This window comes from Carassius gibelio, chromosome B10 (assembly GCF_023724105.1).
Source record: "Carassius gibelio isolate Cgi1373 ecotype wild population from Czech Republic chromosome B10, carGib1.2-hapl.c, whole genome shotgun sequence".
NCBI classification, from domain to species: domain Eukaryota; kingdom Metazoa; phylum Chordata; class Actinopteri; order Cypriniformes; family Cyprinidae; genus Carassius; species Carassius gibelio.
The window spans coordinates 20,579,137-20,807,815 of NC_068405.1; the positions used below are offsets into that span (position 1 = coordinate 20,579,137).

The 228,679-nt window shown below is 37.7% G+C and overlaps 12 protein-coding genes and 3 pseudogenes across 20 annotated transcripts; 7 read left to right on the top strand and 8 right to left on the bottom strand.

The window, feature by feature from the left end:
• Window positions 1-8,799: 8,799 nt before the first annotated feature.
• LOC127966126 (trace amine-associated receptor 13c-like) lies at window positions 8,800-9,858 on the top strand (annotated as a pseudogene).
• A 7,742-nt stretch (window positions 9,859-17,600) lies between these two features.
• LOC127966127 (trace amine-associated receptor 13c-like) lies at window positions 17,601-18,653 on the top strand (annotated as a pseudogene).
• Window positions 18,654-44,979: 26,326 nt separating this feature from the next.
• LOC127966128 (trace amine-associated receptor 13c-like) lies at window positions 44,980-46,062 on the bottom strand (annotated as a pseudogene).
• Window positions 46,063-49,498: 3,436 nt separating this feature from the next.
• Window positions 49,499-50,494, bottom strand: LOC127966217 (trace amine-associated receptor 13c-like). Its single transcript, XM_052567057.1, has one exon. The coding sequence runs from the start codon at window positions 50,492-50,494 to the stop codon at window positions 49,499-49,501; it is 996 nt and encodes a 331-aa protein (XP_052423017.1).
• A 7,851-nt stretch (window positions 50,495-58,345) lies between these two features.
• On the bottom strand, window positions 58,346-59,341 carry LOC127966155 (trace amine-associated receptor 13c-like). Its single transcript, XM_052566976.1, has one exon. It carries the CDS (start codon window positions 59,339-59,341, stop codon window positions 58,346-58,348), a length of 996 nt encoding a protein of 331 aa, XP_052422936.1.
• A 13,387-nt stretch (window positions 59,342-72,728) lies between these two features.
• On the bottom strand, window positions 72,729-73,715 carry LOC127965929 (trace amine-associated receptor 13c-like). The gene has a single exon (XM_052566651.1). The coding sequence runs from the start codon at window positions 73,713-73,715 to the stop codon at window positions 72,729-72,731; it is 987 nt and encodes a 328-aa protein (XP_052422611.1).
• A 21,178-nt stretch (window positions 73,716-94,893) lies between these two features.
• On the bottom strand, window positions 94,894-96,286 carry LOC127966130 (GTPase IMAP family member 7-like). Its single transcript, XM_052566956.1, has 2 exons — window positions 96,247-96,286; window positions 94,894-95,639 (listed from the first exon to the last, which is right to left on the bottom strand). Exons 1-2 carry the CDS (start codon window positions 96,284-96,286, stop codon window positions 94,894-94,896), a joined length of 786 nt encoding a protein of 261 aa, XP_052422916.1.
• Window positions 96,287-99,562: 3,276 nt separating this feature from the next.
• LOC127966820 (proliferating cell nuclear antigen) lies at window positions 99,563-102,017 on the bottom strand. The gene is made up of 6 exons (XM_052568098.1): window positions 101,535-102,017; window positions 100,873-100,970; window positions 100,639-100,706; window positions 100,359-100,553; window positions 100,154-100,277; window positions 99,563-100,071 (listed from the first exon to the last, which is right to left on the bottom strand). The coding sequence occupies exons 1-6, from the start codon at window positions 101,753-101,755 to the stop codon at window positions 99,995-99,997; spliced, it is 783 nt and encodes a 260-aa protein (XP_052424058.1). The 5' UTR covers window positions 101,756-102,017; the 3' UTR covers window positions 99,563-99,994.
• Window positions 102,018-105,940: 3,923 nt separating this feature from the next.
• Window positions 105,941-110,853, top strand: LOC127966610 (zinc-binding protein A33). 2 transcript variants are annotated; one of them, XM_052567721.1, is made up of 6 exons: window positions 105,941-107,164; window positions 107,236-107,331; window positions 107,475-107,708; window positions 108,360-108,382; window positions 108,472-108,590; window positions 109,347-110,853. In XM_052567721.1, the coding sequence occupies exons 1-6, from the start codon at window positions 106,673-106,675 to the stop codon at window positions 109,889-109,891; spliced, it is 1,509 nt and encodes a 502-aa protein (XP_052423681.1). In that variant the 5' UTR covers window positions 105,941-106,672; the 3' UTR covers window positions 109,892-110,853. The 2 variants fall into 2 exon arrangements, with proteins under 2 accessions (XP_052423681.1, XP_052423682.1); XM_052567722.1 differs by having other exon boundaries at window positions 105,942-107,164; window positions 108,475-108,590.
• An 839-nt stretch (window positions 110,854-111,692) lies between these two features.
• LOC127966608 (bone morphogenetic protein 1-like) lies at window positions 111,693-135,355 on the bottom strand. Of its 3 annotated transcripts, XM_052567717.1 has the most exons (21): window positions 135,301-135,355; window positions 130,488-130,535; window positions 127,600-127,707; window positions 126,487-126,642; window positions 126,023-126,140; window positions 124,630-124,808; window positions 124,354-124,459; window positions 122,223-122,347; window positions 121,741-121,856; window positions 120,932-121,034; window positions 120,607-120,726; window positions 120,382-120,527; window positions 117,939-118,134; window positions 117,736-117,861; window positions 115,345-115,508; window positions 115,064-115,244; window positions 114,611-114,736; window positions 113,818-113,945; window positions 113,488-113,701; window positions 113,158-113,408; window positions 111,693-113,062 (listed from the first exon to the last, which is right to left on the bottom strand). In XM_052567717.1, exons 3-21 carry the CDS (start codon window positions 127,643-127,645, stop codon window positions 112,928-112,930), a joined length of 2,736 nt encoding a protein of 911 aa, XP_052423677.1. In that variant the 5' UTR covers window positions 127,646-127,707; window positions 130,488-130,535; window positions 135,301-135,355; the 3' UTR covers window positions 111,693-112,927. The 3 variants fall into 3 exon arrangements, with proteins under 3 accessions (XP_052423677.1, XP_052423676.1, XP_052423675.1); XM_052567716.1 differs by lacking the exon at window positions 135,301-135,355 and having other exon boundaries at window positions 115,345-115,505; window positions 130,488-130,749; XM_052567715.1 differs by lacking the exon at window positions 135,301-135,355 and having other exon boundaries at window positions 130,488-130,749.
• Window positions 133,949-158,853, top strand: LOC127966609 (anthrax toxin receptor 1). 2 transcript variants are annotated; one of them, XM_052567718.1, is made up of 18 exons: window positions 133,949-134,504; window positions 137,753-137,824; window positions 138,195-138,266; window positions 138,595-138,676; window positions 138,761-138,794; window positions 139,864-139,943; window positions 140,246-140,314; window positions 140,458-140,538; window positions 141,118-141,178; window positions 141,545-141,643; window positions 143,556-143,625; window positions 144,836-145,049; window positions 149,323-149,418; window positions 150,384-150,425; window positions 152,107-152,202; window positions 152,290-152,457; window positions 153,817-153,897; window positions 156,019-158,853. In XM_052567718.1, exons 1-18 carry the CDS (start codon window positions 134,350-134,352, stop codon window positions 156,439-156,441), a joined length of 1,995 nt encoding a protein of 664 aa, XP_052423678.1. In that variant the 5' UTR covers window positions 133,949-134,349; the 3' UTR covers window positions 156,442-158,853. The 2 variants fall into 2 exon arrangements, with proteins under 2 accessions (XP_052423678.1, XP_052423680.1); XM_052567720.1 differs by having other exon boundaries at window positions 144,836-144,914.
• Window positions 158,854-162,925: 4,072 nt separating this feature from the next.
• aak1b (AP2 associated kinase 1b) lies at window positions 162,926-190,616 on the bottom strand. Of its 5 annotated transcripts, none has more exons than XM_052567038.1 (21): window positions 189,622-190,615; window positions 186,526-186,644; window positions 185,901-186,009; window positions 182,888-183,030; window positions 182,544-182,665; window positions 181,262-181,343; window positions 180,117-180,249; window positions 178,709-178,812; window positions 178,458-178,543; window positions 178,211-178,377; window positions 177,170-177,252; window positions 176,417-176,734; window positions 174,669-174,844; window positions 174,309-174,529; window positions 173,914-173,994; window positions 173,399-173,458; window positions 172,266-172,370; window positions 171,547-171,648; window positions 170,764-170,874; window positions 170,335-170,436; window positions 162,926-164,300 (listed from the first exon to the last, which is right to left on the bottom strand). In XM_052567038.1, exons 1-21 carry the CDS (start codon window positions 189,785-189,787, stop codon window positions 163,699-163,701), a joined length of 3,192 nt encoding a protein of 1,063 aa, XP_052422998.1. In that variant the 5' UTR covers window positions 189,788-190,615; the 3' UTR covers window positions 162,926-163,698. The 5 variants fall into 5 exon arrangements, with proteins under 5 accessions (XP_052422998.1, XP_052423001.1, XP_052422999.1 ...); XM_052567042.1 differs by lacking the exon at window positions 162,926-164,300 and adding an exon at window positions 165,409-169,279 and having other exon boundaries at window positions 189,622-190,616; XM_052567041.1 differs by lacking the exon at window positions 176,417-176,734.
• A 922-nt stretch (window positions 190,617-191,538) lies between these two features.
• Window positions 191,539-200,213, top strand: anxa4 (annexin A4). The gene is made up of 13 exons (XM_052567043.1): window positions 191,539-191,687; window positions 193,537-193,591; window positions 194,456-194,543; window positions 195,566-195,660; window positions 196,491-196,604; window positions 196,971-197,061; window positions 197,167-197,246; window positions 197,373-197,429; window positions 198,222-198,315; window positions 199,119-199,214; window positions 199,305-199,363; window positions 199,457-199,579; window positions 199,932-200,213. The coding sequence occupies exons 2-13, from the start codon at window positions 193,583-193,585 to the stop codon at window positions 199,989-199,991; spliced, it is 966 nt and encodes a 321-aa protein (XP_052423003.1). The 5' UTR covers window positions 191,539-191,687; window positions 193,537-193,582; the 3' UTR covers window positions 199,992-200,213.
• A 2,089-nt stretch (window positions 200,214-202,302) lies between these two features.
• LOC127966915 (beta-2 adrenergic receptor) lies at window positions 202,303-212,852 on the top strand. The gene is made up of 3 exons (XM_052568281.1): window positions 202,303-202,468; window positions 203,538-204,755; window positions 209,346-212,852. Exons 2-3 carry the CDS (start codon window positions 203,550-203,552, stop codon window positions 209,352-209,354), a joined length of 1,215 nt encoding a protein of 404 aa, XP_052424241.1. The 5' UTR covers window positions 202,303-202,468; window positions 203,538-203,549; the 3' UTR covers window positions 209,355-212,852.
• Window positions 212,853-221,633: 8,781 nt separating this feature from the next.
• On the top strand, window positions 221,634-225,029 carry LOC127966732 (prolactin-releasing peptide receptor-like). The gene is made up of 2 exons (XM_052567936.1): window positions 221,634-222,311; window positions 223,031-225,029. Exons 1-2 carry the CDS (start codon window positions 221,830-221,832, stop codon window positions 223,665-223,667), a joined length of 1,119 nt encoding a protein of 372 aa, XP_052423896.1. The 5' UTR covers window positions 221,634-221,829; the 3' UTR covers window positions 223,668-225,029.
• Window positions 225,030-228,679: the final 3,650 nt, after the last annotated feature.

The following is a 228,679-nucleotide window of genomic DNA, read 5'->3' on the forward strand; positions in this document are numbered from 1 at the left end:
GGTCTTCCAGCCAGTGTTATCAAACCTTTACAATTAATCCAGAACGCGGCAGCAAGATATAATTTTTAATGAGCCAAAAAGAATACACGTCACACCACTGTTTATTAATTTGCACTGGCTACCAATAGCTTCTCGCATAAAATTCAAGGCATTGATGTTTGCATAAAAAACCACCACTGGCTCTGCACCCCTTTACCTAAATTCATTACTTCAGACTTAAGTGCCCTCTAGAAACTTGCGTTCTGCAAGTGAACATCGCTTGATTGTGCTGTCCCAAAGAAACAGAAAGTCACTTCTACAGACTTTTAAATTAAATGTTCCCTTCTGGTGGAATGACCTCCCCAACTCAATCTGAGTCCTTAGCCATCTTCAAGAATCGGCTTAAAACCCATCTCTTCTATCTTTATTTGACCGTCTAACTTTAGCACTCACTATTCTAATTCTATTCTTAAAAAAAAAAAAAAAAAAAATCGAACTACCATTCTAATATTTTTGTATTGTCTATTTTCTTTTTATTATAGAATTGTATGTGTATATATATTTACAACTCTAACAATAGCTTGCTCTATTCTTTTTTCTATTCCATCTGTTTTCTTTTTGTTTATTATATTATTTAAAAGCCCTTGCTATGTGCACTGCGTTTAAGCTAACTGAGACTTGTTATGGCACTTATTTATCATTGCTCTTTTTTTGTTTTTGATTGCTTCCATTTTCCTCATTTGTAAATCACTTTGGATAAAGGCGTCTGCTAAATGACTAAACGTAAAAGTAAATGTAAATTTACTTACCCTTGTATTGTTCCAAACCTGTATGTCATTTTTAAACATTAAAGGGTTAGTTCACCCAATAATCAAAATTATGTAATTAATAACTCACCCTCATGTCATTCCAAACCAGTGAGACCTCCATTTATCTTTTTATCACAGTTTAAGATATTTTAGTTTTAGTCCGAGCTCTCAGTCCCTCCATTGAAACTGTGTGTACGGTCTACTGTCCATGTCCAGAAAGGTAACAGAAACATCATCAAAGTAGTCCATGTGACATCAGACGGTCAGTTAGATTTTTTTGAAGCATCAAAAAAACATTTTGGTCCAAAAATAGCAAAAACTACGACTTTATTCATCATTGTCTTCTCTTCCGTGTCTGTTGTGAGAGAGTTCAAAACAAAGCAGTTTGTGATATCCGGTTCACAAATTAATCATTCGATGTTACCGGATCTTTTTTAACCAGTTCACCAAATCAAACTAAATCATTTTAGATGGTTCTGTTTTTTGATTCAGGGTTAGCATCATCTGGGGTCCTCTGAGGGTCAGAATCATTTCTTCTCAGGTGTTTTGGATCCAGACTGGAGCTTGTGTAAATCCTAGTTACCGTGGCAAAACATAGAAACAAATAGAGACATCATTAGCATAGCTGCTGATCCAACAAAGTAAAATTAGTTTAACCCAAGCTAATGAATAAAAATGCACATTTGATCAGATGCAACTACACTCACAATTTAAGAGATACATTATTTGAATGCTTGGCGAAAGAGATGCGTTTTTAATCTAGATTTAAACAGAGAGAGTGTGTCTGAACCTCGAACATTATCAGGAAGGCTATTCCAGAGTTTGGGAGCCAAATGTGAGAAAGCTCTACCTCCTTTAGTGGACTTTGCTATCCTAGGAACTACCAAAAGTCCAGCGTTTTGTGACCTTAGGATGCGTGATGGGTTGTAGCGTGGTAGAAGGCTAGTTAGGTACACAGGAGCTAAACCATTTAGGGCCTTATAGGTAAGTAATGATAATTTGTAACTGATACGGAACTTAATAGGTAGCCAGTGCAGAGACTGTAAAATTGGGGTAATATGATCATATTTTCTTGACCTCGTAAGGACTCTAGCTGCTGCATTTTGGACTACCTGTAGCTTGTTTATTGACGAAGCAGGACAACCACCTAGAAGTGCATTACAATAGTCCAGTCTAGTGGTCATAAATGCATGAACTAGCTTTTCTGCATCAGAAACAGATAACATGTTTCGTAGCTTGGCAATGTTTCTAAGATGGAAGAATGCAGTTTTTGTAACATTGGAAATATGATTTTCAAAAGACAAATTGCTGTCTAATATAACACCCAGATTTCTGACTGTAGAGGAAGTAACAGTACATCAGTCAAGTTGCAGATTGCAATCTACATTCTGTGTAGTGTTTTTTGGTCCAATAATTAATATCTCTGTCTTATCCGAATTTAATTGGAGAAAATTATTTGTCATCCAATCTTTACAATTTTTAACACACTCTGTTAGCTTAGATAATTTAGAAGTTTCATCTGGTCTCGTTGAGATATATAGCTGAGTATTATCAGCATAACAGTGGAAGCTAATTCCGTATTTTCTAATAATATTACCAAGGGGCAACATGTATATTGAAAATAGAAGGGGACCTAGGACGGATCCTTGTGGCACTCCATATTTTACTGATGATAAATGAGATGACACCCCATTTAAGTAAACAAAATGGTAGCGATCGGACAGGTAGGATCTAAACCATCTTAGAGCCTGCCCTTGAATACCTGTATAGTTTTGTAATCAATCTATGAGTATGTCATGATCTATGGTGCCGAATGCAGCACTAAGATCAAGTAAGACTAGAAATGAGATGCAGCCTTGATCTGACGCAAGGAGCAGGTCATTTGTAATTTTAACAAGTGCAGTTTCTGTGCTATGGTGGGGCCTGAAACCTGACTGAAATTCTTCATACAGATCATTTTTATGCAGGAAGGTGCTCAATTGAGCAGACACAACTTTTTCTAAAATTTTAGACATAAATGGAAGATTTGAAATAGGCCTATAATTTGCCAGTACACTAGGATCTAGTTTTGGTTTCTTAATAAGAGGCTTGATAACCGCCAGCTTGAATGGTTTTGGGACGTGACCTAAAGATAACGACGAGTTAATGATATTGAGAAGCGTTTCTTCGGCTACAAGTAACAACTCTTTCAGTAATTTAGTGGGTACAGGATCTACTAAACATGTTGTTGGTTTAGATACAGTGATACGTTTATTTAGCTCTTCCTGTCCTATAGTTGTAAAGCACTGTAGTTTATCTTTGGATGCGATGGATGAAACTGAAGTGTTAGACGCTGTAAAATCTACATTCGCTATTGTATTTCTAATGTTATCTATTTTAGTCATTACTATTTAACGTTGGTGGAATATTTGAATCAGGTGGCATCTGGTAATTTGTTAATTTAGCCACTGTGCTAAATAAAAACCTTGAATTGTTTTGGTTATTTTCAATGAGTTTGTGTATATGCTCTGCCCTAGCAGTTTTTAGAGCCTGTCTATAGCTGGACATACTGTTTTTCCATGCAATTCTAAAAACTTCCAAGTTAGTTTTTCTCCATTTGCGTTCAAGTTGAGCAGAGTACATCAAAACTATTATCTGTGATCATTTTATTTACAATAACTGCTTTGGGTGTGAGTGATCTAATATTTATGAGCCCAAACTTTAAAAATTGTTTTTGTTCATTTACTTTACATGTTTCTGGTTTAATTACGATAAGATTTTTTCTAGATCCTACATTATATTTATATTTTGAGCTCACTATTCGGGAAACAGACACAGTCTTAATAGTTTTTAACGCGCAAGTACTTTTATCATTTAAGCGGGTGGAACAAAACTCATCATAATAGTTATTTGAGAATTGTCTTACTAGTCACATGGAACGAAGTGTCCTGGAGATGTTGTCAGAAAGCACCTCCAATTATTAACAAATAGCAGTTTCTGTTCTTTACACCATGACAACAACCATTCATTTAAAGCAAAAAGTCTACTGAACCTTTCGTGTCCTCGAAAACCTTAGTGATCTGAAACAAAGAAAATGACAACCAGAAGGTGCACGGTAATATGCTTATGCTTATAATGGGGAGGGAGGGAGGGTTGTGAGCCGTTTGAGCATGCTTACCGAGCAGTGGTGCCACGTATATATGTCCCGTGTCTAAACGGAGAGTGGTAGTGATTGGAGCGATGACAGCTGACCGGATCACTTAGTCGCAGCCTATGCCTCCGTGGCCTGATTAAACTAATGCTGCGCTCGATAAAAAATAAAGATGTAAATGTCATCACTAATTCAAACTCACTCTCTTCCGCTCTCACTTCCAGTTCTACGCTCCTCCGCATTGGATTATGGGAAATAGTGCTTCAGCGCTCAGAATGAATTGTGGGTAAAAGTAGTGGATGACTGTAGGGAATGAAGTCGTTTACTCAGAATTTGGACAGCACTACAAAATGGCTGACACCACCATTTAGTGCACTATATAGTGCCTAGGGAGCGGTTTCGGATACAGCAGACATCTCTCATTCAAACTTGCTTGCTTCCCCTTCCAGCTCGCTGGTTCTCCGCATTGGATTGTGGGAAATCAGTTGTACACTTGAAATCAGAATTAATTGTGGGTAAAAATTAGTGGATGAATGTAGGGAATGAAGTCATTCACTCAAAATTCGGACAGCACTACAGAATGGCTGACACCTGATATAGTGCACTATAGTGGACAGGGAGCAGTTTCGGACCAACTGAAGTGCCCATTATCTACACCAGTGGGCACTCCATCCCTGACTTTTGCCATTCACCCCAGACTACATTCCCCATAATCCTTTGCCAGACTCATCATCTATTGGATCACCTGTCTCTCATTAGATCTCATCAGTTCACAGCTGTCTCACATTAGAAGGACTTTAAAAGATGCACACACAATTGAGCACTTCGCTGGACACAAGAGAAATGCTTGCTATTCTGTTAGAAGTACAATGGATAGAGGAAATAAGACCATTGAAAGTTATTATTTGTTCAGATTCAACTTCATTATTAATCAGTCTACAGATCAGTCACTCAGACAGCAGAGCAGATGTTTTGTTAGAAATACAACAAACATAAAGCATTCAAATGATGGGCATTGAAGTTATATTTTTGTGGGTGCCAGCACATATAGGAATTATAAGAAAAGAAATGGCAGATAAGGCTGCGAAGGAGGCCACAAAAAGAGAAAGCATCGATGTGACAGTTAGCATCAGTAAGATGGAAATAAAGCACATTATTAACCAGAAGTTGAAGAAAAGGTGGCAAAAGCAGTGGGAGGAAGAGAGAAAAGTATGGTGGTTTTACAAAATTCAGAGGAGAGTGGGATAAATGACATGTGCAAGAAGGAAAAGGAGAGAAGAGATAATTATATCTAGACTTAAATTTGGGCTCACAGGGTTAAACAGCACTTTATTTGAAAATAGATTAATATAACACTCAGAAGATGTGAATACTGGGCAACAAGAGACAATAGAACATGTCATGGTGCACTGTAAGAAATATGAGGGGAAAAAGGTGGGAAATTATCCGAAACCTTAGAATGGAAACAATGCATATTGATTTAGTAGAAATTCTTAGGAAAAACTCAAAAGATAAGTGCTATGGAATCATTTTTTCTTTATCTTAGAATAATCAATATGATTGAAAAGATTTGAGTCTTAATTTTTTTGTTGATTTGGTTTAGTTTAATTTTGTTTGGAATAAAATTAGTAGTCATTAAGATCCACACTCCATACCAGTTGGTGGCGGTAATCAGGGTTCTAAATTAACACCCGCCAACCCGCCAAATGCGGCTTAAAACTCATTTTGATGGGTGTTAATTAAAACTTACTAGCTGTAATGGAGCCAACAGAACAGGAAACGTGCGGATCCAAATGCAATGCTTTATTAGACCACATGGTAATACAAGCTAAGATCAGACACTGGAAAACAGGAACAGAGGATACAAGACGAAGAGTGATGCATAGGAAGGCGTGGATGTGCAATCTGCGAACAATATCCAATTGGGTAGTCCAATGAGGCCATCCATTGATGATGATCAATCAAGGGGCAAACAAGCTATAATAGGGTCAAAACTAGAGAGGTAAAACTAAGACAGGCAAAAGGTCAAGGCACGGATGAAACTAGAATGATTAAACTAAAACGTAGACAAGAGATAACTAGAATAGTAGAACTAAGACTAGGAACTAAGAACTAAGGCAGGATCTAGAATGATAGAACTAAAGCTAAGAAACAGAATGAAACTAAGAAAGGTAAATGGCTCTGCAAATTAGCTAACGCTCTCAAGCACTAAACACTAACAACACTCGGAGCACGATGAGCAAGAGAGAGAGCCTTTTGCCTTTCGAACAGAAGACTTCAAACCAGGTTTGTCACACTAGCCAGTTTGGCTGGTGATGCATGACATGAGGCTCTGTTCTCGGTCATTTATCCCCCTGGCAGCACTTCCTGATGACGTTTCATATGCCCATTGGCTGCACGCTGTTTGCAGTGAAACCAGCACGAAAAAACATGGAAACGAATAGAGCGTCCATAAGAAAACACAAGGAAGAAGAACAAATGGAGCCAGAGGAGGGAGTTAGCTATTAAAGAAAAAAATTAAGATTAAACTAATTGCGGCGGTGGTTGGGACAGATTTCTGGGGGTAGAAGAGGAACGAGGCAGGGGATGAGGATATCAACAGAGAAACAAAGAAAAGAAAATGTAATGCCAAATGGCTGACGGGTCATGAATGGCTTGTGTTTGATCACAAGAATGTCGTAATGCTTTGTCAGGATTGCCGCATGTAAGTTACGCGAAAGAAAAAAACAAAACAAGCTATTTCGTGTTAATTAACTAATAATTTTAAATTTGAGTCAGTGTATATTTTGTTGTATGCATTGTACTTTATATGTGTTTTTCATGCCAACAATGTTAATAAAATGATCAAATGCATTCAGTGGCACTCATAATTTGTTATTTTTACCGAAGAAAAAAAAATGACTAGTGGAAATTCTGATTAACTTTAGAAAGTTACCAGCCACATTGGCTGGTGATCAAAAAAGTTAATTTAGAACCCTGGCGGTAATGCACCTTTTGGTTGTGTGCCAAACGCCAAAAAAAAAAAAAAACTCCAGAAAGAAGAAGAGCACTTCAAGTCAAGTCACCTTTATTTATATAGCGCTTTAAACAAAATCCTTTGCATCAAACCAACTGAACAACATAAATTAGGAAAACAATGTGTCAATAATGCAAAATGACAGTTCACCATTGAATGCAGTGATGTCATTTCAGTTCAGTTTAAATCATTTGCAATGAAGTCAAAGATATCGCTGTAAATGGCTAAATTGTTTACATCTCAGGTTCACCCCAAACAATGATAAAACCTTACAGTATTCTGACAAAATCATGTATTGCATAAGTATGTAATCATGTCAGTGCAATTTAGACAAGTCCAATGGATTCATAGACCCAGAAAACGTTGGGTTAGACACCAAGATTACTTGACTAAGTCAAATAATGAAGGCGTTAGGATATTTTAAGTGCTCCCTGCCCATCTTGGACACCATCTTGAAAATTACACCTTTCTAGTGGTCAAACTTTGGTAAACTTTTAGTATGTTATTAAGGACACCATAATACTACAAAAAACAGCTGAGAAACCTTTTGTTAGAATTTTTTTAGGGTTAGGTGTTTTTTTTTCCTACATGCAGCCGCCTACAATAGCCCCAGGACGTTGGGCTAGTGATTTTGCGAGCCCTGCACCTAGAAAACATACAATCTCATTGAAGAAGAGCAGGAAGAAGCCCTTTTAGTGGTGAGGGATATTTAATTAATTGTATTTGCTTGGCTGTTTCTGATTTGTATGATTATATCTAGATAATACTGTTTTATGTAAATAGCCTTTATGGGATCATGAGGTGTGTATTATTTTTATATCACAAGCATTTATTTCAGAATGTGTGCATCTTTATATGCTGTTTGTTCATTGAATATAACATGCATTGGCTGTACTGTGGGGTATGAGTGGGGGGGGCTGTGTTAATCCAGGGCCCCGCAAAGTCTTAACGTGGCACTGGATAGCCTATAGATAGAAAACGATGTCCCTTAGTGGTCAGTTTGCTTTTTCGAAGGGTGAAGATGAGTGTATCTAAGGAGTGGATAGTAATCTCCAAAATACGTGGATAGAAGTGGATAGAAGGATTAAATGTAGCGGAGACAGAGCGAGTTCTGAGCATTGTAGGAAGCCGAAGAATGTAAGCGATAACATGAATCTAAAGTGTGATCAGTCTCTGGATTTCGATAGCATGATCGTATGAGATTATGCAGAGGCTAAGTAGGTTAGTGAAGGCGTTTGGTGGTTTGGCATAGATGCTTCTTTCATAATCCTTTAACAAGCATGGACATGTGAGAATGAGATATACATTTTTATTTTACCAATTCCAAACTTCACCAATCTAAATAACTACCATAAATATTGTTGTAATTTTTTTAAGTGATATATAACTTATAAATGAGAATGTTTAGAATGTATTACACTTAAATATACTGTACTTTATCCTGTTGAGCAGGGAAAAGGAGATGCATGTGTAAGCAGTGTTATTACCACAATACAAACACTGTGACAAAAACCAATACCTGCACCTTGATGAGAAAATAACTCATCCATACACAAAAATAACCTAAATAAATTTCTAAGGAGGAACATTCAGATCAAAACTAATATTACATAATGATTTATTCACAAAAGCGGTCAGACTACTTTGTAACGTCATGTTACAATTGACAAATTAACTGTTTGTGGTCCCACAACTCTGTTTGACTTTACTTAGGTTTTTTTTTTTTTGTTTGTTTGTTTTTTGTTTTGTTTTTTACTACATGATAAATAGCCTAGACATGGAAATAGGTGATTTTTATTATAACATAATTATTAAGCATCAGAGTGTGTGTTCATGGGTTGGTCAGTGTGACCTAGACACTATAAATGAAAGCACAGTAAGGAGAGCAGAACAAACTCCTAACAGGAGGAGACTCACTTATGGCTAATGAGACAGAGAATCATGAGACTCAATACTGCTTTCCTGCCATCAACTCATCATGCATCAAGGGAAAACGCTCCAGTTTTGAACATGATATCATCTATATGTTTGTATTATTGATGTCAGTCTGGACTGTGTTTCTGAACCTGCTGGTGATCATCTCCATCTCTCACTTCAAGAAGCTTCACACTCCAACAAACCTGATCATTCTTTCTCTGGCTGTGGCCGACATGCTTGTTGGACTTTTTGTGATACCCATAGAAGGAATCAAGCAAATTGAGACATGCTGGTACTTTGGAGACACTTATTGTGGACTGTATGTGATCATCGTTAGGTTGCTCCTTATTATATCTCTTAGTAATTTGGTATTAATTGCTGTGGATCGCTATATGGCTGTGTGTCATCCTTTACTGTACCCACAGAAAATGACTACAACTAAAACCTTAATAAGCATCTGTCTCTGCTGGTTTTGCTGTTCAGTGTACATTGTTTGGTTTGTAATAAGTAACGGATATTTTAATATGTCAGACACAACACTCTGTTATGGCCAATGTATTGTTTTGATTACACCTGCTTGGAGATTTATTGATTTAATAGTTTCTCTTTTATTTCCTTGTACTGTGATCATCACTGCATATTTGAGGATATTTTATGTTGTGCAAAGGCAAGTCAAAGTTATTAACTCTCAAATGAATGGTGTAAAATGTGTAATAGACATTTCAGTGAGGAGGAAATCTGAGAGCAAAGCTGCTCTGACATTAGGAATCATTGTGACAGCTTATCTTCTTTGCTGGATTCCGTTCTTCATCTGTTCTCTAACAAAAACAGTCTCCTTCACTACACTGACATTTCTAACATGGACCATCTATATAAACTCAGGTCTCAATCCTATTGTCTATGCTTTATTTTACCAATGGTTTAAAATATCTGTTAAAAACATTCTAACTCTTAGAATTTTTCAGCCAGCATCCTCTCTGATGGACATTTTGACTGACTGTCATTAATGATTTACAGTGGGGATTTATTTGTTTTATTTTATGTTTTTACCTATACACCCCCTGAGATCAGTCACCAAAAATTTCAGCTTTTGAAAAGTATTCACGTACTCAGATGAAGGAATTACAAATAAAATAATCATCGATATAATATAATTAATGTCTAATAAACCTTTTTCTTCCCTGAAATTTAAAAACAAATATGTGCACTCAAACTCCTACAAACTAAAACCGAACACAGCAGCATGACTACTACTACTACTCATACTACTACTACGACTCATTTCAACTCATATTCATTCACTGTCCCCTGCTGGTGGCATGATCTCTCCAATCCCATCCCCAACAGCCAAATCCCTGACTATATTCAAAAAGAGCATAAAACTCATCTTTCCCATGAGCATTTAACTGCATCCTGCTGAAAGTTATAAAACTTTGTATTACCTGCACTTCTCATGTTAATGTAGTACCCCTGGAAAGAAGTATAATAAAGTTAAAGAAGCATGCTCCTGTGATGGCTTCCATCAGTTTTTATACAGTGTTTATTTACTGTGACACAACAGAAAAAGATTTTCAGAATCACATCACAACCAAATATGTATAAAATATAAGTTTATTGACCAGAATGTTAGGGATGAGTTGGAAGAGGATGAAAAGGTAAAGGGGACATGATGGTCAGGTTGCTCTGGGCATCTGGAATTGATGGCCCAGAGAAACTTGTTTGTATATTTAGGCCAGACAAAATGCCCCCCAAGTTGAGAAGAGCTGAGGTAAGCTTGGGCTTGACTGAGAACTTGAAATTGTTGCAGATGTAGGTGTGGTAGACTCAAGATGACCAGCGACCAAGGGCCACAATAGTCTCATCTGAGATTCCACATCTGGTTGCTGATGTTGTTGAATCTTGTGGCTGGTTTCCAGTGTCTGTAAGGAAGAGTTGATTTTTAGGAAGTGAATTTCTCACGAAAATGTTGAAACGCAATTGCATTAATTATTTTAAATATTATACATGCAATTTAGTAATAAATAAAAACATAATAAAGACAATACTGTTCTCACAAAGAGTAATTTCAACATAGAAATGTTTTGCATTTTCTGCTGAAATTCTCATTACCGCAATGTGTCCAGCTGTGTCTTAATTTATGTTGTGTTGTAATTTAAACAGATTAGAATTAAAATAATATGAAATGACTGAATATTCATGTATAATAATAATTATACAATAGTGGAAAAATAAAGTGTCCATGAATGATGTTCTCCGCAATGATCCAATGATGTTGATGATCCTCCACAACATTTTTCGAGGGCCATTAACACACACAATTTTTCTTTTTTTTTTAATAAATCTTGATTTTAAATGAAGCAACACATGTGGCAGAACCTTCAAAATACCAACAATGTAGGCTTATCTCTTCATATTGTTCTATTTAAAAGTAAAAAATTATCTTGTCAGAATGTGTACATGACAAATTGATTATCATTACCGAAACGGGTAGTTTTCCACATTTAGAAAAATATTAGATTACAAATTTTCTACGAAAATATACCTCATTAATGTCTGATTGTATACATTGAGTTAAAAAAATCGGCTAAATCGTCATGCTTCTCTGTTGTTAGCAAAATATGCTAAGACACCTCATCCTCCACAACACCATTCTTACTTAACGCAAACAATTTAAGGCGAGTTTCGGTAGAGAAAACTCTTTTTCAGTAATGAAAATTTAATCATACAGACTAATTTCAAATGTGTATATAATGAGTTATTAAATTAAATGTTATTTATTAACCCCCCCCCCCCCCCCCCCCCCCCCAAAAAAAAAAGCTTAAGCAAAGGCTATAGGGTGACCAGTTTCTGATAAAACACCAACCCACCAACTCTCAGGAAGGAGAGGGACATTATGGGTTAGAGGTTACAGCAAGAATAGTTATTGAAAATGGTCTACAGTGTTGTCACGGTTGGTAAACCACCTGCCTCTTCCCGGACTGTGTATCCCTCGCCAAGAATCACCAGTTTCCCTGTCTTCATTTTTATTGTTTGTGCATATCATTAAATACTGTTAACTCGCACTTGCTTCCTTACCTTCCTTTGCCAAATCGATACAAGTGTTGGGAAGCCTATACAAATGTTGGTGGATCTATCATTATGAGGACTTTCTATAGGTGCAATGATTTTTATACTGAGCTACAGTATTTTCTACACCCTAACCCCACCCCTAACCTTCTACATTTTTACAATTTATATTTTTAATCACTGTATGTTTATTTATCCATTTGATTTAAGGGGAGAGAAACATGAATACATAAATACATTATGCAGACATTTAGTCCTCACAAAGCAGGTAAAATTACAGGCAGTTCACATACACAGGTTTGTTTCACTATATTAGTGAGATCACTCATAGGCGTCCACTGTTTTGTGTCACGTTTATGATATTTACGTGTAAACCTGATCCCTAACCCTCACAGAAGCCTGTGCACATCATTATATTTAAATGGATAGTTCACCCAAAAAATGTTTATTCTGTCATTTAATTACTCGTCGTTCCAAACCCATAAGACCTTCATTCATCTTCAGAACACAAATTAAGATATTTTTGATGAAATCTGACAGCTCTCTGTCCCTCCCATAGACAGAAACACAACTGCAATGTTCCCCGGTCCAGAAATGTAGCAAGGACATCAGTAAAACAGTCCATGTTACATCTTAATCACTGATTACGTTTAAGGTACTTTCCAAAATGGCAGAAAACGGTAACTCAAGAAAAGGAATTGTAGAATAAATTATATTGTTATTGTCATTTGGAAAAAAAAAAATCAAAAATATCTTAGTTCAACTTGATTTCATGAAAGTGCACAAAGTACGGCAAATAAAAACGAAAACTTGTATTATTGATATGCAAAAATTGACTTTGGCGTGTATATGCTACGTGATGGGTAGGATTAGGGTTGTGTGGTAGATGCTTATCAAATTGTACACGAAAACTGCGTATCATATGCATGCCAACAAATTTCATATCTTATGGATGCGAAAACTGTGTGTTAAATGCACGCCAAACATGCGCATAGCAAATACAGGCCAAAGTCAATTTTTGCTTATCAATACCACAAGATTTAATTTTTATTTGGTGTAATATTTATATGCATTTTCATGAGACCAAGCTTCTTAATTTTGTTTCTGAAGATGACTTTTAGGTTTTATGGGTTTGGAACAACATGAAGATGAATTATTCATGAAAGAATTTTCATTTTTGGGTGAACTAATCCTTTAAATATACATTTCAAGAAAATGTTTTTAAAATGAGGACATAAAATGTTTTCACACGTCAGTTGTCAAAATATTTCTCTATTAGTAAGGACATTGTGCCCTAAAAGCCAGTTTCAGAATAAGAATAATAACTAATTTATAACTATAACAATATTAGTGTCCACACACTGTTACGTAAGACAGAAACAGGATGTAAATGCAAGGCGTATTTATTGACAAATAGCACAAGGATCAGATAAATGGAGTATAACAGGAACACAGGCGAGCGGACACAAGGCTGGGTGGAAGGGTGACGCAGGGACTTCGGATCCCTCAAATCCCGGTGCGTGAATGATCCTTGTGACGGTGCTCGGTAATCCAGTGCTGAGTGAAGATCCAGGAACAAACGACGACAACCAGGAGACTCCGGTAGGTAACTACAGACACGGGAACAGGTACGGGAACACACCGGGGAGAACAACGATCTGACAACATGAAATACAGGTTACTGAACTTATAAAGGGAACAAACAATTGAAACCAGTTGGCGCTGCTGATCATCGCTGATCAGTGACCACGCCCACAGACACAACAGCACGCTAGACGAGAGAGAGAGAGTGAATTCATGAACCGTGACAGTACCCCCTTCCCTAAGAACGCCTCCTGGCGGACTTACCTGACGATTGTAATCATCGATCAGAGAGTGATCCAGAATGTCTCTAGCAGGAACCCAACTTCTCTCCTCTTGACCGTGACCCTCCCAGTCCACCAGGTACTAAAATCCGCATCCCCTCCTTCTCGAGTCCAGAAATCTAGTGAAATCTAGTGAAATCTATAAAGTTTACTAAATGACAAAACAGAGAGAACTTTTTTTTTTAAAAAGAGGAATAGAGAGGGAGGCTTATATCCTGGGGTTCCAATGCAATGCACTTGTACGGAATGATTAGGGATTTTGGATTATTTTCATAGTCTATTAATCTGTTGAATATTTTCTCAATTAATCGTTTAGTTGCTTGGTCTATAATATGTCAGAAAAATGTGGATCAGTGTTTCCCCAAATGCCCAGGAATTATCCTCAAATGTCTCGTTTTCTCCACAACTCAAAGATATTCAGTTGACTGTCACAGAGGAGAGAAGACACTAGAACATATTCACCTTTAACAAGCTGGAATCAAATATTTTTTTTTTTACTTTTGTCTTTCATATATTTTATCAATGACACCGACTGCAATGACACAGACAGCTTCTTTGCAGAAGGACATCCTTTTGGTCACGTGGTTCACGTGAGATGATTGACAGCTTTACAAACTAATGATATCGCACTGATGTCATAGCTGACCCGAATCAATAAGAGAGTAATCACTAACTCTGTTAGCTGTGTTAGCTCTTCAGATCGCATAAATCAGTGTAAAATGATTGTCTGATTGTCGTTCATTTTGAACGAATCTTTAATATGACTCAGGACTACCGAGTTGTCTCAGAGAGTGATTCATTCAATTTTGTGTTGACCGCACATGCGCATTACACAACATATAGGTTCTGATTCTGGATCGACAGGTGAGGTCCGAGTCTTTTATTCTTCCTGTCAGTCCCATAGAGACGGGAAGAGTAAAGATTAGTTCATTTTGCTGAATGAGACTCAAAGATCCGAGTCAGTAAAATGATCCGAACATCCCACTACTGGCAACACCGCAAGCAATTGGTCAACACTGACAAGCTGCAGCGCGATATGAAAGACTTCATCTTTAACAACAAACAACCTATGAAACTAATAATGAACAATATGAAACTAAAAAGACATAAGCTTAATTTAAAATGTCATGGGAACTGTAGGCTATTTAGAGGTGGATAAACGCACTTTGGAGGTGGGTAAACGCTATTTCCGAATTTTGGGAGGTGCGTAAACGGCGTTTACGTGCGTTTAGCCTCCACTACATCCCTGGAAGGCGGGATGAATTCTCCTGTACGTAGGAGGAAGTTTGAGGCGGACTGCCACCGGACTAATAATTTTGTTGACAGGAAACGGGCCAATGAATTTGGGAGCAAGCTTTTTAGAGACGGAGCGGAGAGGAATGTTCTTGGTAGAAAGCCACACTTTTTGACCGGCGACGTATACGGGAGGCTTTGACCGGTGGCGATTGGCCTTGGCCTTGGTGCACACCCCCATTTGGAGAAGAGTCTCACGGGCTCTAGTCCAAGTGTGGTGACACCTCTGGACGAAGGCGTGAGAGGAGGGGACCACGACTTCGGATTCTGTACTGGCAAAAACTGATGGCTGGTAACCTAAACTACAATCAAACGGAGTAAGGCCCGTAGCTGACACAAGTAACGAGTTGTGGGTGTACTCCACCATAGAAAGTTGTTGGCTCCAAGAGGAAGGATTCTTGGAAACCAAACATCGCAATACTCTCTCCAGATCTTGGTTGGCCCTCTCTGTTTGACCATTGCTTTGGGGATGAAACCCCGAAGAGAGACTAACCATCGCCCTCAATAATGTACAAAATTATTGCCAAAATTTGGACACAAATTGGGGACCCCTGACGGAAACCACGACGATCGGGAGGCCATGTAAATGAAAGAAGTGATCTACAACAGCAACCGCTGTCTCCTTGGCTGAAGGTAATTTGGGCAAGGCGATAAAATGAGCCGCCTTCGAGAACCGGTCCACGACCATCAAAATGATAGTCTTGCCCTGGGAGGGCGGTAACAAAATCTAGCACGACGTGGGGTCTCGAAGGGACTGACAGCGGTTGGAGTAACCCATCAGGGGGTCGGTTGGACGTCTTACCAGTGGCACAAACAGAGCAAGCCAAAACAAAACTACGGATATAATGAGCCATTAACGGCCACCAGAATTGTTGCTTAACCAAAAAACTGGTACGATTAACTCATGGATGACAAGCTATACTGGAGCAATGACCCCACTGAATGACTTCAGACCGATACTCCTCAGGCACAAATAACCGGTTCGGTGGGCAATCGGGCGGAGGCGTTACCTCTTCTAAGGCCTTCATTTGACCTCCCATCTGAGAGTGGAGACCACTAATGTCTTGGGTAAAATACACTTGGGAGTGGACGGGCATTCGGAATGGTCAAAAATATGAGATGAGGAATTGGGTTTGATGTTTTTGGAACCCGGGCAGTACGAAAGAGAAAAATCAAAACGACCAAAAAAAAGTGCTCACCGAGCCTGCCTAGAGTTGAGTCTTTTAGCAGTTCTAATGTATTCTAGGTTCTTGTGATCGGTCCAAACGATAAAAGGTACCCCTGACCCTTCTAACCAGTGCCGCCATTCCTCCAGTGCTAACTTGACTGCCAATAACTCTCTGTTACCAATGTCGTAATTACGTTCGGTAGGTGATAAACGATGAGAAAAAAACATGCAAGGGTGAATCTTATCGTCTGTGGCAGAACGTTGGGAAAGAACTGCTCCTACTCCCACCTCTGAGGCGTCGACCTCCACCACGAACTGACGTGATGGATCAGGGGCAACGAGGATGGGAACCGAAACGAAGCGGCTCTTAAGTTTGGCAAATACAGCTTCCGCTGTATCGGACCACCTGAACGTTGTTCTGGGCGAGGTCAAGGCGGTCAGAGGAGCGACTAGTTGGCTGAAGTTACGAATAAAAGTCGATAAAAATTGGCGAATCCAAGAAACCTCTGTAGGGCCTTACGGGAATCTGGACTTGGCCAATCTATCACAGCCTTAACCTTGTCATGATCCATACGCACTCCCTCAGACGAGACGATGTACCCTAAAAAGGGGACGGACTGTGCATGAAAAACGCATTTCTCCGCCTTGACAAAAAGCCCATTCTTTAGCAACCTCTGAAGCACTTGTCTGATGTGCTGAACGTGTTTCTGGAGAGAAGAGGAAAAGATCAATGTGTCATCCAGGTAAACATATATGAATTGATCAACCATATCTCTCAGCACGTCATTGACGAGTGCTTGGAGTTGGATAGCCCGAAGGGCATAACCAAGTATTCAAAGTGCCCTCTGGGGGTATTAAATGTGGTCTTCCATTCATCTCCCTTCCTTATGCGAACCAAACGCATATACATTGATATTATTCCTCTTTGCCATTATCATTGTGATGTGGACTTTTAAAACGTAATAGTTATTGATATATGGAAAAAATTATTCCGAAAGTGATTTTTGATTATTAAACAAAAGAATGGTTTTGTAGCAAAATAAATGCACAAAATTAGGCAATTATAAGGATTCTCATAAAAACACTGCACATGAAATGGTTTTCAACACACAAACCATTAATTTTTGCAAAGTTATGGTAAAACAAAGCCCTACAAAAAATCCTAAAACTTCCCATCACTACTTGGTCAAGAGCACCTAAGTCGTGGTACTGCCGGCCCGAGAATCAAACACACAACCTTAGAGTCAAACTGTCTAACCACTAGGCCACGATTTCCCAATAATTATAGTATAATTATTCGGCATCAGAGTGGGCGTTAGATGGGTTGGTCAGTGGGATCTAGACACTATAAATTAAAGCACAGTAAGGAGAGCAGAACAAACTCCTAACAGGAGGAGACTCACTCATGGCTAATGAGACAGAGAATCATGAGACTCAATACTGCTTTCCTGCCATCAACTCATCATGCATCAAGGGAAAACGCTCCAGTTTTGAACATAATATCATCTATATGTTTGTATTATTGCTGTCAGTCTGGACTGTGTTTCTGAACCTGCTGGTGATCATCTCCATCTCTCACTTCAAGAAGCTTCACACTCCAACCAACCTGATCATTCTCTCTCTGGCTGTGGATGACATGCTTGTTGGACTTTTTGTGATACCCATAGAGGGAATCAAGCAAATTGAGACATGCTGGTACTTCGGAGACACTTACTGTGGACTGTATGTGATCATCGCTAGGTTGCTCCTTGTTATATCTGTTAGTAATTTGGTATTAATTGCTGTTGATCGCTATATGGCTGTGTGTCACCCTTTACTGTATCCACAGAAAATGACTACAACTAAAACTTTAATAAGCATCTGTCTCTGCTGGCTTTGCTGTTCAGTGTACGTTATTTGGTTTGTAATCAGTAATGGATATTTTAATATGTCAGACACAACACCGTGTTATGGCCAGTGTATGGTTTTGATGACACAGGCTTGGAGATTCATTGATTTAATAGTTTCTCTTTTATTTCCTTGTACTGTGATCATCACTGCATATTTGAGGATATTTTATGTTGTGCAAAGGCAAGTCAAAGTTATTAACTCTCAAATGAAGGGTTTAAAATGTGTAATAGACATTTCGTTGAGGAGGAAATCTGAGAGCAAAGCTGCTCTGACATTAGGAATCATTGTGACAGCTTATCTTCTTTGCTGGATTCCGTTCTTCATCTGTTCTCTAACAAAAACAGTCTCCTTCACTACACTGACATTTCTAACATGGACCATCTATATAAACTCAGGTCTGAATCCTATTGTTTATGCTTTATTTTACCACTGGTTTAAAATATCTGTTAAAACCATTCTAACTCTTAGAATTTTTCAACCAGCATCCTCTCTGATTGACATTTTGAATGACTGTCATTAATGATTTACAGTGGGATTTGTTTTATTTTATGTTAAATTTCAGCTTTTGCAATGTATTCACATGCTCAGATATAGTAATTACAAATAAAATAATCATCAATATAATATAATTAATGTCTAATAATAATCCTTTTTCTTCCCTGAAATTATTCCCATTAAAAAAATATGTGCACTCAAACTCCTATAAACTGAACACAGCAGCACAACTTCTACTACTACTACTCATACTAATACTACGACTCTTATTCATTCACTGTCCCCTGCTGGTGGTATGATCTCTCCAACCCCATCCCCAACAGCCAAATTCTTATTCAAAAAGAGCTTAAAACTCATCTTTCCTGTGAGCATTTAACTGCATCCTGCTGAAAGTTATAAAACTATGTATTACTAGAACTTCTCATGTTAATGTAGTACCCCTGGAAAGAAGTATAATAAATTAAAGAAGCGTGCTCCTGTGATGGCTTCCATCAGTTTGTACAATGTTTATATACTGTGACACTCAAATCTCCCGCTCTTTACAAACAGAAAAAGATTTTCAGAATCACATCACAACCAAATATGTATAAAATATAAGTTTATTGACCAGAATGTTACGGATGAGTTGGAAGAGGATGAAAAGGTAAACGGGATATGATGGTCAGGTTGCTCTGGGCATCTGGAATTGGTGGCCCAGAGAGACTCGTTTGTACTGTATATTTTGGCCAGACGAAATGCCCCACAAGTTGAGACGAGCTGAGGTAAGCTTGGGCTTGACCGAGAACTTGAAATTGTTGTGGATGTAGGTGTGGTAGGCTCAAGATGACCAACGGCCAAGGGTCCCGATAATCTCATCGGAGATTCCACATCTGGTTGCTGATGTTGTTGAATCTTGTGGCTGGTTTCCAGTGTCTGTAAGGAAGAGTTGATTTTTAGGAAGTGAATTTCTCATGAAACTGTTGAAATGCCATGGCATTAATTATTTTAAATATTAAACATACAATTTAGTCATGAATAAAAACATCGTAATAAAGACAATACTGTTCTCTACCTTGCACAAAGATTAATTTCAACATAGAAATTTATTATCTTTGCCTTTTATTGCATTTTCTGCTGAAATTCTCATTACCGCAATGTGTCCAGCTGTGTCTTAACTTATGTTGTGTTGTAATTTAAAGAGATTAAAATATTATGGAAATGGATACTCCGCTAGTTGTTTTCACATGACAGAAAAATGACAGACTGAATATTCATGTATAATAATAATTATACAATAGTGGAAAAATAAAGTGTCCATGACTGATGTTCTCATCCTCCGCAACATTTTTCGAGGGCCGTTAACACACACAATTTTTCTTTTCTTTTTTTTATAAATCTTGATTTTAAATCAAGCAACACATGTGGCAGAAACTTTAACATACCAACAAGGTAGGCAGATCTCTTCATATTGTTCTAGTTATAAGTATAAAATTATCTTGTCAGAATGTGTACACGACAAATTGATTATCATTACCGAAACAATTATAAACCGATTACAAATTTTCTACGAAAATATACCTCATTAATGTCTGATTTAATACATTGAGTAAAAAATCGGCTAACTCATCATGCTTCTCTGTTATTAGCAAAACATGTTAAGACACCTCATCCTCCACAACACCATTCTTACTTACCGCAACAATTTAAGGCGAGTTACGGTAGAAAGAACTTCTTTTCGGTAATGAAAATATAATCATACAGACTATTTTCAAATGTATGTGATGAGTTATTAAATTAAATATTATTTATTAACCAAAAAAAAAAAAAAAACACCAACTCCCAGGAAGGCGAGGGACATGGGTTATGGGTTAGAGGTTACAGCAAGAGTAGTTATTGAAAATAGTCTACAGTGTTGGGAAGCCTACACAAATGTCTATCATTATGAGGACTTTCTATAGGTGTAATGATTTTTATACTGAGCTACAGTATTTTCTACACCCTAACCTTCTACTTTTTTACAATGTATATTTTTAATCACTGTATGTTTATTTAGCCATTTGATTTAAGGCGAGAGAAACATGAATACATGAAAGTGAACACACACATTACACGCCATTAATGCTGCGGCGCCCGGGGAGCAGTTGGGAGTTCGATGCGTTGCTCAAGGGCACCTAAGTCGTGGTATTGAAGGTGGAGAGAGAACTGTACATGCACTACCCCCACCCACAATTCCTGCCAGCCCGGGACTCGAACTCACAACCTTTCTATTGCCAGTCATACTCTCTAACCATCAGGCCACGACTTCCCTGACATACTACATTATGCAGACATTTAGTCTTCACAAAGCAGCACGTAAAAAGTACAGCAAATAAAAATGAAAACTTATGAAAACGTATTATTGATATGCAAAAATGGACTTTGGCGTGTATATGCTACATGATGGGTAGGATTAGGGTTGTGGGGTAGATGCATATCAAATGTACATGAAAACTGCGTATCATATGCATGCCAACAAATTTCGTATCTTATTCATGTGAAAACTGTGCATTAGATGCACGCCAAACATGCACATAGCATATACAGGCCAAAGTCAATATTTGCTTATCAATACACCAAGATTTCATTTTTATTTGGTGTAATATTTATATGAATTTTCATGAGACCAAGCTTCTTAATTTTGTTTCTGAAGATGACTGAAGGTTTTATGGGTTTGGAACAACATGAAGGTGAATTATTCATGACAGAATTTTCATTTTTGGGTGAACTTACCCTTTAAATATACATTTCAAACAAATATTTTTAAAAGAATAAGGTTCTCACACATCAAAATATTTCTCTGTTAGTAAGGACACTGTGCCCCAAAAGCCACTTTCAGAATAGGAATAATAACTCATTGATAACTATAACAATATAAGTGTCCACACACCAGCAGACAATTATGTTCATTGTAAGTGTGCTCTGCAGTTGCTGTTTTAAATGACTGTGCTTTTTAAATTCAGGTGGATTCTGATTGGCTATCAATGGTTTCATTTTTCATGAGCTGGAAATAAATCATTCTGAAAGTGATTCCATTGATATTGTTTCTCTTTGCCATTATCATTGTGATGTGGACTTTTAAAACTTAATAGTTATTGATATAATATTTTTTTTTTGCCTGTACACCTGTAAAAAAGTGACAGATTTTAAAATAATAATACAAATAATGATAATAAACAGGTCCCAACATTGATAATAAATTGGCATATTAGAATCATTTCTGAAGGATAATTTGGCACTGGAACCTGAAGTAATGTTGCTGATAATTCAGCTTTGCCCCCACAGGAATAAAATTCTGTTTTAAAGTATATTAAAAAGATAACCATCACTTTGAATTGTAATAATATTTCAGAATATTACTGTTTTTACTGTAGTTCTGATCAAATAAATGCAGTCTTGATGAGCAGAAGAGGCTTTTTTAACAAACCCTTTTCTTTTGATGATAAACTTTTGAATGCCAGTGTATTTAAATATGAAAAAAATACAGCAGTTTTAAATTCTAATTCAGAAAGAATTATTATAGAATGATTAGGGTTAAATTAAAGGAGAATATATTTATGGAAAAAAATATAAATATATTGTGAACCACCAAAAAAAAAAAAAAAAAAATCCACTTGTGTTATCATAGACTACATTCCCACTGTCAATATTACATAATTATTTGAAAGTGAAAGTGAAGTGACATTCAGCCAAGTATGGTGACCCATACTCAGAATTTGTGCTCTGCATTTAACCCATCCGAAATGCACACACACAGAGCAGTGAACACACACACACACACACACACACACACACTGTGAGCACACACCCGGAGCAGTGGGCAGCCATTTATGCTGCAGCACCCAGGGAGCAGTTGGGGGTTCGATGCCTTGCTCAAGGGCACCTAAGTCGTGGTATTGAAGGTAGGGAGAGAGAACTGTACATGCACTCCCCCCACCCACAATTCCGTCCAGCCCGAGACTAGAACCCACAACCCTTCGATTGGGAGTCCAACCCTCTAACCATTAGGCCATTAAAATTGTTATGAGTCTGGTTCTTCTCTCTGACTTTTCCTTTCCTTTTCCTAATACAAAAATACTAAATAAAACAAGAAACCTTATTTTGTAATAATGTATTGTGAATATTCTTTAAATAATAAAACTAAAATTACAAAACTAATATTAATGTATTCTCGTTTTCTAACATTACACTATTAAGCATTTATTTTGTGCAAAACCACAAGGTGCCCTTACAGCTGCTTCTTTGCTCACAACAGGTTTATAAAAACTTAATATTATAAAAAATTATATAAAAATAATATTCTGTATTCACAAAATATTTTATCTTACCACTTAGAGTTCTCCTAAACAGCAGTAAAAGTTCTTAGGTAAGAGTTTTCTCATAAAGCCTATTCATAAAGCAGCTAAGACAAATTTTTATTAAGGAAATGGCAAAAATATTAAGCTAAGAGAAAGGGTGAGGAAGACCTTGTTGGTATGGATGATGTCAGCATGCTTACTAACTACACCCACAGTGATTGGCTGATAGGGGATGGGTCTCATTTTATAATATAAATATTGTAGAATGAGGTATTTTAACAAGGAGTCAGAGATGGTATGATCCATATGCAGTGGTTTATTAAAGAGAATAGTCAAAACAGACAGAGATGAGAAAACAGCGTTAGGTATGTCAGGGGATATCCAAAATCAGCACCAGTAACAAGCTGAGGTCTGGGCAGGCAGCAGAGAAAAACAGTCGGTATAAACAGTCCAAAGTCAAACACAGAAGGAACAAACACTGGGAAAATGCTCGGAAATGCCAGACAGAACTAAATGAGACTTCGCATTATTAGAGAGTCCAAACACAGTTTAAATAGGGGAGTGATAATGGGGAACACCTGGTGGTTATAGCCCTAAGCACGGAATTATGAGAAATGGAGTTGGGAATAAAAATACAAGAATGCAAGAGTCCTGAGTTGAGTGCCCTCTATTGGAGTTCATGGGCACTCCAGATGATGATCGTGACAGCTATCATATTGCAATATTCAAAAAAAAGTTTTTAAAATATAGGCTGCTAAATGTCACTAATTAAATGTGTTCAGCTAATTGTTAGCCATAACATCTCTGCATCTTATAAATAATTGTTACTGTATATGTATAAGTAGCCTTTTAAAGCTGCAGTCGGTAACTTTTGACGCTCTAGAGGTTAATAAACAGAACTGCTTGCGTCTTGCAGAAGAACATTGTAGCCGGAGCTACTTCTCTCTCTTTGTTTATGAAGAATCACAAAGGTGTACTGGGTTACTCCACCGCGGTACCCCCGAAGCAATCTAAAATTGTCAGAATATAAATACTTATTATAGGTGTACTCTAGTGATTCAGGACAGGCTAAAAACAAGGTTTGGAAAATAGATTCATGGTGTACTCGCTTATTATATACATTTTGTACATTTTGAACACAAAAAAAGTCCCGGACCACAGCGGGAGCGGTGTATTTCTGCAAATGGCAATAGGACCACTGGGAGGAGCCAGAGGAGCTTGATTTTTTCACAGTTTATCTATCTCATATTCTACTGTTAGGACATAATGACAGGTTTATCAAATATGATAAAAATATATTTTTACAAAAGTTACCTACTGCAGCTTTAATTAACAGACTAGAATTATAATGGCTGAAATGACAGTAAGAATTACTACAAAGTAGGGGTTGAACGACTAGTGATTTTTTTAAAGTCGACTTTTATGAGATGAAAGTTGAGTTGATGTCAACTAGTCTCTGATGACGTAATTAATGAACATAAGCTTGGAGCTGTAAAAAAAAAAAAAAAAAAAAAAAAAACTTGTGCACAGTTATTGGCATCAAGAATGCGGATAAAACCATCTTCCTTGACTCTGTTTCCTTGGACCCGCTATGGATGGGTTCGCTAAGCGCTTCACCGCTGCACAAAAGTCATCCCAGGCTATGTGTCACTTTTTGCCCAAGCGCTCATCTTCATCTGCGTTTAGTCGCCCCAAGTCGACTCAGCAACCTTGTAAAACGATGCTGCTGGAAAACCAACTCAAATTGTTGCTCTGCAAAGTGCTTACCCCCTTCAAAGCGGCAGGGACCCCGAGCAAAGATGGTACTGGACCCGATACCTCAGAAGTTAGCTTGATGCACTGGTCAGGAAGAGGGGAAGGCTAAGTCCTGCTGTCACCTTCCCATCACCCCATTCTGTTCCAGGTGCCCAAAGTAATGTTTTTGTTGCCTGCACAAAACCCAACATAGCGACCTTGCAGCGTGCTGCTGTTAAATTGGATTTAATAAAACATAAACATACTCAAAAAGAGAGCAAATTTCATCTTTCCTCTATCCTCTATGACAGGCGAGGGCGTGCATGTCCTTCGCTCAAAGGTCAAATCTATGCTGGCAAAAAGGGTCATAGAAGTGGTCCCCCCAGTGCAGAGTCAGGCTTCTACAGCCGGGACTTCCTCGGCCCCGAAAAGGATGGCGGTCTCAGACCCATCCTCGATTTAATGCATCTGAACCGGGCCCTAATTTATTCATTTAGAATGACCACTTTGAAGCAGATCTTCAGGTAAATACACCCAGGGGAGTGGTTCTATTCCCTGGATTTGATTTGACTGGATCTCAGATATTGTTCTTCCTCCAATACTAGCTGGACAGGGGCCATACTCAGTCTACTCCTAAAGTGTTGCGGCTATGGCAGCCAGGCTGTCTGTGGACCCCATGAAACAACCTGTTTGTTCATTTTCTCCAGGGGTCCAGAAGGCTGAACCCTCCTCGCCCACGATCCCCACATGGGACCTATCCACGGTTCTTAGGGTCCTCAAAGAGCCACTCTACGAACTACTTCAAGACTTGATAGGCGAGTACAGAGACTTGTGTGTGTGTCGGATTTGGGAGAATAAAATGATTCACGGGACTCCAGTAAAATAGAAATATCTAAACATAAAATATGACCCCAAAAAAATTGTTATTCATCTATTGCACAAATGCAACATGAACTAATATAGAATATAAACGATTAGCAGGTGCAAGTGTATACAGTGTTTCTATCTATCACTAACATTGCCCAATCTATTTTTCAAAAGTCAAGGATGCTCTGGTCCACGACTGGCCCCAGTCTCCTCCTTTATGCTTTTCCCCCAATTTCGTTCTGATCCCCCAGGTCATCAGACGAATCAGGGAGGATGCCCTAGTTCCTTATGGTAGCCCCTCTTTGGAGGAGCCAACCATGGCTCTCGGACTTGTCGCAGCTGTCGCAAACGGAGCCATGGTCGATCCCCTTGACAAGGGACCTCCTCTCTCAAGCGAATATTACAGGTTAGAGCTCCATCAAAAAGGTACCTCTGTAGCCTTAAATGGTCAGTTCTCACTGCCTTGTGCACACCCAGGGGTGAAGATCCATTCACTTGTGACATATCTCAGATTTTGTCCTTCCTCCAAGACTTACTGGATAGGGACCATACTCCCTCTACCCTTAAAGTCTATGTTGTGGATATCACAGCCTCTCATGCTTAGGGTGACCATACAAGCCATTTTCCCAGTACGCGTCCTTGCCAGGAATTCTATATTGCTTAAAACATCCAATGTTGTTTGACCAATAACATGCAGGTATTGTACATAATCGACGAATCATGGCATGTGAGAAGGTGAGATCTACAGAGAATAATCAAAACAATGCAAATACACGTACATGTTAGGTGTGTTTGTTTGTTCATTCAACTTGAATTATCACTGTGCACTGATCATTGTATGACACCGAAGTACCAAGAGAGTGATTCGAATGCATAGGAGCTGTCTGCTCTGCTCTCTATAGCTCTTATGAATGTCTTACATTGATCGATCTGCACAGTGCAAACAGCCAAAACCTGGATTTTTTTAGGCAATATAGAAATCCTGGAAAAATGGCTTGTATGGTCACCGTACTCATGCTCCTATAGCTGGGCTGTCCGTGGGTAAAAACAACCAGTACTCTCCGTACAGAGACCAAATTGTTGATCTCTCCACGCTACCTCCTTTTCAGGAAGATCATGAGTTGAACTTACTCTGCCCTGTCAGGGCTTTAATGGCCTACATTGACAAGTCCGCCTCTTTTCGACAGTTGGAACAGCTCTTTGTGTGCTTCGGAGGCCGCACCAAGGGTCATTCAGTCTCAAAGCCAAGGCAATCCAGATGGATAGTGGACATGATAGATCTCGCTTACTCATCCTCTGGGCTCCAATGTCGATAGGAGTTAGAGCACACTCCACAAGGGGCATGGCTTCTTCATGGGCGTGGTCTAGTGGCATGTCTATTGCAGAAATCTGTGCGGCGGCCGGCTGACTTTCTCAGACCACATTGCTAAAACTGTCTGATCCTGCAGATTTGCTTTATTCAACATCAAGAAGATCAAGCCCTTTCTTTCGGAACATGCTGCACAACTCCTTGTTCAAGTTCTTGTTCTGTCCAGGCTGGACTATTGCAATGCCCTCTTGGCAGGTCTTCCAGCCAATTGTATCAAACCTTTACAATTAATTCAGAACGCGGCAGCAAGATTAATTTTTAATTAGCCAAAAAGAATACACGTCACACCTCTGTTTATCAATTTGCACTGGCTTCCAATAGCTGCTCGCATAAAATTCAAGACATTGATGTTTGCCTACAAAACTACCACTGGCTCTGCACTCATTTACCTAAATTTGTTACTTCAGACTTATGTGCCCTCTAGAAGCTTGCGTTCTGCAAGTGAACGTCGCTTGATTGTGCCATCCCAAAGAAGCACAAAGTAACTGTGACAAAAACCAATACATGTACCATGATGAGAAATTCACTCATTTATCCACAAAAATAACATGAAAATTTGGAAGAGAAACATTCAGGTACAAACTAATATTACGTATCGATTTCTTCCCAACATCTGTCAGACTACTTTGTAATTTCATGTTACAATTTACTAAATTTACTGTTTTTGGTTCCACAACTCTGTTTGACATTACTTAGATTTTTTTTTTTTTTTTACAATACAGCATATAGCCTAGACCCTGGAGAGAAGTGATTTTTGTTATTATATTATTATTCAGCATCAGAGGGGGCGTTAGATGGGTTGGTCAGTGTGACCTAGAAACTATAAATTAAAGCACAGTAAGGAGAACAGGACAAACTCCTAACAGGAGGATATTCACTCATGGCTAAAGAGATAAAGAATCGTGAGACTCAATACTGCTTTCCTGCCATCAACTCATCATGCATCAAGGAAAAACGCTCCAATTTTGAACATAATATCATCTATTTATTTGTATTTTTGCTTTCAGCCTGGACTGTGTTTCTGAACCTGCTGCTGATCATCTCCATCTCTCACTTCAAGAAGCTTCACACTCCAACAAACCTGATCATTCTCTCTCTGGCTGTGGCTGACATGCTTGTTGGACTTTTTGTGATACCCATAGAGGGACTCAGACAAATTGAGACATGCTGGTACTTTGGAGACACTTACTGTGGACTGTATGTGATCATTGTTAGGTTGCTCCTTATTATGTCTCTTAGTAATTTGGTATTAATTGCTGTGGATCGCTATATGGCTGTGTGTCACCCTTTACTGTACCCACAGAAAATAACTACAACTAAAACTGAATCCTATTGTCTATGCTTTATTTTATAATTGGTTTAAAATATCAATTAAAAACATTCTAACTCTTAGAATTTTTCAGCCAGCATCCTCTCTGATGGACATTTTAACTGATTGTCATTAATGAATTACAGTGGGGATTTATTTGTTTTATTTTTATTTTTTAACTCGATACACTCTGAGATCAATCCCTTAAAAATTACAGCATGTGAAATCTATTCACATTCTCAAATATTGGAATTAAACATAAAATAATCATCAATAACTAAATATTAAAGGGAAGTTAAACCAAACTTATGAAAATGGACTTCATTTACCTACTCTTGTGTTGTTCCAAACCTGAATGTAATTTTTAAACATTAAGTCACGGTCTCCTTTCACTTAGATTGTATTGGGGGAAAAAATGAAATGATCATGTTACCTTACTGAGGCAGTCAAATAATGTCTAATAAACCTTTTTTTCCTGAAATAAAAATATGTGCACTCAAACTCCTACAACTAATACTGAAGACAGCAGCACGACTAATCTACATTGAGCCCAATGACTACCAGTTACAGCTCACATCAAGGTCAAGACAATAGATGCTTGCATACAGAATGGCCATCAATTCCACACCTTCCTACTTCACCTTAATCCTATCAGTCTATTTTCCATTCAGAAAGGTCAGAGAGATCAGATTTCAAACATTTTCATTCACTGTCCCCTGCTGGTGGCATGATCTCCCCAACCCTATCCCCAACAGCTAAATCCCTGACTATATTCAAAAAGTGCTCAAAACTAATTTTTCCCGTGAGCATTTAACTGAATCCTGCTGAAAGTTGTCAAACTTTGTATTACTAGCACGCCTTATGTTTATGTAGTACACCTGGAAAGAAGTTTAATAAAGTTCAAGAAGCGTGCTGTTGCGATACAAACAGAAAAAATATTTTCTGAATGTAGACATATAAGTCCAGCATAAATATATAACATTTTCATACATATTTACCCTTAACAATCAAATGACAATATGAAATTAATGATACAACAATGCCGTTAAAATATTAAGCAGACATATTGTTCAATCCATTGTATCTGATGTATTCCATATAAAAAAAGATGCATATAAGATTGATTAAAACAAATATAAAGCATAACAGGTACGACAGCGTACAGGTTTATTAGTTGCAATACAATTGTAACATTGATCAATAATAGAACTGGTAACTGGTAACAAGATTACACTGCTAGTCTATAATTACTAATGTCCATCAGTTTCACTGAAGAAAAAAAAAAAAGAATTTGACCTTAATTAAATATAGCTTCACAATCAAGGACCACACCAAAACTGTATATGTAAAATAATAGTTTATTGTCCAGAATGTGAGGGATGAGCTGGAAAAGGTAAAGTGGATGTGACAAATCTGTCTTATTGTCACCGCTGAGGGAGCAGCACTGGCACGCACATATAAACATATTTGCATACATACCCCATTCACTCTTCATTCCCGTCCTCACCTGTTGTTTCTCCATCGGCAACGCGGGTGCACACGCTGGTCCGATGGATCACGGACATTTCTCCACACCACATTACCCCTTCAGTCCATAAGCATACCCGATCATTTCATACACACACACACACACACACACACACACATCGTCCGTGTCTTGTGTGTTGTTCACGTGTCTTTGTACGTTCATTTGTTTGTTGTATTATGCGTAGTCGGGCTTTGGCGGGTAAACGTTGTGTCGGCCAAACCGAGCAGACGAAGAGCGGATACTTGTGGCATAACAGGGGGGGTCGCGCCTGCGCAGTGCCGCCAAAGCCGGTGAAACCATTGTCTTGTGATTAAGAGGGGATTATATGTGATTTAAGTGTTTGGTATTTATGTGTTTCGGTGTTGTTAATAATGATGCATTATTACAATGTATTTATGTGATAATTACCAGTGAGAAATGCAGATTAATAAACATTTTGGGTGGGTATAATATAACTGGTAAGAATTTAAATATTATATCTATACCTCTCAATGGGTGTTCTCAAAGAAGGCGGAGTCTGGCCTATAAAAAGGGAGGCCAGACACATAATCAGGACTTGTTAACCAAGTCAGAGCGAGAGTGCAACTGCGGTGCCTCAAGCAAACCGTTTACTGTGGATACGTTTTGGGAAGTTTTCATTTTTGTTTATTTTTATTTATTTTGGTACTTTTTAGGTTTTTGTGTTCACCTGTATATATATATATCTATATATTTCACTGTGGATCGTCTGTGTTTTTGGCACTGTAAATAAATTACACCTTGCACAAGAGTGCTCTGCGAGTAAGCCATCACTTATTTACATCCACACGGACCCAAGTTACCTTTAATTCCCTTCACCAGAAGCGAGCAGTGGCGTCGCTTCATCACATTTGGTGGCAGCGGTGGGATGGCTACTCGCAAGACAGCGCCAAAAGGCAGAAAACCCAGGGAGGGGTTGAGGTCACAGAGGAAGATATCAATGATGGAGGATGAGGCGTGGAATTCAGCTGAGACTTCAGAGGAAGAGGACGTGATGGCAGAGCTTCCTGATACCTCGAAAAAGTCCAGGTCACCACGGACGGAGCCAATAACTCCAGTTGCTACAGCGGGTGAGGGAATGGTTTCCCTAATGCGTCAGTTCCTAGATGCCCAGCAGCAGAGAGAAGAGAGATATATGCAGGAGCTCCGGGGTCTTCGTGAGTCTATCCGGCAGTCGACTCGGCCTGCTGAACCAGTGTCTGACAATGACAGCTTGCGAATGGATCTACCAACACCAGCTACACAAAGGGTATCCTCACAACGCAGGGCAGCACATGACGGAGGCTCCATAAGTTTTCCGGTACAGAGAGAGCCGATGCATCGAGCTGAACTGAAGATGCCAATCTTTCAGCAAGGGGAAGACATTGAGAATTATCTTCGGCGGTTCGAGCGGCTAGCCAGGACCTGGAGGTGGCCTGAGGAGGAGTGGAGCTATCATCTGGTTCCATTACTGACGGGGCAAGCATTGGAGGCGTACCTGGCGATGGATGAGGAGCAGGCAGAGGTGTACGCTGATCTGAAGGAGGCATTGCTGGAGAAATTCAACATCTCACCAGAAACATATCGGCAGAGGTTCCGAACACCTACAGTTCCAGCTGGAGAGTCGCCATCCGAGACTTATCATCGCCTAAAGAACCTATATCAGCGATGGGTACGACCGAGGGAGCATTCCAAGGATGAGATTGGTGAAGCCATTATCCTTGAGCAACTACTCCGGGTTCTTCCGTATGATGCTCGCACCTGGGTAAGAGAGCATGAGCCAACTTCAGGACTGGCGGCGGCTAAGCTGGCTCAGCAATACCAGAACGCTCATCGCGGGGGTCCACGCACTCAACCATCTAAAGGTACTGTCCGCACGCACTTTGGGGCTGAGAGGGGTCGTGCTGAACTGTCAGACAATGTGCAAAAACCAAAGTCAGCAGGGGGGAAAGAACTGGTATGCTTTTACTGTCAGCAGCCGGGGCACAAAGCAGCAGTATGTCCTGCGCGTAAAGCTAAGCTGACAGGGTACTGTTATGTGCCAAGAGAGGGAGACTTTGAACTAGATTCTGTGAGGGAGAATCTAACAATGTGCAAAGTGACTATTAATGGACATTCCGTACATGCATTATTGGACACTGGATGCTCTATGTCAATGTTGAAATCCTGTTATGTAACAAATGTTGACTATCTAAATACTGCCTCTATTCAATGTGTGCATGGAGATGTGAAGCAGTACCCCAGAGCTGAGGTATTGGTGGAAGTACAAGATCAAGTGTACCTGTTGAATGTTGCTATAGTTGACAGTTTGCCTACAGACATGATTCTGGGACAAGACTTACCAGTGTTGAATGAACTGTTACAAGCCACTGTTAAAGTCTCTGGAAAAGCCATTGTAAACCCAGTAGAAGTCTCTTGTTCCGCCATTACTCGGTCGCAAGCCAGGGCAGGTCTTCAGCCACTGCCAGATCTTGATTGTAGTCTGTTGCAGGGCGGGACTAAGGGCCCGAAAAAGTCACGCCGACAAAGAAGGCTTGAGAAGTACCGCGGTACCCCAGTCTCTGAGCCTTCTGTGGAGGGTCTCGATGTTAGTGGCTGGCAGGTACCAGGGAATATTGCTGAGTTACAAAGAAATGATGAGACGTTGAAACCTTTGTTTGAGAAAACTGCTTTGGATAAACCATCAAATCTGTGTAATGAGAGGTATGAGCTGTTGAATAATGTGTTGTATTTGCAAGTCAATGATGTGACTCGTCTTGTTGTACCAACTTGTTGCCGTCCACTTGTCTTGCACTTAGCACACACAGTTCCGTGGGCTGGGCATCTAGGCCAACAAAAGACATATGCACGCATCAGCTCACGGTTTCACTGGCCAACATTATATACTGATGTACTGACACACTGCAACACATGCACTATATGTCAAAAAACCAGTGCTGTGACCCGGCGGAGCAAAGCACCCTTGCAACCTCTCCCTGTGATTTCTGAACCTTTCAGGCGGATTGCTATGGACATTGTGGGGCCACTGGAGAGAAGCAGTACAGGTCACCAGTACATCCTGGTAATCAGTGACTATGCAACAAGGTATCCAGAGGCTTTCCCACTCCGTACCATCACCACACCAAAAATTGTCCATTGCCTTGTACAACTCTTCTCCAGGGTAGGAATACCAGAGGAGATCTTGACGGACCAAGGGACAAACTTTACGTCAAAGCTCATGGGGCAACTGAACCGACAGTTGGGCATTACCGCTATTAGAACAAGCCCATACCACCCACAGACCGATGGCCTGGTGGAGAGGTTCAACCAGACCCTCAAAAATATGCTGCGGAAGTTTGTTGCAGACACGGGGCGAGATTGGGACAGGTGGCTACCTTTTGTCCTTTTTGCTTACAGAGAAGTTCCTCAAGCGTCGACAGGTTTCTCACCGTTTGAGCTACTTTATGGTTGGCAAGTGCAAGGACCGCTGGACCTCCTGCGAAAGAGCTGGGAGGAGAGTCCTGCAGCCAAAACCAAGGAGAAAGGCATTGTACAGTATGTGTTGGAGATGAGAGACCGTCTAGAGCAGTACCGGGAACAAGCAAAAGAAAACCTGCAGGCGAAACAACAAGCACAAAAGCGGTGGTATGATCAGCATGCAAGACTACGGCAGTTCCAACCAGGTCAAAAGGTATTACTCTTACTACCAACCTCAACACACAAGCTACTGGCGAAATGGCAAGGGCCATACACTGTGGTCCGTAAGATGGGGCCAGTGACTTACGAGATCCACCATCCCGACAAGGGGAAGTCCAAGCAAACCTACCACCTTAACCTGTTAAGAGAATGGAAGGAATCACCAGGGAAAAAACCTGAGTCAGCGTTGATGGTACGGATGGTGGAAGATGTGGAGGAGGAAGATGGGTCTGAGGTTGCAGAGAGGCAAGCATCTGTGGTGAGTCTAACTCACTTAGAGGACATCAAGCGCCAAGAATTGCAGAACCTACTAGACCAGTTCCCCACTCTGTTTTGTCAGAGGCCTGGACAGACAGAGATAATACACCACACCATACACCTTACCGACTCCACCCCATCCCGACAGAGACCTTATCGTGTACCTGAGAGACTGGTGGAACCCCTAAGGAAGGAAATTGAGATGATGAAAGAGCTGGGAGTGATTGAGCCATCGTTGAGTGACTGGTGCAGTCCTATGGTTATCGTCCCAAAGAAGGATGGATCTTTACGTGTCTGCATCGACTTCCGTAAGCTCAATGCCCAATCCAAATTTGATGCATACCCAATGCCACGAATAGATGATCTGCTGGAGAGAATAGGAAAAGCCAAGTACATCACTACCCTAGATCTCTGCAAAGGATATTGGCAAGTACCCCTAGAGCCAACTTCCAGACCCTACACCGCTTTCAAGACTCCGTTGGGGCTCTTCCATTTTACTGTTCTTCCTTTCGGACTGCATGGAGCTCCAGCAACGTTTCAGAGGTTAATGGACAGAGTCTTGCAAGGATGTGAGGAGTGGTCTGCAGCGTATCTGGATGATGTAGTCATACATAGCAACTCCTGGGAGGAGCACTTACAGCACATGAGACAGACCTTGGAAAGGATAACAGAAGCGGGATTAACATTAAATGTGACAAAATGTGAGTGGGCAAAACAAGAGGCAAACTATCTGGGTTATCATCTGGGCAATGGGCAACTACGTCCTCAAGTTGACAAGATGGAGGCCATCCGGCAAAGTCCCAGACCAAATACCAAGAAGGAAGTGAGGTCATTTCTAGGACTGGTGGGCTGGTACCGACGGTTCGTCCCGAATTTCGCCTCTGTTGCCGCACCCCTGACCAACCTGCTGAGCAAAGGCATAGCAAATCCGGTCCCGTGGACCAAAGACTGTGAGACTGCATTTCAAGCTTTGAAGGAGAAGATGTGCTCCAGTCCGGTCCTGCAAAGTCCTGACTTTACGCAAAGGTTCCTAGTCCAGGTAGATGCCTCCGCTACCGGACTTGGGGCAGTCCTGGTGCAGGGAACCCGGGAAAATGAGAGGCCAGTTGTATACCTCAGCCGTAAGCTTTTGCCAAGGGAGACTCGCTACTCAGCAGTTGAAAAGGAGTGCCTCGCTATTAAATGGGCCCTGGAAAGCTTAAGGTATTACCTCCTCGGAAGAGAGTTTGACCTGGAGACAGATCACCGAGCCCTGACCTGGATACATTCGATGAAAGATCACAATGCCAGAGTCATGAGATGGTACCTTTCATTGCAGCCCTTTAACTTTAAGATCCGGCACAGACCTGGAAGGCTAAACGTGGTTGCCGACTATCTGTCCAGGTTTCCGGCCAGTACTCGGCTTGAAGAGGGGGAAGGTAATGTGACAAATCTGTCTTATTGTCACCGCTGAGGGAGCAGCACTGGCACGCACATATAAACATATTTGCATACATACCCCATTCACTCTTCATTCCCGTCCTCACCTGTTGTTTCTCCATCGGCAACGCGGGTGCACACGCTGGTCCGATGGATCACGGACATTTCTCCACACCACATTACCCCTTCAGTCCATAAGCATACCCGATCATTTCATACACACACACACACACACACACACACACATCGTCCGTGTCTTGTGTGTTGTTCACGTGTCTTTGTACGTTCATTTGTTTGTTGTATTATGCGTAGTCGGGCTTTGGCGGGTAAACGTTGTGTCGGCCAAACCGAGCAGACGAAGAGCGGATACTTGTGGCATAACAGGGGGGGTCGCGCCTGCGCAGTGCCGCCAAAGCCGGTGAAACCATTGTCTTGTGATTAAGAGGGGATTATATGTGATTTAAGTGTTTGGTATTTATGTGTTTCGGTGTTGTTAATAATGATGCATTATTACAATGTATTTATGTGATAATTACCAGTGAGAAATGCAGATTAATAAACATTTTGGGTGGGTATAATATAACTGGTAAGAATTTAAATATTATATCTATACCTCTCAATGGGTGTTCTCAAAGAAGGCGGAGTCTGGCCTATAAAAAGGGAGGCCAGACACATAATCAGGACTTGTTAACCAAGTCAGAGCGAGAGTGCAACTGCGGTGCCTCAAGCAAACCGTTTACTGTGGATACGTTTTGGGAAGTTTTCATTTTTGTTTATTTTTATTTATTTTGGTACTTTTTAGGTTTTTGTGTTCACCTGTATATATATATATCTATATATTTCACTGTGGATCGTCTGTGTTTTTGGCACTGTAAATAAATTACACCTTGCACAAGAGTGCTCTGCGAGTAAGCCATCACTTATTTACATCCACACGGACCCAAGTTACCTTTAATTCCCTTCACCAGAAGCGAGCAGTGGCGTCGCTTCATCACAGTGGATATGATGGTCAGGTTGCTCTGGGCATCTGGAATTGATGGCCCAGAGAGACTTGTTTGTATATTTAGGCCAGACAATTGACCCCGCCAAGTTGGGGAGAGCTGAGGTAAGCTTGGGCTTGACAGAGAACTTGATATTGTTGCGGATGTAGGCATGGTATGCTCGAGATGACCAGCAGCCAAGTGCTGTGATATTCTCATTGGAGGTTCCACATGTGGTTGCTGATTTTGCTGAATCTTGTGGAAGGTTTCCAGTTTCTGTAAGGAAGAGCGGATCTTTAGCAAGTGATTACGCAGGCCATGTCAATAGTGGACACATTTGGAAATAGATTTGAAAGAACTCAGAAGGTGTATGGGCAGAAGATATAGATAGGAACGATGTTCCTAACTGATCGGTTTGCTTGAGTGGATAATAATCACCAAAATACAGGAGTGGATAGAAGGATTGAATGTAGAGGAGTCAGAGCGAGTTCTGAACATCATATGAAGCCAAAGAATACTTGCGATAACATGAAGTTTAAAATTTGATCAGTCTCCGGATTTGGATAGCATGATTGCATAAGATTATGAAGAGGCTGGACTGGGACATATTTAGGTCTAGTTCCACTGACGTCAGTGAGTTAGCGAATGTAGCTATCAGCTTTGTCGGCACGCTGGTTGAGGAGTTAACACAAACCATAAAAATAAAAACTTTTGTGAAGCAGAAACCATGGGTCAATAAATGAATCCGGGGCAGCGGTTAATGCATGCATGGCCGCATATAATGTGGGGCTCATATAGGGAGACATGAACGGATACAAAACTGCCTGTTACGCACTCCAACATGCTGTGAGAACCACTAAACAACAGTACAGAGAACGAGTGGAGTCTCATTCCAACTGAATGACTCCAGGCCACTGATCTATATATATGTATATATATGTTCTATATTATAGATCAGTGCTCCAGGCGCATGTGACAGGGACTGAGAACTTTCAGTTCTTTAAAAGTAAACCCTACATTGCGGTGAGTGCTGATGGTTGAGTACACATATGACTCTGTGTCCATTCACATCTCCACTTCTGTCATCAAGTTTGCAGATGATACAGTGGTGACGGCCTCATCTCCAACAACGAGGCTGTCTACCTTGATGAGGTAGAAAGTTTGACATCATGGTTGTGGACTTCAGGAGGAGGCAGCAGCAGATCTACATCCCACTTATCATTAATGGGACCCCAGTTAAGAGAGTGAGCAGCTTCAAATACCTTGGTGTATACATTTCCGAGAACCTGACTTGGACTAAGCACATTCAAGCTCAAGTTAAATAAGCCAAACAACGACTGTACCATCTGAGACTCCTGAGAAAATTCAAGGTTTCCCCTAGAATCCTGAAAACTTTCTATATCTAGGCAATAGAATGTATATTGCATATCACCTGGAGATCCACACCAGAAGATATAAATCTAGGGCTGTAAAGATCCTTGAAGACCCCACTCACCCTGGAAATCCACTGTTTAATCTGCTACAGTCAGGCAGATGCTTCTGCAGTCTGATGACAAAAAAGGAGAGGCTCAGGAGGAGTTTCTTCCCACACACTATCAGACTACTAAACATGGACATTAAACACGCAACACTTTAGAGACTCTGCAGTGTAGGGTTACCCAATAACTCTCTGCACATTGCACTTTTTTATGACAACATAACTATGCAACTCATCTGCACATCATCTGTATAGCAGTTCTTGTAGCATATCTGTGTAGCATATAGTTTAATATATTGTGTATATTTCATTATTTATATTTAATTATCTTTTATTATTATTATTATTATTATTATTATTATTATTATTATTATGTATATTTCATTATTTGTATTAAAATCTTTTTTTTCTCCTTATTTTTTCTGATATTTCTTTATTTGTATTTAATTTTCTTTTCAGTGGATTTTGTAGAGGGTGGAGATTCTTGACATGAGTGAGATCGAAATGAGTCAAGGGTGATACCTAAAAGTTGATGGTGGTTTGAAGTGCTGTGGTTTTGTGCTCTTATACTGGAACACTGAGTTTGGTGAAAACCTTGATTAGTGTTGAAATCCTGATCATGGTGGTGCAATTGAGGTGCAACGTTAGGAAGTCATCCATAAGGTATAGGACATAAGAGAGTGTGTGGTTGTTGGTGAAATCCGGCAAAGTGCTTTGGAGAAAAAGTTTAACTTCCTATGTCTGCTTCTGTAGCTGAAAGTGGGGGCGTTTACGAGAAGATTATGAGAAGATGCCACCCGTAAAGGAGAAGCTGGCATGCTATCTCTCCATGGAAGAAGCCTATTAAGACTTCCTCCTTGCAAAGCAAGCACTAGCAAAATGTTTAGAAGATGTGTGCATCCATCTCATTGTTATTTGTTAGTATTTAATAAAAAATAAAAAAAACTGTCTCTGCTCTCGGTTGTCTCTTTTTGAGCAAAGAGGGGAAGACATCTGCTTCCCGCGAGCTGTTGGATGTTATGGATCACAAAGTTGGACTTGCCGTGGAAGTATGCTAAGAAGGTGACGCCGTGAGGCCATCTCGATGAGTGTTATCTTTCTGGCCATAGCCCTCCAGCTCATGCTTCAATTTCTTCCTGATCACCATACAGAGATCGAGTAGAAATGGAAGAGACCGTTTTTCTTACATATCCATCGATTCCAGCATACGATTATGCAATCCTCTCACGTGAGATTGAGTTCTCTGTTTTTCCCCCGAGCACTCCAGCATTATTAACATAAATCGAGTTGATGACTCTCAAACATATGGTTTTGGGATGCACCATTCCATCTATGAGCAACAACACGACACTAATTGGCTCATGAAACATACCCAACTAACCAATCATGATCAAGCACAAACACTGATAGGTCCACCTGTTTGGGTAATGCCAGCCAATCATACTGGGTCTATTCCTCACTCTGCTACATTCAGCAATCCATCATTGAATCCTATTAGACCAGTAGCATCTTGTAGCAACTTTTCATTTTATGCTGGTCTTAGTACACAATGTAAGTACAGAAGAGTCAAGTTTTAAATAGGAAAAATAACTCTTTAGTTATTTTTGAACAAGATGCTACTGATCTAAAAGGACACAACTGAGGTGACTGGAGGTGATCCGTGGTTCAGTTACTGATGTTGTCCTCAGCTCTGGAAGACATGCGATGGGAGCCCTGAGAGAAGTTGAGTGCCAGAGAATCTCATTTATCCAGAGAATTTTTATCCCTCTTCCATTCCATCTTCTGTGTCCACCACTGCAGCCCGCAGATCCCACTGACAGATAGGGCAGAGCCCAGGAAGAGCTCAGAGTCCTCCTGATACTAACCTGGGAGTGAAACTCATACTGGCCCACTCAGATTGACGGCTGGCCCACCCAGTCGGAACAGATACAAAATCATGCATACGTGACAATACTAATCACTTAAACATGTACAAGAAATTAAGTTACTGTAGAGCGAAAACTTTTTCATATAATTCCCTTACTGCAAAAGCGGATCAATAAGCTTAGTAGTACTGTGTAGCCAATCACATTATGTTGGGGGCATGGGGAGGTGAGTTTACATCAGACATCTTTAATTAAATAAATAAATGAATAAAAACAAGAACAGAACCTGAAAGCTGTTACTTCTACGGCCCTGTCCGAACAGAGCTAAAGAGTAAAAATGTGTTTTCAGAGTAGATTTAAACATGTCCAATGAAGATGCAGACCCCACATGATAAGGAAAAACATTCCAAAGCTCGGGCCCAGCCACAGAAAAAGCCCGGTCACCCTTTAATTTGTAACGACTTCGTGACACATTTAAAAGCAAGTGATTTGAAGATCTAAGTGACCTAGCAGGACAGTATGGCACAATAAGATCACAAATATACCTTGGTGCACAGCCAGACAATGCCTTTTAAACAAACATAAGGATCTTAACATCAATTCTAAACTTAATGGGAAGACAGTGAAGGGATGCCAAAACAGGAGAAATATGATCCCTCTTTCTAGACACAATCAAAAGTCTTTCAGCAACATTTTGAACAATTTGTAATCGAGATGTGAAGATTGAAGAAGACTACAATAAAGACAGTTGCAATAATCGTATCGTTATGTTACAAAAGCATGAATTGCAACTTCTAAGTCTTTGCTTGAAAGAATATTCTTCAACTTTGCAATAGATCTTAAATGGAAAAAGCTAAGAATAACCGCACTTATCTGTTTATCAATGAGTAGTGAAGAGTCAACGATCACTCCAAGGTTTTTGATTTGTTTGCATAGTGCATACATTTGTTGAGAGAAGACCTAACTGTGCTTTCAGAGCAGGAGAGGAATCTGCCGGACAACCGAGAATTAAAACCTCTGTTTTATCCTCATTTAATTGCAAAAAATTATTTGTCATCCACCTCTTGATGTCATCTACACATTCCAATAACACATCAAATGAAACAGTGGTGTTTCTTACTGGAATGTAAAGCTGAGAATCATTTGCATAACAGTAATATAAAATTTTGTACTTCTGAAAAATGAGGGCCAAGGGCAGCATATAAAGGGAAAACAATAAAGGTCCCAAAATAGATCCCTGGGGCACACCAAACAAAACAGGTGCAGATGACGAGGAACAATTTCCTAAATTAACAGAAAAAGTCCTCTTTCCTGGGTAGGATGCAAACCACTTTAGTAGAGTGCCCTTGACACCAACCATATATTCTAGTCATTCAAGAAGAATTGTGTGGTCAATGGTATCAAATGCAGGGCTCAGGTCTAACAAAACCAACACAACACAAGAGTCTAAATCTAGAGCAAGCAAGCTATGTAATGATCTAAAGCCAGATTGGAACATGTCCAAAATGTTAAAATAATTCAAATAAAATTGGAGCTGTGAAAAAACTACTTTCTCTAAAAGCTTAGAGATGAAAGGCAGTTTAGAGATCGCCGATAGTTACTGAACATTTCTTGATCAAGTTGAGTTTTTTTCAACATAGGTTGTACAATTGCATGTTTAAAACTAGCTAGAACGACACCTTTGGCTAAAGAACTGTTTATGATAACAGTTACCATATGACTAATGGTAGAAAAAACATCCTTAAAAGGACGAGCTGGGATAATATTTAGCTTAGAACCAGAACACTTCATAGTGGAGATTATATCAGCTAGCTGAGTAGGAGAGACAGGTTTAAAGTTAGACAGACAACTCATAGGACAAGGCAATTGCAAGTGACATGGTTTGGATGGAACAATAGAGCTTCTAATATCTTTTTTTTTTTTGAGTGAAGCTGTGTACTCTGTCCGCCTCTGGATTGAATTATCATTGGTCGTATTCTGGTGCCCTAAGATAAATGTCAAGGTTTATAAAAAAAAAAAATCATCATGCAGGAAGGATGAATGCATTTGTTAGTTCGGGCCTATTCCGAAACTGACATCATATTTAGGTGTGCTTGCAAAGTGTGTATAAAGTTTAAAGAGTTAGTTCACCCAAAAATCAAGATGATGTCATTAATAACTCACCCTCATGTCGTTCCAAACCCGTGAGACCTCCGTTCACCTTCGTAACACAGTTTAAGATATTTTAGACTTAGTCTGAGAGCTCTCAGTCCTTCCATTGAAACTGTGCACTGTATACTGTCCATGTCCAGAAAGGTAAGAAAAACATCTTCAAAGTAGTTTGTGACATCAGAGAGTCAGTTAGAATATTTTGAAGCATCGAAAATACATTTTGGTACAAAAATAGCAAAAACTATGACTTTATTCAGCATTGTCTTCTCTTCTGTGTCTGTTGTGAGATGTCAAGGCATCCTGTGGAAGAACAGCACTCAGAAAACTGTTCAGAAACTGCAGAAAGTTACGTCAATTTGATAATTGACAACACAGTTCCAAAAGCAATGACTATGGATGAAGTACGACGTGAAACGGGAAAAGACTCCATCTTGCACACACTTGAAGCAGACCATGTCAGACGTAGAACACGCATAGCTAAAAGCGTTTCATAACCTGAGACATGAGCTCACGGTCAATACATCACAGGACATTGTCCTCAGGGTAAACAGACTTGTTTTCCCTACCTCTCTGTATCAAAAAGCCATCCAACTTGCGCATGTAGGACACATGGCCATCGTGAAGACTAAACAGCTGATAAGAGAAAAGGAATGGTTCCCTGGTATCGATACAGAAGTGGAGAAAGCTGTCCATTCCATGTCAAGCGGCCACACTCCAACATCATATAGAACCCCTTAAGATGTCCAAACTGCCAGTAGAGCCATGGCTGGAAGTCTCAGTGGGTTTTACTGGTCCTTTTCCATCTGGTGATGATTTGTTAGTAGTAGTTAATGATCACTCCAGATATCCAGAACTGGAGATAGTCAAGTCTACAGCAGCCAGTGCTGTGATTCCCAAACTTGACAAGATATTCTCAACTTTCGGCATACCCAAAATAGTCAAAACCGATAATGGCCCAACATTCAATATTCATTCCTTTGCAGATTTCAGTTTGTACCTTGGTTTCAAACACAGAAAAGTAACTCCATACTGGCCTAAAGAAAACGGAGAAGTTGAGCGGTTCATGCAAACACTCAAAAAGACAGTCATGACCACAAATGCAGAAGGCAAACCATGGAAGCAGTGCCTGTATAGTTTCCTGAGAAATTACAGAGCAACCCCACATGGAACCACCCAAAAGTCTCCAGCAGAACTACTATTCGGAAGAAAGATCAGTACCACACTACCTTCAAACCCACAGGTCAGACAAAAAAACTGACCTTAGCGATACAGACCACATTGCAAAACAAAGAATTAAAAGACATGCAGATCTTCAAAACAGAGCGAAATTCTCCAGGATCAAAGAGGGTGACACTGTACTCTGCCGACAACCCGTGACAGGAAAGCTGACAACTCCGTTTGAGACAAAACCATACAAAGTGATCAAGGTCAAAGGGTCGATGGTGACAGCAAGTCGCTCTGAAAGATGCATTACAAGAAATTTGTCATTTTACAAACAACTTTCATCTCATCTCACAGTTGAGAAGAATGAAATCTCTGATGACGAAGATGACATCAGAGCACAAGCATCAGATTCAGATGTGTTCCAGGAAAATGTGCCACAAGGCACACGGGACACAACCACCAATCTGAGACACTCTGAACTTTCAAATACCCCTCAATATTCCCTTAGACCAAATCGCAGGGCACCAAGATATCTGATTAATGAAATGTGAAATGGTGTTTACTCAGTATGCTATTACTTGCAGTTCATAAGCACTGATTTGATTTGTTGAACATTTCTGTCCTCAGGATTTAACAGTGGTAGCTTGAGATAATATACAGACTTTAATCTTAGTTTGTCTATCAGTTTGTTTGATTATATAGAATGTAATCTGCAATTTAAGGTTCTGTGTTTCAAGCATGTTCTCGTTCTACAATAAGAGAGGGATGTAGTGTTTGTATGTAGTCCTGTTCCATGTTTTATGTTCAACAATAGAACTGTGATGTAAACACATACTCACGGAAAAAAAAGAAAACAAGAAGCTAAGCCTGTGTGATTGCCAGGGGGCAATAAAACAGCCTAAGAAAGTAAACTACATAAAAACGCTTCCTGTCTCAATGATCTTTTCTTATATCAAAGAGATGCTACACGCCCAAATGTTCACACAAAGAAAGAAGGCATAACTTTTATTCTTACTGTTGCTGTAGGCACCATGTTGTGGAGATGCTGTGTTGTGAAAATAAAGCTATTTTTTTTCTTTAGAAATCAGTGCTTAAGTTGTATTTACAACACAGAACAGTTCAACCCAAATATTCAGATGTGTGCAGCGCTTTGCCGTAGTCTGTTGTAATGCCGTAATCTGTTTCTATAAAGTGTGGCAGTTCCAACTTTGCAAGGACAGTCTGGTGCTTCTGACTCACAGTCTATAAGAAGGTTTTCATATGTAAAGGATTTGCCAATGATGATAGCGCTTGTTGTTTGTTGCTTCTCCGATCACAAATGCAGACATGGATTTATGTTTATGCAGCGTGATATGCAACGCAACGTATGAAAACACAGTATAAGTCATTATACAGTAATTATGTCCCCACTGGATGCAGCAAAAGCTACGTTTGAAATGGGTTTTATTGATTTTGTGTCATCGAGCCGGGACACAAAGCATGAAAGTATGTTAAGGTGCCTAACATTTACATCACATGCTTGAGGCATTTGGCCAATCACAATGCACTGGATAGCTGGCCAATCAGCGTACACCTCATTTTTCAGAACGATGAGCTTTGTAAAAATCAAAGCATTTCAGAAAGGCAGCGCAGAGAGGAGAAACAATAATGTACAGTATGTGGAAAATGTTTTTTTTTGTTTGTTTGTTTTTTTTACCTTAAACCACATAAACACATTGTATTACACAAAATAATGTTCTTTTTAGCAACATCATAACCCCGTTCAAGAAAAAAATTCAGCTACCTCGATGGATTTAGATAAGATTGAGGTCTGGAGACTGGCTAATCCACTCCATGACCTAATTCGCTTCTTCTTGAGCCACTCCTTTGTTGCCTTGGTTGTATGTTTCGGGTCACTGTCATGCTGGAAGACCTATCCATGACCCATCTTCAGTGTTCTGGCTAAGGGAAGGAGGTTCTTGTCCAAGATTTGTCCAAGAAAAACAGTCACATGACCCCTTTAAAACAGCATTAAACAGTCCTCTGTACATGATGTTGCATATTAAACTCTCATTCAGAAGTTCCAACACCGGAAGTTATCTTTTTTCCATGCAAGATGTATGTCTGTGCATTAAAAAAGAAAGAAAAAGACTCATAAAACTGAAAACCTGAAAAGCTTGAAGGCTTTTACATCATACAGTACTACATAACTATAGTTATTTGCAAAAAGCATTTTTTACTCATTCTTATGTTGTTCCAAACTCATTTATTTTTTGAGAGGAGCATGTGATAAATGATTATCTGTAAAAATGTCCACCAGAGAGGATGCTGGCTGAAATATTCTAAGAGTTAAAATGTGTTTAATTGACACTTTAAACCAGCTGTAAAATAAGGCATAGATAAGAGGATTCACAGCTGAGTTTATATAAAAGGTCCAGGTTAAAAATGTCATTGTAGTAGATGGAATTTCTGTGGTTTCTGTAAGAGTACAGATATAGTATGGAATCCAGCAAAACAGATAAACAATCACAATGATTCCTAATGTCAGAGCAGCTTTACTCTCTGACTTTCTCCTCACTGAAACCATTACACCTTTTTCTCCCTTCAATGAATTTATAACTTTCACTTGTTGTTGTGCAACATAAAATATCCTCAGATATACAGTGATTATGACAGTACAAGGATATAAGAAGGAAATGGTCAAATCACTGAATCGCCAAGCAGGACTAAACATGACAATACATTGGCCATAACACAATGTTATGTGTAAGGCATTAAAATATCCATTACTAACTGCATACGCAACACTATAACTTGAAGACCAAAACCAGCAGAAAAAGATGCTTATTAAAGTTTTAGTTGTGGTAATTTTCTGTGGGTACAGTAAAGGGTGACACACGGCCATGAATCGATCAATGGCAATTAAAATTAAACTACTGATTGATGCTGTTATAAGTACTCCCATGATTAACATAAACAGTCCGCAGAAAGTGTCTTCAAAGTACCAACAGGTCTCAATCAACCTGATAGCCTCTACAGGCATCACAATAAGTCCCATAAACAGGTCAGCCACAGCTAGAGACAGAATGAGCAGGTTTGTTGGAGTGTGAAGCTTCTTGAAGTGAGAGATGGAGATTATCACCAGTAGGTTCAGAAACACAGTCCAGACTGACAGAAATGAAAAAAACACATACATGATATTGTATTCATGGTTTGAGCGTTTTTCCTTGATACATGATGAGTTGATGGCAGGAAAGCAGTATTGAGTCTCATTATCCTCTTTCTCATTAGCCATGAGTGAGTCTCCTCTTGTTAGGAGTTTGTTCTGCTCTCCTTACTGTGCTTTCATTTATAGTGTCTAGGTCAGACTGACCAACCCATCTACCGCCCACTCTGATGCAATATAATGACAAAATTATTCTCATACTTAGTCTCAATTTTCAGGATACATAGCCTAAACATAACTGAAAAAATAAAACAAACCAAGACCTACTTTTTCATTTGTTTCAAATATAGTGACTTTTAAAATGGAAAAATATAAATCAGAACTCTTCATATATATATATATATATATATATATATATATATATATATATATATATATATATATATATATATATATATATATATATATATATATATATGAAGAGTTCAGATGCAAAAGCCTCTAAGTGCCATCTGAAATTTTCATCTAAAATTTATATTTTATCAAGCTTCTATGCTTAGGTACTTTATATATATATTTAGGTGAACTATCCCTCTAAACAAATAAGCAGATAGTAAGGAATTAGTTTTATTTAGGATCCTCTCACTGTCCATGGCCCAGTTCCCCAAAGCGTTCTTATCGCTAAGTAGTTCTTAACCTATTCCTTAACCTCTCTCTTAACTTTATGGCATGATTCCCGACACGTTCGTACGCTAAGTATATCTTCTGTAAGTCATACTTTCGTAAGGTTGGTCTGGATTACGAATGGTCCAGAGTCTGGATCATTCGTAAGCTCTCTCTTAGGGTTGTTTGAGCTCAAGAGGTACTGTACTGCGGTTTTTAGAAACCAGCGCAGCGAAGTACAAGTCAAACTATGGTACGTTGACAATGTTTTGGCTCAACAATGATTCTATTTTATTTTTTAAGACTCATAATAAATTATGTTCGCAATGGATACAGGCCTATTTATCAAGTTGACTTTTTGTGGTAGTAATTAGCCTAGGCTTTTTCGTAATGTAATTAAAGCGAATTGATAATCGTTTTTTTGATAATTAAAATCTGGCAAACAATTTGGCTCTAAATGGCTAAGATCTATAAATAGGTAAGCATGGTGGTGTCCAGTAAGCGACCAACTATGGCAGCGATCCAACGTGTCTTTCTATTGAATCAAAGACGGAGCCGGACGCGGAGCCGTTTAGCTCATGTGATTTTTTTTATTCTGCGAAATTTAAGCCCTTTTGACATTTTGCCTGACGTGGCTATATTAAAAAAAATTCGCCTCCCAAGACAGCTCATTATGGAGCGACTGGACCTTCTCAGACCTGCGCTTGCCAGGCAAACGCGGTGGAATTTTCTTTAAGCCCTGAAGCCCAGCGCTAATTTATTCATTTTTTTTTTGCTACAGAGAGATTCATCGAGGTCATGGGAGAAGGCTACGGCCTAATCAAGACCTCTGTATGGAGGTGCGTCCACACTGTCACCAACGGCCTTCTGCGCCATGCCGGGGATTACATCCTGGTGGATGGCACACTCATCCCTATCGCCAATCCATCAGTGACTGATCAGGCGTAGGCTACTTATCGCGAAAGGGAGACGCGGCCATACAGATCAGATCATTACCACATTAAACAGAAGTAACTGCAGCTGCTTGTCAATCAATTCTGATTGTAAAGTACCTTACCATTAATATAAAAGTGTATTATATAATTTTTTATAAGTCGTTAAACCCATGTCAAGAAGCGGCACAAGTGGCACAACGGGATGGATGATTAGCGAGGGATACCCGGTTCGCCTAACCGTCACAACATATCGTGTAAACATATTACTGACCATTTGATTATTTAATGTATAGTCTAAATTTTACTGATAACATAAACTATGTTAAAATAAATGTTACTGTAATAATTTGAGGAATGTTTCATTTGCATAAAGCATGTTGTCTTTCTTAACGCTGTACTGCACCATCGCGTGAAGTGGAAAATCGATTCATGAGCAATCGATGCCAACTAATTCAGCACCCTCACTTTGGAGAGCGCTCTTGTAACGTCGGAAGTAAGAGGCAGCGTGCTAAGAAGCTTCCTAAGGGACACTTCGGGGAACACACTTAGGAACATAAACAACTTTGGTAAGATATATCTTTCGAGGTCTTCTTAGCACGCTAAGAGCGAGCGTTATTGGGAAACTGGGCCCATGACTCTGATCATCTAGGTTGTTATGCAGCAAATATATGCATACAAATCATACTAGAACAGTTATCCCAGCTAGCAGAGTAATCATAGGTGTAATTCATGTTCCACAAACATTTAATAAGCATTTGATCATTTCACTGTGAAACTCTACAACAAAATAAATAAAATTACATGAGCTAATGATTTGGGCCCGGTTTCCCGATAACGAACCTAGAAGTGTAGAAAACTGAATCCAGAAACTTTGAAACAGAAAAAAAAACTAAAAGAAAAGAAATTGCGGAATAAAATAAAACTCAATTTGGGTAAAATATTTAACTAATTTCATAGGGCCCTAACAATGACCTCAGTTTCCATGACCTGTGTAGCTTTAAAAAAAAAAAAAAAGTAAATGTAAAGTAAACTTGTTACCTGTATCCAGATTCAATGTTTCAAGACCATCTAAAAATATCTGCTCAGTAATTCTTGTTAGAGAAACTAGGCTGGGCTCTATGTTAGAGAAGTTAAATAAGTTAAATATCTAGAAGCACTACTGGGAAAACAAGGATCAGGAAAAGCTTAACAACTGTCCAATAAAATGGTCATGTAACACTAATCTTTAGGTATGCAACCAGTTTATCTCTTTTGATGTTAGCGCATGTTTAAAAAACTTCCCTCTAGGACAGCAGAAAAAAAAAAATTCTCTGGGCTCAACAGAGAAGTCTTTCACTTAAATTAAAGATTGTCACCATTTGAACATTACAAAAACTACTACAGTTTTTTCATAAGATGTCTGTCATTCAGCAGCAAAGTGATTTTTCACACCACAATTCTTCAGCATTTGCACAATAAAGCAGAACAAAAAAAAAAAAAAAAAACTATTAAAAGACCCTGAAAATATCCATGAAGACACCATATTTTTACACTGTTATATGCACTAATGCTATTCAGCTGCATAATTCTTAATGTTAAACAAGATTTGTCCTTGCATCAGTTTTCTACTCTGAGTTATTAAATTCTTAGAAGCTTCTTTAGATGATATTAACCATTTGAAATCCTCAGATCTGTCAAACTGATCTAGTCTTCAGACACCCTACCTAAACATTTCAAAACCATATGTGCTACTTAGAGATTATTTTCCCCAAAGAAGATTACAAAAGAACCTAAACTGTTCTGTTTGGAAACAGATGAACTTAAGACTATTTCACCCAAAAATTAAATAAAAAATATGATTTACCCAACCTGTATCCATTTCTTTCTGTTGTGGAAAAAAAAAATATTTTAAGGAATATGGAGATATTTTGTATTCCATAGAAAAGTCATAACATTTAAAAAACAGCATGAGGGTGAATACATTCTTATGTGTGCTTTAAAGAGGGTTTACAGTCGTGTAACACCATAAGATTAGCATAAAATCATTTCTCTTGCATGAACAGGTTGAAGTATTCTGAAGAAGGTTCAAATATTTTCAGAGTCAAAATGTATTTTGCTGATATTCGGAACCATCTATAAAACATTGCATAAATAAGTGGATTCAAGCATGAATTAATACATAAAATCCAATACATTATATTAATTACCAGAGTGTCACCTGTGTCTTGCCCAAGCATAAGAGAAGCTATATAATATGGTATCCAGCAAAGAAGATAAACCATGACAACAATCCCTAAGGTTCTTGCTGCCTTTTTTTCTGATTTGGCTTTTTTGTCTGAGAGTGAATTTATATGCTCAGCTTGATGTTTTGCTATGAAGCAGATTTTCATATATAAAGAAATGATTATACAACACGGTGTTACTAAAGTAACTATGATATCAGTTATGATATATCCAAACTTAATAAAAAGCATACATTTTCCAACATATGTATCATTTTTCTCTGGATAGGCTATAGACTCATACAAAATAAAAAAAGAATACATGCAGGAAAATACCCAGTTTACAACAATAGAAAGAACTGCTCTGTTAATATTGACTCTTGCTGGATATCGCAAAGGGTCATTTACAGCAATGTAACGATCCACAGATATAATAATCAAATTACCAAGAGATGCCGTAACAACCACACAGAAAAGAATAAGAAATATTGAACAAAATATTTCTCCAAAGTACCAACATGGCTCAATCAATTTGATGCCTTGTACTGGCGTGAGAATCAGTCCCACGATCAGATCAGCCACTGCCAGAGAGAAGATCAGCACATTGGTTGGAGTGTGGAGCTCTTTGAAGTGAGCAATGGAAATGATCACCAACAAGTTCAGAAACACAGTAAATACTGATATTGTAGAAATGAATATGTAAACAATAATGTACTCTGCTCCAGGTTTTATGTTTCTGGTACAAGACAAATTGTTATTTGGAAAGCAGAATTGAATTGATTCATTGTCCGTATTTGTCGCTCCCCAGATAGACATTTTGGTGATAACACAATATGGAGTTGACTCTGTGCTTCATCAGAGAACTATTCCAAATCTGTTTGAGGATGCTTGTCAGTTTGGCCTCCTGCGTTCATCACTGACATGACCCTGTTTTATACTTGCAAAAAGAGTAGCGACTACCCACTCAGAATGAGATTTCATTATTCACTTTTTGACCCACCTACTATTTAAATATTCATAGACTGTATTAATCTGATTCATAGTTTTGAATTGGTAAAACTAATCTAATAATATTTTCAAGACATAGAATAGCTCAGAGCTTCTTTTGTAGTTAAATTTTACGAATTGTATCTGACCCACAGTAGGTTTGACATAAGTTACCATTAGAACAACTTGCCTACATTCAAACATTTATGTACGTTAATACACAAAACATTAAAAGCTAGAAGTGTTAGACATTAAATAGTTTTGACCTTTAAATTCCTTGGAAATTCATTTGACAAGTTGGATTAGCACATAATTATTGTCATATCATTATCGTATTTTGCATTACGATCATACATTCATCAAACCAAAGCAAATATACAAACAAAAATATGAGTTCATGAACACAAACAATCTCTAGAGCTGCTCTGAGAGTCACTTTATGAGGATTTTACTATAACTCTGGTCATATGATATACAGACAGAAAGCTAAAGGCTTTCACAGAAACCTGTAAAATAACATTTCCATTTAACTTGAAGAATCTGTGATAAAAAAACATTACTTTATCTAGTATAACATCTATTAATAAAATTATTAACACTTTCTATGAAACCTGTATTAATAATACATTATAAGGGTATTCTTATGGCATTATAATTTATACATAATACACTATAAAAACCTTATAATACATTTGATCAACTAATGAATAATCATAACAACAATTATAATAAATCAAAATAATTACATATTTGTGGTTATAAGTTTAAGAGTATGATTATTTATAACTCAATGAACACCATATTAAATCTACTTCATTTACAGTATAATGAACAGTATAATGAATGAGTTCTCCTTGAACTGTCACCTTATCATGGTGGAGAGGTTTGAGTACCCGAATGATCCTGGGAGCTATGTTGTCTGGGGCTATATGCTCCTGGTAGGGTCTCCCAAGGCAAACAGGTCCTTGGTGACGGGCCAGACTAAGAACAGTTCACAAACCCCTCATGTTAACATTTACATCAAGGACCGAGACGTCGCCCGGCATGGCGCAGCCGAGGCCCCACCCTGGAGCCAGGCCCGGGGTTGGGGCTCGTATGCGAGCGCCTGGTGGCCGGGCCTTCCCCCATGGGGCCCGGCCGGGCTCAGCCCAGAGGAGTGACGTGGGGCCGCCCTCCTGTGGGCTCACCACCTGCAGGAGGGAGCGTAAGGGGCCGGTGCATAGAGGATCGGGCGACAGTCGAAGGCGAGACCCCCGACGACCCGATCTCTGGACATGGAATCTGGCTTTAGGGACGTGGAATGTCACCTTGTTGGCGGGGAAGGAGCCTGAGCTTGTGCAGGAGGTCGAGAGGTACCGACTAGAGATAGTCGGGCTCACCTCCACGCACAGCTTGGGCTCTGGAACCACACTTCTTGAGAGAGGCTGGACTCTCTACCACTCTGGAGTTGCCCATGGTGAGAGGCGGAGGGCTGGAGTGGGTTTGCTTATAGCCCGCCAGCTCAGCCGCCATGTGTTGGGGTTCACCCCGGTGAACGAGAGGGTCGCTTCCCTGCGCCTTCGAGTCGGGGATAGGTCTCTCACTGTCGTTTGTGCCTACGGGCCGAACGGCAGTGCGGACTACCCGGCCCTTTTGGAGTCTCTGGGAGGGGTGCTGGAAAGTGCTCTGACTGGAGACTCCGTCGTTCTACTGGGGGACTTCAATGCTCACGTGGGCAGTGACAGTGACACCTGGAGGGGCGTGATTGGGAGGAACGGCCCCCCTGACCTGAACCCGAGCGGTGTTCTGTTATTGGATTTCTGTGTATTGAGTCCGAGTGGACCATGTTCTCCACCTCCATTGTCACTGCGGCTGCTCGGAGCTGTGGCCATAAGGTCTCCGGTGCCTGTCGAGGCGGCAATCCCCGAACCCGGTGGTGGACACCGGAAGTAAGGGATGCCGTCAAGCTGAAGAAGGAGTCCTATCAGGCCTGGATGGCTTGTGGGACTCCAGAGGCAGCTGACAGGTACCGGCAGGCCAAGCGGACTGCAGCCCGGGTAGTCGTGGAGGCAAAATATCGGGCCTGGGAGGAGTTTGGTGAGGCCATGGAGAAAGACTATCGGTTGACCTCGAAGAGATTCTGGCAAACTGTTCGACGCCTCAGGAGGGGGAAGCTGTGCCCTACCAACACTGTTTACAGTGGAGATGGGCACCTGTTGACCTCAACTGGGGATATCGTCGGGCAGTGGAAGGAATACTTCGAGGATCTCCTCAATCCCACCGACTTGTGTTCCGTTGAGGAAGCAGTAGCTGGGGACTCGGAGGAGGAATCATCCATCACCCAGGCTGAAGTCATCGAGGTAGTTAAAAAGCTCCTCGGTGGCAAGGCGGAACACTGGACCAGCTCTATACCCTTTACAGGGTGCTGGAGGGTTCATGGGAGTTTGCCCAACCAGTCCACATGTGTTTTGTGGATTTGGAGAAGGCATTCGACCGTGTTCCTCGCGACATCCTGTGGAGGGTGCTCTGGGAGTATGGGGTCGGCGGCCCCCTGCTTAGGGCTGTTCGGTCCCTATACGACCGGAGCAAGAGCTTGGTTCGCATTGCCGGCAGTAAGTCAGACCTGTTCCCAGTGCATGTTGGACTCCGGCAGGGCTGCCCTTTGTCACCGGTTCTGTTCATAATTTTTATGGACAGAATTTCTAGGCGCAGCCAAGGGCCAGAGAGTGTCCGGTTTGGGGACCATGCGATTTCGTCGCTGCTTTTTGCAGATGATGTTGTCGTGTTGGCCTCCTCAGACCAGGACCTTCAGCGTGCATTGGGACGGTTTGCAGCCGAGTGTGAAGCGGTTGGGATGAGAATCAGCACCTCCAAGTCCGAGGCCATGGTTCTCAGTCGGAAAAGGGTGGATTGCCCACTTCAGGTTGGTGGAGAGTTCCTGCCTCAAGTGGAGGAGTTCAGGTATCTTGGGGTCTTGTTCACGAGTGAGGGAAGGATGGAACGTGAGACTGACAGACGGATCGGTGCAGCTTCTGCAGTAATGCGGTCGCTGTACCGGTCTTTCGTGGTGAAGAAGGAGCTGAGCTGTAAGGCAAAGCTCTCGATTTACTGGTCAATCTACGTTCCTACTCTCACCTATGGTCATAAGCTGTGGGTCATGACCGAAAGGACAAGATCCCGGATACAGGCGGGCGAAATGAGCTTTCTCCATCGGGTGGCTGGGCGCTCCCTTAGAGATAGGGTGAGAAGCTTGGTCACTCTGTAGGAGCTCAGAGTAGAGCCGTTGCTCCTCCACATCGAGAGGAGCCAGCTGAGGTGGCTCGGGCATCTATTTCGGATGCCTCCTGGACGCCTTCCCAGGGAGGTGTTCCAGGCACGTCTAGGACCTAGGACACGCTGGAGGGACTATGTCTCCCGGCTGGCCTGGGAACGCCTCGGGGTCCCCCCTGAGGAGCTGGAAGAAATGGCTAGGGAGAGGGAAGTCTGGGTGTCTCTGCTTAGACTGTTGCCCCCGCGACCCGGCCCCGGATTAAGCGGAAGATGATGGATGGATGGATGGATGAACTGTATCATATTTTGACATTGTTTATTTAAATCTCTTAACAGTATCTTACTACAGCTTGTGAGTGCCAACTTTGCAACTAAATGCCAACTAACTCTCATTTAGAGTATTATTGTGCTCAAGAATGGTAGAATCTAGCATGGTAGAATAAGTTGATGTACTTGCAAAGATGTTTATAGTCAGATTATCTGTTGGTTGACCATCAAAATAAAGTGTTAGCATATATTTAAGGTAGCAGACATACTAATACTCTAATGACATGATACATACATACCCTATTCCAAAAAAGTTGGGACACTGTACAAATTGTGAGTAAAAAAGAAATGGAATCATTTACAAATCTCATAAACTTATATTTTATTCAAAATAGAATATAGATAAAATATCAAATGTTGATAGTGAGACCGTTTGAAATGTCATGCCAAATATAAGCTCATTTTTGATTTCATGAGAGCTACTCATTCCAAAAAAGTTGGGACAGGTGGCAATAAGAGCAATTGCAATAATAAAAGTTAAATCTGCACATAAGGAACAGCTAGAGGACCAATTTGGAACTTATTAGGTCAATCGGCATCATGATTGGGTATAAAAAGAGCCTCTCAGAGTGGCAGTGTCTCTCAGAAGTCAAGATGGGCAGAGGATCACCAACTCCCCCAATGATGAGGAGAAAAATAGTGAAGCAATATTAGAAAGGAGTTTCTCAGAGAAAAATTGCAAAGATTTTGAAGTTATCTTCATCTACAGTGCATAATATCATCCAAAGATTCAGAGAATCTGGAACAATCTCTGTGCGTAAGGGTCAAGGCCGGAAAACCAGACTGGATGCCCGTAATCTTCGGTCCCTTAGATGGAACTGCATCACATACAGGAATACTACTGTAATGGGAATCACAACATGGGCTCAGGAATACTTCCAGAAAACATTGTCAGTGAACACAATCCATTGTGCCATTTGCCGTTGCTGGCTAAAACTCTATAGGTCATAAAAGAAGCCATATCTAAACATGATCCAAAAGCGCAGGTGTTTTCTCTGGGCCAACGCTCATTTAAAATAAACTGTGGCGAAGTGGAAAACTATTCTGTGGTCAGACGAATCAACGTTCGAAGTTCTTTTTGAAAAACTGGGACGCCATGTCATCCGGACTAAAGAGGACAAGGACAATCCAAGTTGATATCAGCGCTCAGTTCAGAAGCCTGCATCTCTGGTGGTATGGGGTTGCATGAGTGCGTGTGGCATGGGCAGCTTACACATCTGGAAAGGCACCATCAATGCTGAAAGGTATATCCAAGTTCTAGAAAAATATATGCTCCCATCCAGACGTCATCTCTTTCAGGGAAGACCTTGCATTTTGCAACATGACAATGCCAGACCACATACTGCATCAATTACAATATCATGTTAGTGTAGAAGTAGGATCCGGGTACTGAAATGGCCAGCCTGCAGTTAATATCTTTCACCCGTAGAAAACATTTGGTGCATAATAAAGAGGAACATGCGACAAAGAAGACCTAAGACAGTTGAGCGACTAGAAACCTGTATTAGACAAGAATGGGAAAACATTCCTGTTCCTGAACTTGAGCAACTTGTCTCCTCAGTCCCGAGACGTTTGTAGACTGTTATAAAAAGAAGAGGGGATCCAACACAGTGGTAAACATGGCCTTGTTCCAACTTTTTTTAGATGTGTTGATGTCATGAAATTTGAGATCAACTTATTTTTCCCTTAAAATTAGACATTTTCTCAGTTTAAACATTTGATATGTCATTTATGTTGTATTCAGAATAAAATATTACAATTTGAAACTTCCACATCATTGCATTCTGTTTTATTCACAATTTGTACAGTGTCCCAACTTTTTTGGAATCGGGTTTGTAGTTGCAGAGTTACTTATCAACAGCTGTCTAAAGGGTACCATCAAAATAATCAAACTGGTATTACAATAAAAATAGTTCAAAGCAAGTGTGTCTTATTACACATTCAACTGATCTTATATCTGATCTTATGGCTGTTTGAGAGAATTTTTATGATTATTATTATTACGATTACTACTACTTATAAGTGGTCTTTGCTTTAGGTAAAGTAGCAGCAGAAAAATGGCAAGATATGAGACTTATAATACATTATAACTATGAGAAATATAACAAATTGTAAAAGTGGATGCAACTTGTTCATTGTGTTATAAAAAATCATACTCTTAAAAGCTATAACCACAAATAAGTAAATATTACAATATATTAAAACGGTTCTTATGAATATTCATGAGATGATACAACATATAATTATTTATATATATATATATATATATATATATATATATATATATATATATATATATATATATATATATATATATAATGCATTATGTATTCATTATAATTTCTTAAGAATACCCTTATAATGTATTATAAACACAGGCTTCATAAAATGGGTAACCAACATGATTTTTAAAGGAATATTTACCAGAATTTATTTAGCAGAAAAAAAAGAAGAAAAAAAATTCAAAGGGCCTTAAAAAAATTATTTTTGTAAAACTTAATATATCCCTGTTTAGTAATGTAAGTTTCATGATTTAAATTATAATACATGTTTTCTGATTAATACAATTTAATTTAACCATTACAACAGAGTCTATAATGTAAGTTCCTGTGGCTCAGTGGTAGATTGTGGGTACAAATTCTCAGCGAACACACATACTCTAGTAAACAAATGTCTAGCTTCAATGCACTGTAAGTTGCTTTGGATAAAAGTGTCTGCTAAATGCATAAATGTAAATGTAGAAAACTGAATCCAGAAAAAAATGTAAACTCAATTTGGTGAAAAAAAAAAAAGTCAAATCGATTTCATTGGGACCTTCAATGACCTCAGTTTCCATGACCTGTGTACCTTTAAAAAAGAAAATGTAAAGTAATCTGGCCAACTAGATCCAGATTCAATGTTTACAGCACCACCTATTGAAAGAAAATCTGCTCAGTAATTCTTGTTAGACAAACTAAACTGGGCTCTTTTAATGAATAGCCCGCCAGAGCTGTATGTTAGAGAAGTTACATATCTAGTGGCACTACTGGGAAAACAGGGAACATGAAAAGCTTAATAATGGTCCAAAATAATCGTCATATATAACTCACACGAATCTTTAGTTATTTCATCCCGTTTATCTCTTTTGTTGGCATCGCATGTTTAAAGAACTTCCTTCTAGGGCAGCAGAAAAAAAGGTTGCACTTTATTTTACAGTACGTGTATTAACATGTACTTATAGTGTACTTACAGTGTATTTAAGAAAGTTCTGGTAATACAAGGTAACTACATGGGTTAGGGTTAGGTTTAGGGGTAGGTTCAGGGTTAGTACCTAGTTATTACATAGTTATTGTAATTACTATAATAAGTACATAGTATGTACATGAGGAACAGGACTGTAAAATAAAGTGCTACCGAATAAAAAATGCTAAGATCTCAACAGTAAGAAATGTCACTTAAATTAAAGATCATCTCTGATGCACCATTTGAACATTACAAAATTTACTGCATTTTTTCATCAGACAACATCTATTACTCAGTAGGAAAGTCCTCACCACAGTTCTTCAGGATTTGAACAATAAAGCAGACCAAAAAAAAAAAAAAAAAAACTTTTAAAAGACCCTGAAAATGTCCATGAAGACATTATATTTTTATACTGTAATATGCACTAATGCTATTCAGCAGCATAATTCTTAATGTCTAAACAAGATTTGTCCTTGCATCAGTTTTCCACTCTGAGTTAATAAATTCTTAGAAGCTTCTTTAGATGATATTAATAATTTGAAATCCTCAGATCTGTCACACTGATCTAGTCATTAGACACCCTACCTAAACATTTCAAAACCATATGTGCTACTTAGAGATTATTTTTCCCAATGAAGATGACAAAAGAACCTAAACTATTCTGTTTGGAAAAAGATGAAGTTAATTAAAAAGCTGATATGATTTACCAAACTATATGTCATTTCAAACCTGTATGCATTTCTTTCTTTTGTGGAAAAAAAAAATATATGTATATTTTAAGGAATGCAGAGATATTTTTTAAAACATGTGTACATGAGTACATTCTTATGTGTGCTTTAAAGAGAGTTTACAGTAGTGTAACACCATAAGATTAGCATAAAATCATTTCTCTTGCATGAACAGGTTGAAGTATTCTGAAGAAGGTTCAAATATTTTCAGAGTCAAAATGTATTTTGCTGATATTCGGAACCATCTATAAAACATTGCATAAATAAGTGGATTAAAGCATGAATTCATGCATAAAATCCAATACATTATATTAATTACCAGAGTGTCACCTGTGTCTTGCCCAAGCGTAAGAGAAGCTATATAATATGGTATCCAACAAAGAAGATAAACCATGACAACAATCCCTAAGGTTCTTGCAGCCTTTTTTTCTGATTTGGCTTTTTTGTCTGAGAGTGAATTTATATGCTCAGCTTGATGTTTTGCTATGAAGCAGATTTTCATATATAAAGAAATGATTATACAACACGGTGTTACTAAAGTAACTATGATGTCAGTTATGATATATCCGAACTTAATAAAAAGTATACATTCTCCAACATATGTATCATTTTTCTCTGGATAGGCTATAGACTCATACAAAATAAAAAAAGAATACATGCAGGAAAATACCCAGTTTACAACAATAGAAAGAACTGCTCTGTTAATATTGACTCTTGCTGGATATCGCAAAGGGTCATTCACAGCGATGTAACGATCCACAGATATAATAATCAAATTACCAAGAGATGCGGTAACTACCACACAGAAAAGAATAAGAAATATTGAACAAAATATTTCTCCAAAGTACCAACATGGCTCAATTAATCTGATGCCTTTTACTGGTGTAAGAATCAGTCCCACGATCAGATCAGCCACTGCCAGAGAGAAGATCAGCACATTGGTTGGAGTGTGGAGCTGTTTGAAGTGAGCGATGGAAATGATCACCAACAAGTTCAGAAACACAGTAAATACTGATATTGTAGAAATGAATATGTAAACAATAATGTACTCTGCTCCAGGTTTTAAGTTTCTGGTGCAAGACAAATTGTTATTTGGAAAGCAGAATTGAATTGATTCATTGTCCGTATGTGTCGCTCCCCAGATAGACATTTTGATGATCACACAATATAGAGTTGACTCTGTGCTTCATCAGAGAACTATTCCAAATCTGTTTAAAGATGCTTGTCAGTTTGGTCTCCTGCGCTCATCACTGACATGACCCTGTTTTATACTTGCAAAAAGAGTAGCGACTACCCACTCAGAATGAGATTTGATTATTCACTTTTTGACCCACCTACTTTTTATATATTCATAGATTGGATTAATCAGATTAATAGTTTTGAATTAGTAAAACTCTTTGTCATTGGAAAAGTTGGATTTGCACAAAATCATAGTCACGTCATTATTGTACATTTTGCATTACGATCATACAAACAAAAATATGAGTACATGAACACAAACAATCTCTAGAGCTGCTCTGAGAGTCACTTTATGAGGATTTTACTATTTATTTTGAGTAAAACTATCGTCATATGATATACAGACAGAAACCTAAAGGTTTTCACGGCAACCTAATAATTAGGGGTGCATCGATAAAGATCGGCCGGTCATTAGCAGTTTAACAGATCAGTAACAGCTGCTCTATGTGAATCAGCACCTGATGCAATTTTCAGCTGATTAGAGAACCGTTTTTACTGACAAGATGCGCATTAAAGATCGGCCGATCTTTTTCGTGCACCACTACTAATTATAACCTCAAAATAACAGTTCAGTTTAACTTGAAGAATGTTACTGTATGTAGTACAGCTTCTACTTATAAAATTATTAACATTTTCTATGAAGCCCATATTTATAATAAGGGTATTCTTAAGGCATTTTAATGAATACATAATACATTATAAAAAAAACGTATAATATGTTATATCAACTCATGAATAATCATAACAACCATTATAATACATCATATAATACATCTGGAGCTGAACACTCTCAAAACTGTGAGATGATAGTGGACTTCAGGAGAAACCCCCCGGCACTCCCCCGACTCAACATCATAGAGCTGTAGAGCATCATAGAGCTTAGAGCTGTAATCAAGCCTTAAAAGTTAGGCCTGACAGGACCCTAGCCCAAAAGATTTTATGCCCAGCTTTTCTAAAGCTCGAACCCAGTTACAGCCCAACATTATTCAAATGTGCGCACACACACAGCTCTTTTGCCTTTTGTCAAGAGTCATTTATACATGTTTTAACATAATTACTAACATAGCTATAGGCCACTTGGAAGTTGGAACAAAGAAATAAAATAAATCCTCTGTAACATCATAACACCTCAGCACTCTAAATAGGTCTAGGCATAGGCTCATTTAGCCTATAAAAAGCCCAACGCACCAATAAAAACGAGCCTTTCTTAACAAATTAAATGAAGATATATTCTAAATGAAGATGGGTGTTTGGCAATAACGAAATTAAGATAAAGTCTCCGCCAGATTTGCTTCGCCACTAGCAGCTGAAATTTAAAAAGAATAATGCCAACATTAGCCTATATACTCTGTCTACATTATGCATTTAGGACTCAATTAATATTTAGTTATAATTTGAAAAACCTTTTCTTACCAAGATTAGGCTAGGCCTACATGTTTTTGTGGATGAAAATTATAGAATCCACTGTAAATGGCTTCATCGCATTCCTGCGCTCACTGATGGAGTGTCCAGCAGCATAACCCACTGGCTCATATCTCTCATTATAAACATGGTCAAAACTTTTCCACACCTCAGACTTTGCTTTAGTTGCTGGTGCAACCAAAACGTAATTCCCAGGGGCAAACCTCTGTTTCACTTACTCTATCTACTTTTGCATCTTTCTCGCACTAATCGAAATACATTGCATGACTGCTCATTTACCTTGCAAACCGGAGCACAAGCCCAAGCCCAAACCCGGCCCGGCCCGAGCCCATTTAAAATGATATAAATTAAGCCTGAACCCAACTGAACCCGACTGAACCCGTCGGGTCCTGTCGGGTTCAGGCAATGATCTTCAGCTCTACTGTGGCTGCAGTGGAGTCATTCAGATTCATGACATGACATGAAGTGGGACAATCACAATGATTCAGTTGTTAAAAAGGCCCAACAAAGGTTGTACTTCCTTCGCCAACTGAGGAAGTTTAACCTGCCACAGGAGCTGCTGAAACAGTTCTACTCAGCCGTCATTGAGCCTGTCCTGTGTACATCAATAACTGTCTGGTTTGGTTCAACTATAAAATCAGACATCAGAAGACTACAGAGAACGGTTCAGACTGCTGAAAGGATTATTGGTGCTCCCCTGCCCACCCTGCAAGAACTGTATACAGGTCCTTCTAAAAAAAATTAGCATATTGTGAAAAAGTTCATTATTTTCCATAATGTAATGATAAAAATTTAACTTTCATATATTTTAGATTCATTGCACACCAACTGAAATATTTCAGGTCTTTTATTGTTTTAATACTGATGATTTTGCCATACAGCTCATGAAAACTCAAAATTCTTATCTCAAAAAATTAGCATATCATGAAAAGGTTCTCTAAACGAGCTATTAACCTAATCATCTGAATCACTAATTAACTCTAAACACCTGCAAAAGATTCCTGAGGATTTTAAAAACTCAGCCTGGTTCATTACTCAAAACCCCAATCATGGATAAGACTGCCGACCTGACTGCTGTCCAGAAGGCCATCATTAACACCCTCAAGCGAGAGCGTAAGACACAGAAAGACATTTCTGAACGAATAGGCTGTTCCCAGAGTGCTGTATCAATGCACCTCAGTGGGAAGTCTGTGGGAAGGAAAAAGTGTGGCAAAAAACGCTGCACAACGAGAAGAGGTGACCGGACCCTGAGGAAGATTGTGGAGAAGGACCGATTCCAGACCTTGGGGGACCTGCGGAAGCAGTGGACTGAGTCTGGAGTAGAAACATCCAGAGCCAGCGTGCACAGGCGTGTGCAGGAAATGGGCTACAGAGAAGCAGCACTGGACTGTTGCTCAGTGATCCAAAGTACTTTTTTCGGATGAAAGCAAATTTTGCATGTCATTCAGAAATCAAGGTGCCAGAGTATGGAGGAAGACTGGGGAGAAGGAAATGCCAAAATGCCTGAAGTCCAGTGTCAAGTACCCACAGTCAGTGATGGTCTGGGGTGCCATGTCAGCTGCTGGTGTTGGTCCACTGTGTTTTATCAAGGGCAGGGTCAATGCAGCTAGCTATCAGGAGATTTTGGAGCACTTCATGCTTCCATCTGCTGAAAAGCTTTATGGAGAAGAAGATTTTGTTTTTCAGCACGACCTGGCACCTGCTCACAGTGCCAAAACCACTGGTAAATGGTTTACTGGCCATGGTATTACTGTGCTCAATTGGCCTGCCAACTCTCCTGACCTGAACCCCATAGAGAATCTGTGGGATATTGTGAAGAGAAAGTTGAGAGACACAAGACCCAACACTCTGGATGAGCTTAAGGCCGCTATCGAAGCATCCTGGGCCTCCATAACACCTCAGCAGTGCCAAGGGCTGATTGCCTCCATGCCACGCTGCATTGAAGCAGTCATTTCTGCAAAAGGATTCCCGACCATGTATTGAGTGCATAACTGAACATAATTATTTGAAGGTTGACTTTTTTGTACTAAAAACACTTTTCTTTTATTGGTCGGATGAAATATGCTAATTTTTTGAGATAGGAATTTTGGGTTTTCATGAGCTGTATGCCAAAATCATCAGTATTAAAACAATAAAAGACCTGAAATATTTCCGTTGGTGAGCAATGAATCTAAAATATATGAAAGTTTAATTTTTATCATAACATTACAGGGCTCAGAATATCACTCTGGATACCTCACATCCAAGTTACCCCCTTTTTGAACTTCTGCTATCTGGCCGGCGCTTCAGAGCCACAAATACCAGGATAGCCAGGCATAAGAACAGTTTCTTCCCCCAGGCAATCAGTGAACAGTTAATGCCTTGCCAGGCTACCTTTAAATCCCCACTATTATATTGATTTTCAATTTTATCCTTGTATTGGCTTTTTGCTTTCCTTATTTCATTTTTGACTTCTCTTGAGACTATTTTTTCTCTACCAGGTCTCCTAAATAGAATGTCTTTTTTTTTCCTGTTGATAAATGGACTGCATTTATATAGCACTTTCAACAGACCACATGGCCATCCAAAGTGCTTTACAATTTGCCTCACACCGACTGCAGTGTCAGCCATTCAAGGCGCCATCCAGCTAGTCAGGAGCAGCTGGGGTTAGGTGACTTGCTGAAGGACACCTCGACACTTGGTTAGATGGAGCCGGAGATTGAACCACAAACCTTCGGGTTTGTAGACAACCTACATGAACCACTGAGCCAATAACACTTTTCAATTCCTATACCCAAGGCTTGTTATTAGGATAAATGACCACTTTTTTAGATGGAATAATCATGTCAACACAAAATTTGACATAGGCAGACGTTGTTTCCGTAATATAATTAATATCATTACAAGTGTCATAAAAACAAGTCCAATCAGTACATTCCAGACACCCCTGTAGAGAGGAAATGCTGTCTTCTGTCCAAAGTTTTATGTTTTTTTCCTCACGCTCAAGGCGTCTGAACGTGGGCTTATACACAGGCATCAAATAAATACTGTTGTGGTAGGAGGCACCAAGTGGTGACATAGCCATAGATCTATAGCCTCCATTTACTGAACCATAACATAGATCTAAAGTGGTGTTCCTCTGCATTGTAGAACAAGTTATATACTGGTCATATGATCTTAAGGTCTTGTCTAAAGTACAGTGGTTAAAATCTCCTATAAAAAACTTGGGGGCCCTCCGGGCAAATAGAGTCCAGTCTGTGAGTGACATCAGCGATCACTTGCGCTGCAATTGAAGCATTGGCTCGCGGGTGAATGTACACAAGCATATAAAACAGTTGTTGGAACTCTCGAGGTAAATAGAACGGCCGGAGAGACACTGTCAACAATTCAATATCTGAAGTGCATATTCTTTCTCTCACTACCACAGTGTTACAGTACCTTTTATTTACGTAGAGGCACACTCCTCCTCCCCGACTTTTCCCAGTTGTCATCGGACAAGATGTCAAGATGAACTCTTTCTGCTCTCTTGGACAAATAAGGATTTCTCAGACTCTGCTGCTCTGTGTTTCACAGAAACCTGGCTGAATGACGCCATTCCAGACAGCGCACTCCATCTGCCGGACTTTCAGCTGTTTAGAGCAGATTGCGATGCAGAATCAACAGGGAAATCGCGTGGGACATGCTTTTACATCAATGAACGGTGGTATACAGATGTCACTGTGTTAAAGAAGATGTGCTGTTAAGATCTACACTTGCTTTTTGTAAACTGCAAGCCGTTATATTCGCCGGGGGAGTTTCACTCGTTCATTCTGGTGAGTGGTTACATTCCTCCGCAAACGCATGCAAGCAGCTTTGGGACACTCTGATCACTGCCTTGGTCTTCTTATACTGACCTACAAGCAGAAACTTAAATCTGCTAAACCTGTAGTAAAGACTGTGAAGAGATGGACCAGTGAAACAGAGCAGGATTTACAAGTTTGTTTTGATCTCACTGATTGGAGTGTTTTTGAAGCTGCTACCACCGATCTGGATGAACTCACAGAGACTGTGACATCCTATATTAGTATTTGTGAGGATATATGCATTCCTACCAGGACTTATTTAACATTGAAAAATGATAAGCCATGGTTTACAGCAAAACTCCGACATCTTCGTCAGGCCAAAGAGGATTGAAAAACCAGTTTACAATGACTCAACTTCAGTGTGGAAAGGGCTGAGAACACTGAGGCAAATCAACGACTTGCTAATGACCTGAATGAGTTGTATTGTAGATTTGAAACCCCCCACACCCTTTCTGACCATCTCTCTACATAACCGTTTCCACCTCCTCCAATCCCCCTCTCCCCCTCTCCTGCACTTCAAATCAGTGAGGATGTGCGCCAGGTCTTCAGGAAGAACAAAAGAATAAAAGCACCAGGCCCAGATGGCGTTACACCAGCCTGCCTTAAAACCTGTGCTGACCAGCTGGCCCCCATCTTTGTGGAGTGTGAAGGGGTGTTGGTGGCGCAGTGGATAAGACACATTCCTTTGGTGTGCTGTCCCTGAGCAAGACACTTAACCCCTAGTTGCTCCAGAGGCGTGCAACCTCTGACATATATAGCAATTGCAAGTCGCTTTGGATAAAAGCATCAGCTAAATTAATAATGAAATCTAATGTGAAAAGTCCCTTGCTGCTTCAAATGCTCCACCATAATCCCCGTCACAAAGAAACACAAGATAACAGGCCTTAACAACTACAGACCTGTGGCTCTAACATCTGTCATCATGAAGTCGTTTGAAAAACTGGTTTTGGCTTATCTGAAGGACATCACTGGACCCCCTGCAGTTTGCTTACCGAGCAAACAGGTCTGCGGATGATGCACTTCATCCTGCAACAGGGACTTGTGAGGATCCTGTTTGTGGACTTCAGTTCGTCTTTCAACACCATCATCCCAACAGCCCTCCAGAACAAACAGACCAGCTCTTTGTTCCTAGCTCTATCTATCAGTGGAACACCAGCTTTCTGACAGATAGCCAACAGCTAGTGAGACTGGGGAAATTCATGTCCAACAGCTGGTCCACCAACACTGGTGCCTTTCAGGGGTGTTTTCTCTCCCCACTGCTCTTCTTGCTGTACACCAACGACTGCACCTCTAAAGTCCACTCTGTCAAGCTCCTGAAGTTTGCAGATGACAACACAGTCATCAGTCTCATCCATCAGTCTGCTTACAGACAAGAGGTTGAGCAGCTGGTTGTCTGGTGAAGTCTTAACAACCTGGAGCTGAACACGCTCAAGACAGTGGAGATAATAGTGGACTTCAGAAGAATACCCCCTGCTCTCCCCCCACTCACCATCATGAACAGCACTGTGGCTGCAGTGGTGTCATTCAGATTCCTGGGAACCTCCATATCTCAGGACCTTAAGTGGGACAATCACATTAACTCTGTTGTTTAAAAGGCCCAACAAAGGTTGTACTTCCTTCATTCCTTGGATTCCTCTCCTCCAAGGTACCCCATCTTTGAACTTTTGCCATCTGGCCAGCGCTTCAGAGCCACAAATACCAGGACAGTCAGGCACAAAAACAGTTTCTTCCCCCAGGCAATCTATCTCATGAACAGTTAAATGTTCCCCACTTATGCCGAATACCGAATCCACTGTTTAAGATTTGGCCGAATCCGAAATCCGAATACCGAATCCACTGTTTAAGATTTGTCCGAATCCGAAATCCGAATACCGAATCCTACTCGCATCCTTATTAAATTAACACAGTAAAACACATTAATGAAGTAAACAACGTCCACAGCAATGTATTTTTCATTTAAATTTTCATTTAAAACTGTAAAAAAGAAAAAAAGAAAAAAAGAATAGGCAACATTGTGCCAGGATGACAAGTGAGAAAAACTTTTTTGACAATTAACATGCTTATGCTTACCTAAGTAAACAACCAAAACCTTTCAATAAAAGTGCAGCAATGCAAAGAAAAGTGTATTTCTTTTCTTTTTAAAAATCAGAATATGTAGGTGACTTAACTGAAATTAATGTAATTGAACATTAACTCAATAAACATGGATAGTAGGCTGTTTAGTTTTCGTTTACAACAGTAGGATAGGCTACGATTAGAACAATAGGAAAATATTACGAAAAATATTACGGAAGATCACGCACATCTCCTGCAACATAATTAAATTAACGTAAAACCTCTAATCTTTCACATGAAATGAGAGTTTAATAAAAAATTAAAATAAAAAAACAAGACGCTCTGCATTAACAGGTGACAGCCGGTTGCCAGTGTGGGAACGAATGTCCCCAGCAGAACTGAAAAGTCTTTCACTGGGCACAGATGTAGATGTTTGCCAGCAGTGGAAATCTCTGCTGGTTTGTCTTCCACAACCGAAGAGGATCCTACCTAAGAGGAATCAAAGGCTCACTGAAAAAAACGCTTATCTCCACATCAGCACCCGATGTGACTGGCTGGCTCTGTATCGCTATGGTATAAATCGTCCCAGCCGCTCAAGATTCCTGAACAGTTTAGTTTAGAGCGAACTGTCGGGATGTGTTCCTCCCCATATAAACACCTTCACGCAACCAACGGCCGCGTGACGTCGGCCAGCGTAGCGCAAACAAGGGTTCGGTTCGGTGTTAAAAAAAACCTACGGTTCGGCCGAAACCGAACTATGTCAAAAAGCCCAGTATTCGGCCGAATCCAAATCCTGGATTCGGTGCATCCCTAGTTTTGAAAAGATCTTGAAGGACACAATCATCCCCCTAACTGTAGACAAATTAGATCCTCTACAGTTCGCATATCAAGCGGGCAAGGGTGTAGAGGATGCAAAACTTTTTATTCTTGACAAGGTGTATAAACATCTTGAGAAACCTGCATCACATGTAAGAATTTTATTTGCTGACTTTAGTTCAGCTTTTAATAAAATGCGGCCTCACATTCTGATTGAACGATTAGCTTCATATTTTAAGTTACCTGAGCAGATCCTATCAGTGTTGTAGTCGAGACCAGCTCATTCGAGTCCGAGTCCAGATCGAGTCCAGAGAGGGTCGAGTCCGAGTCAAGACCGAGTTCAGAAAGGGTCGAGTCCGAGTCAAGACCGAGTTCAGAAAGGGTCGAGTCCGAGTCAAGACCGAGTTCAGAAAGGGTCGAGTCCGAGTCAAGAACGAGACCAGAGAGATTGGGTCTTTGACAAGACCTAAAGAAATCTTCAAGAGTATGTAAAATGTTTGGTGGAAACAATAAAGGGTAAAAGGGCCACATAGTTTGTGGTGTAAAGGTAATTTTATTAGTATTATGAAGTGTTACTTGTCAATATTAAGTGCTCATTTTCACATAACATCGTTGTACCACTATACACATCCATATAACCTTTCTAGTACAAGTAACATTACTGTACCACTATACCTGTAAATGTTCAACTGTAACAGCTTTTACATAACTTTTAACATTGAAGCTTAACTAATGACTGCTAATATCCTTACAATGTCTTGGATTATGTGCACTTTAGATGTTGTGAAGATTACAGATGGGCATAATTACTTTTCAAAAAAATAAGTGAGGAGACCATCCTGCTACCCAACCAAGCACGATGTGGTCTCATGATCAATCCACCCCGACTAAAAACACTCTCTATTGGTGCAGAGGAAGCGGGGACTGACAACAGTTACCATTTTATCACTTTCTGTAACAGCAACGGATAATCTAATGCTAATTTCCCTGGATGGTGCGTTTTAATGCAGGGTTAAATACACACTAGTCCAAGTTTTTTTTTTAGTTACGGAGGGCATACACACAAGAGCCGAGTGACTGTCCAGGAAAATTTCATGCAAAAGTGTGTATGTGCCAGGGGAAGAAAGCTGGATGAAATGCCATATTAGTTCAATGCATTCTGTCAGACATGTTTTTGGGGGGAGATGTTTAGTGTTGAGACAGTCAGTCTGTGTCTGTATTCATTATATAATTTAATTAAACGATATTTTTTGTGACCATTTTGTCCTACTTTGTAAAAATAACACAGTTGAGAGAAATAATGTAGCAACGTGGCTTTCTGGAAAGCGGGATCACTACAGGCGGATGGCAGGAGGGTAACTTAAGGCCGGTGACACACTGGCTGCGTGGCGTCTCCGCTGCGTGCCAGAAGCGTGGTGGCTGCTTCGCGTTTTCTGTGTCTTTACACACCAGAAGCGTGCCTGCACGCGGCGCTTGGCGCGCTGCTGCTGCTGTCGGTGACATAGAGGGAGGCCTCTCCTTTTTTTTTTTTTTTACAGACCTACTGATAGGACACCGTCAACAGTATTGACGGCACAATAGAGTATGTTTGACAGGTGCAATATTTGAAAATCGTTCATTATTAATTTATTTTTTAAATTACATTTATATCTGAATTTATGCCAACCTATAGACTTTCAAATATCAAAATGTCATGAATTAATATGTATTTATGTACAAAATGATATATAAACATATTTTCCTAGTATATTTTGCCTGGAAACACTTCCAACATGCACGTGTGTCGCGTGAAAAATAGGCGTCGGTTCTATTTCTAGCATGCACGGGTTTTCCGCGCGTCTCACGCAGGCAGTCTGCAAGATCTAACCTGTTAACATGGGAGCCGAATTAAAAACAGACACGCCACGCAGCTGAGACGCTTGCGCCACACATCCAGTGTGTCGCTGGCCTAACGTCTCACGTCAAAAGAAAATCACCAGTCATTGGATGTCTCAAACATACATCAATTTAAGTAAACATTAACATACAGTAATAATCATGAAATATTTTGATTGGGACTCGAGTGGACTCGGACATAAGTCCGATTCCTAATATGTTCGAGTCCGAGTCAATACCGAGTCAAAATGCACACGAGTCCATGACAAGACCGAGACCATTAAAATACGGTCTCGAGACCGAGTCCAAGACCGAGTCCGAGTCTCGAGTACTCAACACTGGATCCTATTGCTTATCTCAAACTTTTTAACAAATAGAAGGCAGCAGGTTTATGTAAATGGAAATGGAAATAACCAACCTGATCATAGCAGTGCCCTTGAGGAGTTTGCTAGATGGTGCGACGACACCACACGGACCTGGCCCTCCGTCTCTCACCCTGATCCGCCTTCGCTCCAACGCCCTCCTAGATTGTTTATAGTGTCTAGGGTGACCACCTGCTAATAAGCCCAAGGGGGAACAAGGGGTATGTTTCTGAGGGACAATGTGGGACACTGCCTTGCACGGTGGTGCCCCCACCCCATGGGCAGACTCACTGATAGTGGTTTATCCATTTCTAGCACATACCACCTTACATGGTATATTAATAATGCCCTATTCCCCTAAACATGTGTAACTGCTGATGTACTGTATGCTTATGACAGAATCGACAAATGCACTTCCACTTACGATTTACTTTAACCATTTAATTTTATTTATTTTTCATTACAATTTATTCACTTTAAGCTTTTGTATATGTTTATTCACATATACAGCATTCGCGTTGAACAAGAGTGAATGATTTGTCCAGGGTTTTTTTTCTCTCATGTTTTTGTAATGTTTGGGAAGCCAGAATGCGCATGCATCAACAGAAACGGTTTGGGGTTTTTTTTTCAGTGAACCGTGCCATCCCTATTACCTCAATAATCAATCAATTACAGGCCTAAAACAATCATGCCCAAGCAGACGGATATTAGTACATCTCATCACACCGGCACCCGCGTCTAAATCAGTTGTATGGTCTGGTTTTCAGTCTAAAACAGTTGCGTCAAGTACAAATGTTTCGTCTGTTTTGGGAGGTGCGCGGCACAGTCAGTGGAGGCTCGCACCTGTTTTTCTCAGATTTTGAAAAATGTTCGCGATCGACTTAAAATGCTTTCAAGATCGACTTGTCGACCGCGATCGACGGGTTGGTGACTCCAGATATAGATGAGCGACCAACTTTTTTTGAGCAAGCATTGATTACACGTGACACAGTCTCAATTTGTGAGAAGCATGAATTGGGCTTCAAACGCTGTGCGCGCACACGCTATGCGGGACGGGTGGTCACCCTAATAGTGTCTGGAAGCTGCTCTTTGGGGGGGGGGCTATGTCTTGATCCGGTCAGTCACTGCACATACGTTTATTCACCACAGACTTTCACATGACACAGTACACCCTGGACTACATTTCCCATAAACTCCTGCCTAGGAAATAATTATTGAACCACACCTGTTTTCTATCAGTGACACTGTAAAGGTTGCACTCACCACACTCACATTGCGAAGTCTTGTTTAGTTCTGTCTGGCATTTTCGAGCGTTTTCCTAGTGTTTGTTCATTCCGTGTTTGACTTTGGATTGTTTATACCGATTGTTATTCTCTGCTGCCTGCCCCGTCCTCTGCATGTTACTGTTGCTGATTATGGATCCAAATGTCTCTGACTCCGTGTTACAATGAGACATATAATACATTATAACTATGAGAAATATAATCAATTGTAAAAGTGGATGCAACATGTTCATTGTGTTTCAAATCATCATATTCTTAAAAGCTATAACCACAAATAAGTAAATGTTATAATATATTAAAATGAGATGATACAACATACTATTAGAAATTTTTTTATTTATTTTTTATTTTTTATAATGCATTATTTATTCATTATAATGCCTTAAGAATACCCTTATAATGTATTACCAACATTATTTATAAAGGAATATTTACCAGAAAAACTATATGCCAGAATTTATTTAGCAGAAAAACTAAACCATTTCAAAGGGCCTTAAAATTTACATTTTTGTTAAACTAACAAATCCCTGTTTAGTATTGTTTCATGATTTCAATTAATTTTCTGATTAACACAATTTAATTTAACCATTAAAACAGAGTCTAGAAAACTGAATCCAGAAAATTGTAAACAGAAAAAAAAAACTATTTTGGTAAAAAAAAAAAAAAAAATACTCAATTTGGGGAAAAATAACTGATTTCATCGAGCCCTTCTATGACCTCAATTTCATGATCTGTGTACCTTTAAGAAAAAAAAAGGTACATGTAAAGTAAAAAGTATAGTTGTCAAACTATATCCAGATTCAATGTTTACAGCACCACCTATTGAAAGAAAATCTGCTCAGTAATTCTTGTTAGACAAACTAAACTGGGCTCTTTTAAAGAACAGCCCACCAAAACTGTTGTCCATAGCTGTATGTTAGAGAAGTTAAACATCTAGAGGCACTACTGGGAAAACAAGGATCAGGAAAAGCTTCATAACTGTCTAATATAATGGTCATATATAACTCACACTAATCTTTAGGTATTTAATCAGTTTATCTCATTTGTTGTTATCACATGTTTAAAACATTTCCCCCTAGGGCACCAAAAAAAAAAAAAAAACAGTAAGACGTCTGTCTGAAACACCATTTGAACATTACAAAAACTACTACATTTTTTCATCAGACAACATCTGTTACTCAGTAGCACAGATCTCACTACAGTTTTTGAGCATTTGCACAATAAAGCCAAAAAAGAAAAAAAACTTGAAAAAAAGACCATGAAAATGTCCATGAAGACACCATATTTTTACACAATCATATGTTAATACATTCTTAGAAGCTTCTTTAGATGCTATTAATCATTTGAAATCCTCAGATCTGTCACACTGATCTAGTCATTAGACACCCTACATAAACATCTCAAAACCATATGTGCTACTTAGAGATTATTTTCCCCAATGAAGATTACAAAAGAACCTTAACTGTTCTGTTTGGAAACAGATGAACCAAAGACTATAATTCACCCCGAAATTAAAAAAGCTGATATGATTTACCCAACCTTATGTCATAACATTTTGGAGCAGCATGAGGTTGAATACATTTTTGCATGAACCATTTCCCTCTTATGTGTGCTTTACAGAGGCTTTACAGTTGTGTAACACCATAAGATTAGCATAAAACCATTTATCTTGACAGGTTTAAGTATTCTGAAGAAGGTTCAAATATTTTCAGAGTCAAAATGTATTTTGCTGATATTCGGAACCATCTATAAAACATTGCATAAATAAGTGGATTCAAGCATGAATTCATACATAAAATCCAATACATTATATTAATTACAAGAGAGTCACCTGTGTCTTGCCCAAGCGTAAGAGCAGCTATATAATATGGTATCCAACAAAGAAGATAAACCATGACAACAATCCCTAAGGTTCTTGCAGCCTTTTTTTCTGATTTGGCTTTTTTGTCTGAGATTGAATTTATATGCTCAGCTTGATGTTTTGCCACAAAGCAGATTTTCATATATAAAGAAATGATTAAACAACATGGTGTTACTAAAGTAACTATGACATCTGTTATGATATATTCCAACTTAATAAAAAGTATACATTCTCCAACACATGTATGATTTTTTTCTGGATAGAGTATAGACTCATACAAAATAAGAAAAGAATACATGCAGGAAAATACCCAGTTTACAACAATAGAAAGAACTGCTCTGTTAATATTGACTCTTGCTGGATATCGCAAAGGGTCATTCACAGCGATGTAACGATCCACAGATATAATAATCAAATTACCAAGAGATGCCGTAACAACCACATAGAAGATGAAAGGAAATATTGAACAAAATATTTCTCCAAAGTACCAACATGGCTCAATCAATTTTATGCCCTGTACTGGCATAAGAATTAGTCCCACGATCAGATCAGCCACTGCCAGAGAGAAGATCAGCACATTGGTTGGAGTGTGGAGTTGTTTGAAGTGAGCGATGGAAATGATCACCAACAAGTTCAGAAACACAGTAAATACTGATATTGTAGAAATGAATATGTACACAAAAATGTACTCTGCTCCAGGTTTTATGGTTCTGGTACAAGACAAATTGTTATTTGGAAAGCAGAATTGAATTGATTCATTGTCCGTATGTGTCGCTCCCCAGATAGACATTTTGATGATCACACAATATAGAGTTGACTCTGTGCTTCATCAGAGAACTATTCCAAATCTGTTTGAGGATGCTTGTCAGTTTGGTCTCCTGCGCTCATCACTGACATGACCCTGTTTTATACTTGCAAAAAGAGTAGCGACTACCCACTCAGAATGAGATTTGATTATTCACTTTTTGACCCACCTACTATTTAAATATTCATAGATTGGATTAATCTGATTTATAGTTTTGAATTAGTAAAACTAATCCAATAATATTTTCAAGACATAGAATAGCTTCTTTTACGGTTACATTTTACAAATTGTATCTGACCCACCTACATTAGGTTTGACATAAGCTACTTTTAGAACAACTTGCCTACATTCAAACATTTATGCTTTGTTAATAAAAAAAAAAAAAAAACATGAAAAGCTAGAAGTATTACACATTATATAGTTTTGACATGTCCTTGGAAAGTCATTGGCCACATTGGATTTGCACAAAATTATAGTCACATCACTGTACATTTTTGCATTATGATCATACTTTCATCACACTAAAGCAAATATACAAACAAAATGTCTCAGGCTCTGAATGTAACCATGGTTCCCTGAGTAAGGAACAAGACACTGCATTCTCTAGGGAACACTAAGGGGAACGCCTCGTTGTGACCCGTGTCTGAAGCATACATTGAAAAAACACTAACAAGTTGGCCAGCAACAACCCCTGATGTCACTACCGGTGCAGTGATAGATAAACAGGCGCCGGGAGAACACGTCATTCACTTCTTCGTCTAAAGCTTGCATTCGAAGCATGGCAGGAAGCTAGAGGTCTTGTGTCTTGTTCCCTATTCAGGGAATCATGGTTACATTCATAACCTGAAACGTTCCCTTTCAAGGGAACTTCGAACTGCTTCCTCTAGAGATCGCTATGGGGAACAGTATACCCACACCGCCATGCTGAGGGAAGTGCAGGCCAGAACCATGGCTAGTACTAAGTACCAACTCTACCATTTCCATGGGAGTTGCCCCTGGGACGTTAGACGGATGTCCGTGACATTACCCCTTACGGCCAAAGGCCTAGGACACACCCCCAACTTATCTGTTAGGGCCTCGGCCCGGGGTAGAGCTCAAGGCTTGGAATCAAGAAAGATTCCTTTAAAGGGATACGACAAAGAGCCTAGCATGTTATACTAAGTTTGCCTGTCACACAGGGGCTACCGCTTGCTCTTGCATAAGCTGCTGAAGGAACTGTCTAAACAGATCCCTAGTAGCAACGCACTGCTGAGATAGGTATTCGAGGATACATAAGTGGAGTGATGCCCAAGATGAATGGGGCTTTTACCAACTCAAGAAAGGGCATGAAGCAACTGTTCGAAGCTCTCACCAAATAGGATTTTAAATAGAACGCAGAGGACTAGCATGCAAACTTACCACAGTGTGGATTTCAGAAAGTGTGCAAAGACTTCACGTGCACACTTTACCATAACATGGATTTTAAATACAGTTCTAAGGTGTTGGGGGGGGGGGGCTTTCCTGGCACTCTGAAAGAGCAGCTCATAGATGGAATGGTGCATCCCAAAACAATATGTTTGAGAGTCATCAACTCGAAAACAGAGAACTAAATCTCAAGTGAGAGGAGAACTAGTGCACTCATAGGTAACCCTTTTTGGTAAATGGGAGCGCTGCTGAACTACTACGAGGACCGCCCAAATAGCCCTTCATGTGTGAGGGAAGCGATTGCTGAAGTGTATTAATAAAGAAACACTGGCTGACTGAAGCCCAAGGAACCAAGGTCTAACCAACTCAAATAAAGGGAACGAAGCTGAGCGTTTAGCCCTTACTGTACAGGATTTCAGAAAGTGCGCAGAGTCTTGTGTGCACACTTACCAATTACGTGGATTTTATAAAGTGTGCAAAGTGTTCAATGTGCACACCCACCACCATATGGATTTCAAAAAGTACACAGAGCTTAGCGTGTGTACAAGCACAAATTTACAAACCTCTGGCGAGGGGAGCATTACCTGAGACAGCATATACAAGAAGATTCTCGCAAATCCAGGTGACCAGGAAGCCCTGGGGCTGGACCAACAAATCCAATCCACTGAGGACATCTTTGCATCTTGCAACTTAAAGGATCTGCTGCCAATGTCTTGGTGCCAACCCCACCTGGCCGGACATCCAGGAAACTCTTTGCAGTGCCATGCCGGGCCTGATAATCAAGAAGGCTCTCAAAGAAACCTATGACCTGGCCTCATGATACTGGAAGAATGAAGCCAGAATCAGGGCTATCATACTGTCTGAAAATATTACCGACAAGTTTTTAGTAAACATTCCCATTGAGCACTGCTAAGAAAACTCACAGAGGATTAATACACACATAACCACCAGCAATCGAATACATATATATATATATATATATATATATATATATATATATATATATATATATATATATGTATATATAGAACGGATCATATTTACCCACTCTGGTTCCTGTGCTGGACTCCCTTTAGTCCTGACCATCAGTAAGTTGGTTACTATGAACCATTGAATCAACCAAAAACATCATAGATCCAGCATAGGAGACTGTTATGCAAGACGTTCCCACCTAACCTCTGTCAGGTGGAGAGCTGGTGATTACAATGGAATTAGGAAGGGGAAGATAAAGGCAGATGTAAAAACCCCCAAAGGAAATTAGTAGATACTCAAGTATCGCTCTTATTCAGACGAAAGCGCTGATGCCTCAATTATTTAGGTCTATATAGCTAATTTTGCCCTTCATGACAACTGTGAGGGGGTGAATTTTTTTTATAACTCATCCGTTTAAATTATATCAAGCTTTAAAGTTCTGCATAATTAAGGGAATGGCCATGTGATGAGTGGGGCGGGGCCAAGAGATGTGGGAACGAGCGAGGCCGGTAGAGTGATTGGGAAATCCGCGACACCTGCGCCCCACCGCCGGTCTAGAGTCCCACAGAGGAGATGGAAGGATATAAAACTGGAGCGACGATAGTGAAGGACGAGAGAGGACCAGGCCTGGGCCATTATTTTATGTTTTGCTTTTTATTTATGCACACCAGTCGTCCGTGAGGGGCTGGTGCGCTGGTTTGTGTTTATTTTGAATTAAAGTCTTTGTTTGATTGTCCGCCGGTTCCCGCCTCCTTCTTCCGGATGGATAGGAAGTTTTTATTATTACAGGCCACTTGGATGACAGGTGGATTCCCGCTGATGACAGTGCCATCGCGCTAGGTGGGCGTGGCTTTAGCAACCAGCTCCCGCCTTTTTGCCTATTTTAGATTCGCACAAGGTGACGTGCTGCAAAGATGGCAAGATCTGCACACTTTGAGCTTCAAAAAACGCTCTTCGAAGTCTACGGATGACGTCACGGACACTACGTCCATGTTTTCATATAGTCTTTTACACAAGATTCACGAGTTCACATCTACGTATATTAATACCGTAAGTTTATGCGTATTTGGCGTGCTGTCCGGGTGGAGGGCTCCGAGCTCGGGAAGTGGCCCGAACCCAGAGTACTCCCCCCGGTTGTGGTAAGAGTAGATGGATCTATAAGTGAGGAGAAATGGGGTGGAGGAGGGATGCTGAAAACGGTCAATGAACAGAGATAGGTTCTGCTGTCATTTATACCTTGTCATGAGTTGATTACTGATTGGTCTCCACTTGTGTTAATCAGGTTAATGAACTGCGACTGTTCCTCCCGAACTTTGTTATAAAACAGCATTTCACGAGTTCACATCTACGTATATTAATACCGTAAGTTTATGCGTATTTGGCGTGCTGTCCGGGTGGAGGGCTCCGAGCTCGGGAAGTGGCCCGAACCCAGAGTACTCCCCCCAAAACAAGAGAGCAAAAGGACAGCCGCCGGACTACGAACCCCCCAAAACGCAGAGATTTGGCGGGCTGACGTTTTTAGAAGTATGGTCGTTGACCAGGAGATCTCGCAATGCCTCTGGCAGAAGTAGAGGAGCAGGCAGGTCCTGTTGGTTAATAGTTGAGGAAGAAGCGGTTACGATGTCGGGAAGACAAGCTCCACCGTCTGCCTGCGAGGTGTAATGATATATTGACTAGATGCGTAATGTGTCCTCTGGGAGGCTGAGGCTCGCTGGACAGATAGAGGAAACAAATTATATTCCTGCGTCCACTGGGAGACTGAGGCTCGCTGGACGGGTAGAGGAAATGAATAGGTATTTACTGCGTCCGCTGAGAGACTAGCGCTCGCTGGACAGACATGGGACACCAATAGATATTTCTGTGTCCGCTGGGAGACTAGTGCTCGCTGGACAGGCAGGGGAAACCAATAGATATTACTGCGTCCGCTGGGAGACTGAGGCTCGCTGGACAGATATGGGAGACGAATTATGTCCCTGCGTCCGCTGGAAGACTGGGCTTGCTGGACGAAGAACAGGAAGAGATGGATGCATACTGCGTCCGCTGAGAGACTAGTGCTCGCTGGACAGGCAGAGGAAAAATAGGTATTTACGGTGTCCGCTGGGAGACTGATAGCCTGACTACGACAGACTTCCTACTTCCGCTCAATTTTATTTCGCTTCTGTACTCAGTCTGATACAGCGTCAGAGCTTTCGGTTTGCCACCGGTCTGGAAACAGCCGGGCCAATCAACGAGCAGAGGGCGGGCTGAGAGCCGTGACGTAGATGCTAAGCACAGAGTTTTAAATTGTAGGTTAGAGAAATCGAAAACTGAAACGACCGCGGAAATGGGAAACGAGACACGGGATGCAATTCGCTTTGTTATGGAGAACATTCAACTCTTTTTCAAACTGAAGCCAGAACAAGAAGAGTGTTTAACAACAGATTTACAGTGGAAGTTCAATCATAGATTTGAGTTCGATGCATGATGTCTGTGCTTCGATGCGGCTGTACAGGCGCATAACATACGTCATAACTAAACGTATCTGATTGGCTTACGGGTAACCAATGATTTTAAACTTCAGACAAGTGCCCCCTAGCGAGAGAGAAAACACTTCTCTATTATGCCATTGCAGACTCTGCTACTTCACTTTGCTTCGTAGACAGAGTCTGGTATTACCAGGTTAGGAGACTGAGGCCCACTGGACAAACAGAGGAAAAATAGATGTTATTGAGTCCGCTGTGAGACTAGTGCTCGCGGACTGATAGAGACATAGGTATTTTCTGCGTCCGCTGGGAGACTGAGGCTAGCTGGACAGACAGAGGAAAGAAAAATAATAATGAAAATAGATATTTACTGCGTCCGCTGAGAGATTTGTGCTCGCTGGACGGACAGTGGAAACAAATAAATATTTACTGCGTCCGCTGAGAGACTGGTGCTCGCTGGACGGGCAGTGGAAACGGATAAATATTTGCTGCGTCCGCTGAGAGACTGGTGCTCGCTGGACGGGCAGTGGAAACGGATAAATATTTACTGCGTCCGCTGAGAGACTGGTGCTCGCTGGACGGACAGTGGAAACGAATAAATATTTGCTGCGTCCGCTGAGAGACTGGTGCTCGCTGGACGGACAGTGGAAACGGATAAATATTGACTGCGTCCGCTGAGAGACTGGTGCTCGCTGGACGGACAGTGGAAACGGATAAATATTGACTGCGTCCGCTGAGAGACTGGTGCTCGCTGGACGGACAGTGGAAACGGATAAATATTGACTGCGTCCGCTGAGAGACTGGTGCTCGCTGGACGGGCAGTGGAAACGAATAAATATTTACTGCGTCCGCTGAGAGACTGGTGCTCGCTGGACGGGCAGTGGAAACTAATAAATATTTGCTGCGTCCGCTGAGAGACTGGTGCTCGCTGGACGGACAGTGGAAACGGATAAATATTGACTGCGTCCGCTGAGAGACTGGTGCTCGCTGGACGGACAGTGGAAACGAATAAATATTTGCTGCGTCCGCTGAGAGACTGGTGCTCGCTGGACGGGCAGTGGAAACGGATAAATATTTACTGCGTCCGCTGAGAGACTGGTGCTCGCTGGACGGACAGTGGAAACGAATAAATATTTACTGCGTCCGCTGAGAGACTGGTGCTCGCTGGACGGGCAGTGGAAACGAATAAATATTTGCTGCGTCCGCTGAGAGACTGGTGCTCGCTGGACGGGCAGTGGAAACGGATAAATATTTACTGCGTCCGCTGAGAGACTGGTGCTCGCTGGACGGACAGTGGAAACGGATAAATATTTACTGCGTCCGCTGAGAGACTGGTGCTCGCTGGACGGACAGTGGAAACGGATAAATATTGACTGCGTCCGCTGAGAGACTGGTGCTCGCTGGACGGGCAGTGGAAACGAATAAATATTTACTGCGTCCGCTGAGAGACTGGTGCTCGCTGGACGGGCAGTGGAAACGAATAAATATTTACTGCGTCCGCTGAGAGACTGGTGCTCGCTGGACGGGCAGTGGAAACGAATAAATATTTACTGCGTCTGCTGAGAGACTGGTGCTCGCTGGACGGACAGTGGAAACGAATGAATATTTACTGCGTCCGCTGAGAGACTGGTGCTCGCTGGACGGACAGTGGAAACGGATAAATATTGACTGCGTCCGCTGAGAGACTGGTGCTCGCTGGACGGGCAGTGGAAACGAATGAATATTTACTGCGTCCGCTGAGAGACTGGTGCTCGCTGGACGGACAGTGGAAACGGATAAATATTGACTGCGTCCGCTGAGAGACTGGTGCTCGCTGGACGGGCAGTGGAAACGAATAAATATTTACTGCGTCTGCTGACAAACTTGTGCTCGCTGGAGATGCGGGGGAAAACAGAGCAGATAATATATGTATAATTTTTTTTTTTTTTTTTTTTTTTTTTTTTTTTTTTTTTTTCAGCGCGTCCGCACCGCATCGAGTTGAAAATATCTCAACTTTTCAGAATGCCGCAGCGCAAGAATATCAGACCTGAACCAGGAAGTTGGTCACCAGATCACAGGGTAACCAGTTAAACTGCATGGAGACACCGGAGAGCGCCTAGATGTTTTCTCTGAGGTGCTCGCTCATCGCAGTTGTGCTGCCGTGGTACACCATATCGGTTTTGCAAAGGGAACAAAGAGCCATTTTATTTGTCCTCTGTTTAAAGTATTCTCATACTTTTAATAACAGTGGTCTCGGTTTGTGAAGAAAGTTGCATTCTATTATTCGCAGTATGCCATTATGCGAGATGTAAACAGTGTGATGCGTTCACGCATTTCACACGCGTCAATGTATTTTGTAGTCGACGTAAACGATGATGTCGACGCGTCGTTGCAGCACTAATTAGTGGTGGAAATTATGATTCTTTCTAGAGATTCGTTCATTTTCAGTTCATTCACCAAAATGATTCATTCAGATTCGTCCAGTGATGATTTCTTCGTTTTACGCAAAATGTGCCACCAGGCGGGGAAAAAAAAAAAAAAAGAGTGTATTATGTCTTAAGTCAACGAACGCGTTCACTTGTTACAAAAGCTGATCTGGCTTTATTAAAATGTGTGTGTAATCGCATTCAATATATAAAGTCTAATTGAGTTGTTCAGATGAACAAAGCACAAGGTTTCTTGCCTAATTAGCATTTTAATTGTTTGGTCAAACAGTTTGTATATTATAAATTCACATCCATAAATCGGGGATTAAACCTTTCTTTTACGGTCTATGGATTAAACGTGGAGTTGCTAAATATCAAAACGAGCGTATGTGCACAGTACTGTACCTATAACTGCGCTTTGCATTTTCGAGATTGACATGCTAAGTAGCAGACTAACCCGGTTTACTCTAATTTCGTTCACGAACAAGGTAAGCTATGTGCCAGTTCATTTTCATTCACGAACGACATGTATCCGTTCATTCAGTTCGTTCACGAATGACATGTGTGCCAGTTCAGTAATTTCACTCACGAACGATAAGATCTCTAGATCTAGTTCAGACTCATATGAAACTCGTTCATTGAAGGGCGTATTCGTTACTACATTCAACGAATCACATACTCTGTCACCTCATACTCGAAGGCTATCGGCTCGAGGTTGAGTAATTCTTTGACAGGATGAAACGGTTGTTACCCGGTTCACTGAGCTGCGCATGCGCTGCTTATAGCGCCGCGCTGCTATGGAGGGAGAAACTTCATTGAACGAGAAATATGAGTCAGTGGATAACATGAGCGATTCGTTCACCTAAAAGATTCGTTCAGCTAAAAGATTTGTTCAAAAGAACGATTCGTTCATGGACGACGCGTCACTAGTCCTAATGGATACATTTGGAACACTGGTTTCACGTTGTAGTATGGACTGTGGAAACAGAGGCTTCTGAAAACTATGAATGTCATTATACAATGAATATCATTATGTCTGTAAAACATACCAAGACATGATTATGGCAATAACATTAATTGCAGTTATGTGCTATTCACTTCCAAGCAATTCTAAAGATATTTACTTGCATGCTTTTCATATTACAGTCCTAGAAAGACAACAGAATTTTACTCACACTGCTGTCCTGCGGCAAAACGAGGGTAGTGATCACGCCAGTAGATGGTGAAATATGCCCCTAAATAAATTGGTCCTGCCAGAATAATTGAATGAAACTTATGTCTGTAAAACCTCAGTGAGGTTTAAACGTGCACGGTAAGGCAGGTAATATCTTTGGACATTTCCGTGTGGATGATGACTACGTCATAGCCTCATTTAACAACTTTAAGCCTCCTTTCCACAGCACACGGCATTTGGAAACGATTGTCGCATACTGGTCGTGCAGCAACTGTTACCTTGACGTGTCCAACATGGTAAAATTAATAATAAGTGTTGGGCAGTAGCGTCGCTACAAGCAGCGAAGCTAGTTTGACTACATTTCTCAGTAGCTTGGTCGTAGCTTCGCTACTTTCTGAATCGAATAGCTTTTCAGTAGCGAAGCTACTTTTACCAAGTAGTGCGGTAGCTTCCACACAAGCTACATTTCGCAAGCATTTCTGAAGCTCAAACTCAAATCGGGAAATACAACTGCTAATATCGCTGATCCTGGATCAGTAGTGACGCTCTTGTTCGCGTTTAAGGTGGATAGCAACCAATCATCTTTATGATGCATTACCGCCACCTTCTGCTCCGGATGGTGCCACTCCTTGGCCAGTCACGCAAAAAATTATTTGATGAAATGATGGCATAGGATGAGGTCGGAGAACAGTTAATCCCGAGGAGTGAGTCGCCGTGGCCGTACCTCGACAAGTACATGACACTGACCGAGATAACAGAGAGAAAATATGTTTTCAGATGCTGCTTGTAAAAATTAACAGGGTCCCCCTTACGATTATTGTGATATATTGTAATATATTATTTTCCTTTTTATTTCTAATATTTATAATTTAAATACATTTAATAATAGTTAACAAGATATAGGTAATTCTGACCTCGCACCGATAGATCTGATTAGAATACATCACATCCGGTCGGGCGTTCGCCCACGGTCTAATCGTGGAAGTGTAAATATTTGTACGCATCGGAGACTCAATTTGGATCTGAAATTCCACATGCATATGTGATCGAATCTCCACGCGGCTCCCGCACTACTTTCTAGCCGAAAACCTGTATTTAGCGTCTTCACCTGAAAATGTATTAATTTATGATGCACGGTCTGTGCCGCTAGAGGAGGCGGCCTCAAACTGCGCCTCGGCCGGAAAAGCCGCGGTGAAGGGCTGAGCCGCGGCGGGAAGTGAGAGAGGCCTGCTGCTGCTGCAGTAGGAACTGAGGAGCGGGCTGGTTGGGTGCCTGCTGGAGCTGCGATTCCAGCGCTCAAAGAGAGCCCGGTCTTGATCGGATCGAGCGTGGTGTCGAGCGAGGTAAGCTCGGCTTGCACGGTCTATTGGCCACGACGTGTGGCTTGGCGAGAAGAGCAACTGTCGCGATGACGTTTGATGGTGCTCAACTGCCGTGTTTAATGATCATGGGTGTCAGAAAAAGTAGCATTTCTGAAAAAATCCCTGGTATGGATCTCCTTGCTGGAAGGAAAATCGGGTCTGTGATGAGAAGACAGACAGCGCGAACCGGGATGCTGAAAACGGTCAATGAACAGAGATAGGTTCTGCTGTCATTTATACCTTGTCATGAGTTGATTACTGATTGGTCTCCACTTGTGTTAATCAGGTTAATGAACTGCGACTGTTCCTCCCGAACTTTGTTATAAAACAGCATTTAACATAGAGAGACATAAGTTAGTACTTCAATGTTGTGTTATGTTAGGATTAACATAGGTTTCTGTTATGTAGGTTTTGTAGTGTTACCTTTGTGGTGAAGAGTGGAGCCTGTGGTTAGGTTGAGGATGGACATCAAAATTTAAAGACTACTATATGTTGTTTGACTATTTACATGCAATTATTGTTGTTGTTTTGGTAACTAAATTAGTACATGCCAGCGTGCTGTTGCTAAGTAGCGCTTATCTATAAAGATCTGAATGAATGTGCTGTTAATGGACGCAAGTTGTATAAAATTATCATTGTGATGAGTGGGGTGCGATCTAGTGGTCGACCATTATATCGCCAATGGCGATATATCAACAATGCCGATATATCAGCTGATATTTGTAATTTTTCAAATATCGGCATTGGCCGATAAGTTTTTCTGCTTGGCAGATGTGTTTGAGGCGGGACTTTTATTTTAACGGCACTGAGAGTGGCAGTGCCTGAGTGCAGACAGTGCTCACACTCTCTCTCTTGTTCGCTGTTATCTTTAACAGTTCTGTCTGATATGGATAGAAGTCTGTCTAATAATCTGATAGAACATTTAAATAAAGAAATAAATGTATACAGAAAGTATTATAACAACTTCTTTTATATTACGCCAATTAGTAATAGAAAGACAAACATTAAAATACTTTATTGTTTGCCGTCAGCATCAAGCAAATACAAATTTATATAATTTAAACAAATCTTTGAATCCCTAATGAAAATTTAATTTATGGGCCCAGATTCAATTCAATTCAAGTTTATTTGTATAGCGCTTTTTACAATACAAACTGTTACAAAGCAACTTATGTTTCTACAATATTTAGTAGTAACTTATGGTGGTGACTGTCAGTTTGTGCACGTTTGACAGGATTTTTAGAAAAAATTTATAAAAGACGTAGTCAGCCAGACGATGAACATTATTAATATTATTAATTAATAATTATTATATGATGCAGTCACACTTGTAGCAATATTTGTTAGTTAGTATTTGTTAGTAGATTTAGTGAGAGAGACGCTCTATGTAGGGACTGTCCAGACAGATGACCCACTCACTGCCCTTCTGCATCGTGGATTCCTGCACAAGCCATACTTGCAGCATGATATTTGCAACAACATCCTTAGGATCATTTTTCTCTTTTAGAACTTTTATAAGATCTTTTAGGCTCGGCGGATGGCGGCAGGGAATAAGCTGGGACCTCTGCTGCTGCGACACTGAAGGTGGTGGAAGAAGTAGTGGATCAGCTGAGCAGAGAGATCTGTGGTTTAGCTTGTTCCACTGCAAAGGGATGTCAACGGCAAGCAGGCTTTGTGTCTCATAGATCAGCGGCTTTTCTGTTTAAATTAAAATGTAATTTAAAGTTTATCATTTTAATAATATACTATTTCTATGTACAAAGTTGTATAAAAACATCTGAAAATAAACACATACAAGCCACTTCTGTGTTCATCTGTGCCACCTGTATCACAAATTGTGCTTTTAATATTTAATTTGATTGCTAACCTATTCTTATTATACTTCTTATTCTCTTTGTTTTTATTTTGTTGTTTTAAATAGAAATATTTATAAATATATTTTTTAATTTGACAAAAGATGACATACTTTTTATAAAGTTAGAACAATGCCATTACAAACATAAAAACAAAGTTCCCCGAGCATTACTTAAGGAGTCAAATATCATGATGGAAAGGCACATTTTTTTATTTATTTTTTATTTTTTACTTTTGATTACTGATTTAGAAGGTATTCCTGAAATTGTAGACTGTGCTCCTAAATTTAAAAAATTAAAAATATAAAAGAAAATTAAACGAGGATCCCTGAACTAAATGTATAATTGTATTATTTGGTCTGGACCCAAAGAACTGAACTACAAGTGTAAACACACTCTCAATTGAAAAATAAGATGGCAGTAACATGTTGAGGCCATCTATAGCAAACAAAACAATATTGGTACTATACAAACAAATAAAGAAAAAAACAAGCTTAAACTTTACATTTACTTGTTGTAGCTGATTTTATTGACACTTGTTCAGGTACACAGACATTATGTATTTTTCTGCCAAGTATTCCAAAATCATTTAAACTATGTATTAAATTGTACAAGACAAACAAAAATGTTTTGGTGTAATGATGGGTAACCCACTCCCAATGGAAAGAGAACTCGACTACAATCGCTCTGGTTGCATCAGCTCGGTTTACATTACACCTCTGACTATTAGGTTTCAACAGCAACTTTAATGAGACTACAGATGACAGTTCTCTGAGACAAGTGCTAACAGATTCTCAAGAGAGTTTAATATTTGAACAAAAACACGGCAAGGTAAAAGTGCTGATTGGTCACAAAAGAGTTATTGAGAATTATTGCATCATATGACAAGCACATAGGACACTATAGAGACAAGGTGGAAACTGTCACTCTCATTTTTTTTCTTTAGACACTTATTTTTACTTGGAAGGAGAAGACATCGTTATGGATGGCGAACATTTGTGATAAGTGCTAATAGCCTCTCTAGAGCATTACACGTTTTTGTCAGATAATTAACATGGTCCAAAAAAAGGTAAAAGTGTTGATTGGTCATAAGAGAATACTTACGTCATTAATGCAGAGAACACTGAAGACCAGGTTGACCTTTGACTCTCTTTTCCTTTTAACACATACCTTGATGGAGTTTTACAGGATTACTCAAATTTTCGTCCTTTTCTTCTTAGAGATGATGAACCCAATGATAACCTATTCATCTTCTTGTCAAGGGATACACACACAGCATTCACATTACAGTGTTCCCATGCTTATTTGCCTAATATTTTTTAATTTTTTCACACCTTTTCCAGTTCTAGAGTTTAAATGACATGGGTTTACATAAATGTCACAGAATATCTAGTACCAGATCTATATGATGAAATATTTTTCACCCCTGCATACCAAGAATTCCCTATATCCCTGTCCGATTCAGCATCTATGGAATGTGCTGGACCAACAAATCCAATCCACTTAGCCCATCTTTGCATCTTGCAACTTAAAGGATCTGCAGGCCAATGTCTTGGTACCAACCCCACAGGACACATCAGAGCTGTTTAGGCATCACAAGTGAGACCCACATTATATTAAGCAAGCGCTTTTAATGCTGTGGCTGAATCCATGAATCTAACCACTGTATTAACTTCCATGAATTTCTTAATTAAAAAGAATACTAAATATTGATTTTAAAAACCATTCCAAAGAGATTACAAAGAGTGTAATCTATACAATTAAGGACCAGACTTACTAACAAATTAGTTATTAGTAAGCTGTTAGTAAATCTGCCCATCAAAATAATAGCAATAATAATAAGTTGAGCATAGAGGCACATATATTTACTATAATAAGTATACATTTATTTTACATTTACAGGTCTTGAAACCAGAACATTAAAACAATAACTCCAGGTTTTTCCGTGACTGTGGGAACCCTGTATTTTTTTATTATTATTATTATTGTATAATACTTCTATCACAGTTATAAGGTTGATATGTTTATATGCATAGGCTGGAGTTTTTGACCTATACTGCAACCAGCCACCAGGGGGCTGTTTTGGATTCATTTTATCTTTAGGAGTGTAAGGCACAAGGTTGAATTTATGCATACTGTAAGCATTCTTGTGCCTGCTCGCGGGTCAGGGGGCCTAAGTACAATGACATATATAATATCTTTGTTATTCTTTATCTGCAACAGTAAAAGAACCAAAACCCCAAAAGACAAAGAGCAAATAAATATAACAGACAATAAGATTAAAAATGACAAACTATTTCCATCATGTCCACATTTTTTATGTAAGGAAATGATCATGCTTTCATATCTATTGCACTCGTGCACACATTTTGGTAATGCGCACAGAAACATGTCAGCATTGCCCTGTGAATTTATCAGTTAAATAGTTGAATAATAACAGTTGAAGGTTCTTGAAGCAGTTCAACTTAAAGATTCAATATTAGTAGACGCTGCTGCTGATCACTGCTGAGAGATGCTCAGACACAGGTATTTACGCACACTTATTAATCTCTCTCTCTCTCTCTTTCTCTAATAACTGCATTAAAAACTGCATTAGCCTGCTTATCAATGGCTCATTCCAAATTAGATTTTAGAATTCACAGAGGAGGGTTTGGATTGAGGTCCATAAATTCATTAAACACTGAGTTTTCAGGACGACAATATGAAAAATATTCTGAAATAAATTGTCTAAACGATGTCTTGAGATGTGGTTGTGACACCAGGCCGTTAAAACTATTAGAGAAATAATGCAGTAAATAATGTCATGGTAAAGTGGTAATGTGGACAAGATGCAGAAGCCTATTAATGGAATGGTCTTTGTCAGTTCTCAAACAAATTCAGATCACTGAAAATCTTCAATGACTAAAAGCAAGTCAATTACTTTGTATGGAATTACATTTGTTTCAATAATAATGAACAAAACTTTATAAAACTGAATCTAACTTTTCAGAAACTATCAAAAATATCCCATTACAAAAGAAGAAAAAAACAATGAAAATTAAAAAAATTAACTCAGTTGCACGAATTTAACATGCTCTTCAAATATGCTTCATTCTTTGTTAATGTTTTTCAAAGATTTGTTTTCGCTAATCATGGATTCTGAATTCATTGCCACAGATTTTGCTTTCGGTTCGCAGTTTTTCGTTTGGTGTTTTGACACAAACCTCTCGTGGGGGCGGGATTAACAGATCTACTCTGATTGGATAGTGAGCTTTTGATCGACAGGTGCTGTCTGACCGGGAAGTACAGACTGCACTCAGTGGCGCACATATTGGAAAGCTCCTATTCGCGTCCATGCATGGGATGTAGTTTATGTCACATACAATCCTTTGTCTCCATTCCATTTCGTGAAAATAAACTGATGAAAAACACGTCAGTACTGAGCTTGTCTGAATTTATTATGAAATGGAAGACAAATATTACGTTTTCGGACATGAAAGGATAGATGTTACCCTTTGTTTTGGTGTAAATTACTTACTGAATGCTAAACTGACAATAATTTAAGACACAGGGAGATTGTAGATGGCTGTGATTAATAGAAAGCCAAATAATATGAAGATCTGTAATACAGTATTGTATTTTTCCAAAACTAAGTTTTATTATTGTTTCTGTGCCGTGACTATGAGGCCGGGAACATATGTGATGTAGGCTCATGCATTTACTAGATTTACTAGTCTCATTCTAGCATTGAATGCCGATGAGGAGTCTAGCCTACAAGACTAGGAAGGACACAGCCTGGGTAGGATACAGCTTTCCATTTGAGAAGCACCCATGATAGAGACAAATATAAATTGATGGGAGTACATTGTGTTGTCAAAACACTGAACTGCTTTTAGGCATGCCCAGTGCTTTAACTGGCCCCAAATAGTTGCCGGTACTCCTATTATAGGCATGCCAATTTCTAGATCAGAAAACTAGAAAATATAAATATTTTTGCAAGAAAATTTTGGCAGCCAGTGGCAGAGATATTACATGCTTCACCTCATAGAATATTACAAGAAGACCACAGGAAGCAATGGCACAAAAGCATATATCAGGTAAAATCCATCATAGTATTATAACCTATAATTCTACATTATAAAATAAAATGATAACCAAAACATAATCTTCATTTATATATTATAATATGCACATTTCTATCATACTAAGAAAAAAAGAAAGCTTTATTTTTTTTTAAAGCTTTAAGAATTTGAGACTTTGGAGCATTTTTTACTTAAGGAGAGGAGATTGCCTAGATACTGTACACCCAACGTCCCCCTGACATAACTGCTTCAACATTAACTGAGGTTACTGAAACCATGCCTTATTTATTTGCATGAACATTTGGGCAGCTTTATTCAAATATTTCCCCATATACATTTGGGGGCATGTTTGAATGAGCCGTTTTATGGGGGCTTGGCAGAGTCTTAATAAAGAATATCTCTTTGGTTTTGAGACTTTAGTCTTTGCAACTTCCGTAATCTTATCTATGCACAATCAGCTTGTAACACTCCAAAGAGAAAGGAAAACTTGAAATCGCATCATATGACCCCTTTAATAACACTGACTCACAGCTGCAAGAGCTGATCATAACCTGTGGGTCAAGGTGACATGCATTTAACAACAATGAACACAACATTTCACAGGTTGAAAGACTATTAAAGATTATTTTGGAAATGAAGAAGAAAAATGGAAATTCTGACATAGAACACTACTTATTTTGTAAGGAATCAGAGAAAAAAGACTGCAGAATTCAATAGACACTGGCAACTGATCTTTTGTTCTGAGTTAGTAGTTCGATTTAAAAACATTAATTCATTTTTGCTAATTGTTGCATGTATTATCGAGTGTAAGTACAAATAAAGATATGTATTTTCTTCAAAAATGCTGCTTGTGCACTACCATTTCATATTATGAACACTTATTCACTATTAACTATGACATTTCCTTCAAATAAATTCCTAATTTGCTGCTTATTAATAGTTAGTAAGGTAGTCATTAAGTTTAGGTATTGGGTAGGATTAGGAATTTAGAATAAGATCATGTAGAATAACGCATTGATATGTGCTTAATTACTACTAATACATGGCTGATATCCTAGTAATATTCATAAAAATAAGCAACTAGTTAAGAGACCCTAAAATAAAGGGTTACCAAAACTAGGGCAAACAAACAAACAAAAAATGAATGGCATGGAAAAAAAAATCACCCTTTGCACATTAAACTACCATTTTCATGTATTAGTCAGAGGTAAAATCTTTAGATAATGTGGTCACACAAGTTTTTTATTTTTTATTTTTTTAAGCTGAAGGCAAGGGTTTGACTGGTTAAGATTCCTTTTGAGGAAAAAAACAGAAATTCTTCCTTGTAAGAAAAACACTGAAGAATTTCTTCCTTCTGAGAAACATCCTGTCTGATAAGCAGAGAAGACATACAGGTGTACTTTTTCCTTCTCTGATTGTTGTAATGCTCAGCGGGGTTTCATAGTTTACATAATCATACCATAATTTTTTTCAAACCTGTGTGAGTTCATTTCTTGTGCTGAACACAACAGAAGATATTTTGAAGAATGTGGGGAAAAAAAGTTGATGGTCCCTTTTAAAGGAAAACGCCACTGTTTTTCCATATTCCACTCACTGTAGCATGTGGCGCCAGCTTAGCACCATTCATTCCTTAGGATCCAAACAGAGATGAATTTACAAGCTACCTAGCACTTTCCTTATTTAAAGTTACATGAGTAGTTACACGAGTAAGTATGGTGGCCAGTGCTGCGTTAAGCCTTTGCATGTTATATTCAGTGAACATACAGCATATAAAGATATAAAAATAAGCAATGTGCACCTCATAATCCCATATAGGCTATTTACATAAATTAAACAGTATATTATCGAGTAATAATCATACAAATCAGAAACAGCTCAGCAAATAAAATTAATTCAATATCACTCACCACTAAAATGGCTTCTTCCTGCTCTTCTTCATTGAGAATTCCTCAATTAAATCCTCATTCATCATACAAAAATAACATGGAATTGTTACTGCACATAGGTGGAATAATTTAGGAAGCAGATATAATGTGAAATTACATAAGCCTACATACATTATGGCATAACATTTGAAAGCAAAACTGACCATCTTATGAAACGTCAGTCAATAAATCATTTTTAAACAATGACACTTAACAATTTGAACTGAAATTTTATTGCAACCATGTAGCCTATGAATGCATGAAAAGTATTATAATAATTGTTTTTTTTTTTTTTAATGAAAGAGGACATATAAAGTATGGGCTGCTTTTGGTGTTTGAATTTGGCTTTCAATAATGAGGTCCAAGTTTAATAGCTAATACACTAAAGTTTATTATTATTATTATTATTATTATTATTATTTTGTTTCTCTATTGAACAAGATTAGTGGATACAGCTAACAGCTGAGTCTGTGATTGGCTACATTGCGCAACCCTTTACATACATGCTATAAACAGAAACTATGTCTAGCTTGCATGTCATGTTAATGTAAAAATTTTTTTGGTATTGTTTTGCTTTTGTGCAACAGATAAATAACAATTTATATAACTCTTATTTTAGTTAGTAAGTTTGTTTTTTATTTCAATGATCAATTTGTGGAAAACAATTCAAATAGGAGGTCAAACATTCTAAAAGCCTGCAAGTACAATAGGTCTGAAGAGACTCGTTGAAATCATGAGTTGATTTTGTGGCAAAATATGTATTTTCTGTTATTGCATATATTGCAAGATAAGTTAAAACATTCCAAATGCACCTGCAGACTATTTTTCCAGGCAGGTTTTTCATCAGTGAAGATTTTTTTAAATAGTGTAAAAATCTTGACTAGTCTCATTCATGTGAACCCTATCTCGTGTCTCATCTCAGATATTTGCCTTCACTTTGGTGTTGCTTAAATCTGCTTCAGCATGTGTTTACACATATGTTTGATTATTTTTTGCCAGCCTGTTTATTATTATTATTATTATTATTATTATTATTATTATTCTGTTCTGTAATATCATTTTCATAACCAGGTGTTTTAGTTTTAAGCGTTAATCTCACTGAATTTGTATTTCTCTCAAGCAATTGTTAAACTCTTTAATTTTACATTTTAAAAAGTTTGCTTTAATGGGATGTTGCATGACATGACATTTTTTCAATGTCACAAGATAAAAAAAAATTATAATAATAATTAATATTATCATCATTTAAAATGTTTTGTCTTACATGGAACCATTGTCATAAAACTTGTTATTATATTTATTATTATTATTATTATTATTGTTATACATTTTTAGCTAAATCTCAAAATTGTCATATGGTGTGTCTCAAAGATGTTCAATAAATTACAACTTTTATCAATTTAAAAGGAAAGCATACAATTTAAAATACAAATATCAGTTCTTGATATTTAAGTTCATCCATATTTTTGGATATTTCTAAAAGCATATGAAATTGATACATTATGACACTAAAATCTTTGTCCTCTGGTGTGACACCATATCCTGTTATAAAACTCTATGGACAAATTTAATTAGTTGAAGGACCAGGAATATTGTTTTACAAAAATAAAAAAAAAATAAAAAAAATTGTATACTGTATATTTGTCAACTACCCAAATATATTTTCCTATCTGTATCTTGAAAGATATAGATATAATATAAATATATATTCAGTGTAGAATGTGTACATTTGGATGGGTTAGGTATGGAGGCCCCTTTTAGAAATCTGCTTAGGGCCCCCAAAATGCTAGGGCTGGCCCTGTATGCAGCAAACACATAGAGATGTAACTAAGACAGAAGTTAATGTGCATTCTAAAAATCTTAACAATTAAGACGTAATATTTAAGTTTTAAATTTACAATCATTTATATGCTTGATTTATCAAGGGTTATTAAGGCTGAAATTAGTTTTATTTTTATTTATTTTTTTAATCCTGTATCTAAACTGTAAATCATGCAATTGTATGGCTCAGTACTGTATATTACCATAGACATTGTCCAACACCACTCATACAGTGTTCATTTTACTTGTGCAGCACTTAAAATGGGTCATATTTTTTTTTAATTCTGCAGATACCCTATAAATAGTTCAATAAAATTCATTGCTTCATATTTGTTGATATATTTTAATTCAAAATCTCCAGAATATCTGCCCGAAGGGCTACCAGTAATATTTTAATTTTGTGAGCCCTGATGGATGTTCTGTTTACGATCAATAATCACATCTCTACGTTTGAGTGATTTGCAGAAATCCCACTCGCTATGAAACGGTAGAGACCAGGCGGCAGAGGATTCTGCATGGTCTTAAAGCCTCCTGTAGGGGCTACGTTCGCAATTCAAATAATGATTTGTAAATTATTCATTTTCTGTATAGCTTTTATTCGAATTTTATATACACTTTTATATGGTTTTTATAGCTATGGGACGATTATGTATTATATGGAACAGGTGGCAGGCAACCTTATTTAAGATGCAAAAGAGAATCGTCTCGAGGGCCCCCTAGTGTTCGGGGCCCTGTGCTGCAGCCCATGTTGCCCCTTACATACATGAAAATCCCTCACCTTTCAGCAAAATTTGCTGTTTTGAAACCAAAATAGGATATAAAGAATGACTAGAATGTATGGCAGAAGAGCACTTCGCAGCACTCGCGCAGTATTGTCATCACTCTTGAGAACTCCCCCTCCCCCTCTAACTTCTGTCAATACAACCAACTTGAGGAGCTTTCAGGAGTGATGATATTACTACGCCGAGGGTGAAGTGCTGCGAAGTGCTCTTCCGCCATACATTATAGTCATCATTTTTATCTGCTTAGGAAATTGCCACTGTTTATTTTGTGTCACCATACTTACTCATGTAACTACTCATATAACCATCTTTAAATAGGCCAATAAATACAGCTCATGCTTTCACAGTATACATATTTTATTGTATTTAACACTTTTACAATTTTACATTTATAAACAAAGGATGACTGATTCTTAGCATACTTTAAAATACAATAGAAAAACTACTGTTATTCAGATTACTCTGAAGAAATTTAATCTTCAAGAAGAAAGAATGGTAAAGACAGTGATCGGTCTACAGTATCGAAGAAAATTTATTTTTTTATAAAATCTAAAGTATTAAAATACATCAGGCATATAATTAATTGGTAATCTAATGTATCACAATACATTAGTAGATTCCCTGCTTGAAATTGTATTGACTGTTAATATCTGGACTGATGCAATCAGTCCCACCATCACATTTAGTAGTTTAAATATTTCATGACTGAATGTATTAGTTCAGTTAAAGTCTCTGAAAACAATTCAGTAACTAAAAAGAATACAGTGCCTTCATATTAGATAACTATGTATCATTTTTCATTATGCTATATGTTGCACATTCAAATTATATATATATATATATATATATATATATATATATATATATATATATATATATATATATACAAAACATAAATTTAAAAAAAAAACATAATTTTAAGTTTAAGTTTTCAGAAGTGCTGCTAATCAAGAGCGGCCTGTTCTAAAAGACCCTCCATCAATACTTGTTGGAACAAAGCAACTCTGTTGTCAAGAATCCCAAGAAAGCTAAACTGATACTCTAGAAGCTCTGCGGCTGCTCTCTCCACTTTCTGTTGCTGAATCTTTTCTTCCGCTTCTATAAACATGTCCTGAGTGAAGCATTCTCCCCCATTTGCTGCCACCATTTCATCAATTTTCTCCATTAATCTTCTTACTTGAACTCGATTGTTCTTTTCAGTGTTATCAAAAGCAACATATCTACTACCACAACTCTGGATCACTCTACGGAGTTCTGCATGGCCGGTTTTCACATATTCCTCAACTGTTTGATTACCAAGTAAATCTGCATGAGTGAAGACCACTATCATGTATTTTGAAGCTTCTTCTCCAAAGAGCTCTTGCAGGGCCTGGACTGATCTTTGCTCCTCAGCAGTGAAACGGCCAATTTGTATCACCAGCAGGAACGCATGAGGACCTGGTGCTGAGACCTGTATACATCTCACTATTTCTCTTTTGATGAGTTCTTTTGATTTGCTGGTATCCAAGATTCCAGGGGTGTCAATCACATAAATCTCTCTTTTGTTACAGACCATTGCTTTTTTGCACCGCTCAGTGACAGAGGTTGCAGAAGGGCTTGATTCAAAAACCTTTCTGCAAAGTATAGTATTTCCCAAAGCACTTTTTCCCACTCCAGTTTTTCCAATCAATACTATGCGAAGTCGTGGACCTACAGTATGAAAACAGCAAAGGATGAAAAATAAAATGTATAATGAAACATACAGACAATGGAGTTGAAATTGTTTTACATTTTAAGCCTGGCCCATTATATCATATCATATCAATGCACATATAAACTTTATGATTCAAATCCATTAAAAATATTTTTGTTGTACATTTAAACTATATGAGTTATATAATCCCCACATATTAATACTTATTAATGAAAAAACTCAATGTTTGCTATTAATGAGCTTTCAGCATTTATTAGAAACCAAACTAAACAACACGGTTTCCGTTTATTTTGATGGTCCATTTAACACATTCTGTTGAGTATAAGTAACACTGCATCTCCACATCATATAACTCTCTAACTAGAGTGTTAGTAGAGTATTAGTTGACTGGTGGGGTTTGGGTTAGAATAAGTTGACATGTACTTGCAAAATTACTCATAGTCAGTATGTCTGTTGGGACAGAATCACAATAAAGAGTTAGCAGAAATAAATCCAAGAGTCTACTAATACTCTACTGAGAGTTAGTTGACATGCTGGTGCAAAGTTACTTGTCAACAGAATGCTCAAAACAACCCAAGTCAAAATGTTTTGCACACAACCTACCTCGCGGAATATAAATGCGGGGACAACATGGGCAGCTCATTTCCTTCAGCAACAGCTTCTCTTGACAACGACTGAAACAATTTTTGGCGTGACCTTATTAATACCAGATTTTTTTGTGACGTCACTTTTTTTTTTTTTTTTTGTTGCATTTATACAGAGCTAGCTTTTACTTTTATTTGATCACTGTTTTCCTGCTTCGCCTCATAACATATAACCAGAGGTGTTCTTGCAACTTGGTGAACAGACTGGAAATTCAACATGCCAAAAGGTAAAACACGTTGTTTGTAGGGCTGTCACACAATGTTATTTTCGCCAAAAAAATTATTCATGGTATTGACATTTTGAAGTATCTATGAAAAAACTTGGGGAAACAGCCAAATAGATTTTTAGTTTTTCTTTTTACCCAGTGAACATAAGGACACTGATAAACACAGGGCACATGCATTTTTACTGCTTCTTCTTCAGGTCACAGCTGACCCTAGACTCTGTCTTCTTTGAAGCTCCCTGTGAAATAACAAGAGAGAAAATACTGTCAAGTTCAACAGAAAGATGAATAAATATTAACATCAAAACTGATAATTTAACCTGTAAACTTGCATACCCGTATTTTAATCTCTTTATCCTTAAAGTTGCTCCAGTGCCAATTAAGTCATGCAGTTAACGCGCTTCTAATTCAGTATTAATGTGAGGCATTAAGTGCATGGCACTGCGACCAACTTAACATTTTACAGAGTTTATTGTAGCAATGCAGTCACTCACAGTTTTCTAGATTTGTTTTAATCGTGTAATAGATTTGAACAAAGAAATCAAGTCCTACGCACATGTATTGGTCATGACGTGACTGCAAATACAAAAATTTGATAAGTAAAGAAAATGCGTCCTTTTTAAAAGAATTACCCCTTCTGTAAATATATGAACACAAGAAACCACTGTTAACAGGTCAATGTAGCATTTCCCATTCCATGACTAGTAAAATAATGGCAACTTACATTTTGAAAATGGTTCTTCTCAGAGTTGTGCAATGCGCACTGTCTACTTCTTGATTGACAGGTGTCAGCATTAAAGGGTTAGTTCACCCAAAAATCTAAATTATGTCATTACTCACCCTCATGTCATTCCAAACCCGTAAGTTTAAGATATTGTAGATTTAGTCCGAGAGCTTTCTATACCTCCATTAAAAATGTATGCACGGTTTACTGTCCATGGTTAGAAAGGTAATAAAATCATCATCAAAGTAGTCCATGTGACATCAGAGGGTCAGTTAGAATTTGTTGAGGCATCGAAAATACATTTTGGTCCAAAAATATCAAAAACTATGACTTGCATGCTTTTCCAGCGCGTCTGCAGTGTAGTGATATCCGGTTTTCAAACGATTTAACCGGTTCACCAAATCGAACCAATCATTGCCAATGACATCATTACGTCGGGCGCAAAAGAACCGGTGAACCATTTTCTTCAACCGGTTTATTGAATCGAACTGTCCTAAAGAAGTACTGGTGATCCGAAAACAGATGCAACCTGTTCTTGACTCGAGAACGAGTCAAATCTTTTGTTCATTATCTGGCTCAGCTCGGTGTTCATCTTCAGTTCTCTCTTCACAGCAGTTCAGTAAGTGTACTGTTTGAGTAAATTAATTACTTCGGGATATTGGTTTGTTTGAACTCAGAGGGAGTGTCAGCCACATTAAAAAAGGTAACAGCTTAAGTCATTTGTGGATTAATACTTATTGGAGACGTGAACTGTTTAAAATGATTCAGTTCCATTTGATGAACTGGTTCAAGAAGAACCGGTTAAATCTAATGATTCATTCGCGAACCGGATATCACTAAACCTGAACATTCTTTATATTCTCTGCCAGTTTCTATATTTTACTTCAAAATTATCTATTACATGTAATTGGGAGAAAATCATTTTAATTCTTCATGGGAGAAAATAAAACTACACAACTGAAAACAGCAAAGGTATATCTTACAAATTTCTCTGTCATCTAATAGAATGTGATCAAATCGACATACTGGCTTTTTTTTTTCTTATGTAGCTTTCAGATCAATCCAAACTAGTCAAGTGATCTCAATTCACCACAACTATAACTGGCTAGTCAGTCAATATTTTGGCTGGCATTTTGCATCACAATGGTTTTTGAACATTGCTTCCAGCAACCACAGAGGTGTATTTGCCCGAATTGAGAATGTTTGCATGTTTTTTTTTTTCCATTAATTTTTTAAGTAATACACCTTATGTCCAATTTAACCACAAGATGCATAAAGATTAAGGATCCAGGCTGTTCACAAAAGTTTGCAATTTACCAAACATTCACGATCATGAGGAAAAGTGTCTGATAAATCAAGGGTTATCAGGTGGTATCAGGAAAAAAACATGCTAAATGCAAAAAAGGATAATGCCATGATAACCATGTACAGTAACATATGATAACACCATAAATGCTATCGAAGAGTGTGTTCAACAATTTGGTTTACACAAATACATCAGCAGCATATTGGTGACATACCCTCATCCTAAAAAACAAAGGTGCTTCAAAAGGTTCTTCAGAGCAATGCTGTAGAAGAACCATTTATGGTTCCATAAAGAACCATTCAAAGGTTCTTTAATAGAACCATCTCTTCCTTACCTTTTAACAATCTGAAGAACCTTCTTTCGCAACAAGGAGCCTTATGTGAAATGAAGGTTCTTCAGATGTTAAAGGTTCTTTGTGGAACCATTTAGACAAAATGAAAATGCTGTTTCTGAGACTTCCTCTAGAAAAAAAAAAAAAACGTATTTTCCTTTTTACAAAACAGAAGTAAAAAATTGCAAACGTTACTGCAGCATTACAGGGAAGTCGTGGCCTAATGGTTAGAGAGTTGGACTCGCAATCGAAAGGTTGTGAGTTCGAGTCTCGGGCCCACAGAAATTGTAGGTGGGGGGAGTGCATGTACAGTTCTCTCTCTACCTTTAATACCACGACTCAGGTTTCCTTGAGCAAGGCACCGAACCCCTCCCTGGGTGCCCCAGCATAAATGGCTGCTCAGTGCTCCAGGGGTGTGTGCATTTCGGATGGGTTAAATGCAGAGCACGAATTCGGAGTATGGGTTACCATACTTGGCTGAATGTCACGTCACTTTTCACTTTCAAAGTCTGCTACTCTGGCTCCCTCTAGTGGCCAAACTAAGTTCACATTGTTCCAAACAGAATTATCAAAACTTTTATAATATTACATTTTACAAGTTGTTTTATATTTAAAAGAATAATTGAATAAGATTTTAACATTCTTTTAAACATCAAGAACATTATGACCTAAGAAACACAGAAGAGAACCATCATTACAAAAATGTTTATTAATGGTTGACTGGATGAACAGTGTCCAATTAAGTATATTTACAGAATTATCTACACACTGGAATGAGCAGTTGGACAAAAACCTGAAGTGGAGTCAAGGAGGAAGACAGGCACAAAGACAGAGCAAATGAGACTGAAACAAAGTTGAGTCTGTGCATGGTCTTTAACAACCCTAGATTCAGCCCACAGCACCTGATAAAGCCAAATATCAAACTACTATTGTTTAAGTGTGCCCATATATCTGCCAATCACATGAAATGGCTTAAGGTTACAGAATTGTGAATCCATTGAACTGGAAACCACCGCAGGCACATAGTAGTAAAATGCATTTTCCCAAAACATCTATTGAAATAATTTCTGATATGCAGATCGAAACGCTGCCAAAGACAGATTTCAGTCTTGTACTTTGGATTTAGGATGTTTCTTCATCAATCTTGGGTGCCAGGTAGTATTTGACGTGTCCCATATCTGCAATCTTGTACTCAACCACTGCAAAGTAAAAAAGGACAACCATTTAAATGGTTTCAACTCAAAAATCAATTTAATATGATTATGAGAGCATGCATCATACCTAGCGGAATGTCTGCAGACATGCTGAGTGTGACTGTCTTGGACAGAGGAGTGGCCTTGGTGAAAAAGTTCAGGTAGTTCAATGCAAAGATAAGCTGCACTGGCTCATTCATCTCAATTGTCACCTGTAGAGAACACAGCATTGTGAATTACCTTCATGACACAAACTCACAACTGCCACACCCGACATTTCTTGGTAATGTTACCGCTTCTTCCTCCTTGTCGACATTGCTGGTCTGTGAGAGCTTGATGTTGCCTGTGCCCAGCTCTCCACTAGCCGAAAACTTCACACCATCCTTGGCGCAAGAGATCATGACAGCATCACCGATCTGTGACAGATCCCTGCAGATTCGGGCAAATTCACCAGAGGGCATCTTCACCACACAGCTGTATTCCTGCTCCTGAAGTGAAAAAGAGAATGAAAGGATTAAAAAAAAACAACAACAACATGCACATTGACACCAGTATTTGTAAAATAATTCTTACTGGAATGCCAAGCTGCTCCACATCCAGATCCATCAGTTTCATCTCATAGTCGGACACTTTCTCCTGATCTGAAAACATATTCAAAAGTTCAGTGTGCTCTAATATAATAACTCACAGCAAAATATCAATAACATATAGCCAGAAAAACAGATAAGGCATAGGCAAATTGTAACTTTTTCATAGATTTAAGATAAATATGTAACAACTAAGTATATTAAAGTCTTCTGAACTCACTGAGGGTTTCAAAGACAAGTGCCAAAGAGTCTGCATTGTCTTCTGCCCTAAGTGTGATGATATCTTCATTTCCAGCACACTTCAGAATCTTTGACATGCTAGAAAACAAGCATAAAATAATTAGAATAAAACAATCAGTTTTAGCACTTTTTATTGAAACAAATAGAATTGTATTCTGAATCAAATCAATTCACGCTGTAACAAAAAAAACAACAACAATACTTTCTCTTTTAAAACTATTATTATACACTCGAATATTTGACGGTCAGTAAAAAAAAATTAGTCCACGTATTTTTTTAGGAAGTTTTTATTGTCTCATGAAGTCTTATTGTCATTCAGCAACCCGGCTCTTTTTCGCGCCAACCAGCTTGAGCGCGGGGAAATGACGTCACGCTCAGCAGTGAGGGGAGAATGCAGGAAATACTCTACGCGCCAAATGCTACTAACGTTAAACCTTTTTGAACTGCAGTTATTTGGGATGCATTTAAACAATACTAATCATCGTGAAAGGAATAAAACCCATTTTTACATCTTACAAATGGCGGGCTCCTCGCGCAGCCGGGCATGAACAGACATGTTCAGCTTTCACGATGTAAGCGGTAACATGACAAATAAACTCTCTACTAAACTCTCATAATTTCCATCAGTGAGGTTATCGTTACCTGCTCAAATTCACACCCATGGCCAGGTTTCTGTCGCAGCGGTAGGAGTCGAAGCCATCGCTCCGGAGCGTGAGCTGCACCAGAGACACATGAGATGAGTCCATGCTCTGCAGCGAGATGCCCGAGGAGCTGACATCCCAGCAGGCTTCGGTGATGAGGTCCTTCAGAGCCTCCAGAACCTTCTTCAGGATTGATCCTTGAACGAGACGTGCCTCAAACATTGTGCTGCTTTTTTTAATGGGAGGAGGAAAAAAGTTATCTAATTCCTGTTATAACACAAACTTGGTCTGGATTTCTGATCGTCTTCTAGTGCAGGAACGCAGTAATTTTAGACTATCAAATTGTTTTAGCAGTAGCACGTACGAATCCTATGACTCTAAAAGAAACACAGGCGTATCTGTCCCGTCTTCTCTTCTCTCGAGGCTCTGAATGTAACTGCGCGCGCTTTTGCTGGGACTTTCATAAACTGGTCCACTCTTGCCTTCGTCATTTCCTGTAAAGCTGGACTCCTCCTGGAACACGGACGACAGTGCAGCCACTGACCACAAGAGGGCGTCATTTTATACGCATTTAGTTGAGTTGTACGTGGCCTTGTGATTTGCATAGACAGTATATTTTATAGGCGATTTGTCAAAACGTTAACTAATAATAAGTACTACTAATCATTAGTAGTAGTAATAGTAGTAATTATTTTTGGTAGGTTTAAAACGGAAATTAAATTTCAAAATAACTGAGTACAGAAACAATTGCTGAAATTAAAAATAAATTCTACAAATGACATGAATATCTGGGATTTTGTAAAAAAAAAAAAAAAAAAAAAAAAAAAATATATATATATATATATATATATATATATATATATATATATATATATATATATATATATATATATATATATATATATATATATATAGCTATCCATCCATCCATCTGTCCTTTTAAAACAAAGAGCATATACAGTACTCTTTGGTCAAATGTGATGCTACTGCAACGTGACAAATGATTATTGAAATGTAGAATTTTGAACTACAGCAATCGGCCACAAGAGGGCACGATTTCCAACGTCAATTATTCATGTGTGCGTATGTGTTATTGCAGTAAATAAATTTGCATCAACTACAAAATAAATGATGTCATAAAAGTGTATAATAATTATACACAGTTTTAGCTATGTATATCTTTTTACTATATTATATCAGCTTAGAACAGAATGTTTTGCTCTCACATTGAAAGTAAACACATACAGGTGCTGATCATATAATTAGAATATCATCAAAAAGTTGATTTATTTCACTAATTCCATTCAGTGTGAAACTTGTATATTATATTAATTCATTACATTCAGACTGATATATTTCAAATCTTTGTTTCTTTTAATTTTGATGATTATAACTGAAAACTAAGGAAAATCCCAAATTCAGTATCTCAGAAAATTAGAATATTACTTAAGACCAATACAAAGAAAGGATTTTAAGAAATCTTGGCCAACTGAAAAGTATGAACATGAAAAGTATGAGCATGTACAGCACTCAATACAAGGTACTGGTAGCTTTGGCACTGGGTGCAGGCTCCATAAAGTTGGTCAGCAGCAGGAAGCATGAAGTGCTCTAAAACTTCCTGGTATACGGCTGCGTTGAAAACACTGTGGACCAACACCAGCAGATGACATGGCACCACAAACCATCACTGAATGTGGAACCTCTACACTGGACCTCAAGCAACGTGGATTGTGTGCCTCTTCTCTCTTCCTCCAGACTCTGGGACCCTGATATCCAAAGGAAATGCAAAATTTACTTTCATCAGAGAACATAACTTTGGACCACTCAGCAGCAGTCCAGTCCTTTTTGAAGCGAGATGCTTCTGACGCTGTCAAGTCAGCAGTCTTCCCCATGATTGTGTAGCCTACTGAGATACCATTTAAAGCCCTTTGCAGGTGTTTTGCCACAACTGATCAGAGTGTGGCACCAGGTGTCTTCAATATTGAACCTTTTCACAATATTTTATAGATACTGAATTCGGGATTTTCCTCAGTTGTCAGTTATAATCATCAAAATTAAAGAAATAAAAATTTGAAATACATCATTCTGTGTGTAATTAATGAATATACAAGTTTCACTTTTTGAATGGAATTCATGAAATCAACTTTTCGATGATATTCTAATTATATGACGAGCACCTGTACATACAAAAATGTACATTTAACAAAATGTAAACAATGATACCGAAAAAGTAAATACAGGATACAGGTGTATAGTATACAGCAAATCACACCAGAATGCCATGAATATAACAGAGGACTCGACACAGAGCTTTGTGGATCTCCAGTGCTGAGATGCAGAGTGGTTGAGTGATGGCCCTCCAGTCTGACAGTCTGTGTGCGGTTTTCTTTTAAAATCCTTTACCTAGAAACATATGTAATCACTGACACCCAGGCTAAGCAGTCTGGTGACCTTTCTGCTGGGAATGATAGTGTTAAATGCAGAACTAAAGTCCACAAACAGCATTCTTAAATGTTCCCGGGGATAGAGAGCTGTGTCGATGGCATCATCAGTTGACCTGGTTACTCTGTATTATGTTAATTAGAGGTGGAAGGAAGTGATGATTTAATGTGTCTGTACCAGCCTCTCAAAACACTTCATCACAGTGGAAGTGAGAGCCACAGGTCTGTAATCATTAAGACTGTTGATAGCCGTTTTCTTGGGGACGGGCACAGTGGTGGCAGACTTGTGGCAGTTGGGGGCTGCTTCTATAATTGGTGAGATGCTGGATACCCTGCCAAACTCTTCGAGAATTTTTGGACTGTAAGATGCTTATTTATATCATAATTTATACAAAGTTAGAGTGTGAAGTGCATGTACAATAATTATATGAAAATAGGTTGAACTATATTATAGATGAACTATGTGTGTTATAAAAGTGCATGCATAATAATTATATTACAGATGAACTTTGACAGTGCAGAACACTTTACAAGAGGTATGTTTTTATCATTATGTTATCTATATTTCTATGAAAATATAAAGTTAAAAAATTTAATCAGCTAGGGCTAAGTAATATAGCTGATTATTTACATGCATGTTCAATAATTATACATAGATTTAGATTAACTGTGTTATGTTAGTTCAGAACACTGAGAAATCTGATAGAATGATGCATTGGACAATTCAATTTTTACCATTTTATGCAAAGTTATAAAAGTGCATATACAAATTATATAAAAATAGGTCGAACTGTTTTATAGATGAACTATGTGAGTACAGAACACTGCTGACACTTTAAAACATGTTACAACAGCTATTCTTATGCAGTCTCCTGCAAAAAATGCTGAAAGCAATCTACAGTGTGACCTCAAATTGTGTGTTTGTAAGCATTCCTCCATAACATGTTCTAACACACACAAGAGTAGGGAATATTAGATCATCTGCTCAAGTATGCACGATAAAGCTTTTGGAATGGGATCAAATGGTGACTCAAGAAAGGCTGTTGACTCACACGAATCAGAGAACAGTTCAATCACTTTCCCATCTTGCAGGCAGAATCCTCAACCACAGGGCTTACCAGCTGGTTCTGTGGGTTTCTTGCTTTCCCACTTTAGCCCCAAAACTCCTGAACCCACCCAACCAAAGTGGGGTGGAATTTCCCAATGCTAGTAAACCACTGTAAAAGTCTCTCTAACTTAAAAGCCCCTATCGTGACTGCCAAGTTTCCTGTGAAGATTGCAACACCATCACTGCAGAGTTGACCTGAAACCAAATTCTGAGTCACTCTGAGCCCTCAGGGCTTTGACTTTGTGTTTCCCAAGAGACACTCCACATCCAATCTTTGTTTATTCAAATATCTGCTAGGCTGTTTTTCAGTTTTTTTTTTTTTCTGGGAACTTGGAAGAGGTGCAGGATATATGGAAAAGAATCTTAACAATATGAAGAGGAAGGAAGCGTAGGCCGATCGGTCCTGGGGAACATGGGTGGGGATTTCAAGTCCAATGCTTTCTTTTCAACTTGCAGTCCATTGAGATTACAGAAGCCACTGCTGCAGGCATGTGCAGACTACAATGGCACTTTCAACTATAAACAGTTTTAGCATTTTTCCGAAATATTTTACACTGAAATAATACTAAATGCCAATTTGGTTATTTTAATAAAGGATCAAGATTCACTTTATTGTCAATTAGGAGAGAAAACTAATTATTGCTTTACTGAGGCATGCAACACAGGAAAACACAACAGCCCTTATAAAAGAATACAATACTAGCATTCAGGTTAAAATAATTAAAAGAAAAAAAATATTAAGGAAAAATAAATGATTTTGATCAATAAATTAAGGCATTAGAAATTTAGCCTATTTATATAAAAAAAATAATAATAATTTTTTTATATATATATAAATAGGCTAAATTTAAATAACTGGGAGGACTTTGGGAGACAGAACTTTGATAAATATAATGATGCAACAGAATATCTACTCTTCAATTTGGAAATAGAATATAAAAAATGAACTGGGTGGACATAGTGAGCCAAAGCATATAGAAATATATCTACAAAATTAGCTTTTTAAATAAAATTTGTAAAAGTAACTCGGTAGAAGTTGTGAGACCAAACTTTGAAAAAAAAATATATATATATATGATGCCTCAAAAATGATCTTTTCAAATTTTGAATAAACTTAAATTCCTAATGAAAGTTAAAAACGAAAGTGGGGGAAAAGTAGGGCACATCTGGTTTTACTCACAAAGCTTTCTGTGCTGACATACGCACAGTCATAAGGAGGAGATTAAAAGGTTTTGAATAAATACCAGGTTACTGTGTTTGTGCAATAAAGTTTCTTATAATGCACTTCACGGGGACCAATGCATAGATTGGGCTTTCTCTAAAAATAAACAGTGCCTGTCTAGGCTCTGTTTCCTGACTGAAGGTCTGACGTCATGTTGAAGCAAAGCAGAGGGGATGTGCAACTCCAGCCAACTTTCAGCAGGATCAAGTCTGAGACAAGAGCCGCCCCCTCAGCTCCCCCTATCCTTTCTCACAGTCAACAGGAAAGACAGGGCCAGAACTCTGAGAGAGCAGGGAGAGAAGACACGAAGAGAAGAACAATACAGAAGATCACACTAGATGTCCAACAATCTTCCCCTGTAGGACAAAATGGACAAGCAAAAACTGATGGCTGAAATCAGTCCTCGAGTGTCTAAAAACTCTGCACAGCGCCTAAGCAGGGATCTCACCTGCTCCATCTGCCTGGACCTGTTCAAGCACCCGGTTTCCTTGCCCTGCGACCACACTTTCTGCGAGGCCTGCATTACGAGTTATTGGAGCGGCCCTCGTGGAAAAGTCCAGGGTGGATCTGGTTCCTGTCCTCAGTGCCGGAAAGTCTTTCCAGGCCAGAGCTACAGACCCAACCGCATTGTAGCCAACATTGTGGAGAGCTACTGCCAGGGGATCGAGGAGAGTGGGGGTCGGCTGACCGGATTGCCAGCAAACACGGTTCCTCCGACCCCAGTTTGCAGCCGACACAGAGAAGAGCTGAAGCTGTATTGTGAGGAAGACCAAGAGCTGGTGTGTCTGGTGTGTGGGATCTCTCAGGATCACCGGGCTCACACGCTGGTGTGCGTGCAAGATGCACAGCAGAGATATCGGGTAAGAATCAAAGACACGTTTTCGAACTTCCTCAGCTCAGCTCATTAAGCTCATTGTGTTTTGATGAACAGGCTTCCTTAACCACTTCAGCAAATGCTCTTGAAAAGGAGCTCAACACTGCTCTAGAGTGTGAGAGAGAGACTGAAGAGGAGGTGAAGAAACTGAAGGTAAGAAAGAAACTAAACCTCATGCACATTCTCCAATACTTATTTAAAATCAAGGTTGCAAAATAATGTTTTTGCAGTGATGCCATAAGAAGAACCACTCTGAGGCAAAACATCACCTCATATTTTCCTGTTTTTGTACCCAGGACCACACTGCAGATCTGAAACAGAGGATCGAGGCACAGTTCAGTGAGCTACACCAGTTCCTGTACCAGGAAGAGAAACTCCTGCAGGTCAAGCTGAAGACGGAGGAACGGCGAGAGCTGATAAGGCTGGATGAGCACAAGGCCCTGCTCAGTGTGGAGATATCACGCCTGCGCAGAGCTATGAATGACATCGAGGACAAACTCAGTGAACAGGATCCGTACACTCTACTCAGGGTGAGTGCAAAGCCACATCACACTGACAGATGTCTGCAGAACAAAAGAGACCAAAAGACTTTTATTTTCAGTAGGAGGTGGTGATTTGAGGCAAAACTAGAGCATCAGATTGTTGGCAATGGATGTGCATGAAGAGAATAGATACAGTTGGATACTGCAGTAGAGGAGGAATGCCTACTTACAATCAGTTGCACAGAGACTTTAAGACTCCCAGTGATTTTTGTGCGAATGACCCTTTAAAGCAAGTAACAATGTTTAATGCATTATAAAAACAGATTCTTGAGATGCAATGAAAATGTTGTATATAATATCATACTAATCATTTTAAGTAATTGTATTGATGTGAAAAAATAAAATCTGAAAAGAAAATACATATCACATAAATCTTAAATAATCACTTCAGTAGTTAACTGCTAATAGAAAGCTCTGTGGGATATCACTTGGGTCAACACAGGATACAATGTAATGATCTCACCTTTGCAATAGGAAGACAATGTCATTAGTGCAGCAGAAGGGGATTTTCCCAGAGTCATGGATGAAAAAATGAGGTGTAGCTAAATTTCAAACACTGACCTCATGTGGAAAACTTCTGTCCCTGCCTCTCGAACTGAGCCAATTTAATCAATCTCCTTTTTCCTGTCTTTTTTGCAGAGTATAAAGGGCCTGCTTCAAAGGTGAGAGACCTATATGGATCTGTTACAATTGATATTTTCATGAGGAAGTGCTTGAAATATTTTTGGGTCTGGGCTTGTGTTGTTTCAAGCAGGCAGCCACCGAAGTTTGAGAAGCCGGCACTGACGCCACCCAGACTGTGTGAGGGCCGCTTTGCTGGGCCCCTGCAGTACAGAGTGTGGAAGTCACTGAAGGGAAGCATCTATCCAGGTTTGAAGATGATCTTAAATAAAAATGTAGTTAAATATGAATTTTCACATGTTGAATCATACTGTGTAAATAAACATTAAAGGACTAACTCCAATAAAGGAATAACTTAAAACGCTGAAAATGTTCTTACCTTCAGGCCATTAAAAATATTGTTTGTTTCTTCATTGAAACACAGTTGCAGACATTTAGCATTTCATCATTCGTTCACTAGTGAATCCTCTGTAGTGAATGGGCGCCATCAGAATGGGAGTCCAAATAGCTGATCAAAACATCACAATAATCCACACCACTCTAGTCCATGTCTTGTAAAGTGAAAATCTGCAAACAAATGTACCATTAAGATATTTTTAACTTTCAACCATCGCTTCCAGGCAAAATACCAGACAAAAATCCAAAATAATTAAGGCACAATTATGGAATTATTATGGATTATGGAGTTGGTTTGAAGTTAGAAATGTATTAATGATGAATTTATTTCTTGCAAACATGCAGCTTTTCACTTCACTAGTCAGGACTTGACGGACCGAAGTCATGTGGTTACTTATGGATTATTGTGTTTTGATCAGATGGCACCCATCCACTACAAGAGGATCAATATGTGAACAAGTGATATAATGATACATTTCTCAAAATCTGCTCAGTTAAAGAAGCAAAAGTATCTGCCTCTTGTATGACCAGAGGGTAAATACATTTTCAGCTAATTTGAATTCCTGGAACTAACTCTTCTCTGCTACTCTTTTTTTTTTACCTTTCTAGTTCCCTCAGCCATCACATTTAACTCCAAAACAGCCAACCCCTGGCTCAGTCTTACATCTTCACTTACCTGTGTGCGCTACCAGACCTTTAACAATGCGGTGCAGGACAATCCACAGCGATTCAACGCCGCGCTGTCTCTCCTGGGCAGTCAAGGGTTCACTAAAGGCCGCCACTACTGGGAGGTGGAGGTGTACAGCAGCACCGTGTGGACCGTGGGAGTTGCTCGTGAGTCCGTCACCAGAAAAGGCGTCATCAATACCATGCCTGCCAATGGCTTCTGGACGCTCTCACTATCGTATGGAGTTCAGTATATGGCCGGGACGTGTCCACCAACATTGCTGTCTTTGGAAGAGCCACTAGCGAGGATCGGCGTGTATCTGGACTATAAAAGAGGCCTGGTGTCCTTCTACAACGCCGAGAACATGACGCACCTGTACACCTTCAAGGACACCTTCAACGAGACCCTCTACCCTTATTTTAACCTGGGCTTCCTGGATAAAGTGCATGAAAATGAGCCTCTTAAAGTATTCCTACCTAAAATCTGATTTTTTTTTTTTTTTTTTTTTTCATGTTTTCTTTAATAATATTCATTTTTCTTTTTTATATAAACACTAGGCTGGACCTGGATAATTTAAGTTAATACAGTTTTTTTTCTGAGACTTGCCATTCCAAAAAAAAAAAAAAAAATGACACACAAAATTGCATATGGCTATACAGTCTTGACATTACAGAGGGTTAGTGGAGGCACAAAGGAAATTTTTTTAAATGGTTGGAAACCATGGCTTATGACCATTTGCCATTCATTTAATTTAGACTACCAGGCACAAGTTACCCCATTACTGTACCTGGCAGATATCATACATTCTACATGTGTCAGTGATATTATGCGATTCTGTAATAAACAAAGGGGTGAGGATTTGGCTGGTCAGCATGGTCAACCCAGCCCCTGCTGGTAGATGTCGTTACTACACTGCTGTGAAACCAGAAAGCTTTTTCCCCATTGACAGTCATTTAAAATTGGCTGTGTATTTTAATATTTTTGGCAAGCAACATATAATCATAAAAATATATATAAAATATATTTCAGTATAGTGGATGTTTAACCAGTGATAATCCTACAAGTGGAGTATTATATTTCCTTATATATTATACTTATATTTTCCTCTTTGTGATGCCTTTGACGTCACATCTCAGGACTATCATATCACAAGTGAGGGGTTTATGCATGTTCTTGCGCTATCGTCCAATCAAAAGAGTTATTAGTGACCAAAAATGGATACAAGCATACTTCCACTTTCACTGAGATAAATTGGATGCTAACACATGTTACAGACCTCTGTGTCTACACGGTCCTTATTCAAATCCTGCAGAGAAAGAAAAAATATACTCCAAGTCATAGGGTGATAGGCAGACTACAGTCTAAAATATTCAAGACTAATGATTTCATATCATTTTCATACAAACATGTATAATCCATGAAATAAATTATTAAAAACCACCAACAGAATGTACTGCTTCATGTTTACTGTCTGGAAAATATTTAACAAAATCTTTCCCGTCTCTTAACTGCTTAAGAATAATGCAGTTACCATCACTAACCAGGTTATGATTGTAGTAATAAAAAAAAATAATAATAAAACCTGCAATCACAGTGAATAACTCCGAAGTGTGGCGTACAGCTTTAAATAAATCATGCACATAAACTACACGATTTATTTAAAAAGGATGAAAATACAACTTTTATTAGCACTGAAATTTTTCTAACTAACCCTTTCCAGGAAAGCTCAAATATATGGCGCTTAATCTTGTATTGTGAGGTATCACTATGCAGCTCGCACTGATAAGCGTTAGATTGTTGTTTTACATATGCACACACACACACACATATATATATAATTTTCATTGGTAGAGCTTACAGCTCATAAAAGTCAAAAATTCAAGTAGGCTTTCTATAAATATTAGAATCTTTACATTTAAGTTTCATTACATGACCGTCACTACAGGTTTCAAAAAACAAGAGATACCCGGAATTTATATATTCTAGATTAATTACATCTAAAGTTTTATTCGTTTTTGTTTGTTTTAATTTGGATGATTAATCAGTCAAAAATCCAGTATATCAAAATCTGCATCTCCATAAAGCTTGTCAGCAGATGGAAGAATAAATTGCTCCAAATTCTCCCGGTAGAAGGCTGCATTGACTTTGGATTTGATAAAACACAAGGGACAACACCAGCAGACGCCACGCCAGAGCATCCCAAATCATCTCTGACTTCTCCAGACCTTGATTTCCAAATGGAAAGCTAAATTTACTTTTATCTGAAAAGAGGACTTTAGACCAATGAGTAACAGTCAGGTTCTTTTTATTATTGTTTTTCTTATGCTTTGATACAGCACTCTGTGAACAGCCACCCTTTCTGTAATGACCTTCTGTGACTTACCATCATGTGGAGGGTGTCAATTAATGTTTGTCTTCTGGACCATTGCCAAGTCAGCAGTCTTCCCTATTATTGTATATGAAAGTTTCACTTTTTGAAATGTTGCAAAAAAAATAATTTTTCATGATATTCTTTACACTATATAATTTTTTAGATGCACCTGTATATAAAAGAAAACTTAAAAAAAAGAGTTTTAAGAGAGGATTCAAAGCCATTTTAAGATTTTACGTGTCTAATATAGTTATGCTGATAAGTTTAAATGTGTCCAAAATCCCTTTAAAACAGCCAACAGACCAACCTTATCAAGCTAGGAAACAAAAACATTAATAAATCATAAAAGATAAAAAAAACTAATTTGTTGTTAGCCAGGTTGGCACACTACTACACATTCCGGACTACCATAAACTAATCATTACAAACATGTCATTTTCACAAACATCTCAATCTTAGCTCATTTTATACACATTCAAAGAACAATAAAATAAATGTCATCTCATATGTTTATTAGTCCCATTAATATTTTTGTCAGACAGCTTATTGCTTCAGGTGGACAATTTAATATCATATAATTTAAGTCTAGTCATCTTAATAATCATGTACAACTCTCATGTGTGAAGTATTGCTAGAATTCCTTTTAAAAATATACATAATACTTGTTGTTATTATCAATGAATGATATTTTATACGTTATACTGCCAACTAATTGTGTGGCAATAAAGAATTACGATTGTGAATGTCATTAGTTAATTTTATATTAAAAGAATCATCTAAAAGTATTTAAGATTCTAGCCTTTGAGGAACTAAAGAGATCTCTAGGAGGCAAAAGTGCATCAGGGACATTGAATCTAATTTATCCTTCCTCCTAGACTGACAGTCAATAAAGCTCTTCATACTGATAATATCTGCCACTCAGATGTTTCATTTCCTTTAGAGTTTTCACTGGATCCTTTAAAGTATGACAGGATAAATTATGTTGCCGTATCCCTACATCAAGCTTGTGTTACCAGCCTTCCGAAGGGGTTTGGTACTATGTCTTCTTTGTAGTCTGGGGGGAAGGGAACATGTGGCCTCAGGTGGCATCACCAACACAGGTGTGCGTGAGGTATCAGCTATGTTCTCCAGAGCGCTTCTGTCATGATGAACTCACTTACTAGTGTGCAAGGTGTCCTGGAACTTGGTGCTTGAGTACCGAACATGGAAGCCTTTCTTGTTGATGGTGTCATCTGAGTGAAATTGGATGACAATGGCATCACCAGCTGAGTAGATCTCCTCTGGCGGCTATGAATGATCAAATCATTGAGACATATAAATTGTTGTAATGTAAAATGTATAGACATTTTTAAGCATAATGTATGCTTATGTTTTTGCTTTACCCCAGACCCACAGTAACGTCCCAGCCTGGGTGCTTTGACATCAGCACCATCAAACAGCTCCACGTAATCATAGCCGCAGTCAGCTTCCTCCTCAGTCTCAAAGGTGTGGAAGATGAGCTCCACCCCGTAGCCCTTCTCCGCTGAGATCACCCACTGGCAGTCTGAAGCTCCGGGATAGTTGTTGTCACCAAACTGTGCATGGGAATACAGATCCTTGGTCTTTGTCTCTGCCTTCAGACTGCCGCCACACTCTGAGAAAAAGAGTGATTCTCATTAACTGAAATCAAATGTTCATTATGGCTAACCTCAGGACCACACAGACAAAAATACCTGCTGAATGAGAGGCCTTAAAACCCCTCTTCTGTACTGAGTTATCCGAGAAGAACCGCAGGAACATGCTATTGCCACTGGAAATGACAGGCGATGGCTTTTTACTCCCACAAAAGCGACCAAAACTGGTTGCTCTGGCATTTGGCCCATCATATATCTCCAAGTGGTCATATGCACACTCTTCATTGGCCTCCATGTCAATCTCCTCAAAAGCCTGTGAATAGAGAGAATGCAATTTGAGTTGGTGGAATGGTTTTAACCATTCCTTTGATTACCAGTGTATATTCTATCTTTAACCACTCGTTTTGTCTGGCTGAATGATGCAATTACCAGTTTAATGCGGTGGCCTGGCGTGGTGGATAGGTTCCATGTGCAGGCCTTCTTGCTGGGGTATTTATCTGGCCAGTTTGGACTTGTGATGATACCGGAAACACTGGTAATGACCTGATCACAGCCCACTAAAAGCACAAAACCAAGATATAAATGATTGTTGGGAATCAAGAATTAGGACTGATCTAAAGACATAACACAAATATTTTCTATCATTCTAAATCTAAATAAAACACATAAAATGTTTAAAATATTTCATGAGATTCATATGGATTCATTTTTACAATGCATTCATGACCAAGGTTATTTGGATCTTTTAGCCTTCTCTTTACCTGGTCAACTGAGGGTCAGACACCTCTCAAAGTTCAATAAAAATATATTTATTTGTGATTTGAAGATTAACCAAAGTTTTTATGGATTTGGAACAGTATGAGGGAGGGCAAACGGCGACATTTACTTACTTTGGGGTAAAAATATCCCTTTCAAATTCAGGTTAAAAGAGTTTACAAAAAGCAAGTGTTTTTGTGCACGCAGGGCAGCCTTGGAGCAATAATCAAACTGCACTTGCAAAAAAATCTGTATCAGTGTCTACATGGCTTCGAAAAGAATATAGAACCTTAAAGTATTTAATTTTGAAATTGTGTTAAAATGTAAATAAATGCCTTTACAAAAAATCAATGTGTTTTAGATTTACCAAATAAATGTTTTCTTACCATTCTAATCTGTTTATTTCACACATGATAAATGTTTTAAAAAATACAGGAATGATTGGTAATGTGATGTGAAGCCAAACCTTCTTTGCAGTCATGTTTATTGCTATGCAACACAAAGCCGCCACGACACTGACAGCTGTAGCTCCCGAACGTGTTCACACACTCGTGCTGGCACCCTCCATTCTCCCTAGAACACTCATCCATGTCTGCCAGAGAAAAAGAGGAAGTACATTATTGTTTAGTCTGCTGATTGGCATAATATGCCCAATTGCACATATAACAGTCAAACAGGAGTCTACAACATTCATGCTTGCTATAAAAGGAACCTTGACAGTTCTGCACATCCCCACAGACTTCCACTGTATGTGAATTACCGTAAATGTAATTTTACAGAATGACAATACTTTCTGAACTTATTTGTATTGAACCCATGATTCTGTCAGAAAAAAAGTCAAGTCTGTCTGAAACATTTGAATATTGTTCATTAGCTGATTATCGGCAAGTTGCATAGGACAATCACAGTTCATCCTCACCAGAAAAGAACTGAGCTTTGAAGCCTCTCTTGGACACGGTGTTGTCTGATTTGAACTCAACGCGCATACTGTTGAGTTGGGACGTGATCGCCTCTGGTTTCTCTGTGCCACAGAATTTCCCATGAAGCTTTGCATCTGTGGAGAGGCCGCTGTGTACCTCAAGGTAATCATATTTACAAACCTGCAAACAGAGGAGCTCATTACATCGTCATTGTGGTCAAAAGATTATTTGGTATTGGCATCCTTGTTACAAATCACACCGTCTACAGCAGTCAGCTTACGTCGTTCCCTTCGATCTCAAAAGCATCAAAAAGAAGAGTGATGCGGTACTGCACTGGAGCAATGAGCTGCCACACACAGTTCTTGTTAGGGGGGTATTCCTGCGGCCATCCTGGACTAGTGAAGGATCCATTGAGTTTGGAGATGAATCCACCGCAGGCAGCTGCTGGGATCAGATGGATGAGCCATTATTATGCTGCTGTCTTGACTGCCAAGCCAACAAGCAAAGAGAAACATATAACAGAAATCTTTCAGTTTTCAGCAACACAATTTTTAATCTTCTAAGATCTAAAGAAGACTGAATACAAGCATCGTAAACACTTTATGGCTTTGAATGGCAAATTCCATGTAATGCAGAAATGCTGTCCATTCATAAACAAAGAAAGAGCTAAAAGTTTGCCGTTAAGACAAGGCAGGGTGGATCCATGCTTTCATGTTCTTTACGCCAAATTCTGACCCTACCATCTGAATGTTGCAAGAGAAATCGAGACTCATCCGACGAGGCAACGTTTTTCCAATCTTCTATCATCCAATTTTGGTCCAATTTTGGTGAGCCTGTGCAAATTTTACCCTCTGTTTCTCGTTCTTAGCTGACAGGAGCGGCTCCTGGTGTGGTCTTCTGCTGCTGCAGCCCATCTGCTTCAGGGTTCGATGTGTTGTGTGTTCAGAGATGGTATTCTGCATACCTTGGTTGTAACGAGTGGTTATTTGAGTTACTGTTGCCTTTCTATCATCTCTAACCAGTCTGCCCATTCTCCTCTGACCTCTGATATCAACAAGGCAGTTTCGACCACACAACTACCACTCACTGGATATTTGATATTTTTCTGACCATTCTCTGTAAACCTTAGAGATGGTTGTGTGTGAAAATCCCAGTAGATCAGCAGTTTTTTAAATACTCAGACCAGCTCGTCTGGTACCAACAACCATTCCGTGTTCAAAGTCACTTAAATCCCCTTTCTTCCCTATTCTGATGCTCGGATTAAACTTTAGCAAGTCATCTTCACCGCATTTAGATACCTAAATGCATTGAGTTGCTGGCATGTGATTGGCTGATTAGGAGATAAAAATTGTAAATGATGTTTATCTGAAAGTGTAACGATGGAAACATGTTTTTATTGTGGCTTAGCTTCTTGTCACGGCATCACAAGTGCTTATTAGCAGTACTGACAGTGAGGCATTCTTATGTTGTTTCTTATTTATTGTTCGGACAGAGAGGTGCCAAAACATTTCTATTATGACCCTTTTTTCTGCTTTCACACTCAGACTGAGAAACATGACAACTTTGCGCATGAATACCTGGAACTGCGAGATGGAGATTCCAAGAATAGCCCTATACTATTTTAAGCTGTGTTTTTAGCAGTTGCTGTGTTCTTGGTGCTTGATTATGAATAAATAAAACATTCTTTATAAAAATGGCCTAAATCCTTGATTCCTTTAAGCAACATCATTTTTACTATCTGTGTCTGTAGCACAAACCGAGGTGAATTCAGTCCAGTCGCACATTCTCAAATTTACAAAACAATAATAATAAAAACAAAAACAATCTGCAATCAAATTCTAACAAACTCTTTTAATGATAATTGCATTACCAATCATAAAACTCTCAAAGACTGATTGGAGAACAGTGAATGAAACCGCAGCAATTCCCTTTTAACTGGAATATAACTACGCTTTCACAATCTGGGTTTCCTGATCGTTTATGGATATTAAAATGCAGCTTCTGATCTGATTCCTCAGTTTGTTCCTTTAGAATTTACAAACCCATAAGGAAATTCAATATATGACATATATTGCCCTCTATCAAGAGTCATATTGTCATATATTACCTATAAGGTGAGAAATCATTTTCATTATCTGAATGGATGAAGATAACTTTGTAGCATAATATCCATGTCAATAATATGTAGAAGTCCATTCATGCCAATAGATTTTCTCGGGTTGCATCCAATGCTGGATACAGTGTGAGAGCGGCCTCTAGATGTGGAAATCTGACACTGACACGTTTTACATATGAAAGTTTCTTCATTTAACATTAGTTAATAAAGTATGAACAAACTTTAATGATAAATCTATAGTTATATTTTCATTAAATTACAAAGTTTAGATATGCATTAATATATGCAACTGTATTAAACCAACTTATAAAAAAACATAGAGAAATGTATATATGTCAAATAAATAAATAAATAAATAAAATACAATATATATATATATATATATATATATATATATATATATATATATATATATATATATATATATATATATATATATATATATATATATACACACACACATACAATATATATATATATACACATACAATATATATATATATATATATACAATATATATATCTTTTGTAACTTTTATTACAATTTTGGTATCACCTGCACAGCTGCGGCGGTCCGGGGTGAGCTCGTATCCAGGGTCGCAGCCGCAGTGGTAGCTGCCCAGGGTGTTGACACAGCGCTGCTCACAGTGACCATTATCAGGCCTGGAGCATTCGTCAATCTCTGCAATACAAACAAAACTCAAGCTCAGAAGGTCACAGAGGAGGCAAAGCAGTAAATCTATAATTCAGGAGTGTCACCTTTGAAGAAATTAGCTGCAAACCCAGCTTTGTTCACAGAACTGTCAGATACAAACTTCATCCACAGCTGGTTGGAGCTGCTCTTGATATCGTCTGGCTTTTCGTAGCCACAGAAGCGGCCCAGGAGAGGGCTGTTCTCGGAATCGCCATCTCGCAGTTCCAGGTAGTCATATGCACAGTTGTCATGTTTCTCAATCTGAGTGTGAAAGCAGAGAAAATGATCATAATAGAAATGTTACTTGTGGAACCTCTCTGCATGAGAACTCATTAAGAAACAACATAAGAACGCTTCACTGTCATTACTTGTGATGCTATGACAAGTAGCTGAAGCCACAATAAATAACAAGCAATTAGGTATCCAATAAAGTATCCAGAAACTACATTATTTGCACTTAAGTATATTCTTTTAAAGTATATAATTTCCAAGTTCTCTTTTTAAAACTATGTACAGAGGCGATCAAAATTAAAGAAAAATGTTCAGTATGAGTTCAGTTCAGGTCTCTGGGACAGCCATTTCATTATTTCAGTGTTCTAAGCTTCAAGGAATGGTTTTATCCTTTTTGCAGTGTGACAGGGAACATTGTCTTGCATGAAACATGCAGGCTGATGCTTGTAAGGGACCACATGTTGCTGAAGGAGGTTCTGATAAACATTTGTATTCACTCTGCCATGTATCTGTATAAGAGACCCCGCTTCTACTGAAGAAACCATCCCCCAAACCATGACACTTCCTCTTCCACCTTCTAGCCCGACTTGATTCTCTTTGTTGATGAGAGGTTTGGTCACTAGAGAGTGTGCCTTCAGTCCGACTTCTCTTAAATGTGCTGAGACAGAACCTTACCCTGTTCAGCGCTGAACTGGCAAGCAATTCCAGCTGCAGTGCTGAACTGATTCCCTATTAAGAGTCTCCACATTATCCTGTGTTCTCGTGCATTTGTCTTACATGGATGACCAGCCTTTTTGGGGGACTTGAATTAGTGTCATTGTAAACCCACAATATTCAAGAAATCACAGATTTGGAAAGACACATTTCTCATGCAGTAGCTGAAAGGAGCATCTCTGTTACCTTCATGTGGACAACCTCCTATCGCAGAGTTTCAGTCACCTTACAACAGCCCACCATCTTACAATCTCAGTAAAAATTGGAGGAATGCTGCCAGTTAAATAGGGTTTCTCATATAATTAAGGAAATTAGCACTATGTCCCAGAACAACACCAATAACTTGGAAGTATCTTTTTTTTTTTTTTTCAAATATCTCATTTAAGTTTTTTATACTATGCTTCAGAATACAATTAATTTACGAAATATGATTAAAACTGGAATTCTACTCTTGTTAAGATAACAGTGGCCTTAAGATTTAGTCAATTTTAGTCAAAGAAAAAATCTTCAGGTACTCGGTGAAAAAAACTATGGGTGCTCCAGAGAGTGAACAAAATGTAAAAAAAATAAAAATAAATAAATACATTGTGGATCCTTTTGCAATAGGATCAACTTTTTTAGTAAATTGTAGGTTGTTCTCTAGTTTTGATCTCCACTGTATACTTCTTTTTTTAGAGAAGTGACAAAAGGCTAAAAATTGTAGCAGAAACTGCTTTTATATTAATAATTTCAAATTCAAAGAAACATTCATTGTTGTTGTTGTTGTTGTAGTTGTTGTTGTCAATATTTAAAACAGTTAAGTATATTTTTTCAGGATTCTTGATGAATAGAAAGTTGAAATAAAACGCTTTTATATCATTATACAGTACACTATACCATTCAAAGGCTTGGTTTCAATAGCTTATATTTAAATTATAATATTTGTATGAAATTATAGAAATTAATACATTTATTTAGCAAGGATGCATTAAATTGATCAAAAGTGATGATAAAGACATTTAATATTTGTATCAGATAAATTCTTTCCTTCTGAACTTTCTATCCATAAAAGAAACCTGGAACAACAATAATAATAATAATACAATTTTGACAGCAAATTAAAAATATATAATGATTTCTGAAGGATCATGTGACTGGAGTAATGATGCTGAAAATGTAGCTTTGATCACAGGAATAAATTACATTTTAAAATATACTCCAATAGAAAGCAGTTATTTTAAAAAGTACAAATATTTCACAATATTACTACTTTTGCTGTATTTTTGGATCAAATAAATGCAAGCTTGGTAACCAGAATGGTATAATATAATATAATATAACCCATTTATGTGAAATGGTGGTAAAAAAGGACATATTTTATTTTTTTCATTTTATTTTGCTTAATTAAAAAGTTCAGTATTCTGTCAATTATATCAACAGCAATCATGGGGACACAAATGTTGTACAAATGACCACACTGTAATGTATATTTTTGTGCTCTCATACACTGATGTCTTAGGCTAGTTATACTGTAGAACATCACATGACAAGAACACACAAGAACACAAGATTCATGCACCCTACCTCAAACGACTGGAAGACGAGGCCCACATGAAACCCCTGGGGTACGAAGATCTTCCATGTGCACACTTTATTAGGCCGATAATCATCAGGGTAATTGGGTGACTCGATCTGTCCACTATCTCGTTTCACTTCACCTCCGCAAATAGCTGAATCCATAGACAGGACATCACTTATTATTACAGAGGAACAGATGAGCCTCTCAGCTGGTGATCAGTGGACTTATACCTTCATAGACAGCAGAGAAGCCTTTCCCCACCCAATTACTGCTGCTGCTGCTGAATTCAATCCACAGTCGACTGTCACTGGACACGATGGCCTCTGGGAGCTGGTCTCCACAAAAACGGCCTGAAGCAAATGCAACAAACTGATCAAAGATGTTCACGGACAGGGTCGATGGAATATTCAGTTATCTACTGTGACACATTTGCATTTTTTTCATTCATTTCGTAATTAAAAAACAAAGCATTTTTTTTCCTTTTTCAAAATAAATGAATAAAAGCCATTTAAGACAAATAAATGCACAAATGATCTTAATAATAAATAAGAGAACCTTTCAAAGGTGCATTTCTCCAGTATCCATCCCGAATCTCCACATGGTCGTACCAGCACAAGTGACTTCTGTACAGATCCATTGAAGTAAAATTAAGAATGATCTAACAACGAAAACGAAACACAGACAAAAGGAATGAGAAGTGGGAAGTCAAAAAAGGTTCAGTCAAAAATAGAGTAAAAATGGTGAAATTTTATTTTAATAAAGTTTTCTTTTTTTCAAATATTTTGAAATTTTAATTTTTTATTATTTCTGTGATTCAAAGCTGAATTTTCAGCATTATAACTCCAGTCTTCAACAGGGCCGTGCAAAGACATTTTGGCCCAGCCAGAGCTGGGTAGATTTCTTACAAACTGTAATCCATTATTGATTTCAAATTACATGACAAAAATCGTAATCAGTAACATAATCCATATACCATTACACATTTTAGGTAATATAATCAGATTACTTTTAGATAAATTTTTACCTAATTCGTTTTATCCATACATGATAATCCTCTACAATAATAATGTAAAAATACAAAGAGTGAGAAAATACAGTATATTCAGCCAATGAGGTCAGAGGAGCAGTGGCTCTAGTGCACGGCCCTGGTCTTCAGTATCTCACAATCCATCAGAAATCTTTCTAAAAGTTATGTTTTTTTATTTATTATTTGTTTTAATTCAATTCAACTGATCGTGTTCAAAAGAAAATAAACCAGGTATAAAATTATACAATTTTACTGACTGGGGTAATGTAACATCCAGCTCATATTTGTGTTTCTGTATATCAGCTAATGTATAGGATTCTGTGTAAAGGTCTTCTACCTTCTCCCCAGGCGTGACAGATATTCTCCATATACAGTGAAGATCTGTAGCATATCCATTAGGGAACCCAGGGGAGGAGAAGTTTCCAGTGCTGTCCTGAAGACTCTCGCCACATCCTGCGCACAAACCACATCGAGAAAAAACTCACAGATGATAACAGTAGGAGTTTTCCAGAGGCTAAGGTCAGTTTTAGGGATCACGCTTTTATTTTGAAGTGGAAAATCATTCCAGCTGAGATCAAAGGAGATTAGTGGAAAAACAAATGTTCTATGATGGGATATTAATACAGCTGTTTCGTTCTCCCACTTTACGAGGATAATTCAACTGATGTCACAGACACAAATGTATCTGTCAAAATACTCCTAACTATGGAAGCAACAGCAGAAGGAAATCTAAAAAGCTGGCTGCTTCTTCAAATGGTTGTTCAGCGACGCTAGAGTAGCTGTTACAGTACAAAGTTGCCTGACGTAAGGGCCACTTACTTGGACACTTATATAATTTCTTCGCTTGAGCAATGTCCCCTTTGCTCAGTCTTGTCCTCTGCCCGATGGGAGGTCGGACTCTATCAACTTCATACTTTGGCAGCATGGTATCAAGATAGATGCCCCTATTTTTCACAAAAGAATAAAGAATAGTAATACTATGCAGTATTATTGTGAAATATCATTACAATAAAAATGTATTCTCTTAATATTTAAAAAAGTCATTTATTCTTATGATGTCTTGAGAATAGTCAAGGCCAATATGGGCACTCTATCGAATGAAGCCCCGCCTTCTGAGCAAAAGAGCCAATCCCTAATCGGTAAAGTCAGCGCATCATGCTGAATGATATGACTTGCCTTAATGGGACCTTGGTATAGTCTTATTTTAGTCAAATTTGCATGATATTAGTTTTTTGTTTATAATTTAATTTAGATTGTTTACATTTTCTGTTTTAATTTAAGCTGTATTTAATGTATAGTTAAAGATAGTTTTGAAACTATTTGGTTAAATTAGATTTAGTTACACTTGAAAATGTTGCTTTGACAACTCGCTGAAATAAAATATTATTTTCAAATATGTTATTTTATTAATAAATGTTTATTTTGATTCAAGTTTCAAAAATGATTTATGGTTTTAGTTTGAGTTAACATGATGTGTGTCCAAATACATTTTGGGGCCACTGTACATGCACCACTCAAATATGAATCGCGTTTGATTGGCACTTATCCACTACTTATAGTCTTTCTCTCTGCTGTTGTGAGGACAGAATGGTTGCTCTTTTCTCTCGTCTAGTTCCCATGAAGATAGCATCCTGAATGGCGAAGCATGTGGATGCAGAGCGGTCAGAGAGGAGTTTAAAGCATTGCCTCGCTGGAGCCCACTCAGCATGCCAGAGAACAACGGCACTCAGGCCCTGCAATTGTCCAGGACAAAAAGCTTGTGCTACTAATTGATGTGAAGTTTTTCTCAGACTCTGACTACGGCTGTTAGAAGATATAAAAGACATTAACCACAAGAATTTTGATCAAAACTATTTCCATACACTCAGAAAAGAATACAAAGCTGTCACTGTTGCGCTACCCTAAGGTACAAAAGTGAAAGGGTACATATTTGTACCTTATATAAATGGTACCTTAAAGGTTCATATTGGTACTTCAAAGGTAACCTTTTGAAAGGGTACCATCTCAATTTTGTATATTTTTTTCTGACTGTGCATGACACAATTAAGGATTTTTTTAATCATTTTAAATCAAACTGGTTTGCTAGTGAATATTTTCTGAATACGTTTGAGTTATTAATAAAAAAATAATAAATACTCCATATTGTGTTCAAACTCATTTTAACATTAAACAGAAGAGTAACACTAAACAAAAATACAATGAAATAAAATTCATGGCCATGGGAACACAGACTTTTAGAAGGACAGAGTAATGTGACTTTTTTTACAGAAGCTGACCACAACATCCTGAATTCTTTCTGGTTTAGACTACATCAGCATTATCCTCACTGTTTCCAAACTGTTTGCGAGTTTGGTCAATTCAGAGCAGCTTTGTGAGACCCAAAAGAACTGACCAAAGGACACTCTACCTAAAAGTCTATCTGCACTTCAGCATTGGCTCTCTTTCTGAATTCCTTCCTAGCTTGGCCTAAACAACAGGCCCCCGTCAAAGCAGCTGGCTGGATCTCCATCCTCAAGCCACTAACAACAGGTTAGTCAGCAGTCTGGGAGAGCACCGAGTCCTCAAATCCTGCTCTGTCCCATCAGCTCAACGCTTGTTTTAAAAACAAGGCAATAACACATGCAAAAATGTGTCTTTTACAATTAGTGTAGAAATTAATATTAGCATTTTTATTTTTGTTTACATCAGAGAATAAATAATGGTTGATTTTTCAGTCAACATACAGAGTGTCAATGGGAGGCTGCATTATCAGATTGAAGTGGTATTCAGGTGTTTAATTTATATAGTGTTGTAATTTATTTATATTTATTTGAGATACATGGGCTACTAGTATTTTCTGAGTCAAAATAGTTTCTACACCAAATATTTGCAGTATATGTTATATACTATCTCTGATATAACAGTATCTACTACAGTGTGCAGGTTACATTAAAGTCCTATGAATCCAAACCTGGAAAAGGTGTTTCTGGCATAATGCATGATACTGTCGAAGTCGTAAACCTCTCCAAGCGAATCCACATCATCTGGCTCCATCTTTATGAAATTATACTCCTGACCTGTAAAGTGCAACATAGGCTTCATCACACAGAATCTCACACAATTATGAATTATCCTGGGTTTGAGATATAATACAGTGCATAAGAGTAATGATTTTGGCAATTATATACAGGAGTATTAAAACTCATTCTACAGTTGTATGTCGTAGAGGTTTTGATAGTTACTGTACCTGGCTGGATGTTTTCTCTAAATATATCAACATGCTCGTCCCGGTCGGGTCGTGTGTGCTCGTGCCAGAATCCAATGACATGCCCGAGTTCATGCACCACGATGCCAAACTTGTCACAGTTCTTCCCGATAGATATAGCCTGTGGACCTCCACCTCTCTGCCCGACAAATGAGCAGCACCTATTTTTAATGAAGCCAACCAGGAGTTAGAAAACACTTTTGGACCTATTTTGCAGAAACATTTTGTTAACAAATGGTGAAATTAATGTTGAGTTTGTATTTGTACAGTTACTTTCTTCACTGTTGCAGAATGGTTTAAGGTCACTAAGATTGTCATTTTCATATATTTATATACTCTTATTGAGCAAAAACACATGAAACTGATAAAAAAAAATTGCATGTTGACTGAAATTTATGTTTTTGTCACAGACGGCACATGGTCTACTGTTTTGGGAACTGTGGTGTAGTGACGTGGCTTCAGCAAGGCCCATCTTTTTACTAACAGCCACACACAGTCAATCATTCAAACTAGGTGATAAACTGGTTGATAAAAATGAATTCCATTAAATATTATACTAGTAAACTACAATAAAGCCATTTTGGAATGGTGCTTACATGCTAAATGAGCTGTGTATGGGTGCCAGATTGTTGCAATGGTTGCTAATATGTTCTGAGTGGTTGATCATTCAAGTGATCAAGAATAACAGGAAAGACATTAAAAGATTTACAAAGATACAGAAGATTTCTATTTCTAATAAATGCTGTTTTTAAGCCTTTTTTTTTCATCTAAGAATCCTGAAAATTTTTATCACAATAAGCAGTACAACTGTTTTCCATATTGATGACATAAAAAATGTTTCATGAGCAGCAAATCAGCATACAGTATTAAAAGTATCATGCGATACTGGAGACTGGAGTAATTGTGCTGAAAATTCAGCTTTAATCACAGGAATAAATTGCATTTTAAAATAAATTCAAATATATTCTTTTTATTTAACGTTATATAATATTACTGTTTATTGTGTGCAAGCAACTGAATAATGCTAACCAATGGCCTAAACCCTAAACACTGATTTCACAAATCCACATTAGTTCTGGATACATCAGTGTCTGGTCAAATCAAGTCTCTTTGAATATCTTGTAAAATGTGTTGTAAATGGCAATTCACAGTGACTTAATAAAAGTTGAAAACTTGTTTGTTCTGTTGATGCCTATAGAAAGCCAAATAAAGAAAACTGCTGAAAAGATTGGAGCTTTTGAATGCTGGCCGGGGTGTGTGTTTCGTGCATCAGGACTAAGGGAGAAACTGGAATGATCAATATGTGTGAAGGGACATTATTGGTGAGCAACAGTTGTCTCTCACCAGAGACAGGCAGGGTGTGAACTCAACTTACCCACATGGCCGCAGAGTAAAGACGATGTAGCTCTCTTCTGTGCTTCTTTCGATGAATGTCACACAAGTGTATTTCTCCCAGTGACGCATGGCCTGCTTGAAAATGGCTCGCTGGCTACCTACAGGAGTTTAGTTTGTTACTGTTTATCGCATTTTGCGTAAAATAAAAAAATCACTTTTCAATACCGTCCAGATACAATACTGACTTTGGTAGAAACTTTTTTTAAATGCCATTTAGCACGTTTTGAAACCAAACTCTTCAGACAGTTTCAGACAAAATTAAGGAATTTGTGTGGAGTTGGAAAAATGACACTAGACTGGAATATAAGGAAAAACTAAAATGTATAACTAAACCTAAAAAAAAAAAAAAACTACTAAAACAGAACAAAACAAATTTAAATTTAAAAAAGTAATTAATTTAAAAACAATACATGCAACAAAATAAAAACTTATATGCAGACTTACCACTGAAGTTGCTGCTGATAACATAGGGTATTATGCCATCTGGCCAAACTCTCTCAGTTCTGGCTGTGGCTGCTCTCCGTCTGCGTAGGAGTCTTTGACCAGCCAAAATTGGCTTGTCCTTTGCATTGTCATTTCTATTACCTGAGGATCTGTTTGCTAGGGCAAAAAACAATACTTCAGATGAAATTTACTTGTCTACAAATTACATGATGTAAAATACGCAATGTATTCTTTTATAATTAAGGCTGTCAAAATTAATAAAGCATTAATTGCATTTAAAGGCACTAATTTTATTAACTCACGATTAATGCAGTGTACATTTTCTGTTTGACCCATGTGCTAGCCAGTAGTTGGAGAAAAGGAGATGGACAATGTTTCCAACTTAGCCACTTTTCAAACCCCTTTATCAACTTTTTTCCAAAAAAGCACTTAGTGACACATCTAGCGGCTTTTTAGACAAATCTTATTTAGTTTCTGAGACTCGCCGAGGTTTTGTCGCGCAAAAATGTAATCAGGCTTGTGTAAGAAAAGTGCAAAGAAAGAGAAGTAATCTTGTTTTTCTGTTCTTTTTCATGTGTCTAATAGATAATTATTAAAAAAAATGTCTTTATGGTTTCACTAATAATAAGCACATTTGCATACAGCATCCATATTTGTCCATGTTGATTAGACTATTAAAAACTTGAAAAGTGTTCATTTATGGTACATTAAGAACAGATAAAAATGTGTGATTAGGTTGCAATAATCATGACTTAACTCATGACAATCATACGATTAATCGGGATTAAATGTTTTAATCTATTGACAGCCCTTATTATAATATAACCTGATTCTTTTGGATTGATTTTAGATTACTTTTGAAGTAACTCGTCACATAGAACAGGATTATTTTGTACCACATTGATCAAAAAATGAAAAGAGAAAGAAAATCCATTCCATTCTTTGTTTTAAACAACATGAAGTGTAACAAAAAGTTGAAAGCATGAACATGCTAATATGCTATTAAATACGGATTTAAAATTATTTAATTACACAATACAGATTACATGTAATCCGTTACCACATAGCATATGACTGCATGGTAGCAGCAGTGTGTTATGCAACCATTCTCACCTGAATCAGGTATAGAGAAGTTAGAAGAGTCATTCTTAGCATCCATATAGTTGGCTTTAAGCAAGCGCAGGTCCTCCTCATCTAAGGCTATGTCGCCCAGAAAAGCAGCTAAAGCAAAGAGTGAGAGCACATCACCAAGTGAACTTCTTAAGCATTATGCAACCCAATGCAAATATAAAAGGTCATATGTATAAGTGAAACACGAAGACCATATTAGAAGGAGACAGCATTTTGCTAAAATTTCAAGTCATTATTTCTGTGATAAAAGCACCCAAATAATTTAAGTTTTAATGTATTGAAGGGAAGGGAAACTGGGTATAGTGAAGGGCTAATAAAATGAATAAATAATAATAATATTAAAAAGTACAGAACATTTTACAAAACATGGCAATGAACATTGTTGTTTCCCCATAAAATGTATTTTAAGTCACAGTCAACCAATTTTGAGGTGCAATTTAAACCTACTGCTTGACCAATAAATGGTCATGTGTCACTATTAGCATCTTCTCTGCTGTTCTGCTCAAAACTCAAAGTATATTTTCATTATATAAAGTGGAGTATATATATATACACTATATAAAGCCATCAATACTTTAGCCAAATTGACATGTCAGTCAATACACTGACAGAAGATCTCAGGTAGAGCTTCCCCACAATCTGTTAATCAGAGCCATAGAAGGTTAATAATACGACTAATAAGAAATCAATTATTTAAATAAACCACAAAGGTTAAACAAGCATTTATTTTCACCAGCAGATTTACTATGCCATTTAAAGTATACTTGCATTTTCTAATGGATTCTAGACAGGGTTCACGTCTATCACGGCCACACTGTAGAGATAACCGTTTACCCTCAGCTTATTCACAATCAAAACTGTTTACTTTCTGAAAGCTACTCCAAAAGGGATGCAACCAAAAGCCTTCAGATTAAAAATCTGTTGTTTTTGTGCCATGTAGTCATTACTGCCAAATCAACTTCAATGACAGCAACAACACAGTCGCTCATTTCCCAATTCAACACTTCCCTTTGTTAGCAACAAATGAACTGCCTCAGTTTAATAGCAGTTAGGCCGAATCGAATTCCTGACAGGTTTCAGTAGCCTAAAGTTCACTTCATGCTATGAACAATGATCTGAATTGTTGGGCAGCCCTGTCAGAAACATACTGATTAACACATTACTTATTTAATTGTAAATTCAAGTTACAATACAATTCGAACTGACTTTTTCATTGTGCTTCTGTGATTTGACTTATTACATTCTGAGCTTGTCTTGGTGAGCACTCAAAATCAATTTAATATAATAGGCTAATGAGTTAATGTTAGAAGGTGGAAATCACATACTGTATGCTTGGCCACCAGCTTAATGACGTTGCCTCTGAACAAGTGGAAAATGTGCTAAAGTAAAGAAGTAATCATGAATTTGCACTTAAGAAATAAAGAAAATATAAAGCAAATGAGGAAATATTATTTTTATTTTTTTTTGTAAAAGCTTTAACACTTTTTAATTTGCAGAGCGAGGTTTGATCATGGTGACATTTAAAAAATACGAAGGTTATTAAATTCAGTTATTAAAAGCCCAGACAACATTTATTCGGCTGTCTATTCAGTTGCCAGCTGCCCATTGCTGTAACAAAGATCGGTAATTTTTTTTTGGTGACACAGGCTAGTTAAAACTTCTACCAACCATTCAATTTTGGTTGGGTAACTCAAGTGTTTGTAAAGCACATTTTGTGTCTGTAAATTAGGTAACATGTTGGTTCTGAGCACTCTGCCTTTCAGTTCCAAAATCGGAGGTCACTTTCAGGGTATGTAAGTAATCGTAGTAAATTGCTGTCTGAATATAACTTGCTCCGGAGCAGGTTATGTTCCAGGGTTAGTTTACTTCAGTGCTATCAGCACACATGTGATCTACTAATGAGCCTTCAATGGGCTTGACAGATAGTGCACAACATTATATAATATTACAGTATGTATACACACACACACACACACACACACACACACATATACATATGAATTGTTAATGATGAAGTGCTAATATAAGTAATAAAAAGGTAATATATTATTCTAATATGGTTGGTTATCTGTATAAATTATACAACACTATGACAAGGTAATATTTAATTTATTATATTATATATATTTATTTATTACATATATTATCATCTCACACATGGATTGTCATTTTCTATAATGCTTTAATTCTAAATCAAAATACATATATGATATGACTTAATATATAATTAGCATCAAACAAACAATATAATTCATACTCAAGGATTAAAGATTAAACAGGAAAAAAAATTGTGTAAGTGTGTAAAAGACCATTGAACAAAAGAGGAAGATAAAAACAGCATGGCACGCTTTTTCTTAGTGTCTTTTTCCATAGTGACTTGTCGATTTGTCGCTCTGTTGACAATGTCTTGAGTCTTAACCAGGAACATACTCTGAGTTGAATGAACTTACTCCCTGATGCATTTTTGGAACCACATACCTCGAGTAAGCAAGTAAGCAACTTACTGATGGTAAGTTAACCGCGCTTTATGGAATACACCCCTGATCTCATGCAGTACACAGCTAGACAAAACAAAGCAACACAAACAACACAACAAATAACACAAAGCAACATAGAATTAAAACAAAAAGTGTTAACCAAAACTTAAAATAGAAAAATAATAGCTTTAACCAAAACAAATCAACTTTACCCAAAACAAAACGTAAATCAAAGCAACACAGACTTTGACCAAAACAACTTTAATAAAAACAAAACATTGGGCAAAACATCACACATTTTTAAAACAAACAAAACTAAATAATATCAGCAAAAAAAAAAAAAAAAAAACTAAACAAACTCTTGATTTATAAAGTTATCAAAATGTAAATTACCAGCTTTGCATGGGTCCTTGTAGTCAGCATCATCACTGTCTCCAGGACCTGTGTGATAGTTTGAATCCACTTTCAATGCGATTGTTAATAAAAGCCAAAGATTGAGCATAAGAAAATATGTCCACAGGGAATTCATGACAGGAATGAGTGCCGATGTACTCTAGATGTGGACCTGGAGCTGGCAGAGAGCTGCGGGTTGCGGTGGGAGTTTGGAAGGACTTGGGAAAATGGGAGCTCCTGGGAAGGCGGGTTAAGAGAAGTGAGGCTTTGTCTATTCAGGGTCTTTATTCTAGTCCAGTGATTCTCTCACATACCCGGGACTCGGGCCAGCATCAAGCTTAGAAAAATACACAGATTGGAGGTCAGTGGACTAAGCATCCTGGGCCCATCTGTGTGAGAGAATGCGAATGCGCAAGCTTGTGTGTTTCAATCCAGAGCAGCAGAAATGCTGTTGTGTCTATAATAAATACAATATTTTAACAAATGATCTTACATTTTCTTACACATATAGTAGCAATATCTTGTACTTCATTGGAATACCAATCAATATCCCTGCTAGCTGACAGATATCAAATACGTCCTGAGGAATCACACCTGCAGGGTTGCCAGTCAAGGTTTTCATAACAAAATCTGCCCAATTGCTATTCAAAACTAGCCCAATCCATTTAATGCCCACAGCCCAATCACTTCTGCGCCTCAGCGAGAGATTCCTTGGCACGAGAGCATGCACTATGCAAAACGCTCTAGAAAACAAATTACACAATTCCTGTACGTTTAACTTTACAGGATGGTTTCTTTAAAAACTTTCAAGGGTTCCCTTACCGTGTGACCAAATACCAATTCAGCTGGGCTAAAACCTAAAGACTCTTGTACATACTGTTTTGCAAACTGAAAATAAAACTAATGGTAAAAGCTCTTCTGAATCCATTTCTATGTCCATAGCGTATTTTCTCAGCATAGACTAAGGTCTGATGAAACCTTTTGAGCACACAGTTTTTTTTTCTTTCCCAGACATGTGTGATACATACTGTTCTGTGTCTGAAAGGAATTTAAATAAGGAAAGCCAGTGTCCGTTGGTGAAATCTCAATTAAACCACTACATGAGACCATCTGCTCTAGGATATGCTAAATTTGGTTGAAGGCACTGAAATACTTCAAGCAAAATTGTAGAATGAACTGGTGTGATGCCTGATATATATATATATTTCTCCTGATATATAAACCCATTGATTGATTCATTCCATCCGGGATCCAGTAACCCTGTGGGAATCTACAATTCCATTCTTGTCTTCAAGGTGAATTCCCTGAAGACCGTGAGAGTGAGGCAGCACACTTTCCTCCTGCTGGTAACTTGAAATGGCATCACACCAGTTCATTCTACAATCTTCTGATCTGATTTTGAATGGAGCATAGATGTATCATTCACAGCCTTTGATATCCCACAATCCTGTGTGTTCCATTCCATTACAGTAGTGCTATAAAATAAAGATGGCATCTTAAAGTTGCGTTTGATGGTCAGTTTATGTATTTCTGACTAACTTTTTGCACTTTTGATGTTACACTGTAAAAAATAAGTGTAATTTTAACTGTAAAATTTTGTAAAAACGCTACGGAAAAAAACTGATAATAGGTTAACAATAAGTTCCCGTACTATATACAGGGAAAAACTGTAAAAGATCTAACAAAGCATTTAATGTAAATTTACAGTAAAATTCTGTTAATTATACAGCTTTTAGAAGTAAAAAAAGAACAAATCAATGTATAATTTACAGTCTAAAACTGTAAACTGATATTCCCAGAATTCCCTGCGTGACACTCCACGTTTGAAAGTATTTTGTTTAAATAATCATGTTTTTAAATAGTTCTTGTTATCAGTTATGTACATTTGAGCTTTATGTTACATCTTCTGTTGCTTAATGAAAGTTTTTTGCATTATTTAAGTATCACGTGTGTTACCATGATGGTGTTTTGTGTTTCCATAAATGTGCACCTTCTATATGTTAATATATACTTCTGCTTGTGGTGAAGCTACTTGTGATGAGCTTTGATACTTCATGTGGCTTTCTCTTATACAGTACCATCTTTATTATTATGGTGGTTGTCAGTATTTTCAAGGTACAAAACAGATTTAATTTTGTGTGTTGTTGAATTTACTGGTTTATATTCACATTTTCTTGTTTGTAAATTCCAGCTTTATATTGTAAAATTAACAGTTTTTGACGTAAATGTGTTTACAGTTTTCTGTATTTTTACAAAATTATTCTGGCAACCACAGCTGCCAAAAAGTTTTTGTAAAAACAACAAGAAATTTTTTACAGTGTATTTCTAGTGAGAAATCAATGCTACAGTATTTAAATATTCGTTTATCACCAAAACAAAACTCATCTATTTTATTGTAGATCATTAAACCGTTGCGCTGCCATCGTGGGTCTGACTGAAATCAGTTGTCATTGTCTCATAAGGCAGTGAAGCAGCAAGTCAGCTGTCTTGGCTTTCGGACGCAACCTGTTTTTAGGATATTCTGCCCAAGCCATCAAATTGACATCATCAGAGATGAAATTTCACTTACAGAGTTGAAAGAAAATGTTCAGATTTTGATTAAAGATTACCAAGACTATTTTTCAACTATTTTTTTTTCAGTGGATTAATTTGCGCACAAATTAATTGTTCAAATCAATACTAGGAATGGCGCTAATAAAGTAAATAAAGTAATTTTTTATTTCATGTGGACTTTAAAGCATGAATTGAACATGAACAAACATCAGAAAGCATTTTATTTAAACGGAACACACCAATTTAAGTGCAAGTCCACTGAAGTTAATCTACTCTCCTGTCTGATTTGTGGTAAAGGTTAGAAGGGATACAGCTGTGGTTACTGAGCATGCGCATTTATATATTTTTTTACTGTATTTCTTACAGAGTTTTAGAAAGCAGTGTCGCAGTGACCATCTTTTTGCAGTAAGGACCTGTCAATTGATGTTGCAAGACCTGTCAATATTAACCTACCATCAAAAACCATTCCCAAAAACCTAAAGGGCTTTACTTTCTCCAGAACATGTCCATATAATTTAAAATGAATCTCTTCCCCTACCGTTTTCCTTGTAAAGAAAACCACTTGAGTTTTTTCCTTTGAAATTCTAAAACCCCATCTCACTGACCATCATTCTACCTGTTCTATTGCTTCTTGCAGTCCAATCCATATATATATTTTTAATTGCACACATTTTCTTCCTGCAAGAAATAAATAAGATAATAAGAATACACAATTCTTTACCACCAATGAATTGATAAAAGTCACCACACTGTGGCAGCAGAGAAAAAAATTACCCTCAACAAAAAGCCATTTCGGGCAAATAGGACAGAGCAACAAAGAGACACAGACACACACACACAGGGGTGGGGGGGGGTCTGTTTTAAACGTTTTTCCAAAAAGTATCCATGTCACTCCGCCTTCCTATTCATGATAAATCCACATTTTCACAGAGATCCAGACAACACCAGAGAGAATTAAATTATTTTATAAAGTTTTCAAACTAATATGCCACAAAACTACGTTAAGGGCTAGCACCTTTAGAAGCCTGAAACACATCTGTAGCGACAGCACAGCTGTATTTGAGCTATCTGAGTGTGTGTCTTTTGAGAGAGAGAGAGCGATTCAGGCCAGTCTGACTGGAGCTCCTCAGGATCTGACTGCAGCTCTGGGACTCTGCCACAGACATGCACTGAGACCTGACCTGCTCCAATCTGGATGGATCAGAGACTACAGACAAAATCATCTCCACCAAAGTTGGATGTTTTGCTTTGAAGCTTTGCTGGGAAGTGTTACTGTCTTCTGCCAGGTTGAAATAACCAGACTGGAATAATGTCCATGGACTGGCGTGGAGGTGAAAGGCTTCTTATAGGCTTGTTTTTGATGCTCATCCTGAGGCTCAGCTGCTGTGCTGGACAGAGCTATGAACGCTGGGAGGCCGGGTCCTCATGCTATGGAGGGTTTGACCTTTACTTTGTGCTGGACAAGTGAGTTTTTTTTTTTTTTTTTTTCATTAACATAAGCTTTGAGAGCATTTTATGAAATGACACCTTAGAATCTGTTGCTGGTTAGGTGACCAAGTCAAGCAGGCAATCATATTGGTCTCTAAAGAGACACATCCAGCCAGTGATTCGGGAGTGCGGAGTATCATTACAGTCTCTCGTGCTCTGGCTGCTACAAATCATGAATGATATATGTGGTTTGTATGTGCCCATATATCTGGTGTAATCCATCTGCTATCTCTGAAGGTCTTGGAAATGTATAATTGACATTTACTGTGTGTTCTCTGCAGTATATAGTAGGTGTCTCAAAAGGTTGGCTAAATCACCTAGTCAGCATGAACACATATATGTGGCAGTTCATCTCATCTGTCACTTGTACTGAAGGGTACGTTTATAGTATACTAAATTATACAAGTTCCATGCATGCAAATCCTCAAACACAGAATTGCACTGCAGTACTCTATCTTCAATTGCATTTTTAATAGCTATGTGGATGCATATGGAACCATTTACCTTTTCTTTTTTTAATAGACTCTTAAATAACGGTTGTATGATATTTGGGGTTTAAAGGGTTATTTTCCTTTGTCTAGCTCTATTTCTGAGGTTTTGCCCTGAGTTTGGTTGCATATTATAATTAGTGTATTCAGTTCAAGAACAAATACAATAGTTTCAAGTTATTTTAGGCTCATTGTTCCATAGGAAAGCCTAGAATATTGACGATATCATGAGGTGAAGGTAAGGGGTAGCGTTCAGGGGTTTTTGGGTGCTTAATGTACTGAACCTTTTCACCAGCAGGGCCAGATGTTCCAAAGCCTCAGAGCTGTTTTGAAGCAGAGTTCGTATCTGAGCACAAATGATATGGGAATGAGAAAGAGAAAGAGGGGAGGGAGAAAGAGAAGTATGCAATTGTTCAGTCATGCGAAACACAGATAAACTCAAAGAGAAGACATGTGAACAATGCAAACCCTGTGATGAATTTAGAGTGAATTACATTTAATATGCATGCAAACTCTTTGTAATGTGACAGAATAAAACAATGCTTCTGCAGTGTAGGACAACATCCCGGATTAAGGAAAAGTCTTTTCAGTGATTGTAGGTTCTTATATGATGAAGTCATAGCAAAGACTTGGCTCATGATGCAAGTTTCATTTTGCTGTTGAAACGGTACAGAAACAGGCACAGTGCTGAGACGCTAGGCTATGCGATCAATATCTGCCATTTTCAACCATTCATCTTTTATAATTGTATGAGTAGTATGTTTTTCCTGTCATTAATACTGCAATTCTTGATAAATACACAGAAAAAAAATCAGTTTTTTTTTTTCATTTTAAAAGCCTGCTTCGTCTAAGGTTTGAAGTTAAATATCAATATGTCTGCTAGTTTGTTTAGAGAAAAGCTGGAGTCTTGATCTCGAGACCACATAAAATCTCTGGTCTGAGTGTCATAACTCAGTGTTTTGGCCTCGATTTCTGTCTCAAGTTTTGGTCTTGGTCTCCGCCTCTGAATTTAAGCATTGAGAAGTTTAGACTTGGTCTGGGACATGAACTGTCTGGACTTGGCTCCATATCTACATACCAAATTTTATATATATATATACACGCACATTAAATAACTTGTATTAAAATAGAACAGCCAAAAAAATGAGACAATAATAGCCTGTTTTTTTTTTTTTTTTTTAAGTGTTTATCAACATCTGTTGAATTTATCTAGACTGAATTAGCAGCACTAGTGTGTTTGTGGGGGTGGATGTGCGCTGAGAAAAGCTTATACTGCTTTTGGATGGCTTCAACATTGCTTATGTAAGCTTAAAATTCTTTTTTGATTTGTCTCCACCGCAGCTGGCCAGCAAGATGAGCTATTACACAATCTGAGCCATTAAAGCAGCCCAGTTAAGAAAGAGTTAGCGACTAGATGCTCCGATATCATTCTCTATGTCAGAAACGAAAATCTCACTGGAATCTCATAATTAATGGCAAAATAAATGTTTGCAAAAGTAAACTGATATATCCTACTGACATACTACAGCAAAAGATAGAAATAACTGACTTAAAACCATTGGCCGTATTTCCACTGTCGGACCAGTGCGAGCCAGGGCTTAAAACGGACCAGGCGGGGCTATTAGCTTCAGGCCAGGCGCACCGAGGCCAGAATAGCGCAGCGTTTCCACAGTCAGGCCTGAAGCTCCTCTGTGCTTCACTAAAACCCGCCCTTCCCAATGTCACGCAACCCCATCATTCATTAGCGCGATTACAAAACGAACATGATAAAAGCGGCCGTTTGTTTATAATAATAATAATAATTCCTTACATTTATATAGCGCTTTTCTAGGCACTCAAAGTGCTTTACATTGTCAGGGGGTATCTCCTCATCCAACACCAGTGTGCAATGTGGACATCCACCTGGATGATGCGACGACAGCCATAGTGCGCCAGAACGCCCACCACACACCAGCTTTACTGGTGGAGAGGAGACAGAGTGATGAAGCCAATCAGCAGATATGGGGATTGTTAGGAGGCCATGATGGTCAGAGGCCAATGGGCAAATTTAGCCAGGATGCCGAGGTCACACCTCTACTCCTTTCGAAAGACATGGGATTTTTACTGACCACAGAGAGTCATGACCTCGGTTTAACATCTCATCCGAAGGACGGTGCTTGTTGATAGTAGTGAAGTGAAGTGACATTCAGCCAAGTATGGTAACCCATACTCAGAATTTGTATAGTATAGTGTCCCCATCACTAAACTGGGGCGCTACGACCCACACGACTATTTATATTCATATAATTTTTATTATAAACAAATATATTTAAGAAATAAACTACCTCTTTTTCTAAAATGTATATACGTAATGTGTGTGTATTTATCATAGACTGTATGGTTTTTATATATACATAATAAATATACACAGCACACATATAAATATTATGTAAACAAAAATGTATTTTGGATGCGATTAATTTCGAATAATCATTTGACAGCACTAATATATATACACTAATATAAGACACATGTTTGTAAATAATAAAAAACACTAAAAAGATATACTAATATTAAAAAGAATAAAGAAAGAGGAACTGTCCAATATACTTTGTCACTTAGTTTTATATGGAAAATGAAATTCATGAAATTCATGTTAATTATATTTTCCAAATAAAAATACTGAATCATAATTCTGAATACTTAAATGCATTAAATCTATATTGTCTTCATGTCATAACCTTTCTTCATCCTCAGGTCTGGAAGTGTACAGTACCACTGGAACGAAATCTACTATTTTGTTGATCACCTTGCACACAAGTTCATCAGGTGATTCTGGAAGAAACTCATACTGTCTAGTTTTTATTATTTTCTTGCGGTCAGATTACTGTATTATTATGCATTTAAAAATTCAAATATGTAACCTAAAGCATAAGTTGTTCTGTTTTGTTTTGTCAAAACACTACATTTTACTATGGTATGCGGTTTTAAGTTGCCGGCCACTGTCCTAAACTATCATAACATGCAACAGAAAGAATGCAGAGCCAATGTAGATGCTAAGGACAAGACAGATTGTATAGCAGAAATATCTATGATTGAATCCTATTTGACCCAGTTAATGTCAAATAGGGGGCAACTGCAGCATGATGGTTTCTAAATAAATAAATAAAATGTCTTACCTATTATGTTCTGTCTTCAGCCCCCAGCTCCGCATGTCCTTCATAGTCTTTTCAACGGAGGGAAGAATCCTGATGAAGCTGACAGAAGACAGGCAAGAGTTCATAACACATGCTGTGTTTTCCAACTGCCAACTGGCTGAAAAGCTTTCCACTACTTTGATTTCATTGTACCTGCTGCGAGTATGTCAGCTATATCTGTATCTTGTGTTTATCAAACAAACCAAGAAGAGCTGGAGGAGGCTCTCATTTCCATGCTGGTCCAATCTTTATGCTGGTGACCTTTGGCTTGGTACTAGCTTAGCTGGTCCTAATAAAAATAAAATAAAAAAAGTGTCAATTACAACAATTGTATCTTGTTTACATTTCATTATTCAAACAAAAACAATGCACCATTTCAAAAGACAAAAATGTTATTTTTAGGGATCAGATTAGTGCTGGACTGGAGGAACTTCAGAGAGTCTTGCCAGGAGGGGATACCTTCATGCACAAAGGTTTTCAGAGGGTAAGAAGTTATTGTTGTCATTGCTTCCAGTAAAGCAGACATAAGAACAAAAGCACTGTTCATTGTGTATTTTGTGTTTTCTAGGCAAGCGAGCAGATATACTATGGAACAGGTGATGGTACGTTATAAATCAAATTCTTAAGATGTGAAGTGTGTATGTGATGTTTTAACTCAAATTACCTTAGAGATCTTTTTTTATAGCTTGTTAAAATTGCCACTTTAAGGGTATGAGCCAAAACGCGCCATTTTCGTGTCTTTCTCTTTAAATGCAAATGAGCTGGTGCCCTGCGGAAGAGGACGGAGTGCTATCGGAGCTTCAAGAGCTCAAGCTATTAGTACAAACATGTTATTGCTCAGGGCGGTGTCTGTCAACTTTCGTGGGCGGGGCCTGCGGTTAATGTGACATCACATTAAAGACACTGCTTATTATTTTTAGGGATTCAAAAAAAAGAGTGGGAGGATTTTTATCATTATGGTTGCGTACACACACTGCCAACACACATTTATGTCCAAACAACATATGAAAGTGAATTTTGTATAATAGGTCCCCTTGACAACTTTTTAAAGTTAAGTATACTATAGGTTATACTTTTAAACAGCGTTACAACAACCTCAAAAGTTAAAAGTAAGCCATGGTCATATATTTATGTAATATGCAGTAGGCCTTATTTCAGTAAACTTTGACACGAGAGGCAACTTCGCTTGAAACAAAAGATTTCCACATGCGGGTTTTTTGTCGCATGTCAAGACAAATCCCTGGCAGTAGACTGATTCTTTGTTCTGACTATTTATGACGTACTGACACAAAATACAAATAACTGGCTATAGTCGCTTCGTCAAAATGTTACTAATGTGTACCAGAGTTGGTACAGCTGCTTGCTCGCTGTTTGTAATGGTACTGTACAGCGACAAAACGTAGGCTAGGTCTAAGAAAACTATTATTATGTCATTCTGTTACTACAAAGAAAGTTTAAAATGTTTAAAGTTTAAAGATGCCGTCTGGCAAAGTCACTATGGGCATCAAAGGACATTTCAACCGCGCAAAGTGAACCTGTAGTAAGCCTACCTTAATTATAATTAAAATAAAAGTAAACAAATAAACCTTAAAGTCATTGAATAACTGTTGAATAACGGTTCTTTGGTGCTTTTGTGACTTTTATAGTTTCTCTCTTTCTACTCTGTGTTAGGATACCGCACAGCGAGTGTCATCATTGCTCTGACAGATGGAGAATTGCGCGAGAATGAATTTGACTTGGCAGCCAGAGAGGTGAGACCCTAGACCTTTGGATTCTTTTACAGAACTGACATTTTTTTCCTATTCTTTGTCCTCTGTGCATGAAAAAATGTACTTTGCACCAACAAGCTTAAGCGCTGACTATTTGCGAGGAACTATTGATAAAATAAACTGAACGTCGAACCCTCTTTTCTCTCAGTCTTTGTCTCTTTTATTATCTAGATCATATTTGCATAGCCTGATTTTTCACACGAGGTGTCACTTAATGAATATACAGTATGCTTCCCAACGACAACATCCTTTTGAACCCTGTCTTTGATATGTTTGGATGGCAGGCTGGTCGCTCACGTCAGCTGGGAGCTTCTGTGTACTGTGTTGGAGTGAAGGACTTTAATGAAACCCAGGTGAGGTGACATCCGCAACACAGATCAGAATGATTTTGCCCATCACTGTGAACAGGACACCACATTCTTGATCTTTCGTTTACTAAAATACAGCATATGAAAGAATACACAAGCATTTTTCATGATTTCTTATTCGGACACAGCTGGCAACTATAGCTGACAGCAAAGATCACGTCTTTCCTGTTAATGATGGCTTTGAAGCCCTGCAAGGGGTCATTGATTCGGTGAGTGAATTTAATACAATTCTATACAGCTACTCTTATTTAAATTTCTTCTACTGATGATTTTATTGATGTTTCAAATGAGCTATGAACTTTGGAGCTGCCTGTGTTGGTAGGATTTTATGGTCTCAGCTTTGAGCTTTTGACACATAAATGGCTTATTTATTTACTAAATTCGAATGCAGCATTTCACGGAATAAAAAACAACAACAACAAAAACATTATGCATTATGCATTGCAACAAACTCAGTGGTTCAGCAGAAAAATAAGATCCATCCAAGATGGCTCGCAAAGTGAGATAAATGTTTTATATATACACATAAAAAAATACAAATATAAAATTATAAAAATTAAATCACATTTTACAAACACAATTATAACATTCAATTCAAATAAAACTAAAAATGAAAATTTGTTTCCAAACATTTTTAACATTTATAGTTACAGTGCTAAGCTAATGCCAAACTTTATTAAAATCAATTGTGAGTTGATGCATATTTGCTTCAAATCAGTCGTTTATGAGGTTGCTTTGACTTACTTAAAATATTCAACCATAAAATCACTCGTCTTTTCTTGCCTCAGATCCTGAAGAGATCCTGTATAGAAATCCTCGCCGTGGAGCCCTCAAGTATTTGTGCAGGAGGTAAACAGACATCAGACCTGAAGCAAAGATGTAGTTCAGCTAAGAAACAAACATTTTTATTTATTTATTGCCATATACAACCGCAAAACAAATCTGAATTTTACAAAAGCAATCCAAACCAAAAGTGTTAAGATATTATTTTATTGGACAAACAATTCTGTCTGAATGTTTATACTGAAAAAAGTATTTTATATTTATAATATATAAATATAATATATATATTCTATATATAAATATAATATATATTCTATATATATATATATATTCTATATATATATATATATATATTCTATATATATATATATATATATTCTATATATATATATATATATATATTCTATATATAATGTGTCTCCTCTGTTCCAGAATCTTTTGAAGCAGTAGTTCGAGGAAACGGATTCCTTCACGCCCGTGATGTGAGCAGAATCCTTTGCAGTTTCCGTATCAACAACACCCTCACCGTGAGTAAGTGAAAACAGCAGAGACCGATTTCTGTTTCTTGAACTGCCAGGTGTGTGCTGCTGAATTAATAATAGGTTAACCTGTATTGGCATTTAACAATCTCCTCATTTGATAAGGAGCAAGAGTCAAAGTTGTTCAATCACATTAGTGAGTCCAGGCCGGGGTAATGTAGCAAAGACCTTGCTCATGTGGCAATGCAGACAGTTTTTTGTAATAGTAAAGAAGCCAATTGAATCCAAATGTCAGTGCGGCTGTCGTGTTTTCAACGATGAGCTAGCATGCCGTTCGAGAAAGGTTGGCCGCAGCACTTGTAAATCACAAGACTTAACTTCAACACAAACCACATGTGCACAAACACATCCACACACCATTAAAAACACACCATGGAAAATATTACCAGGATTTTTGTTCAGATATCTTAGAGGTTTTTAATTGTTTTGTATCAATTTTCTTATCAAGTGCTTTAACCAATGTGCTTTTCACCCAATTTAGGTGAGACATTTCAATTCTTTTAGGTTCTAGCTCTAAACTCTACTCCCCATCATAAGACTCTTGTATAACCATTACAGTGGGTAACTAATAAAATGGCTCAACGCACAGCGACTGGAATGCTGGATTTATCTTGGAAGCGAATGGCTAGAAATTGGTCTGCTGCGGTGTTGATGTCCTAATGATTTCTGAGCTCTGAGCATCTATCCTTCTCTCTCAGCTGCTGCTTTACTTAAAGAATATCAGATGGCATGGGGAATGCAAAGTCCATCTCACCAGTGTGTGTGTGTGTGTGTGTGTGAATGAGTCTAGGCCAGGGTAAATAGGCTTTGGAGTCAAACATTTTCCAGTTTCTAATTTTTCACGTGGATAAAAATTTTGCCCTTTAGTTTTAAGCTGAACCAAAGTGGTAAAGATATGCAATAGAGTTTCAGCGTTTGTCTTCTGAAAATAATTATTAGTGGTTATTGCTAAGGCAAGCATCAACATTACTCATGTGTAGGGGCTTTCAAACGTCAGTGCATAACTTGTCCTTCACTAAAGTTTAAATAATACCTCAAATCATGAGGCTTATTGAGAAGAGGTCTACTATTATAAGAAAATAATTCAATAGATTTACAATACAAGTGGGACTAGAGTCAAATCTACAAAACAAAATATCATAGAAGCTTGAGGGTGTACTCTTGACTTGAGCCAGTTAGTACCCACCTAGCAACCACCCAAAACATTCACCCGAACACTCTAGCATCATGGCACGGAGTCTTGCATCAAAGGAACATTTCACGCAAAAATGTACATTTGTGAATATTTGCTCACTCTTAAGGCTTTACAAGGTGTAAATGAATTTATTCTTCATCTGAACACTTTTGGAGAAATATGACGGATCCTCTGCAGTGGGTGAAGTCAGAATAAGAGTCTGATGAAAACATCACAATAATCCACAAGTAATGCACATGACACCAGTCCATCAAATCAGCTTCTTTGTAACAAACCAATCAAAGACATTTTAATTTAGAGTCCTCAAATTATTAATATTGCTTTCTTTAGTGAAAAATATAATTATCGGGGGAGAAATATTCACAGGTCCAACATCATTTTATAAGTGAAACAATCCAAAACAGTTCTAAACAAATACGTCAGTGGATTTGGATGTGATGTGAAACAGGAGATGGACCTTTACCACTTGTTGTAAATTTTGGACTTAAACAGACTTAAGTTGGTTTTAAGTTAAAAGGTCTTAATGATTAGTTTGTTTCTTACAAAGAGATTTTCATTTGGTGTGGATTACTGCACTTGTTCATTATTGTGATGTAATTTTAATCAAATGTTTGGAATGTTTACAAACAATTCGTGAAATGAAACCGAATGACTGATATCAGCCCTGAGAACATTTATCAAACGCGTTTTTTTTATTATTATTCTCCAGTGAAGAGGCCTCTGGTTGTCGAAGACACGTACCTGCTCTGCCCAGCACCGGTACTGAAGGAGGAGGGAACGTAAGTCTTACAGGAAGCTTTCTCTTCAGCTGAAGCAAATAAAGCTAGAATTGAAAGAGAAAAACACATGAAAGACGTTCAAAGTAATCTATATGAAAGGAACTCTTCTCCCATGCATTTTAGCACTTTCAATTTAAACTAATTGTAAATGCTTGCTAAGTAATTATCATAACTCTTGTAAATGCTCATCATTTTGAATTAAAGAATGTAAAAAAAAAAAAATTTGTCATGCCATGAAATAAAAATTTTAACAAGACTATATATATAATTTTACTGAAACATAATGAAAGCTATTAATGAAAGTTATTTTCATTTGTCATTGTAATTTCACCTTATTATTGTTTCTACTGTGTTATACTGTACTGTATTTTGATCAAATAAATATAGCCTTGTTGAACCTAAGAGACTTATTTACGGTACTCAGGGACCACAACAAGCTAATGAATGGTAGTAGGACTTGGCGATATACAGTATCTAATGATATGATCATGCACGTCGAGCCATTAAATCTGTTTACATGATTACCGCTAAATTGGCAGCAATGAACACAATATTGCTTAGCTTGTGAGTGATCTGCAGGTCTGTCTATTAAATGCCGAAAGCAAGTGATGGCGATTTAGCGGTAATCACGGAACCAGATGTACCAACCCGATCTCACGGCAATTCATACATTTTTCACAAGGTAGCTTATTCGTACCAATTCATATGACCACACTCGTACAAATTCATACGATTGTTGCCAAATCGTACGTATTATACGAGTTGCACAATTCGTATGAATTTGTACGAATGCCCTAAACCTAACCGTCACTGGTGTCGTATAAAATCGTACGAGTGAGGTCGTACAAATTCGTACGAATAAGCCACCTCGTGAAATACGTACGAATTGGTCGTGAGATAGCGTTGGATGTACTTAGTAGATGCGCATGATCACATAGTTAGAAATATTGCCCAGGCCTAAATGGTAGTATACTTTAGATGTAATTTAAGCACAACTGGAATACAAATTGTTTTGTATTCAGCAGGAAAATTTGCAGAACAGATTTAAATATGTTAAACGGTACTGAAAGGGATATATAATATTTTTATAAATTGACAAAAAAATTATATATATATATATATATATATATATATATATATATATATATATATATATATATATATATATATATATATATTCCGGATTTGTCTGTCTCTTTTTCGTTCATAGGACTGCCTCCCTCCATGTCAGTATGAACAACGGCCTGAGTTTTATCTCCAGTTCTGTGACCATCACCACTGTGAGCTGTGTGAGTACAGTAACCCTGCAGGGCAGCAGTGCCAATCCCACTACCACTGTTACACTGGGCAGAGCCACTGCCAGTACCACTACACTGGGCAGTACCTCTAGTTCAGCTCCATCTGCAGTCTGCCCTCTGAACACAGTCAGTATATTCTGTCCTACTTGCCCTCTCTAAAAACTAATGCTCATCTGGTGGGGTGCCATTCCAAGAGCAATCTGGTAGATCGCAGCAGTTTGGTGCTGTTTTTGCTGACTGCAGAGGCCAAACACAGGGTTGTTGAAACGCAGAATGTGGGAATGTGACAGTTTCTCATTATTAACATGTGTGACCCTGGACCACAAAACCAGTCTTAAATGTCACATTTTCTAAATTGAGATTTATACGTGATCTGAGCGCTGAATAAATAAGCTTCCCATTGATGTGTGGTTTGTTAGGATAGGACAACATTTGGCCGAGATACAACTATTTGAAAATATGGAATCTGAGGGTGCAAAAAAAAAGAAAGAAACCAAATATTTAGTAAAATGCCTTTGAATGTTGTGCAAATGAAGTTTTTAGCAATGCATATTACTAATCAGAAATTATGCTTTGATGTATTTATGGTAGGAAATGTACAAAATATCTTCATGGAACAAGATCTTCACTTAATAACCTAATGATTTTTGGCATGAAAGAAAAATAGATAATTTTGACCCATACAATGTTTTTTTGGCTATTGCTAACTTTTTTAGGTTTTGTGGTCTAGAGTCACATATGGTAATAAAAACAAATTCATGTCACATTTCACACCAGAAGCAGATTAAATATATATATATATATATATATATATATATATATATATATATATATATATATATATATATTATACCGTATTTTCCAGACTATAAGTCACATTTTTTTTCATAGTTTGGCTGGTCCTGCGACTTATAGTCAGGTTCGGCTTATTTATCAAAATTCATTTGACATGAACCAAGAGAAATGAACCAAGAGAAAACATTACCTTCTCCAGCCACGAGAGGGCGCTCTTTACTGCTCAGTGCTCCTGTAGCCTACACTGAGCAGCATATAGCGCCCTCTCTCGGATGTAGATGGTAATGTTTTCTTTTGGTTCTTGGTTCTAAATGAATGCGACTTATAGTCCAGTGCAACTTATATGTTTTTTTCTCATCATGACGAATTTTTGGACTGATGCGACTTATACTCAGGTGCGACTTATAGTCCGAAAAATACGGTATATAATATATATATATATATTTTTTACGTATACAGTACATAAACACGTGGAATGTGTAAATGAATTTAAATGACCAAATATACCATACCATATATACTACTGTATATATACTGTATATATCATGAAATTTGATTTGTTGTCCAACAAGGCCACAAACAAACAATATTTTTAAGCTAATAAAACACAAACAGTCATCATTTTTCATGTCTTTGAGCACAGTCATTAAACATACAAAGTAATGGTGGAAAATGTAAATGAAAAACTAGGCTTTAAGAGTCCAATCAATGACATAAAAATAAAAGTGTTGTTTGGGGCTAAATTGACTGATATAAACGTCCAAACAGCGTCAGTTTGCTATTCACAAGCAGCATTAGCCGATGTAAAATACATTTTCAGAAGACCTACGATCAAGAGTTAATGATGTGTATGTAGCTGCAAATGGTTACAGATTAGTCTCAGAGACTTTAGATATTTTTCAGTCCACAGTAAGACAAACTGACTATAAATACAGATGATATGGTACTGTGGCTACTCTCCATTGAAGTAAGTGCCCAGCCAACATCATCACAGAGAGCCATTCACACCAGATGCCCTAAGAATAAGGGTGAGCTGAAGCAGTTTTGTAAGGAAGAAATGTCATGGCTACGGGAAGCACTTGCTTGAGGAATTGCTGCCAAATGAGGTTCAGCTGCTTCTTTAAAGCACTGTCTCTCTTACTTTTTCCACCATTACTTTGTATTTTCAATGGGAGTGTTCAATAAAGATATGAAAGATCATGACTATGTGTGTATTATCAGCTTAGTAATATCGTGTTTGGTGATACTTGTGAAGATAAGATCAAATTTCATGACCAATTTAAGTAGAAAACCAGGAAAATTGTAATTGTTTACTTACGCTTTTCTTGCAACTGTGTGTGTGTGTGTGACCCTGGACAACAAAACCAGTCTTAAGTAGCTGGGGTATATTTGTATTTGGATGTTAAGCAAAGATCATGTTCCTTGAAGATATTTTGTAAATTTAGTAACGTAAATATATCAAAACTTAATTTTTGATTAGTAATATGCATTGCTAAGAACCTCATTTGGCCACAAAAATATACACTTATAACTGATTTTGTGATCCAGGGTCCACGTGTGTGTGTGTGTGTGTGTGTGTGTGTGTGTGTGTATATATATATATATATATATATATACATGAAATTTGGGGGTGGGGGATTATATTTTATTTTTTGCATTTTTCAAACTTAAAAGATTCAGTTCATCAAACCAATTTTAATATTACACAAAGATAATGCAAGTAAATACAAAATGCAGTTCTTAAATTATGATTTCATTTATTAAGGCGAAAAAGCTCTCCAAAACTACCTGGCCCTACGTGAAAATGAATTGCCCCCTTCTGTTAAATCATGACAGAACTGTGATTAACCACATTATTTTAGAAAGCTGAATTAAATTTCACTAGCAACACCCAGGCCTGATTACTGTCAGACCTGTTGAATCAGAAAATCACTTAAAAAGAACCTGTCTGACAAAGTGAAGCATGCTTAAAGAGCAACACATCATGACATGCGGCGATCTGAAGAAATTCAAGAACAGATGAGAAACAAAATAGTTGACATGCATCAGTCTGGAAGGGTTATAAAGCCAGCCTAGGGATTTGGGACTCCAGCAAACCATGGACAGAGCCATTATCCACAATTGGAGAAAACTTGAAACAGTGGTAAAGCTTCCCATTAGGAACACCGACTCATCCAGAAGGTCATAAAAGAACCTAGAACAATTTCTAAAGAACTGCAGGCCTTACTTGTCTCAATTAAGGTCAGTGTGATGATGATTCAATGATTCATGATTCAACAATAAGAAAGAGACTGGGCAAAAAACGGCATCCATGGGAAAGTTCCAGGGGCAAAAGCCTTTGCTGACAAAAAAAGAAAACATTTGCCCAAAAATGTCTTGATTATCCCCAAGACTTTTTGGGCAAATATTCTGTGGACTGATGAGACAAAAGGTGAATCTTTTGGAAGTTGTGTGTGTCCCGTTACATCTGGCGTAAAACCAACACAGCATTTCATAAAAAGCACATCATACCAACAGTCAAACATGGTGGTGGTGGTGTGATGATCTGGGACTTCAGGACCTGGACGACTTGCCATAGTTGAAGGATCTATGAATTCTGCAGTCTATCAGAAAATCCTGAAGGAGAATGTCCGGCCGTCAGTTTGTGTCTGTTTGTGACCTCAAGCTCAAGCACACTTGGGTTATGCAGCAGGACAATGATCCCAAACATTCAAGCAAGTCAAAATTAAGGTTTTGGAGTTGCCCAGTCAAAGTCCGGGCTTAAATCTGATTGAGATGCTGTGGGATGACCCTAAACAGGCCATTCATGCATGAAAACCCCCCAATGTGGCTGAATTAAAACAATTCTGTAAAGAAGAGTGGGCTAAAATTCCTCCACAGCGTTGTGAAAGACTCGATTGCAATTAGTTTTTCACATATTGCCAGGCAGGTTTGGACAGGTTTTTTTTCCCTAAATAAATTAAAGAATTATTTCAAAACTGCATTTAGTTTTTACTTTGGTTATCTTTTTGTAATATTAAAATTAGGTTAATGATCTGAATCTTAAGTTTGACAAACATGCAAAATCTCACACACTTTTTTTTATTGTAAAAAGCAAGATTTTTGCATGCATTTGTACTATAATTCAGTGATTTTTACATGACCATAAAGACCATAAAGTAAAAATATTATTACTACTTATTTTTTTCCATTGCAGTAATAATAAATTACTATTATGGATATAATTATGAAAATGATGTCAATGCAACAACAAAAAAATAGGCTTAATTTTCAGTTCAAAAGCTATATAGACTCAGATTTCTTTCGTTTGATTTTGGGCTGAAACGTGACAGGTTTCGAGAGATATACTATATTTGTTTTCAGACAAGATAAAGAAAATACATTCAATATAAGATGCCTTATTGAAGGGGTTCCTAGCATAGTCACATACACCAAGATCAAGCTCCTTGCAGCTAATTCTCCCCCTCAACTATATCACACCCCAAATTTCTAAGTGGAACCCCATCCAGAAGGGTTTGAGTGTGGTACGAGGAAGATTATTTAGTGTTTATTTCCTTTGGACCATAAACCTCCCCCAGATCTGTTTCTCTGCTCTGTCCATCAGACCGACGGAACGTTCTTGGCCATAGCGCTGCTGATACTGCTGCTGCTGATCGCTATGGCAACACTCTGGTGGTTTTGGCCCCTCTGTTGCACAGTGGTAAGTTTCGCACTGAAGCCCCTCATCTCAAGCTTTCTTTTTCAAAAGTTACCCAAAATCCAGTTATTATGGTTCAGAGAAGTGGTTTTCAAGCAGTTTTTGAGCCCAGTCTTTTCTGAAGTGCAAATGAATGCAAAATTCTGAGCCCTGGATAAAGTCTTGCTAGTAAGTAAGATGGAATGAAAGGGAATCATTCGTTTAAAATAATATTTTGCATTCTAATCTTAATATCATTCCTTCACAAATGATATAAAGGCTTGTAACAAAAATTTTGATAACTTTACTTGAAGCCTTTATGAATATTGGATTTTAAAGCTGCTCATAATATACTTCTAGTAATTGTAACCAAAGGTAAAATGTTGATTGGTTGTTTGTCATACGTTTTAATGCATTATAGTTTCTAAAAGTGTAATGATGAATATACCGTATTTTCCGGACTATAAATCACACTTTTTTTAATAGTTTGGCTGGTCCTGCGACTTATAGTCAGACTTATTTATCAAAATTAATTTGACATGAACCGAGAGAAATGAACTAAGAGACATGAACCAAGAAAAAACATTACCTTCTCCAGCCGCCAGAGGGCACTCTATGCTGCTCAGTGCTCTGTAGTCTACACTGAAGACATAGAGCGCCTTCTCGTGGCTGTAGACGGTAATGTTTTCTCTTGGTTCTTGGTTCTAAATAAATGCGACTTATAGTCCAGTGCGACTTATATATGTTTTTTTCCTCATCATGACGTATTTTTGGACTGATGCAACGTATTTTTGACAGGTGCGACTTATAGTCTGAAAAATACGGTACTATAAAATTATTAAATTGTGATATATTAAAGCTGTGGTTATAATTATGAGATCATACAGCGCATTATACAGTTTATAACTGATGCATTAAATATAATTCTATAATTCGTTGTACATAAAAGTTTAAAGTTAAGAAATAAATTTTCATTCTAATATCAACAGATTGTCCATGAGCCACCGCCACCAGTCATGGACGACAGTTCGGTAAGAGATGATGGCAACACTTTAGTATAGGGACCGATTCTCACTATTAACTAGCTGCTTATTAGCATGCCTATTATTAACATACTGGCTGTTTGTAGGTACTTATAAAGCACATATTCTGCATGACCATGTTCTACATCCCTAATACCTAAACCTAACAGCTACCTCACTAACTACTAATAAGCAGCAAATTAGAAGTTTATTGAGGCAAGTCTTAGTTAATGGTTTGTTAATAGCATGCTGTCTTCAGTGCGCACGCAAAAATCTGACTTGTGAACACCGAGCTGAGCTCATCTTCACGTCCTCCTGTGCCTGAACAAACAAATACACTTTGCCAATTTAAACATGCAAACACAAAAAGAAGCAAAAGAGCTTAATTCAGCACCCGTGCGCGGTGTTCTGAGCCTGAGTTCTGAATTTTGCCTATTCTTGCTCCTGACTGAAACAGCTGAGAAAGAAATCGGATGCGTATCATTATACTGGATTGTCTCTTAAAGTGACAGCGCCTAATTTACTAGCCAATGTCCTTGATGTTAATCCAAGAAATTTGTGTGATTTAAGTTATCGGATTTCAGGATTTTTATTAATTGTAATGATTTTTACACTTTAAGATAAATGTAAAAACCAGGGGAAGAAAAGACAAAGAGTAGTTCCACTGTTGAGGAATTGCGGTACTACTTCTCCAGCGTTATGAATATTTTAGAGCTATTTATTTGTCCGTAGCACATTTCAACCTGGACACATTGTAGATCTTCCTCTTTCCATGTCTCCGATTGCTCTTTCAAAACAGGAAATTCCATAAGCTTAAAAAGCAGGCCTTGCAGTGTCTGAGGCAACCGTCTGCAGTTGAAGTGCAAACTGATACCTGATTTCAGCCCTCAGGGCTCATCGCTCCAAATTTTATATCTGAACTTTACTTCAGAAAGATCAACTGTACTGTACTGGGGACGGGTCATGATGGTTTAAAATATTCCATATTCCACAACAATATTAAGTTACAAACCGTTTTCAAATGTGCAAATAATAAGAAATGTTTCGAGCAGCAAATCAGGACATTAAAAAATATTTCTGAAAGCTCATGCGACACTGAAAACTAAGGTAATGATGCTGAAAATTCAGTTACAAATTCATTTTAAGAATATATTCAAGTAGAAAACAGTTATTTTAAATTGAAATATTTTACAGTATTACGGTTTTTACTGTATTTTTTAATCAAATAAATGCAGCCTTGATGTGCATAAGACCCTTGTTGTAGTCAGACCATGTGGGAACACATGGAAACCCAATTCTATCTTTCTTATGAGTTATGAAATCCAGATAGATGACTGGAAGGTATAGGCTGACATCATTTCATGTCCGTGCTTGGAAAAGATTATCATCAGATTGTTTTCATGAGAATAAATAATGACTTTGTTCTTGTGTGCCCTTGAGCATAATTGAATTCAACAAAGGACACATTCATTTGTAATCAGCTCCTCCAAACACTTCAAATTATCTTTTTAATACCTAATAATTAAAGCATGAGTTTGGCTGACCAGCATGAGCCACAGCATCTTTTTCCATCTTCTACTGCAACATTGTTGTATAAGCAATATTTCCTCAATGTTTTTCCAGTGACAGTTTAAAACTAACAGAACTCGACATGGAATTTCAGTCAATAAGTGTGTGTTTTTCTCTGAAGGATGAAGAGGATGAAGCCTACCCAAAGAAGAAATGGCCAACAGTGGACGCCTCGTATTACGGTGGGAGAGGAGCTGGAGGCATTAAAAGAATGGAAGTAAGGCAAGGGTGTCTGGAAAGAATAGAACAGTTTCCATTTGCTCCGGTCCACTGCAATGATATGAATGTGTATGTGTGTGTCCAGGTGCGCTGGGGAGATAAGGGATCTACTGAAGAAGGAGCCAAACTGGAGAAGGCAAAGAATGCTCGGGTGAAGATGCCAGAGCAAGAGTTTGAGTTTCCGACCACTCGGACTCTAAACAATGGCATGCGGAAACCCATCTCCCCTCAGAAGTGGTACTCGCCAATCAAGGTACATCAGTTTACTTTCAGAGGTTACTACAAGAGCAACCACAGTTGAAAAAACTAAAAGCATGATATTTTAATATTCTAAATGCCTTAAAAGTTCGAATATGTCTTAAAAGCAATATGTTGTTAGCACCCCGATATACAGTTAGCAAATGGCGCTCACTCAAATCAATTTAAATGACAATTTTTTGGCAATTTCATCTTTTTTATAACAAACAAGTCTTTTAATACATGATAGAGACATTTTTGTTGCGTTGTGTTGAGAAATAATATCGTTAGACATTTGATTAATGCTTCGATCCATACCGATTGCTTTATTGATACACACTCTAAATGTTCTCCCCATGAGACTTTTTTTTTTTCGTCTAATAAAGTGATTGTTTTTATTCTTAACTTATCAAGTTTTGCTGGTGAACAGCATGGCATTGACCAGAACCAAACCAGCTTTAACCAGTGTGAACCAGAATGAAAATTCATGCTGGTCTACGTTGACCAGGGATGTCTCTGTAAAAGGTGTTGAATTAATACAAAGTAAGCCAGAAAATATTGATATTACAAGTGTATCCTTGCAAAAACACATAACACAACAAGCTATGGATGAGCCAGTACAGTGTCATGCTTACGGTATGGTCTTCTAGTGGACAACAATCGACTTCATTCATCAGAAGACTGAAAGAAGCCGCGTGTGCTGTGGTGGCCTCAGCCAGTCCGGGAAGTCGTTCTTGCATTGTTTCATAATGTCTCTGTCAGATGGAAGGGGAGGGTTAATTTAAACCAGACACTGAACTGAGCTGACCCAAGGGAGATGAGCTTTGCAGAGCTGGTACATTTCCCAACAAAACAAACTCCTTTTCTCCCTTTCTTTCACCTTCTTCCCTCTGGGTTTTGTTGGGTGACAGTTCACTCTGAGAAGGGGAAATGATGCACATATAGCTTGAGAGAAATGTAGAGAAGCTTCTCTGTGTGCTTGGCCCAGATTCTGCAGAAAATTGACTCCATAAAGTGATTTTACACCAAAATAAGGAGAAACTTTATTATTCACTAAATTGAAAAATACACAGTCAATTAGATGTCTGGGTCACTAAATTCCAACTCTTAGTGTCATACCAGCTTATTCGTTTTCTTTGATTCTGACATGAAATTGGAAAAATAGTGGAACTTTTTCAACAACGTGCATAAAATAAAATTCAAATGATAGGAAGTCTCTGTAAGTCTCTCTGTACCGCTCTCTGTAGTCAATTACAGACTACCCTGAAAAACATCTTTGCATTGTTGATTAAATGTGTTTTGCAGCTTGAATTTCTCACCGACGTGCTTTGAAGTGTTGATCTCTTCCAACTGCTGTTGTGTTCGGTTGTTTCAGGGGAAACTGGATGCCCTGTGGGTGTGGCTTAGGAGAGGATATGACCGCGTATCTGTGATGAGACCTCAGCCGGGAGAGAAGGTAATGAATAGCGCCATACATAACACAGATGCTCTATTAGAACAACATTAACAATGTATGCACATAAGAGGACCTCAGATGATGCTAACTAACCCTGAAACAACATACAGAACTAACAAATTTTGCTACAAGTGTGATTGCACCATATAATAATTGCTGTTAATAGTGTTCATCATCTATTTGACTACGTCTTTAATTATTCTGAAAATTTCTGGCATATGCACATAAACTGACAGTCACCACTGATAAGCTACTACTAAATATTGTAGAAACTTTATTTTCTGTAAGGTTGCTTTGTAATGATTTGTATCGTAAAAAAGTTTAATTGATTTGAACGTAACAGGTCAAAGTTAAATATATATATATATTTTATGCTTGCATTTATTTGATTTAAAATACAGTAAATATTGTAATAGTGATATATTCTCACAATTTAAAACAACTTTTTTCTATTTCAATGTAATTTCAATGTAATTTATTTCCGTAATGCAAAGCTGAATTTGCAACATCATTACTCCAGTCTTCAGTGTCACACAATCCTTCTTAAATGCTTTGATTTAATGCTCAAGATGATTTCTTATTGTCAATGTTAAAAACAGTTGCTGCTTAATATTTTTGTGGAAACCATAGTACACCAAGACTTTTGGAGTAAGCACCAAAAAACAAAAAAAAATAATAATACAACATTTACATTAATTGAGCACCAAATCAGCATATTAGAACAGAAATTTGACAAAGTTCCATCACAGGAATAAAATACATTTTATTATATATTTCAGAAAAGGTACTTGGTGAGCATAAGAGACTTTTTTTTCCAATTGTTTGACATGTCGCGTATAATTTATTAAAACAAAATTCATATCAATTTTATAGCATAGATATTCATCATATAAACTCTGTGCTTATTGCTTAACTCTATCGCAACATCTTCAAGCTGTAACACCACATTAAATAGGGCTAAAAACTTTCCACACAAGGTAGTAGTCGGTAATGCTGAATAAAGCAGTCCTCTGGCTTATTTCAGAATCTGTTTTTGTTCAAATGTTGCAGGCAGATTGTGAGAAACACTTGAAAACATTGTGATGTATATCGAGGATGAAAGGAGGCCAGCTGTTAGCAATAATTACAGTCTGAAACAGAGGCAGAGTGAAGGTACTCAGGACGCTGGCTCAGCTTCAGACCAATAGGACCAGTCTGCTAATATTGCTCCTGCCTAAAGGAATGCACCAGAGTCTGTTTAAAACATTAACCACCCTCCCCTTTCCCTTGAAGAATGCATTAAAGCAATGGGACTGCTTTGGATCTTCACAGGCAAACAAGAGCTTCTGTTGACTCTTTAAAGCTATATTAAACTGCACTGAGCTATATAACACAAAACTGTACTCGATTGAGCTCAAGAATGCCTTTTTTATCATTCAAAGCCACACTGTGGAATAAATCAGATTTAAGTAGAAACAATTAAGAGTTGTCATAAGAAATCAGATTTTCCTTGATCTTGTGAAGTCAGTTTGACATACTATTTAAATATATGTTATTAATAATTTTCCTAAAAACCTTGCCTTGGAAACATCATAAAACAGAAGCTATTAATATTCATGAACGAAGTCTCTTGTGCTCACTGTATTAATTTGATCAAAACACACTAAAACAGTATAATTGTGAGATATTATTAATTTTTTTAAAAACTGTTATTTAGTCTTTATAGTTTTTGTTTTTTAACAGCCATTACTCCAGTCTTCAATGTCACATGATCATTCAGAAACTTAAATTGTTGATTTACTGTTCAGATTATTTCTCATTATCAATGTTAAATATGTGGTAACTGTGAAACTTTTTTGTTTAGGATTTTTGATAAAGTTTGAAATAGCAATATTTTTTTAATTTTTGTTAAATTCCTTTTTACTTTCACTTAATCAATTAAATGCAAAAAAATTTAATAAAAATCTTATGTTGTTTTCAACAATGGTGTATGACGTCACATCCAAAAAACATGGCTTAATTTGTCCTGGGGGGAAAAAAAGAAAATCTCCAACTAATATTTGTTTTCTTGTTGCATTTCTTACACAAAATGTATTCATATAAGAGCTTTTACAAATGTAATGTGAATGTTTGACTCTCCAGGGTCGCTGCATGAAATTTACCCATGTGAAATCCTGCCCACCCCCTCGATACCCGCTTTACAACAACCCATCAAGCCACATCTACACCCTCCCCCACAGCAGATGCCCTCCTGTCCCGCAGGGCACCCTACCGCCCACCCCACGCTACTCCGCCCACTCTCCAACCTCCACTCTGCCCCCTCTGCCATCAACCCCGCCCCCAGCATCCATAACCCCTCCCCTTTACACACCACCTCCAACCAGAGCTCTTCCTCCTACCTGTCTGAACATCAGTGTGACTCTGCCTCCTTCTCCGCCCACAACACCACCACCAACAAGCTTCCTGCCTCCGCCCCCTCTGGCGGCTCCGCCTGGACGAGCCCCGCCCCCTTCTCGTCCACCACCTCGCCCAGGCCCGGATGAACCACAGTGCTACCATGACTGAGCAGAAGTGATTTGCACAATTAAAACTGATGGTTACACCGGTACAAAAATTAAGGGCTACATTTTTCAGGCATTAGAAAGAAGCAACGTGATTGTTATAAATGCAATGACTGATTTAACGTGGCTGTTACTGTATTATTGCATACTGGATTCTGATTAGGTTGACAAACATTCTAAGACGTTGATTTTCTAAAACTGCACATCTATGAAGTAGCTCGAGGTTTGTTGATTTTCAATATCACCTTGCCCTGTTCTTTATGAATTGTTTTGAGGTTTCAGAGTAACAGAATGTCAAAGAGAGTGAGGTTTTAAAATGAAAAACTTTACATGTATTTGATTTGCATAGAAAATTTCCATCCATTCGGATTACACAGTTCACATATAAACTTAATGCGATGCATATTCATCAGTCATTCAAAAATAGGATTTTTGCAACAGCACTAATAAACGAATTGATTTTACACCATAGCCAGTTTATAAATAAATGATTCTCTAATTTTGATTATTTGAATATTGCTTTTTGCATAGCTAGCCGTATTTCATCCTTTTTTTTTTAAAGGAACACTCTACTTTTTTTGGAAATAGGCTCATTTTCCAACTCCCCTAAAGTTAAACAGTTTTACAGTTTTTGAATCCATTCAGCTGATCTCCAGGTCTGGCGGTAACACTTTTAGTTTAGCTTAGCATAGATAATTGAATCTGATTAGACCATTAGCATCTTGTTCAAAAATGACCAGAGTTTCTATATTTTTCCTATTTAAAACTTACTCTTCTGTAGTCACATCATGTACCAAGACCGACAGAATATGACTAGGAACTATATCTCATTTCAGCGTAATAATCAAGAAACTTTGCTACCATACCATGTGTGCAGCAGGCTCAGTGATATTATGCAGCGCCTGAAAATAGTCCCCAGCAACTCTGCTATTGCTGCAACTACACAAACTAGCTGGGGACTATTTTCAGGTACTGAGTAATATCATAAGTATTCTTTTAAGTGAATGAACGGAATTGTTTTATACTGTTTCTAAACAAATTTAATAAAAGCATTTTGAATTGATTATTAAATAAAATCAAAAAGATGCAAATAATAAATAATTAAATTATTTTAAAACTGTGTTTTAGTTACATTTTAAATAAACAGATTTTTAATTTAGGCCTTTTTGAGGGTGGAAACAGACATTGGAACATTAAATAACTGAAGACTAATGTGTATTAATATTCAACAACTCGATGGTCTATTGCCATATTTGAATGCCTAATGGCTTCATCGTTCATAAAAAATTATTTTGCAAATGATTCACATTGGATTATTATTAGCATCTTAACGTAGCTTTGCAAAAATATTATAAAGGTTTAAAGGAGACACATCAGTAGTATCGATTCTTCAGTACTTGAGAGATCAGGTTCAGCTTTGATGCTTTTTGAATGTCAGGAAAACATCTGCAGGATAAAACATTCAAGTGAATGCAAGAATGGAACGAACCAATGACAAAACCGATCAAAGAGTTCTTCGGTCCATAGTCCTAAAACCCAGAAGAGAATTAGCACGTCCATAAATTCCCCAGGGAATTTCCAGTGGGAGTTCAGAAAAGTGGTTGTGGATGAGAGTAAAATAAAGCCTGTGTTAACATTTGAAGAGACTTTCACATTGTCCAAAATACAGTGCACACACATCGAATACGAGCATGTGAGTTTATGTGCTTGTTGAAGAATATCGGACAATTGTGGTAGTCCTTCTATAACACAGGAAAAGATTCAAGTTAACCACGGACCATATTTCACTTACAAACTGAAAATAGCTCCACGTAAAACCCATTAGAAACTCCAGAATTAGCCTACACATTGACATCTTGATGTCATGACTGATGCATCAGAAAATGAATGCGGGTGACATTTCAGTGTTATGATCTGGCTGAACGTTTGCAGAACAATGCAGGCTTTTGTTTTGTACTGTATATATGGATGCTTTCTAAACAGCTGTGCTAACAACATCAGTATTCATGAGTAAAAATTCATGAGGTGCTTTATGATTTTTAATTTAAAATGTCTTATGTTCTGTTGTTTGCAAGTGATGCATTTAAAGGCATAGTTCAGTTTCTTTCTTCTGTAGAACACAGAATGATTCCTGTATATCTGTTAAAGAATGTCATACAGGTTTGAAATGGCATGACATTAAGCATCACAGAATTTGTAATAATGCTTCAAACTATTCCTTTAAGCGTACAGCAGTTGTTGTTTTGCTACATTTAAATACTCTGTCTCTTCTTTTCCATTGAACAGTGATTTTTACTTCTCATTCTGGGTTGAAAAGCTTGTGTTTGAGCTGTTACAGATGTTCAGTGTGTGTCAGGCTATTCCATTTTAACGAAGAGCATGTTTTACACGCTTTAATTAAACGTTGGAATTTGTACTTCTGTGTCTTACTTTTGGGTCAGCATATTAAACGTGGGCTCAATGGCATGTTTTCATCTGATTTTGGTTAGTATCACAATTATGACTTCGCTTTTGCAACCATCCACACTTATGATAAAGGAAATGTTCGGCTTGAACCTTGAGTCACATGGCTTTTATTTGCAAATGAATGCAATTCATCATTAATGTACAGTGACGAGGGTGAACTCATTAGCAGCACATGCTATAGTACCATTGAAACCAGCCACTCAGATATATTAAATGCTGTTGTTTCAAGAAAGCATCTATATTTATAATTGGTCAAACTTCTCTTTGAAGACTATGGTGATCTCTAAAATAAACCCTATGGACTACTTGGACTGAGCTTTGTGATGCACTTCTGTTTTCAAATAGTAAGGCTCTGTAGTTTCCAGTTAGGTAGCACTATACTGTAAATGTGCTGTACCCACCTAGTTGACTAAACGCAGTTTAAAACGAGTGTCTGCAAGAAGAGTTAAAATACATGTTCCTCAACTGAAAAACACTGTTAAGAGAAGATGAAAACACTGGCTTGCTGCAGGTTTGTAGGAAAACCTATAGAAGTTTGCAAGTAGTCCATTGGCTATTTATATATGTACCTGGTTAACAGAGTTCAGACAACATTCTTCTTCTGTTGACGTCATATGCTCTGGAGACATTTGATTAAAGGTAATCAGTAGCTGAACGCAAATATGTTAAGTAATTTAATACTTGTTTTGACAGGCATTGCACGCAAATATTTACAAACCACATCTCACTTGATTTACGGAAAATTATGCTCACATTCCCTTGCTTATAAGATAAATAGTCTTTGATGAAACATTCCAGTAATGTGGCCATGGAGCGAGCCATTAACACAATCAGAGGCTCAGGGGCTTTAACTCTCAGGGGGCCATGTGCTGCACGCACACTCACACAGAACAAAGCCATCATTAAATGAACCTGAACCTTTATACATGTTCCAGGTCAACAGGGCTCAAACTATTTTCTTCTTCAGCTGACATCATTAAACGATAATCAATAGTGAAATGCCACCAGAACCGAATTAAAACAAACAAGATAAAATTGAAGTACAGATTTTAAGATTTAATTTAAGGGGTTGAACAAATCACACAACATAAAATGCTTAGGAATTACAACCATTTTTAGACCCAGTCCCCCCCATTTTCAGGGGCTCAAATGTAATTGGACAAATGCTGTAAATGTAATCAGATAAATACTGCAAAACTATATATATATATATATATTATTGGAAATCATTTTCAATCAATGACTGCAAATGACTAGGATACTCCACCCCAAAATGAAAATTTTGTCATTAATTACTTACCCCTACGTCGTTCCAAACCCGTAAAAGTTTTTTCGTCTCCGTAACACAATTTAAGATATTTTGGATGAAAACCAGGAGGCTTGAGACTGTCCCATAGACTGCCAAATAAAATAAACTGTCAAGGTCCAGAAAAGTATCTGCCATCAGTGGTTTAACTAATGTTATTCAGCGACGAGAATACAAATATTTTGTACAAGAAAACAAAAAAAATCGACTTTATTCAACAATTTGTCTTCTCCGTCTCTCCCCAAATCACCGTAGCGCAGGCTGCGTTTACTCTTCTGTGTCAATCGCACCACAAGGATGCACTGTTTTCTTTTAAATCAATGCGTTCAATAAACACGCAGAAAATACTGCATCCTTGTGGCATGTTGCAAATATGTTTCTTTGTTTCAAGTCACTTTGATTGGAACAAGATGACGATTTAACTTTTCTTCCTAAAATTCTATAAATACAAAAATAAAGAAACTGCATCTACAAAACTATTAATAAAGAATGTGCATCAGTGTTTTTACTTTTTTCTGAAGGTGACATATGATGTAACCACTGATCTATAATATAGATCAGTGGATGTAACCTGAATACTGTATGTTATATGGTAATTATACAATAACATTTTGTATATGTAACTTATCTGTCTTTATTGTATGACAAAAAAATCATGTTATTTCAACACATTTACCGTCAACACAGACGCTGCATATCTTTGTCTCCATTTTTTCCGTTATTTTTTTAAACACGGTTAAAATTTTATATAAAAAGTGTAACTACAATTACTAAAATTTAAAGATAGAGACAAAAATTAAAAGACAATATAAATAAAAACCTAAATTTATAAAACTTAACCTAAAAATAAAATTAAAACACAAAACATAAAAGTAAAAGCCAATTCAAATTATAAATAAATACTACAATAGTTTTAACAGCAACATTAAAATCGAATGAAAATGTTGAATACTACGTAAAAAATGTTAGCTTGTGAGAAGATTTTTATTCTACTGATTATTATTATTATTATTATTAATGATTAGCTTTTGTTTATCGCAGGATCAAAGCTATAAATTGCAACAACCATTTTTTCTTTTTGCCGTTAGACCAAGAGCTACTAAAAGCAAGAGACAAAGCACTGGTTGTGGAACACGAATAAGCAGGGTGGAAAATTCCATTCTGTGCTTGTGTGCAGATATTCAGAAGGATAACTGGCCACAAGACGAACTGGGAAGCGATTAAAAGTGTTACGTGTCACATAAGAAATGAAAAAGAAAGACTTTGCTTCTTGAACTGTGAGTGCATAGAAAATTAAATATCTACATACAAACTGAAGTTAAGGTGGGCAAAAGTTTTTCATTAAAAATCAATTCACAGAGGGCTAAAACCAAGCTTATGCTGAAGCCAAGTTTGATGAATCTCAATGCACTTCTTCATACCATCTGAATCGAAAGAAGAGAGCCAAATAAAAGGATTGTTTTGTATTCTTGTCTTGCCTGCCCGTCTGGTACTGCGCTATTTGCAGAGGCATATGTTCTCATGGACTAAAAGATACTGGAGACTACATTTACATAAATCAGAGAATACACTGCTGTTCTGCCTCGAAATGCATAGAGTAGGCATTTCAAGACTTCTAGCATCAAAAGCAACTTCATGTGTTTTGATGTTTCTGTTTTCAAGAACTGAATAAAGTGATCAATTTAAAGTGATGGGTAATATATGAAAGCAAACTGTAGGAGGGTCATACTGCCATTCTGTTGCAGAATCCCCTTCACTCAAACTACAAAAGATGTGCATATGTATGCATGTATAAACAGCAGTGGAATCTGCCGGCAATCTTAGAAGCACATTGGCTGTTATTTCAGTACCACAGCACTGCTTCATGGCTCAGTGCGGTTTCAGGCCAATACTCCATATGTCCTGAGATTCAATGACAGATCAAAAGTTAATTAATCACATCAAGTACAGATAATAAAAAGAGCTACTGGTCCTTTAAGGGTTAGTTCAACCCAAAATTAAAATTCTGTCATTAATTACTCGTCCTCATGGTGTTCCAACCCCACAGGACCTTCGTTCATCTTCAGAACACAAAATAAGATATTTTTGATGAAATCCAAGAGCTCTCTGGCCCTCCATAGATGGCAATGATATTACCACAATCAATGCACAGAAACGTAGCAAGGATAACAGTAAAACAGTCCATGTGACATCAGGGGTGCAATTGTAATTTTACAAATCTACGAGAATACTTTGTGCACAAAGAAAACTAACAATTTATTCAGCAGTTCTTCTCCCTGAGTTACCGTCTTTCCGCTTTTTTGGAAAGTACCCTAGAACGTAATCAGCATTGTTAATGCTCAGTGCACGCATGCTGAACAAATATGAATAAATGAATATGATGTTATTATTGTTTTCTTTGCGCATGAAAAGTATTCTCATAGCTTTGTAAAACTACGGTTGAGCCCGATGTCACATGGACTACTTTAACGATGTCCTTGTTACGTTTCTGTGTTGATCTCGTTAATATCATTGCTTTCTATGGAGGGTCAGAGAGCTCTCAGACTCCATCAAAAAATATCTTAATTTGTGTTCACATGCTAATAACAGCTGATGAAATGATTATATATAAAATACAGAACTATAATGTATGAATGTATAGATAGATCAAATAAATAAAAAATATACATTCAGCCTGTAACTCAAATGTAAGCTATGAAGGAACACAGACCAGACATTTTAACACAAAGGATTTATCATGTAAAGTATATACAGTGAATATACAGCAGATTTTAATATAGCAAAACTACTATATCCACTATTACAGATTGTAAAAGTGCTTCAATTGTTTCACCTCTTTAGACGGTGTGGATCTGACTGTCAGTTACTTACAGTCTATTCCAGTCCAGCTTTGGAGCACCTACAGTACCTTGGGATCAAGAAAGAGACAAGAACAGCAAAGAAATGTGATTCTCCAGCCAATTTTTATCTGTCATAAGGCCTCACTGGAATTCTGTCATCAGTTTTTAGATATTTTTTTTCCAACTTTTAGACTCAACAAGGTAAGTTAGTACTTTGAAAAGCCTAAAAACCGTTGAATTGTTCCTCTCAGCCACTGTCTTAGACAAAAACACTAGTAAACTGAGAGTTACAAAGGTCCATCATTTTCACATTTGCTGTCCTTTTTAATACTGGACTCACTATAAAAAGTAAGAAAATGTTTACTATGTATGATATTAAAAAAAACTAAAACGGTTAAGAAAAGAAATGGATGAATACATGAATGTATATCATAATCAAAAGATGAAATCCCTCTCTAAATGTCTGATGAAGCGATGCACAGAGGAAGAACATCGTAGTGAAGCTGAGCTAAAGTGCTGCGGTGATGCCAGATGGCATCACGAGGACTGAGGTCGTCATTTTATGATAGACTACGCCAGATTTGCTTCCTCCACAGATACGTCCAAGCACTGGGGCAACCGGACGGGGCGCTAGTGACTTTCTCAAATGTTAAGGCTTTTCCAATGGGCCCCGAGGATGGAATGGGGCTGCCAGGAATGGGTCCATCACTGCTCGAACACCTACCGTCCAAGAATGAAGTGGGCCTACGGGGACGGAGCTCACAGCCGCCTGCTGGCCCACGCTGGAGACCACGCGGTGGGCAGCAATGGGCTGCTGGGGCATTGGAGCCTCGACGCAACGCGGAAACCGGATTTGACTGTGCGCGGGTGGATGGGACCGGATGGGCTCCTTGCCATTCGAGCACCTCATTACATGTTGCGATCCAGACAGATCATTCCTCCTGCAGAACGGGGCCTGGAGGAAGACGTCAGGCTGCGGATGGGCTCGCTGAAGTTGGGGAAATGGCACACCGGTGAAGATGTCCCTACCGTCTCGTCCACACCCAGGGAATGGAGCTTTTGAGAAGACGTCTGGGGAGGACGATGGCGAGAGTTTGAAAGACGTAGTGTTGAGGAGCTTGGAGTCCAGCAGCAGAAGCTTTGAGCCACCGCACACGTGCAGAACCTCGTCTTCTTCTGCAGGAACCTCTGAGCTCTGGATGTTCCTGGCTCCTGATGAAGAATCGTAGCCGTTGATGTTAGGCAGATCTTCTGCAAAAGAGAATAAGCAGACAAATTAAAGACTCACTGTGGAGATTACATTTTTAAATGCTGTTTACATGTCTACCTAAGGTCTTTAACAACGGCACATTCAACAGTCAACACCACTGATGAGCGTTTCCCCATAAAACTGCAGTGTACCAATGACAAAAATCTCAAGATTCTGTTCGAAACATCCCGTTACCTACAGTCACAAACATTTAACCAACCCCCTCAACCTGCAGAGTTGACATACATTTATAATAAATGCTATATTAGGATATAAAGACTTTATCTTCATGTTAAAATGCTGAAATATGTCGTTTTGCTGCAACAAGTAGAATCTTTTAGGATCTTTTTTAAAAGAACCTAGATGTCTTTGAAAGAGGTTTTGTAGAATGTCCCCTAAGGTGACGGACAACAGCCTCAACATGAAAGAAGAAATCTTACCTGGAGAAGACAAGGCAGTGTAAGTGGCCGGAGGATCACCATACAAATAAAAATAAAAAAAAATATGAAAAGATAAATGTTTTTCCTTCATAAAAATGTTTAAAATACGTAAACGGATTAAAATGGTTAAAAAAAATTATGGTGAAGATAGCAGTTGTATTTGATTTCATGCTAAATATTTTTTCAACATAGTTTATACAGTTTTTAATAATTAAAACAAATGGCCCCATTTTTCTCTTTTGTTGAACAGAGCGACAAACTCTTAAGGCTAAAATACAATTCAATTGTGTAAATCATTATAAAACATTGACATTTTAAATATATATATATATATATATATATATATATATATATATATATATATATATTTCTTTTTTAATTTGAAAATTGTATTATTTATAATTACATTTAAACAAATATTTTTTTAATCTGTATTTTTTATATAAATATGTATTTGATTACTACTACTACAGCTATTCTAATAAAAATATTACAACAACATTTCATACTTATATATTACATTATTATTATCAACTTAAAATATTAAATATTAAATTAATATAAATAATAAACAAAGATAATAAACAGAAATAATAGTTCAACAGTGGTTGACATTTAGAAGGCTGCTGAGAGTGCTGTTTCAACAAATAAATAATGAACACCGGCACAATTTACATTCACATTTACATGTTTATTTAACACCCCTTTCTTTGTTTATTGGTTTCCACAAAAATAGAAGGTGCACATGAACCCATCACTGTTCTAACACTGGGCTGAGGGTGTTTGCTACAGAGACCAATGAGGTTCCAACTCCGGGGATAAACATGGTCATAAATATCGTTTTTCTCTGAACAAAAAAACAGCACATAAAAGGAATCTTTGATTTTTGCACAACACCACAAGTCAAACACTACCCACGGGGCAAAGACCTCTACTGAGAACTACAAGATGAAGCATTAGGATTGCATAGGTTAACATGAGAGTCTGCAGACGGCTGTACAGAGGAGAGGCCAGTGTATAGAACGATCTCGTAGTCGACACTGTCAACAACAAATATCAGTAACGGAGCCCCAGCAGCATCTCTTTTCCTGACGTGCAGTGCTGTTCTGCAGGTTTTCGCCAATGCCTCCAACCTAACAATACGCCGCGTAAAATAGCCACAGTTTTTGTATGCCAACATGAGCTTGACGTTCATGGTTTTCTCATCTTGTTGCTTTGTTTTAATTACAGAACTTTAGGGTGGGCGGGAAAACTAAAAACTTCTATATCACATTAAGGTGTGTGTCACAATACATTTATTAGTTGGAAATCAAAAATGTGTGTGTGTGTGTGTGTGTGTGTATATTAGGGGTGTAATGGTATACGTATTTGTATAGAGCCGTTTCCTTCCTCTGTACGACTAGTTTTAACGTGAATAAACATGATTGAACATCTCATGCCTCATGTAACTGCTAAATCAGTGTTTCAACCACGGAAAGACATCAACGTTATTTTTAATATTGATAATAATAATAATAATATTTTTTATTGAGAATCAAATCTGCATATTAGAATGATTACCCAATGATCAACACTGAAGATTGTAATAATGATGCTGAAAATTCAACTGCCATCACAGGAATAAATGACACTCTAAAATATATTAAAACAGATTTCAGATTTACAGTATTTCTAATCAAATAAATGCAACCTTGGTGAGCCTAAGATATGTTATATATATTTATGCTATTTATTATTAAAATAATAATGTGATCATGCAAGTCAAATTCGACAGCATGGGAAAAGTCGTTCATATTTAATCTAACAGTAAGCAGTATGGGAAATCTCTATGGGGCCGCCCAGCCCTACTTCTGTTGCCCTTATGATAGAACTCATTTCAATGGCATTTACAGATTCAGCAATGTCAAAAAGCTGGTGGTTTTGGGGGGGGGGGGGGGGTTCGACCTGATTAAAGAACTTGGTTTTACACAAAGCATTTCTCAATGTCAAGGATACTTCCTTGGTAGGACTGATCCTTCCAAGTCACTTCCTTCAGAGGCTAAAGGTGAGACTCCTCTTTAGCATACGGAGAACACGTAAATGGAAAAGGCTAGCAAGTGCACGTAATTGCGTCATTACCTCAGTGAAAAGGTCTGTTTGAATAACGCTGTGAATGGTATCATTAAATTACTTTGGACAACTTAACTAGTTATTTAGAAAAGAAATGCCGATGACGCAACCAATTATTAAATGACAGGTCCGGTTCAGTTAACCATTTGTATTTGTATAATTTATAATATCAATAAAGTAGTAATTTGTACTGGCATTTAAACGTCAAACTTTACTTATATTTACTACAGTTCTAACAAATGTTTGGTAACGTAAATAAAAACCGTTAACGCTCTGACTACGTTAACGTTCGACATTTTTTTAATTTTTGCGCGCATAGGATTGTGGGTGATTTGAGAGCGCGAAGAGCACGAAGGATACACATATGCATCCTTTCCTGTGTATGGGATATTCTTCGAACGAAGGACTCAGTCCTTGGTTGAAATTCCGAGGATCCTCGACATTGGAACAGTCCTTCGACGGATGTCGATGACGTAGCATCCCCGAAATACTGGCTTCCGAGGATCCTTCCTTGACATTGAGAAACACCTAATGTGTCAGACACTGATTGAGATTCTGCTAATACCGTACAGCATTAAAGCGATTTTCCATGCTCTTAATTTGAGCAGTCTTATAACTCTCAGTGAATGAAAAGAGAACCTGTGCTTGAAACAGAGGTGCCTGCTGTGGGTCCAGCTGTTCGAACGAAGCAGATAAACCATGTCAAAGACAGAACGACCTCACCACTTTCAACACCTAAGACTAGCTATTTATTTACTGCACATCCACACATACACGCAAACACATACGTACAGTACTGATATGAAGATTGGCCACAGACATGTCTTAACTTCATATTGATAAACACTGCCATGCTTCGATATGCGTCTGATTCACGAGAACTGTGCAAGAAAGCATGGCATCGGGCAGTAGATTCAAGGATGGATTGTATACGTACAGCATTGAGGACCGTAGAGTATTTTTTCCCTCAAGACTACAACCTGTTTTTGTCAATTATATACATCGGAGAATAAAAGGCAACGCAAACTGAAAACAAATCCAGTCGATTTGCACACGAATGCCGTCAAACCATGCTTCAAGATTGTCCTCTTTTCTCAACTGACTTTGTTCAGCAATGACGATTTGGCCGTTAGATGAAACCGACAATTTACATTCGCAAACACGTCTCAACACACAGAACAAAGAGATAAAGTTTTCTCTTAAATAGGTTTCGTATACACATATCTGCATTTATATATGAATACTCAATTCATACATTCATTCTCTACCATTCTATTCATATTCACATAGAATCTTAACCGTATATGAAATATTTCTTTTAAATTATCTCACAATGATGTATACTATGGGGTAATACGGGCATCTCTGAAGGAATTGCTGGACATTTGGACCAGATGCTTTATACACAGGGGGAACAAATCACTGTTGAGGGCGGGAGAGTCAGATGATGCAGATATACAACAATTTACATTGCTTCGAGCCAACGTACAACATCAATAGAGCTATTTACAAAGAAATAACAGAGGAATGATGATATGGAGGTCGTGAGATGGCGAACAAGTACCACTAATGGCAATGAGGAGCTTCTAGTCAGATTTAAAGATTTGAAATCACTCTACATGAAGTATTATGATCCGTTCGTACCCTGCGGTCAGTCTGGGCAAAGATAAATTCTCACAAGCTGTGTTGCCTACCTGCCGGTCTGTAAACATCCAGCGAAAATACTCCTGTCTGTAAACATTTGGTTCACTTTGTACTTTAATTTTGGTCTGGAAGGAGCCAACTGCATGAGTCTAAACCCATGTCAGTTTAATCTCGAGACGGGTTTCATGAGTAATACTGAAGACACAGCAAAAGACCAAAGAGAAGAACGATTTTGCACTCTTGACTGCGAGGCAGATGAGATGTGTGACAGTCAAATATGCATGTCCAAAGGAAGCACAGATATGGATGCCAGAGGAAACTGGATTTTGAGCCCCTAGAAAAAGGTTGCACCAGACTTGTAAGAAACAAGTTGAACGTAAACTCATCAGGGAGATAAATGTCATGGTGCAGGAGAGCAAAGCTGAGTGTGTCAAATCAAATGAGCGATGATGGGGATGATGACGACAACTGATGGACAACAGCAGCAGGGAAAGAAATAAAACACAAGATGTGATGAACAGGAAGAAACTGAAGCGACGGAATGATGAAAAACCGATTAAAGAGGGAAATGGACGATGAAAAAGAGTGTCGGTGGAGGACAGGATAAAGGAAAGCAGGAGGGATTCATGGTTAAAGGCAGAAGACTACAGCGGATGGCGTCATCTTCAGCACTGCAGGAATTATCTGTACGGTCTAGAGGTCGATGAGCTGGTCCACCAGCAGCAGGGAACGGGCCAGGCTGGGCAGGCTGGACTCAGAGCTGCCACTGTTGCTGCGAGAGTGACCTCCTAAAAGAGGCCAGATTGACAGGAAGGTTAGGGGTGAAGGAAAGGTAGGACAGCCAAATTAAGACAAGGAGAGGCCGAGGAAGGGGACAGCAGAAAAGAGAGGGAGAGAGAGACACAACGGTAAGTTAACGCTCACAAAAAGTCAAGAGAGACTGTCACGAGGGAACATGATTTAGGGTTGGGATTCGTAAAGATTTTGGGATTTCTTTCAAATAAACTATGAAGGAATTATAGATGGTATTTGATTCAGTTAAAGACCTCTGGGAACATATAAAAATATGAGATGAATTCAATCAAGTCAGGGCAAAAAAACATAAGCTTTTTTTTTTTCTCAGTGTCGTTATTGTTAATGAAAAACTCCTAAAAACTGAAATTAAATAGACATGAGATAAAAATAACATGCTGCATTGACAACTAAATTAAAAGAATTATCTTTAAAAAAAAACAATCACAAAACAATAAAATTACTACAATTAAAATAATTAATTAAAAAAAACTGATATTAATACAGTATATGAAACTAACATACATACTGCCAAATAATAAAAACAAACTCCTTTTCTGTTATAAATTAATTGCAATCACAAGTAAAGTACTTTTGTTATGTCAAACCCAAAATGAACTGTATTACTATGTAACTATTAAGAGGACTAAATAAAAAAAAATACAGACTGGCAATGTAGAGATGAAGATATACATTCAACAATTTTCAATAAACTGTATAAAATGAAAAAAAATATATATATTTTTTCAGCATATACTTAGGACCAGGTGCTCACTTTAAAATACTTCAAGTACTTTAATACTCCTTACTGGAATGAAATGAAATGTGGAAATAGAATTTCTAAAGGATTTCTATAACCTAGTATGCAAAGCGTGCAAAATAACTAATCTCATTTCTGTTTAATTCAACCTATCAAACAAAGAATGTGCTCAAAACTATACAGTTCTCATATACAGATAATGAACTAACTGCTTGTCATTAAAATGAGAGCAAGACACAAATTGACCACTTGATCATCTTCTTAAAAAATAAAAAGGTTCCTAAAGCTCACCTTGAGAGTTTTTGGAGACCATTACTGGTATGGGGTCAAATTCATCTTCATTGGCCGTCTGAGTGCTAGGAGGCTCAAAGCCTGAGATCAAACAGTCTGCAGCTGAGAGGCGATGAGGGTTGGGGCAAATGATAGTTCACGGGTAAAAGATTTAAGAGGGTGGTGGTAGGGAGAGACACAGAAGGGTGAGAAAAAGACAGCACTGTTAGCATGATGTCAACACTGAAACAATCACATTAATGTTTTTTGGCCGACACTCTTACCAAACCTAAACAAATGTCTAGAAAGTGTATGTAGTGTGTTAATATTTTATTTTCATTTTTAATAAAATGCACTTAACAGTTCCATTCCAAAGCTCTTTACATGCCTCACCAGGTCACATAGGCTATAAATGCCAGCAAAAAAAAAAAAAAGTGATATATGTTGTACCTGGTATATTCTGGGAAGAGCCTCCTGAGACAGGCGCAAAGTCATCCAGACATGAGGCAGAGCCAGAGGGGAGAGAACAGCCCAGCAAGGAGTCGTCTCCAATTAGAGGGTCTACAGCACAGTGGGGAGCAGCACCAGGGAAACACATGAAAACTTTAAAGTTAATATCTACATAAAAAAAATCAGGGGGGTCGTATCTTATGAAATCCACTTTTAATCTTATTCAAGGTTTTTGTGAAAACTAAATTTGACTTTTTGGTACGACCATTTCCTACTCTTTTCCAACTCTCAAAATGAAACTGGAACATTTTGCTGTATTTTTAGGTTTGCTGAGTCAAACAAAGTTTGTCCTGTCCCATCTGGACACCAAACAGGCCTTACAGACGTGAAAATGCAGACAGTCATGTGTTTAACATCTGTCAGAAAGCTGTGGAGGTTCAAAAAGTGCCTTTTTTGCACTCGGTTTGAAAAATATGGTCTGGAAAGTTTTTTTTTCTAAATTTTAAAAGTCAAACTAGCTAAATTTCATTGGTAAAAAAGGTCCAGTCAATAGTGTAGTGAACATTTTATGACCCCTTTGAGCATCTCTGCATCTACCTGCTTAAAGTACAATGTTCTGCATCCTTAATATGGGGGAAAAGTATCCCTTGTTTTTTAAATTTGAAATCAGCTAGTCTCGACCAATCTCTTCACACAAAGAAAACATTCTGCCACCACTTATGTATTTGACAAGGTGATAAAATGCTAGGCTTAGGCTCATCTGTCTCTGATGCATATTTGTACCTGCCAGTGCTGATGATGCTGGTTCAGCCTCCACAGGGTGCAGTTGAGTCTGAGGGGGCTCCAAGCCAGGAATCAGAGAGTCCAAACACACTTCCGTTTTGACTGGGAATAAGACAGAGTGGGAAAAGAAAAAATTAATAAATGTATTCATTACATCAAATCACTGGTATCTTTCATAATGTTCAAACCAGTGATTTGTGTTTCATTCTGCTGGATCTTGTACGATGCCTTCAACACAGAGACTTGGACATCATAAACACTTCCTTTCGCTACTTTGAGCCCTACATGATATACAGATGCTTTGAGTCATCTTGGAAAGAAGAGGTGTGCATGTCATATCGACAAACAACAGGTGTACCTCAGGGTTCGGTACTTGGCCCCCTTATCTTTTTGATATACACAATATTTCTAGGACCCATCACCAAGCAATATTTACCTCTGCTTTTTCTACCAATGCAATCCCTTAAACTAATCTGACTGTTGTCCAAGCCTTTTGTGTGTTGATTTCACATGATCTCAACATTTATAAATCAAGTTAAATTTCATGTGGCAAAAATACAAAATTGTAAGCTATTACAAATAATTCAGGAACTGGCTTGATCTGCATTAAACAACAAAAAGTGGAATGTTTAATTTGTCTCAGAGAACAGGACAGTGTTAAAGTTTAGCTTTTGTAAAAGAAAAGCACATAGAGAGAGAGAATCAGCAAAAGCTGTTACCATCTCTACTGTCATCCATGGAGCTGCCGAAAGGGTCAGCCATGGACAGAAGATCAGGCAGCATGAGAGAAGTATCTGGAGACTTCAGGCCCTCTATCAGCTTCTCTGTAAGCCAGCCAGGGAAAACAGCCAGTGTTAGCCAGAATAAACACAGAAATGCAAGCGTGTGGAAACTGGGAGTAAAGTGAAATGACAATGGGGGATTTGAAAGCCAGGCTGATGATTAGAAAAAGAAAAACTTTAACAAACAGAAATAAGCAGCTGAGGAATTATCGATGGGTCTAAATTATACACTGCACAAAACGGGTAGAGAACAATGTAAAAGCAGCAGTGGTTTTGGAGAAATGCAGTTTTGTTCTGCTGTACATTGTTTGTTGTTTGACTAGAATGACAATAAAGTATTTTGAACTTTAAAAGTGAATGGGATAAACAAAAATCATTAGAGGTAGGATGGCTTGTCTAAGTATGCAGTACTGATGTAGTAAATGCAGTAAGTAGGACAAAAATCAACAAATCAAACATTAACACAAAGTTTGCCTGAAGATACACAAAAAAATAAACCAATAAAATGTATTGGTATGTCTTTCTTGTCAAACAGTATTAACGTATGATATCACGTGACAATTTCAGTAACTTTTTTTGCATTTACTTAGTTGTGTATATTTTCCAATTTCTGAATATTTACTTGATGCTGTTGAATATCTGAAAAAGCACAAACAGATGTAATATATAATTTATATTTTGTTTCTTTTTTCCATTCGTAGTTGTTATTTTGCTTTTAATTACTTTTTTTATTATTTATATATATATATATATATATATATATATATATATACACACATATATACATATATATATGTATATACGTATATATATATATATATATATATATATATATATATATATATATATATATATATATATAATTACTAGAAAAGGCCAAAGAGTGACAGGTTTATTGTTGGAAAATATAAAAGTGTTAAATAGTACATTAGTGTTGCCTTTGGTAGCAAAACTGTTACTGTGAATCACAACATTTCAAAGCATTGATATTGTGGAGTGTGTACCTCAGTGTGTGGTGACCACTAAGGTGCACAGAGGTCACATAAAGCTGGCATGGACCTATAGATTACCTGGTACAGCTAGCAAACCAGCTCCCAGTTCTAAGCCCAGAATGTCAACAGGTCTTTCAACTATATAAGAGCAGAGAAAGAGAAAATTGAAAATACTACAGTGGTCAAGAATTGCTGGAATTAGGTGGCATTAAATGCTGAACATCAGTTTAAACAAAGGAAGCAGGTGGACTCAGCAGGGATGCTGAGGTAACTGGTGGGCCTTGATTCATCTTAACAGGAGTCTCCTGCTGATTCCTGCAGTTCGACTAGCTCAGATGCACTGAACATGTGTCATCATACATTGTGGGAGGCCATAAATGATACAGAAATTAAGTGATTGATTAAGAGATTGACAGAAAATGAACAGAATAACAATGGCCAAATACAGACAAAAAAAAGAAGCCATGTCACCATTAAAGTTTATTAGGGTCATCTACAATATATTCACAATGATTTATATTTGTTAAGTGAATTCAATTCAGTTCCATTCATGTAAGAGTGGAACATTAGTTTAGTGCTGACAGTACACCTACCAGAGGATGGAGGAGCAGGTTCTGCAGCTTCCAGCCCAGGAATAAGACTCTCAGTAGCTGCAATCAGAGGTTCAACCGGTTCTGCAAACAGCAGGAATACTTTAATACATTGATAATTCAATTCCAAAATTCATTTCTCACACACCCACCAATGCATAGTACAACATGCAGTAACACACACACACATTTATATATAATCTATGTAGTTGTGTATATTTGCAAATGCATATATATATATATATATATATATATATATATATATATATATATATATATATATATATATATATACACACACACACACACACACACACACACACACACACACACACACATATATATATAGTGTAGGATGTAATAAGATAATACAGCAGTCTGTGAGAAAGTAAAGTTACCGTCAGCTAACTTGGTAAAGTCTTTGTTGAGCAGGTCGTCAGCTGTAAGTTTGGAAAAATTGTCATCACCAAAGGGATTCCAGGTGGGCTGGTCAGGGGGGCTTTTCAGGCTAGAGGCCGAGGCAGGAGCTGGAGGACCAGAAGTGCTGCCCTGCTGTGCAGGCTGGTACACACTCTGCTGGGAGGACTGGGGAGAGTTGGATGGGGTGGCACTGGCTGACCTAATTTTGCCCAAATTAAGAAACAAGTGCACAGACAATAGATTTAAGTAGGTTCAAAGATGTCAAATGATTTATTTTTAGCTAAGTAGGGAGTATAATAGCAGTGTCTCTCACTACATCTATACATTAGATTTCTCACTTTGACTTGTTGAGGCTGGCCTCTGCTGTGGCCGCCTGCAGCTGCTGAGTGGACTGGCTGACCGGAACACCGAACATAGCGCTGTGTGTGACATCACTCTGGATGCGTCTGTGCCCCGCTTTCTGGGCCGTCCTCGGGGACGAAGGAGGAGTTTGGGAAAGGCCAGGGGCTACAGGCTGAGGAAAAGACAGCATGATAAGCAAGTATGAACTCTTAAAATTCAGATTTTATTAGAAACTTTTATTTAGATGCACTGAAATGGCATGAATTTAATGAATTGAATTCCAAAAAACCAAAGGTGAATACAGATAAGAAATAAATATTAAAAACTGATACATAATTCCCAACATTTGTCTATAAAAAATTGTTGAGACAAAATTGTTGTCAGACTCCAATATTGCTTGGTGGTTGGTGGTTCGTGTTCAAAAGTTTGGGGTTATTTAAATATAATAATAAATGCTGTTCTGAAGTATAATTTGACACTGAAGACTAAAGTAATGGCTGCTACAAATTCAGTTTTGCCACCACAGGAATACATTTTTATAAAATATGAAAAGTGTCATTTTAAACTGTAATATTTCACAATGTAAATATTTTTAACTATTTTTTTCATCAAGAACACACTGCACGTAGAGATGGAGGCGGCAAAGATAAAATTTGGTAAAACGTGATTTTCTGGACTTCATTAAGTTTTGTTTTTTAAAAGATTTTCGTTTTGTATTAATTGTATCTTAATTTTGATCCATGTTTTATCAGTTGCCCGTATTTAATAAATTAGAAGCAAATATATGCATCGCATGTGAACTAAACTCAGCGTGTGCCTCACAGATTTGAGAAATATAGGCTATATATTACAGAGAGCTTGAAATGTCTTCTTTTAAACTAAAATATTCAAACCAAAATAAATGGGCTACTCTCTGATGATGTAATCCATATGAAATGTGCATTTCTCTCTGGCGTTCATGGCGAGTCTGCATTGTCAAATTCATCTTTGCAGCAACACAGAAAACACCAGTTTATTACTAAACAATAAAATTAATCCTTGCATATTTTCGAACCAGCAGGCCATTCTGGGTTGAGCAAGACCCCACGGAATGAGCGAGCGGATCGGGATATTCAGAAATGCGCTCTCCACTCACGAGCTCGGATCGGAACAAACCCAAGCCTCAATGTCTGCTGACCTTGAAGAAACATACAAATGGACATAGCCAGACTAGACTATTTTAAGTAAAAAAAATTTTGTTGTTTTTTCGCCTAGTTCGTTTTGCCTACGTTCCTATGGACCAATGACGCTATGATGAGCATTTACTACTTTTTAAAAATGCGTGTCAGGAAGCAGGTCGGGTTCAATATTATTTTTATTTTTTTTTGTGGTCCGAGTTGCGGGCGGGTTAGTTGAAAACATCGGTCGGGTGTGGGTTATTAATACATTGACCCCGCGCATCAATGCTAGAAACCATAAAATTAACAACACTTCAGCAAATCAAAACTGAAAGCCTGCAATTCTAATTATTTAAACAAAAACATTGTTGGTCACAAATTTTATACAATCTGAAGAGCAAATAAACCAAAATGAGCAAACAAATATCACACAAAAAATCAAAACAATCTATAATGATCCAAAATAAACCAATGATGGACAGATGGAGGCAACACAATGGTTGATAAGGCACAGCCCCTTCATAAGGTGCATCATTAGTGAATCTATCTGAAGGACAGAGCAGCATGCACACGATGGAGGTGATTACCCTCTCCTCTGCCTTCTCTGGGCTGATTTGGGATTGAGGTGCTGGCTGCTGGACAGTGGGCGGCACTGCTGCAGGCTCAGCCTGTGCTGGAGGCGGGGCCGCAGGCGGCTGAGTAACACTGGGCTGGATGGGCACCGGCTGCTGCAGAGCCACAGATGCCTGCTTACGACGGGCACTCCGTGCAGGTGCGGTGGGTGGGGCGGGGCTGGATGGAGGAGGAGTGGCTACAGCTTTCTGAGGGGCGGGACTGCCAGCTGCAACTGGAACACCCCCTCCTGCTACTGCAGGCACAGCTGTGATGGGGATGGGCTGCACGGGCTGTCACACAGACAACCATACTATGATGTGAACCATAAATGTGACCTTTACCTATCACAGTTACTTTAGTTTAATAAATGCAATCTACAGGCTGGAACAGAAATGTACATTAATTCAAATAAAGTGACACCCAGACTTGAAAAAAGATTGGTATCTCTCACAATCAATAAGTGAGTTTGAGGTGGGCCTATCTGTACCTCTTACAAACTGGAAATCAGTAATCTTTGAAATAACACAATCTGTTATGGAATTAAATTTCATGAAGTTAAATTAGAACAGCATTACACTGCTTTTATGCCATTTTATCTTCCTTATCCAAAATTATTTTTGTTATCCTAAAATTCCTGCTCTGTAATAGACTATAAAATTAAAAAGAGCTGAGCATTGTAGGTTTTGATTAATGCAGTGGAGTACAAACAAATTAAAGAGCCTCACCGTTTTCTGCTGAGGAGCCGGAGATGCCTGGGCTTTCTGAGACTGTAGCGCTGCAGCCGGCTGAGCCAAGTTCAAGCTGACAGCTAAGAAACATACAGAAAACAATGGTGCAATTTTAATATTTTTTTTTATGTTGAATGAATATTAATATCTCATAAAAGAAATCAGTCAAACTTATAAAAAAAAATTATTAGGGGTGTTACAGTAACAGTTTTGTTTTTATATAAATAATACAAAGATATCTAAATAGCCTTTAAAATAGCCTTTAAAATTACTCAAAATGCATATATAATAGCAATGAGGCAATGCTAATTGGTTCAAATAAAGTATCAAAAGAAAAATAAATTGTTAAAATACATAATGTATTATAAACAATAGAACTAAAGTAATTTATGCATTATAACAATTGCCTGCAGAGGGCGCCTGATGGCCTGACGATTGTCTTTACACTTTACTGCGCAATCTAATCCTAGTTTAATATTGTTTAAACCTTTAATTTAAATTTTCCCTTAACTTTAAATTTGGCCTTTACTTCTCAACAAAAATTTGAGGCAATGAGTTTTTCTCTTGAAATTGCGATGAACAGTTCGCATATCGAGAAAGACATTGGTGTATTCTCCTGTGTTGTGTGGGTTTAAAAGTATTTACCATACAAATCATATTAAATGGCGCACGCTGACTTCCCAGATGTGTTTTATAATAAACCCAACTCTGCAATATGCAGAGATGGAGTTTGAGATGCTCCACACATGTAGATGATAACAGTTTGTGCGGAGCAGCATTTACTGTAAACTAGGACTTCAACAACGCAATATCTACATCTATCTATTATTTCAAATAAGAATTTAATATTTACTATAAATCTGTGAATAGCATGTTCATTATGGTAAGACGAACATTTATTACACAAATTCAGAAACAAACAAGAAAGCTATTACGTTTCAGTTCTTCTATTGGTTCAGAGGTGGCATACTGTAGCTGTAAGTGTATTTTATGCTCACATACATGTAGGTGTTGAAGAACAGTTCATAATATTGGTACCTATCGGCTGGGCAGCCCCAGCGGGCATGTTAGCTCTCTTGCGTGGGGTCAGGGCAGCAGGCTGGATGGGCAAGATGCCCCCTAGTGCCTGGGACTGGGATTGTGCTGCTTTGGGCCGCTGGCGTGGGGTGATGGATGTTTCAGTGGTGGGAATGGGGTCTGTAAGTCTATGAGACAAAACATGGAGACACAAATTTCAGGTTAAATTTACCAACCACAGAGGACTATGGAGTCTCTGAACAAATACCTCGCCTTGGTCTGGCCTTGGCTCTTCTTTGCGGCTGCTTCGCTCGCTCGGATTGGCTCAGGAAGTTGAGCAGGAATGGGAGAATTCTGGGGGGACATATTTCAGATTAGTCTTGTTTTTATGATTTCAGGCATTCCTACAGGCTGACACACACAAGCACCCAATCCAGCAACTGATCCCTGAAGTAAAAGCACTGACCCAACAACAGGCTGAGAGTGACCGCGGAGGAGAGGAAGGAAAAAAAGACTAACCTTAAAGTTTTGGACAGGGCAGTCCCGTCTGGCCAGTTTGAAAGCAAAGTAGGACACCTGATAAATGTCAGGCCTCTTATCAGGGTCAGGCTCCAGCATGTACCCTGACAAAATCACCACCACAGAGAGAAGGAAAGAGGAGGGAGAGCAGGAGAAACAGAGACTGAGTGTCACCATGTGACCGACAGAAGAAGAGCAGAGCAGATGATCGGTATTTAGTGTTTAGAGTGTTTATTGATACAAGGAAGTTGAAAGAATAGTTCATCCAAAAATGAGTCTTAATTGCTCACAGGCTCCGAATACACATACAGACAAGCCACGAGTCACAAGAGGGTGTGGAATGTTGATCAGTATTTGCTTAGGATGGGCGTCATCAAATATATAACTGAATCACACTCTGGCCCACCTCTTCCAGCCGAGACAGGGATGGCTAAATGAACAATGCCCGTGCGTGGCTTCTAGTGCAGTGGTTCTAAAACCTGTCCTGGTGCACCCCCTTCCCTGCACATTTTTTATGTCTCCCTCAATTAACACAACTTATTCAACTCATTAGGGGAGACTGCAAGACCTGAAGTGGCTGTGTCAGAGACATATAAAACGTGGAGTGCTGGGTTCTGATGCACCAAAAACCAAGAAAACACGTCCGCAGCATCGTACTTCAACAGTTACAGCAGTCGCACTCACCACAGACCCGAAAGAGAAGACAATGCTGAATAAAGTAGTCATTTTTGGACCAAAATGTATTTTCGATGCTTCAACAAATTCTAACTGACCCTCTGATGTCACATGGACTACTTCTTACCTTTCTGGACATGGACAGTATACCGTACACACACTTTCAATGGAGGGACAGAAAGCTCTCAGACTAAATCTAAACTATCTTAAACTGTGTTCCAAAGATGAACAGAGGTCTTACAGGTTTGGAACGTCATTTTTGGGTGAACTAACCCTTTAAGATTGTCTAGTCTGAGTACACCCTTATTCTCCCACATCCCGCACACAAGTCTCTAGCCGCCTGCAACCGCACTCGCCCATCTACTGTACAAGAGGAGAAGATACTGATTTATATTTTACTGTTACTAACATAAAGCTATTTCATATCTTCAGAAGTCTATATATATATAGCATACAACTGACTTTTACAGTGATTGCTTTGAGATTTTAGATTGCACAAGTAATCTAATTTCCTAATGAGTCACATTTGCTTTCATTAATGATGAGGATTTTCAAGGATTTCAATTTTGTGGACAATGGAGGAAAGAAATTACACGAGTAATTACTATAAAAAATGTCACTTCTGGCTGAACTATAACTTTCAAGTGCAACCCACAGCCATACTGAGCCAGTGGTGAGACAGAGACAGAAACCTAGTGCGGCCGGGACATGAGCAGAGAGAGGCAATACTCACGGATGAGACGGTGCATGTCCTGGGAGTACCGAGAATTGTCTGGAATAGTGAAGTTGCCATCACAGATGGCCACCTGACTCTCGCCGAAGGGCAATGTGAAAAAACAGAGTTTATAAAGCAGACAGCCCAATGCCTGAAAGAAAGGGGGGGGGGGGGGGGAGTCATTACACAGTAAGGGGGAAAAGACTCTTGATTTATAATATAATAGCTTTAAATAAAGATGAAACATTACTTCCACCTTTTATATCAGATTACTCTAATTTTGAAAGACTTTGAAAATACATTCAAAGGCAATTCATGAAAACCAGTATACTCTCGTTGTATTCTTTAAGAGACATATTTTATCTCTCTGTAGAATTTTATTATTTCAAGTTTATGGTACACAAAACCAAAATTGTAATTTTGTTCCTCTCTGACTTTTACACTTACAGTACATTATCCAAATGCATAAAGCATCAAGTACTATCCCTTCCACATAAATCTGAGCTTCTGTTCTAATGAGCCCCAGCATTTACATTTTAATCATTTAGCAGGCGCTTTTATCCAAAGCGACTTACTGTACAAATGAGAACAACAGATGCAACAGTATACAAGTACTGTGACAAGTCTCAGTTAGTTTAGTACAGTACACATAGCGAGGGCTTTTTATTTGTTTATATAAATATATATATATATATATATATATATATATATATATAAAATGGAATAGAATGGAAACAGAATTGTATAGGTAACTGCTAGGATTAGTTGTTCAGGTGCTGGCCACAAAGATGTGCCTTTAGAGATTTGCCTTTAGAGATTTTTTTTTTGAAAATGGCCAAAAAGACTCAGCTGTTTGAATTGAGATAGGGAGGTCTGATATTTAGTCAGTCACCTGGCTTCTATTTACACTGCGCATCCATTCCTCACCCACTGTTTAAAACCCCATTGGTACATACAATATGATACCAAAAGTTGACACCACACATACTTGTTAAATACAAAGTCTGGTCAATCTGTAATTGGTTCTAGAACGCTGACATTAATATAACCAGTAACCTAGTAGCCATTCAGGTGTTGATTTAGGCATGGAAGATCGATCAAAACTGGGATGATAAAGCCCCTGAATGGCTGAATGATTTTATATCTCTGATATTTTTAATTACCCAGATGTCTGCTTTAGTGGTGATGATTTTGCCGTTGTACAGATTCACCATTTCAGGAGCGCGATAGGACAGTGTTGTGTACCTAAACAAAACAGACAATTTTATAAAACAATGTAATCTAAGTAGTGTTATTTAAAAAAAATAAAAAGCATGATATATCTGTGACCATAAATAGTTCACTTTATTTTTTTTTTTTTTTTATTTAATTAATGAAAGTATAATGTCGGCGGTATTGGAAGCAGACAATAAAGTATATTTTATGCCAGTTTTCTAATGTGTTAAATATTATTTACATCGACTCATTTACTAAACACTTATCAATAGCAATTGCACATCACACGGAATTTGTCAACATCCAAAAGTTAATAGGAATGTCAATACATTAAAATGTCAAATTCGAGGTTAAAGTATAAATAGTACAGTTAAACAGTAGTAACTTACAAAAACAACTAAAGTAAAATCCTGTTACAAACAGTGGCACTAAAAAGCACTAATAGTTTTAGTATAGTATATACTCAACATTGGAGAAGACAATGCTGAATAAAGTCTGTTTTTGCTATTTTTGGACCAAAATGTATTTTCGATGCTTCAAAAAATTCCAACGGACCCTCTGATGTCACATGGACTACTTTGATGATGTTTTTCTTACCTTTCTGGACATGGACAGTAGACCGTACACACAGCTTCAATGGAGGGACTGAGAGCTCTCGGACTAAATCTAAAATATCTTAAACTGTGTTCCGAAGATAAAAGGAGGCCTTACATGTTTGGAACAGCATAAAGGTGAGTTATTAATGACATAATTTTCATTTTTGGGCGAACTAACCCTTTAATACTATATTAATATGCAATTTATTCCTGTGAAGCAAAGCTGAATTTTCAGCATCATAACTCCAGTTTTCAGTGTCACATACTTCAGTGATCCCTGAGAAATCATTCTAATATGCTGATTTGCTGCTCATTAAACATTTCTTCTTTTTATCAATGCTAACAGTTATTGTGCTGCTTTTCAAATTGTTGTTAAAAACGTTTTTAAGTTGAAATTGAAATCTAGACTGTACACATACACATTATGAACATCTTTACTGTCACTTTTAATCAATATAATGTATCTTTGCTCCATATATGTATTAATCTTCTTCACCTTACCAATCCCAAACTTTCAAACGGTTTTGAAATGGATTAAAACTTAATTTTTATGAGTAAAATCTCTTTTGACAGACTGCCACTGGTTCAAAAATTATTTCAATTTCACAGAAACAGGCTGACTGGAAAGAATTACTTTTTAATTTCGTCCTCCACCACAGTCACTCCTTCACTCTGGGGGTTCTGGAACTTCATGGTGGCGCTGCCAAAATCACACAGAACATAGTGTCCTCGGTCATGAAGGAGGATGTTTTCCACCTGCAAAGAGAGACCGATATTACAGGTGATCTTTAGAAAAAATAAAATACCCTCCGGTAAAATACCACATCTCCACCTAATGAAATAAGTTTTTACCATGCTAACGGTCAGTCACAAATGGCTGTCAACTATAATTCATTCCATCAATGACTCAAAATGAAATATTCACTCACAAAGAGTGGAGTGGAAGAGCAGAGAAAACAAAGCTGTAAATAAAGTTACCTTGAGGTCTCGGTGGATTATGGGAGTTTTGTACTGGTGCAGACGTGCCACAGCTTCACAAGTGTCACAGAAGATCTGGAGTGCTTCCTGTTCACTGAAGCCCGTCTGCAAACGCTGGTTCATTAGGTTCACCACTTGACCACCTGCACACAAACAAATGTAGAGATAGTAAACTTTATAATACTTCAGCACCAAATCAATGCTACCAATGAGATAACACTGATAACACTGCAGCCATTCGTTTTTTTTCATGCATGCTTATTGTTCTACGTTGCTTCCATAACGTGTCTTCTAGTAGGAAGAAAACAAATATCCATTCAAGTGTTTATTACAATTTGTTTATTTGCATCTGGGGTTTTTTTGTACTGTCAGTACCATCTATCATATACAATTCACCTGATTTATATAATATTTTATTCCTATTTTCTTCTCTCTGACTTTTGACAGTATTTTCTAATATATGGAGTGATAAAAAGATCATATACAGAGTGACCAAAAATCATTAGGATATTATAAAAAGATCATGATCCATGAAGATATTTTGTACATTTCCTACTGTAAATATATCAAAACTTAATTTTTTATTAGTAATATGCATTGCTTAGAACTTCATTTGAACAACTTTAAAGATGATTTTCTCAATGTTTTTTGAACCCTCAGATTCCAGTTTATCAAATAGTTTTATATCGGCCAAATATTTAGTGGGTTTTGTGGTTCAGGGTCACTTATGTGAGTGGTTGGCGCACTGTTCACTAAAACATCATATTTCTGCTTGAACACAGCTCAGTATATTCTCGTAGTTGTATACAGTGAGCTGCTTGTGTGTTTTGGAGAAGTTTATGAGGATCATGGTTATGTACACTTGGCATCAGATGCTCCAAACACAGACACAATTTCTTGTTCTGAAAGAGGAAATATTTACTGATGAAGTTGAGTTGCCTTCAGATCGCAGAGTTTCTGCACATTCAGAATGGTTTCATTTTTCATTTTATTTCGGTGTTTAATGGTTCTGAATGGATCCGTTGTAGCTTATATGCAGTCCTTTGGCATCCCCCTGTGGTCTTGTTTGGTAATGCAGGTTGACTTGTGCTTATTTGTTAATATATAATTGAGATTTACATTTAAGTTGTAGAAATATTTTTGTTGTAAACAAAATATATTGTATAAAATATTTTTTCCTCCCACCCCAATTTTTTCCCACCACCATGTGTCCCTTTAGGGGCTCCGTACAATCCACATCAATGGAAAGCTTGTTTATTCAGCTGATGTATAAATCTCAATTTCAAAAATCTGACCCTTATGATTGGTTTTGTGGTCCAGGCTCACATATTAGAATTTGATGCCATCTTTTAAAATACATTTTTTTAAGATTTGTGACAAAGATTTAACCCTTCAAAAGCACTACCTAAAGATTTCCCTTTGGATACATCTCATGATATTACCACAAACATGTGTCCCTGAATCCATCTGTAAGTACTTCAGAAATCATTTACATTTAGCAGACGCTTTAACCCAAAGCGATTTACAAATGAGAACAGTGAAAGTAATCAAAATCAACAAAAGAGCAATGATATGCAAGAGCTCTAACAACAAGTCTCAGTTAAATTAACGCAGTACATGTAGCAAGGTTTTTTTTATTATTATTCCTAATATATATATATATATATATATATATATATATATTAAATAAAAAGAAAACGGATAGAATAGAAAAAGAATAGAGGAAGCTAATGTTAGAGACCTTTTTTGCTTTTTTTAATTGTGTAATACATAATAAGATAAGAGATATAATACAAAAAGATTAGGAAAGCTTGTGATTTTTTTTTTTTTAAGAAAACAAGCAGTTAGTTAATGAACAGAGTAGAGTACAAGTCTAAAAGGGACAAGTTTGTTGTAGGCATAAAATTAGAATAGAGAGTGATAGCCAGCCAATTTGCCTTTAATTGACTCCCTAACAAGCATGTTTAATCTGAATCAGTTTCTTGTAAACATCAATAGCACATTCAATACATCCAAACACTTGACCTTTTGTGAGCACTCGAAGCTCTTCTGGAAGAATCAAAGAATCCATCACCTATTGGGGCTTTACAATAACATCTTGCACAAAATGAACTAATACAGACTTTGAAAGCTTTTCAGATGAAGAGACAGGAAAACTTTTTTAAAACGCATGCCCCAGTCAGGTTTAGTACCTTTGTGTAGGTGCTGTAAGGAAATGACATAGCAATTTGATAAATGAAAAGCTTTCTCAAGAAATAACAAGACTAGGAGAAAAGATTATGTCAGATTACCATGAAAGACTGAAATCTATCTAAAGGGTGCCCTCAGGTGGATGTATTGCATAAAAACAGCATAAATCCTGCCAAATGGAGATTAGGGATGATATGAAGACATTTTCCCAAGGATAAATACACTTGAGACAACATCATTACTGATTACAATAAAAGATATTTGTCTTTGATGTTCAGGATCTGTTGCTCATGATTTCATTTTTACCATTTGATCTGTACATCCTTCCCTTTCTTTGAAAATGGTGGATTCATTATTTTTCTTACAACAATAAAACTGAACAATATTACATGACATACAGAACTTTTATTAACCTACGTAAGATGCGTGACAAACGGAGCTCTGCACATGACAAAGTTCTTTATTGTTTTTTGACGAGAAACAACAATAAAATAAACAAGGACAAACTCACTTGTAGTTAAAAAGTGCTTTTTCTTTCACACTAACACTGATAAAACTGACAACTAGATGTGTAAAATAATTGAGAGATCCTTTTAAATAAAATAAAATTGGAAAAAGGAAAGCTTACTGGTTGTTCACTTTTCTTTGGAAAGACCCATGGCAAACACTGGAGTTTTGTAGCTTTTAGTCCCTTGGTTTTAAACACTGTTTGCCATCTAGGTGGTACGTGTTTACTCTTTGCAAGGTGTGTGTTTGTTTTCCCACACAGAGCACAAGGCGGCTGTGTGCAGCTAGGCATTGTGGGGCTGAAGAGCAGACTTACCTCTGCAGACGTCCATGAGGATAAACACCTCCCACACATCTCCACCTCCTACAGCCGTGATGCTGGAGTCCAGGAACCCTACGATGTTCTTATGACCATTGAGATCCCGCTGGAACACAGGCCACCAAGAACAGAAAGAGAAGCAATGAGCTCAAACTGAGACATCACAAAAATCTTCTCTCTGAATACTACACTAATGTTTAATATCCGGGGGTTACGCTTTTAATGTTTCTTTCTTAGTCTCTTGCGCTCACTAATGCTGCATTTATATAAAAGAAAATAAATTTTGTGAAATCTATACTTTTTTTTTTCAATTCTAAAAACAATTTTCTATTTAATACTTAATATTTTCTATTTAAAAATATCATTTAATCTGGTGATGGCAAAGCTGAATTTCCAGCATCATTACTCCAGTCTTCAATGTCACACGATCCTTCAGAAATCATTCTAATATGCTGATTTGGTGCTCGAGAAACATTTCTTAGCCACAACAATGAAAACAGGTGCTTAATACTTTTATAGAATTGTCTTGACGAATAGGAAGTTTTATTTCAAACCGAATTTAGAATTAGAAATCAATTCTGTCATCATTGCTAAAGCACAGTACACATTACATCACACTCACCATGATCTGGATCTCACGCTTGCAGACCTGCAGGTCATGTTCATTGTTAACGTACATCCTCTTTAGGGCACAGCGCACCCCCTGATTGGTCCTCACCAGGAAGACGATTGCGAAGCCACCTACAAAAGGCGAAAACACAGTTGTTTGGGCTGTTTTGCTGAAAACAAGCTTGAGGACTGGAATAGTTAGAAGATATTTATACCACAACACTGCCACCATGAGGGAAACAGCAGGAAACCTGTGGGCTGTTTTTTTTGTTTGTTTGTTTGTGAACAGCATACAGACAGAATATGTTTTAGTACATGCTGATATGTCCAGCCAGACATCAGATTCGCTGTGTTGGCATAACGTGGTGAAGGGTGTTATTCCTCAATGCAGGATGCAGACATTTCATCATGGATCTAGCGCTACAGAAACAGTCAAACATTCAGTGTTAGCTCTCTGCAAAGCAGATGTTATTGGGGTTTTATATTGCAGTGCGGAGGAAAAATGCTGAGATGTGTTTAAATGGGACAGATGAGTCCGAGATGCGCCAGGCCTGAAAGTCTATTAACTTCATTAACTTCATTACTAGCTCCATCTGTGAACTGGAAATCAAATTAAACTGAGTAAACCTTCCTTTTTTGTTTCCTTGACATCAGCGATAACACGTGAATTCATGATGATGCACTGAATGCTCACCCTCATGTTGTTCACCGGTTTAAATGATCTTTCATCGATACATCACAAAGATGCTTTTTTTAAACATTTGTAAAGCTTTAACAGCCCCTGGAAAGCATTTACTTTCAAAGTGTGATATAAAAGTAGCATTATGTTTAACTAAATCTCCTTTTGCGGATGAAAGGATGTTTAAAGCAACATGAGGGAGAGGAAATAATTACAGAATGTTTGTTTTGGGGTAAACTGAGCCCTTAAATTCCTCATTTAGAAATGGATCTTTGAATCAACATCAAGTTAGAATTTACATACACTACTGATCACAAGTTTGAGGTCAGAAAGATTTTTTTATTGTTTTGTCTCATGCTCACGAAAGGCTGCATTTATTTGATCAAAAATTATGATACACAAAATACAGTTAATACATATTAAAATAATAGTTTTCTATATACATGTACAATTTATTCCTGGTATGCAAGGCTGAATTTTCAGCATCATAACTATCACATGATCCTTCAGAAATCATTTAGTATGCTGCTAAGAAACATTTCATATTATCAAAATTGGAAACTAGGGTAGACAAGATTAACTGGTAGAAATTTGTCAACCGACTGGAGAATTTGGACTATCGTTTCTATCGCGGTTACACAGTCATGTGACATTGCTGTGCAACATGGTCATGAAAACATTGTTAGCACACATTTTTAATAGGGGTGTAATGGTAAACAAAATTAACGTCACGGTATGGTTTCGGTACAACTGTTTTTTTTTCCTAGGGATAAAAATCTACCTCAGCTTATGCTCTGCAGTATAGGAAGTCCTTTTACGTTACTATAAGGTAACAATGAACAACAAAGCCCAAACATAAATTACTATTTATTTTTAAAATAAAATAATCAACACTCAACGCAGTTTTTAAATTAATTTCTGAAATATGATTTGTACTTGTTATTGAAATAAATTCATTCACAGTGACTGTCATAACTTGATTCCAAACAGATTTATTTAAACCTGCATTAAATAAGACATCACTAAAGGGTAAATTAAAATATGAGTACAGCCTAATATTTCACGAAGTGCTTTTTTCTAGACTTCATTTCTCTAGTGAACTAACGAGCCATGGACACTGATGACTTTCCTTAAGTAAATGAACTGCTAGGTAACATTTTGTTTACAAGCTGTTTAATTCAAACACAGATTGAGCGAAGACATGAGGCATGGGATTTTCATGTTTATTTCATGTTTAAACTAGAAAGGTAGGGATGATCACGCTGCTGACAGTGATCTGTAGTGCCACATCAAAGAGCATCAAAACAGCATTTATTTATTGCAAGCATCTTCACAAACACAGTAATTTAGGTCTTAAAGGTGCACTAAGTGAATTTTGCCAAAAAAAATTATATTTAAAAGCACCAAAACAAACATGCTCATACCTCTAACCACTGTACACCTTTAGGTCACGCTACATGTTTACTGGATAAAATTAGGCTATCTGCAGAGGTGGAAAGTAACTAACGACAAATACTTCCGTCACAGTAATGGAGTACATTATTACAATTTTCTTGAGCATAATTAAATTGTGGTACCTTTACTTAGAAAAATTAAACTAAAGTATTCAACTTCACTACATTTATTTTTCACCAAAAGTATTTACAAAAAAAACAAAAAACAAATGAGGAGTAAAGCCCTGCGCTTCAGACAATAACAGACATGTCTGACTCGGGTGCAAAACCAATCAAAACTTCCAGTTCAGCTGGAGGACAGGGCATAACCACACTTTGCTGTTGTTACAAATCTGCATAGCATTTCAATATTTTAGTGAAAGTGAGCTATGCTCTGATAGAATTATTGCGTGGATGGAGCAAGAACAATGTGTGTCTAAGATACATGCACACAGTTCAGCTTAAAGGTAAAAATGACTACATTACAAACATTATTAGGTTACTTTGACCATCACCCACTCTAGATCAATATAATCTATAAAGGTGAAAATCAAGATATTTCATGATACAGTTAACGCATTTGGGGATGTTTCGAATAGAAAGGAACAAATTTAATAAAACAAAAGTGCTGTTGTGGCTGCTGTTTTTCACATGAGGACAACTTTCTTTTCCTTATAACTATAAAATATGATAAAAGTTCATCAGCATGCATTGATTAATCCCATGTTGTAACGCAAAAATAAATAAATAAATAAAAAACTTGCTCCTACGACCAACTGAGGAAGTTAGTCGCAGAATAGTGACCAGAGGAAAGAATGAGTCTGGAGCCCTGGATAAGGATTTTTAAAAATAACTTTAGACAGAATGGACTTTCAAAAATCAATTCTTCCAATTAAATATTGTATAGCTAAAAGCTAAATATACTTATTTTGTTTGTTAACTAAAATGTTGTGTTAAGGGGCCTGCAAGGAAAATATTAAACATCAATCTGACATACCTTCTGCCAGAGTTTCTTCTACAGTGACCTGGTGTCTTCCAACAGTGAAAGCCCGTCCGATAAAATTCCCACCAACACTGCTGCAGCATCCAGAACCTCCCGCTCCACCTCCAGAACCGGGTCCAGAGCCCACCAGCTCCCGCCGGGAGTCAAAGAACTTCTTCATGATGTATCACAGATCCCTTAACTACTTATGCGAGTCTATAAGAAAGTGGGTTGGTTGTTCTGGTTCTAGAGGTCTAGATCAGCTGTGACTGTCAAACATGGACTCGTACCCCAATTCTGGTTCTGATCACAGCTTAAATGAACCGTATAGCAACAAAAACGTATTAATAAACGAAAACAACAGGAATATCTGCTAAATTAATACATCACAGTTGAGTATATCCAAATAAACAGCATCCATCAGCGATGACCTGATATGATTTAAGTGTTTGTCTAGTGTCTTTTTATGGGACACGGGCCCTTATCACGATATAAATACTTAAATCAATGTAAACATTTAAGCCCTGTTGAAAAATTAACCTTCAAACTTTAAGCGAAGAAAAAATATTGTTTTGCTGGATGAAAGTCAAACTCTCCATCATCAGCCAGCTGTGCAGCTCATGAGAACCTATAAAAACAACCCACTTTTCGCAGAAAAGCAGATGACATGCGATATTAATTACAATAATAGATAATTTAATTTGTTAAACGTCCATAATAATATTGATTCGTCTCTTGTTTGATGAAAAAGAATAATAATTTAAATTCAACAAATACTCAGCTAGGCGCTAACGCTAGCATTCCTGCAAAACGCGCTCAGACGCGTGACACATCTCATCTGCGCGCTCCGCCGGTGGCCTGCCGGTGAACAGTGAACGGATGCAGTTTGATTTTAATCGGAAAAAAATAAATTCAGGCAGAACTGAGCGTGTTGTTCATGGCGTTTCTCGTCTGCGGCTTCGGATGCTGCAGATGCGCCAGCTAACCGGAAACCACACCGGAAGCGTGAAGCTTGTGCTCTAAAAAACTATCATAAAAGTCTAAGATTCTTAATAATTAAAGTCGTTTCTCCACCTTTCAACAGCAGGACAGATGAAAAGGCAGTGAAAATGTTGACCTTGAGAGGTCAAATTAAATATTATATGAGCAGAATTAATTCTTCTTTATTTTGTACGAGTTTTGCCCAAAAAATGTGGGATATGCACGTATGCTAGTCTGATCGTAGCCTTTAAAGATTTATCCCGATTGTAAGGTTTTGGAAAGTCATAAGATTGTGTTTTTGTCAAGAGGGGAACGAGTGCATTGTCCATTTATTTTATCACTGTACTTACCAAAAATATTTTTTATTTTAAATATTTGACCATTCTAAAATTGAAATAGGTCATCACCTTCATAATTTAACGGCAAAACAGACTTAGATATATTCTTTGACTGAATGATTCACAATGCACGGCATGAGTATGATTAAAGAAACTGAAATAAGTTAATGTAAAGGAGGGGTGCTTTTATTAGTATTTTCTACCAAGAGGGGGTGCTGTAACTCCCTATGCAAATATGACTCAACCTTGTCACTTTTCAGCTTTATAGAACAGGTTTCAAAAAGTTACAAAATTACGTTTTGTCGCTAGATGGAAGATATAACTGGCAGTGTTCTATTTGTCTTTATCCGTGATAGATAATTTGCACCCTCTATAATGCAATTCTTTTTATGTCAAAAATACTTGGGAAAACCCACGCGACAATAGAGTTTAGAGAAAAAAGCAATTATAGAAACTTTAGAAATTGTAAGCACAGATGAGATGTGACAGAGTTCCAAAGCTTCATGAATTAAGCAGATGAATGATCATATGTGGGTGCAAAATCACTTTGTCAACAAGCGAGTCCTTCAGCAGACCGTTGTGAACCGTTCATCTCTCATCTCAACGTAATATAAGGAGGAGGAGGGGCCCGAAATGAGGAAATGTAACACGATTCTGTCCATACAGGCCAACACCCACAAAAGTTTACAACAAAACTCGCAAATCTCCACGTCCATTCAGTGTGACGGGTGCCGTGCATCTCTGAATCCAGCACTTCAGCAGGTAAGTCGGGAAGAAAAACTCTTTTAACTTTTAAAAATACTTACTTTCATGTTATTCGCGTCTCTTTCCGCTCTATAACGAACGGTAATAATATAAATTTACTCATTTAACAGGCGATTAGAAATCTTTCCATGGAAATAAAACGTAATCGTGGATTCAAGTTTGTTTGTAAAATTAAGTTTTCTTTCCTAACGTTTGCCACAGCACTAAACGCCCATATTCCGTCACGTGACTCCATACTGCTAAACATGATCCCTTCAAATGTGGCTTTCATTAAAACACAATGAGTCATATTGCTTTGCATGGCAAATTAATTAGACCACATGCTTTAGAAACACAAAGCAATGACCTAGATCTAGTACAGTCAGCAAGGAAAGATAGAACCACAAGAGGGGAAGATTGATTGAAATCTCTTGGTTATAGGCCTATTTCTGTTTTCTCCACGAATTTTGAAAATTGTTATGCTATATTATACCCCCAAATATTATAATTTCCTTGTGAAGGACCCTCTTGTTAAAATATTAAAGCAGCTGTATACTTTCACATATTAAAAAAAAATGAATCTATTTAGGTCTGTACTGTGTGTGGAAAATATTAAATGCAACATAAAGACAACAAAATCCAATAATTGTTTTCAAAATTAAATAATTGTCTTTTGCACTGTGGTGATTTTCTAAATTAATCGGACTGCAAAGTTGACTGCAAAAAAAAAAAGTGTTCATTTTAGATATACACATTTTTCAAATATTGTCAATATCTTTAGTAAGCAAAATTACATACTATTAAATTTAGTAAATGATGAAATAAAAAAAAAAGTTACCAAACCTCCATCCGAGATTGGAATATGGACTTTTTATTCATGTAATTCTTACAATCTATTATTTGCATGTCAGAAGTCTTTAATTTTATTAAGTTGATAACTAAACTGAGAACTCTCACAAGCAATTCCGTTTCCGTTTGGGTTCTAATTAGCGGGTTACACTGGTAGACAGATGTTGAACTTTCTCAAATAAGCGCTAAATCTTTAATATGAAACACTGAAATGCATTTCGAATGTCAGTGAATTAATCTCTGATTTTGAGGCTCAATCAAAAGAGGTTTGTGAACCGTGTTGCAGTTGCACAGCATGAGTCAAACATAATGTCGACAGGATCTTTGAACATACAGCACATTGTATGCAAAGAATAAATTATTAATAGATCTTAGATGATGGACTATATTGTCATGGGGCCGTTGCCAGTGTTAAAACACAATGAAGTGTAAACTGAGAGACCGTCGGATGTCTGCGTTTTAAATGAGGTCTTTTAGGGGTTAGAAAAGGTTGTAAGTTTATTGTTTCAAAGGGGAAACTGATACTGAGCATTAGGCTGTTAATTACAGGTTCAGCCTCTTCTGCTTAATGAGCTGAATAGTAAAGTGGAAACCATTTTGCTAGTGCATCCAAAGGCGTTATTTATTTAGTAGTGTTATTAACCCTACTATTAAGAGCTCATTACTAAATTTCACTTAAATAAAACCCAAACAAACTGGCGTGCGTTTCCTTAAATCGTTGTAAGCCTGAGAAGATCAAAGAAACCAGTGACACTAATAGGATTAGAATTATTCATTTAGGATTGCAATGCTTTTGGGAAATGAAGCCCTTGTCTGTTTCATTGTTATATGTGTGAAAAAAAAAAAAAAAAAATCCAAGACATTTAAAAAAAGCATGAAACAAAACTGATTATAACAAACCACTTTTGCATTTAATCAGTTTAAAAATATTTCTTTTATATGTACATTTGCCTATACAATAGCTTAATATATTTAATGCTTCCATATATCTAACACATTTTTTATTTCTTGCCTTTAGCGTTCTCAGCTCATCATCTCAAAACTTCAACCTTTCCTCCAACACAATGGCAGCGGTAAGAAAAGTATTTTGTAAACACAATAGAGACATTGTTACTATCATCTTCTTACCATGCTCCGAAGCATTTGATGTATTTAATCACACTTCTGGATGATCATCACATCATCACACATCTCATTTTCCAGTCAAAAGTCTTGCTTGAATGCTTGAAATAAATTCTTGTAGAAAAACTGAATGCATGTGAATTTTTTAATGTTTGACGTTTGGGGTTAGTAATTTTTTTTTTAATTGCTTTTATTTTATTTATTTATTTTTATTTTATTTTAATTTAATTTTTAAATTTAATTTAATTTATTCAGCAAAGATGGATTAAATGAGACCGTAAAGACATTTATAATGTGCCAAAAGGTATCTATTTTAAATAAATGCTGTTTTTCAGAATATTCGATTCATCAAAATACGCTGCATCATGATTTTGACAACAACAACAAAAAACAAACATAAAGCAGCACAACTGTCTTCAACATGAATAATAAGTAATATTTCTTGAGCAGCGAATGATTTCTGAATGGTCATGTGAGACTGATGCTGAAAATGTAGCTTCACGATCACAGGAATAAATTACTTTTTAAAATATTCTCAAATAGAAAAGTTATTTGAAATTGTATGCATGTTTAACAGTATTACTCTTTTACTGTATTTTGAAAATGCAGCCTTGGTTAGCCTAAGATAATTAAATTTAATTTAATTTTAACATTTGAGAAATGTTTCACCTTTGACACAGTCTGAGTCTAAAAATATCTAAATTGTCAAGCAGCCCTGTGACAGCAACTCAGATTTTCAGGTGTCATTTTATCCTTAGGTTTTGCTCTTGTTAAATCCGTCTAAAAGGTGTTTTTTTTTCTCTTCTCTGCTGTAGTTGGGCAACCGTGGAACCGTGACCGAGGCATCAGGCTTCAACCCAGATGATGATTCCCAGAAACTCCATAATGCTATGAAAGGAGCTGGTAAGTGATGGGACAAACCAGAACCGGGCTTCAGGAAAAACATATTTTTGAGAATGACAATCATCACCTGGTTGCATTTTAAATGAAGCAGCCAGTTGATTTCATATCAGGTAGATCAGAGAACTAGATCTCGCTTCATTTCCAGTTAAACCTGCAAGCTGTTCTCAGCGTTGACACTTCTGGTTTAGCTGGGCTTCGGTCCAATGCAGAGGCTGATTCTCTGGCTTTCATCCTGGAACCGAAAAGGTGTTTCCTCATGGTTGTAGACTGGAGAGTTCTAGTTAAATGGACTTCAGCGTGAGTTGCATTACGTAACCAGATGTTTGTCACACGCTCACTTGTTGGCCTTAAGTGGGTAATGAGTAACCTGCAATCTGATACTTTAAACAACAGAGCTTGTGATTCTGAAAATGTCAGAAATGCTGTGCAAGAAAATGAAGCAATCTCTTGCCGTTTTATTAACAAGAATGTGATGTACAGCCTGGGGCTTTATGGGTAACGTGTAATTTGATACTTTAAATAACAAGCAGCTTGTAATTCCGAAAGTGTCAATGTATATGCAGATATGAAATTGAAAATTGTCAACATTTACTCATGCATTACTCACATCATTCCAAACCTGCAACTTTTTTTCTTTCTTCCATGGAACGAAAAAGGAGAAGTTCAGCAGAATGTACAATTTGCGCACACACACACACACACACACACACACAAAATCTATTTATTTAAATGCTTTTTATTATGGTTTCCAAAAAAATCCACATTGATAAGAAAAAATATTTCTAAAATGACAGTTTAAAAGAAATGAAAATGCAAATGCTGTACAGTAAAATGTAAAAGTGACAATACATGGTTATTTTTTAACAATATTAGTTTCTAGTTTTTTGGTGAAGATGACAAAAGAGAATGTGGTTATCAGGTGATGCAAAATGCTTAAATAATTGGTGCGAACGGACATAAGTTTGACTAAATGATCACATTTTTCTATGAACTTTCTTTAACTAAACCTGAATGAATTCCAGGTACCAACGAGGCGACTATCATCGAGATCCTCGCTCATCGCACTATTGCTCAAAGGCAGAAAATCAAGGAGTCTTTCAAACGGAGCGTGGGAAAGGTAATAGAACTCGTAACCAACAGTTGCCAGATCTCACTTTGGACCAAAACACGTTTACCTGGTCGAAATTAGGGAAGCTTGTCGTCGTGTTCTTATCTTTGTGGAAGGTCCTAATAGCAGGGACGGTGTGAGCAACCGCCAGGTTGTATTTACATAAAACCTACGGTTCGCAAGGTGATTAGATAACAGTGTTGACAAATCTTGATTAGTCTGTAGTCGGTTTGAAGATAGACAAAGCAGAGTATGAATCACTGATAAGAGATGCTGTTGACCAGCTCCAATCATTAACTCTTGAGGCAACAGAGAGTCCATCTATAAATGTTGTCTTTCAGGAGACTTTCCTGCTTTATGACTGTTATCATAATCGAGTATAAAGAACACAGCATTGACTTTTATTGCACTTCCTTGTGGTCTTCCTCAATTAATCTGTAAACCTCATTAAAAGTCACGGTCAGGTCTTGCTGCTCATGTTAATGGAAACACTGACAGTCTACAGCGCTGTCTTCATAGCAAGAAAGTATGAGTCATTGTGGGGGAAGTTCTGGGCAGCGTTCAGGACGGTCTCGTGGAGACGACATGCCTTCCCCACCCAGACTCACAGCAGATATTACAGTTTTGGTCTGCAACAGACCATTATTTCCTTACACCAAATCCATTTGTTTCTTCTGTGATGTAAGATGTGGAAATGAATCTCAAAGCATGATTTAATATATCTAAGAAGTTTGAATTTGAAAAGCCTGGGTTTGTGTGCTGTCTGTGCTATTTTAAAATCAAACTTACACTGTTTTCCCATGTGGTAAATCACACTATATTTTAAAATGCCCATCCAGGAACTGCTTGACTGCTTGAAGTCAGAGCTTACTGGAAACTTTGAGAAGGTTGTGGTCGGCCTGATGATGCCTGCCCCGGTGTACGACGCATATGAGCTGAGAAACGCCATCAAGGTTAGTGAGTAGTACTGGGAAATGTGTGAAGCAGCGCCCGTTTCAAAAGGGATTTTATTTTTCACATGAGAGCATTTTTGCTTGAATGTTCAAGGCTTCTGGTGCAAATTCTTTCAGCTGATTTAACTGTCCAAAAACAGCCCGTTATGCTGCTTTTACATCTACATTACCATGGTATTGTTTGTAATACATAGGTGTACCATAACAGATGAATAAAATACATGAATATAGTAATCATTTAGTCATTCAGTTGTATTAGCCATCTCTGGACCATGCTACCAACACAGTACTTTTTGCGAGTTTGTTTATATATTGTATTTAATATTATTTTAGTCACTGATTATAAAATCTTAAATCTTTGTCAAGGGTGCAGGGACAGAGGAGGCATGTCTCATTGACATCCTGGCATCAAGAAGCAACGCTGAGAAAAAGGAAATCATTGCTACTTATAAAAGAGGTACATATACACAGCTTACACTTGGGCATCCAAAAATATACAGGTCTCCTCATATAACACTGTTTCCAATGACTTATCTCGTGCTGATGATGTCATTAATCGCAGAACATGGCAAGAGTCTTGAGGATGATGTCTGTGGAGACACATCTGGAATGTTCCAGAGAGTTTTGGTGTCTTTACTCGCGGTAAATAAATCCCCTGAATTATCTTCTTTGTTAAGAAGATGATTTGATGCCTTCACTCATCACCTCTTTTGTTTGCCATGCAAAACTCCACCATCCATTGGTATGGTTTTTCTGCTTTGATTACAGGCTGGGCGGGATGAGAGCACCAAGGTGGACGAGGCTCAGGCCGTTCAGGATGCAAAGGTGAGGATTTTGTCGTGGTTAGCAGTCGTTTTTGGAATAATAAACACATGTTCAATTTGTGTGGTGTATTGGGTTCTGATTACCTTAAACTGGGTATTACTTTGACATCAGTTGCTTAGAAAATCCAGTGTGATTTGGCAATAGTAGTGTGTCAGTAAACAGCGCCCCGCAAATCTACTGGACGTGTAAAAAACACGTTATTTTTATCAAAAACTTATATTAAAAAAAAAAAAGAAAAAACACAACATTGAAAGCTGATTTGCTTATATAATATAAAACTGATTCATATAAGTCATTTGTTTGGGAATCGGTTGGATTACACTGGTGGCTCTCTTAGGTGTTTTATCCACTTAAATATCCATTTCTCGCAAATCAGACTGCACTGCTTGTGCTGCATGCTTCTGATTCAAAAGAATTGTCTCTAAGAGTCGTTCATCGAGTATTCAGACCACACTCGTTGCACTGGGTTTTAGATTTATTGATAATAACCAGCTCATAAGCGTCATTCACTTTGGAATCCGCCACAAAAAATGTGTTCTTGTGGTGCGTTTATTTAGAATAACTATTGTTTATATATCATCTAATGTAGAGAACCCTGTAATTTTGAACTACAAATTGGGCCTCTATATAGTCTCTGTTTTTACAACTCTTCAATGGATATTTTTCTGTATATATATTCCATGTCAGCAAACACCTTTTCAATGTGTGGGGTCATGTTGATGTTCATTAATCATTATCAGTATAAAAGGAAATTGCTCAGATAAAAATTCTCAATTGTTTCTAATCCGACAGGACATCTACGAGGCGGGCGAAGCTCGCTGGGGAACTGATGAGGTCAAGTTCCTCACTGTGCTGTGTGTGAGGAACAGAAATCATTTACTTCGAGGTATGTGTGTGTGCATGCCAGATAATAACAGAAAGCTGCTAAGCAGTCAAGTGATCATTCTTATGACAAGGAATTATACTCATTACTGCCACCTTGTGGTGACAATGTAAATAAAGTTGTTTTGGAATAGACATCTCAGCCTATTTATACTGTTCATTTAAATTTTGCGCAGTACACTGTAATTTTTCTATTATTTATATACTATTATATAATAATAATAATAATCAATCATTTTAATTAGCATTTTATATTTTCAGTTTAATTTAAATTTAAGTAGTTTTATGTTTTTGTCATTTTTGTTAGTTTAATAAAAGACATCAGCGGATGTGCACTGGCTGATATAGCCTGAGAAATATGCTTTCTATAATGCTATTTGAGCAAAAGTAACAACATTTATGACAAAATTGTTGTCAGATTTCTTTGGTGAATTTAAATATGAAATGTAATCCTAAGCTTAGTGAATAGTTTTGGAGAATTTGATGTTTGCATTCAAAAGAGAGAGGAGCTGCACGTGGATGCCTGAGAGGCCGACGAGTGACATGACTGATCTTAAAGAGACTTTGGTTTAATATATTGGATTAATTAACATGTACATGATTAGTTATTATTTTCTCCTCCTCCACTTATTTTATTCAAAAATGAAAAATGACCATTTAATCTGCCGTTTATTTTAACTAGATCCTGCTAATTGAATTAAACGTGCTAGATCATGTGATAAATATAGCATTTGAAACTTTGCATATTGCATGTTGATTCAAGTAGTATTTCATCCAGCATATTCTCAACCATTTTTCTTTTCCCAGTGTTTCAGGAGTATCAGAAAATTTCTGGGCGGGACATTGAAGACAGCATAAAGAGGGAGATGTCTGGCAGCCTGGAGGATGTATTTCTGGCAATAGGTCAGTTGTGAGTATTGCAATATTTCATATATTATCAGCACATTTTCCATTGCATACTTGGATCTAAAAAGCATCTCCTAACCTTTGCAGTGAAATGCATAAAAAACACGCCTGCATTTTTTGCTGAAAGGCTCTACAAGTCAATGAAGGTGAATGAAAACAATGACTAATGTACTTTTTGCACACATTAGGGATACGACCAGTACAAAAGTCATATTATCTTTTGTTTCTCGGCTCTTAAGGGTTTAGGCACCACAGATAGCGTGCTGATCAGGATCATGGTGGCTCGTGCCGAGATCGATATGCTCGACATCAAAGCAGAGTTCCTCAAGATGTATGGAAAGACCCTTCATTCCTTTATAAAGGTGGGACACATCGGTTTCACTCACAATATTTGACTGAACACGTTATTCGAAAGCCATTAACAACATATTACAAAATACTCTTAACACAATCCCTAAGAGATGAACTTTTAAAGGAATAGCAAGTAGTGTAATGTTACATTTCTCCAAATCTGTTCTGATGAAGAAACAAACTCATCCACTTCTTGGATGGCCTGAGAGTAAATACATTTTCAGAAAGGTTTCAATTTTGGGTAAATAAATCCTTTAACTTCAACTACTTTAGCAGAGAAATGCAAAAATCTCCTCTAAAGCATTACTAAAGGCAGTACTAATATTTAAGCCGTCATGAAGCTCTGTTGTGTTTGTTTTTTAGGGTGACACTTCGGGTGATTACCGTAAGATCCTGTTGGAGCTGTGCGGAGGGGAAAAGTAACACGTTAGCCGCGTTCATTAGCGTGAAATGCTCTCTCTCACACCAGGCCTATAGCATTTCAAACACATTCCTTGTTTGTAATACCAATTAAAACCGAACAGTGATGTTTTAAATTAGATTCATGATTTCTTTGTTTATTGCCTTGGAATTTATGGGAGTCCTTTATAGATTGGCACATCTTAATGTTTGTCAAATAAATAAAAGGTGCTTGTATTGACTGTATCGATCTGTTGTTGTCTCATTGGATATTTTTTTTAATCTCAGCACACTCATTCAGGTCCATTTGTGTAATTACTTCGAGTTTAATTTGCTTAATGTACAACATCCATGTGTACTTGGTCCAATTATAGTAATTGCTCATGGTTTGAATAAGCATATGAGATCAGCCATAATTATTCAGTTTTTTTAGATTGCCGTTTTCACAGACTATGTGCCTCAGTTTAATCAAGTGCAACATATGAATCTTAGGAGTGACTGTGGAATCTGTTAGAATTGTGGGGAAAATTACTGACTAAAAAAAACTGTATCTAAAGTGTTACCACTCAGTGGCACTACGCACATATTCATCTACACGGGTGTTACAAAGATTATTTTAATTTTTTGACCAATTTATCATACAAAATATGTCTTATGAAACAGAAATAAATAATTAAATAAACTGTAAAAGGAGGTGCTTAACCTTAAGTCAGTGTTGACTGTCCACAAACCAAATATTATATAATCTGTAATTATTTTAACATATTGACATATTTTATCTAGCAATAAATACAAAATCATAAAAATAAATTTCTAATGACTTGAAAATAGGGTTTGATTATTGTTTATTTATTTATTTGAGGACAAATATTTTTCTTGCTTTGGTTTCTCATTAAAATATACAGAACTAAATATATAGAAATTTATAAAAAAAATAATATTACAAAATTATACCTGCTGTGTATGACATTTATTCCAGTACAGTGAAGAATGTCAAGACCTTTTTTTTCATATAAGTTTGTATTATATTCTTGTAAAACACCTGATACAAACTGATAATGCCAGCAAACAAGCTGTGTGTGTGTGTGTGTGTGTGTGTGTGTGTGTGTGTGTGTGTGTGTGTGTGTGTGTGTGTGTGTGTTGAAAAAGTGAATTAAATGGAGTCAATCTTGGAAATGCAGTGTGTTTGGTCAAACTGTGTCATCTCACAACTAAGAGTCAGCTTAGTGTTTACAGCAGATTTTCTGAAGGTTTTTGTCGTTTCACAGATGAGCCAACATGGGCAGCAATGTCTTAGACAAATGAAAGCCTTTGTTTATCGCCTGTGCAATGGAAGACAATATCTCTGTCAACCAATGAAATTGTCTGACAGCAATGGGTTAAATTCCAGAAACAAGAATGATTTGTAAATCTCAGTAGATTCAGTAAGCGGCCCAGAGCATTCTGGGATCATGGGAATGAGTGTTAAGAAAGTGCTCTCTTTCCTGAGCTAATGGTGGCCCACAACATAAATAAATATTTACCACTAAAGACAATGCCATTTTCACCAAGAATTTTACATTTTTCATCAAGCGTGTCAATTTGATTGGAAAACTGAAGTGAGCCAGTGAAACAAAAGATGCTCTCCATCTATGTGTGTACAATTGTGAGCGATGAACTTCTCCTGATGCTACAGTCCATCAGTGTCAAGCTGTACGGACATCATATGAATTAAAAACACACAAAATTAAAGCATACATAGCAAACGTTGACACGTTCAACACGTTCCCTTGTCAGTTTTCTGAATGATTTACTTGCCTTGAGCAATTAAGACGATTTTAGTAGCTTTTTAACATGGACAAATCTGTCACTCTAATATTTTTCTATTAAACAGTCTGACATTCTCAGCAGTAAACCGAACTTCATGAAATGTTGTGTAATTTTGTCGAGCTTTGCTTGAACTGTCAGAGGGAAGGAAATGAATGATGGCTAAGCTTTCTGATAAACAGATTTGCATTGTAGCATGACCGTCTATACACTGTGAATTCAGTGTAAACAAAAGCGAAACAAGACGCAAGAATACAGAAAACAAGCAAGGTTATGGAATTAGGTGTGAATGGGGTCAGGGCAATGCGTTGGCTGATCCAAGAGCTATGAAACGTATCCGAAATACAAAACAACTTCAACAAAATACATAATTTTCTTTATAATCACTAACCTAATTTTTTAGTGAACAACTGTTCAATACATTACTATGTTGATTGTACAATGCACTCATTCTGCAGCAGTTCTTCTGTAAAGGCCATAAGTTCTACCACAGGAAGCTGACAATACTGTGCCCGCCACAAACCACACCGTCCTGCATTCTTCAGAACATTTTGTTCAATTCGATATTTAGAGGCGTGGGAAGGTGTTCGTTGAACAAGTGCACGATCATGGAAGATAAGAGTTTTGAAGAAAGGCTAACTTGCCGAGAAGCATAAATTATTGCAGATGATTTGAGAGAGGAAGTTCCTTTCTGGGTAAGCTGTCTGAAATTGCTTTATTTCTTCTTAAAGGCATCAAATTTTCCATGTCGGTTTGTTTCATTTCAACACGGAAGTATGTCATTTGGAACAAGTACGCTGCTGCAGCTTTGTTTTGTGCAGAGTAGTGTGTTAACAATTAAATTACATTAGCAAAAAACAATGCATTATGGGGCAGGATGAGGTATAAGATAATCTCAAACGACAAGAAGCCTGAATGCTGGCTGAAATGAATTATACTTTATAAAGGCATGAAATATTTCCATGTCGATCCATTTAAATGTAGCATATAAATACTCATTTTGAAATAACTATGAAGCAGAATTTTTTCTGTGAGGTTATATTGTATGAAATATCACGAAAAATAACACAATAAAACCATTAAAACATGGCACAAATAATTCATTATGGGCCAGGAAGAGGTATTTAGTCATCTCAAATGACTGTAAGCTAGCTGAAATTGCTTCATTTCTTCACAAAGGCATGAAACTTTCCACTTTCATTTCGGTATGTAAATACATATTTTGAAATGAGTAATCAGCCACAGCTTTGTTTTTGTGAAGTTATATATACAGATTAGTGCATTAACAATTAGCGACATCATCAACAGCTCAAAATATCAATAAAATAGTACAATAAAATCATGACACGAATAAAGTATTATGGGTCAGAAGGAGCTACAGTATGTGATCTCAGAAGTTATTATTATAAAAAAAAAATTATTAGTTAGGATATTAAAACGTCTCTCAAATTTATATGTGAAAACACAGTTCTTCAACCCACCTCATGCTCCTCCTCCTTCTCCTAGTGCACATAAACAAATAAAGTGTTCCCCAGCTACAGTAGTTAACTTACAGTCTGTGGGTTTGCATGTAATTATATCTCATGTCTGTAAAGACCATAAACTTTCAAAATGAGTGAGCCACTGATATCTCCTTCGCACTGGTGGAAAAGTTCCATCACTGTTCTTCAATGTGAAGTCTCCTGGAACCTGCTTCTTGGAGGAATTTAACCCAGCATTTTGGGATTGACCAATCCTTTGTCCATTTCTCTTTTTCCCTGAAAGATTCCTTTCAGGATGAGCACCAACAGCTCCAGCCTGGTTTATGATGCAAAGCCCTTGCTTATTCTTCCTCTGGCATTGGTCATCTTCCTCACGGTGATTGGGAACCTGCTGGTCATCCTGGCTATCATCCGCACTCCTCTGCTCCACACCACCACCAACGTCTTCATCATCTCCCTGGCCTTCGCTGATCTCATCATGGGTTGTGTGGTCCAGCCAGTGGGCGCCAGTATGGTGGTCAGCGGGAAATGGCTTTTAGGCGACAAGTTTTGTGACTTGTGGACATCCGTGGATGTGCTTTGCGTCACGGCCAGCATAGAGACGTTATGTGTCATCGCCGTTGAGCGCTATGTTGCGATCACAACACCTTTTAAGCATCGGGTCCTCCTTGGGAAGCGCAGAGCTGGGTATATCGTCTGCACGGTGTGGATGGTGGCATCCCTAGTTTCCTTCGTGCCAATCATGAACCATTATTCTCGTGCTGATTACGAGGAGGCAAAAATATGTTACAATAAATCAGAATGCTGCGATTTCCATACGAATAGGCCCTACACCATCTTCTCCTCGGTGGTGTCCTTCTACGTGCCCCTCTTTATTATGGTGTTTGTGTACGGGAAGGTGTTCGTCATCGCGAACAGACAGTTGAAACTCATCAATAAGAATAGACTCCGCTTTCTGAGCACATGCACAGAAGACTCTTGTGAAAGTCCAGGTGAAATAGTGCATGATTTAAACCAGAGATCAACGAGGCATGTCGTGAAAGAACACAAGGCGCTCAAGACGCTGGGGATTATTATGGGCACCTTCATTCTCTGTTGGCTGCCCTTCTTTTTCTTCAATATCATCAAGGTTTTTAAACCTCTACTGCTACCACAGAATGTGTTCCTCTTGTTGAACTGGCTCGGCTACACCAATTCGGGCCTGAACCCTATCATCTACTGCCACAGTCCTGAGTACCGCACTGCCTTCCTCAATCTTGTAGGGTACAAAAAACTCAAGCAGTTAAATTGCACCAAAGTGCACAAACATCTATGGACTATCAGCTCATGCATCCAAAGCAACGGTTCTGCAAAAATGGATCACTTAGGTCATGAAGATCCATCTGCAAAGGGTGGGAACAGTTGCTCTGACACGTGTACAGATTTCAAAGAGGAAGAGATTGAAGCTCAGCCTCAAAGTGACTCAAATGTGGCAAGGATCAATGTAGAAGAGATGTTAAAGGTAAGTGCATCTTTTATTTGAATGATCCCTCAAACCATGCAAGCTGATGAGGGCTGTTATATATCTAAGTGATTGGATTTTGACCTTAAGGATGGTCAATGAAACCACCTAGAATCTATAGCAACTGCACAGCAACGCAGGACACCTTAAAAACCACATAGCTACGCTCTGGCAACCATTCATAACACATAGCATAATGGCATTGAGTTATGAAGCAGCAGTCAAATTTTCTTCAGAAAATCTTTCACGATTTACTTATTTAGCAATTGTTTCCCATTTCTTACAACATGAAAAGCAGCTATATATATAAGACTCCCTAACACTGCCAGAGGAAACAGCATGATATTAAACCTTCAATAAAGTTGAAAAATAAAGTTGAGATTTACATTTTCACAGTACTAAAGCCAAAAGCAACGATTAATAAAATGATTTTTAATAAAAAAAAAAAAATTATTAATAATTTAATAAAAACATTTTTACACAAAACTTACATTGATTCAAAGCTAAAAAAAATTCTCTGGGTCCACGGACCACAGTTTGAAAACCTCCAATTTAATTTTCCAGTCAACTTTTGACACTTGTTTTTTTAGAGATGCTTTGCAGCAGAATTGATCTTTGTTTGCATCTTTGAATCATTATTTTTCTGGCACTCAAAGGGTTTTGCATTCTTTCAGTCCAAAAGACCTGAAATAAAAAGTGCTTCCAGGGGGTGAACAGAGGCCTCCTGTAAGGAATCGATGCGAAAAATATCCATATACAAAACATAATAATAACTTTAATCTAGCTTATGCTCAATGTTGTAAACTAAGCATTTCCGGTGGAATAATATATGAGGTCAGCCATGTGAGATGCTTTTCTTTTTATAGAAAGACTCTTTTTATTTCACATCTTTTGTACTGAAGGAATGCAACATCTATTGAGTCCCATGAAACAGCTCGAAAGATCAAAGTTACATTTTTTATATAACTCCGACTGGATTTGGATGAAAGTAAAAAGTCATATACACCTAGGATGACTTGAGAGTGAGTAAAACGCAGCCTAATTTTCATTTTTGAAACATATGCTTTTGATTTAAGCAAGGAACATTGAAAGCAATTTACAATAAGAGCCAGCAATACAAGCAATACACAACACCATGTTTCAAGCTAGAACAAAAGAGAAAAAAAAGTCTACCAGAGAAGACATATTATATTAAGTGTATTCATTGGTGGCTGTGGTTAAGTGCTTTAGATTTCCTTTAGATCACCTGGACCAATAAGTATATGGTCCTTAATTTTTAAAAAGTACTTAAATGATAGGGAGGACAAAAAACTCTAACAATTAGGATTATCTTTGAGAAAGCCACATATGAGAAACTCCCACGCCTACTATTTCCCTGTTGTGTGGTGAATGCGGTTAGTCAGCTTATCATGCTCACTTTGAGTGTGAAGCATTTCAACATCTCAATGATGTCACTTCCTGTTTGATGAATGGCATTGACCCAACACAGGAGCTAATACCTCTGACTCAAACAAATTAGTAAAGACTGGTGTAATTAAAATTAAATTGTGATTAAACATATACATTTGAATATGTATATTTTTTTTAATTATGCATTTTAATTAAAATTAAACATCTATGGACACATATATTCAAAATAGAAATGAGCAAAATATAATAATATTAAAGGGATGGTTCACCCAAAAATGAAAATTACCCCATGATTTACTCAAGCTATCCTAGGTGTATATGGCTTTTGTCCTTTAGACCAATACAATCAGAGTTGAAAAAAATGTCCAAGCTTTATAATAACAGTGAATGGGTGTCTAGATTTCTAAGTTCAATAAAGTGCATCCATCCATCATAAAAAGTGCTCCACACAGCTCCAGGGGACCTAGAGATTACAGTTGATGAAGTTTTAAAAATGGAATGCATTGATTCGCTTTAAAGGGGTGGTTGATTGTGATTTAACTTTTTTAACTTTAAAGACGGACGAGTACGCGGTTGCTGTGGTAGCGAGCAATACTTGGTGGCAAACACTTCTCAATGTTACAAAATTGCTAAAACGCAATCATGTTCTCTGCTGTATTAAAGGGGTCATATGGTGCAGTTTTATGTTTTCCTTTCTCTTTGGATTGTTACAAGCTGTTCGTGAATAGAATAGAATAAGTTCCCTAAAGACTAAAGTCTCAAACCCAAAGGGAACCTAAATTCTTTAGAAAAGTTAAGAGTCACCCACGCCATCCTAAAACGCCTCGTTTAAACACGTCCTACTACGTCACTGTGTGGGATAATTTGCATAACACTGCCCAAATGTTCACACAAAGAAAGAAGGTCGTAACTTTGATTCTCGCTGTAGTATTTTTGCACCTGCTGCCACCACCATTTCGTGGAGACGCAACTTTGCAAGGACAGTCTGGCACTTTTGATTCCCAGCCTGTAAGTATTTTGTCATATAAATTGCCACTGATGATTCAAATGCGAATTTTGAGCAGTATAGAGTAGTGCTTGTTGTTTGTCATTTCTCCAATCACAACGCTACTAGATACACAATGCAACATGTAAAAAGACAGTACAAGTCATTATAATCAGCAATTATGTCCCCACTGGATGCAAAAAATGCCTCATTTGTCATGGGTTTTATTGATTTGGTCTCATCGTGCCAGGACACACAATATCACAGTATGACAAGGAGAGTAAAATTTCTGTCACAGGTTTGAGGTATTCGGCCAATCACAGCACACTGGATAGCTGGCCAATCAGAGCACACCTCACTTCTAAGAACAATGAGCTTTGTATAAATCTATGCATATCAGAAAGGCAGGCCATAGAGGAGAAACAATAATGTACCGTATGTGGAAAATACTGTTGTTGTTTTTTTTACATAAAACTGCATAAACTCGTTGTATTACACCAAATACATAAAGTAATGTTCTTTTTAGCAATGTCATATGACCCCTTTAAAGCTTTAATCAGGATAAAACCTTACATTAAAAGCTAACATAAGCAGTAGCAATTACAAACTAACAACAAAACAAAAACGTTTTTTTCCTACATTGGTTCCCTGTACAATTATCCTGTATCTGGAGTACAGGAGATAATGATTACACACACTAGGAAATAAATCTACCTGTTCCTCTGACAGCCTTGCAACTTAACCACATGCAGTGGATTACACCTTCATTTTGTCAAGATGTGCCCCACTGAGTGAGTGCTACTGAGGGAGATTAAACCTCTTGTCCTTTACCTCATCCTTTTAAAATACTCTAGGGTGATATCAGACCATCAAAACACGAATGGCATTCCAGGCCAATCAGATCATACAGTGATATCAGACCCTCAAAACCGAATGGCTTTCCACGGCCAATCAATTCAACAGGTTTCTCAACTGGCTCAACTGAGTCATCAGAGATGTTCTGTATAGTGTGTTTTGTGAGCATAGTGCGTGTGTATGAATACTTAAGGGTAGGAAACCCAGGGGTCTTAGCTCATTACCTCAATAGTGTGAAGATAATAATAGGAAATTAGAGCAAAAGGTGCTTCATGTTATATGATTTAGGAGAGGCCTTGATGCTTGAGGTGATGAGCTCATACAGGATACGTGTTGTATTTGATTACCACACACGTAACCATTTTCTTTTTGTATTCATCTGCACGTTTGTTTATACTCAAAAATAGGGAAAACATAAGTAGTGATTACTGTGACTAAAATATCCAACAATAAAAATTTCAAATCTAGGTGGGAAAACCTCACATACTGTAACATCTCTTTAGATTGTGCATGTATGTTTCCTACAGACAAATTGTTTTTAAGAACTGGTTCTTTTAATGAGTCAGTCAAGATTCACAAAACAGCCTCGCTCATTTTACAAAAGCACTGTGATCCTAGTTGATCGTGTAGCGATGACTGGACAGTTACAGAGTTGCCAAATCAAATCGAATCCTGAATCGAATATAGGCTAAACCAAATCTGAATCCAAAGGAATCTTGAATTTTTTTTTTATTGTTTTATAAATTCAATAATATATTCCACAAAAATATTAAACAGCACAACTGTTTTCAACACTGATAAAAATACATGTAAATCAGCAAATCAGCATATTAACATATTCATCCACCAAGCAAAAAGTCCAACCACGTAGAAAAGAAATATCCTACCACCAACATGCTGCATGATTTAAGATATTATTCAGATCAATCATTCGTGTCTATTTAAACCCCTAAACCTGGGAATGGTTTTAGCAAGCATTACTAATTAAAATAAGTGAAAAAAGAAGTGGTCATTACAGTACACACACAGCAGAATCTGGCATAATAGTGCTGGTCTGGATCATAAATAGGGTTCAGTTTGTGGTTGTTTTAATAAAGGACACACATCTTATGCCACAGGCAATAAGACACTGTAGTGTATGTGAATCTCATGTACTTAGATGCGAACACAGAAACATTTCAGCATAATCCCTCTAATGTCACTCAAGACGTGCAATGATAGAAAAATACATATTGTGCATAAACAACACACTGATACATGTACTAGAGCACACAAAAACACTAGTCTGTTCTTTCCCAGTTCAAATGTCTAATGATTTCATAATTATTTTCCTCCCACAGGGCCACTGAAGATGGGAAACAGATCATACTGTATGCTTTTCAAGAGAATGAACTGTACTCGAGCATCATGCTTTTCAACTGCACCTTGACTGTATTACATCTATACCATGTGCAAAGAAAAAACAGCCAGATTCTTACAGAGCAGCAAAGCTGAAAAATGATATTGAGAACAAGCCATGACACAAAAATATGATTACTTTCTGACAGCTTTTTGAACTTTAAACAGAGTGAAATTGGAAACTGAAGCCCTAAACTGTCATCTCTTTACCTCAAAAACCATCAAAAAATAAATCTGTTGTGTGGACTTTTTTTTTTTTTTTTTTTTTTTTTAGTTCAGTCACTACCCAGAGATGAAATAAAATGCATTAAATTCTGAAAAAACAAAGTCTAATTTAAGAAATAAATATTTCGTGCTAGAGAAATAAGAATCACAATATCAGAATTCTGTCTTTTTTTCTTGCTACAGTATTACAAGTTTACAATCTGCCATTCTGAGTTTATATCTTGGAATTAACTTTGTCTCTGAATTCTGAGTTTATATCTAAAAAAATAATTTATAATAATTCTACCACAGAAAAATAAATAAAAAATGCTAATTGCAACTTTTTCTTTCACAATTCTCGCGATTACGAGTTTACATCTTACAATTCTATCTTGTCTTCTCAGAATTTCTGATTTATATACCACAATTCTGACTTTATATTTCATATTTTATATTTCATGTATTTCAGAATTTTTGATATATAAAAGTTGCAATTATCTACAGTATCTTATTCCATAGTGGAAACAAGCTTCCATTAAAAATAATAATAATAATAAAATAATCAGATCAAACTGTTTACAACAGTAAACACCCCCAAAATGACCAGAATGATTAAAACATACATGTTATCCCTTTTCTTTCTTTCTCTCTCTCTCTCTCTCTCGAAAAATGCAAATTGCAGTTTCATGACTGGAAGGAAATAATTATGGTAATTATTCTCAGCAAGTGTGGCAAAGCATTAATTTTAGACGCTACACAGCTCTGGAGTGGGTCAGCTTGATATTTCTCTGGCTGTCTTGCATCACACATCTGAGCATCTGTTAGATTTCAACACTTTGACAACAGGCAAACAGCCCAGACCAATACACAGCCAAATCTTATGGCTAATAAATATTCAACTCTGGCCAAACAAATCTTGACATTGAATGGTTGAAAATCAGAGTGTTTGGTTTGGGATATTGGTGCTTTGATAAAATGTTAATGCATCGTGGCATCAGTGTGCTTGACGGTGAGGACAAGCTTCTGATCAAAGCACTGTGAGATGCCTTTACTCACTTTTTTGATCCTGACCATCTGTATCTTTTACCCTAGTGAAAAAACCCTTTTCCAGAAAATTCCAACAGATTGAATAAATGCATGCGCTTCATAATTAATTTACAAAAAAATCAGGTACATGTTCAAAATGGTGTCTTTTTCATATATCTTCATACTTTATGAATTAAAACCATGCCTTAAGGGGATAGTTCACCAAAAGAAAATGAAAATTTGATGTTTATCTGCTTACCCCCATTGCATCCAAAAGGTAGGTGACTTTGTTTCTTCAGTAGAACACAAACTGAGATTTTTAAAGAGCAGGACATATGATATTTTAAAGTGTCCTATTATTGTGCTGGAGTCCCCTACAACAGGTATAAATGCATTTAAGGTAAGAAAACATTGTAATTTTCTCAGAATATACATTTAATATTAGAGGCATTTGCCAATGATTCCAAAATTATTAATTCCTAGCAAGTTCGGAGCAAACCCCTCCCTTCCATAAGCCTACTCTGCTCTGATTGGTTAGCTGGCCAAGCCTGTTGTGATTGGCACAGAGGAGTCCTTGAGCTATTTAGCCAGCGCTACCATTGACAAAGCACCATATATATATATATATATATATATATATATATATATATATGCACAGTAGAGAAATTACCGTATGGACAGGAGGAGAAGCTCGCAGGCAATCTTTTACTGTCTATGAGGCAATCGGGGGGACGTGGAGGCATGAAGTCAAGGGAGAAGCCCATAAAGAGTCCATAAAAGCAACGGGAAAAAATTATTCAACAACGTCAGCAAGATTCGGTGGGTGATTCAGATTTCTCTTGGCACAACGATTAGAAAGACTAATCACATATATATATATATATATATATATATATATATATATATATATATATATATATATGTGTGTGTGTGTGTGTAAAGTTTCTTGCACAGGCTGATCGTTTCGAGTCTTTTCACATCAACGTATCGTCATGAGCCTCAGGGTTTAATTTGGTTTTGTTTGTGTATGTTTGTTTTTTATTGTATGTTTTAGCCATGATTCCCATTAACATCCATTATAAGACTGACAGACTGCAACGGTTCTTGACTTTGTGTTAAAAATCTCTGTTTGTGTTCTACTTAAGAAACAAAGTCACCTAAATCTTGGATGCCCTGGAGATAAGCAAATAAAGATCAAATTTTCATTTCTGGGTGAACTGTCCCTTTAACATTGGAACTGAGTCATTTTAATTGGTCTGTTTTTCTGCTTGTCATCGTCATCTCATGTCCTCTGGAAAAAAAATCTAACGTATTATTTTGATGAAACTCATCTTCACAACTATTCAAATAGTGGAAGCATTGTAATTAACTGCACACTCACAAAAGGTCAGAACATTGTGTGAAACTGCTGCATCAGTCTTTTGAATATGTTGTTCTTCAGACACATCAGTCTGAAATGAGCATCCCAAGGTTTTATTGCAAAATGAGATGCAAAAACCTGAATGCAAACTTAATGTTTACACTGTCAATCAATATGAGGACCTGGTATATATATATAAAAGAAAGACTAACTAAGTTAAGTTACTATGTTACTGTTGTTTAAGATGAACAAAGCACCTGCCGAGGGAACACAGGATTTGATGTTTGTTAAGTCTGAAATGGCATTCTACTATTTTACTCATACTATTTATAATTTCATACATTTATGAAATGTTAAAATGCATGTATAATGTTACAAAAGATTTATAATTCAAATAAACATTGTTCTTTTGAACTTTCTATTAATTAAAGAATCCTGAAAAATGTATCATGGTTTCTACAAGGATATTAACTGTTTTCAACCCTGATAATAAGATTGTTTTTGTTGTTGTTGTTGTCTTGTAGAAAATCAGTATATTAGAATGATTTCTGAAGAATCATGTTGCCATTAAACTGTTTTTTTTTTTTTAAATAGCAATGATATTACTATAACTGACAATATTACTATTTTTACTGTATGCAGCTTTGGTGAGCATAATAGGCTTTTCTAAAACATAATGTGATGTTATGTTTGAAGTGGTATAGTACCTTGTTATTTATACTATATTTATACTGTGTGCATTATGCAAATTTTTGGTATGCAAAATATGCAGTACTGTGCAAAAATACACAATACAATTGTGCTTGCTATGACTTTCCATTTCATGTGTGATGAATGAACTGTAAGTAAAACCATCTATGACTTTCAATATTTTATTTGATTGATCTGAATAAGTGATTTTCCTTAACTGACTGCTTTACAAAAATTCTGCTTAAAATGCAAAAAAGAAAAAATAATAATCTAAAGATCAAATAAAATGCATTAGAATAATTTAAAAAACCTCTCTCTATACCCCTACATCTGGTATGTAACAGTGAATATTGGGGGCTCGTCTGGGATGTAGGGGTCTAGGGTAAGGGAGTAACAGAGTAAAGTAAACATAAAATTGGTTGGGGTGAGTGTGTGCCACTTTTTAAATTATTGGCAGTATAGTGCATATGCAAACTACTCAGTATGCAGAAAGCAGTATGATGGCATTCCATTCTCAACACTGCAGCCAATTGGATCTTTCCTCATCTAAAAATGAATGAGAAAAAACTGATATCTGATATCTATGTGTTTCCATGAGAAACTTCCTTGACTCTTTCCAGGTTGTCTTGAATCAATTTGTGTCATGCTCTTGCATAATAATGTTTACATCCTTGAAATTTCAAAGCAAGAGAGTTTATTACGAATGCACTCTACAAAGATAGCCAAAATTATAGTTTTAGTATTAATCATGAGCTAACATATGCTACTGCTCCAGCATCATACGACATTCCCTGACATGACTGCTATTAAAATAAGCCAAGTGTTGAATCACAAGAAAATACAAACAGCATAATAAATAGCGACAGCTTTCAAATCTCGCGGAGTCCGTGACACCATCTCTCTGGATTAGCACGGAGCATCGACTGAATAGCACCCAAGAGTGAATGAGGTCAAAAATTCTGAAAACACATTTGGTAACCTGCTTGCCAGTGTTGGGGACTAGCTAACTAGAAGTTGTTATGCTACAGATACTAACATACTAACATATGTTAAAAATGTCAATGTAGGACTATGCCAATTTGGCTGGTTTTAGCGGATTTAGTATTCAATTTGACTGATTTTGAGAGTTTTTTTTCAGTGAAGCATCTATTAGACTGATGAAATGTTTTTTAAAACGATTCATTAAAAGGCAAACTCATTCAAGCCATTTGACATGAATAAGACTGTATTGTTTGTATTGCATGCTTAATTTGCTTGCAAATTGGAGAAAAGATCCTTTAAAGCCACACACTAAAGACATGGTAAAGCAACGTGAATGGGGCAAGAAGAACACAGCAAAAAATATGTTTAGTGACTTCTCAAATTTGACCTTAAAATTACAAAAATACTTTGAGGTTGAACCATACACTGTATTTAAATCTGTTTGAGAGGAACTGCATTTATCGCCCAATCACTGAAATTTCGCAGAATTTCAAAACATCCGATGATTTGGTGAGTTTTATGTGAGCTGCAAAATTTGTCTCTTGCTTCTTGCTGCTTCTCTTCCTCTCTCGTTACTTTAGTTATATAGAATATTGTTTGCTGTAGATTGGAAAAAAAGCTTACAGAAAATTACTCTTCCTTACGCTTTCTCTAAAATGTTATGAGAGAGAGCGAGAGCACCCAGGACTAAAAGCCTGTATACAGCACAGGTCTGATTGCTCATGAGAAGCAGCCTGGCTGTTCCAGCACAATGGTCCCTTATCAGTGTAGAGTACTGCTTTCTTCATCAGTGGTTTACATACACGCACAATATAGTGCACTTACAGTCAGCCTATGAAAATCCTGAATGTAGCTTTAGAACTAAATCTTATTTTGTCTGTCTGTCTTTCTTTCTAATCACAGAAAAGAAATCCAAATATTAATGGGCTATGCAGTCCAGGTGACTGATTTTTCCTAAACTGTACATACATATATATCTCTGTGTGTGTGTGTGTGTGTGTGTGTGTGTGTGTGTGTGTGTGTGTGTGTGTGTGTGACCCTGGACCACAGGTCTTAAGTGTTAATTTTTCGAAAATAAGATTTATAAATCATATGAAAGCTGAATAATTAAGCTTTCTATTAATTTATGGTTTATTATGATTGAACAATATTTGGCCGAGATACAACTATTTGAAATTCTAGAATCTGAGGGTGCAAAAAAATCTAAATACTGAGAAAATCTCCTTTAAAAGTTGTCCTAATGAATTCTTAGCAATGTATATTACTAATGAACATTTTTATTTTTTATATATTTACGGTAGGAAATTTACCAAATATCCCCATGGAACTTTACTTTGATCTTTACTTAACCTAATGATTTTTGGCATAAAAGAAAAATCGATAATTTTGACCCATACAGTGTTTTTTTTTTTTGGCTAATGCTAAAAATATGATCCAGTGACTTAAGACTGGTTTTGTGGTCCAGGGACATATACACATATGTCAAGTTAAATTAAATTATGGTTCATTAATGCCCCCTTCAGGATGTAATAATTCACCTCATCAGCTGTCATTGAAACGGTATATGATTACATTTTATATACATAAATAGAGAGAGGAATTTAGTGAACAATAATCAATTTAAAAAACCCTCAATACTAAATCTTCTGCAGAGACAGATATAGAGCACAGATTGCTCATCCTTCTCTAAATATGCCTTGAATTCAACGTCAGAACAATATCGTTTCATTGACGTGTGTTCTTCAAATAACACACATGCCTACTGCACTACAAAGACATGAGAGGACAGAACAAGCACAGATGCAGCACTAGTCGTACATGTTCATCAGAACGAGAGAATTTGAATGGAGAGCCCTCAGAGTGGTTTAAAAGACTTTTCTCATCCCAGTGCACAAACCTTCAGATCATCTATTCAGACTCCTCAGAAATAACGGCACAAGCAGAAGCCGAGATGAATGATGTATATGGAATGATGAAAGAAGACACTTTTTTGCCTCCAGGCAGCATGTGTTGTTACGATGGACACAACCAGGAAAAACAACATGACCACATGTCAATTATTACTGCTTTATCTACCTCTAAATTATATATACACTAAATCATAAAAATATATAAATGAATATGAGACTGAATATCAGAACAAATAAAAGTACATTTCAGCTGACAAAAGGCTTCTGAGTCTTTGTCAACAGTATAGTGGATCTGAAATTGTCTTCAACAAGTTGCTGAAGCATATCAGTTTGGCCTAATGGTGCTTAAAGGGAAAAGTTCAAGAACTCCAGGTCATCAATTAACATCTTGTGAAGCAAAAAGCTAAGTTTTTTTTTTTAATAAAATGTTTTAAAAAAAGGGAATGGGAAAAGGGAATTTAACTTTAAACCATCACTTCTGGACAAAATATGAATCCATAATAACACTTTCTCCAATAACAAAGTCCATCCCCTGTGTTCTTTCACATCAAAATCCACTTTAAAATAGTTTTTGCTTGTGAATGGTTCATGTGCATATTTCTCTCCTGCTACAGATGAGACAACTTTTACATTTATGCATTTAGCAGATGCTTTTATCCAAAGCAGCTTATAGTGCATTCATGTTATAAACATTTTTTTTACCAGTATGTGTGTTCCCTGGGAATTGAACCCACAACTTTTTGCGCTGCTGACGCAATGCTCTACCACTGAGCCACAGGAACTTTTTCAGCAAGACAGCAAGAAGCCCAAAGTGATTATTAGATGTATTACTAATAAACCTGCAGCGTTTTTGGTTTACAGGGCATTAGCCTAATTGATGGACTGAAGTGGTGTGGATTGCTTCTTGACTATTGTGATGTTTTCATCAGCTGTTTGAACTCTCATTCTGACGGCACCCATTCACTTCAGAGGATCCACTGGTGATGTAATGCTAAATTCAATTAATAAATCAAAACATCAACATCTTGATTTGCCTATTCCTTTTTGTTTTTCAATTATTGTATAATGAGATATCTCAGGGTGAAAAGGGATATAAATGGTGGAAAACGAAGGCAGGACTTGATTTTTATCTATTATTGGTTGACCTCACAACAGTTTGCCATATAAAACCACCAATGACTGAAAGCACTTGCATTTAATGGAACAGCAAACAGAAATGGGGCTCCATACTGAGAAAGACTGACGAACTCTTTCAGCTTGTCAAAGTCTACCTCTAGTCAAAACGTCTTTTCAACAAAACTGAAAATGTTTGTGAATGCACGTACTGTACACCCAGTGCAGCACTGCCATGGCGTCACATACCCCATAAGATTTCTGAGCCAATTGGATTTTGAAGGCAGCCTCCAAAAAACAAAAATAGCCAAATCATATTTTTTATATTTGATACAATCATACCATGATTGGATCTTTCAGTGCGTCACGTAACCAGCTGCTAAATTCAAATCTGCATTCGCCTGGCTGGTGCTGAGCCAGACCGAACTCTGTTCAGATTGAATTTGATTAGATTGAATGCCTGCATTACTCGTGCCCCCTCAGAAATAATGAGTGCATGACGCCCATGAGCACTGCTCATTGTATGCTGGAGGTAGAACATCAAGCCGTGTAGATCTTGACAAACACATGTTAGCAAAGGGGCTTTGCAGGGTGATGAGTTTCATTCACACTCATTTTCAGTTGGACAAATTGATATTGAAAGCATAGTTCACTCAGAAATCTATTTTTTTTTTGGCATAATTTACTCACTTTCATGTTGTTCCAAACCAGAATAAAAGACTTACAGGTTGTACAAGTTTTGAACTACACGAGGTGAATAATTGACGACAGGTTTATGCTTCCACAGAGAAAACACTCCACATGCTCTGTACAAAAATGACAAATAAGTGGATTTGTTATGATGGTCTTTCGACGCAGGCTGAGCACATGACACGTAATGAAACCCATGTGGCATTCAGTGCGCATACAATAAGGGCATTCATTTAATTCACCACTCATACCAGAATGTGATCATTTCCCATAGCAACATGTAAAAGGCAGATTAATGGATAACATTAACAAGATTTCAGCGTCCACAGAGATGTTTTCTGAGCTTTTTAAGAGACTTTAATCGGATTCTCAACTGTGACAACGAGCTTACAAACATATAAGGAGGAAAGCAAAAGGCGGAATATAAGAATGAAGTGGAGCCAAAATAAAGATGTTCGTCATGAGAAAAGGAATTATGATATGAGAATAGCCAAGAGCTGGGGTCACTAAAAAGCTAAATGGATGGGTGTTTTGTGAGGAGGGCCGATAAAAAGCGCACTTTAAATGCACTTTCTTCCAACAGAGACGCCTTGGATTTATGCATCCAAAATGATTTATCGCCCTTTGACGCCTATGAAAGAAAATGTTCTGCTACATAATAACAAAGCAAATAAAAGCCATTAACAACCAGAGAAGACACATCTGCTGTTGCCAGGCAAACAGCTCTCGGACAGCAGGACGGTAACTGCCATGAGCATGTGGAAGCCTTCGAGACCTGATCAAATAAATCTAAATTAAAGGCCAAAGTCACATTTATTCAATAATAAATGTCAAATGACATTTAGATTACATTTAATGTAATATAAACACATTTAATTTAAATTGCAGGAACAATCTGAGACTGACAAATCATCATCATTCTGCACAGTTTGTCTGTCTATCAATCCATGCATCCATCTGTACCAAAATAAATAAAATAGCACATAATACTGTGTATTTAAAAAAAAAAGTATACATATTATGTAAAAAAAAGTACAAGCAGAAACTGATTATGCAAATAACAAATTAGCCAGACATCCTCATAGAGTAAAACATATTACAGTAAAATAATGTGTGCAGAAAGAGATTTTAAAAGTCAATTTTGCTGCCAAGTGCCATACACGACTCCCAAATGATCAAATAATGTAGCCGAATATAAATTAAAGAGAGTGTGAATGTTCTGTTCTGAATGGGATGGCGGCTGTAAATGGTTTAAAATTCTCTTGCGTGATTAAGCTTGTCCCTTGTATATTCTGATAATGTGCAGACCAATATGATGTTAATTTAGCTTGCACTACCCCCACTCGCTGATGATGTTAGGTGCCACATTATGTTTTCCCCTCAAGCCAAGCTCTGATATATGAAATGTCCACAGACAAAGATGCGCAAAAGAGCATTTCTCTGAATGTCAGACCTGTGTGGCACGCTTTCAAGTGTTTTGTTTATCTCTTCATTACCAGAACTCTGCAATAGTGAGACAGTAACTGTTAAAAAGGGTGGTTCAGAGAAGATGCTTTGAGTAGATCATCAAGAAAACTCATTAAAACATAGAGGACCAAAAAATTATCTCATTAATACATGGTGGGCCAAAAAACAATCATAGCAAAGGTTAAAATGTGATAAAAGCACTTGCGACAAATCAAGTCTCAAAAGCCAAGCAAATAAAAATAGCGTGTCACTAAAAATGGTGGTGTAAATTAGTTTTAGTGTTTTTATAGGTCATTATTATTCATCCGAGCAGGTGTTTGTCTGGCAGGTGCTTGTTATTGGCAGCACAAACGAGATGATTTCTGATCCTCAGGCCATGAAATGTCATCATTTAAAACTTGCCTCATAAGTAACACAAAATGAATGTAAGCTCATTCGTTTGACTCATTATTTTGCCATCTGTGCTTGTATCAAATTAGCATTTTCCCAATTTTACTTTATTTGAATGGTGGTGTTTTGTGTCACTAGCCTGTAGCTAATGTTTCTCTGTTTCAAAGGAATAGTTCAACTTGACCCCCAAAACTTAAATTCTGTCATTATTTACTCACCCTAATGCCATTCCAAACGTTGATGTTTTCACAAAAAAAAAAAAAAAAAGCAGTAGACGAGGCGTAATATTTGAAAGCTACGGTTATTTTTCAACGGCCCTGCTGCAAATTAGTTAACATTTGAAATAAAAAATGAATAAACTAGCGCTGATAAAGCCATTCCCTCATATGGACAGCAGACAGAGGCAGATATAGCATGTACGAATTATGACTTTAATTTAGGTCGACGTTTTATAGCCAATGTCGACCAGCTTAATTTCCATTCGAGGGCGATCGAGGTTCTCGCGCAACCGTACTGGCATAATAGCGGAGTTACGATACGTAAAGCGTTTTTCGCCTATTTATGATATGTTAATTCACAATTTATTACACCATTTTGCAGATATGCCGTCCAATAGCAAGCGAACAGCGAACTAATTAACTGCTGTACAGTTACCTCCTCAGACCAACGACATTTCGCTCAACGTTATCTGACAAATTTGTCAACTTTTGTGATGGATAGTGAAACGTTGTTTAATAAGTGTATGGAGATAGATAGATAGATAGATAGATAGATAGATAGATAGATAGATAGATAGATAGATAGATAGATAGATAGATAGATAGATATTTTCTTTTTCGCCCTCTCTTGAGGAGGATCGAGACTTCGCTCTCATTAGGACGGTCTTCAGTGACTCAGAAGTTGAGCTTCTTCAGTTCCTGCAGCACGTTCAGTCTCGCGCTCATTTCTGTGGTTTGCTTGTTGAAACCGCATCGCACCGGAGACAACGTGTATTCCCACACCACTCAGAAGCAGGAGTATCTCTTTATCTTAGGTAATGTAATATTCTTATATTCTAAAGCAAATAACTTTTTACTGGTAATTCTACTGTGCATTGATTTTTCTATTTATGCAGCCAGCAGATAGGAACAGAAGGAGAGTTCTGCCTACAGGCTGCAGTCTGTAAGGGTGAAGAAAGCTAGGAATCTGTTTTAATTTTGCAGTTTGTGTGTGCTGTTAATAAGCTCTATGATTAAATCTTTAATCAAATATTTAATATATAGACTACCGCAGTTTCTTCACTTTGGTGGTAACTTACCCCTTTAAAAGGTACTGATTTGTAAAGTACTTCTAAAGTGTTAATATGTACTATTAAATAAGGTAGGCTACAAATATGCAGTATTTTAGCTTTTGTACCTCAAGGTAACGCCTCAGTGACAGCTTACCTTTTCTGAGTCTTGAGAGGTCGTTTGGGAAGCTCTAAGGATGTAACCGAAGACAGGATGCTTTATTTCTAAATTAAATAATTTATCATTATTGTATTTTCCCTTTCCAGAGGTAATTAACACTTATGGCAAGATAATGAATGGGTTAATTTATGGTACTGCAGACTCATTTCCAAAAAGAACAAAATTATCTTGTCTGGAATTGATTCCTTTTTTATCTAATGTCCCCATTAGCAGATTATATGTGATAAGATGCTGCCCTTATGAATATTATGACATTACAATCTTGGTTTATGAACTCCAGAATTAAATATAGCCTATTACTTTTTACAAGAAAATGTATGCAGTACCTCCCATTTTAAAAGATCTTAAAAACTGCTTGCAAATGAACATAAAAAAAACAAAAACAAATAAATAAATGCAGTTTACTTTACTTTACAAATCAATTCAATGTCAACTGCTTATCAATATTTTTTATGTATAATTCATTTTTAAGCAGGCAAACATATTGAATTAAGTTGCTTCTATTGAGGAATCCCAAATGTCATAGTGTAACTTCTATATTGTAGTTATTTCATACTTCACCATGCAATGTTTGAAAGGGGGAATTTTATGAAACTGCAAAGGTTCACTTTTGCAAACCTGAACTCTGCAAGATAATATAATGCCAATTGAATTTAAGCAGCGCCTACCTATTCCTTATTCTTGTTTGTCTGACTCTGATAGCAAAGGTACATTTTTGCTTCTAACTCCAACTTCCATATACAACTTCTGTTTGAAATGAAACATTTTATCAAACTGGAAAAATTTGCTTTTGCAAAGACCAAAGAATAATGCCATTTCATCAAATGATTGGCATTTCAGTATTTTTTTTTTATCTGCATAAACTACATAAAACTTTTGAATTTAAGCAGCGTTTAAGCTCTGACATTCAAAATTATTGTTTCATAGTGAAAGTACACAGGCTCTTTGGAAAAATGCATCAAAAAGCTATTTTAAGACCTCCATTTTCTGAAGTCACTTTCAGATAGGTACATTAAAGCATTTCAAATAACAACTGAGCAGTTATGCAACAACGTATTCAAGACTGAGCGAGAACAAGTGTGAAGGTTTACAAAACTGAAAACCCAAACTGATCAATTGTAATCTGAAAATCACACATTAACCAGCGATGACCTTTGTGTTTTCGTCCAGCAGGTGGAGACAGGAGCGTTGTGATCAAAGAATGGAGAGCTCTGGCTGGCAAGATGTTGAAGAGCCTCCTGGAAGCCAAGTGTACGAGGTGAAGGTGGTCCAAAACACCACGGGCCCTCACAACTATCCCTTTGCAGACGTCGCCCTGCTGCAGACCTTGAAGCCGCTTATCATCCCCTGTTACGTTCTTGTGGTGCTGGTGGGCGTCTTTGGTAACTACCTTCTGATCTACGTCATCTGCCGCTCGAGGAAGATGCACAACGTCACCAACTTCTTCATCGGCAACCTGGCCTTCTCAGACATGCTGATGTGTGTGAGCTGTGTCCCCTTCACGCTGGCCTACGCCTTCAGTCCTCACGGGTGGACGTTCGGCCGCTTCATGTGCTACCTGGTGTTCCTGATCCAGCCCGTCACTGTATACGTGTCCGTCTTCACTCTCACGGCTATTGCGGTTGACAGGTGAGAATGGTAGCAAAGCTAAGTGTGGTTAAAGTGGGTCGTATCACTTGAATGAAAGGATGTGCGAAGGATGTGCACTGAATGATGGTTCTTTTGAAAGGACTTGGAGATCACAAGAGGTTTGGCTTAGGAAGTGAGGACTGCAGTTTGAGAGGAGGGCCACTATCCATGCTGTTATCCATGTTTGTTGACAATTTTTTTTTTAATAATTGTAGAAAAATGAAGCTCAGTTTTGCATTGTGATGTTTTCGTGACATATTGTCTCATTACTGATATCCAGTTTATTTTTACTATAAACATCAAAAATAAATAATGAGGTAATAATATGAATTTTGAAAAGTTGCAATTTTATTTTTAAATTTGCATTGAATTAATGTTGATTTAAATAAATAAAAAACACTGTAACACTACATTTCGGTTACTATAGTAAAAATACAGTTAAATTGATTGTGAGAATTAACGTGGTTTTAAAGGGTTAGTTCACCCAAAAATTCTGTCATTAAAGGGAACCTAACACACAATTTTACCCAATCTCATATTAATCTCGAGTACCTATAGAGTAGTTTTGCATCCTTCATATCTCCAAAGGTGTGAAATCACACAAGAAGGTGTGTTGATATTGCAAAAGGACAACAGAAAACTCTCAAATATATATATATATATATATATATATATATATATATATATAACAATGCCTAAATGTTTGTGTGTTGTAACAGGTATTACGCTACAGTGCACCCTCTGAAGAGGCGAATCTCAATGGCTGCCTGCGCTTATGTGCTGTCTGGGATCTGGCTGCTGTCGTGTGTGCTGGTCGCCCCCGCTGTGGCCCACACGTATCATGTGGAGTTCAGAGACGAGGGTCTGACGATCTGCGAGGAGTTCTGGTTGGGCCAGGAGACGCAGCGACTGGTGTACGCCTACAGCACGCTGCTGCTGACCTACATCCTGCCTTTATCCGCAGTCTGCGTCTCTTACCTCTGCATCTCGGTCAAACTCCGCAACTGCGTGGCCCCCGGACACCGAACGCGTGACCAGGCCGAGGCCCAGCGGGCACGCAAGCGGAAGATCTTCAGGCTGGTGTCTCTAGTGGTGGCGGCGTTCGGAGTCTGCTGGCTGCCCATCCACGTGTTCAATGTCCTGCGCGACATCGACATCCGCCTCATCAACAAGCGCCATTTCCTGCTGATCCAGCTCTTGTGTCATCTGTGCGCTATGAGCTCATCCTGCTGCAACCCGTTCCTGTACGCCTGGCTCCACGACCGTTTCCGCACAGAGCTGCGCAAGATGTTCACCTGCCACCGTCGCATCGGCATAACGGCCAACCAATGCGCCACAGCGAGCGTCGTGCTATGATGCCTATGATGATCTAAATTGCCCACGAAATGAAAAAAGAGTATGTCTGGGTCCAAACCGACATGCTGGATGGAAACCCTTGCTTAATTGAAGGACTGCAAATGCTAACTTGAATGATTCCTTATGTACAGTATTGAGTTGATTCATCGCTATTTATTGAAATAAAAAGATGATTGTAACCTTCATGTTGTGCTTTTCTCAAAAATCTGAGAAGCTTGAAAGGTTCCTCACAGCGATGCCATAACAAAAGGACCATTTTTGGTTCCATCATGAACCATTCAGTCAAAGTTTCTTTAAAGAACCATCTGTTTCTTACCTTTGTATGATCTAAAGAACCTTCTTTCGCCACAAAGAACCTTTGGTGAAACAGAAAGGTTGTTCAGATGTTAAAGGTTCTTTATGGAACCATTTAGACAGAAAAAGACATTTGCAACCCATTTTGCTCTGTAATGTGATGTTTTGTGAGTAAAAGGATGTAAAAAATAAAAAGGATGGTAATTAATTTTATTCATCAGGAACTAAACGGATGGTGAGAAGTTTCTATATATGTGAAAGGTGGAGATGTTGGTGACCTTAACTTAAAAAGGAATTGAAGGGTCTGACCAAGAACATCCGCTTTGCTGAAAGTTTACAAAGAAAAAATAAATCCAGAAACTTAAAGTAAACAGGGACAGTTTTGCTTTAATTTATTTTGACGTCATTAATGCCTCTTTTTTTGCCAATTTCCTTTTCCATTAGCAATTTCCGGATTTTGTGATCATTGAGTACACTATAAATGTGCAGTGCAATATGTGAGCACTCACATGATAATCAGAGATATTAAAGTCTGATTCATAATGAAAGCAAAGGGTCAAGCATTTGAGTCAAACGCACACAAAAAGAAAAAAAAATATCTGTGCTTTGAGGAGAAAGCTTCTGCAAGTTGTTTAAATTATTGCATGCTATTCATTAAAACAAAGATTTGCATTTAATCAGTTGGCATTTGTCATATATATTTTTTTTTTAAGTAAATGTCGGTTAGCGGTCAGATAAATATTGTGTGCTAGCCTCTCTAACGCAATGACTTTCTAATATTTTCCAGTGTGCAAATGCGTCAGACATCAGAATGCAAGTCGTCGACTGAGTTCTTGTCCTCAGAAGGGCTTTTGATCAAAGCAGCAATTGATCTTACAACCAACAGCTCTCATGAAGGACCATACAAACAAGACAACATGAGAAGAGGCACTTTAAATCATTGTGACTGCCACCATTGAGATCACACACCAGCGGGGCATTTTAAAGTCTCGGACGCTAATAATATGATCAGGGTCTAGGAATGAACGTCCCTGGAATGATCACCCAAAAGGACAATATGTTAATAGAAAATCTGTTTGTTTTGGACATTTTAGAAGCTGCAATTTATGCAAAAAGCACAGGCATAAATCAAACAACATGAGATTATACATTACTTCCTGCAAACACGGCTATTCAAAACAGCCCTGCATCTTGAAAAAAAAAACCCCTGCTGATTTGCAAAAAAGGCTTAATTATTACCTAATTAGATATTGCAGAGAAAACAGAAAACATTTGGGTTTGCATTTATATATATATATATATATATATATATATATATATATATATATATATATATATATATACAGTATTGTTCAAAATAATAGCAGTACAATGTGACTAACCAGAATAATCAAGGTTTTTAGTATATTTTTTATTGCTACGTGGCAAACAAGTTACCAGTAGGTTCAGTAGATTGTCAGAAAACAAACAAGACCCAGGATTCATGATATGCACGCTCTTAAGGCTGTGCAATTGGGCAATTAGTTGAAAGGGGTGTGTTCAAAAAAATAGCAGTGTCTACCTTTGACTGTACAAACTCAAAACTATTTTGTACAAACATTTTTTTTTCTGGGATTTAGCAATCCTGTGAATCACTAAACTAATATTTAGTTGTATGACCACAGTTTTTTAAAACTGCTTGACATCTGTGTGGCATGGAGTCAACCAACTTGTGGCACCTCTCAGCTGTTATTCCACTCCATGATTCTTTAACAACATTCCACAATTCATTCACATTTCTTGGTTTTGCTTCAGAAACAGCATTTTTGATATCACCCCACAAGTTCTCAATTGGATTAAGGTCTGGAGATTGGGCTGGCCACTCCATAACATTAATTTTGTTGGTTTGGAACCAAGACTTTGCCCGTTTACTAGTGTGTTTTGGGTCATTGTCTTGTTGAAACAACCATTTCAAGGGCATGTCCTCTTCAGCATAGGGCAACATGACCTCTTCAAGTATTTTAACATATGCAAACTGATCCTTGATCCCTGGTATGCGATAAATAGGCCCAACACCATAGTAGGAGAAACATGCCCATATCATGATGCTTGCACCTCCATGCTTCACTGTCTTCACTGTGTACTGTGGCTTGAATTCAGAGTTTGGGGGTCGTCTCACAAACTGCCTGTGGCCCTTGGACCCAAAAAGAACAATTTTACTCTCATCAGTCCACAAAATGTTCCTCCATTTCTCTTTAGGCCAGTTGATGTGTTCTTTGGCAAATTGTAACCTATTCTGCACATGCCTTTTTTTTAACAGAGGGACTTTGCGGGGGATTCTTGAAAATAGATTAGCTTCACACAGACGTCTTCTAACTGTCACAGTACTTACAGGTAACTCCAGACTGTCTTTGATCATCCTGGAGGTGATCATTGGCTGAGCCTTTGCCATTCTGGTTATTCTTCTATCCATTTTGATGGTTGTCTTCCGTTTTCTTCCACGTCTCTCTGGTTTTGCTCTCCATTTTAAGGCATTGGAGATCATTTTAGCTGAACAGCCTATCATTTTTTGCACCTCTTTATAGGTTTTCCCCTCTCTAATCAACTTTTTAATCAAAGTACGCTGTTCTTCTGAACAATGTCTTGAACGACCCATTTTCCTCAGCTTTCAAATGCATGTTCAACAAGTTTTGGCTTCATCCTTAAATAGGGGCCACCTGATTCACACCTGTTTCTTCACAAAATTGATGACCTCAGTGATTGAATGCCACACTGCTATTTTTTTGAACACACCCCTTTCAACTAATTCAACTAATTGCCCAATTGCACAGCCTTAAGAGCGTGCATATCATGAATGCTGGGTCTCATTTGTTTTCTGAGAATCTACTGAACCTACTGGTAACTTGTTTGCCACGTAGCAATAAAAAAATATACGAAAAACCTTGATTATTCTGGTTAGTCACATTGTACTGCTATTATTTTGAACAATACTGTATATATACACACACACACACACACACTCACATACACACACACAAACACACACACACAGTGTTTCCCATACACTGCACTACAATATCAAAACCCACTACAATATCAAAACTGACCGCCACAAATAGATTTTCCCAAAGGCTTTGACTTGAGCACTGCACTTTTCAAAATCAAAACCCGGTCTTTTATTTGCATATATATGCCACCACAAATAGAGTTCAAGTCTGTGGCAAACACTGAATATACTATATCAAGTATATGCATTTGTCAGATTTCAGTATCTTTCGTGTTTACACGTGCAATACGTCTATAGGATATTTCCCTATTAGATGTCTTTATAGGTGTTTATGATTTGGAATCTGCATAAATCTGACATCTTACAGATGCGTGTAAACAAAAGATTATTTTCAGAAGAAGCGATCTTTAACGGACATCTTGCAGATGTACGAGTGCTATCTGGACCACAAACGTCTCACTTTCGGGGTTAATCACAATTCTGAAAATATTAAGTCACTCACCTTAGGATTTATTGACTGCCAGGCCAAATACACCGCTGCAATGAGGAGGGACTATCCAGGCATCAACGGCTAATTCAATCAAAGCAGTTGTCCTGTCCACCAGCAAACCCTCCTCCACCTGTAGAGGACGCAGCTTCAAACCACAGAAAACACAGAAAGTTAACAATCGGACTTTTACATCAACTAAGACATTGTGCGAGTCATACAAGTGAATAGACATACTCATAGCAGAAGCCTTCCAGCATTTGCATGATACCGAAAGCTAATTCAAAATATTAAGAAATAATATAATAGTATAAAAAAAAATCACACAACAATAACACTGTAACATAGACTAGGATACCAGAAAAAGTTTTGTTTCCATAAAAATCCACTCGCTGGACCTGACAGCAAGCTCCAAACATTTTAGGCCGTTAAATATAATGATGGTACCAACAATTAGATTTCTACACGGTTGCTTGAACACCTCTGTGGAAGAGCTGGACAAAGCAGAAGAAACAGATGTCAAACCAGCAGTTTTCAAGCAGACTGAATTAAGATCATGTAACAGTGATGTGTGACCTCTGCCCTGGGTCTCTTCGCTCAGTGTGGTGGTCAGATGTCCCTCAGAGAGTCCACACACACCCACTGCCTCTGACAGTACAGATCATCCTCCGCCACATTAGATGAGCCACACTAGGGAGAATTACATTACTGGACACCATCAGACTGATAATGCAAACATTCAGACACTTTAAGTAACTGTAAAACTCATTTCAGCGGTGAGCAGCTCTACAGAAGACAGTAGTGTCAGTTCAGCTCGAGTCAGTGTTGATTCAGTTAAGTGTCAATATTGCAAAATTCAGCTTGTGAGCGCTGTAAGAATACAGTTGTTTCATGGCCACTTGTAAGATAAAACTCAACACGGTATCAAATGGAAATATAAATTGTTATATTATTATTTTTTTTTTTTTTTGGAAATATTAGTTGCATACAAGTTGCATAGCCTACTAGTATCTACAAAAATAAGAGTTTAATAAAATAACCGAGATTACAAAACAAAAGCTGGTTGAATGGTTTTAGTTGGTCTTCCTCCATCCTGATTATAGCTGGTTTGCAGGCTGATTTTAGAAGGATTTTGACCACTTCTATAGCTGGTCAAGCTGGCAGACCAGCTCTCAAAGCAGCTAAACCAGGCTTTCTAGCTTTTCCATCTTAGCCAACTTCTCTCTTCGGGTTAAATGTGGTATT

Excerpts from the sequence above, each read along its gene's own strand:
- LOC127966820 (XM_052568098.1), bottom strand. The coding sequence starts at position 101,755 with ATGTTTGAGGCACGTCTCGTTCAAGGATCAATCCTGAAGAAGGTTCTG. Across the intron at positions 100,278-100,358 it reads TCGACAAGGAGGAAGAAGCG|GTGACAATTGAGATGAATGA; the intron begins GTAACATTACCA and ends TGTTCTCTACAG. Across the intron at positions 100,072-100,153 it reads GTCTGCAGACATTCCGCTAG|TGGTTGAGTACAAGATTGCA; the intron begins GTATGATGCATG and ends TTTACTTTGCAG.
- LOC127966732 (XM_052567936.1), top strand. The coding sequence starts at position 221,830 with ATGACCTTTGTGTTTTCGTCCAGCAGGTGGAGACAGGAGCGTTGTGAT. Across the intron at positions 222,312-223,030 it reads ACGGCTATTGCGGTTGACAG|GTATTACGCTACAGTGCACC; the intron begins GTGAGAATGGTA and ends GTGTTGTAACAG.
- LOC127966130 (XM_052566956.1), bottom strand. The coding sequence starts at position 96,286 with ATGAGCTGCCCATGTTGTCCCCGCATTTATATTCCGCGAG. Across the intron at positions 95,640-96,246 it reads CCGCATTTATATTCCGCGAG|GTCCACGACTTCGCATAGTA; the intron begins GTAGGTTGTGTG and ends TTCATACTGTAG.
- LOC127966610 (XM_052567721.1), top strand. The coding sequence starts at position 106,673 with ATGGACAAGCAAAAACTGATGGCTGAAATCAGTCCTCGAGTGTCTAAA. Across the intron at positions 107,709-108,359 it reads ATCCGTACACTCTACTCAGG|AGTATAAAGGGCCTGCTTCA; the intron begins GTGAGTGCAAAG and ends TCTTTTTTGCAG. Across the intron at positions 108,591-109,346 it reads GAAGGGAAGCATCTATCCAG|TTCCCTCAGCCATCACATTT; the intron begins GTTTGAAGATGA and ends TTACCTTTCTAG.
- anxa4 (XM_052567043.1), top strand. Across the intron at positions 197,430-198,221 it reads AGGCCGTTCAGGATGCAAAG|GACATCTACGAGGCGGGCGA; the intron begins GTGAGGATTTTG and ends CTAATCCGACAG. Across the intron at positions 198,316-199,118 it reads CAGAAATCATTTACTTCGAG|TGTTTCAGGAGTATCAGAAA; the intron begins GTATGTGTGTGT and ends TTCTTTTCCCAG.
- LOC127966609 (XM_052567718.1), top strand. The coding sequence starts at position 134,350 with ATGTCCATGGACTGGCGTGGAGGTGAAAGGCTTCTTATAGGCTTGTTT. Across the intron at positions 141,179-141,544 it reads CTCAAGTATTTGTGCAGGAG|AATCTTTTGAAGCAGTAGTT; the intron begins GTAAACAGACAT and ends CCTCTGTTCCAG. Across the intron at positions 150,426-152,106 it reads CAGTCATGGACGACAGTTCG|GATGAAGAGGATGAAGCCTA; the intron begins GTAAGAGATGAT and ends TTTTCTCTGAAG.
- LOC127966155 (XM_052566976.1), bottom strand. The coding sequence starts at position 59,341 with ATGTCTATCTGGGGAGCGACACATACGGACAATGAATCAATTCAATTC.
- LOC127966915 (XM_052568281.1), top strand. The coding sequence starts at position 203,550 with ATGAGCACCAACAGCTCCAGCCTGGTTTATGATGCAAAGCCCTTGCTT.
- LOC127966217 (XM_052567057.1), bottom strand. The coding sequence starts at position 50,494 with ATGTCTATCTGGGGAGCGACAAATACGGACAATGAATCAATTCAATTC.
- aak1b (XM_052567038.1), bottom strand. The coding sequence starts at position 189,787 with ATGAAGAAGTTCTTTGACTCCCGGCGGGAGCTGGTGGGCTCTGGACCC. Across the intron at positions 174,530-174,668 it reads GCCAGCCTCAACAAGTCAAA|GTCAGCCAGTGCCACCCCAT; the intron begins GTGAGAAATCTA and ends GGGCAAAATTAG. Across the intron at positions 170,875-171,546 it reads AGCATCATCAGCACTGGCAG|ACCCTCTAATTGGAGACGAC; the intron begins GTACAAATATGC and ends ACTGTGCTGTAG.
- LOC127965929 (XM_052566651.1), bottom strand. The coding sequence starts at position 73,715 with ATGTCTATCTGGGGAGCGACACATACGGACAATGAATCAATTCAATTC.
- LOC127966608 (XM_052567715.1), bottom strand. The coding sequence starts at position 130,623 with ATGAATTCCCTGTGGACATATTTTCTTATGCTCAATCTTTGGCTTTTA. Across the intron at positions 126,643-127,599 it reads CTTCTCTATACCTGATTCAG|CAAACAGATCCTCAGGTAAT; the intron begins GTGAGAATGGTT and ends TTTTTGCCCTAG. Across the intron at positions 115,245-115,344 it reads TTGAGATCGAAGGGAACGAC|GTTTGTAAATATGATTACCT; the intron begins GTAAGCTGACTG and ends CTCTGTTTGCAG.